Below are 288,358 nucleotides of genomic sequence, written 5' to 3' on the forward strand. Positions count from 1 at the left end.
TTTATGCTAATTGGGTAATTTTTGAAACGGCTTCCCACAAAATTCTTGATCGTACAATATGCATATTATTATTATTATTGGATAGAAAACAGTCTATAGTTTCTATAGGAGTTGAAATTTTGTCTCTAAGTGGAACAGAGCCCATTCTACAGCAATTTCCCTGACATGGAGTCAGATTTGAGAAATGTTGGCCACTCTTCTGAAGTCATTTAAAAGGGCACTGTCGTTGCTATGACTATACGGACACTTCTTACGTCTTCCCCTGGATGCCTTTACGTGATGACGATTCCAACGGGGTCGATTGCTCGTTCACAGGCCCTACAAATGAAAAAACCCTGAAGCTAGTCATTCTTTGGGAGCTGCGTCATGAGCCTAGAGGACACCGGCGCGCACCTGTTCCAAGCGTTAGTTTAGCCTGTTATATTTCTCCGGTCATCTTTTCACTCGTTTTAGGAGTTAAAAACATCATAAGGTAGTTAATTTAAGGCGTTTTATAGCAATTTATATCCGTTTAGTGCGATTTTGGGACATTTATTTTTGCAACGATGTGAAAAGTTGGGCACGCTTTTCAGTTCATCCCGAACGCAGTTGACATTTCCACATGGCAAGAGGACAGCTTTCCACCAAAAGACGATTTCTCCCAAGAAAGGATCCTTTGCCCAAGATACTGATGGAAGAACAGCTCAAGGTAGGACATTTTTATTATGATAAATCGTGTTTCTGTCGAAACATTTTAGTGGCTTAGGACGCCATGTTTTTTGACGTAGCTTCACTTGGCGCAAACTGTATTGAAAAGTAAGGATAAATTAAAAAATGTAATAACGCAATTGTATTAAGAATTAAATTGTCTATCAATCCCTGTCCACCCTATGTTTTTTAGTCACGTTTATGAGTATTTATGTATAAGAGTAGATCACTGTCTAAGTGGCGCAAGGACATTTTCTGACCAGCTGAGCTACATTTCACATTGTCTAACCATGATTTTGGTGGCTAAATATAAACATTTTCGATCAAACTCTATATGGATTGTGTAATATGATGTTACAGGAGTGTCATCTGAAGAATTCTGAGAAGGTTAGTGAAAAAATTAATATATTTTTGGCGATGTTGACGTTATCGCCCACTTTGGCTAGAATCAATGCTGGGCTGCTATGTGCTATGTGCTATGCTAATATAACGATTTATTGTGTTTTCGCTGTAAGACACTTAGAAAATCTGAAATATTGTCTGTATTCACAGGATCTGTGTCTTTCGATTCGTGTATGCTGTGTATTTTTACGAAATGTTTGATGATTAGTAGTTAGGTAAACACGTTGCTCATTGTAATTATTCTAGTCCATTTGTGATGGTGGGTGCAATTGTAAACTATGCCATCTACCTGAAATATGCACTTTTTTCTAACAAAACCTATCCCATACCATAAATATGTTATCAGACTGTCATCTAATGAGTTTTTTTGTTGGTTAGGGGCTATAAATATCTTAGTTTAGCCGAATTGGTGATGGCTACTGGTGTTGGTGGACAAATAAAAGATGGTGGATTATGCTAATGTGTTTTTAGGTAATAGATGTACATCTTTACATATTGTGTCTTCCCTGTAAAACATTTTAAAAATCGGAAATGTTGACTGGATTCACAAGATCTGTGTCTTTCATTAGCTGTATTGGACTTTAATGTGTGAAAGTTAAATATTTAAAAAAAATATTTTTTTTGAATTTCGCGGCACTGGTTTTTCAGTGGGGGGGGGGGGGGTGTGCCGCTAGCGCCACGCTGATCCTAGACAGGTTAAATTGGGGTCACATAGGCTGTTTCGAAGGGTTAAAAAAGTCACATCTTTCCAAAACTTCATATGTGTGATTAGGCAAACCTCAGAAACTGTAAATCAGTAATGTCTCCCATCAGATTTCCAAGAAAAACTCTCACATACACACAGCAAGGATGAAGTGACACAGTGTGGTGCTTAGAGTCTGCAATAGTTACCTTTGTTCGAACTATCAAAGAACCTTCAGACCTAAAGCTCTGAAACTTTAGAAACCTGTTCTAGAGCTCAAGTTGATAGTGCCGGGTGAGTTATTTGGCTCAGAAGGTTCTCAGACCGAGAAACAGCCTCGTACATTTGCAATAACTTCAATTCATTTTGACCATCACAAAAATGACTACATTTAGAAAAGTCCCAGAGTCGCAAGATTAGGTGCATTGAAACCGCCTCGGCCCATAGAGACGGACCCCAACATTTCTGTCCGATAGCTCATTCAATGACCCCGTAGCAACACCCGGAAAAAGTGGATTTTCAGCACCAATTAAGGTCATTGCTTGGGCACCGAATGACCTATCGAGCCGAAACTCGGGATTCGGGGTCGCCTCACATAGGCCTACACATAATGTCAGAACTGGACCCGCAGCTAGTACGTAAATACGCGTGTTACGTTTTTATTATGGTTTGAACTGAAGGCACTGTGAATTATGGGCCTGCTCTGAAATATGTGATAGTTGGCTTCTAAACGAATTGAAAAAAGTGGGTTTGGTGTCAGATGGTATCAGTTTGGTATCAGAATGATATCTAATTGACTTATGGACGCTGACTTGCTGGCTGACCTTTGTACATTTGCAATATGTTTAAACAGTGATAGATCATCACCAAATTGACATTCTGAAATCAACACCAACGAGTGATGGAGAGGAACCAGAATCACTGCCCGGCCATCCCGAGTTCATCGGGCCAGTCAATTTCTCATTTCTGCAGTATTTTTGAGCATGTCAAATTCGTGATGGTAAATGCCCATTGAAACATATTGCAAATGGACAGCTGTGCACCTGGTGATTGGAATGGGTTACCAGGAGCACATTTTTAAATGGTTTTTAATGCCTTTAGGGGGGAGCAAGGGGTCTGCGGTTGGGTAGGGAGCACCCCCCACCCATGCCCATCCAATAAGGGGCCCCTGGTCATTTTGGATTTTTTTTTAAAAATCATTAAAAAACAAGTGTCCCACTTCTCCCTCACCATACATGACAAATAGACCATCTAGGTTGATTCAGGGCTTAACATAGTGCTATATATCATTTGGGCAGTATAAATGCCATTTGGATATGGTTCACTGACTTTTGACTTCGACTTTTGACTTCCTATGATATCATATTGCAAATGGACAAAACATCCTGATTTGGCACTTTCAATACTTTCATATTGCATTTGAACATTTCTTATGGCATTTGGCAACGGTTCACTGACTTTTGACTTCGACTTTTGACTTCCTATGAAATCATATTGCAAATGGACAAAACATCCTGATTTGGCACTTTCAATACTTTCATATTGCATTTGGACATTTCTTATGGCATTTGGCAACGGTTCACTGACTTTTGACTTCGACTTTTGACTTCCTATGAAATCATATTGCAAATGGACAAAAATTTGCCTTATCGGCAAGTTAAAAAAAATATGACAATAAAATATGACAAAAGTATGTTCATACAGTTCTTATACATGTATAATTGACAAAAAAAAAAAGAATTTTGAAAAACGATCCAGAAAACACTTTTTTAAGGGGCTGATAAGGTTCAGATTTTGTTTTCAAATTTTCAAAATTTGACCCTTGGGTCTTGACTTGATGTGCATTTGCAATATGAAAATTTACTGTGGAGCGTGCTCGCCATCTATTGGATTTTTGCTGTGTGACACTTGGCATTTGCCATATGACATTTGCAAAAAGTTTTGAATGAAATGCCATCCATTTGAGTGGTATTGTACATCGTGTATATGTTTCGTACTGTGCCAATAAGTTCCCATTCATTTTTTTCCATTTCAGGGGGGTATTCACTTACATTCTGAAATATTGCTCTGATTTGTCATCCAAAGGGTCCCAGAGATAACATTAAGTGTTTTTCATATCCTAAAAAGGTCCATATAGCATGCACAATCGATTTTCTATTTCCACTCGTTCAATTTGCAAAGAAAGGAATCTGTGAAAATCTAACACTAAACGTTGTTTCAACCAGTCAAATCACGTTTGTATGTATTCCTCAGAGATCCTAGAATGTAACCAGACTTCACTATATCATTAAGGGTATAGTATATCCTATAGAACACCATATTTGGTCAGAGAGCGACGCCTTCATGGCACACCGATGACGTAGGCGGTCTTCACTTGAACGACTCTAACTTTGTCAAATAATCACCAATCGGGGTCAAACAAAGCTAGATACATAGCCAATGAGCTGGGCTTTATGGGAGTATTTGGAAACCCTGTATCTTTCGGAAAATGTAGCTACTAACCTTGTACGACAGCATGCCTTTTCCTTTTGGACAAAAAATATAAGAATATTCAGAGTTATGAAGTTATGAAAACGGATTGTTTTGCAAATGTTGAACTTATAATATGGCTAGTAATACTGGAAAAGCTAAATCAAAGTCCAAGTATACAGATTTGACGATATTCTTGCAGAAAAATGTAATATGAATGCAAATGTCTCACGATTTGCCCAAATGTACCTGGGTGACTTCAGACTAAATGTCATGTAGTTCGCTCATACTTCAAGTTATCCATCTGAAACGATTCACATACATTGCTTCCATCTTGTGGACACCAACGGAATTACAACCAGAGTGATGGCTGGAAGTGGGACCTTTCTGTTGCATTTCAAAGACGGTGGTAGAAAATAAAACGGTCGTTTTTTTCTTTGTATTTTCTTCTACCAGATCTATTGTGTTATATTCTCCTACATTCAATTCACATTTCCACAAACTTCAAAGTGTTTCCTTTCAAATGGTAATATCCTTGCTTCAGGGCCTGAGCTACAGGCAGTTAGATTTGGGTATGTCATTTAAGCGAAAATTGAATAAAGGGGGCTATCCCTAAGAAGTTTTAACAAAATGTAGAAAAATGTGTGTGCTTTTGAACAGAGTAGGGTAGTAGGTGCCAGACACAGGGCCAAGAACTGGAACGTCAAGAACTGCAATGCTGCTGGGGTTTTCATGTTCAACAGTTTCCTATGTGTATCAAGAATAGTCCACAACCAAAAGGACATCCAGCCAACTTGACACAACTGTGGGAGGCATTGGAGTCAACCCAGACCAGAGCTTTCGACACCTTGTAGAGTCCATGCCCAGGACAAATTTAGGCTGTTCTGAGGACAAAGGGGGGGGGTCTCGTTTTTTTCCCGCTGGGTCTGTAAACCTTTGAGGCATGCGAGTGGCCTGTAAAACATGTTAAAGATACTAAGGGATACATATCAAGCTTTCACTGCTTGCATGTTGGAACTGGGTGTGTTGGTTTGTATTGCAGGTGGTGTTAGAGGATAGTGATCTGGCTGCAACTGAAAGGTAATGAAGAGAAAGTTTGCTGAATGTGGAGCATCCAAGAGAGGGATCTCTGCTGGGATCAGATTTCAATAGAGAGAAAAATAAATTACTAATCTGATTTTAAATAGACCCATGTATAGACTTCCCTTTGAAATGCACACTGTGCTCCTTGTAAAGCCATGCAATTAAGCCTGTAGTTGCATTTTATTAGAGTAGCGTGCTCTTAACCCCTCCCAACTTTTTATTAATGAGCATTTTTTTCTCTTTGATTTTCAGCCCATATTTAGATTAGTAGCGACATGCAGAAATCCCAGGTTCCTCCAGATATGTGAAGTTTCAATGAGCTCAGTTGTTTTTCTGTCTCCTCAAAGGCATCAAACAATATGTGAACAAAGAAGAAAGAGAGAGACTGAGAGGAGCCACTCTGCCTCGTTAACACAGGGAATTGAACTCCAAATAAATTGTCATTCCTCAGTTAGAAATATGCTCTCATTAATAGGCAGACACATGCTACTGGCACACTGCATCATTATTGTCTTGAGAATGCAATTGTACGGTAGGGGCAATTAGGATGGAGAAACCATGAGTTCACCATTATTTTAGCATTTAATGACAAGGCAATAAGGCAAGAGCTTGATGTAGAAATGAGGGCTGCAATACAAAAATGATTCATAATGTGCACCCCCCCACACTCTCTTCCTTAGCCTTGAATACATTTACATGGAAATGAATATTCCTCTAATTTATTCAGAGAATTATAATATACATTACAAATATTTCCATAGCAGACATTAATGGCATGCAGTTAGGTTTTTAATGACTTCTTTCTTTGTTTTCAAAGGGGTAGATGGGCTTGTTGCCCTCCCTAAAAAATATATAAATAATTACCTACGTATAGAGGTGCGAAAAATATTTAATGGATTTATCTTAGATTTTTGTCAGCTGGTTTATTATAAATACTGTAATATAATAACGTGGGAAATTACAAAGGTTTTAAGGATCATCAAATCCTAAAACTAGAGGAAAAAGTGTGGTGTATAGGTAGTGTACATACGATAAATACCACAGATGGTTATGTGAAATGGCATGAAGGCAAAATGCATGGGTATGCATGGACACAACCCTAAAGAATGGAATATTGACATGGATGCTATAGGTCTTTAATAAGCCGCTGTGTCCGTTGTGTGTTCGGGGTCACTATTGCCTACTATAACTATACCTTGTCAAGGCTGCTCCAGCCTCACAATATGTACCTCATGTATATTCCGTCAGCAGGCATAATTCCTGTGTGCTGGCACACCGCTGATTTCTGCATAAGTAATGCAAGCCTTAGGAGCTGGAGTTAGGAGCTGGAGTTTTTTTACCAGTGAAAGATGTTCATCATTCTTGATCCTGCTCTGTCAGGGCCTAGTGTTTTAGTGCCTCTCACGATTAGGCAGAATTGACAGGCCAGGAAGGAAGCGAATAGCAGAAACGTGTGAAATGAAGGGGAGTGTGGTGTAGGGTGGAGGATGAAGTGAACTGTGACCGTCATTTAATCTGCAATTTATCAGTTTAGGCTGCACCATGTAACATCGGGATATTAGATTCCAGAGTGGAGAAGCTCTCCCCTGTATTCTCTCACACACTTCTTAGTGTTGTCTAGGGGTGGAGGAAGAGAGGGAGGGATTTCTTTATTGTTATTATTATTATTTCTGAAACACTTAATTAATATATAGCATTGTGGACTCCTCTGTGGGGTAGCAGAGGATCGTTGGTGACAGAGTGATGGAGTGAATGAGGTGTGCTGCAGGAAGAGAAAGAGAGAGAGCATCTCCCATGGTTACTGCGTCATTGCCTGTCATGAGACCGAGGTCATACAGTATTGACACAGAAAGAGAGAGAGACACAGAGAGACACACACACACACACACACACACACACACACACACACACACACACACACACACACACACACACACACACACACACACACACACACACACAGACACACACAAAGAGGCATACAGACACACAGAGACACAGAGAAACACACACACACACATACAGAGAGAACTGACACAAACTATATATCTGCACATATCTACTATACATAATGTATTTCTGCACATGACCTCTAACAACATGGATCATGTTTTGGAGTAATCAATGTTTAATTGGTATGTTTTCCATTATTCTGTTCTATTGATGTCTTTTCTAAACCATAAATATGAAGTGGTTACTAGTTGGTGTTATATTTCCCACTCTACACTAAATATATTAATTGATTCAGTAGTTGATTACTTTCACTGTATAATCTTCAGTTCAAATACCTTTACAAAATAAGAAGCATACTGTACACAAAACATTATTATATTGGAAAAGTAAATTGATCCTGATGTATTATAATTTGATAAGATGTGTGTCTTCCTCAACAGCAGTTCCCTCTGGTAACCGCAATGATGGGAAGCCCAGGGCCATTGTTCCTTTTTGTAGACGGGGAGCTGCGGCCAATGGGCAAATAAACTCTCTCCTCCAGAGGTGTCACTCAAATTACATCCCAGTAAGTGATCCCCAGCCCAGTGTTAAGTGGACTGTTATAAAGCCAAATCACAGTTAGTGGCAAGGGGCTTCTCTCTCAAAATGGATCCATTTCCACCTTTTTTGGGAGAGCTTAATCCACCTCATGCTTTTCACTGTACAGTATAAATCAAATGAAATTGTATTGGTCACATACACAAGTTTTCAGATTATTGCAGGTGTAGCAAAATGCTTGTGTTTCTAGCTGCAACAATGCAGCTAAAACTGTTGCAGCTAGAAACACACACACACACACACACATACAATAACATACGGACTATACATACACATGGATTTAGTACTGTAGATATGTGGTAGTGGTGTTGTAGGGGCCTGAGGGCACACAGTGTGTTGTGAAATTTGTGAATGTATTGTAATGTTTTAAAATTGTATAAACTGCCTTAATTTTGCTGGACCCCAGGAAGAGTAGCTGCTGCTTTGGCAGCAGCTAATGGGGATCCATAATAAAAACAAATACAAAAATATCTAACAAGTAATATCTAACAATTTCACGACAATACACACAAATCTAAGTAAAGGAATGGAATTAACAATATATAAATATATGGACGAGCAATGTCAGAGCGGCATAGACTAAGATACAGTACGCAGCAGCCTCTAATGTGCGGTGATGGCTATGTAACAGTCTGATGGCTTTGAGATAGAAGCTGTTTTTCAGTCTCTCAGTCCCAGCTTTGATGCACCTGTACTGACCTCGCCTTCTGGATGATAGCGGGGTGAACAGGCAGTGGCTCGGGTGGTTGTTGTCCTTGATGATCTGTTTGGCCTTCCTGTGACATCGAGTGCTGTAGGTGTCCCGGAGGGCAGGTAGTTTGCCCCTAGTGATGCGTTGGGCAGACCGCACCACCCTCTGGAGAGCCCTGTGGTTGCGGGCGGTGCAGTTGGCTTACCAGGCGGTGATACAGCCCGACAGGATGCTCTCAATTGTGCATCTGTAAAAGTTTGTGAGTGCTTTTGGTGACAAGCCGAATTTCTTCAGCCTCCTGAGGTTGAAGAGGCGCTGCTGCGCCTTCTTCACCACGCTGTCTGTGTGGGTGGACAAATTCAGTTTGTCCGTGATGTGTACACCGAGGAACTTAAAACTTACTACCCTCTCCACTACTGTCCCGTCGATGTGGATAGGGGGGTGCTCCCTCTGCTGTTTCCTGAAGTCCACAATCATCTCCTTTGTTTTGTTGACGTTGAGTGTGAGGTTATTTTCCTGACACCACACTCCGAGGGACCTTACCTCCTCCCTGTAGGCCGTGTCGTAATTGTTGGTAATCAAGCCTACCACTGTAGTGTCGTATGCAAACTTGATGATTGAGTTGGAGGCGTGCATGGCCATGCAGTCGTTGGTGAACAGGGAGTACAGGAGAGGGCTCAGAACGCACCCTTGTGGGGCCCCAGTGTTGAGGATCAGCGGGGTGGAGATGTTGTTACCTACCCTCACCACCTGGGGGCGGCCCATCAGGAAGTCCAGTACCCAGTTGCACAGGGCGGGGTCGAGACCCAGGGTCTCGAGCTTGATGACGAGTTTGGAGGGTACTATGGTGTCAAATGTTGAGCTGTAGTTGATGAACAGCATTCTCACATAGGTATTCCTCTTGTCCAGATGGGTTAGGGCAGTGTGCCGTGTGGTTGCGATTGCGTCGTCTGTGGACCTATTGGGGCGGTAAGCAAATTGGAGTGGGTCTAGAGTGTCAGGTAGGGTGGAGGTGATTGGTCCTTGACTAGTCTCTCAAAGCACTTCATGATGACGGAAGTGAGTGCTACGGGGCGGTAGTCGTTTAGCTCAGTTACCTTAGCTTTCTTGGGAACAGGAACAATGGTGGCCCTCTTGAAGCATGTGGGAACAGCAGACTGGGATAAGGATTGATATGTCCGTAAACACACCAGCCAGCTGGTCTGCGCATGCTCTGAGGACGCGGCTGGGGATGCCGTCTGGGCCTGCATCCTTGAGAGGGTTAACACGTTTAAATGTTTTACTCACGTCGGCTGCAGTGAAGGAAAGTCCACAGGTTTTGGTAGCGGGCCGTATCAGTGGCACTGTATTGTCCTCAAAGGGAGCAAAGAAGTTGTTTAGTCTGTCTGGGAGCAAGACATCCTGGTCCGCGACGGGGCTGGTTTTCTTTTTGTAATCCGTGATTGACTGTAGACCCTGCCACATACATCTTGTGTCTGAGCCGTTGAATTGCGACTCTACTTTGTCTCTATACTGACGCTTAGCTTGTTTGATTGCCTTGCGCCTTGCGTAGGGAATAGCTACACTGTTTGTATTCGGTCATGTTTCCGGTCACCTTGCCCTGGTTAAAAGCAGTGGTTCGCACTTTCAGTTTCACGCGAATGCTGCCATCAATCCATGGTTTCTGGTTTGGGAATGTTTTAATAGTTGCTGTGGGAAGGACATCGCCGATGCACTTGCTATTAAACTCGCTCACTGAATCAGCGTATTTGTCAATGTTGTTTGACGCAGTGCAGAACATATCCCAATCCACGTGATTGAAGCAATCTTGAAGCGTGGAATCAGATCAGGCATGTTGCCAGCCAGTCCTCCCCGGGTCATGAGAGCCAGTCGTCGTCTCATACCAGAGGCCAGACAACACCCAGAAAAGCCCATCACCTGTTGCTTAAGGACAGCATATCCAAAGCAGGTCACACAAGTACAGGGGCAGTACCCAAGCCCTCCTCAGTGAGTGTGGGTGAGGTGATCATCTAACCAATTTGATGCTCCCAGTCAAGTCCGTGCTCCAGCTCTGAACTGATCCGTGATATCCAACCTGACAGAGATCAACATAATCCGTAGCAGCATCACATGCTCTGTCAGATCAGACTCACTCTGAGGGCCAGTCATTGTCACTATGTCCTGCTGGACAGCATGTGTGCCGCAGTAGCTGATGTTTTTGTGTAAATTATTTAGTTTAAAATAGTATGTAGCACTTAGGCTGATAGTTACAGTATTGTGGGACTATGCCTAGTTTATGTAACTGATTAATGGTACAGTATGTAAAACAAAAAGAAGTATGACTTTTTGACTGAACACACACACACACACGCACACGCACACACACACACACACACACACACACACACACACACACACACACACACACACACACACACACACACACACACACACACACACACATATCATGTGTTCCCTTCCCTTGTTTTCCACCCAATTGGAGACCAGCCCCCAATTGGAAACTCCCCCTTGGCTGGTCTCCTTAGAGACGGGAGTTGTCCCAGGTCTGCCACACCTGAGCCTGATCATCTAACAAGCTATCTGGGCTCCTTAAAAGGAAGCTTCCAGTTCACTCTGGAGTTGCTCGAGGAAGACCACGTCAAAACGGCTGTCATCAGCGCCACACGGCGATGACCTTGCAACCAAAGGGTGCTCATACATGTGAGCGTGGTCGAATACGTCTGCTCAGAATGGCTCCCTGCTCATGCATGTCTTCTTCTCCCCCCTCTGTCGCCTGCACTGGACTGGACCATTGGCTGGGTGCCACAGATGCTTTATGACAATCGACGATCAGGAACGACTGCCAAGTGACTACCGATGAACAAACTAACCACTAACCAACTGCAGATGAGACCGAAGGGTGGTGGTGGTGGCCAGTTTAACAACCCTCCAGCAACATGGACTATATCTGGGACTGAATGTATGGTTGGTGTGAACCCAGACATGTGTTACATTACAAACCCTTAACCTTACATTTGTCTGTGTTGGCCTGGGATCCAAAGAAACTGGTTTTTACACACATTATTCACAACTGTATATTGTTACAAACAAGAGTTTTTCTCAAACATCAGTTCAATTAATTTAGAAGCATCAGAAATGTATGAAATGCTTCAGGAAATGCCTTGTGGTCTCTCTCTCTAGGGGATTTTTGTCTCCCTAACTATGCTGCTTAATTGCAAGAACAAAGGACAGTACAGTAATGGCAGCACCTTACTGTTGCCATTTATGTGAATGCTATGTATGAAAAAGGGATTTGGGCACCTTTTAATTGTCAAGTCCAAAGGGTAATTTTGTTTGTTTTCATTAACATAATGCTGGCTAAGTGCATCTAATTCTTGTTTCCATGGGTGATTACACATGCATAGGAAGCTTGCTTTAGAAACTAAGTTAAGTGCAACTTTGAAGTTTCACTATGCTCTAACCACACGGACAGCTGTAATTGACACAATGCCTAATACTATTCAGTGCACAAAGGAACCTACACTACATGACAAAGTATGTGAACACCTGCTCGTTGAACATCTCATTCCAAAATTATGCAACCCCCTTTGCTGTGATAACAGCCTCCACTCTTCTGGGAAGGCGGTCCACTAGATGTTGGAACATTGCTGCAGGGACTTACTTCCATTCAGCTACGAGCATTAGTGAGGCCGGGCACTGATGTTGGGCGATTAGGCCTAGCTCGAAGATGGCATTCAAATTAATCCCAAAGGTGTTCGATGGGGTTGAGGTCAGGGCTCTGAAGGCCAGTCAAGTTTTTCCACAACGATCTTGACAAACCATTTCTGTATTGACCTCGCTTGGTGCATGGGGGCATTGTCAGGCTGAAACAGGAAAGGGAATAACCCCAAACTGTTGCCACAAAGTTGGAAGCACAGAATAGTCTAGAATGTCATAAGATTTCCCTTCACTGGAACTAAGCGCAAACCATGAAAAACAGCCCCAGATCTTTATTCCTCCTCCACCAAACTTTACAGTTGGCACTATGATTTGGGCAGGTAGTGTTCTCCTGGCAATGGCCAAACCCAGATTTGTCCGTCTAACTGCCAGATGGTGAATCGTGATACATCACTCCAGAGAGTCCAATGGCAAGATTTACACCACTCCAGCCAACGCTTGGCATTGCGCATGGTGATCTTAGGCTTGTGTGTGGCTGCTCGCCATAGAAACCCATTTCATGAAGCTCCCAACAAACAGTTATTGTGCTGACGTTGCTTCAAGAGGCAGTTTGGAACTCTGTAGTGAGTTTTTGCAACCGAGGACAGAATTTTTATGCGCTTCAGCACGGGGCGGTCCCATTTGAAGGGGGTGTCCACATACTTTTGTGTGTGTGTGTATATATAGTGTATCAGACATTGAACTTCTAAGTTATATAGGCTCCAGCTTTATTTCAACATGAACTTGAACCACTCATACTATACGTTTTAATTATTTTCTTGATCATGTTGAAATAAATTAAAAATATTATGCATCAATACCACCGGTTCTGTCATGATTTAGTAGTGAATTAGTATGTACCACGATTGAGTCTATTGACATGAGACAGTGGTGAGCTTTCGACTGTATCCACATCACTAAGGCTCTATCATGGTCCATGCATACACACTGGTCTCTATACACACACACAACATGCACACACATGCATACTGACGCCACACAATTTCACCCCCAGCACATATTGTACACTGCTGCTACTGACTATGATCTATCCTGTTGCCTAGTCACTTACCCCTACCTATATGTACAGTACATAGATACCTCAATTAACCTCGTACCCCTGCACATCGACTCAGTACTGGTACTCCCTGTATATAGCCATGTTATTTTCTACTCCCTATATACAGTATAGCCATGTTATTTTTACTTATTTGAATATTTATTCACTGTACATTTTTATTCCTTGTGTCACTATTTCTATATTTATTTTTTTAAACATAATCTTTAACTCTGCATTGTTGGAAATGGACCCATAAGTAAGCATTTCACTGTTAGTCTACACTGGTTATCTACAAGAGCATGTGACAAATAACATTTGATTTGATTTTATCATACCAGTGGGAGATCTCCATCACCGATACATTCCCAGTCTGTATAGTTTGGGTGGGAATTATCTCAGAGAAGAAAGCTGAGTTTTATTATTTATGTCTGTTATCACCTCAGGCACAGAGACTGTATCCTCCTGAGTTTTAATCTGCTCGTCTCCAAGCATCCTCCTGGCTATTTCATTTAGGTTTTAATGTGTATTTGACATTTTGACATCTAGGTTCCCCTTTCATTTAATTGATTTGCCGCTGCCTTTTGCTGTTTTCTCCTCAGCGAAAGGATTCCTCATGATCACCTGCCTACTTCTCATCGTGGGCCTATTGCTTATTCAATTTCTCTTCACTACATCTCCAGATGTAGAAGTTAGATTAGTATTAGAGAAGAGGGGATGAAAACCTTGCATATGGGGTTTTGAACATTTTAACAAAAATATTAATGGCTACCATTTTCAAACCGCACACACACACTGTCCAATTTATTTGGACAGTGGTGTGCTATGATTAAAACATCTATAAATGTAAACCTATGGAGTTAGATGTGGAGTTTCGCAGTGCCACCGTTTGACCATTTGAATGCTTGAATGAAAAGTAGTTAGGAATATGGGAGACTTACGAGACCATGTCGACCACAAATGTAGACCTATGTGTATGCAAATAATTATTGATTCTGTCTGTCCACCCAGTAATTTCAATGTACTGCTTGTGATGGTAATATGCATTCATTCGAAAATACTGTGGTGATTTTTGTGAGAGTGCAACGCTAATGGTGAGCTGCCCAAATTAATGGGGACGCACACCTTTCATTATTACTATTAGATTAGGTGGCGCCAATTGATGGATTCACTTGTGGCCAAACTAAAAGCATTTCTGCGGTTCGCATCAATTTGGTTTAAGACCAAATACAGGTTTTAATGTTATGGACACTTACTAAGTAGCTTTTTGTCTTTGTCAGTAGTCCATTAATTGTAATAAGTTTTCTTCTATCCTTAGGGACTTTGATAGAATCTTGAATAAGTAGGCTACAAAAAAAAACATGAGGCTACACAACAAAAGTAATGTTTTGTTTGATTAATAAATGAAAGCTATAAGTAGAGACAATAATATTAGTAGTGGTAATAAGAGGATTTACAAATTTAGTTTAACTTTATAACACTTTTTTTATCCATGGCTTTTGTTTTATTATATATATATAATCCTCATTTACTCTCAAGGATATAATTTACATTAACTGACATTCATGTGTCCATAGACGTTTAATGTGGTAATGTTCCATAGGTCCCTGGTGTTCTTTGTCTAAGCTCAGCTCAGGAGACCGTCGTCGAGAATGATGCGTCTGCCATCTGCAGGAGAGCGACGGCACGCCACATTAAATGACCATTCCATTGGCCAGAGCCAACACATTCATGTAGCTCTGATTTATAGCATATTACACTATGATAATAAAATATTTTCTTTGATACAGCTTCACGGCTATATGCACCTCTACTTTCCAGACTATTGATTTACCACGTCGTTAAAAGGCAAGTGCAGTAAGCATGTCCAGTCTACAGTAAGTAAACATCCATTGCCCTAAGATCCCATGGTTTGGGTAGGCCTATTGTCCATTACAAAAGGTAAATGAGCACAGTGGATGCCTACCATACAGCATAAATGTGTCTGTCTTTCTCAAAGAGTGACTGGTGAGATACACTATTGATATCAAGCAAGCTGTAAAAGAAATCATCAAAAAGAGAGTCTGAATTAACCCTGATCAGAGGTCACTGTGTTCAGAGCTGCATGACCAACACTATTGAGCTAGGTAGCTAGCATTAGCTAGACTAGGGGTTAAGGTTAGAAGTCAGGTTAAAGAGTTAGGGGAAGAGTTAGCAAAAAGGGTTAAGGTTAGGGGAAGGGTTAGCTAACATGCTAAGTTGTTGCAAACTGGTGAAAAGGTAGGAAGTGGTTGAAAAGTTGCTAATTAGCTAAAATGCAAAAGTTGTCCATGATGAGATTTGAACTTGCAACCTCTGGGTTGCTGGACGTTCGCATTATAAGCCCACCCATTCACTCCAACCAACCACTGTACTTTTGTTCTTTCATTAAGTAATCATCTGTCTTATGTAACCATACCAAACATTACATATATTAATTTGAGTGTCCTGGATTTACATGTACTATGTTACGTCTATTCTATGAGACCAGGCTGGCTCTTTCCATGACAGACTGACCAGGTGAATCCAGGTGAAATCTATGATCCCTTGTTGATGTTGAATCCACTTCAATCAGTGTAGATGAAGAGAAGGTGACAGGTTCAATAAGGATTGCTAAGCCTTGAGACATGGATTGTGTGTGTGCCATTCAGAGGGTGAATGGGCAAGACAAAATATTTAAGTGTCTTTGAACGGGGAATGGTATTAGGTGTCAGGCACACCGGTTAAAGTGTCAAGAACTGCAACGTTGCTGGATTTCACACGTTCAACAGTTTCCTGTGTTTATGAAGAATGGTCCACCACCCAAAGGACATCCAGCCAACTTGACACAACTGTGTGTTGGAGTCAACATGGGCCAGCATCCCTGTGGAAAGCATTTGACACCTTGTAGAGTCCATGCCCCGACAAATTGAGACTTTTCTGAGTGCAAAAGGAAGGTGTTCCTAATATTTTGCACACTCTGTGTAGATTGATACATTCTGGTAATCAAATTTCAATCAAACATATTTATAAAGCCCTTTTTACATCAGCAGATGTCACAAAGTGCTTATACAGAAACCCAGCCTAAAACCCCAACAGCAAGCAATGCAGATGTAGAAGCACGGTCGTTAGGAAAACTCCTTAGAAAGGCAGGAACACAGGGAGGAACCAGGCTGAGTGGTGTCCAGTCCCTCTTCTGGCTGTGCCGGGTGGAGATAAGTAAATGACCATTAAGGCCAGATTGTTCTTCAAGATGTTTATTGATGACCAGCAGGGTCAAATAATAATCACAATGGTTGTAGAGGGTGCAACAGGTCTATCTCAAGGCCATCAGACTGTTAAACAGCCACCACTAACATTTAGTGGCCGCTGCCAACATACTGACTCAACTCCAGCCACTTTAATAATGGGAATTGATGGAAATTATGTAAAAATGTATCACTAGCCACTTTAAACAATGCCACTTAATATAATGTTTACATACCCTATATTACTCATCTCATATGTATATGTATATACTGTACTGTATATCATCCACTGCATCTTGCCATCTTTATGTAATACATGTATCACTAGCCACTTTAAACTATGCCACTTTATGTTTACATACCCTACATTACTCTCCTCATATGTATAGACTGTACACTATACCATCTACTGCATCTTGCCTATGCCGTTCTGTACCATCACTCATTCATATATCTTCATGTACATATTCTTTATCCCTTTACACTTGTGTGTATAAGGTAGTAGTTGTGGAATTGTTAGGTTAGATTACTTGTTGGTTATTACTGTACACTATACCATCTACTGCATCTTGCCTATGCCGTTCTGTGCCATCACTCATTCATATATCTTTATGTACATATTCTTTATCCCTTTACACTTGTGTGTATAAGGTAGTAGTTGTGGAATTGTTAGGTTAGATTACTTGTTGGTTATTACTGCATTGTCGGAACTAGAAGCACAAGCATTTCGCTACACTCGCATTAACATCTGCTAACCATGTGTATGTGACAAATAAAATTTGATTTGATTTGATACCTCAGGATTGTTTTCTATAGACCTAACATATTTAGCGTTTAACTACTCAAGGTAATATAGTGGAGCGCGTGAGGGGAGGAATGGCATTCCATGGTTCCCCTAGTAGTCATGCACAAGCCCGCTGGACTGATCATCTGTTATTCCAGAGCCATCTGGGCCAGGCTCCAGGGCTGTTTATATCCTCATGCAACAGTCTGACATCAACGTGAAACAAGAGTTGCGTCAGAGAAGCCAAGTCCACATTTTCTCCACTTCATCCCTCAAACAATAAAACGGCAAGCATCTTTTGCATCAAACTTAAACAAAAATATACACTGCTCAAAAAAATAAAGGGAACACTTAAACAACACAATGTAACTCCAAGTCAATCACACTTCTGTGAAATCAAACTGTCCACTTAGGGAGCAACACTGATTGACAATAAATTTCACATGCTGTTATGCAAATGGAATAGACAAAAGGTGGAAATTATAGGCAATTAGCAAGACATCCCCCAATAAAGGAGTGGTTCTGCAGGTGGTGACCACAGACCACTTCTCAGTTCCTATGCTTCCTGGCTGATGTTTTGGTCACTTTTGAATGCTGGCGGTGCTTTCACTCTAGTGGCAGCATGAGACGAAGTCTACAACCCACACAAGTGGCTCAGGTAGTGCAGCTCATCCAGGATGGCACATCAATGCGAGCTGTGGCAAGAAGGTTTGATGTGTCTGTCAGCGTAGTGTCCAGAGCATGGAGGCGCTACCAGGAGACAGGCCAGTACATCAGGAGACGTGGAGGAGGCCGTAGGAGGGCAACAACCCAGCAGCAGGACCGCTACCTCCGCCTTTGTGCAAGGAGGAGCACTGCCAGAGCCCTGCAAATTGACCTCCAGCAAACCACAAATGTGCATGTCAGCATATGGTCTCACAAGGGGTCTGAGGATCTCATCTCGGTACCTAATGGCAGTCAGGCAAACCTCTGGCAAGTACATGGAGGGCTGTGTGGCCCCACAAAGAATTGCCACCCCACACCATGACTGACACACCGCCAAACCGGTCATGCTGGAGGATGTTGCAGGCAGCAGAATGTTCTCCACGGCGTCTCCAGACTCTGTCACGTCTGTCACATGTGCGTGTGAACCTGCTTTCATCTGTAAAGAGCACAGGGCGCCAGTGGCGAATTTGCCAATCTTGGTGTTCTCTGGCAAATGCCAAACGTCCTGCACGGTGTTGGGCTGTAAGCACAACCCCCACCTGTGGACGTCGGGCCCTCATACCACCCTCGTGGAGTCTGTTTCTGACCGTTTGAGCAGACACATGCACATTTGTGGCCTGCTGGAGGTAATTTTGCAGGGCTCTGGCAGTGCTCCTTCTTGCACAAAGGCGGAGGTAGCGGTCCTGCTGCTGGGTTGTTGCCCTCCTACGGCCTCCTCCACGTCTCCTGGTAGCGCCTCCATGCTCTGGACACTACGCTGACCGACACAGCAAACCTTCTTGCCACAGCTCGCATTGATGTGCCATCCTGGATGAGCTGCACTACCTGAGCCACTTATGTGGGTTGTAGACACCGTCTCATGCTACCACTAGAGTGAAAGCACTGCTAGCATTCAAAAGTGACCAAAACATCAGCCAGGAAGCATAGGAACAGAAGTGGTCTGTGGTCACCACCTGCAGAACCACTCCTTTATTGGGGGATGTCTTGCTAATTGTCTATAATTTCCACCTTTTGTCTATTCCATTTTCACAACAGCATGTGACATTTATTGTCAATCAGTGTTGCTTCCTAAGTGGACAGTTTGATTTCACAGAAGTGTGATTGACTTGGAGTTACATTGCGTTGTTTAAGTGTTCCCTTTATTTTTTTGAGCAGTGTAGTATATAATGAAACGTAGCTGTTGCTCATACAGCCAGAGCTGTGTAATGCAGGATATGATCACAATGGGATCGTGGGCAAACAGTGATTGGGGAAACAATGTATCACAAACAAAAAGACCCAAACTCTAAACCAGGCCAATTTTGCCATTGGTTAATTAATCCAACTAATTAACTGCACAGAACATTTGAATTTAAATTAACAATTGAGAGATATTATCAGGAGATGCAAGCCACTCCGAGGACCTTTTTTTTGTAAGAAAGATTACTATTAGAGAAGGCTATGGGTGAAGTGAGTGGAGCTTTTAGATGAGGGAAATCTCCAATTACAAATTTGGCGTACACTTGTCAGCAGTAATTAAATGTTTGGTTAGAGGTTGCTATATGTGGCGCTGCCGAGATAGGATGATCTTGCTCTGTTGCCCTCTCCAACAATTATGTTCCATGCAAAAATACAGTCAACATGTACCATTTATTGTGCAGCCTGAATTTCAGAATTTCTCTAAAGCTAAATCTGAATTACAAAGCTACAGTATATCACCAACAGAATATGAAAACATCCCTCCATTAGAGAGCTTTCACACACTATACTTGCATGCAAACAAATAACAGGATACCGAGTCACAGAAAAATGACTGTTTAATAGTTTAAGATTTATATAATACATTAATCACATTAAAGACAGATCTCCTACCCCTCTGCATATGTCATAATTGTGCAAGCTTACAAATGTCAAATGTATTATTCTGCCTACTCTGTACAGGGAACAGAGCACAGGGAGGATTGTAAAGCTTTGAAGACCAGATTTCATAGGCAAGTGTCTCTTCATCCACCAACTGTCTACTTGTTTGCATACAATCAATGCTAAATCAGGCTATAGTACAGAGTTCTCAATGTTAGGATGTGTACTTTAACTTCACAATAAGACGTATTCCGTCACTGTGTATGAACAGTATCACTCAGGTCAGACACTTAGGCTGGTTGTAGCTTTTTTAGCTATTAAAAAGAGTCACTGATATGTATATGGGAACATTGAAACACTAGTCAGGTCCAGATTGTTTCACATTTGGTCTGTACTGTACAGTACCTCTAAAGTGACACCACAAACACTTATAGATACAGTCTATCTACATTTGGTGACATAGTACATGGGTGTGTTTTCAAACAGGTTAGAAAGCAGTATCATCTATTTAGCAGAGGTGTATTTAAAACGGTAGATGCTGTACACACATATTCCTCAAAAACCAGGAACAGAAGTCCAGGAACAGAAGTCCGGGAATGGGGAGAAAACACTAACATATCCCACCTTTAGAGATTGCTTATAAATGTGTGTCCTTATGACTAACAGTAAGACCTAGCTAAACTACCCATATAATCATCTCAATTACAGTATTTTAATGTCAGAGGCATTAGTTCAAACGAGTGCAACTCATTACTAAAGAGCAGGGAAGTAGAAAACATGTCAAATGTTCTGCTTGTAGAATGTAGGGCTCAAGCGTCACTAACCTCGTACAAAAAATCCGAGTAATTTAGCTCTGAACTTTGAAAAATAAATGACATCATGGTCACAGACTCAAAAGAAAACCAAGCCTCATTCTTCTCAACCCTTTCATACCTGGCCTGAGTTGGAAAAGAGAAGTATTATAGATTTTTTACCAGCAAGGATTTACTGCTCGTGGAGTAGTACTGTAGCTACAGTAAGAAGACCATCCTATAAGACAGTGCAAGAGGAGACGCACTCGTTTAACACACCAACCTCTCACGCCCATCACAGACTTTTTCCAACGGTCAGTAACATGTCAGTGTTCTGATTGTTTGTTCTTTTTGTTGTGCTGTCTATTCATGTGATATGACAGCAGTCATTTAACACATCAAATAAGACAAAACACTTGGCACAATACTAAGTGCACAAACATAGTGTGTTCCTTCTTTTTTAGCTGCAATGAAAACAGAACAGGAGTTTGAGTTTTGAAATTTGGCTGCAAGTGGTTTTGAAACAGTTTTTTTCCCTTCTTTTGTTTTTTTAACCTACGTATATTTAACTAGGCAAGCCACTTAAGAACAAATTCTTATTTACAATGACGGCCTACCCCGGCGACACCCTAACGACGCTAGGCCAATTGTGCGCCGCCCTATGGGACTCCCAATCAGGGCCGGATGTGATACAGCCTGGAATTGAACCAGGGTCTGTAGTGACACCTCTAGCACTGAGATGCAGTGCCTTAGACCGCTGTGCCACTCGGGAGCCCCTGACACAGAACAGGCAGAGGAGAAACATGCCTGTAAGTGGAAGAAAGTTATGAAACTGGAATATCCCTGCACTCTAAATTGGTAAAAGAAATAAAATAATCCACGCGTGCATACGCATGAAGAGTCCCTTTCTTGATCATGTGAGGTAGAGCTAATCCAATCACTAGCCTGTCTGCTCTATGCTGACACATACATGCATTCAACTACAGAAATACCTAACTTTGTTCATTTGGAAATGCTTTGCTACCTTGAATACCAATGGTTACTTTGACCCACCTAAAATAAAAAATATTACATACTAGTATGCTTCATTGTAGCAGGGGAAGATGATGCTATAGAAGCCCCTTGAACAGTAAATACCTGCTCCATTATTCTTTCTATCCAACCAATGTTAAAGACTTGTGCCCAAAATAAATGGCAGGTTCATTGGTTCTAACTGAGGTAGAATCTTGGATATTCAAGGGCATAACGGTAATGGGAAGGAAATGAGTGCAAAGGGAATTAACTGAAACAACCAGCGGTGTTCCACACTGCCTGTCCTCCTCAGAGGTCACTCCCAGCATTAAGGTTGAACAGAGGTTTCTTAAAAAGAGGCTGTGGGGCTCATTGGTGATAATGGGATGGGAGAGTAATGCCAATCGTTTACGGAAAATAAAGAGCAGAACCCTCATACTTAAGAATATATAGAAAATTAATAGACTTACACAAAACGCCCCTCAAGGCACTCATTTTCAGTAATTCCAAATAAGCAGTGCTACTGATATCTCATCCTGGGGGCTTTTCAGTCCAAGGACAACGCTGCTCCTTGTCCTAACACTATATATTTTTTTTTTGTTTGTTTGTTTGTTTGTTTAAAAGCATTAAATAGAATGAAATAAATACATACATTTTATTTCATATATAAATATGTGGGCCCTTGTGTCAAAATTGCCACATAAAAATAAGTATTTAGGAAAGGATGAACTGAAATGACTACATTTGTTAACATTTGATGAAAAAAAAAAGTTAACCTATTATCAATGTGGTAGCGTTAAAAATAGAAACATTAGCATTACTATTATGGATTGATCTTATAATGTACTTGAGTCACGAATACTCAGTATCTATTGAGTTTTGTGATTCCCCAGGATACGATGCATCTGAAGAGCATAAGTATTTCAGGGGAAAGATTGCACAATTTAACAAGGAAGAACTTCCATCACCTTCTTGAAGTCCCCTTCCACAACATTTATCTGAGATCATCTCTAGGAAACATGGTCCCCTTTCATCTGATTAGAAGCTTTATCAGTCAATTTAACATCAGAATCATAACTTAAGATAGAACACTTCAGATGCAGACCCCCACACCTCACCATGACTACGGAGACCCAAGAGACGAAAGGAAAAAAAATGAATTAGTTTAAGTTCAAAGTTAAAATCTGCAATTTTTTCAAGGCCTTTTTCTCCACTGTAAAAACTGGATTTTGCCCACTTAATAAGCATATATACTCTCAGTCTCTGACTATGTACAGCTATACAAACAGACAGCAGACAGGATGTGGGCCTGGGTCCTGGTGGCTGTGGGGAGCAGAGAGAGAGGGAGCAGTTTGTTGGGAAGTTTCCCAGTCCCGTCTCCTTCACCACGGTCTGCCCATACAGGTGGCTGTTCTGCTTCACTTGCGATCGTCGATGGTCTTAATGAATTCCACTGCCGCGGTGAACTGCATCCACCAATAGCACTCCTCCCCACTCAGCCGGCTGGCGTAGAAATTATTGATGTACTGAATAGTGGACAGCAGGCAAGGCGGGTTTGCCTGGAGGGAGGGGGCTCACATTAACCACGGAGAGAGCCACACGTCCGCCATGTATAATACATGCCGTATGTTAATATGTCCATACAAGTTATCATACAGCAAGATCTTTCTGCTACTACACATTTACTATACAGTTGTCTAGGTGAGAAAGAATTGTCAGAAGGTCTGCTAAGGATACAGTTCTCCCATCTGCATTTTAGGGAGACGAGGGTCATACTTCTAGCAAAACCTATCCTTTTAATAACTATGTTTGTGAAATTAAAGATATGGTTTAATGAGGTATCAATTTTCATTATCTAAAGTGAATATGTTGTTGTAAACATCTCAGAGTAACTTGATATCAGTTTGCGATGGACGCTCACCTTTATCAGGACAAAGACGAGCACAGGGACAAAATCGTCAGCTCCGGGGACAGAGTCCTCGTTGGCCAGACTCAGGAGATTCATGATGGTGGAACACATGCGTAAAATACACTGCACTTTGTCCCGAGGGGTCTTGTAGGCACTGATGGTCCGGATCTCTGACTGGGCAGACGGCCAGGGAGCCTCCCTCGCATACACCTGGAGCCACACAGGAAAAAGCATTCAGCATGTCAAATCTGTAGAGGTCCAAAACATCAACACAAAACATCTCAGACTTTGACGGACAGTTGGGGGATACAAATCTGTGGGGCATTACCTCTGGGATTTGAAGAGCTTTGTGATTCGCTGTCACCACTTTTGAGAGACGTGCTATGTGTTCCTGAAGAAGCCTAGAGGGGGAAACATGGATGTAGAGAGCAATAGATACAGTAGCCTAAGATAAACACATAACATAGCAATACAGGGTATTGGTTATTCAAATATGTCAAAGATACTGCTGCTACAATAGCATCAGAGGAGGAGGAGAGGATTCTGGGTCATTTGATAGCGTCAGGGGTAGCAGCCATACTGAGGCTGGGGCTGTGTGACTGAGGTGGTCACCGTTACTCACTGGTCTCTCAGGATGTCCCCGTCCTGGTTGGGGTAGAAGGCCAGCTTGAAGATGCGGTTCATGACGCTGCGCTCGATGGCCATCTGGGCATCCTGCAGCTGATCCTCGCTGGCATACTGCCAGATTGCGTCATGGGCCATGGCCCCGTACAGGTAGCGCAGGAAGTCCTCCACCGCCGCAGTCTTGTCGTCTGACGCTGTGCACCCCTGGAAGGCTGGAGGGGCAGAGACAGACACACTGAGCACTATGCACCCCTGGAAGGCTGGGGGAGGAACCTGAGATACAGTATTTTAGAGGTTACAGATTGACGCACTGCAGTGTGGTGCAGGTAGTTAGGTTGAATATCCGTGTCTGTATTTTGAATTCCACTCTATGGCCATTCAGCGGACAATCAACTAGCAGAGACATGAGTAGATTCATGGTTACAATATCACAGCGAGTGTGTCAGTAATAAGCGGCAAAGACCTTTGATGAAGTCCAGGGACTTAGCCTCCATGTGTTCCAGTAGGAGGCGAACACAGACTGTGGTGAAGTAGCGGTTAGCCACCTCCTTGTCCCTCAGCACCCTCTGCAGCAGCCTCTCCAGGTGGGCATGGGATGTCTGCAGGCCCTGCCGACACCGCGTCAGATACGCTATGTAGGGTGCCCGCTTCCTACCGGAGGGTACAACGGACACACAGACAGGCATTATGGATTATGCTTATTAACAGTTGTGTTCAGTGACAAATTTATGTTGATCTGAGATAATACCGGTGAAATAAGACAGTACATTCAACATTCATTGACAGTCAACCAAAATGTTTCTTTTATCCTTTCAAATAGACACACACAGGTATTTCAAACAAAACAACCAACTATGCCACGGAACTACGTCCTGCAGTAGAAGAGGTGAATGTGCAGTGCTGGTCCTTCGGCAGCATGTCTGTCTTCCTCCACAGTTACCTGTAATCCTCAGCAATGGCAGCCAGCAGCTTCTTGCAGGTGCGTGTGTCGAAGCGGCTGACGCAGCGCGTGGTCTCCTGGATCTGGGCCATCTGGTTCTTATCCTGCAGGTTGATGGCCTCCGCCAGCTGGACCTTCAGGAAGCACACGATCTCGTTGTCTGGGAAGGAGACGGGAGGGAGGTGGCGGTGGGTCAGATACGCAGGCCCCTCACTGGGAGAAGGGCTACTGCTGTAATCAGATCAGCCTGCCCTGCTCCCCCCTGACATGTGGATGTGACTGATGACTACAGAGCTGGTCTCTTACGGATTTCAAATGTAATAATTTCACTTTCTATTGTGTGTGGCCGTGCCCTGATGGTCAACGTGTAGTGGGATGGCTTACTTACAGGAATGAATGTGGCCAGATATAATATGAACAGTGATGATAGAATGCAAAACAGATCAGTGATTTTTTACAGTAGCTCGTCTGGTACCTTCAAAGTCTGTGTGGTCAGGCAGCCCATTGCGTGTGGTGGCAGGAGCCATGAGAGGGAAGGCCACAGACTCTGCTGAACACAAGGCCAGCCTCAACTTCTTCTTTGCATCACTGCAAAATTTGAGTTAAAAAATTGCCAAATGTAGATTTGTTTTGACAGTCTTATCTTTCGCCTCTGAAGCACTTCTGGCTAATTAAGCATCACATGAAATCTGATGTATAAACAAAGATCTTATTATTACTATTATCAATATCCTAGCTGTGTGATTCCTGTGAGTTGGTTAGCGTTGATTGACCTGAATGAGAACTTGTTGGAATCGTGTTGCTGGGCTGTCTGGCTGGCTGAGTCTGGCAGGTCGTCTGTGGACATGTTCTGCAGAGCTTCGTCTCTGGGGGAGTTGTGCACACACTCATCTCCACACAACTCTGTGTACAACACATTCACACGCTCAAATTAATTTAACGTGTGTGTGTGTGTGTACCTGAGTGAGAAAGAAACTGACCTGTGGCGTCGTAGGCTGCAGCAGTAGCTCCTTCACTGGGACTGGTCCTCTTGATGTTCCTGTACTTGTCAAGGATGTCTTCTGCTGCCTGGGCCTGGGAGTTCCTGAACAGAGGGTCGTCTGACACATACAGGAGACACCACAGGCACAGACACACACAGGACACATTTGGATTAAACCCACCATGGGAAACATGCCCAATTCCTTTCCCTGTGATTCAGCAATATCTGAGTGCAATGACAGTAAATCAGGACAGACCTTGTGGGACACGTTCATGGCCCATATTGTCTTTCTCCTGCTTGTCCCTTTTCCGTAAGGCTGCTATCGGAGCTGTGGAGAGGGCATAATGAGTGAGCTAGGAGAAGTGCAGCTACGCTCTCCTCTCACCGTCTCTGGACCACAGTCCCATCATGACTCACTTCACACAGCAGTGGTTCACTACAGCATTAACAGCATGTGTTTATACAAGGTATTTTCTGACTAACAATGCAGAGGAGAGATGCATACCGCAGCATAGCATCATATCACTGAACAAAACGAAGGAGATTTATCCATCTTTTTACTGCATGAAAATAGCAAAGGAAAAGTGGTAAATAAAACCAACATGGCTGAAATAATACGACTGCCAGACCGCAATGGAGAAATAAGATCATAGATATATACACATGATAAAATATCAATATATACAGTAAGTGTATATATTTGTACAAATAAGCAGGTGAGGTTCATCCTAATAACATGTCAACTAGACAAACGGGATGTGTCCAGATAAGACGTATCCTACAGGACAGATTTTTAAAGGGAGAGAATGTGGAGGACTAGCAATGATTCGACTAAATGGGTTGCCATTCTGTGCGCTCCACTAACATTGGCTCACAATGTTGTATCGCAAACAGTACAGTGCAAAAATAAAAATGGAGACAACCAAAACAAATGCATGAATGCTGAGCCAGAGACATCAACTCAGGTGGCACCATATCACATCACAGCTTTATCACAAAGGGCCACGTCTACAAGCCTCATGACCTACAGAACTCAGCCACTGACTTCAGAGCCGCTAGCTCAATGGTGACAGTTACAGTGTCGGGACGTGTTACCTGGGACTTCACTCTCAGCCGTCCAATACAGCACTGTGTGAGGAACACAACAGACAAGGTTGGCCTTTCACACACTCAGTCTGCCTGGCTGCCACTCTGTGTGAGGGGCTACACATCACCATGGTATTCACAGCACAGCAGCAGCAAGGCCAGGCCAACAGAAGGGCCTTTATGTGGACTTCACAGGTTTACACTTCTCTTTGCAGATCTGGCTTTATTAATACAACTTTAATGTTCCCTAAAGGAACATCATTATCTAAAAGAGTAATACGCAGTCATCTCTTGTAGGCACAGCTCATTATTTCCCTGACACTTCCATGAGAGATGGTTTGGGGTTTAACTGCAACAAGAGATGTGTAATCTATCACGCATCATCACTCCCTTTCTCACGTTACAAACAGTACAGGTCTGAAACACTCCATTTTCTGCAACAGATGTGATTAAGAGAAGATAGTGAAAGAATGAAAATAATGTACGATACATAGGAACCATGCAATTCTCTAACGAATTGTAACAATTTAACCCACTAAAAGCATTTCTTGCAACAGACAGTATGCCAAAATGACACAGTGATGGAGGGGAAAAGAGTAGTTGAAGTGATTGTTTACCTTTAGGAATGGCTGACTGAAAGCGTTTCTTCCACCACGGTCTGCTGCGATCAGACTTTTCCTCATCACTGTCCTTTCTCTCCTCAACCTTTGGGAAAACAGACGTTCAAGTATGTTTTAAAATCCATAGTGACATACTGTACGGTAGGACAGGAAAGAAAGGCTTACAGTAGAGTTCAAACTTAGACTATTGCTATAGAGCAGTAGGTCTAAAACTAGGCTTGGAGAGCAGCATACAGGACTGACACACGATACAGGCAGCGATGACCAGCAGCTCTCACCTCTCCTTTCAGGGAGTCCTTGCTAGGAGACGAGAACGGACCCATAAAGAAGGCCCCGGCATGGTCCCGCTCCTCGGCTGCAGCCCTGCGGTTCAGGCCCGGGTCGCTGGTGGGTCGGCGGCCTGGGCACACAATGTCAGAGCTGCGGCTGCGTACCAGCCTGTCTGTGTAGGAGTGGCGCTGCTTGGTGTGCTCCAGCTCGGCTTGGGCCAGGCAGTGGGGCGTGAACAGGGAGTAGCGGGGCTCCTGGCCCAGGGCACAGGTCTCTGGGATGGGAGGGTCAGGGGGAGGATGAAGGGGCCTGGCGTAGTGCACCTTGGGCCTCACGATGGTACCAGTGGAGGAATCTGTGGGGGGAAAAAACATGGCTTAGTTTGGTCATACAGCTTAATACATAGGGGTGTATCACACTCTCAATTACCCAGATTGTCCAGAAACAAAAGAACAGCAATACATTTAGAACGTAAGGGACAGTGCTAGAGAGAGGTTGATGGGAGACAAGCCCTAGGTGTGGGTAGGCCACCTGTTCCAAGGGTAGATTGTCTCTCCTGAAAAGCTTCCAATGGCAGCCTGGTGCCATGAGCACAGTGGGACAAGGGGACTGTGCCAAAGTGCCTGGGGTGAGGTCTCTCAACCTGTCATCCCTTCACCTTGCCACAGACACACAGTCCTGCCACAGCTCCCCTCCCTCTCCAGCCATCTCCTCCTCCACTCACAACAACACTGAGCAAGACAGGGCCACAATTTACCAAGAGCAGAGAGAACAAAGAGCAAACCACAATGGAAATTTTATACACCAAATTAGCTAATTGAAATGACATTCCCACGCAGTAGACATTTTTATTGCACTAATGTTTTGTCCAGTAATTGGGGCGAGACTCTTTTGGTTCATTTCTCAGAGCTCAAGCTGTTCTGTGAGCCCACGCCATTAGACACGACTTAATGATGCTCATTTCCGGGTTTGATTGGACACTCGACACAGCAAAGACCCCAGAGCATTGTGGAAGCAGAAATTACCTTCGCCGGAAGAGAGTGGATCAAACATGGCCAGTAAGGAGTCAGCCTGAGAGGGTGGAGAGGCCAAACTGTGATGTGCTCCTGAAACAACAAGAGGGGAAATAGAGAATTATGAATGACATTCATACACTAAACAGAGAGCCACTTTCAGCTATAATTGGTCATGTCATTGAAAAGCGCATGGGCTATTCTGTGCTTCGTATTATACAAAGAGAGTCATCATAATCAATGTACCTACGCTTTGTATTTGAGCAATATGGTCTAAACATCTTATATGAAAACATAGCAGAAAGACTCCAACAGGGTCAGCAGCATTCTAGTGTAGTGGAGAGGTTGTGGCAGCTCAGCTATAGAGCAGACAGGGATTGATAGGTCTTGCTGATGACAGTGTAGTGATGGCACAGCCAGGCCAGGGTTGAGGTGACTCTTCCCGCTCTCCTACCATGGGATGACTCCTCCCCATCTGGACTGGTCACAGAGTCCTTCCCCCCAAAGTCCGAGCTGCACTCTGACCGCAGGTCCTCTGTCTTGTTGGGGATGTCTTCTGATGTCGCTGCAGAAGAGAAAGTGTCTGTTCAAAAGTCTGTCATCCAGGAGATGTTTACATTTGGTGGAAGACTTGGTTTGGCTGACTAGCTCCTATTCTGAGGGATTGAATGTGTGACATTTGAAAGGTAGCATTATGACACCATACACAGTGTATTGAACGGATATGCCGAATGATCCCACTGGGACCTCTAAATATGGTAGCGGGAGATCCCATGGGTGGGGATGGTGACACAGATAGCTGCAGTAAGAGTGATAATCAGACAGAGCCTATCCATCGGCCCGGCCCCTCTGGGACATGTTCCTATAGGGGCTCAGCCATGGGCACTAGCCCAGTCCTCTTAATCTGGAATGCTACGGCAAGCATGTCAGCACGGCTTGTTCACCTGAGCTACCAGTACAGAGTGCCAGGGTTAACCTCTGTGTCCTTGCCAAACTCTCACACCAACCTGATTGTCCTGGCTATTTAGCATTATTTGACGGTTTTCCAACTAACACAGACAACTCCCAACGTGGTTTTAAACTAGCCCGCATGTATTCCATGTAACTGACCGGTTAGTGGGAAATCAAGTAAAAGCAACCTATGTGTTTTATATGTAATGAAACCTGATGTATAGGGTTTAACCGCACAGCTTCAATGATTGACAGACGCAGGGTACCTGAGACGACGCTGAGCCCTGGGGTGCTGGGCCGAGAGCTGACCTCTCTGACCTCTGTGTCATCGGAGGTGCTGCCCACCCCTGAGCAGCTCTCTAGCTCCTGTAGACGCTCCTCCTGCTTCAGGTCTGGGGCTTCTGGAGGGGATTAGGGGGAGGTACACACACACACACACACAGCACAGTCACATCCCGTTATAGTCAATGTGGTTTGTTCTTGCATACAGTAGGCAGCCTAAAATAGGCCTATGAATGCCAATGTACACCTTGCTGTATGTTTGCTCTCCCTTCTCTGGGAGGACAAAGTAATAGATAAGAAAAGCTCATATGCACGAAAGAAAACAAACCATTTACAACTGACAAAGAGAAAAACAGAAAGTCAAGTCCAGCCCATTTTGTGGCTGCCCAATGGAGCTGTTCAGCTTAACCCAGAGGCTCCATAGTAACAGGCTTAGTCATTTGCATGCTCATTAGTAATAATGTGCTAGTGAAGTGCTCTTTGGAGTGTAGTTTTCTGCTGCCTAGCCATGAAACAAGCGCTCAACTCCAGGTGAGCATCAGATAGCCCTATTACAGAGGAGAACAGGGGCAGCAAACGGAACAAAAAGCAATCAAGACACTCATGCATGTCAATTTAACACTGCACATATTGCAATGGTGCACTTCAATTAACAGAGTCCGGGCTTTCCCAAGAAACCCTAGGTATGCTTTTATTAGAGCACTCAATTGATATTCATGAAACACTGACTTTCAAGGGAATTTACGTAATCTAACATAAGGGTTAACCCTGTTTTAACTAAATAACAGACAGTGCAAGATTGATATGATTCCTGCAGTTCATCACAAGGTATGGTTTGTAACTGCTGCAATGGGACCACATTCACACTGTGCTGGAACTGCTCAGCACATGTCCATACATAGAACCACTGTCCGAAGAGAACTGCAAAGCCTACAGATTTGTGAGAGGATGTCGCCAGCAGACAACAGCACTCCTTGCACATTTCCTCACGACAGTTCCTTCACTACAGGTGCAAACACACCTGGAGGTTCCTCTGGGGAAGCCCAGAGCTGCCTTATACTGTCACAGGCAGATGTGCCCTGATAGACAGGCTAGTGCACACAAACATGACAGATTGCACCCACTTCCTTGATTTGGAACTGGGGGACGCCACACCTGGCATGTCCGCCCACACACACAGAGATTCATACCGTGCACACACCTACTGGAGTGACTCATGCAGATGCAGTGCATGGAGGAAGACAAGAAAATGAATCTACATAGAAACTCATGGAAAATGTGTGTAGGAAGTTGTGAAATAGACAGGAGACACCCTTCAGCCCCTTTAATCCCCTTCTCCACACTGAACCCACCTGAGTCGCTGGGCAGGACCTCCACACTCCAGGCCTCGCTGGTGGTCTCGGAGATGGTGGATCCATATGGGTCTAGCAGCACTGAACCAGAGCCTGGTAGACACAGCAGGCTGCCCAGCATGTTCTCTACAGCCGCCCCTGAGCACACACGCAGACAGAGAGAGAAAGCCTGGGGTCACGGGCATTTCATGCTGGGCCCAAAGGCATGCGCACACACACAGACACACAACTGTGCCAAAGGTCAAAGGTTAATGGTAATATCTCACCCCACTGCCGCCCCCTGAGCCATGACTTTGAGCTGTTGATTAAGCCGGGCATTACTCACAACCAAATTACCCCTCACCCACCCTCCCACAAAGTCCTCCACACGACGTCCCTCCATTTCCATTTGGGATGCTGCGGCAGGTTAACAAGGCAGAAGAATGCGGAGGAGGGGAAAGAGCTAGCAGGTGTGAGTGGGAGTATGGTGGCCGGGGTGCGGATCATGAGTCGACCCGTGGTACCCACACTCCCAGGTACGCCATGTTTCCACTTCACAGCACACACAGGCGCACGTGCGTGACAGCGCCCAGGCAACAGTCTGCAGGGCGGGGGCAGGGCCCTTCCTTGCGGCAGGAGCTCTACCCTGCTGTCCATGTTTACAGTCTTCAAGGTAGAGGCGCAGAGCACTTGTCTTTCAGGTGGATGATTAAATGAGTGGCACAACAAGAAGTGAAACAATTAGAATGTCTGCCTCATTATCATGGTAATCTTATCAGTGGGATAATGAGGTATTAATGGATATTTAATGTGCATCTCATAACCCAATCCCTTGGAGAAAACACATAAGGAAACCGTTGTAAATTCACTTAATGATGGAAAAGTCCCCCAACGCCATATTCCGAGCAATGAAAAATGGTGGATGCAAATGAGAAGGAACCAAGGTCAATAAGACTGCAGAGACTGAGTGAATATATATATATATATGAGCGAGAGAGAGAGGTTTGCATGGAATAAAATGAACAATTCTGATGTCTTAAGGCGTCAGCATGCTTCAGTTCGGCTGGTGCCAAGCTGAACTTGTCTAACCGAACAAGTGTGCTCGTAAACTCCCTTAAAAAGACCTTCTCTTGAAAAACGAGAAAAAAAGCAGCAATAGTAACTTTTGGCCATTTAGAGACGCCGTAGCCACTCCAAAATAGTCAGAACTAATCTAAATCAAGAAATCTGTCATTAATTTTGACGTTTTTGACAAATAAATCTTATTTGCGTGATTTTACATCTAAGATGTTCGGTGCATTATTGTTCAATGAAAAAAATGTGCATGAAAACATTTCTCATTGAATGATAAGACTTTATTTAAGAACCCCTACTGTTGACCAATCACCGATAAATGGGCGTAGACTTCAACCTTCAGCTTGCCTCCAGAACTGTTTTGGTGTGAACGACCAACCCACCCCAAAAAACTCGCTAAGTCCAAAACGTCGTCATAATATATGCACGAAATCTACCGAACTGTTTCGGCTTGGATGTATGCGGACGCCATTAAAGAACATTAAAGGTTGTCCTTAATTTACAGAATTAGCTAAATAAAATGGGATACTCCAGAATAAATGTGACCATAGGCTATAATGAGCGGAACTATTAAAAAAACAAACACAAAAGTTAGAAATACAAGCTAGATGAATAGCAGATAATGATAATGAGCTGCACACATGGAACTCATACTTTGATTGAAATCATGCATCGATGCTTCAATGGGAACATTCTAGTTATGCACAAGGATCTCAAGTTGGGATTCAGCCCGAAGTGCCCATTTTCTACCCACATATAACCATCTACCCATAGCTAAACTTAAAGGGCATTCAAGAGAGTGACCTCAATCAAGAACACACCCATCCAAACATCACTCGAAAAAAGTAAAATTAAGAAATAGCAATGATAAGTCCTCAAGGGATAGAGTGCTTTATAGGACAGGGCTGCTTATGGAGAGGAAACCATAACATGCCGTTTACAACATACACCACAACATGACAGTATTGTGCTACATTTTCTTAACAAAAATATGCAACAATTTCAAAGATTTTACTGAGCTACAGTTCATATGAGGAAATCAGTCAATTGAAATAAATTAATTTGGCCCTAATCTATGGATTTCACATGACTGGGAATACAGCTTTGCATTTATTGGTGCCAGATACATATTTATAAAATTTTTTTAAAAAAAATAAATAAATGGGCCTAACAATGGGCCTCGGGATCTCGTCACGGTAGCCTAGTGGTTAGAGCGTTAGGCCAGTAACCGAAAGGTTGGTGGATCGAATCCCCGACAAGGAAAAAAATCTGTCGTCCTGCCCCTGAGCAAGGGAGTTAACCCACTGTTCCTCGGGCGCCGAAGACGTGGATGTCGAATAAGGCGGCCCCCCACACCTCTCTGATTCAGAGGGGTTGGGTTAAATGCGGAAGACACATTTCAGTTGAAGGCATTCAGTTGTAAGGTATCCTCACTTTCCCTTTCCCTCTCAAATTGCCTCCGATAAAATACAATTGCGTTCGTTGTCCGTAGCCTGTTGTGAGGCCGGTTGGATGTACTGCTAAATTCTCTAAAATGACATTTGAGGAGGCTTATGGTAGAGAAATTCATGTTAAATTCTCTGGAAATAACTTGTGGACATTCCTGCAGTTAGCATGCCAATTGGACGCTCCCTCAACTTGAGACATCTGTGGCATTGTGTTGTGTGACAAAACTGCACATTTTAGAGTGGCCTTTTTCCCCAGCACGAGTGGCACCTGTGTAATGATCATGCTGTTTAATCAGTTTCTTGATATGCCACACCAGTCAGGTGAATATATATAAATAAACACACGGCATATATGCTGGAACTCCTTCAAGACTGTTGGAAAAGCGTTCCGGGTGAACCTGGTTGATAGAATACCAGGAGTGTGCAAAGCTGTCATCAAGGCAAAGGGTGGCTACTTTGAAGAATCTCAAATATAAAATACATTTTGATTTGTTTAACACTTTGTTTACTTCATGATTCCATATGTGTTATTTCATAGTTTTGATGTCTTCATTATTATTCTACAATGTAGAAAGCAGTAAAAATAAAAACCCTGGAATGAGTAGGTGTACAAACTTTTGACTGGTACTGTATGTCTTACCAGCTATTTCCTGCAGTCTATCTTCGTCTATGTTGGGGTCAAAGTCGCTGCCCAGCACGTCTGTGCTCCAGGTCTCACTCACAGTCTCAGAGATATCCCGGTCATCTGTCAGGCCCATCATGTCTCGTATCTCAAACTTCCTCAGTTTGTCATCCAGGTTGTCCTGAGTGGTGGCTAGGGGTTAGAAATATTGACAAAGTTATCACAGCTCAATTTAACAATCCCTGACATTGATATACACTACCGGTCAAAAGTTTAAGAACACCTAGGGTTTTTCTTTATTTTTACTATTTTCTACGCTATACATCAAAACTATGAAGTAACACATGTAGTGTAGTACCTACATGTAGTAACCATAAAAGAATGTTCAATCAAAATATATTTTTTATTTGAGATTCTTCAAAATAGCAACCCTTTGCCATGATGACAGCTTTGTACTCTTGGCATTCTCTCAACCAGCTTCATGAGGAATTTATTTCCTTCATGCATTTGACCCAATCAGCTGTGTTGTGACAAGATGGGGGGTGGGGGGGTGCAGAAGATGGGTCTTTTACCAAATAGGGCTAAGTCCATATTATGGCAAGAACAGCTCAAATAAGCAAAGAGAAACGACAGTCCATCACTACTTTAAGACATGAAGGTCAGTCAAAACGGAAAATTTAAAGAACTTTGAAAGTTTTTTCAAGTGCAGTTGTAGTAGGGACCTCTGGGGGGGGTGTATATTTATGTGTGTGAATATATAAACTCAGCAAAAAAAGAAACAGACTCTCACTGTCAACTGCGTTTATTTTCAGTAAACTGAACATGTGTAAGAAGATTCAACAACAGACATAAACTGAACAAGTTCCACAGACATGTGACTAACAGAAATGGAATAATGTGTCCCTGAACAAAGGAGGGGTCAAAATCAAAAGTAACAGTCAGTGTCTGGTGTGGCCATCAGCTGCATTAAGTACTGCAGTGCATCTCCTCATGGACTGCACCAGATTTGCCAGTTCTTGCTGTGAGATGTTACACCACACTTCCACCAAGGCACCTGCAAGTTCCCAGCCATTTCTGGGGGGAATGGCCCTAGCCCTCACCCTCCAATCCAACAGGTCCCAGACGTGTTCAATGGAATTGAGAGCCGGGCTCATCGCTGGCCATGGCAGAACACTGACATTCCTGTCTTGCAGGAAATCACACACAGAACGAGCAGTATGGCTGGTGGCATTGTCATGATGGAGGGTCATGTCAGGATGACCCTGCAGAAAGGGTACCACATGAGGGTACCACATGAGGGAGGATGTCTTTCCTGTAACACACATCATTGAGATTGCCTGCAATGACAACAAGCTCAGTCCAATGATGCTGTGACACACCAAATCGATCCCGCTCCAGAGTACAGGCCTCGGTGTAACGCTCATTCCTTCGACGATAAATCAAATCCAACCATCACCCCTGGTGAGACAAAACCGTGACTCGTCAGTGAAGAGCACTTTTTGCTAGTCCTGTCTGGTCCAGCGACGTTGTTGCCGGTTTCTGGTGAGGACCTGCCTTTCAACAGGCCTACAAGCCCCCAGTCCAGCCTCTCTCAGCCTATTGCAGACAGACTGAGCACTGATGGAGGGATTGTGCGTTCCTGGTGTAACTCGGGCAGTTGTTGCTGCCATCCTGTACCTGTCCCGCAGGTGTGATGTTCGGATGTGCCGATCCTGTGCAGGTGTTGTTACACGTGGTCTGCCACTGCGAGGACGATCAGCTGTCCGTACTGTCTCCCTGTAGCGCTTTCTTAGGCGTAAGGACATTGCAATTTATTGCCCTGGCCACATCTGCAGTCCTCATGCCTCCTTGCAGCATGCCTAAGGCACATTCACGCTGATGAGCAGGGACCCTGGGCATCTTTCGTTTGGTGTTTTTCAGAGTCAGTAGACAGGCCTCTTAGTGTCCTAAGTTTTCATAACTGTGACCCTAATTGATACCGTCTGTAAGCGGTTAGTGTCTAACGACCGTTCCACAGGTGCATGTTTATTAATTATTTATGGTTCATTGACCAAGCATGGGGAACAGTGTTTAAACCCTTTACAATGAAGATCTGTGAAGTTATTTTGATTTTTACAAATTATCTTTGAAAGAGAGGGTCCTGAAAAGGGGACTTTACTTTTTTTGCAGATAGATAGACACAGAGGTCCTTACTACATTGAACAAAAATATAAATGCAACATGTGAAGTGTTGGTCCCATGTTTCACGAACTGAAATGACTCCAGAAATGTTCCACACACACAAAAAGCTTATTTCTCTCAAATGTGTTCGCATTCCTGTTAGTGAGCATTTCTCTTTTACCAAGATAATCCATTCACCTGACTGGTGTGGCATATCAAGAAACTGATTAAACAGCATGATCATTACAGGTGCACCTTGTGCTGGGGGCAATAAAAGGCCACTAAAATGTGCAATTTTGTCACAACAATGCCTCAGATGTCTCTCAAGTTGAGGGAGAGTGCAATTGGCATGCTGACTGCAGGAATGTCTACCAGAGCTGTTGTCAGATAATTGAATGGTAATTTCTCTACCATGAGCCAAAGCAAAAAATATATCCAAACTGGAATGAGTAAGGTTTCTAAAACTTTTGACCGGTAGTGTAGCTGATGATTTCTCACAACACACCATGTTCATGCTCCAGCAGTTGTAGAGCCTCCACCCCATTGCTCCCTGATGGCCCAGCTCCCAGCTCTGACACAGACTCTCCCTCCAGGTCCAGAGACGACACAGAGTTAGACCGGTTGGACGGACCTGTGCAAAGAAAACAATTACATTGTGACATCTCTAACTACAATGCATCAGATTACAAAGTCATCTTCTGAATCCTCTTTTTGTGGTACATTAACAGTTACTGTGGTTTACATAAGATGCACTGTAATAACATCTATTATAAACCTAATTCCATGGTCAAACATTGAACACATTCTGTTGTGTTGCTGTAGTAACAACTGAGTTAGCAGGGCATGTGGGCTGTTAGCACACTGACCCTCTGAGATACCCTCCAGGTTGTCACTGCAGAGGGAGAAACGCAGGGTTTTGTCTGGTTTGCAATGGTGCTTGGTGTCGTCTACAGGAGTGTACCCTTGTGCTCCATCAGTCTGCTGCACGGTCAACACCTGAGAGAGAACAGTACTGGTTACTGCCATTCTGGCTCTTGATATGGGCTTCTAATAATGACAAATACATCTGTTACATAAAAGTATATATAAAAGTAACTGATCTTTGATTTCCACTATAGTGTGGAACTGTATTAGAGCACATCTCCATAATGAACTAATCTTCATGATCCAGGCTCCTTAGTTACCTCATTCTCTGACATCATGCCGGGGATGGTCTGCGGGCTGCTTCCTAGTGAGATCACTAGGACCTCTTCTGGCATCACCTCCTGCAGGGATTCCATGGAGCTGGCCTCTGCTTCCTCCTGCTGGGCCAGCTCAGTACGGCTGCGACTGCGGGAGGCTGCTGGGGTAGCAGGAAGACAGACGGGATGAGGCTAACTAAATAACAGAGATTCAGGGTTAGCAGGGGACAAGGAGTTACTCTGTAATATTCACTCATTAACAGAAGTTCAAGAGTGCGCAAAAGACTGGGATCGGTTTCAATTATAACAAAAGCAAAAAGTAGGCAATATACTATCTATAAAACAACCGAACGTACAGACTCACCTACCTACACACAACTACATAGACTGCTTTGCTAGTTAGATTACCTGTTAGTTGCTCCCAACCTTTCAGTTTTGCATTGTGAAAGAAGTATTGCAGTGAACAGAAATATTGGACTCATGAATATCTCACATTTAATCATTAAATCAATGAATCTCTCCTAATAGAGAGTGAATATTTTGCTAGGCCCTGCTTAGATAACCTGTGCTGTATAACCCGTGCAGTGTAATATAGGTCAATGACTGCATCCAATCAGGTTCACAAATCACAAGTGCATGCCAAATACAATGAAGCAGCCACACTCATCACAATCTGCACATGGCATGCATACCATTCTAATGACTGACCTGATGACAATCTGTTCCTACATTGTGCTCTGTATGGTTTTTTTTATTTAATCTTTACTTAACCAGGTAGGCCAGTTGAGAACAAGTTCTCATTTACAACTGCAACCTGGCCAAGATAAAGCAAAACAGTAGGACAAAAACAACACGTCATAAACAAACGAACAGTCAATAACAATTTTTTTTAAAACTATGTACAGTGTGTGCAAATTAAGTAAGGTTAGGGAGGTAAGGCAATAAATAGGCCATAGTGGGGAAATAATTACAATTTAGCATTAACACTGGAGTGATAGATGTGCAGATGATGTGCAAGCAGAGATACTGGAGTGCAAAAGAGCAACAAAAGATGACCTGGAGACAGTATTTACAGATGTGCTGTGTACAGGCGCAGTGAGCTACTCTGACAGCTGATGCTTACAGTTAGAGAGGGAGATAAGTCTCCAGCTTAAGTGATTTTTGCAATTCGTTAAAGTCATTGGCAGCAGAGAACTGGAAGGAAAGGCGGCCGAAGTAGATGTTGACTTTGAGGATGACCAGTGAAATATACCCGCTGGAGCGCGTGCTACGGGTGGGTGTTGCTATGGTGACCAGTGAGCTGAAATAAGGTGGGGCTTTACCTAGCAAAGACTTATAGATGACCTGGAGCCAGTGGGTTTGGCGACGAATATGTAGCGAGGTACAGCCAACAAGAGCATAAAGTTCGCAGTGGAGGGTAGTATATGGGGCTTTGGTGACAAAACCGATGGCACTGTGATAGACTACATCTAGTTTGCTGAGTAGAGTGCTGGGGGCTAGTCAGTTTTACGAGGGTATGTTTGGCAGCATGAGTGAAGGAGGATTTGTTTGCAAAATAGGAAGCTGATTCTAGATTTAATTTTGGATTGGAGATGCTTAATGTGAGTCTAGAAGGAGAGTTTAGTCTAACCAGACACCTACATTGAGGGAAAAAGTATTTGATCTCCTGCTGATTTTGTACATTTGCCCACTGACAAAGAAATGATCAGTCTATAATTGTAATGGTAGGTGAGCGACAACTATAACAATAACTATAAGTGAGAGACAAAATAACAAAAAAATCCAGAAAAACGCATGTCAAAAATGTTATAAATGGATTTGCATTTTAATGAGAAATAAGTATTTGACCCCCTCTTAATCAGAAAGATTTCTGGCTCCCAGGTGTCTTTTATACAGGTAACGAGCTGAGATTAGGAGCACACTCTTAAAGGGAGTGCTCCTAATCTCAGCTTGTTACCTGTATAATTAGACACCTGTCCACAGAAGCAATCAATCAGATTCCAAACTCTCCACCATGGCCAAGTCCAAAGAGCTCTCCAAGGATGTCAGGGACAATATTGTAGACCTACACAAGGCTGGAATGGGCTACAAGACCATCGCCAAGCAGCTTGGTGAGAAGGTGACAACAGTTGGTGAGATTATTCGCAAATGGAAGGAACACAAAAGAACTGTCAATCTCCCTCGGCCTGGGGCTCCATGCAAGATCTCACCTCGTGGAGTTGCAATGATCATGAGAACGGTGAGGAATCAGCCCAGAACTACACGGGAGGATCTTGTCAATGATCTCAAGGCAGCTGGGACCATAGTCACCAAGAAAACAATTGGTAACACACTACGCCGTGAAGGACTGAAATCCTGCAGCGCCCGCAAGTTCCCTCCGCTCAAGAAAGCACATATACATGCCCGTCTGAAGTTTGCCAATGAACATCTGAATGATTCAGAGGACAACTGGGTGAAAGTGTTGTGGTCAGATGAGACCAAAATTGAGCTCTTTGGCATCAACTCAACGTGTTTGGAGGGGGAATGCTGCCTATGACCCCAAGAACACCATCCCCACCGTCAAACATGGAGGTGGAAACATTATGCTTTGGGGGTGTTTTTCTGCTAAGGGGACAGGACAACTTCACCGCATCAAAGGGACGATGGACGGGGCCATGTACCGTCAAATCTTGGGTGAGAACCTCCTTCCCTCAGCCAGGGCATTGAAAATGGGTCGTGGATGGGTATTCCAGCATGACAATGACCCAAAACACACAGCCAAGGCAACAAAGGAGTGGCTCAAGAAGAAGCACATTAAGGTCCTGGAGTGACCTAGCCAGTCTCCAGACCTTCATCCCATAGGAAATCTGTGGAGGGAGCTGAAGGTTTGAGTTGCCAAACGTCAGCCTCGAAACCTTAATGACTTGGAGAAGATCTGCAAAGAGGAGTGGGACAAAATCCCTCCTGAGATGTAGTTGGCCACCAGGTTTGCACACAAGAAACGTCTGACCTCTGTGATTGCCAACAAGGGTTTTGCCACCAAGTACTAAGTCATGTTTTACAGAGGGGTCAAATACTTATTTCCCTCATTAAAATGCAAATAAATGTATAACATTTTTGATATGCGTTTTTCTGGATTTTTTTGTTGTTATTCTGTCTCTCACTGTTCAAATAAACCTACCATTAAACTTATAGACTGATCATTTCTTTGTCAGTGGGCAAACATACAAAATCAGCAGGGGATCAAATACTTTTTCCCCCTCGCTGTAGGTATTTGTAGTTGTCCACATATTGTAAGTCAGAACTGATGCCAGGTGGGCGGGCAGCAATTGATTGAAGAGCATGCATTTAGTTTTACTAGCATTTAAGAGCAGTTGGAGGCCACGGAAGGAGTATTGTATGGCATTGAAGCTCATTTGGATGTTTGTTAACAGTGTCCAAGGAAGAGCCAGATGTAAACAGAATGGTTATGGTACAATACTTTCAAACAGAGGGATGCACGATCCCAACATCAGCAACTTCGATATCTCTTTAGCCAAAAGCATGTGTCTGAAAACATTCAGCAGACAACCGGGTATAAACGACGTTAACAAGACGAAAGCACAGGGCGAAGCAGGCATGGTCAAAACATGGACAAGAGCATATCTAGCTCTATCTGGTGGTGAAGCAGTGGGACTGCAGCTACATGGCTATAAGCATGGCTGTTACTGTATGTTTTTGACTGGCAGTAGTACAAACACACGCTTTAGTTCTAGTCAGCCTCACAGGGCTGCCAGGCTACCCACCAAAAGGGGTAACTAATGGAATGTGTGCAGACAGGGTGGTGGTTGTGGAGTCCCAGGACGTTGCTAACTGTTGTCCTGATCGTTCATAGGCAGCAAAGGAGGAAGGAAGAAGGTTGAGGGTGAAAGAGTATACAGGGCAAATATTTAGTAGCAACAGTATAAAATCTGACAAAGGTTCATATTTTAGGGCAGCTTGATGCGGCTTATTTCATGGCAGAGGATGTTGTGCCCTCACATTTAATGAATGTATTTCTAATGGAGGAAGGTATACATTTCTCCATCCATACCAATTAAAAAGGGTTCATTTATATTTGGTCATTTAATTGGTTGTCATTTCTGGAATTGAGCTCCAATCTAGAAGCTGCTAATTACCTGTAGAACAGTCCCAGAACCTCATTAGCTTCCTACATAACAGGGGATTTCTAAGGCAGCCATTACAACTCCAGCAACCTGGTTATTTATTACCATGAATGAAAACCTATAGTTAGTAAATAAATACAGCAAGTCTGGTTTCTGTGTAGATTCAAACTGAACTCCAACTGGTGCCATCAGTTACAGCAAAATACACTATTGAAAAGACATCCTATAATGGGAATGACAAGTACTGGAGATGAACACCGTACATCATTAAGCAGTATGTAATTCTATCTGTCAGAGAGCCAGTGGCTGCACATGTACAGTAACAATAGCTGAGGTAGGTAGGTACCTATGTTCCTGTTCTTCTTGTTGGCGGGGGTGGTAGTTGGGGAAAGCTGGGGGGTGTTGGAGGGGGTGAGCTCCAGACTGTTGCTCTTCACTGTGCGGGACTGGGGCACGTTGGCCATTAGGGTCTCCAGGAGTATGTGCTCCTCCTCCCGGAGGTGGTCCCCTGCCATCACACTCCGTACAAAGTCCACCTGAACACCATACGATTAATTTACTTAATATACTCTCACATCCTAGTCTCTATGTGGAACCTAATTATGATGTTTTTAATAATGCATGAATAGCTAAGCTGGTGGAGAACTTATGCCACAGGTGATAAGTACAAGGCTCTGCTTTACAATGAAACTAAAAGTGGAGCTTGAGACATGCTACTGTGCAGAATACAGCTAGAGTAATTGTTGATTATCACACTGTTATAAGGAAAGGTAGCTAAGGGAGGACACACTGTACTGTAACTCCAAGAATGTGTGAGACCACTTTGTATACTTGAGTATGGTACATCCCAGTTAGGGTTCCTGCTTATTCCCTCCTGATTCCTGGAATTTTACAAACAGGATTTCTGGAGAACCTGGGATAGTTACCAGAATTTTGTAACCGTAAGACCAGTCCTTAAAACATAACAGCACTCTCAACAACCTGTGTGAAATGTCTCTTTCTGGTCTGACAAGTTTGGGCATGTCATGTAAATGTTCTGTAACATAGGAATCTCTACGGTTGCCTGTATAAAACATGGGTGTATACAATTCTTAGGCTAGGCTAACTATATAACATTCAGACTGAAACAGTCAGATCAGCAGTGTACCAGGCAGAGCAGCTGACTGTGTGTCATGTACGCCACAGTCCTGCTGAGGCCTTCAAGTAGGTTCAAGGAGGACATGGGCGGCGTCTCCACAGCTCTCCCTCCGATTACCACATCCAAGAAGGCAGCTACGCAGCTCTGAGGTGACAACCAGACAGTCAACTTCAATAATACAGCAAGAAGCAAAACATGTATTCAGAATGTAATAAAAGCTACCCCATGGGCAAACTGGTTCCATATTAAGATGTGTGTTTGAAGATATTACCTTATCGAACTTGGCCAAACTGTTTTTCCTCCTGGGGTCTCCATCACCGTCAGCCATTGCCAACTGTTGAAGAAGCTGCCCTACCTAAAGGACAAAGATAATGATTAGAATATATACAAAGGTAACAATATTTTGTCTTATAATCTAACAGTTAAAACAGGATTTGTACTCTAAGCTGTCAATATAAGAGTAGTGTGGATGTATGAGTCTGTTGGCTCCTCCACTGACCTGCATGAGGTTGAAGCGAGCCACCTCGTTGATAGGGGCATCTGAGATTATGCCATACTGCTCAGGGTTGACTATGGCTGGGCAGATGAAGCAGGTGAGCAGCAGGTCCGTGCACATGGTCCGCACCTCGCCCACCTCTAGCCTCTCCACACACGACAGCGTCTTGTACATCTGAGACACAATCCAACGCAGGTTGTGGGGGAAACAGTAGGTGTTCTGCTTCAGGTAGCCAATGAACTTGTTGACCAGGGTCACCAGCTTGGCCTCATTGGCCTCCACAGCAGCCGCCACCTTCTGCCTGTAGCCCTCCGAGCCCTTCTCCCCAAACAGGCGCTCCTGCTGCGCCGGCGTGAAGCGCTCTGTCACCTTGGAGGGGTCCGTCTCCAGGTGGTCCTCGTCCTCCACCAGCAGCTGCATGATGGGCTCGTGGAGGGTGGCGGTGAGGAAGAGCTTGGCGGAGTACAGCCCCTCAGAGAAGAGCTTGAAGAGGATGCTGAAGGCGCACGTGCCTCGCCGCAGCAGCCGCCGAGGGTTGTCGCTCTCCTTTAGCTCAAACTCCACCAAGTATCGCAGGACCTGGAATTCATAGAAACAGCAGCACTGTTACCATTAGTTTTAGCAGTGCAGAGGTTAGAAAATAACTGCCTGATCACACTGCCTATGGGGATATGTAATAGTATTAGTAACATGTGGCTGCTGTGGACTTTGTGAGTGCAACTGACTATTGGCTGTGTGTGACTAGTATGTTTATAGTTTAAGTATAAATCAGAAGAGGTCTGGGCTGCTCACCTGCAAGAGGTAGCTCTCATCCTCCTGCATGATACAGTTGCCATAGAGTGAGGTGAAAACAGTGTAAATGACCCCCTGTGTGTGCTCCTGGTTCAGCCTCTCCCCAGCCACCAGGCAGGAGGCCACCAGCCGGGGATTCTCCCGCACCCGGCCCAGGAACTCCCCGTAGATGCTCTCCTGGAAGCCCAGAGTCTTGTAACCATCCAGGAACTGTGTGTCCTCCAGCACTTTGGCATGCTGGCAGCATTCGGCCGGGGAAGCCTCAGCACTGTAGGAAAGAGAGATTTAATTACAAGAGCAGAAGGCTCTACAAACCAGGAGCTGGAATTAGGCAACAGTGGGCCACAATGGGCTGTTGATTAGTGGTTGGAGTGACATGTAATTGTATGATATTCTTGCTGACCACAGGACTCCTCTTATTCCTTGCAATTTCCCTTTTGACCTGCTAAACTAAATAATACTCAGCTGGGTCTGGCATGCACCATGTTTGTATTTGGCAGGATCTACCATAAACAAGATGATCACATCAGGAAGATAAGACAGTTAACACTGTGGAATCCTACTTCAGGACTACTAAATTACTAGTTCATTAAAAGGTCACTTGGTGGTCACACATTGCTGTACAATTTAAAATGCAGGACAATGGGCAGGACAATTTAAATTGCCCATTAATTGAGAGTTCCTTTTAGAACAGTTTCTATTCTACACTTGGATCCATGTCAATGAAGTGCACTGGTGTAACAGTAGCTGTGGGGGCACCATGCTGACCTGGTGAGGATGAGCCGGTCGAGGTTGATCCTCTGCTGCTTGGTGATCCAGGCAGCACGGTACAGCCTCTCAGCAGTCTTCAGCACGTCCCCATTGAGCCGCTGGATCAGCTGCTTCTCTGAGGCCACATACAGCCGCTCCTGCTTCAGGTGATGGGCCAGAGTGTGGATGTCTGGCTTCATCTTTACCAGCTCACGCAGAGAGGCAAAGGACTGCAGAAGAGTGAAAGAAGAGAGGGATCAGTCACACTGGGAGAATGAGTCCTAGACATTAAGGACAGAGCAACATACAGGGCAGTTTGAGTAATTTATAAGTGTGGACAATGTACCATTTCTATATCTGAGAGGAATTCAGATGAAGAGCAGGAAAGAACCCATTTCCTGTGGGTGCATAGCTGGCAGAATCCTAGCTCACACACGGACAGAGGAATTGGATTGTCAGTAGTCAAGAGAAGGTAGAAACACTACTTCCATTGGCTGAGAATGACAGCAAAGAGAGAAGAGGGGTGGGGGGGGGGAAGAGGGCTTCAAGCCAGCTTCAGCAGCTGGCCCCATACTGGGACGGCCTTTAAAGAATTGAAAACTCCTACTCTCGCACACACAAGCGTCTGGTAGTATTGTTCACAGCACAAAATAATATGCAAATCCCTTTTTCTTCACACAAATACACAAACCAGACAGAACACATTAAATTTAAATGATTTCCTGGAGCATTCTATGACACAAAAGGCTCTTTGTGGATGGCTGCTCCCGAGGAAAACAGACAAGATTGTAAGGCTGGGAGGCCCGTGAAAGCGGCCCAGAGAACCCTGCCTCAGACAGAAGGCTACAGCTATCAGAGGACACAGCCTGCTAGCTAGTAACATACAAGTGCAAATGCTTGATACTATTAAACAGAATCAATTAATGTGGTTTGAGGCATAAATATTGTGTAGGGGCTTAGAAGCATTTTTTAAAACATGTCAAATAAGCAAGGTTATCATCATGGGTAATACACAAGGCAGTCTGTGTTTCTTTAGTATGCTAAATCCAATGATGGACAGGCAACTGTGGAGTTTTCTGGAAACATGAACACTGTGGGATCTCTGCTAAATCAAATTCTGTCAAATGTTTATAAGGTTAATCAATCGATTATTGAATGACTAGTATACTTGCCCATGAGATGATGCATGTGCCGTATACTCATGAGAGATAACTACATTTGTCATAGTCCTGCGGGGAAGAGAAAGGGTATAGGCCTAGGGCCGACAGACAGGCGGTACTGTAGGAACTGCGGCCTGGTACTGGTAGTAAAGCCATTTCTGCGTTAGAGATTTGTTGAGTAGACCTACAGTGCATTTGTAAAGTATTCAGAACCCTTGACTTTTTCCACACTGTTACGTTACAGCCTTAATCTAAATGTATTCAAAATAAGAATCTGTAATATCACATTTCCATAAGCATTCAGACCCTTTACTCAGTACTTTGTTGAAGCACGTTTGGCAGCAATTACAACCTCGAGAATGACGCTACAAGCTGGGCACACCTGTATTTGGGGAGTTTCTCACATTCTTCTCTGCAGATCTTCTCTGTCAGGTTGGATGGGGAGCATTGCCACACAGCTATTTTCAGGTCTTTCCAGGGATGTTCGATCGGGTTCAAGTCCGGGCTCTGGCTGGGCCTCTCAAGGACATTCAGAGACTTGTCCTGTAGGTTTTCATCAAAGATCTCTGTACTTTGCTCCGTTCATCTTTCCCTCGATCCTGACTAGTCTCCTAGTCCCTGCCGCTGAAAATCAACCCGACATCATGATGCTGCTGCCACCACCACGCTTCACTGTAGGGATGGTGCCAGATTTCCTCCAGACTTGACACTTAGTATTTAGACCAAAGAGTTCAATCCTGATTTCAGCAGACCAGAGAATCTTGTTTCTCATGGTCAGTCCTTTAGGTGCCTTTTGGCAAACTCGGGCAGTCATGAAGCTTTTACTGAGTGGCTCCCGTCTGGCCACTCTACCACAAAGGCCTGATTAGTGGAGTGCTGCAGAGATGGTTGACCTTCTGGAAGGTTCTCCCATCTCCAAAGAGGAACTCTGGAGGTCTGTCAGAGTGACCATTGTGTATATATTTTATCCATTTTAGAGTAAGGCTGTAACGTAACAGAATGTGGAAAAAGTCAAGGGGTCTGAATACTTCCCGAATGCACTGTACCCAATGACTAAGTAATGGAAAAGGGGAACTCGAAAGCAGCGGAAAACACTGTAGGTGGTGGGGAAAGACACAGGTTGGAATGTGTGAGACAGAATAACTGTAGCTACAGGTAGGCTAGAAATAGAATTCTCAGTCCAAAGCCACTCCAACCCTCTGTACTAGAGGTCAACCGATTAATCGAAATGGCCGATTAATTAGGGACGATTTCAAGTTTTCATAACAATCGGAAATCGGTAATTTTGGGAGCCGATTTTTTTTTTTTACCTTTATTTAACTAGGCAAGTCAGTTAAGAACACATTCTTATTTTCAATGACGGCATAGGAACGGTGGGTTAACTGCCTTGTTCAGGGGCAGAACGACAGATTTTTACCTTGTCAGCTCAGGGATTCAATCTTGCAACCTTACGGTTAACTAGTCCAACGCTCTAACCACCTGCCTCACGAGGAGCCCGCCTGTTACGCGAATAAAGTAAGAAGCCAAGGTAAGTTGCTAGCTAGCATTAAACTTATCTTATAAAAAACAATCAATCAATCATAATCACTAGTTATAACTACACATGGTTGATGATATTACTAGTTTATCTAGCGTGTCCTGCGTTGCATATAATCAATGCAGTGCGCATTCGCGAAAAAGGACTGTCGTTGCTCCAACATGTACCTAACCATAAACATCAATGCCTTTCTTAAAATTAATATACATTTTTAAACCTGCATATTTGGCTAAAAGAAATCCAGGTTAGCAGGCAATATTAACCAGGTGAAATTGTGTCACTTCTCTTGCGTTCATTAGTCGCAGAGTCAGAGCATATGCAACAGTTTGGGCAGCCTGGCTCGTCGCGAACTAATTTGCCAGAATTTTACGTAATTATGACATAACATTGAAGGTTGTGCAATGTAACAGGAATATTTAGACTTATGGATGCCACCCGTTTGATAAAATACGTAACGGTTCCGTATTTCACTGAAAGAATAAACGTTTTGTTTTTGAGATTAACGTTTCCGGATTTGACCATATTAATGACCTAAGGCTCGTATTTCTGTGTGTTATTATGTTATAATTAAGTTTATGATTTGATAGAGCAGTCTGACTGAGTGATGGTAGGCACCAGCAGGCTCGTGCTTACGAGCACTTTCATGCGTTTTGCCAGCAGCTCTTCGCAATGCTTCAAGCATTGCGCTGTTTATGACTTCAAGCCTATCAACTCCAGAGATTAGGCTGGTGTAACCGATGTGAAATGGCTAGCTAGTTAGCGGGGTGCGCGCTAATAGCGTTTCAAACGTCACTCGCTCTGAGACTTGGAGTAGTTGTTCCCCTTGCTCTGCATGGGTAATGCTGCTTCGAGGGTGGTTGTTGTCGATGTGTTCCTGGTTTGAGCCCAGGTAGCAGCGAGGAGAGGGATGGAAGCTATACTGTTACACTGGCAATACTAAAGTGCCTATAAGAACATCCAATAGTCAAAGGTATATGAAATACAAATCGTATAGAGAAATAGTCCTATAATTCCTATAATAACTACAACCTAAAACTTCTTACCTGGGAATATTGAAGACTCATGTTAAAAGGAACTACCAGCTTTCATATGTTCTCATGTTCTGAGCAAGGAACTTAAACGTTAGCTTTCTTACATGGCACATATTGCACTTTTACTTTCTTCCCCAACACTTTGCATTATTTAAACCAAATTGAACATGTTTCATTATTTATTTGAGGCTAAATTGATTTTATTGATGTATTACATTAAGTTAAAATAAATTTATTCAGTATTGTTGTAATTGTCATTATTAGAAATAAATAAATAAAAATGTTTTTTTTTTAATAAATTAAAATCGGCTTTTTTTGGTCCTCCAATAATTGGTATCCGCATTGAAAAATCATAATCGGTCGACCTCTACTCTGTACATGATCCTTAGGCTCAGAACAAGGAAGCACCCCATCCATCTGATCAAAACACCATAACAGCACCTGAACCAGTGATGTAGAGTCGTGGTGTTTAGAACACAACCCAAACATCCCCTCAGATGAACATACAACACAGGCCAAGAGAACACTGCGCTTTCTAAAGGCACTCGAAACTCAGCCAAAGTCTCCTTCTCACTTCCCCTCCACATCAGATCAAGTAGGACTGTTTGCATGAGTAAGTTAACAACTCCAGTAAACCATAATCTATGGTCCCCACCACACCACTGCTGAGCCGCAGCATCTCCCTTTGAAACTCGCCAGGCCTTCTTCCATTGGACTGCAGACATTTACCAGCTCCTGTGTGGAATGCCTTGGGGTGTACACTGCACCTCCCTACAATCACCTCCTCTCAGAATGAGCTCACACACCAGAGACATAGCAAAACTCTACCTAGCCTATTCCAGCAATCTGGGCCCACCACTCCCCATATTCAATTGACAACATAAGATAGTCAGATACTCTGTTGTAGATGATTAGGGAACTAAAAATATGAAATTAAAACCAGGGTGAGCAGGGTAGCTGAGAGTGTACTTCAGTCAAAACATAGATCTGATAAAAATGGCTACATCACAAAAGCTCAGGCATACAGCACTCTTTCACTCATTCCCCACAGAGGTTGTCTGTCACATCTAGTAGGCCTAGGCCTGTCCTACAACAACTTTCATTATTGAGCAAAGCCTCCTGCACATGTCCCTGTTTAACAGTACATGTGCCGTACACACAATATACTCAACTGCTGTACCCTGAGGAGGCTTAGCATGTTTATGTTCAGATTATTGATTCTGGGATGGAGAGGTAGAGGGAATCACACTGACACTGGTGTCTCCCTGGCCATAGAGGGGCAATGTTGGGGGAGAATATGCTGTGTGGCATTACAAGCCCAATTGATGTTTTCAGTGAGTAGTTTCACTTTGAGAGTAATTTCGATGCTTGGCTAGCTCTTCTGCTTACACAACCATGTTCAGAATAATCCAGTGCAGTAGTGTCATAAATGCCTAGAAACTTAAGTTAAGCTATCTGAGCCCAGAGATGACAAATTAGTAAATGCTTCCTCTTACAAACACCATAACCAAAGGGGGGCATTCTGTAGGTAAGAGCAGTGCTGGCAGGAAATATTTAGAGACTTCAAGTTCAAAGGTGGGAGCAAAGGGGGGCGGCAGGTAGCCTAGTGGTTAGAGCGTTGGACTTGTAACCGAAAGGTTGTAAGTTCGAATCCCCGAGCTGACAAGGTAATCTGTCGTCCTGCCCCTGAACAAGGCAGTTAACCCACTGTTCCTAGGCCGTCATTGAAAAATAAGGATTTGTTCTTAACTGACTTGCCTAGTTAAATAAAGATAATATCAGATGTTAGATAAAAAAATAAAATAAAAAATCCAATTTGTAAGTCGCTCTGGATAAGAGCGTCTGCTAAATGACTTAAATGTAAATGTAAATGCAAAGGAGTAGCGTCCAAATATAGGAAAAGGAGAAATGATATAGGCCTAAATCAACACCTTTACTGACATGCTACAAATTTTATTTTGCAAAATGTAGTTCAAAATGCTGCCTGCCAGGAAGACAAAGCCTGACAGTGCACTTCAACACAACATCCTCATCCTCTGGAGTATTCAACTTCCTAACTTCTGACCTTGCCGAACACACACAACTAGTAGTGCATGGGCAGAGGCAGTTGAGATTCAATGGAATCAGAATTATATCCAATTTCTGATAGATCACTATAACCCAAGAATAAATTAAATAAGCTAGGAGCACACTTCTAATTTGCAGGGATTGAGGTGTGTGTGTTTTGGCTCAAACAATGAACCTAATCAAAATGTCAAGTGCATCCCTAAATCAACATAAATAGTGACCATCCTGTTTTTAAAAAAGACTGAGCCCCTCTTGATACACACATGCCTTTTTCTATCATTCATCATTCTGCACTACTGTCATGGCCCCTGCAGTGGGTGGGGCTCAACTGTGCACCTAACTAGGGGATCGGGGGGGGGGTAATGAAAGGGGTGAACACCGTTTGCCAGCCACGCAGCTGTCTTTAGAGTGATAAAACTGTAGTTGCCCAGCAGCCCAGAACCATATAACAGCCCCTCTTTGTCACCCTTAACTTGGAAAATAGTAACTACAGACCCTTTCAGAATTTCTTATGTAAAAATCTATGATAACTGACATTGAGGTAGTTATAAACTAGCCAGTCCTATGATTTGTTAAGGCCCTAGCTTGTTCACTCTGTGGCAGCACAGTCGGCATCTTGCGGAATTTTTGGTTTGTTTGTTAGCATCTCACTGCTAAGGTTTGCAAGCATTATGATAGCAAGCTATAGTAGCTGTTTACAACAACCCGACCGTACCATCTACTTAACGTTAGTTGTTGTAAACAGCTAGTTTGCTATCATGATGCTGGCAAACCTGAGTAGTGAGATAGCAAGTATTGGATAGGTAGATAGCTATCTAATTATTAACGTTATATCCTAAACTAACAAAATATCAAGCCATCGAAGAGAGAATGGCTGACGCGCTAGCTATCAACAACGATAGCTAGCCAACGTTATCTAGTTACGGTAACTAACGTTAGCGATCTAACGTAAGTTAGCTAAACTTAAATGTTGGTAGTACTGTACTAGCCAAAAATCGAGTTACGGTGGGACAATTTTATGGGAATGCCTAGGCCAATGTTGCCGTGGTAGGCCAGTTGCGGTGGCAAACCGGTACAATCACAGAGGACCGTTCGTGTTCAAACATCAAGAAGTAGCTAACAGCTACTAACGTTACTAGCTAGCCTGCTATCTGTGCAAACTAGCATGGAGGAGGCCTGCGAGGAAAACATGCAAACATAACTATAACACTAATTCAATGACTTACCAAACAAGTGGATTAGTATAACAGTTGTTTACGGAATCCCTATAACCGTGAAATAATTGCAGTAAGCAATAAGTCGTTAGCTCGATACGTCTATTCCACAGCGTTTCTGAACTCCCTCTTTCGGGTTACAGCGCTTGCTAACGTTAGCTGTCATAATGAGAAGACGCGCTCCACCCGCATGCGCACTGGGCGTAGAATGCTCTTGGACGCGGTCAGCGCTTTCTTGCGTCCTTGGAATGTCTCTACCCTAAAACCTTAACCCTTACCTTAACTGTTTTACATTTCAACTTCAATGAGGGTGACGTCCGAGTTTGGACTCCCAATGATGCCGTTTAGACTTTTTCCTCTTGGAGACTCAAGGCTGTTAATGTTAGAAATACTTTAAGAAATTAGCAGGTCAACTCTATTTGATCTTTATTAACGCCCATTACATACTTTGCCCGTGATTTGTGGGCCATGCGGTGCATTCTGGGTAATTCTGGGACAAGGTAACCAGGGCCTTTTCTCATTTAGAAAAGTCTGTCCTTCACTCTCTCCTTTGTCTGCTCTCCTCCATGACCTGGAAACCAATAAGTTGTCAAGGAGACAACAATTCTTTAGTAGGCAAAATGAAGAGTGTCCTTCCCTCCTCGATAGCCACCTTTCAAATACATGACGTATTTGATACCATTCCACCCATTCCGCTCCAGCCATTACCACGAGCCCATCCTCCCCGATTAAGGTGTCACCAACCTCCTGTGATCCTACATGAGTCTGCAGAAAAGTTTTGAAATCAGCCACACCCCCATTGAATTAGTTTTTGTTTTGTCGGAGGAGAAAAGCATACATGTTTCAAAACAATATGCTAATTATCAATGTATCTATAAAATGTTTTGCACAACTAACTTAGTTCGTTTTTATCACTTTACACATTTATTTTGAGATCCCTGTAAACATATTTTGCCTGATGACGCACGGGTGGAGTAGATTTCATACAAGCACATTTTCGTCCACATTCCCTCTCCTCACCGCCTCTTGTCAATAACCTTTGACCTTTTTTAAAAAGGAGGCGAGAGAGGACAGAGGATGCAAGAGTTGAGAAAACCAATAGAGAAAATGCCCATGACAAGGAGACTTAAGGGGCGTGATAAGGGCCATAATTAAGCCTCGTGAAGCTACTGATACCTCTTACGAAGTCACCCAACGTCTGTCTAGCACCATAAAATACCGCCATGAATTTTTCTAAGGCGTCAAATTGCCGACGCGTTCACGTCACTTGACACATACACGTCATGTAGACGTAGCGTTCACGTCGTGTAACGTGGCACTGACATGTCATGTGTCAGTTTGCTTGTAAGTTTATTTTGAACGCCTTAAAAACGTCCACATGTGTGATGCATCACGTGTTAGTTTGTGTCTTTTTAGTTTATTATTAAAGATCTCACCATGAACGCCATACAAACGTCGACATGTACATGATTTTGTAAAAAATATATATTTAATTGCCAGAGTAATCAATTCAATTTCATTTGTCGATTTAGCTAAAATAGGCTTATCACCTCAATACAAACATTTATTAGGCTAGTTGATATCGCAGCCAGCCACCATTACTGTGTAGTTACTGTATGCCTACTTCTCACATCAATACAGCCACAGGGGCTTCTTTGTTTGAGATAGCCCTATTCAGAAATAAGAGGTAACCTAGTTCTCTAGTGGCGCATTCAAAAGAACTCGGAATTCGGCAATCTCTGACTTTCGACTTCAGTGTGTTCAAGACAACTGGAAACTCGCAAGAGCTCAGACTGGGAAGAATAGTTTTGAATGTCATCAGATTCAGAAACTGGCATCTTTCTCTGACCTGAAACTCAACGATTTTCAATAGTTTTTTCTCCAGAGTTCCCAGTTTAACAGACACAATCACTGTCACCATGCAATCCTTAGGTTATACATTTCTGTGGAGATGTCTTATGGTTAAAAGCAGGGCTCGAATTGAGGGATATAGGGCTAACCCTTGTTATAGAGATGGGTAAAAAGCATATGTTACCCCTTGTTTGCTTAGCCTTAGAAAAAACAGCGGTCCAGATTATGTAAAGCAATCTAGGCTATAACAATGATTACCTCCCCGATTATTCCCGCATAGTCTACTAGCCTATCGAAGGACTTGCTCAGCATCAACATGGTTTCTTGGTGGACCAATAGGCTTATGAAAACATTCATTTTAAAATTAAAAGCAAGTGTCACCATCACAGGAAAATATGGTGAATTAAATGCTCTGTAATTTAGAATATTAGTGGTAGGCTATACCTACCACAAAAGACCAAAAAGATAGTATCGGTCTATTCATAGACAAAACAGTTTAACAGAAACACTTTATTACTCAGGAGAATCACATTAAATCAGGCTATTCATTTCAGTGCAGTTGCGTTCTAACGCATAACCTTAGTCTAAACGGAACCGAAAACACCCCAGCCTGTTATGATGACAGATCATGATAAAGCCTGAACATTTCAGCTATATTTGTCATTGATTTAACCCACAATTGCCTACATATTTGATACACATTAAGGCCTTTATTTAGACTGGCTTTGACAAACAATAGATTGACTAGGATACATTGACTTTTCACCGCGTTATATTTGTTCCCAATTGGGAAAATGTAGTCCTATCAAAAAGCTTTTGTTTTCCTATTCATTTTTATAGGCTAACCATTGTGATTAATGATATTTAACATCATCTGCTTTTATGAATAAACAGGCATCAGGGTATCTGTAACGATTCTCGTTGGTGAAAGGAGAGGAGGACCAAAATGCAGCGTTGTAAGTGTTCGTCATATTTTAATTTCAAACTGAACACTACACAAAATAACAACGATAAGAAATACAAAACAGTTCTGTAAGGTGAACAGACACTAGACAGAAAATAAACACCCACAACCCATAGTGGGAAAACAGGCTACCTAAATATGATTCTCAATCAGAGACAACGATCGACAGCTGTCTCTGATTGAGAACCACACCCGGCAAACACAAAGAAATAGAAAACATAGAACATACGCTGAGACGTACTGGCGGCCAGATGGCTGGATGCCCACTCTAGCCCGGCCGAGTCGGGGTGCTGGAAGGTAGCGCGCCGGGCTGTGCACGCACACTGGAGACACTGTGCGCTCCACCGCATAACAAGGTGCCTGACCAGTACGACACTCGCCGCGGTAAGCACGGGGAGTTGGCTCAGGTCTCCAACCTGACTCAGCCACACCCCCGTGTGCCCCCCCCCCCAAAAAAAAAAAAAATTGGGGGGCTGCCTCTCGGGCTTCCTTGCCAGCCGTGTTCCCTCGTAACGCTGCCGCTCGGCTTTCGTCGCTGCCTCCGCCTTCCTCAATGCTTCCACCTGTTCCCATGGAAGGCGATCCCTTCCGGCCAGGATCTCCTCCCATGTCCAGGATCCTTTGCCGTTCAGGATGTCCTCCCATGTCTATTCCTCCTTTTTACCATGCTGCTTGGTCCGTTGGTGGTGGGAAGTTCTGTCACGGCCGTTAAAAGAAGAGGACCAAGGCGCAGTACATTTTCATTTTATTTGAAAAAGACTCCGAACAAAACAATAAACACTACAAAACAAACGTGAAGCTAAAGGCTATGTGCCATAAACAAAGTAAACTTCCCACAAAGATAGGTGGAAAAAAGGGATACCTAAGTATGGTTCTCAATCAGAGACAACGATAGACAGCTGTCCCTGATTGAGAACCCTACCAGGCCAAAACATAGAAATACAAATAATAGAATATAGAATACCCACCCCAACTCACACCCTGACCAAACCAAAGTAGAGACATAAAAAGGATCTCTAAGGTCAGGGCGTGACAGACATCTTGGTAATTACATTCATCGTCTCTAAGGAAACTATCTGGGGCAGACACTGGAAAATCGCCTCTGCTGCTTGTAAAAAAAACTACCAAATTAATGTCTGTGTCACCGCCAAGCTCTCAAATACCATGCCCGTTTCTCACTGTGAATGTCACTGCTATCCGGATTCCTTAGGACGTCCTTACCCTGAATACTAAACTATAACCCTTAACCTGTTCGGGATGGGGGCGCTGTTTAGACTATTTATGCTAATTTGGCTAATTTTTTAAACGGCTTCCCACAAAATCCTTGATCGTACAATATGCATATTATTATTATTATTGGATAGAAAACAGTCTATAGTTTCTATAGGAGTTGAAATTTTGTCTCTAAGTGGAACAGAGCCCATTCTACAGCAATTTCCCTGACATGGAGTCAGATTTGAGAAATGTTGGCCACTCTTCTGAAGTCATTTAAAAGGGCACTGTCGTTGCTATGACTATACGGACACTTCTTACGTCTTCCCCTGGATGCCTTTACGTGATGACGATTCCAACGGGGTCGATTGCGCGTTCACAGGCCCTACAAATGAAAAAACCCTGAAGCTAGTCATTCTTTGGGAGCTGCGTCATGAGCCTAGAGGACACCGGCGCGCACCTGTTCCAAGCGTTAGTTTAGCCTGTTATATTTCTCCGGTCATCTTTTCACTCGTTTTAGGAGTTAAAAACATCATAAGGTAGTTAATTTAAAGCGTTTTATAGCAATTTATATCCGTTTAGTGCGATTTTGGGACATTTATTTTTGCAACGATGTGAAAAGTTGGGCACGCTTTTCAGTTCATCCCGAACGCAGTTGACATTTCCACATGGCAAGAGGACAGCTTTCCACCAAAAGACGATTTCTCCCAAGAAAGGATCCTTTGCCCAAGATACTGATGGAAGAACAGCTCAAGGTAGGACATTTTTATTATGATAAATCGTGTTTCTGTCGAAACATTTTAGTGGCTTAGGACGCCATGTTTTTTGACGTAGCTTCGCTTGGCGCAAACTGTATTGAAAAGTAAGGATAAATTAAAAAATGTAATAACGCAATTGTATTAAGAATTAAATTGTCTATCAATCCCTGTCCACCCTATATTTTTTAGTCACGTTTATGAGTATTTATGTATAAGAGTAGATCACTGTCTAAGTGGCGCAAGGACATTTTCTGACCAGCTGAGCTACATTTCACATTGTCTAACCATGATTTTGGTGGCTAAATATAAACATTTTCGATCAAACTCTATATGGATTGTGTAATATGATGTTACAGGAGTGTCATCTGAAGAATTCTGAGAAGGTTAGTGAAAAAATTAATATATTTTTGGCGATGTTGACGTTATCGCCCACTTTGGCTAGAATCAATGCTGGGCTGCTATGTGCTATGTGCTATGCTAATATAACGATTTATTGTGTTTTCGCTGTAAGACACTTAGAAAATCTGAAATATTGTCTGTATTCACAGGATCTGTGTCTTTCGATTCGTGTATGCTGTGTATTTTTACGAAATGTTTGATGATTAGTAGTTAGGTAAACACGTTGCTCATTGTAATTATTCTAGTCCATTTGTGATGGTGGGTGCAATTGTAAACTAGCCATCTACCTGAAATATGCACTTTTTTCTAACAAAACCTATCCCATACCATAAATATGTTATCAGACTGTCATCTAATGAGTTTTTTTGTTGGTTAGGGGCTATAAATATCTTAGTTTAGCCGAATTAGTGATGGCTACTGGTGTTGGTGGACAAATAAAAGATGGTGGATTATGCTAATGTGTTTTTAGGTAATAGATGTACATCTTTACATATTGTGTCTTCCCTGTAAAACATTTTAAAAATCGGAAATGTTGACTGGATTCACAAGATCTGTGTCTTTCATTAGCTGTATTGGACTTTAATGTGTGAAAGTTAAATATTTAAAAAAAAAAATTGTTTTGAATTTCGCGGCACTGGTTTTTCAGTGGGGGGGGGGGGGTGTGCCGCTAGCGCCACGCTGATCCTAGACAGGTTAACTGACACTAAACTCAACCATTTTACATGTATACTTAATTGAGGTAGGGACATCCCAAGTATCCCAAATTTCCATCTGGGAAAGCCTATGAACTCCTCTATTTGACTGAAAGCCACGGACACAACTCTTATTGGTTGACTGGTGTAGGCTGCACACCTTATGACTTTCATTAACACGCAGGAGTCACGCAGATGTTAGTAAGGCGTTGGTATCACGACATGTTAGTTAACGTAACATGCGGGTGACATGCAGACGTTAGTAAGGCAGCCACACAGTGGTACAGTTTCCTGGGCTTAATTATGGCCCTTATCACCCCCCATAGAGACTCCTTCTGGGAGTGAATTGGACGCTAGCTCAAAAATCCAACATTAGAATGAATTACGTGAACAACAAGGACAACATTACTTATCATTTCCGAGATCTGAGATATTTTACTTGTTCTTTGTAATATCGTATGGTTTTGAAATCGTGACAATGCGTACTTTTGACGAAGATAAGCACTTTCTCGACTCAAACCCTGTCTTTTTACAAAGGATTTCGTGACGATTAGTTTAGCAACCGCGTGACCCGATTGGTTGACAGTCTGTTGGGTTGGCCGTTATACATTTCTACATTCATTGACTAATGAGATACCTATCTCCTTATTTCTTAAAGTATTTATGTTGAAGTGGGTCCCTAAAAGGTTAATCTCAAGGCTAAGGCTGGAGAAGCAAAATCTAGAAAATCTTTGTTTATGACAAGCACACCTAATTTATTTATGTTTTTTCACTATATGTTGGAGGCATCCCTATGGTTCAAATTATGTATACTCCTTGCACAATTAAATTAAGGGGCCAACTGCCTAGTCTAGTCCACTATCTCTCTCTCTCTCTCTCTCTCTCTCTCTCTGTGATTGAAATATGGGTGTGAAAGAAATGTTATATTTCCCCCCCACCTTGTTGAGAACCCCCCTGGGACACCCTCAAGGACCCATAGAGGACCCTGGACTCCGATTTGGGCCATAGTTGCAGTCTGTTAAGTCCATAAACAATCTGTTTTCAAATGTTAGGATATTAGGCCTACAGTGGCAAAGATACCTCCTGGAGAAAATATAGTGTGTATCTAGTCATAGAATATTTTTCAATATAGACTGAGTATGAATGAAACAGATTTGTAGGCTATAAGCTACAAACTTTGTTTACAAATAATATGAAGGGACAGTTTTTGACTATTCTGATTTGCCACTTTAGCAATGTCTAGATTTCATCAATAGGTGGTGCTCAAGTTCTATGATTTCATATACACTCTTCAAAATGGCTTTTCTCCAGGTTTTTCTCTCCATCCAGCTCCATTTGTATAGAAAAACAAAGATACAGCACTGTCTAACATAAGAATATTGAGATGTCTATTTTAGGAGCAGCAGAAGTAGTGCTGGTTTCTCACATGTGCCTGCATATTGCAGGGTGATGCACTATCATGATGGGATAGTGTCTGTTGGCAAATTCAGAGTCACTATCAATATTTAAGTAATATTGAGATAACATTTAAATGATTATCTGCATTGTCTTGGTCTGTTTTTGGGCTGTAGGCTTTCTGGAGTTCTCGCTTGCAGTGCAGAGAATGGTCTTTAACGTGGCATGGCTGATTTGATTTACAGTTTATAATGCATCAGTTAGACGAGGATGTTCAATTTATTCAGTCTTCAAGTAATTCCGACTGTCCTTCAGGGCTATCTGATAGAAGTGTGAATAACTACAGACTTCCCATATACATAGTGTTTATTTTGGTCCTAAATTGTAAGACCAACAAAAATAAAGGGGAAAGACTAAATACCAAGTTGTTATTGTGTGTCCTTCAACTTGGTCTATGTATCACATTGTATGATCATTGTTTTAGTGTCTGGATAAGAGCGTCTGCTAAATGACTTAAATGTAAATGTAAATGTAGTGATTTGTATGGTTTACTCAAGAGCCTTGATATGTCTGAATATAAGGCTCTGCATGGTTTACTCTAGAAGAGAAATGCAAAGAGAAAGGTCAGTCTTTATTTTCGGTTTATTATACATGGGTTATAAACATCACAAAATAGAAAATTGGGTGACATCTTGCAGGAGGACAAAAATAGCAACTTTAGATTTGTCAGGCTCTATCAATGGAAACATAACATGCTTGTTTCAGTGCTGTGTAGATGCATTAGGAGACATTCTGTATAATTTATGTTCAAGTGCAAAAGAAGCTAATAGCAGCTCAAAGCTCCAACTTATCATTACCAATATGTCCTGTTTAAATGTTAAGTTGCTCTTTTGTTTCTTCTTTTTATTTCATTTGTGTGTTCATTTTCAGGTATGAAATACATTGTGCGGAATAGGATATTAATAGATATTCTTCAACAAATGTGTTAGTTACAACATTTTTTCCTCAACCAAAAATAGTAGTACTAACATTTCATATATCTTTGAAAATAATATTCAATTTCCAAGCATTGAATGTCAGTTTATTATAACCATTGTCAGTCTTATGATGAGCATAATCAATATTAAAATACCTGAATATAAATAACGTGCTTTAAGCAAAATAAATGTTCATTTGCAATGTCAAGCAAATGCACCACATTAATTTACAGTCAAGAGTCAAGCCTTACAAAACAAATCCACACATTGCTTTCTGTCAAATGCATTTTCTACCGAAGGCCACTATCAAACAAGTTATCAAGCGTGTTACAATGAATTTAGCAGTGTAGAATCAGTACAAAATCTAAACAAAGTGATGAAAGAGGGTGCAATTCAAATGCCTAAAACAAAATCAACAACTGGGAAACTCAAGGGGTGAGAGGATTCAGAGCATAGATGTAGACACCTGATTTTTTATCCATATGTAGGCATAATGAAAGTATTATTATCAGCAGTGATATTAATAGTATTAACTAAGATTTCTACCCAGACCCTGGCACAACACAGCAATTTCAAGAGATTCTTAATATTCAAATTAGAATAACTTTCTGGATATATTGAAGCATCTGCAGAAATACAACGGTCAGTATTTGTTTTATATATTCCAGCTGCTGAGAAAAGCTTCAACAAGTAGAACACTAGTGGAGATTATGCTTTGAAGATTTAATCTAGTTTAGTTTAGAAATGCTCTTAATAGTAGTATTTTTATAGATCATTTTGAATTATTTGTGCTTGTTCCAACCCAGTTCATATGGTATCAACACAGACAGTACCTTGTCTAAACAGGGATTAAAACTAAATAATGACTTGAAAATACAGTATGACCATTTTACATGCAGATCATACTATTTCAGTGTAACAGGATCAAAACAACGCTACTTCAACCAAAAACTACAATGATAAAGTGTTACATTATAGTTTGTTTGTGTGTGCAACGTCAGTCAACCTTTCCTGCACATTGTTTGTATGAATCACTTCTAAATGATATCGAATTCTTAGTGATTAATATGCAAACATTACTTCTGGTAGTCTTATTAAAGGTATACTTCAGGATTTTGGCAATTAAGCCCTTTATCTACTTCCCCAGAGTCAGATGAACTCATGGATACCGTTTCTATGTCTCTGCATCCAGTTTGAAGGAAGTTAGAGGTAGTTTCGTGAGCCAATGCTAACTAGCGTTAGCACGATGAGTGGAAGTCTATGGTATCTACTAGCTTGCTGGCAGTTACCATAGACATCCAGTCATTGCGCTAACGCTAGTTAGTAATTGTGCTAGTTAGAGACATAAAATAGTATCCACGAGTTCATGTGATAATGGGGAAATAGATAAAGGGCTTCACTGCCAAAATCCTGAAGTATCCCTTTAACAATCTTCCTTTCTGATGTAAAATGCATGTGTATCTACAAACATCCATCATAAATATCTGTTAAATCATATGTATATACATGTACATATAGGTGACATCAGAGGTGCACAGGTCAGTACTATATAATATCATCCAGGAGATGGGGGGTGCCCACCCAGTCTAGCGTTCTGGGCTCAGAAGCAGCCATGATCATACACATGAACTGCTTCCCTGTTCTCTTATCTATGGGGTAAATGGTAGTGGGCGTGAATCTCTTGTTGCTCTCCACAAATTCACAGAGTTGACGGTATATTTTGGGATACTCATGACGCAGGAAGACTCCCCTGGTCCTGAGCTCACGTTGGATATTGATAAAGCAGATCTCTCTGGCTTTCATACCCTCCTTTCCCTCTTTGTCAATATCAGGTGTGCCTGGTGGCGGGGTGAGAATGAGTGTCTCCATGTCACTTTCCTTCCTGAAGACCTTTTTATCTGGGCTGGAGGAGGCCAACGAAATCTTTGCATGTTTTCGGACTGTTGGTGTTTGGACTCTTGGTGAGGGTCTGTTAGGCACTAGTTCACCAACAGCTATGGATACATTCAAGAGAAAACATTCATTGGGGTCATACTCATTGCCAGCCTGCTGCAGGTCCTTACAGTAATCCCCCAGGTTGTCCTTGAAGCTGTCCAGCTCTCTTAGAGACAGATATGTGGGGGACATGACAAGGCTCTCAAGGCCATCCTTCAGGAAGTTGTCAGCAGTCCCTGGGTTAGCAAAGCCCAGGAAAAGAATGCCTCTCCCTCTGGAAAGGTAGCCAGCTTTGGCAATGCGAGAGAAGGCTTTATGGATCTCAGAGTTCTCTCTGCAGTACTTCAGCATGTGCCTGCACACACTACTGATACGCCCATATAGACAGTTCTCTTTATGGCTGTCCCAGTCATCCCGACGGCAGTTCCGGGAGCAGTAGAAGGTGTAGCAACTATGACAGGATTTGAAGTAAAGACAGGCATTGAACAGGGTCTCTGTCCGCTTGCACTTCTTGTTGGCACACATCATGGTGTCATCGTCGTCTGTGCTCTGGTCTGGGGAGATCTCATCTGGACTCCTTTGTATGCTCTGTAAGCCATCACACCCACTGTCTGGGTCTTTGATGGTGTCAGGGCTGGTTTTAGTGGAGGCGATTGGTGAGCTCAGAGTTCCTAGACTCTCTAGGCCTCCTAGACTCTCTAGGCCTGAAGATATTAGCTTTCCTTTTTCATCATCCTCACTAATCAACTGTTTTAGTTGGTCCATTAGATCCTGACTAGGCCGCCTGCTGGTTGAGGGTTTGTAATCAGTGACAAGATCAGCTAGCAGCTCGTCCAGTTGCTCTAGGCTCTGCTGCAGTGAATAATCTTTGTGTTGTCTGTCTTTGGTCAGTTCCGCTGACTCAGATGGCTGCTCTTGATGATGAAGAACATTTAGAGTTGGCACCTTTTCACAATCCAGTGCATCCCAGGTGGCTGAACGCACATCTTGCTGTTTGTGGTTGCGTGCGCGTATGTCATTGTCGGTTATCGTGATCTCAGGAGTTACAAACCATAGCCCAGCCTTAGTGTTCCTTCCAGGATTGTTTGGACCTTTCTCTAAGGAGTTTTCAGAGAGGGACAGGGCAGCATAGCGCCTTGGTGAACTAGATAGATTGAGTATAACTGGCTTTGGTGTATCATTAGGAAACAGAGGATGTCTCCCCTGGTATAACAGATTATCATAGCTGCGTCCACACGGCACTGCTTGCTCCCTGTCATGACGAGGATAAAGAATATTGTCCCAGGACTTTGAGTGTTTTCTGACTTCTGCTCCCAGGCTGGTTGGCTCCACATGACTGTTTTCAAACCAGGGGGACATTACTGGCTCTTGTCTTACTCTCTGTGGTGTCAGCTGAGAGGACTGGTTGGAGTATCCAGATATACTTGAACGATACCAGTCATCTGCATAGGCCTGGGACATTTGTGTACGTCGACGGCCCTCCGTGTGATACGCCCTGTAAGGAATATACTGTTCTGCTGGGGGGTTGTACGGCTTGCTGTATAACATCCTGGAGCCATTAGACTGACAGGGATAGCCCCTGGGTTCTTCCCCATAGTATGCTCTTGCCTGTTGTGTTTGAGCAAAGTATGGCCCTACCTCGCTTGTGGAGTAAGGCCTGGTATAGACAGCCTGCAAAGGGTCTCTGCTGGACATGTGTTGCTCTGTGTAATATGGCCGGACTGGGTCAGTGTGAACCCAGCGAGTCCGTGGATCATGCATATACTGACCATTAAGAGTACTGCCTTGGCTGGTGAGGCTTGAATTATCATCCTGATAGTACGCTCTAGCAGAGAGGGGGACAGGGTATCTGGTCGGATCCTCAGTGTAGAAGAATTTAGTGGGTATATTGGGGTTTGAAAGAGTCCTCTGCTCCCTTGACAAGTATTCCCTTGGCATTATAGTGGAGGGCACCCTTCGCATGTCTACTGGCTGGATGTAGCTGGGGGGCCCGCAGGTAGTGTACTGATATGTTTGTCTATAATCGCCACTGTAACAGTCGTTTGGTGTGGGTGTCCGTACCTGCCGTGGCACAGACAGACCTCTGCTCTGACTGAAGTAGGAGTATCTCTGCCAGGGATGTTCAGTCCTCATGCTCTGAGACCTCCTGGCTGTGTGCTGCAGGACCGCTGCATCTGGCTTGATATCCACACGACACCTGACATGAGGAGTGATGGCTGGCTCATCCTGTTTGCTCTCCTCAGAGAAACAGTCTGAGACGTAGAGGGGAGAGTGTGGTTGCAGTTTTATAGGGTGTACTTCGTTCGAAAAAGCTTGGTTAGAGGAGTAAGAGTCCCGGTGTGGTTCAGATGTCCTTAGAGGGGGGTCTGGTACAGCCTGTGGAACATCTCGTCCTCTCCTGGTTACCGGTGGGGAGACTGACATAGGCACAGGGGTAAGGGTGGTCTTGACTCTGGGAGCACTTTTTGATCTTGTCCTCTTCTTTGAATCTGACCTCGTGGCCTGACTGGTTTTGTCTGGGTTGGCATGCTGTGGTGGGTGTAGTCTAGTGTTGAACAGATCAGGGGACGAGAAACGGAGGTGTCCTGGATGATCCAGGCCATTCCAGGTCACCTCTTTATGCACCCTCTGATGCTCAGTCCTCTTGTAAGGATACTCCATTGAGGCAGAAAAGGGCTGTGGGTCGTCCAATGACTCAAGGTAGTCAAAGCTACGGCAGTGTCTTTTGTTAATGGTTTCCGTGTGTCGCTCAGGTTTGTCAATCATTTGCGAGTCACATTGTTGGAAGGGGCTGAGCGAAATGGAGTGCCCAGTGATGGGATTTAGTTTGATGTCCCGATACAGAGTAGATACCAATATATCAGGGGGATCTGTGCGTGTCATCTTATAGGGACTCCTCCGATCTCCCCATTCAGATTGATTCAAGATCAATATGGCCTGAGAAAAGAAAGATATAAAAGCCTTTTATATCCATATTAAAACATACACACATTTTCTTTAAAAATGTAGAAGTGATTCTACACAGACATTAACATGTTATGATGACAGAGATTAACAACATAAATTATCAAATGATTATTTAACTTCTTGACGCTAGGGGTCAGTTTTTTTTAAATAACGTTCCCAAGGTAAACGGACTATTTCTCAGGTCCAGATCGTATAATATGCATATAATTTACAGTTTAGGATAGAAAACACTCCAAAGTTTCCAAAACTGTCAAAATATTGTCTGTGAGTATAACAAAACTTATTTTGCAGGCGAAAACCTGAGGAAATCTAACCCGGAAGTGATTCTTTTTTTTTTAATCTGTTTAATTTCCCGTCTTTCTTCCATTTAAAGGGGTATCAACCATATTCCTTTTCCAATGGCTTCCTCGGGCTGTGACCAGGCTTTAGACATAGTTTCAGGCTTTTAATTTGAAAAATTAGTGAGATTATTCAAAACTAGTCAGGTGTCCTTTGATTAGTTCCTGCGCGCGAGAGGGGTAGTTCTCCATTTTCTTTCTCTCTTTTATTGAATAGGTTACGGTCCAGTTGAAATATTATCGATTATGTATGTTAAAAACAACCTGAGGATTGATTATAAAAACATTTGACATGTTTTAACGAACATTACAGATACTTTTTGGAATTTTCGTCGAACGGAACGAGGCTGTAGTTTTCTGAACATAACGCGCAACCCAAATGGCGTTTTTTTGTTATAAAAGTAATACTTATCGAACAAAAATAACATTTATTGTGTAACTGGGAGTCTCGTGAGTGCAAACATCCGAAGATTATCAAAGGTAAGCGATTAATTTTATTGTTTTTCTGACTTTCGTGACCATGCTAATTTGGGGCTAGCTGTTCTAGCATTGATTGATACACTCACAAAAGCTTGGATTGCTTTCACTGTAAAGCATATTTTCAAAATCTGACACGATAGGTGGATTAACAACAAGCTAAACTGTGTTTTGTTATATTTCACTTGTGATTGCATGATTATAAATATTTTTAGTAATATTTTGCGCCCTGCAATTCAGCGGTTGTTTAGGAAAATCATCCCGCTAAAGGGATCCGTAGCACAGAGAGGTTAATTCAGCACTTGTATCTTCCATACTGTAGGCCTATTTCATTCTAGATCTAATGAAAAGAAGGAAAAGTTCACATCTAGTAAAGCGTCTTAAACTTGGAGCCTGTAATCTGTGGATTTTCACACAGCTTGAGAAGAAACAGATGAAGGATTTAATTGTATCATGCGCTTTTCTGTGCTTTTCTGCAGTGTGCCGCACAAGGTTGTTCTAATTTTAGGAGAGTTTTAGGAGAGTGGGAAATCTCGATTTTACTGCCCATCATATTGCCAAGATGCTTTACACAGCATCTAAATCTAAGATTAATATCTTGCACAAGATCAACACTTGAGAAACACAACACACTCTTAGAAAAAATTTGCTATCTAGAACCTAAAAGGGTTCTTCATCTGTCCCCATAGGAGAACCCTTTGAAGAACACTATTTGGATCCAGCTAGAACCCTTCGGTTCCAGGTAGAACCCTTTTGGGTTCCATGTAAAAGCCTTTCCACAGAGGATTTTACATGGAACCCAAAAGAGTTCTACCTGGAACAAAAAATGATTCTATCTGGAACCAAAAAAGTGTTCTCTTATGGGAACAACCGAAGAACCCCTTTGGAACCCTTTTTCTAAGAGTGTACTAATATAGGCAAGGCCCATAGATTGACATTTAAAAAGAGAGAAACAATTAAAGCAAGAAATACTGAAACTGTGGATGTTCCCCTCAAAAAAAGTACTGCATTTCTAAGAGGTAGTAAATTATCAGTATTGTATTGTAATGGCAAATTAGACGCAGTCTTAGTGGGATCTTACATACAAAGTCTGGTCATGAAAATAGTGCAAAACTGTATCTGTACAGATATCTGTATCTGTAATCATTCACTCTAGAGAAAAAGAGTCACTAAAACATAATTCAATGGTTTGTTTCAAGCACTTTAGGAATGATTGTGTAAGGATCCAAACCTACGGTAGCTTGCGAAAGTATTCACCCTGCTTGGCATTTTTCCAATTTTGCTGACTTACAACCTGGAATGAAGATTGATTTTTGGGAGGTTTGTATCATTTGATTTACACAACATGCCTACCACTTTGAAGATGCAAAATAATTTTTCTTGTGAAACAAGAAATAAGACAAAAAAACAGAAAACTTGAGCGTGCATAACTATTCACGCCCCCGAAAGTCAATACTTTGTAGAGCCACCTTTTGCAGCAATTACAGCTGCAAGTCTCTTGGGGTATGTCTCTATAAGCTTGGCACATCTAGCCACTGGGATATTTGCCCATTCTTCAAGGCAAAACTGCTCCAGCTCCTTCAAGTTGGATGGGTTCCGCTGGTATACAGCAATCTTTAAGTCATACCACAGATTCTTCATTGGATTGAGGTCTGGGCTTGACTAGGCCATTCCAAGACATTTAAATATTTCCCCTTAAACCACTTGAGTGTTGCTTTAGCAGTATGCTTAGGGTCATTGTCCTGCTGGAAGGTGAACCTCCGTCCCAGTCTCAAATCTCTAGAAGACTGAAACGGGTTTCCCTCAAGAATTTCCCTGTATTTAGCACCATCCATCATTCCTTCAATTCTGACCAGTTTCCCAGACCCTGCCGATGATAAACATACCCACAGTATGATGCTGCCACCACCATGCTTCACTGTGGGGATGATGTTCTCGGGGTGATGAGAGGTGTTGGGTTTGCGCCAGACATAGCGCTTTCCTTGATGGCCAAAAAGCAACATTTTAGTCTCGTCTAACCAGAGTACCCTCTTCCATATGTTTGGGGAGTCTCCCACATGACTTTTGGCAAACACCAAACGTGTTTGCTTATTTTTTTCTTTAAGCAATGGCTTTTTTCTGGCCACTCTTCCGTAAAGCGCAGCTCTGTGGAGTGTACAGCGTAAAGTGGTCCTATGGACAGATACTCCAATCTCTGCTGTGGAGCTTTGCAGCTCCTTCAGGGTTATCTTTGGTCTCTTTGTTGCGTCTCTGATTAATGCCCTCCTTGCCTGGGCCATGATTTTTGGTGGGCAGCCCTCTTTATTTAACTAATTATGTGACTTCTGAAGGTAATTGGTTGCACCAGATCTTATTTAGGGGCTTCATAGCAAAGGGGGTGAATACATATGCACGCACCACTTTTCAGTTTAAAAAATATATATATATAAAAAAATATATATTTAAGTTCTTTTTTTTCATTTCACTTCACTTCACCAATTTTGACTATTTTGTGTATGTCCATTACATGAAATCCAAATAAAAATACATTTAAATTTCAGGTTGTAATGCAACAAAATAGGAAAAATGCCAAGGGGGATGAATACTTTTGCAAGGCACTGTATATATGTAACAACCGACGCCGGAGATGACAAGCAGGTACGGGGAGTCAAAATGTATTCAGGAACAGACAGGTAACAAAACAGGAACAGCGTCAGCACACGGGTAAATAACGTTAAATGACAATTAATGCTGATGCAGAGAACAGAGCGGGGAACCAGAGAGATATAGTTGAGGTAATGACAGAGGTGATTGAGACCAGGTGAGTCTAATAATCGCTGAAGCGCATGACGGGGGGGTGGCAGGTGTGTGTAATGATGGTGGCAGGAGTGCGTAATGCTGGGGAGCCTGGTGCCTTTGAGCACCAAGGAGGGGGTGCGGGAGCAGGTGTGACAGTACCCCCCTCTAGGGGTGCCACCTGGCGTCCCACCTGGGCGAGTCTGACATGTCGGCTGAGGCACGGGCGCAGGACAAGCCGTCTGGGCGGAAACTCCCGACGAACCGGCAAAAGCATGGGAGCATGGCAAGCCGGCTGAGGCATAGGAGCCCGACGATCCGGCTGGGGCGTGAAAGCCTGTCGATCCCGCTGAGGCGTGGGAGCCCGATGATCCGGCGGAGGCGTAGCAGCCTGACGAGCTGGCTGGGGGTAAAAACCTGACGATCCGGCTGAGGCCCGATGTGGGATGGGCGGCTTCCGAGCCAACCGGGGCAAGAACCTCTAGCACCAGCTAGGGCGTGACAGCCCAACGAGCTGGTTCAGGCACCCCCTGTTCCATCGGCAGCACTCCCCGATGCTTCGTATGAAGGCTTCAGCATTCTGTAACAACTGATGCCGGAGATGAGAAGCAGATACGAAGAGTCAACATTTATTCAGGAACAGACAGGTAACAAAACAGGAACAGCGTCAGCACACAGGTAAACAACGACAAACAACAATTAATGCTGAAGAAGGGAACAGAGCGGGGAACCAGACAGATATAGGAGAGGTAATGACAGAGGTGATTGAGTCCAGGTGAGGCCAATAATCGCTGATGCACGTGACGGGGGAAGGCAGGTGTGCGTAATGATGGTGGCAGGAGTGCGTAATGCTGGGGAGCCTGGCGCCTTCGAGAGCCAGTGAGGGGGAGCGTGAGCAGTCGTGACATTATATACAAAAAGTATAATAGTGACTGGCAACTCCTCAGTAAATAAGTCCCTTTCCATTGATTGTAGACGACAGTCAATCCCCCCCCCAAAAAAAATAAAAAAAATAAAGGCTATGTAAGATGCCAATGGTTTGTTTTCAAGAGTCAAGATCACTGACTCTTTGTTTCACACAATAAATAGATTTTCAACAGAATAGATTCAGTGGAATAGTGGCTTTCAGTACACACAGAGTATTTCACTAGTACATAGCTTGCTATTCATATCTTAAACAACAATACATTGTAATAAACAAAGGGGTATAGTTGACCACTATTTATATGAAGAAATGGAATATAAATAATGTGTCTCTGTTTAAAACCAAGAATAAGGGTGTATCTGAGTATCCATGTTTCAAATAGTGCAAACATTTCAATATTTTTGCACATAGACCTTGCTTGTAATGCTTTTTCGTTTGACTTTTAAAGCATATTTTCATGACAGAGAGACAAACATAGAGGCTCCCTTGTTGGCTCTCGCCCATGAGCTAACCCTGAGATACCATCTGTTCATCCTGAGGAGAGAGGTCTGACCAAGCGTCTCCCCCGTCATGTCTCCACAACACACCTAAATATCATCTACACACAACCATCATAACCTTACCAGACCTACAGATACTATTAAATAATGTACCATGGTACAGTCACTGACTCATCTTGTAATTACAATTTTCAAAACAGATTTCAACATACAGCAAATATGTCCTTTTTAAATATTACACCATTGGGTCGGGTGTAACACAATTGGTAACTAACAAGCTGGTATCAAAATATTTAGAAATGTTTTGTTTGTGTCAACAATATAATTATTGGATTATTATTATGTTACTACTATTTTACAATGTTATTTCTAAGTAAATACACAGTAAATATTGTGGCAGACTGTAAGATGAAGCATTATCAAATATGTTTTGACAAGATAAATGTTTTTAATTATGGCTATTTATTTTTCATTACATTGGTCGCTGTCTAATTGATGGCCACCACTGAAATGCCACTGAAGCATGAATATTATTTAATCAATCTGGCATCTGTGTCAGCCATGCTACAAAAATAGCAAAGAGGATGGAATTGATTAATAATATACAATATTACTCAGAAAGTAGGTAAATTGACAACACTGACATTGAAGTGCAGACGTATGTGTGTTTGTGTGTGTGTGTGTGTGTACTATCATACCCTCTTTCCACCATCATGCAATCCATTATGCTATCGCCCAACAAAACAAAGTCGCCTGATTTGCTCTCATGCTGATAAAGGCATTGAATGTCCTTTTTAGAGGGTAAGTCATCAGTGACAGCATTTTTTATAAAAGGTCACAGAGGATGCAGATTTATGGCCTTGGTACTGTATGTCCTTTGGGTAAAGAAGGCTATTTATCCAGAGGCTAATAAAATAAGAAAACACACCTTTGAGCTGAACTATGGTGGATCTCTGGAATGTGTAACTTTTTGTCTCTTTTGATGTTGCTAAAATCCAGATATCTGAATTAACATTATATGGCTGAATCGTGATAGCCCTACTCTGTTTGCATTGTCTCATTTGAAAATTAGGAAATCATTGAAATCTGGAGAAAATAGCCATTTACCTGACAGTAATGTCTTCAGTATACAGAGTAGGCGACAGACATCGTTTATTTGGTTTGTGCATAGGCAATATAATACTTGTTCATGATTATGTAGGTCTATATCATCGATGGAAGAGAGACTTGAGTTAAAATAAAATATTTTGCCATAGGCTACAGAAGTGCATCAAGGGGCAAGCGGGACCACTTTCACTTTAACACTGTAAACTAGTACAAATAACATTGGCTACACTCACATACCACATGCCATGTCGCCTGGATACACTCAGCACACACTGAAACATTCAAATAGGCTAGTTTTCAATAGATGCTCGATGGGCCACAGTTATGCACTCTCTCTACGTGAAACGAATCCAACTTAACCTACATAGGCAACCTGTCCATGTCGCAAATTGTCAAATTCCCTCAAAACAATTGATAAGAAAGTAAACAGTTTATCCACTGAGACAACTGTTGGGAAAATGCATTGAAAAAAATTGGTCTAATATGCGCTATTGTAACAGTGTCGTGATTTGATCCGATGGCTGCATTTGAAAGGACAGTTATCATTTAGCTTTTCTATTTTCAAAGGTGTGATTTTGGCACACCAAGATCTGAAGCACACTTTGTCCTCGTTTATTGATGCGGCACGGCATTGCTGACCCAATGTATTTGAGCATCGAAGACATCATCCGAGGAGAGGTAATCGCATGCTCAAATAGACCAAAATGTTGTGGCCGTACTCAGAGGAAAAACGGAGAATTTTGAAACCCGTCCTTTCATTCCATCATCAAATGGGAGTGGATATCATCTTACCCTTCACGCCAATGATCCGCTTCCGTCATATATAGGCTACATGATCAATCCTTGGCTCCTGTTAGGTGCAGCTTTACTACATTTCTTATACAGTCTTTATAAAAATCATGCCATCTTCGCATTTAGTGCTCCATGTTATCGACAACACAGTTAACAGTGATTTAGTGCGCCCTCATAGTTTATCTGAAGCATTCGTAGCAATAAGGGGGTGTGTCTGAGTCTGCGCTTATGGGCTTTAAATGACGCGCTCGCGTGCATTAGCATGTGAGTTCGTATGCTTGCGTGCTGATGAGCGTTTATAAGGGACTTTGTCATGCTTATTAAATACATGTCTGTGAGGAGAATTGCATACTCTCTGTGTTCCTGAAAGTAGCTGCAGACACAAAAATGAAGGCTCATTTTGCATCACTGTTCATATTGGAAGATAATTCTCCAATCATTTTCGCTGAGATCTCACAGGTATCCTGTCAATGAAAATTAACTCTTCATTATTTGCTTATTAATGGCATGTTATTTATTAAACTGACATTATTTCCTCACCAAAATGTACTATGTGAGATGAGGCATGGCAGCATGTTCAAATGTACACCTAAAAGTTCTTCACTCATTTTGTCACATATGATTAACTCACAATAGTCTCTTGCACAACAGTAGAAAGGCTACTGATGATAAAATGGTGGATACATGTCAAAATTATTTGGGGCTCTTCAGTGAAGTAAAAAACAAGATAGCAAAGCAAAACCTCTGAAACAGTGACCTCTCATCAGCACAGGGTAATGACTCCAGCTCCCCGCACCTGCTCCTCAATCTCACCTAGACACAGTTTCTGCATTAGTTGAATTGATGATGGTGACAGCACAATGTGGGGCCCAAAGCAGTAGTCACCAGCTGCTGCAGTAAAACTGCTTACTAAAGCAGTCTCACACAGAGAGAGGAGAGATACACGGTACAGATAGTGCTCATGAAGATTGAAATGATGCCCTCTAAATCTCTTTGGACATATAACATACAGTACAGCACCAGACCAGTTTCCCATAGCAATAGAATAGAGAGCATTAACACTGTACTTGAATTTCTTCTCATGCCTGGGCTTACAGTTATATTGGCAGAGCAAAAACAACTCCTATTGGAGAGCCAGACTCCTCCATCTGTCTCATCCCACATGTATAGTACCAGTTAAAAGTTTGGACACACCTACTCATTCAAGGACTTTTCTTTATTTTTACTATTTTCTACATTGTAGAATAATAGTTAAGACATCTACACAACTAAATATATTTTAGATTTGAGATTCTTCAAAGTAGCCACCCTTTGCCTTGATGACAGCTTTGCACACTCTTGGCATTCTCTCAACCAGCTTCACCTGGAATGCTTTTCCAACAATATTGAAGTCGTTCCCACATATGCTGAGCACTTGTTGGCTGATTTTCCTTCACTCTGCGGTCCAACTCATCCCAAACCATCTCAACTGGGTTAAGGTTGAGTGAATGTGGAGGCCAGGTCATCTGATGCAGCAATCCATCACTGTCCTTCTTGATCAAATAGCCCTTACACAACCTGGAGGCGTGTTGGGTCATTGTCCTGTTGAAAAACAAATTATATTCCCACTAAGCGCAAACCAGATAGGATGGCATATCACTGCAGGATGCTGTGGTAGCCATGCTGGTTAAGTGTGCCTTGAATTCTAAATAAATCACTGACAGTGTCACCAGCAAAGCACCGCCACAACATCCCACCTCCTCCTCCATGCTTCACGGTGGGAACTACACATGCAGAGATCATCTGTTCACCTACTCTGCGTCTCACAAAGACATGGCGGTTGGAACCAAAAATTGCAAATTTAGACACATTAGACCAAAGGACAGATTTCCACCGGTTGAATGTCCATTGCTCTTGTTTCTTGGCCCAAGCAAGTCTCTTCTTATTATTGGTGTCCTTTGCATAAATTTAACCATGAAGGCCTGATTCACGTAGTCTCCTCTGAACAGTTGATGCTGAGATGTGTCTGTTACTTGAACTCTATGAATCTTTTATTTGTGCTGCAATTTCTGAGACTGGTAACTCTAATGACCTTATCCTCTGCAGCAGAGATAACTCTGGGTCTTCCTTTGCTGTGGCGGTCCTCACGAGAGCCAGTTTCATCATCATGGTTTTTGCGACTGCACTTGAAGAAACTTTAAAAGTTATTGACATTTTCCAGATTGACTGACCATGTCTTAAAGTAATGATGGACTGTCGTTTCTCTTTGCTTATTTGAGCTGTTCTTGCCATAACATGGACTTGGTCTTTTACCAAATGGGGCTATCTACTGTATACCACCCCTACCTTGCCACAACACAACTGATTGGCTCAAACGCATTAAGAAGGAAAGAAATTCCACAAATTAACTTTTAATAAGGCACACCTGTTAATTGAAATGCATTCCAGGTGACTACCTGATGAAGCTGGTTGAGAGAATGCCAAGAGTGTACAAAGCTGTCATCAAGGCTAAGGGTGGCTACTTTGAAGAATCTCAAATATAAAATATATTTTGATTTGTTTAAGACTTTTTTGGTTATTTCATGATTCCATATGTGTTATTTCATCGGTTTGATGTTTCACTATTATTCTACAATGTAGTAAAAAAAATTGTACAACTAAAGAAAAACCTTGGAATGAGTAGGTGTGTCCAAACTTTTTACTGGTACTGTATAAGATATGATTTAGAATGATAGCACTGAGAATCTCACTCTGTGATGTGTTTTAGCATCCAATATCCCTGAGAGTGGGATCTAACAGCGCATGGTTGACTCACCTTCTCCTGCCCCACACTCTGGCATCAGATACTGTCAGCTGTTTGTTAGTAGGCATTAATATCTGTCAGCTGTGATGGCAGGTGTCTCTGCCTCTTCAGAGGCCCTTGGGGGAGGAAATCAATGTCCTTGTGTTGATTGGAGCCCCCTGCCAAAGGGATCAATCAGACTAACACCATATAGTAGCAAAATGGAACCGCAAACAAAGCTTGACTTCTGCCCTCTGTCTGTAAACTGGGTCTTGACTTGACTACTTTCAATGTATACTCTCCAAAGAGCCATATTGCCAAAGTCATCGAGGAAACCTTTGTAAAAGTCTCTGAGTTGATTATGTGCTCCTGGTGGATGAGTGGCCCCCAACATGAACATGTTGATAAGTCTCTGTGTTTCTTATGTAAGAGGGTTAGTTATGTTTCCACTTGCCTCTGCAGAAATGTATATTTGATGTTTAGGTATTCCTATTGGTTGGATGAATTTACATGTCAATACGGTGTTAGGCCATTGGTTACATTTGCAGATAGGGGAGATGTGTAACGTTCGTTCTCCTCCTCATCTGAGGAGGAGCATGGATCGGACCAAAACGCAGCTTTTGTGGAATACATAATGAATTTATTTAAACAAGACGAACACGAAGCACACTTGATAAATTACAAAAACGACGTAGACCGACCTGGACATGAGAACTTACATAACACGAAGAACGCACGAACAGGAACAGACTAAACAAACGAAACAGTCCTGTGTGGTACATACACAGACACGGAAGACAATCACCCACAAACAAACGGTGTGAACAGCCTACCTTTATATGGTTCTCAATCAGAGGAAACGTCAAACACCTGTCCCTGATTGAGAACCATATAAGGCTAATTACCAATGAACCTAAACATAGAAACACGTAACATAGACTGCCCACCCAGCTCACGTCCTGACCAACTAAACAAAGCTAAACAAAGGAAAATAAGGTCAGGAACGTGACAAGATGTTGATCATCAAATCTTCCCAGTGTGACAGTGATATGCAAGCATTAGGTCACGTTCTGAAATACTATATTCTATTTTGATATTTACAATGTGTACGAGTTCACTATGTACATGTCCTTATGTGTATACTGTATATGTGTACAGTACCTGTTAAATATTGAGGGCATCCTGGAATGTGCAATTGTATGTTATTGCTGTAAGAGCGAGTTAGCTATCATGCTCGAGATGTAATGGTCACATTAGCCCCTGCTAATTCACAGTTATTTCTATGCTAACAGACTAATCACGAATCTACAGCCATGAGCATACTGTTGTCTTGCACATCTAATGTGCTTCCTTGTGTCTATCTTCAGATACTTACATTTATTGTATTTTGTACAATCTCTGTCTGTAAAGGGGTGCGTAGCTGGTGGAAGGGAAGTCAGATGCAGGAGAGCAGAACTAGGTAGTAGCCGGAGCAGTTTAATCCACAAGAAAAAACAAATGGAAAATGAAAAGTGGATTGACGATGGCTAGAAGACCGGTGACGCCGACCGCCGAATGCCGCCCAAACAAGGAGAGGAAACGACTTCGGTGGAAGTCGTGACACTGTCAATGTTATGATATTGTCTGATATTGACATGTAAGCGACAAATTATGAATCTACAGCCATCAACATACAGTTGTCCTGCACATCTAATGTGCTCCCTTGTGTCTATCGTCAGAAAATAAACTACAGATCAACTGGGACCGCCACATCTGTTACACTGGTGTCAAGACCAGTCTCCTTGTCTTCGTGGGACATCTGTTACACTGGTATCGAGACCAGTCTTCTTGTCTTCGTGGGACATTTGTAACACTGGTGTCGAGACCAGTCTTCTTGTCTTCGTGGGACATTTGTTACACTGGTGTCGAGACCAGTCTTCTTGTCTTCGTGGGACATTTGTTACACTGGTGTCGAGACCAGTCTTCTTGTCTTCGTTGGACATCTGTTACACTGGTGTCGAGACCAGTCTTCTTGTCTTTGTGGGACATCTGTTACACTGGTGTCGAGACCAGTCTTCTTGTCTTTGTGGGACATCTGTTACACTTACATGGATATTTCTATATCAACCATAGATTGTTATACAATTATATAAGAGATAACAGCTCTCAAAGGCATTCAGACCTATTATTTACAACATTGCCAGCCAATAATAGAAGACTCAGCAGCCCATCAAAAGCAAAGTCTTTCACCTTGGAGTAAAAATAAAGGAAAAAGGAAAATACATTAGAGGAGGTTGTTGGGGGTAAATGTAAGCCTATGTGCATGTAAAAACAAATGTATGCAGTTTGAATGTTTCAAGGGATATTCTCCAGGGAATCTCAAGATGTTGTCTGTGCTCCCCTTGGTGGTTAATATTTTACATACAGATCACAGTCTTGGGTCTTGAATTATGTGTGGATTTTGTTTTATTACTGTATGTGTGCTATCTAAGAGTTCTTACAGTCCATGAAAGTTCATTATAACATATGTAGATGTTTTAAATCAGGCCAGGCTTAACCCAAAGCTGAGACTCTAGGGATTGAGTGAAGAACAGTGTTGTGAATCTGAGGAATCCTTTGGAGAGTCTTTCTCTAAATCCATTGGTCAAGACTGAGAGGATTAAAAAGTCAACAAATTAAACCAAACTACTCTAAGGCCCATGTATCCATCAGCTTTGCCCAAACAGACCTGAGCAACCATGCTGCAATGGGGCACCAGCCTCTGGGCTTAAATGATCCATGAGTATGGGATGAGGATTTAGACAAGAGTGCAGTAGTGTTAAGTCTTCTGACTAATAGGGAGCTGAAGCTCCCACCCTGACACAGAATGTGGTCAGGCCTGGAGGGGAGTGAGTCAGGCTGGCTCATATGCAGACAGGATGATTAGGCTTTTTCATGAGTGACAAACATTATAAACTATTAAATCGCCTGAGCTTCTGACCCTTTGGCATCTTTGTCTCTTTTATCCTCATCACCCTGAATTTTCTTAGGCATTTTGTATGGTGTAGCAGAGATGTTCTTATGTATCCCTAATTGAAGCAGTTTGAAGTGGTATTGAGTATCACAGTGGGTATCACAGTATTACACATGCATTCACAACATAGGCTACATGTTAACATCAACGACATTCGGTTTATTGCATTTATGTTTTGTAGTTTTTGATAGATATACAGTATATACCACACCAAGAAACCGTACAGTCATAAACAAATGCATGAAGCTAGCTAACAGTTGGGAGCAGTATCCATGGTAACCCATATTGAGTAGGAGCAAAATAAAAGGCTGAATTGATTTCAAAGGGAATGAAGTAAAGTGCTGATGGGAGCTGCCCATAGAGACCATCAAAATCTACTACTATCTATCTCTATCCGGAGATGAATGAAGGCGAAAATTGGTTGTAAATATGTAACAGTCCGTGAGTGGATCCAGGGGGTAAAGCGTTCTACCAAATTTTTGAATGCAATGAGGTAAACAAAATCCAATCACTTCCCCATCCATTCCATATTATCAAGAGTGATCAATGAGAGGTTTATATTATGCCGGATGCTGTGCAATAAGGGGAATATTATGGAACCATACGGTATACTTCCAAACTGGATGAAGCCTACCAACCAGACCCTTAGAGCAGATCCTCAAAGCAGTCTTTAGGGCATACTGTACACTGCTCGTATTGTCAATTCTTATATAATGTAAGAATAGACAATACTATTTGCTACTGTGTTCGGCAAACAGAAACTCTTCTCTGCTAGTCTCCTGAGCGGCAGAGAGACATCCTGGGGAGCGGTTTAATTAAATCTGTGCCACACACTTCAGTCTCTCATTCTTCATCATCTGTCATGTTGGCCAGGGAGACTTAGTGGGCTTAGACCATGTGTGCAAACATGACCCAGACCATCATTTGAAGAATACCCATGAAAATGTAACAGTCCTGACCTATTTATGTTAGTTTTTATGTGTTTTTGGTCAGGGCATGTGTTTTGGGTGGGCAGTCTATGTTATCTGTTTCTATGTTGGTTTCGGTTTGCCTGGTATGGCTCTTGATTAGAGGCAGGTGGTTTGCATTTTCCTCTAATCAAGAGTCATATTTAGGTAGGGCATTCTCACTGTTTGTGTGTGGGTGATTGTCTCCTGTGATGTCTTCGTTATGTTCGATGTATTCACTTTTGGAGCTGTTTAGCTGTTCGTTCGTTTTGATGTACGTTCCTGTTCGTGAGTTTACGTTTGTTGATGTGAGTTTATGTTCAGGTTCCGTTGTACGTCGTTTTCTTATTTTGTAGTTTGTGAAAGTGTTTTGTTTTGTTTAGTCTACGTCGTATTTGTAATAAAAATGGCTTATTTCCCTGACTCCGCATTTTGGTCCGAAGATCCTTCTCTCCTCACCTCATCCGAGGATGAGGAGAGCGACAGCTATTACAGAATCACCCACCAAAATACAGAGACCAAGCGGTATGGGAATGCTCGACGGAGCAACAAGGACTTTTGGACTTGGGAGGAGATCCTGTCTGGTAGAGGACCCTGGGCGCAAACTGGGGAATATCGCTGCTCTCGTGAGAAGAGTGAGGCAGTCACAGCCCAGGAGCGGTGGTTTAAGGAGGCAGCTAGGAGACGTGGATGGAAGCCGGAGAATCAAGCTCGAAACCGGAATTATGAGGGGACACGTTTTGCACGGAAGCCCGAAAAGCCCGTGAGTAACTCCCAAAAATTTCTTGGGGGGGGGCTAAAGGGTAGTGGGCCAAGGGCAGGTAGGAGACCTGCGCCCACTTCCCAGGCTAACCGTGGAGAGCGGGAGTACGGGCAGACACCGTGTTACGCAGTAGAGCGCACGGTGTCTCCTGTACGTGTGCATAGGCCGGTGCGGGTTATTCCACCTCCCCGCACTGGTAGGGCGAGATTGGGCATTGAGCCAGGTGTCATGAGGCCGGCTCAACGCGTCTGGTCTCCAGTGCGTCTCCTCGGGCCGGCATACATGGCACCTGCCTTACGCATGGTTTCCCCGGTTCGCCTACACAGCCCGGTGCGGGTTATTCCACCTCCCCGTACTGGGCGGGCGACCGGGAGCATTCAACCAGGTAAGGTTGGGCAGGCTCAATGCTCAAGAGAGCCAGTACGCCTGCACGGTCCGGTATTTCCGGCGCCACCTCCCCGCCCCAGCCTAGTACCTACAGTGCCTATATTACGCACTAGGCTACCAGTGCATTTCCAGAGCCCTGTTCCTCCTCCACGCACTCTCCCTATAGTGCGTGTATCCAGTTCGGTGCCTCCAGTTCCGGCCCCACGCACTAAGCCACCTGTGCGTCTCCCAAGTCCTGTACACACTGTCACTTCTCCCCGTACTAGTCCTGAGGTGCGTGCCCTCAGCCAGGTGCCACCAGTGCCGGTACCACGCACCAGGTATAGAGTACGCTTTGAGAGTTCAGTGTGCCCTGTCTCTGCTCCACGCACTAGTAGGAAGGTGCTTATCATTAGCCCGGTGCCTCCAGTTCCGGCACCACGCACCAGGTCTACAGTGCGCCGTATCCGGCCAGAGCCATCCGTCTCCCCAGCGCCATCTGAGCCATCCGTCTCCCCAGCGCCATCTGAGCCATCCGTCTCCCCAGCGCCATCTGAGCCATCCGTCTCCCCAGCGCCATCTGAGCCATCCGTCTCCCCAGCGCCATCTGAGTCATCCGTCTGCCAGGAGCCTGCAAAGCCGCCCGTCTGCCATGAGCCTGCAAAGCCGCCCGTCTGCCATGAGCCTACAGAGCCATCCGCCAGACAGGAGCCGCTAGAGCCGTCAGCCAGACAGGAGCCGCTAGAGCCGCCCGCCAGACAGGATCTGCCAGAGCCGCCAACCAGACAGGATCTGCCAGAGCCGCCAACCAGACAGGATCTGCCAGAGCCGCCAACCAGACAGGATCTGCCAGAGCCGCCAATCAGACAGGATCTGCCAGAGCCGCCAGCGAGCCATGAGCAGCCAGAGCCGTCAGAGAGCCATGAGCAGCCAGAGCCGTCAGAGAGCCATGAGCAGCCAGAGCCGTCAGAGAGCCATGAGCAGCCAGAGCCGTCAAAGAGCCATGAGCAGCCAGAGCCGTCAGTGAGCCATGAGCAGCCAGAGCCGTCAGAGAGCCATGAGCAGCCAGAGCCGTCAAAGAGCCATGAGCAGCCAGAGCCGTCAGTGAGCCATGAGCAGCCAGAGCCGTCAGAGAGCCATGAGCAGCCAGAGCCGTCAGAGCGCCATGAGCGTCGAGAGCCGTCAGCCTGCCATGAGCGTCGAGAGCCGTCAGCCTGCCATGAGCGTCGAGAGCCGTCAGCCTGCCATGAGCGTAGAGAGCCGTCAGTCTGCCATGAGCGTCGAGAGCCGTCAGCCTGCATGGACCTGCCAGAGCCGTCCAAACAGGACCTGCCAGAGTCCTTCAGCCGGGATCTGCCCCTTGTCCCGGTGCTGCCCCTTGTCCCGGTGCTGCCCCTTGTCCCGGTGCTGCCCCTTATTCCAGTGATGGTCCTTATCCTGGTGCTGCCCCTTGTTCTGGTGCTGCCCCTTGTCCCGGTGCTACCCCTTGTCCCGGTGCTGCCCCTTGTCCCGGTGCTAGCTGTTTATTTAGGGGAAGGTAGTGTTAGGGTGGTCAGTAGAAGGGGTAGAAAGAAGAGGGGAGTGACTATGGTGGTGCGGGGACAGCGTCCTGAACCGGAACCACCACCGTGGTCAACTGCCCACCCGGACCCTCCCCTGGACTTTGTGCTGGTGCGCCCGGCGTTCGCACCTTGGGGGGGGGGGTACTGTAACAGTCCTGACCTATTTATGTTAGTTTTTATGTGTTTTTGGTCAGGGCATGTGTTTTGGGTGGGCAGTCTATGTTATCTGTTTCTATGTTGGTTTCGGTTTGCCTGGTATGGCTCTTGATTAGAGGCAGGTGGTTTGCATTTTCCTCTAATCAAGAGTCATATTTAGGTAGGGCATTCTCACTGTTTGTGTGTGGGTGATTGTCTCCTGTGATGTCTTCGTTATGTTCGATGTATTCACTTTTGGAGCTGTTTAGCTGTTCGTTCGTTTTGATGTACGTTCCTGTTCGTGAGTTTACGTTTGTTGATGTGAGTTTATGTTCAGGTTCCGTTGTACGTCGTTTTCTTATTTTGTAGTTTGTGAAAGTGTTTTGTTTTGTTTAGTCTACGTCGTATTTGTAATAAAAATGGCTTATTTCCCTGACTCCGCATTTTGGTCCGAAGATCCTTCTCTCCTCACCTCATCCGAGGATGAGGAGAGCGACAGCTATTACAGAAAACTTCTGACTTCCCACAATTTCTGAGCCTAATGGATTCTAAAACACAGAGAAATGCATTGTCATGTTAAGTTTAACTTAAATGTAATTAGAGCTTTTAGATGACACATGTAGTCATTTGTTAATTTATTGATTGATTTTTGAAGAGTAAGGATGTCAATGGGAGGTCATTCATGCCGTGCTGTTAAAAAGGCCAACATGACTTGACAGACAACAAATCTTCAGTGCTTCAGTTAATAGAATCAATGAGCTCTTTCTAATGATGCTTTTGCTCTGCCGTCCACAATAGGACAGCTCCCATCAGTGCTAAAAGCACCTCAACAAAGGGATTGTACAAGCCTAAGATAGGCCTACATGATTGAAGAAAGTAAAAAGCAATCACAACTTATGAGATCAACATTTTTTTTTTTTCACAGCTGCCAAATATGCAATCACTCTACTTGCAAAATAGTATCAAATCTCCAGATTTACTTTCAGTGTTTTTATTTCAACAAGAACTGAGTTATACCATGACAGCTAATTTCTCTAAATACAACCGTGAATACTGAATTTCACATTTCATTTCTGTAAAGTCTTGTAAATATCTATGAAGGGCTCAAACATGCCCAGCCGTCAGTCATTCCCTAATGGATATGTCAGCTGATGAGCTGTGCTGTTTGAGGTTGTCATTTTCCATTCTTATCATGTGAATCCTGCTAATTATTGTGTCTGTCTGGGTTTAAGAAACAGTCAGAACCAGATGCACCTGTGGTCACAGCATCTCAGGGCTGTTTAAGTAGGTCAGCTCTAGAAATATCTCTGTTCAGTGAGAGAAAGAGACATCACGGACCCCATCTCTGCCATCTCCCTCGCTCCCAGTCGGTGACAATGCAAGGCTAATGTTATCACAAAGATGCCTCAATCCTTTATTCATCTCCAGCAAGATAATGAGAGCTGAACTCATTAAGGACATTTCCCTCGATGCTGCATGGCAGACTAACAGTACCAGTCAGGGCTTGTGTGGAGCTGTAGACCTGAACTACTTCCGAAAAGCTTTTAAATATGTTTTCTGTATTTGCTCCTTGAACTAATACACAAAGTTGCACTGGAATGTATGTTATTTTGTCATATTAAAACACTTTTCTTCCTTCTGACAGATTGACAACATCTCATATGTCACTGTCATCATGGTGTTGTCAGTGGCTGTCAGTGTGATTCTCATGTCATATCAACTCGTGACGTGGCTAGGTAGCAGTGAATGACACTAAGCCATTTGTATGCCAGGAGATCAGAGAGTGATTTTGTGCAAGTACATCACTGTCTAGAAGGTCTCTATTGGTCATCAGATATTATTGAAGATTTATGGTCAGGTTGGAAACAGCTGCACTCTTAGTATGTAGATAAGAAATGCAGGCAGACATAACTTTAAAATCAAGTGTGACCTTTCAGAACATTTAGCAGCTTTGAAACCATATAACATCCTGTGCAAATTGGATTGTGCACTCCAGACACAGTAGAGTATAACAAAAACGTTCTGGGGAATCTGGGAAAGTGATCGACTGCAAATAAAATATCGAACTCTTCTCCCTCCCTCATCCTTCGCTAAGTATGTCCTTCTGCTGCATTGGCCAACTATGGAGTTTTGACAGAGCTCAGGGACTTTTCTTTTACAAGACAGCAGTGCAGCACATCCATGACTTGATCTTTAAGATCAAGTCACGGCTCAGTGCAGTCAAATACGTGATTTTCCTGTGTTTTATATACACTGAGTGTACAAAACATTATGAACACCTGCTCTTTCCATGACATAGACTGACCAGGTGAATCCAGTTTCCACCTCCCCGCTCAGACAACTCCCAGACAGTTCTAGCAACATTCTTGCTTGAGAAGTGTCTCTTTGCTAAGAAACTATTTCTTTTCACCATTTTAATTGAAAACAATCACAGTAAGGTACTTAATTGTTACCCATAAATAATTTGATATTGAGATAAAAACAGCTGCATTGGACCTTTAACAACCTTTTCTCCAGGCCAAGTCACAGCAAGAGAACTCTAGGGAGGCAGCAGATATTTGGGTGCAAAACCAATACTGGCACTCTTTGTGTTAGTTTATATTCTCAGTGAGCATACTTAGATTATTCATATACAAAATAAAGCTAAAAACAAACAAGCAAACAAAAAAAATGTTGGGCTATGAAGCAAATCCTTTGACGAAAGTAAAGAGACCAAGATGGGGAAGGAGTAATAACAGTCTCCTCTGTATCTCTTTGGCTGGATGGGGTGCCTTTGTCTGGTACAATAGTTCCAACAGTGACAAGTAGTTTCTATTAACTTTACAGAGCTCGTGTGTTTGGCTGTTGTACTGTATATAAACCTTGAATGAACACATTTGTTGCACAAAAAATCAGATTAAAAAAAGGCTTGATCATCTTTGGATATGTTCTATGCATGCTCTGTTTAAATTAATGGGATTACTTCAACATTGGCATTTGTGTGTAGTATTTTGTAGTAATGCTGACAGTAAATCTTATTCACCAGATTTTTCCACCTCATGCCATGTTCATTATCCCTTTTGCATAGCTGGCATATTATGCATGAAAGTAGGGTACAATCTTAAAAGATTACCAGACATTTATAATCTACTCTGTAGCACTTTGTTACTGCCACGGCTCACTTGAAAAATAATGTAAATCTCAATGTGACTACTCTGACTTCTCATTCCATTTAAGGTTCTTCACACCTGTTGTATAATTAGGGCCCTGTGTTCTGTAGAATCATGTGACTTAACACAATTTTATCCTGTTTAAGCCTTACACAGAAACAAGAATTATACAAAAGAGTTAAGCAATTGTCTTAGGATGGTGCTGGACCATGTGACATAAAATGAAAAGGGAACAGTTTGATGAAAAACCTTTAATAAAAAGGTTCAAATCCAGTCATGTCACATGATCACGCAAAACACCGGGCCCTAGGTATAATATGCTGTATCTCTGTAGCTCTTATTACATGTTCTCCAAGCATTAAAACATTATATCTGTCCTTACAACAATATGATAAGAAAGACATCAGAAAATACACCAATAATTTAGGTCACTCCCCTCTACAGTATCCCAAGTTAGGATCTCATGTTGGTGCATTGGTTGCTAGATCGAATCCCGAGCTGACAAGGTAAAAATCTGTCGTTCTGCACCTGAACAAGGCAGTTAACCCACTGTTCCTAGGCCGACATTGAAAATAAGAATTTGTTCTTAACTGACTTGCCTAGTTAAATAAAGGTTAAATAAAATAAAAAGAATTGGTGGTTGTGATGTGATAAAGTTCACAGTAAAGTATACTGTAGAGGCCTTTGAGTCTCCAACTAGTTGGTCAGTCAGACTGTAACCCTGCACCACCTTGTGGTCACATTGGTAGAGCTAAACCTTATTACACCAATAAAGCATAATATGACAGTTGTTCGACTGAAAAGCTCTTCTACAACTCCACAGAGGAAATGAGCCATTGGCCATTCACAGTTTGCCACTGGGCTTGCTGTCATCATGTCTGCTCAGAATGTTATTTTTGATCATCATTTGAACATTATGAAGAAAATGGTTCCTCATTGTTACTAATGGTCTTGAACTTTATTGAATATGTGCACATGTTGATAGCATAATTATTTAGGTACATTGCAAATAACATCAGAATAACATCACATATACTTTTCTACATTTATTTGAATACTCCACGATGATATGTCATATTTATAATTTTTGTCTATTTTAGATACATATAGATTTCTTGTTTTATACATCTGGCAGGCATCAATATTGACCATCAATTTCACAGAAATTCATAGTGCAGATAACAAAATAAAATATACTTACATCTGCATTTAGGAAAACTACTTAAGCAAAGAAAAAAGGCATACAAATTGTAAACATACATTCAAATCTATCCATCAAAAAGAATGTCAACTAAATAAACATTTCAACCCATGTCTATGAATATCAACAAACAGGATTCATATAGATTGTTTCAATTATCATGACACTCCAATGTATAATCCCCCGGAGGACTATAACTCCAAACACAGCTAAGATGTTCTCTGATGGATGTTCTCTGTTACAGGCAGTAGCAGAGAGCTGAGTAAAACAATACAAATGTATACCAATCACGTGTTCATCCAGACAAGTCATTTTTTTTGTAGCAGGTATCATTTGAGGCTTCTCTGATCCATTCTTTCAACGGTATACCCTGACAATTCTGTTTGCTGAGTTATGATTTCCATTGAGGCCCATGATAAGATGTGTAATACACATTTTCAAACGTAGACATGTAATCCTGAATACAAGAGAAACTAAGATAAAAAAGCTTTTTCAAAAAGTAGAAATAATGCATAATTCATGATAGTGAATGCCAGTACAGAAAAAGGGCTTAAAAATGGTATAAATGCCAAAAATCCAAAACCAAAATCCACAAGTATTCATTGCACAAAATATCAACAAGCACAGCCAGCAACAGGGGGGAAACGTGACAAATCTGCATCATTCATAGGTCACGATCTGTACAACACTTCTATTTGGTTTTACAAAACAACATTTACACGTTTATGCACCACTTATCACAAGGGTTCACTGTGGATACACCAAGGGCCGATGCGTAGAGGAAGCAGAGGGGTTCTGCAGGGAGATTGGGACTTTCCGAATTAGCTCCAAAAAACAGATTGCCTGGAACACACTCTTTTTGGAAGACATATTCAGTGCCCTAGAAACAGAAGGTTTCAGCTTTGGGCTCAGGGAATATTTAGGGATTGTTTTCTGACCAATGATCAAAGGGGTCATTAATGTTTTGGGGAGAAAGTATTACGTGTAGAGAACAAACAGAAGTATACTGCAGTGGTACTGTATATCCCACTGGGGACATACCAGTACATTTATTTTACACTGCCTACATGACCCATGGTACATTCCTTGGCTGAGCATTTATTTGGACTAGGTCCCTTGCTCACAAGCTGTGACCCTGCTGGGAGACAGGGGACAGACGGGACAGGCACCAAAACTCTCCACTCACAGAAACAGCAGCATCCCAGGCCCTTGTGATGGCTGGTAAAATAGAGCACTGAGCTGGCTGTGTCTCTACAATCTGACATTAAAATCTCAAAAATATCACTTGACTCATGTCTTCAAGTATGATTTTGTTATAATTCATGTGCAAATACATTTGAAAGAACAAATACATTCTACCTCAATAAACACACATGCTTTCATTTGCAGTAGCTCATCATCCTCATTTCAGTGCAACGTTTGGAAGACCTGACCCCTGACACCAGTGTGTCACTTACCAGGACATCCCTGAGACAATACTATCTGACTGAACTGTGTGCCTGTGTAAGGCATGTTTCCAAATTGAGAGCTATTGAGATTTTGTCTTAATCTAACAGAAGAAGGGAGAGGGAGGCAGGAATGGCATTCTCACAAAAACAACACATACTTTTGTTATGCTAATTACGCTAGCTAATTACATGTGACAACACAGTTACAAGCGGCGATGTGAGTGATTGAAATTGCAACCATATTTCCTTTATTGACATGCATCTAAAAAATCATAACTTAGAATGAATGAGCAACTCAAACAGCTGTAGTGTTGCTTTACTGTACACTGAACTGACCCACTGTAGTGTGAACAACACTGTGCCGACAAGTTTAATTTAATTTAACTGGGAACACTATCATGACGATTACCAGTGTATTGTTTCCAGTATACTAGCATAAAAACAATTCCAAATGATCAAATCGTGACCAAGTAAATATCTCCCAATACATAAAAACTGTGGCAACATAGGCCACCTACTGAAATGTAATATATAACAACACCATTTAAAAAGGGACTGATGATTGATGGGGTAAGAATCTTCCCCCTTTTATCTGAAATTTAAACACACGTGCAACAACAAGAGAAGTGGATGTGTACTGTATGTGTGTGTGTTTGTAGGAATCATTTGGAATGTGAAGGTGATAGGGAATGTTTCAGACTGAGAGCAACAAACCTCCCACTGGGCACAGATGTCAGTTCAACATCTGGTTTTGATTTACATTTGGTCGAGTAAAAAAAAAAATGTAATTGGATTTAAGTTAAAAGTTGGGTGAAAAAAAACAAAATGCCCTTACATTGATAACTTTTTTGCAAATCCAATCAGTTTTCCACGTTGATTCAACGACATCTCGTAGATTTTTCTGTTTGAAATAAAGTGGAAACAACATGATTTTACCATGAGCTATCTGTATTATATTCTATGTGTGGTCTTCAAATGTACAGATGTAGGATCTTAATTTGATCACTCTTTTGTTGTGGAGATTTTTCCTGCACCACAGGAAATGCAGATGAGCTTTGTGATTTACATAAATGCACTGAAAACCCACACTAGCACACGGTTTTAAATATTATTTTTTTATTTAACCTTTATTTAACTAGGCATGTCAGTTAAGAACAAATTCTTATTTACAATGACGGCCTACACCGGCCAAACCCGGATGACGCTGGGCCAATTGTGCGCCGCACTATGGGACTCCCAATCATGGCCGGTTGCGATACAGCCTGGGTTATATTAACCTCTTGGCGTATTGTACTTTTCACATAGCCAAATTAAAATCCTTTGCTGCAGGATTATTTTGCTGCGACAATACTGGTCAAATTAAGATCCTATGTCTGTATAGGCAGTGGATGTTTTATATGTGCATTTTCACATCAATGTACATCAATGTCCATGATAGGGAGGTGTTAGTCCTATTGGTCCATTGTGTGTTGGGGAGGGGAAGGGGGAGGGTCTGCCTTTCAGTCTGTCTGTCGGCGTAGGAGGGGGCTTACTCCATCTCTCAGTCTGAGAAGAGACTTGCAAAAGACTTGCGTAGGTTGCGTATGGTCTCAGCCTTCACCTCATCCTGGCTAAGGCTGGCCCGTGGCGTTGGGGTTTCTGGAATGTTGAAGGCATTGGTAAGAGACTGGGATTTGCTATAAAGAGAGGAAATGGCAATAGAGGAGAGGAAGAGGCTATTAAAGTCATGCAGCAAACCCATGTAATGGTAAGAAGTGTAGGGTGTAATGGTAAGAAGTGTAGAGCATGGCTGGAGAAAGAAAGAGAGAGACCATACATAGGGGATAGACAGAGTTCCTTCAGTATGTATGGACATTCCTTACATAACTGATTCAGTGCACTGATCAGCTCAACTTTATATGTATACTGAATCATTGATCTGGATGCAAAGGCATGCTTTTTTAATCATCCCCCATCCCCCCTCCCCTTGACCAGTGTTCCTAGTTCCATGTTCTGGAGGCGACGCCACAAACATAAATTAATTGAAGAAATTGCTTGCAGTTGTCTTTCAGTCAGTCAACTTTGGTACAACATACTATGGGGAGTCGCACTCTCACGACTTCGGTTGGAGGAGCTACAATCACGCCTGACAAGGCCAATGAAATCCACGCCACACTGGAAGCCCTGTCTTCCACAGGTGATAAGTGTGAGGTTCGGATTCATTCCCTCAATTATTCCACTATTTACCTCGGTGTGAACAGGAACAATTCACGCTACTAAAACAAACAATTGGAAAACGAGACTGTCTTTTCACGTCAACTAAACTGTCTGTTAATAGTAGAGCGTGCTCACCCCCTGGACGTTGTGTGCTTGTCACACCCTGACCTTAGAGATCCTTTTTATGTCTCTTTTTGGTTTGGTCAGGGTGTGATTTGGGGTGGGCATTCTATGTTTTGTTTTTCTATGATTTTCTATTTCTATGTTTTGGCCGGGTATGGTTCTCAATCAGGAACAGCTGTCTATCGTTGTCTCTGATTGGGAACCATACTTAGGTAGCCCTTTTTCCCCAACTGGTTTTGTGGGAAGATGACTTTGTTTAGGGCACTTTGCTTTTGAGCTTCACGGTTTGTTTTTGTATTGTTTATTGTTTTGTTTGGCGCCATTTTGATTAAAAAAAAGAAAATGTACGCTCACCACGCTGCACCTTGGTCCTCTCCTTTCAACAGCCGTGACAGTGCTGATGTTTGTACTTTGTTCTCATAAGTTTCCTAATCACAAACAATGAATTATTCTTCAAATGGCTTGGCCTGGCTATAGCAATAACTAAGACAAAACTACTAACAAGCCGGATTCGCGAAAAGAAAAAGAAACATTAAAAGATAATGTTTGTTGTCTTGTATGTCTCAGCTCGGTGCATGCTCAGGATGCTCTCGCTCAAATCAGTTTGTGTGCGAGACTAAGAGACGGCTTGCACTGTTCCCCAACTAGTCCACGGCTCAGGTTCTCTTGACAATCATGTAGCATTCCTTACGGAGCTTGGTGTTTCCAATAGTGACTTCCTCTCCTGGGTACCCGTACCTTGGCTGAGTCGGAGTTGCGGAACGCAGAGATGGATCGGGTGATTGGTCAACTAGAATGTCTACCGGATCCTGTGCGCTCTGTCGACAGTTATGGGAGTCTACTCAAAGAGAGAGGGCAACCAGGTTATGTGAATATCCCCCTACCGCCTGTGTCTGCCTTGGTTAAGCACCGCTTGCCTCTTATCGCAGAAGGGTCTGGGTCCCACCTCTGTGATCCGGTTCTACGTAGACTTTTGAGACCAGGCCAGCTAACAAGCACTGCATAGCGTGCTAGCCAGGTTAGATAAATTGCAGAGGTGAGCTAGCTACTGCTAGCTATTCCGGCTTCCTAACGGTGGAATTGCTTGGGTAACTCTTGTTTAGTATACCTATCTACCATTAAGTCGCTTGGTTATTCTAAATGGGCGGTGCTACCGCAGCCATTGCCGGAGCCCCCTGTGTCCATAAGGGACTGGGCTTAATCCAAGACAATACAGTCACGGAATCACAACTACATTTGGAAGCTTGTCAATGTTTAAAGAGACATTTAAAAAAGGTTCTACTTCATATTCAGCATCTCCAGCACCACATGTGAAAATGGCACGTTTCTTTGCTTTGTAGTAAACAAGAAAGAGGAAGATAAGTGTTTCCAATGACATCATCAACCAATTAGTAGACAATTAGTTAGCAATGCCTACGCATAATTGGTTAAAAAGCACACAATACACACCAATGATGTCATTGGAAACACGTATCTTCCTCTATCTTTTTTACTACAAAACATACATTACCGGTCAAAAGTTTTAGAACACCTACTCAATCAAGGGTTTTTCTTAATTTTTACAATTTTCATCAAAACTATGAAATAAGACATATGGAATCATGTAGTAACCAAAACAGTGTTAAACAAATCAAAATACACTTTATATTTGAGATTCTTCAAACAGCCACCCTTTGGCAAACTACCTGCCCTCCAGGACATCTACACCACTCGATGTCACAGGAAGGCCAAAAAGATCATCAAGGACAACAACCACCCGAGCCATTGCCTGTTCACCCCGCTATCATCCAGAAGGCGAGGTCAGTACAGGTGCATCAAAGCTGGGACCGAGAGACTGAAAAACAGCTTCTACCGCAAGGCCATCAGACTGTTAAACAGCCATCACTAACATTGAGTGGCTGCTGCCAACATACTGACTTAAATCTCTAGCCACTTTAATAATAAAAAATTGGATGTAATCAATGTATCCCTAGTCACTTTAAACAATGCCACTTTTTATAATGTTTACATACCCTACATTTCTCATCTCATATGTATATACCGTACTCTATACCATCTACTGCATCTTTGCCTATGCCGTTCGGCCATCGCTCATCCATATATTTATATTTATATGTACATATTCTTATTCATTCCTTTACACTTGTGTGTAAAAGGTAGTTGTGAAATTGTTAGATTACTTGTTAGATATTACTACATGGTCGGAACTAGAAGCACAAGCATTTCGCTACACTCACATTAACATCTGCTAACCAAGTGTATGTGACCAATAAAATTTGATTTGATTTGTCTTGATGACATCTTTGCACACTCTTGGCATTCTCTCAACCAGCTTCATGAGGTAGTCACCTGGAATGCATTTCAATTAACAGGTGTGCCTTGTTAAAAGTTAATTTCTGGAATTTCTTTCCTTCTTAATGCGTTTGAGCCAATCAGTTGTGTTGTGACAAGGTAGGGGTGGTATACAGAAGATAGCCCTATTTGGTAAAAGACCATACTATGGCAAGAACAGCTCAAACAAGCAGAGAGAAACGACAGTCCATCATTACTTTAAGACTTGAAGGTCAGTCAATCCGGAAAATTTCAAGAACTCTGAAAGTTTCTTCAAGTGCAGTCGTAAAAACCATCAAGCGCTATGATGAAACTGGCTCTCATGAGGACCACCACAGGAATGGAAGACCTAGAGTTACCAGCCTCAGAAATGCGCAGTGATGTCTATTGTTCTCGATGAGGGACCCGTGACCTGTTGGGAATGGACGCTCTAGCGCAACAGTGTCTACGGACCCCCCTTTACACGTTCTGCCAGTGGTTCTGATTCAGCTCACGCTGGAGAGGGTGTGCCGGGAGGGCTTACTATTGGTTCTTGTGGCTCCTCGTTGGCCCAAGCAGTCTTTGTTTGTGGAGATCATTTGCCTTTTAGGCAGAGACCCGTGGCAAATCCCGTTGCGTAGCAACCTGTTGTCCCACGCACACGGGCAGGTTTGGAATGCAAGGACGGAGATTTGATTCCTATGGGCCTGGCCCCTGAGACGGCCAATCTGATGGCTAGAGGTTTACCTCTGAATGTTATTTCTACCATTCAGTCCGCAAGGGCGCCCTCCACAAGAGGGCTGTATGTGTATAAGTGGTTGAGCTCTGGTGCCAAGATGAAGGGCTGGTTCCTTTTCAGTCCGGGCATTCTCCACTTTAAACGTGTACATGGCTGCTATCACTGATTGTGCGATTCCTGAAAAGTGTACTTTTATGGGGCTTGATGATGGTTTTGGAGGCAACCCCTTTGAGCCTCTGGAGTTGATGGATCTGAAGATCCTCTCCCAAAAAACCTCCCTGCTCATGGCTTTGGCATCAGCTAAACATGTTGGGGACCTCCATGCGTTATCCGTACACCCTTCCTGTACTCAATTCGCCCCGGGCGACTCTACGGTGATGTTATGTCCAAATACGGCCTTCGCCCTGAAAGTCATGACTGTGTCCTACAGGTCCTTAGCTTTGAGCAATTTCCATTTTCGCCTCCTCCTTTTGCTTCTGAAGAGCAACAGTGGTTACATGCCCTGTGTCAGGTGCAAGCTTTTCGCAAGTACATTGAACTGACCTGGGATATCCGGTTATGTGACCAGCTTTTTGTCTGTTTGCTAATCCAGCTCGCAGCAGGACGCTCTCTAAGCAGTGTCTCTTCCAATGGATTGCGGAGGCTATCACGCTGGCATATAGCAGAAAGTGGCAAGGGTTACCTACCAGGGGTGTGGCTACATCTTGGCCGTTGTTTAAAGGGTTGACCGTAGGAGATATTTGTCCTGCGGCAAGTTGGGCATCACTACACACTTTTGTGAGGTTTTATCGCTTGGATGTCACTGCTCCCAGTAAAGCCCATAGGGTGCTTACCGCTGGAACAGGGGAAAGTCACTATGCAGCGCGCCGTTTGCACAATACCCAGACTGCCGCATCTGGCGGGGTCAGGTCTGGGTGGTCTGCCATGGACCGTTTCATTTAGTATCAATCAGGATCAACTTAGGGCGTGATTATATTTCCACATAGTATGTTGAACCGAAGTTGACTGATTGAAAGGGAACATAACGTTAGGATTATAACTAATGTTCCCTGAAGGAGGGAAACGAGGTACAACACCTGTTTGGCCCCGTGCCACCCGTTCCTGGGCTCAGTGAAGAGTAGTATTAAATTGAAGGAATTAATCCTTTGCCTCACGCTTATCACCTGTGGAGGCGGTGCTTCCAGCGAGGCGCGAATTTCATTGTCAGGCGTGATTGTAGATCCGCGAAAGTGCAACTCCCCATAGTATGTTGTACCTCATTTCCTTCCTTCAGGGAACAGTAGTTAAATTCATAACATTACATTTTGACTGTTAATAGCTTCTTAAAGCCATATTTTCTATGCAATATACACTAGAAGCGTACATCATTTACTACATAATGAAACCTGCATAACCCTTTCCTTGACCCTTTCCACATTGCCCTCTATCACATGTTTTAAGGAACACTGCTTTAGTTGTAAATTATGTAGTGTTATTTAAACTCTCCTTTCCATGAGTCACTAGAGAATTACCAGGACATTAAACATGGTCAATGGTACTTAATAAAATGTCAACCAGCCTTTTGGTGGCCCTAAACGAAAAGTTGTTGGAAAATTGCACCTTGTGTATTCTACTATTCTGATGCTCATCAGTAAGTTGAGACCCTGACTAAGTTACAAAACTATATATTATCATTATTATTTTTGAGTGGTTGGGACACCCTAGCAGCCGTGGGGCCCTAAGTGGTTGTTTATGTCGCATATGCCTAGGGTCGGCCCTGACCAACCTCTCATCCATGAAATCTAGCATTATCCAAAATAAGTCCTTGTAATTTCAAGTGCAACATGAAAATGAATAATGAGCAGGAAAAGTGTGAACATTCCATTGGAATCGTCTTGAAAAGACTTGTTCATGCACACTCAGTCCAAACATTTGGATCAAATAACAAAACGCACTGTAAACATCTGATAACATATCCCATGACAAACTATAGCTACATTGATTTGCAAACTCAATATCTAGCCTACAGTACAGATATAACACCATCATGCACATCAATCCCCTTGATGAGATAAAAATAAATGAAAGCTAAATCTAGAACACAGAATCCTCTCGTCAGTTAATTACTCATCCTTATCTAGAATGAGATAGACAGAGCATCCTGTGTGGCTCACAAAAACAGCCAAAAACAATAGGAGGATGTTACATCCAATATTGAGCTATTGAGTAATACAGTTGGGATACACTGAGCAAAAAGTATATTGGCATTGAATGTTTTGGAAAGCTTTATGAAAGTTTTGCTTACTTCAGTGGAGGGGTGGCTCCCATAGCAGGAGGGTCCTGGTTAGGCTTCTGTGGGGGATGAGGCTTCTGCTGCAAAGGAGGTTTCCCTCCCGGGTCTCCCTGGCCCTGGCCACTAAGGCGGGGCTGCTGAGTGGTGGGGGCCCCAGTGCGACCTTGCTGGGCTGGAGCCCTCTGCTGCTGGGGGCCCTGGGGGCCTCCTCCCTGGGACTGCTGCCTGGCAGGCTGGCCTGGCTTCTGCTGGGGCCTCTGCTGGGGCTGGCCCCCTGTGGACTTCTGGCCCATGCCTCCAAGGGGGGGGCTCTGCTGCAGCTGGGGACCTGACTGCTGTGGCCTCTGGTTTTGAGGGGAGCCCCCCAGGCTCATGGATCGCTGGGGGGATCCCTGACCAGGGGGCTGGGCTTTTGCAGGGGCCTGGCCTTGGGGAGAGGGGCGCTGCTGGGAGGGGGCTCCTTGGCGAGGGGTGGCAGTGCCGGTGGGTGTCTGTTGTGGGCCACCTGAAGGAGACAGAGCACTGTTTATCCTGTACCTATTAAGCAATCTTTTTTTTAAACAATTTAGCTATCATGTTACCAGCTAAAGAACAAAAGCAAGTGTCCATTGGAATTTTTGGGCCTTAATATTACAGAGCCATCTTCTTACCTTGTGGAGAAGGGCGTTGCTGAGCCTGTGGCACTTTGGGTTGTGAGATAGGCTGAGAGGATGCAGCTTTCTGCATGGCCAACATGTTACAATGAGACACAAAGTTAATGGGTTACACATACCACTCATCTAAACATACTCCTTTTGACAAATATTGACTCATTTTAAGTCTATTAGACTGAGTGGTGGTTAGCAATAGTGTAACCTGTGCAGGCTGTGCAGCTGTGGGACGGACAGGAGAGGGACTTGCAGTGCGTGGGACTGTCTGGTTCATTTTGGAGATGACCAGGTCTGCAATTTGAGCACGGTCTTCATCCTGCTGGTCTCCAATCAGAGGCATGGAGCAACCCACCACCTGAGAGACCGAGATGGGGAAACACAAATCAAATTGTATTAGTCACATGCGGTTACATCAGCTGTAGACCTTACAGTGAAATGCTTACTTACAAGCCCATAACCAACAATGCAGTTTAAAAAATACGAATAAGAAATAAAAGTAACAAGTAGTTAAAGAGCAGCAGTAAAATAACAATAGCGAGACTATATACAAGGGGTACCGGTACAGAGTCAATGTGCGGGGGCACTGATTAGTCGAGGTAACTGAGGTAATGTGTACATGTAGGTAGAGTTATTAAAGGGACTATGCATAGATAATAAGAGTGTAGCAGCGGCGTAAAAGAGAGAGGGGGGGGGGGGCAATGCAAATAGTCTAGGTAGCCACAAGGTATTACAATGTTGTTACCAGTGTAATTACAGTGTTACTACACAGTTTAAGAATGCTTAAATTGCGAGCCTTTCCCAATAATGCAGTATTCAATATCAAAATAGTAACGGAAGCCATGAAGCCCAAGGCAAAAAAATACAACTTAGCCTCTTGGAATTCTCATTTGAATGACTTAGTATCTTGTTTGAACAACTTAGTATCCCATTTGAATTACTTCATTGTTATTTTGCCTAATTAGACCTCTTTTGTTATGCAGCTTGTTGCACCATGTAATGGTTGGTGCAGCCATTCATTCATGATTCTATTCATTGATATGATTATTCATTGACAGGTCTTTGATAGCCTAAAGCAGGGCTGCTTTTGAATGCAAGAGCATGTAAGTGGGCGTGTGTTGAGTGTGGAGCAGCGAGAAACAAATGGTGCCTTCTTCTCCCGCTCCAATTTTGCTCTGGTACTGCTCAGCCACAAGCTCTGGGCCTGCTCTGCTTAGCATTTTTTATTTCCTTTACCACTAGTCTTTTAATTATGCCTATTCGGTTGTAATTATTTATCCCCCCCCCATCCACAGTAGCCTATATCTAGTTTATATTCTACTTTCTAATGTTAGGAAATGTCATTTCTATTTTGAAGGACTTCAAATGTATTCACACATGTTTTTAGGTAGGCAATACATAGGCTACTGTGAAATCTATTTGAGATTTTCTTGGAATAGAATCAATTTAATTAAGCTAAAATATCTTAAATAAATCGTAAATAATAAAGGCCAGTATCAACTTCTTTTCATGAATAAAAGGGAAGAAATAAACTCAAGCAAACACCAATAAGCTTCACATGTGGATTGAAAGTGGGAAAGTCGCTCTACAAATGAAATATTATTATTATAAAGACAAACAAATACACATGTAAAAGCTTATTTACATAAAGGACTATTAGTGGGAATATAGCCATAATATAAACAAGAGAAAGGAGAATGGAATACATTTGAAAATCCTAAAATGTACAAATACAATGAGACAATGTGCTTTGTGCTATTTTTTTTACTTTTTTTTGATTGGAGAAAGAAAATAAGTAGAACGCCAGTATGGTGCAATAAACTTTAGTGAACTATTTACAGAAAAGATATACAAAATAATACATAGGGGCAAATCAGCCTGAATAGCAGGACGCACAACAGCAATGCGTTTTGACTACTAATTCATATGCACATTGCATCTGAAACTGTTATTTTTAGGGGTCCATCTAAGTTCATTCCACCTGGGCCTATTGACCCAGCTTTGGATATGTACTACAGACTGGTGCATAAAGACATATCCAAGCTACAGGTCTTAAATGTCCAGAATGCCCCCTCTATAGTCATCCGCCTAGTGACCAAGGGAGGCGCTGTTACTGTACAAGACTACACTGTCTAAAAGACTGAAGTACTCAGGCAACTGAATGATCAGACGTTCTATAAAAGATTCACTACAAAACCCCACAAAAAAGCTTCTGTCATTGAGGGCATGCACAATGGTCATATCACCAAAAGAAAACACAGATTGGTGTGTAAAAAACAGCTCCACGCTGTCAATCGGCAGTCCCTAAAATACTTAATTATCTTAATCCCCAAAGGGACAGGACGAATCTTCTTTGCAATGTCAGACCAGATTTGGCAGCAGGCATGAAGATCTCTACTCAATGTCAAATTCCCTGATTGATAAATATGCCCCTATGTATTGTGACACTTTCGTTTACCAAATACTCCACAATTAGACATTAGTTAAACTTCTTCCTGCTAATAAAAACACCAAATCCATCCATTACGCACAGATCTCCCTCTCAAGCGCTCCTTCTTAGGAGCTTTGCCTTATCACCAAATTAATAGGTTGTTGTCATCGGTGCTATTGAAAATTGGATAGCTTATTTATGTTTCAGTAAACCATTAGCCAACAATTCAAAGATTAAATTAATTGTCATCGTGAAAGTTTATTATCGCTTCATTTTATTTTGGTGATAAAATGTATTTTTTTTTTGTTATTGTGAACTGTAGTCTATAAAAAGTTACCCCTTTCAATTGAAGCCCTATCAGAGGAGATTCTGATAGGCTAATAAAAGCATGTTGTTCGCAGCATATACCAGCCTATAATTTCAGAAGTTTATTCATTTATTGGTGATGGATACTTTAACTGTAAGTTTAGTAATTCTATTGATGGAAAACTTGTTTACCTCTTGTGTCGCACACATTTAGTTCAACATTTGATTATAGCTCACAATCAAGCATAGCCGCAGGAAATAGGGTGCTGAAGGTGCTGCATCACCCCCTGCAAAATCAGAGTAAAAAATATTTATTAATAAAAATATACAGTTGAAGTCGGAAGTTTACATACACTTAGGTTGGAGTCATTAAAACTTGTTTTTCAACCACTCCACAAATGTATTGTTAACAAACAATACATTTGTGCATGACACAAGTCATTTTCCCAACAATTATTTACAGACAGATTATTTAACTTATAATTCACTGTATCACAATTCCAGTGGGTCAGAAGTTTACATACACTAAGTTGACTGTGCCTTTAAACAGCTTGGAAAATTCCAGAAAATGATGCCATGGCTTTAGAAGGTTCTGATAGGCTAATTGACATAATTTGAGTCAATTGGAGGTGTACCTGTGGATGCATTTCAAGGCCTACCTTCAAACTCAGTGCCTCTTTGCTTGACATCATGGGAAAATCAAAATAACTCAGCCAAGACCTCAGAAAAAATTGTAGACCTCCACAAGTTTGGTTCATCCTTGAGAGTAATTTCCAAACACCTGAAGGTACCACGTTCATCTGTACAAACAATAGTATGCAAGTATAAACACCAGGGGACCACGCAGCCTTCATACCGCTCAGGAAGTAGACGCGTTCTGTCTCCTAGAGATGAACATACTTTGGTGCAAAAAGTGGAAATCAATCCCAGAACAACAGCAGAGGACCTTGTGAAGATGCTGGAGGAAACAGGTACAAAAGTAACTATATCCACAGTAAAACGTGTCCTATATCGACATGACCGCTCAGCAAGGAAGAAGCCACTGCTCCAAAACCTTCATAAAAAAGCCAGACTACGGTTTGCAACTGCACACGGGGACAAAGATCGTACTTTTGGAGAAATGTCCTCTGGTTCGATGAAACAAAAATGCATGAGGGCCTAGTGCACTTCACAAAATATATGGCATCATGAGGAAAGGAAATGATGTGGATATATTGAAGCAACATCTCAAGATATCGGTCAGGAAGTTAAAGCTTGGTCGCAAATGGGTCTTCCAAATGGACAATGACCCCAAGCATACTTCCAAAGTTGTGGCAAAATGGCTTAAGGACAACAAAGTCAAGGTATTGGCGTGGCCATCACAAAGCCCTGACCTCAACCCTATAGAAAATTTGTGGGCAGAACTGAAAAAGCGTGTGCGAGCAAGGAGGCCTACAAACCTGACTCAGTTACACCAGCTCCGTCAGGAGGAATGGGCCAAAATTCACCCAACTTATTGTGAGAAGCTTGTGGAAGGCTACCCGAAACGTTTGACCCAAGTTAAACAATTTAAAGGCAATGCTACCAAATACTAATTGAGTGTATGTAAACTTCTGACACACTGGGAATGTGATGAAGGAAATAAAAGCTGAAATGAATCATTCTCTCTACTATTATTTTGACATTTCACATTATTAAAATAAAGTGGTGATCCTAACTGACCTAAGACAGGGAACTTTTACTCGGATTAAAATTCAGGAATTGTGAAAAACTGAGTTTAAATGTATTTTGCTAAGTTGTATGTAAACTTCCGACTTCAACTGTATATAAATATTTGACTACAAAATAAGTGCATTGGGCCTTTTACTAGTATTAGTGGAGCAATATAGTAGATATAGTTGTTGCCTGTCCCTTTCCCTGCGATTGTCATTCTAATGGTATCCAGAAAGAATAAAACCCTTTCCTCAAACATTTACATCAAAAGGTGAAAAGTTATGGGCAAAGCCACAAAATATCCAAATTAAATATTTTTCTTGATCAAATAACAGGGAAAACAACCACGTTTTGTGCAGTATTAATTGTTTTCTTTCTCCAGTCAAACCTAATTCTAAGCTTTTAAAATATATTCCATTCTTCCTCTTGTTTATATTGTGGCTTTATTCCCACTAACATTTATTTATGTAATTAAGCTTTCACATGCATATTTTTCTGTCTTTATAATAATAATAATTCATTTGTAGAGTTTATTGGTGTTTTAGATTATTTATTCCCTTTATTTAATGAAAATAAACTGATACTGGCCTTTATTATTTATTTTAGCTTAACTAAATGGATTTATATTGTGGTGTTTCTATTCCAAGAAAAATGTAAATACATTGTACAGTAGCCTATGTATTGCCCACCTAAAACATCTGTCAATACATTAGAAGTTCTTCAAAATAGAAACTACATATCCTAATGTTAGAAAGTAGAATATAAACTAGATATAGGCTACTCTGGGCGGGGTAGGCTAAATAATTACATCCAAATAGGCCTAATTAAAATAATACTGATAAAGGAAACAAAAATGCTAGACAAAGCACGCCCAGAGCTTGTGGCTGAGCAGTACCAGAGTGAAATTGGAGCGGGAGAGAAGCTGCTCAATTACTCTCTGCTCCTTGCTCCACACTCACCCACTTACATGCTCTGGCCTTCAGTCCTGCTTTAGGCTATCAGAAAACTGTCAATTAATAATCATATCAGTGGATGGAATCAGTGAATGAATGGCTGCAGCAACCATTACATGGTCTGACAAGCTGCATAACAAATTAGGCCTAATTAGACAAAGGAACAATGAAGTTGTTTCGAACGAGATACTAAGATGTTCAAATAAGATATTCTCCCATTCAAACGAGATAATTCCAAGAGTCTACGTATTATTATTTTTGGGGGTCTTGGGCTTCAGGGCTTCCGTAAAATACTATAAATATTTTTTTTAAATAAAAAAACATGCGAAATAAGAAAGAAAACTGGAGAGTGTAAGCTATATAATAAGTATAAGAGCAAAATTGTTAACAATACTTCTAATCCTTTTACCTCTATAATGTAATCCTTGCCATCTTTTCCATGCAGAGCCTCCACAGCGCACATATCCAAACCGCCAAACACCTCAGAGCAGGAGTCCACCCACATCCGATACCTATGATGTTGGAGAACACTGCTAGTAACTACTAAACGCACTGCTGTCTGTCTGATGCACAAAAGCCCAGTCTGTGTTAACACTCACCTGTCTGACATGGCTATCTGTTCCAGCATAGCTGAACCAGTGTTTGTTTTCCAGTTCCCTGAAATTGATGTCCGCCTGATAAACAGACAAGATCTACCGTTTAGCATGTTCTCTGTTGATCATATTATTCACATCAATGTTGGGATATGCAGAATAAATTATCTGTAGCCTGTGCTGAATAGCTTGGGGATTTGTAGAATGGATTGACCTCAGTCACTACAACAAGGAGCTTATTTTTTTCACTCACATGTAGGCCTTGTAATTGTCTCCGATCTTCTGGATGCGGACATCGTACTTTGCATCGATGAAAGGTTCAGATGTGGCATAGGTCTTGGTCAGGGCAACAACACTGGCAATATCTTGGAAGTCATATTGATTGTCCACTTTCACCTGCAGGGTAGAGTCATGGTTGAGTAAGATTATGTCAATAGTATTGATTTGTGAAGCATAAACACTAATCCAGGCCTACTTTGTATCATTTAAAATCAGAAACAAGAGCAGTCCAGTCCTACCTTCCCTATCCCTGAGTGGGCATGGCCCATTTTCACCACCACAGGGAAACCAGGAGTGGTAATCTGCAGCAAAAGACAACACAACATCCCCATTGGAAAACATCATACTACACAGGCTCCAGACATGCAGGTAGGTTTGTGGCCAGGTAGGTTTGTTTGACTAAAGAGAATGTATAGCACAGCATTTCTTAGTAAATTGCTAATTGAGTAAACTGTAAAGTCAAATTGAGCTGCTGTTATTTGTTAAATGTGCCAGGATGCAGTTAAATAACAAAGTATCATCACGTTTTAATGTGCATTCGGAAAGCATTAAGATCCCTTCCCTTTTTTCCACATTTTGTTACGTTACACCCTTATTCTAAAAAGGATTAAATTACTAATTTTTCTCATCAATCTACACACAACACCCAATAATCACAAAATGAAAGCAGTTTTTCGCAAAATTTTGCAAATTATTACAAATAAAAAACAGAAATACCGTATTTACATAAGTATTCAGACCCTTTGCTATGAGACTCGAAATTGAGCTCAGTTGCATCCTGTTTCCATTGATCATCCTTGAGATGTTTCTAAAACTTGATTGGAGTCCACCTGTGGTAAATTCAATTGATTGGGCATGATTTGGAAAGGCACACACCTGTCTATATAAGGTCAAACAGTTGACAGTGCATGTAAGAGCAAGAACAAGCCATGAGGTCGTAGGAATTGTTCGTAGAGCTCTGAGACAGGATTTTGTCGATGCACAGATCTGGGGAAGGGTACCGAAAAAATGTTTGCGGTAAAATGTTTGCAGTTCCCATTCTTAAATGGAAGAAGTTAAGAACCACCATGACTCTTCCTAGAGCTGGCCACCAGGAAAAACTGAGCAAACGGGGGAGAAGGGCTTTGGTCAGGGAGGTGACTAAGAACCTGATTGTGACTCTAACAGAGCTCCAGAGTTCCTCTGTGGCAGGAGAACCGTCCAGAAGGACAACCATCTCTGCAGCACTCCACCAATCAGGCCTTTATGGTAGAGTGCCCAGACTGAAGCCACTCCTCAGTAAAAGGCACATGACAGCCCGCTTGGAGTACTCTCAGATCATGAGAAACATGAGAAACAAAATTCTCTGGTCTGATGAAACCAAGATTGAACTCTTTGGCCCTGAATGCCAAATGTCACGTCTGGAGGAAACCTGGCACCATCCCTAGGGTGAAGCATGGTGGTGGCAACATCATGCTGTGGGGATGTTTTTCAGCTACAGGGACTAGGAGACTAGTCAGGATCAAGGGAAAGATGAACGGAGCAAAGTACAGCGAGATCCTTGATGAAAACCTGCTCCAGAGCACTCAGGACCTCAGACTGGGGGCAAGCATTCACCTTCCAACAGGACAACAACCTTAAGCACACAGCCAAGACAACACAGGAGTGGCTTCGGGACTAGTCTCTGAATGTTCTTGAGTAGCCCAGCCAGAGCCCGGACATGAACCCGATCGAACATCTCTGGAGAGACCAGAAAATCGCTGTGCAGCGATGCTCCCCATCCAACCTGACAGCGCTTAAGAGGATCTTTAGAGAATGGGATAAACTCCCCAAATACAGGTGTGCCAGGCTTGTAGCATCATACCCGAGGCTGTAATCGCTGCAAAAGGTGCTTCAACAAAGTACTGCGTAAAGGGTATGAATACCTATGTAAATGTTAGAATATGTGTGAATATGCTGAGGGCATCATGAGCCCAAACAGCAGCAGTAAAACTTTCAGAGTTATGGAGCGATTCATGTTGATCATTGAGGGGAGCTGCGCCGAGAGCAGACCCGCGACTGCGGGTGTGGAGGGGGGCAACACTGCGGCAGCACAGACACTGATCTCATTGCAGTGCTACTGAGGGGATCCATAGGGCGCAGGAATAATCAAACCCACTCTGGCTCTACTGCGACCTGTACACATGAACCCTCAGTCTAATCAGAGACAATATTAAGATTGATTGTTGTGATAGATCTGAGATGGATTATTGATGTGTGCTAGCTTTGTCTTTTTCTTACTGGACACAGAAATGTGTTATTCTAACAGAAGGGCCACCTAATAGTCTTTGCTTAGGTCTGTTTAGTGTGAAGACGTGGCCATGTCGTGGTGGGGGGAGGAGTAGAGGGAAGCAGATGGCAAAACACCCACCATTTCTCTGTGGTTGGGATAGTAAACCTGCTCGATCAGTGGGAATTCCTCTGGTCCCAGTTGCTTGTACAATCTCACCATATTAGCAAACTGAAACGAGACGCGATAATACACAAGAGGTGACTTTTTCAGTTAAATCAAAAGTCATGATCTGTCTAGCAGTCATGGCTGTTTACTTGAATTAGATTAGGCTCAGAAAGCAAACAACACACAATTGAATCTGCTTTAAATTGCCACGCTTACCACCCATGGTTTGTCACAGAAGTTGTAGACAGAGTGTAGAGAGTTTACACCCGTGAGACCAGCATACTGTAACCCAATCACTATGTGTCGGTGGTCTCCATTCTTGGCCATACTGAAGGCATGCTGCCTAACCAGCACAAAGTCTGGCCTGAAACACCTTGGAAAATTTTAAAATCACACATTACCAATACATTATATTCAAACAGACATGTCAACATTTTATTCTGCATTTTGCACTTGAAAATAACAAGAAACCATGCATATCTTGTAACATAAGCAATCAGGACACACTTATAATATTGTCGCGCCCTGATCTGTTTCACCTGTTCCTGTGATTGTCTCCACCCCCTCCAGGTGTCGCTTATTTTCCCCAGTGTATTTATCCCTGTGTTTCCTGTCTCTCTGTGCCAGTTCGTCTTGTATGTTAGTCAAGTCAACCAGTGGTTTTTTCCCCATTCTCCTTTTGCTATTCTCTATTTGATAGTCTTCCCGGTTTTGACCCCTGCCGGACTCTGGACTACTTTCCCACCTGCTTGATCATCCTGCCTGCCCTGACCTTGATTTTGCCTGCCATCTGGTACCTGCCTGCCCTCTGGTACCTGCCCTCTGGTACTCTGAACTGGTTTTGACCCATTTGCCTGTCCACGACCATTCTCTTGCCTTACCCTTTTGGATTAATAAATATTGTAAGACTCCAACAATCTGCCTCCTGTGTCTGCATCTGGGTCTCGCCTTGTGTCATGATAGATATTTGTGTCTGATTATCTTAAACATCATGTAGAACACTGTATTCAAAGGATGTACAGTAGACTTACTTGGTCACCATGGTTCCATTCCGGATTGCTTCGATATCAACACTATAGCCCCCTGTAGCATGCGCTATTAGGTTGATTTCAGAGAAGTCAGCCTGAGTGGACAACATCCGTGTTAATCCAAGTCAAACCTCAATGTGATCATAACAGGGACATGTTACGGTTGTAGTTCACTGCAAAATCAACGTTTTCCAGGCGTGATGAAATTAGATTTTTTCCATTTCTTTGGAGTTGAGACAGGTGGCTCTACAAAATAGATGGTGTGGAACATTGATTCATCTTCACATTAGCCCACTTAAGAGATCAGAATTGTCTGACAGACTTTGATTTTGAGGTGAACTACTGTATTACTTCAATGGCTTTGTCCCCAAAAACTGAGGCAGAAGGTAGCCATTATCACCTCCACAGATAATGAGACATGCTGAGACTCATGGGGTGCATAGTGGAAACACTCTAATGCAACATAAAAGGAGCAGACAGAAATAGGAGACATTGAAAATGCCGGTAGAGAAAATAATCCAGAAGCATTTTCAAGTCTTCATTTACAAAGCACAGAGGGTAGCAACTTCATTGTTCTATAAAGCCACCACCGGGTATAAATGTTTTGGGGTCCATGAGATCATTTTATTTTCCATGGATATTGTTAGCAGATTCAGAGTGACCTATTTCCTTAATATATTTGACAAATATGACAACATTATTATCACACTTGATAATTATCCAACTGTCAGTCCGCTTAACATAGTTCAACTATACAGTATGTGCATGTCTTGGGATTTCTTTGATTCATTGTTTATTGCATACAGTAAGTGCAGGTCTGCAGCACCCATGTACACTCCTAGAAAAAACGGTTTCAAAAGAGTTCTTCAGCTGTTCCATTTGAAAAAAACGTTTTGGTTCCGGGTATAACTATTTTGGGTTCCATGTAAAACCCTCTGTGTGAAGGGTTTTTACATGGAACCCAAAAGGGTTCTACCTGGAACCAAAAATGATTTTTAAAAGGGTTCCCCTATGGCGACAGCTGAAGAAGCATTTTAGGTTCTAGATACTACTTTTTTTTAGATGTAGATGCAGGGGTTGTCTATCTGTGTGCTTCAAGCCCTGTACTCAATAACACCCATCATGAGGTGACCTGTGAGTTTCATTGGCTGTTCTATAACCTCAAATCTCCTCTCTCCATCTCTGATTTAAAATAGACAATTAAAATAACAAAGGTGAACAAGCAACCCACCTGTTCCACCTTAATGTCAAATTCACCATGAATCTTTTTACCTTTGAAGACCTTTACCCTAGAGAAGAAAGGCAAGAGAAAATATTTGAATTGCATAAAAACTAGGACTACTTTAGAGAGTAGTTTTGTAATGCTATCTCACAAGCATACTTGATGTACAGTGCCTTCAGAAAGTATTCACACCCCTTGACCTTTTTTCACATTTTGTTGTGTTACAGCCTGTTTACAAATTAATACAAAAATGACAAGCTGAAATGTCTTGAGTCAATAAGTATTCAACCCAATTTTTATGGCAAGCCTAAATAAATTCTGGAGTAAAAATGTGCTTATCAAGTCACATAAGTTGCATGGACTCACTCTGTATGCAATAATAAAGTTTGACATGATTTTTTAATGACTACCTCTTCTCTGTACACTACACATACAATTACAGTACGTTCGGAAAGTATTCAGACCCCTTGACTTTTTCCACATTTTGTTACGTTACTGCCTTATTCTAAAATAGATCAAATAAAAGATTTTCCTCATCAATCCACACACATTATCCCACAATGACAAAGCGAAAACAGGTTTTTAGAAATGTTTGCAAATGTATTTAAATTTTTGAAAAACAGTGGCTTCCACCCTGACCAAGGCCCTTCTCCTCCAATTGCTCAGTTTGGCTGGGCGACCAGCTCTAGGAAGAGTCTTGGTGGTTTGAAACTTCTTCCATTTAAGAATCCTGTGAATCAAAGAACTGTCTTCTTTGGGACCTTCAACGCTGCAGACATTTTTTGGTACCCTTCCCCAGATCTGTGACTCGACACAATCCTGTCTCGGAGCTCTACGGACAAGTCCTTCTAACTCATGCCTTGGTTTTTGCTCTGACATACACTGCCAACTGTTGGAACTTATATAGACAGGTGTGCATCTTTTCAAATCATGTCCAATCAATTGAATTTACCACAGGTGGACTCCAATCAAGTTGTATAAACATCTCAAGGATGATACATTTTAACAGAATTCACCTGAGCTCAATTTCGAGTCTCATCGCAAAGGGTCTGAATAATTATATACATAAGGTATTTTTACAATTTTGTCACGCCCTGGCCTTATTATTCTTTGTTTTCTTTATTATTTTAGTTAGGTCAGGGTGTGACATGGGGAATGTTGATGTTTTGTTGGTTTTGGGTGTTTATTTGGTAAAGGGGTTATGGGGTGAAGTATATGGTTTTGTGTTGAGTGTAGATGTCTAGCGTTGTCTATGTTGGTTAGTCATCTAGGAGAGTCTATGGTTACCTGAATGAGTTCCCAATTAGAGACAGCTGATTTCGGTTGTCTCTGATTGGGAGCCTTATTTAGGGTAGCCATAGGCTCTCATTGGTTGTGGGTAATTGTCTATGTAAGAACGTTAGTAGCATGTATGTTTGTGCACAACGTTTGTAGCTTCACGGTCGTTTTGTTATTTTGTTAGTTTGTAAAGTGTTTTTGTGTCGTGTTCATCTTCGTTCGTGTTAAAATAAAAGAAGATGGCATATTTTCCAAAAGCTGCATTTTGGTCCGTTAATCCGCCACACGATCGTGACAGAATTACCCACCATAGGACCAAGCGGCATGGAAGGCGGCAACAGGACCTACCTACACAGGATCTCTGGAGTTGGGAGGACGAATTGGAAAGAGATGGACATTGGGATCAACCTGGAGAATATCGCCTCCCTCGTGAAGAGCTGGAGGCAGCGAAAGCCGAGAGGAGGCGATATGAGGAGGCAGCACGGAGACAAGGCTGGAGACCCGTGAGTACAACCCAAAAATTTCTTGGGCGGGGCCTTAAAGGGAGTGTGGCGAAGTCAGGTAGGAAACCTGCGCCTACTCCCTGTACTTACCGTGGAGAGCGGGAGTACGGGCAGACACCGTGTTACGCAGTAGAGCGCACGGTGTCTCCTGTACGCGTGCATAGCCCGGTTCGGTACATTTCAGCTCCACGTATCGGCCGGGCTAGACTGAGCGTTGAGCCGTATGTCATTAAGCCGGCCCAACGCATCTGGTCACCAGTGCGTCTCCTCGGGCCGGCGTACATGGCACCAGCCTTACGCATGGTGTCCCCGGTTCGCCTACATAGGCCGGTGCGGGTTATTCCACCTCCCCGCACTGGTCAGGCGACGGGGAGCATAGAACCAGGTAAGGTTGGGCAGGCTCGGCGTTCAAGGGAGCCAGTACGCCTGCACGGTCCGGTATTACCGGCGCCACCTCCCCGCCCCAACCCAGTACCACCAGTGCCTCCTCCACGCACTAGCTATATGGTGCGTGTCTCCAGCCCTTTACCACCAGTGTCTAAACCACGCACCAAGCCTCCTGTGTGTCCCCAGAGTCCTGTGCGTCCTGTTGCTGCTCCCCGCACTAGCCCTGAGATGCGTGTCCCCAGCCCGGTGCCACCAGTCCCGGCACCACGCACCAGGCCTACAGTGCGCCTCAGCCGGCAGAAGCCGCCCGTCTGCCATGAGCCTGCAAAGCCGCCCGTCTGCCATGAGCCCACTGAGCCGTCCGCCAGACAGGAGCCGCTAGAGCCGCCAGCCAGACAGGAGCCGCTAGAGCCGTCCGTCAGACAGGATCTGCCAGAGCCGCCAACCAGACAGGATCTGCCAGAGCCGCCAACCAGACAGGATCTGCCAGAGCCGCCAACCAGACAGGATCTGCCAGAGCCGCCAACCAGACAGGATCTGCCAGAGCCGCCAGCCAGCCATGAGCAGCCAGATCCGTCAGCCAGCCATGAGCAGCCAGATCCGTCAGCTAGCCATGAGCAGCCAGATCCGTCAGCTAGCCATGAGCAGCCAGATCCGTCAGCTAGCCATGAGCAGCCAGATCCGTCAGCTAGCCATGAGCAGCCAGATCCGTCAGCTAGCCATGAGCAGCCAGATCCGTCAGCTAGCCATGAGCAGCCAGATCCGTCAGCTAGCCATGAGCAGCCAGATCCGTCAGCTAGCCATGAGCAGCCAGATCCGTCAGCTAGCCATGAGCAGCCAGATCCGTCAGCTAGCCATGAGCAGCCAGATCCGTCAGCCAGCCATGAGCAGCCAGATCCGTCAGCCAGCCATGAGCAGCCAGATCCGTCAGCCAGCCATGAGCAGCCAGATCCGTCAGCCAGCCATGAGCAGCCAGATCCGTCAGCCAGCCATGAGCAGCCAGATCCGTCAGCCAGCCATGAGCAGCCAGATCCGTTAGCCAGCCATGAGCAGCCAGATCTGTCAGCCAGCCATGGGCCGTCCCTCAGTCCGGAGCTGCAGTCCCTCAGTCCGGAGCTGCAGTCCCTCAGTCCGGAGCTGCAGTCCCTCAGTCCGGAGCTGCCATTCCTCAGTCCGGAGCTGCCCCTTACCCTGGAGCTGCCCCTTCCCCTGGTGCTGCCCCTTACCCTGGTGCTGCCCCTTACCCTGGTGCTGCCCCTGACCCTGGTACTGCCCCTGACCCTGGTACTGCCCCTGACCCTGGTACTGCCCCTTACCCTGGTACTGGTCCTTAGTCCGGAGCTGTCCCTTAGTCCGGAACTCCCCCTTAATGCAATGGGGTTAATGTGGAGGGGGGTCGTTTGGAGGAAGCCTAGGAGGTGGTTAGGTACTGTGGTGACGTGGGGACTACGACCAGAGCCGGAGCCGCCACCGTGGAGGGGAGCCCACCCAGACCCTCCCCTAGACTGTGTATGGTGCGCCCGGAGTTCGCGCCTCAAGGGGGGGGTTATGTCACGCCCTGGCCTTATTATTCTTTGTTTTCTTTATTATTTTAGTTAGGTCAGGGTGTGACATGGGGAATGTTGATGTTTTGTTGGTTTTGGGTGTTTATTTGGTAAAGGGGTTATGGGGTGAAGTATATGGTTTTGTGTTGAGTGTAGATGTCTAGCGTTGTCTATGTTGGTTAGTCATCTAGGAGAGTCTATGGTTACCTGAATGAGTTCCCAATTAGAGACAGCTGATTTCGGTTGTCTCTGATTGGGAGCCTTATTTAGGGTAGCCATAGGCTCTCATTGGTTGTGGGTAATTGTCTATGTAAGAACGTTAGTAGCATGTATGTTTGTGCACAACGTTTGTAGCTTCACGGTCGTTTTGTTATTTTGTTAGTTTGTAAAGTGTTTTTGTGTCGTGTTCATCTTCGTTCGTGTTAAAATAAAAGAAGATGGCATATTTTCCAAAAGCTGCATTTTGGTCCGTTAATCCGCCACACGATCGTGACAAATTTTAATTTCTACATTTCTAAAAACCTGTTTTCGCTTTGTCATTGTGAATGTTGTGTATAGATTGATGAGGAAAAAACAATTTAATACATTTTAGAATAAGGCTGTAATGTAACAAAATGTGGATAAAGTTAAGGGGCCTGAATAGTTTCCGACGGCACTGATACTGTAAGGTCCCTCAGTCGAGCAGTGAATTTCAAACATCGATTCAACCACAAAGACCAAGGAGGTTTTCCAATGCCTCGCAAAGAAGGGCACCTATTGGTAGATGGGTAAAAAAGCAAACCTTGAATATCCCTTTGTACATGGTGAAGTTATTAATTACACTTTGGATGGTGTATCAATGCACCCTGTCACTACAAAGATACATGCGTCCTTCCTAACTCAATTTCTGGAGAGGAAGGAAACCGCTCAGGGACGTCGCCATGAGACCAATGGCGACTGTAAAACAGTTACAGCGTTTAATGGCTGTGATAGGAAAAAACTGAGGATGGATCAACAACATTGTAGTTACTCTATACTAACCTAAATGACAGAGTGAAAAGAAGGAAGTCTGTACAGAATACAAATATTTTAAAACAAGCATCCTGTTGCAATAGGCACTAAAGTAAAACAGCAAAAAATGTGGCAAAGAAACTAACTTGAATACAAAGTGTTCTAAGCACAGGCAGAATCCTAGAGGAGAACCTGGTTCAGTCTGCTTTCCAACAGACACTGGGAGACAAATTCACATTTCAGCAAGAAAATAACCTAAAACACTAGCCCAAATATACAATGGAGTTGCTTACCAAGATATCATTGAATGTTCCGGAGTGGCCTAGTCATAGTTTTGACTTAAATCGTCTTGAAAATCTATGGCAAGACTTGAAAATGGCTGTCTAGCAATGATCAACAACCAACTGAACAGAATTTGAAGAATTTTTTAAAGAATAATGAACAAATATTGTACAATCCAGGTGTGCAAAGCTCTTAGAGACTTACCTAGAAAAACTCACAGCTGTAATCTCCGCCAAAGATGATTCTAACATGTATTGAGTCAGGGGTGTGAATACTTTTGTAAATTAGATATTTCTGTATTTCATTTTCAAAATATTTGCTAAAATGTCTAATAACATGTTTTCACTTTGTCATTATGGTGTATTGTGTGTAGATGGGTGAAAATCGACTTAATCGATTTTGAATTCAGGCTGTAACACAACAAGATGTAAAGTAAGTCAAGGGGTATGAATACTTTCTGAAGTAACTGTAGATATACATGTATTATCAAATGAAACGAACCCAGTTTAACACACTGGAAAGGAACATGAACTATCATGGACCAAGAAATCATCATGGCATCTTACACATTTTGCCTAAGGTAAATACTGAATCATTTGGGGCTCTCATATGGGCTGATAAGCAGACCAAAAAAATGTACATTCTGAATGTGCCCTTATTTGGCCTGACAGAACCATTTCAATATGTAGCCCAGTCTAGTTACCATGCCTGGCACAAGTGAGGCTATCTGGAATGTGCTGGTGGTACAAAAGGGCAATTGCACCATTTGCATTGCCCAAGACATCTTCATTATATCAGTGGCCTATGTAGGTATGATAATAACTGTGGATAACATTGATCAACAATGATTGTACAAAACATCAGGATCATCTGCTCTTTCCATGACATAGACTGACCAGGTGAATCAGGGGAATCCTGGTGAAGCTATGATCCCTTATTGATGTCATTCGTTAAATCCACTTCAATCATTGTAGATGAAGGGGAGGAGACAGGTTAAAGAATGATTTTTAAGCCTTGAGACAGTTGCAACATGGAATGTGTATGTGTGCTATTCAGACGGTGAATGGGCAAGACAAAATATTTAAGTGCCTTTGAATGGGGTATGGTAGTAGGTGCCAGGCGCACCGGTTGAAGTGTGTCAAGAACTGCAACCCTGCTGGATTTTCACGCTCAACAGTTTCCTGTGTGTATCAAAAATGGTCTACCACCCAAAGTACATCCACAACTGTGTGAAGCATTGGAGTCAACATGGGCCAGCATCCCTGTGGAATGCTTTCGACGCCTTGTAGAGACCATCCCCCAACAAATTGAGGCTATTCTGATTGCAAAAGGGGGTGCAACTCAATATTAGGAAGGTGTTCCTAATGTTTTATTCACTCGGTGTACACTGTAGTCTGCAGCAGTTGGGCGGCAGGTAGCCTGGCGGTTAAGAGCGTTGGGACAGTAACCGAAAGGCCGCTGGTTTGAATCCCTGAGCCGACTAGGCGAAAGGCCCTTAACCCTAATTGCTCCTGTAAATTGCTCTGGATAAGAGTCTGCTAAATTAGTAAAATGTGGTCTCGTTGTGTGTGTGTGTGTGTGTGTGTTACTATCCTTGTGGGGACCAAACAATTGATTCGCATTCAAAATCCTAACCCTTAACCCCTAACCCAACCATAACGCCTAACCTAACCCCACATTCTAACCCTAACCCTAATTGTAACCCTATCCCTAAAATTAACCCCTAAGCCTAAAATAACCTTTTTCCTTGTGGGGACTGGCGAAATGTCCCCACTTGTCAGAATATTCCTTGTTTTACTATCCTTGTGAGGATATGTGTGCGTGTGTTATGACCATAGTAAAGATGAATTATATCCTAATGACGTTGTGTTTCTTGGTAGCATACTGACACCCATTTGAGTCTAGACAGGGGCCATAACGTGTAACCTTACACAGCACTCTCCTTACCAGTCTGTTTGTTGCTCATCAATTACCAGGAGTATCTTGGCACCAGAGGCAACGCCTGCTTTGTCTGCTACCTCGGTGACTTTCTCAGCAACAGCAGCAGTGGTTTGTTTGACAGCTTTAGTAAAGGAAGATAAAAATCCAGCTCCGGCTCCGCTGCCAGTGCCCTCCGACTGCTGGCTGGTAGACACACGCCTCTCCGGTGGTCCAGGCGACACTACTGCAGGGTCTTGCTGCGGCGGGTCAGGGCGTTGTAGATCAGTCATGTACCCATCGGGCAAATTGGACATAAAATTGCTGTCCGACAGCCGACGACGCAGGTAATTCATGTTGAATTTTTTTGGCTACGAAAAGGTGTATGGTGAATCCTCCTCTCTGATGCAAATGTATGAATTATCCTACCAATAGCCTATAACACTATTTTGACATTTGAATCGAAGGATCAGTGGGAAATGTATCAACCCTGAGTCGCAGAAGAAAAAACAAGTTAAGTCGTTAAAATAGGTATCCCCATAAAATTATTTTATTTCCAAATCTATAGATTGGTTGGCCTGTATCCCCTTCAAGGTTTAGACCTCTTCAATTGACTCGAAGAAGGATTATCGGTCACGATGAGAAAACACAGTCAACACGAATATCTAAGCTTCGCCTACCTCAACCAATTGTCCAAATTCGAGCCGCATCCATCAAAACATTAATGAGTGGCTGCGTAAAATAGATAACATGTGAGTCTGGCATCCACGTCCACTGACCATACAGGCCGTGCTTCGGTCTCTTTTCTAGGGAACGGAGGTTCCGTGATTTACACTTGGGTTTCCAGAATTTGTCTTATTGCATCACCCCTATCCAATCTTTCCTTCGAGGTTCGGCGCAGTTTTCCCGTCTATCCTGCGTCACTCCCTTGCATCCCTTTGAGAGGAGAGGGGCAGGTTGGGATGAGGGGTGGTGCTGAGGAGAGACGACTGAGGGGCGTTGCTCTCCTGTGGGGAGAATGACTGCGGGCACCCCCCATACAGGAAATGCGCCATATGTTGCCTATGCTCGTGATGAATTAAAAAAAGTTAATGAAGAAGTAATAGCCTAATAGCCATAGGTTTAGGCAGCTGTTCAGATTTTGATATTCAAGGATAGTAGTGGATTTAAAAAAATTGTGTGATGCATTATCATAGGCTGCACATTTATAGACAAAGCAAAGAGTGATTGTTGCTGAGAGCTGGACTTCTCTAAGCAGCCTGGTCCCATAGACTAGACGTAACATAGTAAACGTAATTCCCGGGACTACCATATTAGTATGTCATGTTACTATTGGTAATGTTAATTAAGCCAGTAGGGTGGTTGGTCTGGGTGGATGGGTAGGCATATAACGTGAATGTCTAGCAACCCAATTTCGAATTTCATCACAGACAACTTTAGCATTTTAGCTAATTAGCAACTTTTCAACTACTTACTACATTTGAGATACTTTTTAACTACTTAGCATGTTAGCTAACCCTTCCCCTAAACCTAACCTTAACCCCTTTAGCTAACCCTTCCCCAAGCCTTTAACCTAACTCCTGAACTTAATCCTAACCCCTAGCCTAGCTAACGTTAGCCAGCTAGGTAACATACCTAGCTAGAATTCGTAACGTATCATACATTTAAAAAATGTTTAACATACAGTTGAAGTCAGAAGTTTAAATGTATTTGGCTAAGGTGTATGTGAACTCAGTTTTCACAATTCCTGACATTTAATCCTAGTTAAAATTCCCTGTCTTAGGTCAGTTAGGATCACCACTTTATTTTAAGAATGTGAAATGTCAGAATAATAGTAGAGAGGATGATTTATTTCAGATTTTATTTATTTCATCACATTCCCAGTGGGTCAGAAGTTTACATACACTCAATTAGTATTTGGTAGCCTTGCCTTTAAATTGTTTAACTTGGGTCAAACGTTTCGGGTAGCCTTCCACAAGCTTCCCACAATAAGTTGGGTGAATTTTGGCCCATTCCTCCTGACAGAGCTGGTGTAACTGAGTCAGGTTTGTAGGCCTCCTTGCTCGCACACACCTTTTCAGTTCTGCACACAAATTTTCTATAGGATTGAGGTCAAGGCTTTGTGATGGCCACTCCAATACCTTGACTTTGTTGTCCTTTTTTGCCACAACTTTGGAAGTATGCTTGGGGTCATTGTCCATTTGGAAGACCCATTCTCCGACCAAGCTTTAACTTCCTGACTGATGTCTTGAGATGTTGCTTCAATATATCCACATAATTTCTTTTCCTCATGATGCCATCCTTTTTGTGAAGTGCACCAGGCCCTCCTGCACAAAGCACCCCCACAACATGATGCTGCCACCCCCGTGCTTCACGGTTGGAATGGTGTTCTTTGGCTTGCAAGCCTCCCCCTTTTTCTTCCAAACATAACGATGGTCATTATCGCCAAACAGTTCTATTGTAGTTTTATCAGGTCAGAGGACATTTCTCCAAAAGGTACGATCTTTGTCATGTGCAGTTGCAAAACGTAGTCTGTCTTTTTTATGGCGGTCTTGGAGCAGTGGCTTCTTCCTTGCTGAGCGGCCTTTCAGGTTATGTCGATATAGGACTCATTTTACTGTGGACATAGTTACTTTTGTACCTGTTTCCTCCAGCATCTTCACAAGGTCCTTTGCTGTTGTTCTGGGATTGATTTTCACTTTTCGCACCAAAGTACGTTAATCTCTAGGAGACAGAACGCGTCTCCTTCCTGAGCGTTATGACGGCTGCGTGGTCCCATGGTGTTTATATTTGCGTACTATTGTTTGTACAGATGAACGTGGTACCTTCAGGCATTTGGAAATTGCTCCCAAGGATGAACCAAACTTGTGGAGGTCTACAATTGTTTTTCTGAGGTCTTGGCTGATTTCTTTTGATTTTCCCATGATGTCAAGCAAAGAGGCACTGAGTTTGAAGGTAGGCCTTGAAATGCATCCACAGGTACACCTCCAATTGACTCAAATTATGTCAATTATGGAATTTTATGGAATTTTCCAAGCTGTTTAAAGGCACAGTCAACTTAGTGTATGTAAACCTCTGACCCACTGGAATTGTGATACAATTAATTATACGTGAAATATTCTGTCTATAAACAATTGTTGGAAAAATTAATTGTGTCACGCACAAACTAGATGTCCTAACCAACTTGCCAAAACTATAGTTTGTTAATAACAAGAAATTTGTGGAGTGGTTGAAAAACTAGGTTTAATGACTCCAACCTAAGTGTATGTAAACTTCTGACTTCAACTGTATTTTACGTTTTGCTAATTCATAACATATAGTACCACTTGTAATTTGTTAAATGTTGTAGAAAATGGGTGATGGATAGTCACAAATTAATACATACCATACAAAACGTAACATATCATACTAAATGTGTTGTCACAGATTTACATACAGAATAATACGAAATGCGCTGAGACCATGATGCTCTGAGTTAAATTATTGCCAGCTCAGAACCCTGTACAGCATCCTCACCTCTTCCATTATACTGCGTTCCCTGGTTGAACTTCTTAGTTGTGGATTCATGTTATATAAATACAGTTCCAGCAAAGCACTCATTTTCCTGATGTTGTTACTTTCAATTACAGTATTTACTGCGATGCAGCCTCTGCAGATGTCAGGACTTTCATACTTCTTGCGCCTAGTGGAGCAGAGCAGAGGTGTTGTGAAGGAAGTTGTCAAGGAAGTGAGTTTGTGCTTATACTGGACCTCCCGCCCCCACCTACTGTCAACCAATCATGTCAATGCGGAGCTACATGGAACCCTCCGCATTGTTACAAAATTTGGCAGGCGCACGCCGTACGGTACATAGCTTAATTTGGCCTTTGCCTGCTTCTGGAGGCTCCGCAATTGCATCACACCATCCATATGACGATTCCGACCACATTTTCGGATCAAGCATACATTGTCTTTTATCCTGTTCTTAGCGTCCCTTACAAAAATGTACCACGGTACTTTCACTTATACCATGGTATAGTCTGAATCATGGAAATGTACCATGGTTTTAGTCTTGAAGTATGATGGTACTGTCATTTACCTAAATTATACCATGGTATTGCCTCATTTTTACCATGGTATAGATGTGGATCACAAAAATACCATGGTTTTGACCTGTATTATACATTCTACCATGGTAACGCACGAATATCTATATTAATTGTGTGTTGCCATAGTACAATGGCAGTATAATGTATTTCATAAATAAATGCCCGTAAGGTCAAAATAGGTTGGTTGGTATTATATTGATTCATTTATTTATAGTTTCTGATAAAGTCAGAAACTTAAGGCTGCAATTGTTGGTCCTAGTTTGTCCGTAACATCAAAGTTAAAGGGAAATAGTTGCTGTGAAAAGAGATAATACTTTCTGTATTATTAGTACCGTTTTTTGTTCATGTTTAGGTTCCCAGTGTTGCCAACCTGAAATGTGGGGTAATGTGAGATATATGGTAGCCTAATCTTTGGCCTAATCTTTTAATCATTTATAGTATTTTTAGTAAAGGGGTGTTGTGCTTGTTTCGGCCCGCAGAGGGAGTCGTTGCATCTCTTGGTTGCTTCACACTCGATCACTCTACAGTGGCTCTCGCACTAGCCTGCCTAGTCAGTGAGACAGTTGAATGAGAGAGCTAAGCCAACTCAAAACTGAATAGAGAAGCGCCAGATGAACAAAATATTTTAAACGTTATCATCACGGTGAGCGAGTTAAAAAGCATTGGATATGAAACACCAAGTTAAATGGATTGTAATTATATCATTGTTGTTATGTATTGATGACGTTTTGATAGTTTAATTCATTTATAAATGTCTGTTAGCATAGAAGCTAACATTGGCTAAAGTTAGCTCCAGTCAAGCTAGCTTGTCCTCATGGCGACATGACAAACGAACGTTCACACGGTGTAAACAAAGGGAAACATTGTAACTTGCTGTTTTGAGGGATATGTTGATAATTATATGATGAAAATGTATCTATGCGATATTCATACTTTAAATGTTGGCTATTTATATAAGAGTGGCCAAGTCAGTTTAATGAGTGAGAGACAGCTAAAAACTGCACTGAAGAGAAAAGCACCACAAACTAACTATTTGAAATCTTCAAGGTTTCAGACTCCCTTCATTCTTCTCACCATACCCTATCCAGGTCCCAAGGTTTAAGAGGGTACACTACACTACTAGACCATGGACTTGGGGCTCCCGAGTGGCTCAGTGGTCTAGTCCATGGTCTAGTAGTGTAGTGTACCCTCTTAAACCTTGGGACCTGGATAGGGTATGGTGAGAAGAATGAAGGGAGGTTTATCTGAGTGCTAGTGGGGTCACTAAAGACCCAGGTTCAATTCCAGGCTATATTACAACTGGCTGTGATTGGGAGTCCTATAGGGTGGCACACAATTGGACCAGCATCGTCCGGGTTAGGGTTTGGCCGGTGTAGGCCGTCATTGTAAATAAGAATATGTTCTTAATCTCAACTGACATGCCTAGATAAATAAAGGTTCATTATAAATAAATATGTATTGTGGTTTTTCACTATGAGCTAAAGGGGTTTAAGAGGATACTAGGCCTCTGCTTTGCCATTGCAGAGCGAGTAGTCAACGTAGTACCATAAATTACTATGCTTTTGGTCACTTTACCTGAAAAACGGTGGGACACAGACCATCATAATACATTGGAAACAACTACCATACTTTCATGTTTAACTACATGCTGCTAGTACAAAACCAAGGTATTTCTTTCATTGTACTACCATGGTTAATTTTTGTACCATGGTAGCTAGTACAATGAAAAAAAACATCATGTTTTTTTGGTCTCTACCATGGCAGGAAAACACCATGGTATTTGCACCAGTACCATGGCATTTTCCTGCCATGGTAATTGTATAAACGATATAAGATCACGCCAATCATCATAATTTTATTAGCCAATCAGCAGCCTTTTTTCACGGGACTTAACATATGACCTGATCAGGCAGGGCCTCAGTCAGTCTGTAGTTTCCATTCTGATGACCAACCGTTTTTTCCCTCCTGCTTATTCTAACGTAAACTCACTCACTTTTGTACATCGCCTTGGTTCGTACAATTTACCTTATTTTTGCGCCCAAAAAACGTAATACTTCCAGATCAACTGTAATATCAATACCAATGTAAAGCACAATTTCTCCCGTTTCCAACTAAATTAATGACGAGACCTTCATGATGCCCATCTCTGCATAATTCAAGAAGGCAATGAGCTCCGTCGGGTCTTTTTAAAAATGGTGGGTGAAGGCTATGAAGTGATCTTGAAAGGGGGAAATATGTTGTGTGAAGAAAACAGTTTTTTTCACCCGATTTGTCCAACTAATCAACTTTAAAATGTAAATAAAACGTAAAGAGTTTATGTAATGTCTCATCATATACCTGTTTGAAGGTTTGTGTCGAATTTGAAGAGGGGTTTAGGGCTGCGCTAACGTTAGCCTCACAAGTGAACTGCAGCTGTTCCGGCTTTTGAGTGTCATAATGGCTCGCAGTAATGACGTGCAAAAAAATGCAATTGGCACCCTAGTCATGAAATATTATTTTAATATTAGCAATAATTATATTAATTTAGACAAAAATAATGAAGTTTTCTTACAAGTGTATATGGTTACGCATGATTTTAATCTGCGAGAGAAGGGCTACCCCCGGTGGAAAAAGGCTGTACGGCACAAAATGAGTACATATAACGTACAGCATCAGAGGGGTTCGTTTTTTCATCTTTTCTCCAATACTTTTAGCCCATTACCATGTCAATCAACGCTGAATCAAAACGTAGTTTCACACCCCGGATTTTGATGCAAACACAGTCACTACAGTCCCATTCGTTTTCATTGCAGCCTCGTTTGAATGCCTCGGTTACGCACATTTGTACGGAATGGGGTGAGTTTACGTTACCTCCTTAGAAAAAAATGCCTTTCTTTCTGATGTTAATTGTGTGTGCAGCTAAATGTAAGTGCAAAAATCCTGATGTCTTGTTGTTTGGAGCTAAATACTGTCTCTTGTAAATATGTACCATTTGTGTTAAACTTGCTAGCTAGCTAGTGTACACCCCCGCTAACGTTAGCATTAGCATTGTCATCCGGAATACATTACTAGTTAGCATGCTTATTCGTGATTAGCATTTGTTTGCATTTCTCTGTGGCGCTAAGCTATTTTCGGTTGTAGATTGCTCATGCTTATTATCTTTTATAACATGCATATATTTCTACATTTCTCAATTTTTTAAATTTGTGCATCCAGCATGTTTTTGGGTCCACATAGCCTGTTTAGTTTGTTGACATTCAAATAGGTATATTTATGCATATTTTCCCATACTGTGCTATAGCCTAAGGTCTTCCCTTTTCTTTACAGAACCACAATTAGTATCAGAGAGAGTAGTGTTGTGTGTGTGGATCTTCATTAAACCCTTGAACTGGAACTACAGCTTCCTTATGTTCTGAACAGACACCCTGTGGTGGTTGCTACCGGCCTAAAATCCAGAACCTACATTTTTTATCCCTTTTCATTGGTCCTTCGAATTCATAAACAACCCATATGTTTCATGGTCCTTTGAGCCGTTTGCAGTAACTGCCAGATCCTAAGGATGCCAGTCACCAGAGAGGATCCTCCACAAGTTGTGGTTCGTCCCCGCCATCAGACTCGCCCCCCACATTGTCTGGTCGACTATGAGGTAAGGTACGAGTCAAGGCAGACAACACCACACACAACAACATACCACTCCAACGAGGGACCACAAGCAGAGGGCGCTGAATTAATTCCTCTCACAACAAGGTCAGCAGCAGAACCCTCACAGAACCCTCCTGTACGAGATGAGAGAGAAACCCGTTCTTCTTCCAGAACAGTCGTAATGTGCCTGAAGCTGATAGGAGAGGAAACTGAGAAGTTGACACAGGAGATACTTTAGCTCTCACTATTGATACTGGAGCCCCGCTATTGTTATTTATGGCTGCGCTTTCATTATTTGCTATTCTTATCCCTTACTTATTGGGGGGATTTTCTTAAAACTGCATTGTTGGTTAAGGGCTTGTAAGTAAGCATTTCACTGTATTTCACCTGTTGTATTCGGCGCATGTGACTGACAAGATTTAATTTGATTTGAGCTTTCGGAAGAGTTAAATTCATCTGGTTCAATGGGTCTCGTACAGTTCAAGTCACTACCCAGGCTGACTCGCAACTGTGAGGATCGAGCCTCACCTGATCGCCGATGTCAGCCCTCACCTGACCGTTACGGTCAGCCTACACATGATTGCTGTTGTCAGGTCACACCTGACTGGCGCCGCAGCGACTACTCACTTTATCCTCGCCGCCACGACTACTTACCTGACCGCTGTGGTCAGCCTACACCTGATCGCCATCGCCAGCTCGCACCGGCCTGTCGCTGCCGCAATTACTCACCTGGCCGTTGTTGTCAGCCCTCACCTGACCATCGCCGCTGCGACTACTCGCCTGACCATCGCCGCCGAGCCTACTCACCTGATCATCGTTGGCACTCACTTGTCCACTACACAGACCTTCTCCACCCAGCCGGGAGCATTCCTACTGTGGACGAACTCCTACCATCCCCAACTTCAACTGTGGCCCTCGACAATGTGCTGCCTGTAGCTGCAACAGAGTCCTTCAAGTTTCAGATATTGGTGGACAACCTGAAGTTGTAAGAGGCTTTGCTAATTGCTGACTCCTACAGCAACAGCATGTACCCATACAGTGACACCATGCAATCCCTCACAGAACTGTATGGCCAGCCCCAACAGCTTGCCCTCCAACACATTGCAGAATTAATGGATGGCCCCAACATCAAGAGTGGTGACACCAAGTCATTCCGAAGATTCGTTCTGAGGGTGTGTGCCTTGCTTGGCATGTTGGATCAGCTAGGGAGTAATGGACAGACAAAAGTGAGGTGTGCCTCACACGTCTCCCACCTCTTAGCTAAGTTACCACACAACATAAGAGCCAGCTTCATGAGATGTGTGAACCCCATCAAGACACCCATTCCAACCCTCCTTCACATGGCAGAGTAGCTCGAGTACAAGGTGAGGGTGCAAGTAGATGGCACGCAATTCAGTAGCGACCAAAGCAGGGAGCACCCTAGCTCACACCGAGATCAGCATAAAGACATTCCCCAAGACCACCACCATCCTCCATGGAGGTGAGCAGAGAAAGGACAAAGCCAAAGTCTCTGCACACAACCAGTCTCGAGAGGAAAGGTCACGGAAGAAGCCAAAGAAATATTGTCCGTTCTGTAACACCACACAGCATTACATGAACCAAAGAACAGAAAGAATCCTGGATCAAGACAAATGAAAGATGTTGGAAGTGTGGACGCGAACACCAAGCAGCTCAGTGTACTCTCAAGCCTAAGTGCGAGAAAAAGCATTATGAGTTTCTCCACGAGGTCAACACTAGCCCGACTGCTATGAAGAATGCTAACATAAACGCTATGAAGACCTCCATCACAAAGGTGCCAGTAAAGAGGATTTGCCTGGTGAGCTCCACTGCAGAGACCTTCTATGTTGCTCAACCTTCTGTCAGCAAGGTGTTGTTGAAGATGAGTTGAGTCTTCGGCAACAAGTCGCTTGACATGTACGCCCTGTTCGAAGACGGGTCTGAGAACACTATACTTATACACGAAGCAGCAGAGCAGCGAGTCCTCCTCGGCAATACTGAGGACTTGGCACTTCGTACGGTGCGTCAAGATATCAGATTCATCCATAGAGCTCCTGTGTCATTCTCTGTTGCCCCTGTTACTCAACAGCTCCTTTGACATCCACAGAGCCTTAACAGCTAACGAGTTGGGCCTTGCACCGCATAGCTACCCTGTTGAAGCCCTTCAGAAAAAGTATCGGCACATCAGGCCTTCCCCTTCAACTGCTGGATCAGACGCAGCCGCTACTGCGCATCAAGTCAGACTATCCCCATCTGATCACCCTGACAGAGCCAATGCATTTGGGTCCCCCTGGCAGACCTGCCGCCATCAAGTCTCAGCTCGGATGGACCCTTCAAGACCGTTCCTACAGCAAAGTCTTGCTCCACAACAGTGCCTTCAAGCATTTCGCTACACCTGCAATAACATCTGCTAAATATGTGTGTGACCAACAAAATTTGATTTGATTTTGATTTGATTCATACATCCCTCGTCTCTCCATCTGCAGAGCTCTTCAGCCATGTAGAGAAGCTCTGGTGGTTGGATACGCTACCATACAGGATTCAGTAGCTTATCAGACAGTCCAGACAAGATGTAGAAGCCAATGATATACTGGAGGAGAAGACAGCCAGGGTCGAAGTGGGCAGGGTTCAAAGGTACGTCACTCCCCTCTTGTGGAAGAAGAACATTGCTCTTTTGGAGGCTTCGAAGAGAGTGAGTGAGAGGCAGATAAGCGTCTTTCCAAGGATCCAGAGGAAGCAGCAGTGTACAGCGCAGAGGTTCACAAGTTGTTGGAGTCCGGCCACAACAAGAAGGTACCCCCAGTAGCAGCCGAAGATTACCAAGGTTGGTACATTCCCCATCATATGGTCCCTCACAATGGGAAAAACAGAGTCATCTTCAACTGTTTTTAGTGGAAATTCTAATCAATAATGAGGAGAGACAAGGTCAATCACCAATCAGGATATTACTTTATTCAAACCTTATTAATAAGGGAGCATAGAGTATTTGCTTCTACAATAATGAGGCTGGTCGACTCAACACTCCAAAGGAAGTGCAACTGCCAACACCAGAGTCTGAAGGGATACATTCTAATAACAAGAGTTCAACAGTTGAATCACATAAGCATGTTATGCAGATAAGACATCTTTATTATCTATGTTACCGAGCTAATTCTGATTCTTCCTCCACATTCCCCTCTCAAGGGACTCTGTCCCTTCCAGAGACATCAGAACAGTAACATGTTATCTTACTAACATTTGTTGCAGAATATATGAATAAAAAAATAGAGAATCAAAACCCTTCAATGTCATGTACCTCATTTCCATGTAAGCTTTCTCCGTTGGGAAACTGAGTTTACAACCTTTATTCCTCAAGACATACTTGCACATGTTTAATCATACAGAATAATACATTGTTGAGGAAAATACAGAAATTAGAAATGCTCCCTGCCACAGGAGAACCAGTGTCTAAACACTGGCCTCATCACAACAGATAGGACAGTCATCCCTCTTACAGCGGACACAGTGATACGGATCAACATGGTGGAAATGCCCATCAGTTCCCCTTGCCCACCCCTTCCCACACCAATGACAGAGACCCCCCCTGGGCACTTTGTACACACAGTGTGGAACATGGCCTCCCGGGTGGCGCAGTGGTCTAGGGCACTGCATCGCAGTGCTAGCTGCGCCACCAGAGTCTCTGGGTTCGCGCCCAGGCTCTGTCGCAGCCGGCCGCAACCGGGAGGTCCGTGGGGCGACGCACAATTGGCATAGCGTCGTCCGGGTTAGGGAGGGTTTGGCCGGTAGGGATATCCTTGTCTCAGTATGTAAAATGTAATGAAATGTAATAAAATGTATGCACTCTACTGTAAGTCGCTCTGGATAAGAGCGTCTGCTAAATGACCAAAATGTAAATGTATGAGCTCCACATCTGGGTTCCCATGGTCAGGATTGGGGTCCCCACCGTCAGAGATGTAGTCAGGAGTAGAGAATAGGTCAGGGAAATCATTCATATACTGTGAACCCTCTATCTGCACTGGCCAATGAGGATACTTCACTAGGTTCACCTGATTGTTGTCCATCAATCTCAGATTCTTCATCTACACCGTCTTCATTTGCAAGCAAGGGCATAGTAAGAACAACATCAACCACTTTACTACACAATTTCTTCACACAAGTGATAATCAGCAACTGAGCAATCAGCAAATTAAACCATAGATGAGCCAGTGGAAGACGGTCGCTCCCCAAGCACCAAACAATGACTGAACCCACCCAAATGGATTCCAGTCGTTGTCAGGCTGGTGTTCCCTTTCGAAAACACCGCTAAGCTCCTTCAAATGTTCCACTACAATAGTCAAATTTTTGTCTCCCTGGGTTTAAATGTACAGCAGTGATTTTCTATAATTTGATCCCCCCCCCCCTTTAACGTGCTAGCAACATGTCAAGTGCCACCCTATTTTGTGTGGCCATGAGTTGAGTTCCTTGCAACTCTGGTCTTATAATTGAAAACCCTGAAGTGGTTAAATTTGCCAGGGATTCCAAATTATATCCGAGCCGATCCAATGCATGGGCATTCTCCGATGCCCCATACCAGGGGATTAACCTGCGCCATTAACTTTTCCAATTTCGAGGATCGTTGCGAGTCACTGGGGACATCATTTGATTGCGAGATGCCCCTCTTAACTCGTCTTAACCTGCTTGGAATAGAGGAGTTTGTTTTATGCATTACCACATTACCACATTTATGCATTAGTTTACCAAAAATACAGCACCCTGACCAATTTGTTGGTAGGTAGAAATAGGCTTTATCACCACAAATCCAATAATGATCAGTAAACATTGCCTAACCAAATTGATGAGGAGAGCGATTGTCAGTTTTCCCGTCAACAATAGTGTGCCCCACCTTCAGTCTAACGGGTCTCCAGCTGCATGTTCCATTCTTCCAGCTACAGCATATTGGGAAGACACTATAATTGACACATGTTGATATTCCCAGATAGGATTCATTAAATTGTGGTATGGAAATATTGATTGGGTTCTGACAATGACAGGTTCGGAATGGGGTTCACCGGGGTTGGATTAGAATAGGTTCTGGTACACGGGATCTAGGTTCTAAGATGATTCTACCGCACCAATGTGAACAATCAAATCTGTCATGCCCTGATCTGTTTCACCTGTCTTTGTGATTGTTTCCACCCACCTCCAGGTGTCTCCTGCTTTCCCCATTAGTCCCCGGTGTATTTATCCCTGTGTTTCCTGTCTCTCTGTGCCAATTCGTCTTGTTTTGCCAAGTCAACCAGCGTTTATCCTAGCTCTTATTTTTCCCAGTCTCTGTTTTTCCTAGCCCTCCTGGTTTTGACCTTTGCCTGCCCTGACGCCGAATCCGCCTGCTTGACCACTCTGCCTGTCCTGACCTCGAGCCTGCCTATCCCCTGGTACTGTTTGGACTCTGACCTGGTTTATGAACTCTCGCCTGTTCCCGACCTGCCTTTTGCCTACCCCTTTTGGTACAATAAATATCTGAACTCAACCATCTGCCTCCTGTGTCTGCATTTGGGTCTCGCCCTTATAAAATCCCCCTCGTAAATTCTTTGTTGATGACAAAGTACCATTAATGCATTCCTCGGGTAGGCAACAAAGTAGCAGGATTTAACACAGTGCACATCTTCAGGGTCACATGAGACATTGTCAGAAGAACATTCTGATAATGGAGCAGTTAAGCTGGTGTTAGATGGGCCGTCTTTGCCTGTGAAATAAGAGCATGTACAGCATGAGGCACGTGTACAGTGAGTTCACACATGGCAACAATGTCTGCACAAGCCAGCACAGCTTCAGCAGCAGCAGCCACAGCTCTCAAACAAAAAAACAGGCCTCTTGACACACTGTCCAGCTGTTTGGAAAAATACCCGACAGGGCGCTGCTTTACTCCATGATCCTGTAAGAACAGATGACATAAAGCCATTTCTTCTCACAAACAAAGAGGTTAACTTCTCTAGGGTAGGGGGCAGCATTCGGAATTTTAGATGACAAGCATGCCCAAATTAAACTGCCTGCTTCTCGAGCCCAGAAGATATGATATGCATATAACTGGTCGATTTGGATAGAAAATACTCTAAAGTTTCCAAAACTGTTCAAATAGTGTCTGAGTATAACAGAACTGATTTGGCAGGCAAAAACCTGAGAAAAATCCATTCGGGAGTTGTTGTTTTTTTTGGTTTTGTAGTTTTCTATTCAATGCCATTACAGTATCCATTGATTTAGGACTCAAATTGCAGTTCCTATGCCTTCCACTAGATGTCAACAGTCTTTAGAAATTGTTTCAGGCTTGTATTCTGAAAAATGAGGAAGTAAGAGCAGTCTGAATGAGTGGACCCTAAAGTGTCACAGAGCTTTTTCATGCGCGAGACCGAGAGAGTGCCTTTCTTGTTTACCTTTTATATTGACGACGTTATTGTCCGGTTGAACTATTATCGATTATTTAGGCTAAAAACAACCTGAGGATTGAATATAAACATCGTTTGACATGTTTCTATGAACTTTACGGATACAATTTGGATTTTTTGTCTGCCTGTTTTGACTACGTTTGAGCCTGTGGATTACTGAAGAAAATGCGAACAAAACGGGGGTTTTTGGATATAAAGAGACTTTATCGAACAAAAGGAACATTTATTGAGTAAATTAATGTCTGCTGAGTGCAACCATATGAAGATAATCAAAGGTAAGGGATTAATTCTATCTCTATTTCTGACTTGTGTAACTCTTCTACTTGGCTGGTTACTATTTGTAATTATTTGTCTGCTGGGCTATGTTCTCAAATAATCGTACGGTATGCTTTCGCCGTAAAGCAATTTTTAAAATCTGACACTGTGTTTGGATTCACAAGAAGTTAATCTTTAAACCTATGTAAAATATGTTTTGTTTTCAGAATTTTTATAATGAGTATTTCTGTATTTCAATTTGGCGGCCAGCAGTTTCACTGGCTGTTGAAGACGTCTCACATACCCAAGAGAGGTTAAAAGGTTTAGAATGGTCAAGGAGCCCCAAACAGGGAGAGGTAGTCATGAGTTGTTTTAGTAAGGTCAGAGCAGTCAGTCCCTCTGGTGTCCACTTAATTGTGTCATTCATAGCCATTTTGTGGCCATAAATAAGGTCAGAAAGCGGCTGCACCACCTCAGCATAGTTAGGTAACCACGTCCTACAATACCCTATCATATCAGTCAATGACATCATGTGTTGTTTAGTAACCAGCTGTGCGACGGAGAGAATAGCCTGTATCCTCTCTGTACCCAGCTGCCTGCCATTTGGAGTGATGTCATGACGTCATGACCTAGATACTTGACTGTCTGTGAAACCAACTGTAACTTCTTTGAAACTTTGTGACGATTCTCAGCAAGAAATATCAACAGAGCACGAGTATCAGTTTCACAAGCTTCCATTGAGCTGGAGCACAACAACAAAGCATCCACATACTGAATCAGAGTGCTGCCCTCAGGGGCTATAAAACCCTCCAGATTTTGCACTAAAGCCGCTGAAAACATTGGGGGGGATAGCACATAGGTGCCACCGTCCACGTAAATCTCTTACTAAGAAACGTGAAGGCGAACCAGAACTGAGATTCTGGTGCCACAGGAATACTGAAAAAACGCATTAGCCAAATCAATCACAGAGAACCACTGTGCTGTGGGTGGTAACACCCCAACAGAGTAGTAACATTGGGAACCACAGGGGCACGGGCAAAAACTGCATCGTTCACAAGCCTTAAATCCTGGACAAATCTCCAATCACCTGAAGGCTTTTTAACAGGCAAGATAGGGGTGTTACAGGGTGATTCTGGACGGGGAATTAAAGCGCCATTAGCTAACAAGGATGCATGAACAGGAGTAATACCTGCTGTTGCCTCCCTATTGAGTGGATACTGTGCTCTAGATGGGCGCCTGGTATCCTTAGGAGTGACCACCATTGGCCCTGCTCCCTTCATTCTCCCAAAATAAATACTTGTCCATTTCCCATAAGCATTCAGGGACCCCTCTCAGGAGGGGTGAGTCTTCACTCAACAAAATATTGGTAGAAAAATAAACATGATCAACACCATGCACACCCCTCTCAGTTGGTGTTTCCCAACTGAATGGGTAACAACTTGTCAGTGTGCTGTGTGAATAAGTTGACCCATCAAGGCGCATCTTCCAGTCAATAGCATCAATATCCGCCCATTCTACTCAATCTGATTTTGCCAGGGACACATGTGGTGTGCTTTCCTCAAACAGGTAGCACTCTTTCTGTGCAGGGGTTAGATTAACTCCTAAAGCACAGAAATCACGGCTACAGTATAAACCCTCACACTGCACTGACTCATCCTGTAATGTAGCACACAGCCATTGCTTCTAATAATGGAGATCTCTTGTCAATGGTGAAAAATGGGAGGTGCAATGTAAGCCTGCTTCAGACATGAAACTGCCCTCGTGGCCCCAATGGGGTTTAGTCATTGAGAAAACACTAACAATATTGGGCACCTCATTATCAATGTCCCATGTGTAATACCAGTCACAAAACTCAGACATTAACATCAATTGCTCCCCCTCTTCCTCCTCATGAATAACGGTTAAACCGGTTTGGCCACATGTTATGTTGATGCCCAGTTTACGCAGGATGTCCCTGCCCATCAGTTTGACAGGACAGTGGCCAGAGTAGAGAAATTGATGTTGACACTTCTCCTCACAAAAGGAGACAGGCAGAGGCATAGTTACATGCTCTGTGAATGGGAGGCCTGAAGCCCCTACAGTTTTGACTGTTTCACTAGACATGGGAGGTTTTGTCAGCCCCAGTATCAACAAGAAATATTATTGACTCACCATTGACGCAAGCCTCCACGGTTGGCTCTACTCTGGTAAGGGTGTGACTCTTTAAACAAAAGCTCGGGTTGCTCTGACGATTCTACCTCATCTGTCCCTGTCTCTTCATCATGTCAATATTCTTCCTCCTGTTCTTGTCCTGGATTGTACAGGCACTCCTTGGGGCTCCTCTGCCTCTTGGTTCACCCCTGGCTCTTCCCCTCGGCTGCTGGGCTTGATTGCATTGTGCAGCGAAATGGCCTGCCTTGCCACAGGGGAAGCAACTTCCAAGTTTGGGGGTTCCTCCACTTCCACCACCTCCAACTCCAGCAGGCACCTGCCACTGGTAGAATGTTTACTGGGCAGCTTGCAATTTCTGAGGCTTCACTTTATTTTTATTTTTTTTCTTCCTTCTGAGCACGTTGCTGTCGCTCAGCATGTTTGCAAAGTTGTACCACAGCGGCCAGGGGTTCAGTTTCCCAACTGATACAGGTGGTTCTCACTGCTTTCTCCAGGTCTGGTGTCAGGCCCCTCACCAGGACGTCCTTCAACAGAGCTCCATATTTCAATTCATTAGGTCTGATGCCGCTGTGCAGCCTGAAACAGGTTTCCAGTCTCCTTCGATACGCTTCCAAGCTCTCATCCTTCATCATGGTGCATTCTCTGATGGTCGTCCAGTCAGTCTTGGTGGGATATAGTGCTCCTATTCTTCCCAACACGACCACCGCAGCCACAGGCACCGGCAGCAATGAATAGACATTGTGAGGAGAAGAATAAGGAGGGAGAAATCTCTCTCATCGTCTTTCATATTCTTCCTTACTGTCTCATCTTTGTCTGTTTTCCCTTCTTCCTCAGTCTGTACCCAACTTTCCGCTGAAAAGGCAGCGCGCAAAATTCAATTTTTTTTTTAGAAATATGTAACTTTCACACATTAACAAGTCCAATACAGCAAATGAAAGATAAACATCTTGCTAATCTACCCATCGTGTTCGATTTTTAAAATGTTTTACAGCGAAAACACAACATATATTTATGTTAGATCACCACCAAATCCAAAAAACACTCAGCCATTTTTCCCAGCCAAAGATAGTCACACAAAAGCAGAAATAGAGATAAAATTAATCACTAACCTTTGATAATCTTCATCAGATGACACTCATAGGACATCATGTTACACAATACATTTATGTTTTGTTCGATAATGTGCATATTTATATTCACAAATCTCGTTTTACATTGGCGCCATGTTCAGAAATGCCTCCAAAATATCCGGAGTAATTACAGAGAGCCACGTCAAATAACAGAAATACTCATCATAAACTTTGATGAAAGATACATGTTTTACGTATAATTAAAGATACACTTGTTCTTAATGCAACCGCTGTGTCAGATTATTTTTTTACCTAAAAAGCACACCATGCATTTTAACTTTAAAAGCACACCATGCAATAATCTGAGACGGCGCTCAGATTTAACAAAATTTCTCCGCCATGTTGGAGCAACAGAAATACGAAATTACATCATAAATATTCCCTTACCTTTGATTATCTTCATCAGAATGCAATGCCAGGGATCCTATTTCCACAATAAATCATTTTTTTTGTTCGATAATGTCCATTACTTATGTCAAATTAGCAACTTTAGCTAGCATGTGTAGTACACTTGTCCAAACACTGGCGCAGATGAAGGCAAACGTGGGACGAAAACTTCAAAAAGTTATATTACAAGTTGAATAAACTGGTCAAACTTAGTAGAGAATCAATCTTCAGGATGTTGTTATCATATATATCCAATAACGTTCCAACCGGAACATTTCTTCATGTCTGTATAAGTAATGGCACTCATGGCCATTCCATGACTGGCGCGCGTGACCAGGAACTAGCATTCTGCCAGACCACTGACTCAAATAGCTCCCATCCGGCCCCACATGACAGTAGAGGCTTCATTCCACGTTCTACTGACTGCTGACATCTAGTGGAAGGCGTAGGAAGTGCAAACAGATCCATATATTACAGGGAATTGAATAGGCGATGACTTTCACATCGACCCTTCTCAGAATTCTCACTTCCTGTTTGGAAGTTTGCCTGCCATATGAGTTCTGTTATACTCACAGACATAATTCAAACCGTTTTAGAAACTTCAGAGTGTTTTCTATCCAATAGTAATACTAATATGCATATATTATCATCTGGGACAGAGTAGGAGGGAGTTCACTATGGGCACCAATTCATCCAAAAGTGAAAATGCTGCCCCCTATAAAACCTCTCCCTAACCTCATCCAACAGTGTCACACTCAGTGTCCCTGTCAAAGGAAACCTCCTTCGATATGCCAGCCACAATTTCACCTGGTCCGAAATGTCCCCCCCACTTATCAGCCATAACCTTCAGGGCCCATGTTGGGGGATCTGGAATGCCGTGTCCTTTGCTCCCGTGTGGTCCCATGGTTCCTGCTCATTCACTCATACACACTCACAGAAAACACAAACACGGACACACATGGGATGAGACAGACAAGAGGGAAAACCGTTTGGCTCTGTTTTTAGATTTCAAACCCTGTCTATTTGAACAGGGTAACCCTTAGTGGTCTCAAAACAGGGTGTTGTCTCCTCACTGGGATATTGCCTACTGGGATTACTGTGGTATAGATTCTCTTATGTCTATCCAAATGTGCAAAACTACCTACAGATTACCTGTTTCTTCTATCTAATTGTGTAATACGATCCTCAAATCCAATCTTACCTCGTATATTCTAACCTCCCCCTCCGGTGAAGTGCCGGGAATAACAAACACTCACAATAATATCTAACAATAGTAACCCAGGGCATACCTGTTAACTTCGTTCATCAAAACATTTCATAATGCAACGCTCGTCTTTATGTGGAAGGAAGGAGGACCAAGGCGCAGCGTGGTGAATGTTCATAATGTTGAATTTTAAGGAATTATCCAACTAAACAGAACACTGACAAAATACAAAATAACAAAACGACGTGAACAGACCTGAACTTGAGAACATAAAACATGAACGCACGAACAGGAACAAACGAACGAACGAACGAAACGAAACGAAACGAAACAGTACCGTGTGGCGAACAAACACAGACACAGCAACAATCACCCACAAACAAACAGTGAGAACAGCCTACCTTAATATGGTTCTCAATCAGAGGAAACGTCAAACACCTGCCCCCGATTGAGAACCATATCAGGCTAATGCAATGAACCCAACATAGAAACACATAACATAGAATGCCCACCCAGCTCACGTCCTGACCAACTAAACAAGACTAAACAAAGGAAATAAGGTCAGGAACGTGACACATAAAAACATTGCACGTTATTATTTGAACTTCACCAAGCTAGATGCCCTCACAAGGCGTCACCTGCACTCTAGTTTCTCTTTCAATACATTAACCTCACCAGTCCTACTGTGATCAACCCAGTACCACGGATCTGGACTTTTAGTAGCCCGCAACTGGCTAATTAACAATCATGTTGAAGGATACCTCACTTAAAAACACTCTTATCAACCCAACTCAGTCCTGCTAGTTACCTCAGCTGTGGCCCTCTTTAGGAAGACCTCGCCCTGAGCATATCCTCAACAGGGGATTTTGTAATTTTATATCTATATATTTAAAAATATATTTTTTTTTTAATCTTTCATCACTTATTGATAGATTGTCCAAGCTCACCTCTCTCAGTACTAAGTTCGGGATCTGGTGTCCAACCGTGCACGCTTCCTCTCAGATCTTAGGCGGGTACAGCTGCTCCTTCGGAGTGTGGTTTCCCTGTGATCCCAATTTCAGATCCCCTGTGCACAATTTACCCAGGTCTTCAGGAGCGATCAACAGGTGAAGTTGCAGATCACCTCCTCGTCGCCAAAATTGTTGTGGAAATCCTAATGAACAATGAGGAGAGGCCAGGTCAATCACCAATCAGGATGTTACTTTATTCAAACCTTATTAATAAGGGAGCATAGAGTAAATGCTTCTACAATAATGAGGCTGGTTGACTCAACACTTCCAAGTGTTGTGGCGAGCAGCTCTGACATACAAAGTATACAAAATATATTGTATAGCAAAGATACACCCTCGTAGTCTACATGACAAACAACAGATGTATGGAATGGGTCACAAGGTGACACATGAGAAAGGAGTATCTCCCAGCCAGATAGCATTTGTTATGAAGACTGTTCTTATTGTACAGAGTTTGGCCCCTAAGAAGAGGCTCTGATCTCATCCCTAACCCTTCAGAGTACAGAAATACCAACTCATTCTATGGCATAAATCAATTGTAAAGTCCTGAAGGGAATGAGCCTCTGGGTCATACACTATCCCAGGATAGCTGCAACATCAGTACAATGGTTCGAGACATCTTGTCTCAGACCTTATCTCCCCCAAGGCCAAAGGAGGGAGTGACTGGCGCACAGACATTGTGGAGACAAATAACTGGTTCCCCATTAATCACGCCATCCCTTCACATGCTTTAAAATGGGTAAAGACACATATTCACATATGAAGACAATGTTCCCTGTTGTCCTCTTCTCTTTCTGATATTCTGCATAGCACCAGGGACATGTGATAGACAAGCCTGACTTCTCCCCTCTCTGGGCCCCAGGTGACTGAGGCCAATATGAAGGAGGAAATGCATCTGCCAACACCAGAGTCCGAAGGGATACATTCTAATAACAAGAGTTCAACAGTTCAATCATATAAGCATATTATGCAGATAAGACATCTTAATTATCTATGTTACCGAGCTAATTCTGATTCTTCCGCCATGCTGTTCCTTCAACTACAGGGGCTTGAGCTTGAACGAACAAGGGTGGCGTGGAACCCCAAGAGTGCACACTTGGATTATGATAGCAATGTCTGTCTGACACTCTCGGCTACAAGCACGGTCAAATTAAGAACGTTTATCCCATCATGCGCAACGTATGTTGGATTCTTGCCAGCCAGTACGATCCACTCGGCTTCATCGTCTCATACCTAGCTGAATATCTTCTCCAAGCGTGGCTTACTTGGGAGAAAGTACTTCTACAGCTATCTCAGGTCACACTGCCAAGGTGTTATGTCAGCACCGACATGGATCTCTCAACCAGCACAAGAAGTGTTCACATCTTCAGTGATGCCTCAGAACATGCGTGCGGTGCCGTCGTGTACCTCCATACTGAAGACACCAATGGACAGATCCAAGTAGCATTCCTTGCAGCTAGATCAAGAGTCACAGAAATAAAGGAGCTCATGCACCCCCAGGCCTGATGTTACGTGGACACAGAGAGAAATCCGGTTGACGATATCACACGATATCACACACGGCAAGACACTGTCTCAGCTTTCAGAACACAACCGTTGGAGTCAAGGTCCTCCATTCCTGTGGCAAGCCTAGTCATCCTGGTCGAGAAGACCAGACAATGTACTTCCTGATGAAGCACAGGAGCTGCGGAAGCCTACCTTCTGTGGACCCCTGTCAGTGGACACCAAGTTGTCTCTCCCTGATATTACCCAGTTCAACACTTTCCAGGAGCTGGTGGAAGCTACAGTGCAGTTGTTACAAGGGGCTGCCAGTAGTGCCGAAAGGTTCTGGATTCTGAGAGGGAGGGCAGCTATTCGTAATCTTCAGCTTGGTTGCGCCGAATGCAGGAAGTGGTGAGGCCAGCCAGATGTGCCGAGGATGGCTGACCATCCTCCAGCCCAACTGCGGCTCCACAAGCCCACATTATATTCTACATGCATGGACTGCTTTGGACCATATTTCATCAAGATTGGCCAAAGAAATGAAAAGAGATGGAGCATCATCTTTAAGTGCATGATCACCCGGGTTGTACACGTGGATCTACTGACGAACATGGATTCTGATTCATTCCTAATGGCATTGAGACACTTCATCTCCTGAAGATGAAATCCCTTTGAGATCCTGTCCGATCAAGAAACAAATTTCAAGGGAGGGGAGCGAGAGCTACAGGCGGCCTTCATGGCTCTCCATCCACAGCTCCAGGAACAGTTAGCCAGCCCGAAGATTCACTTCATCTTCAACCCACCAAGTCCACCACACTTTGGAGGAAGCTGGGAGAGAGAGATCAGATCCATCGAGACTGCCCTGCAAACCATCCTTGGCATGCAGACCCTTTCCGGAGAGGTGCTGAGGACTGTCCTAATCGAAATAGAAGGGACCTTGAACTACAAACCCTTGGGATATGTGTCGTCGGACATCATGGATCCGAATCCAATCCCTCCTAACTCTCTTCTCATGGGGTGGCCAGACTCGTTACTACCACAGGTGGTCTACCCAGAGTCTGAACTGTTCAGTCGCAAAATATGGAGACACAGCCAGGTTCTAGTCGACCATTTCTGGCACTGCTTCACTCGGAACTACTTACCTGCATTTCAAGGCCGCCAGAAGTGACACAAGGATAAGGAAGACATTGTAGTGGGAACTGTTGTGATGATCGTGGACGATTAGACTCCTACGGCACTCTGGCAAGTTGGAACTGTCAAGTCAGTTATCCCTGGAGCAGACAGGAAAGGGAGGACAGCAGAGATGCAAGTCAAGGACAGAACCTATGTCAGGTCTGTTGCTCGACTCATACAGCTGCCAGACCTTCCTCCTACTGACCCTTAGCTGGCTTGTCAGCTGGAACAAATATGCACAACACATTTGGGGGCGGCTGTAAAAACGGCCAGCTCAACTCCTTTCCAAGACCCCAGCTTTCTTTTGGTTTTCTTATTGAAATAAGGTCATAATAATTTTATCAGCAGCCTTTTTTCCCGGGCCAGTGTAGGAACCGACCCAGTCAGGTCCTCAGTCAGTCTGTAGTTTCCATTCTCAAATAAATTGGTCACATACACATATTTAGCAGATGTTATTGCGGGTGTAGCGAAATGCTTGCGGTGTAGCGAAATGCTTATAATGATGACCAACCGCTTTTTCCCCTCCTGCTTATTCTACCTCAGAAGAATTTGCTTTTTTTCTGATGTTTATTGTGCATGCAGCTAAATGAAATTGCCAAAATCCTGATGTCTTGTTGTTTGGAGGTAAATAGTGTCTGTTGTAAATACGTACCATTTGTGTTAACCTGTCTGGCTCTGGCGTTCCGCAAGCGGAACTCCTCCCACATTCCACTGAAAAGGCAGAGCGCGAAATTCAAAAGACATTTTTTAGAAATATTTAACTTTCACACATTATTAACAAGTCCAATACAGCAAATGAAAGATACACATCTTGTGAATCCAGTTAACATGTCCGATTTTTAAAATGTTTTACAGCAAAAACACCACATATATTTATGTTAGCTCACCACCAAATACAAAAAAGGACAGACATTTTTCACAGCACAGGTAGCATGCACAAAGCCAACCTAACTAACCAAGAACCAACCAAACTAACCAAGAAACAACTTCATCAGATGACAGTCTTATAACATGTTATACAATAAATCTATGTTTTGTTCAAGAAATGTGCATATTTGAGGTATAAATCAGTTTTACATTGCAGCTACAATCACAGCTACTGTCAGAAATAGAACCGAAGCAGCCAGAGTAATTACAGACACCAACGTCAAATACCTAAGTACTCATCATAAAACATTTCTGAAAAATCGATGGTGTACAGCAAATTAAAGACAAACATCTTGTGAATCCAGCCAATATTTCCGATTTTTTAAGTGTTTTACAGCGAAAACACAATATAGCATTATATTAGCTTACTACAATAGCCTACCACACTACCGCATTCATTCATCAAGGCACGTTAGCGATAGCAATAGGCACGTTAGCGATAGCGAATAAACCAGCAAGATATATAATTTTTGACTAACCTTGATAAGCTTCATCAGATGACAGTCCTATAACATCAGGTTATACATACACTTATGTTTTGTTCGAAAATGTGCATATTTAGAGCTGAAATCAGTGGTTATACATTGTGCTAACGTAGCATCTTTTTCCCACAACGTCCGGATATTTTTCTGACACTTTTTCTGACACACATATTCTGACCAAATAACTATTCATAAACATAACTAAAAATACATGTTGTATAGGAAATGATAGATACACTAGTTCTTTTTTTTTTCTTTTTTTTTTATCCCATTTTCTCCCCAATTTTCGTGGTATCCAATCGCTAGTAATTACTACCTTGTCTCATCGCTACAACTCCCGTACGGGCTCGGGAGAGACTAAGGTCGAAAGCCATGCGTCCTCCGAAGCACAACCCAACCAGCCATACTGCTTCTTAACACAGCGCGCCTCCAACCCGGAAGCCAGCTGCACCAATGTGTCGGAGGAAACACCGTGTACCTGGCCCCCTTGGTTGGCGCGCACTGCGCCCGGCCCGCCACAGGAGTCGCTGGAGCGCGATGAGACAAGGATATCCCTACCGGCCAAACCCTCCCTACCCCGGACGACGCTATGCCAATTGTGCGTCGCCCCACGGACCTCCCGGTCGCGGCCGGCTGCGACAGAGCCTGGGCGCGAACCCAGAGACTCTGGTGGCGCAGTTAGCACTGTGATGCAGTGCCCTAGACCACTGCGCCACCCGGGAGGCCGATACACTAGTTCTTAATGCAATCGCCGTGTTAGAATTCTAAAAATAACTTCATTACGATATGCAGTTTACGTTATGGCGAGAGAGTACCCAAAACCTGGCCGCAAACGACTAGTTCACATGTACGACAGATATATGAAATAACATCATAAAATGGGTCCTACTTTTACTGATCTTCCATCAGAATGTTGTACAAGGGGTCCTTTGTCCAGAACAATCGTTGTTTGGTTTTAGAACAGCCTTTTTCCCTCTCGATTTAGCAAGCACACTTGCCAAGTGGCGCGAATCTCTCCATCGTCAACAAACTCAGAGAACGGAACACGGCAAAACTCCCGAAAAAAATTCAATCATCTGATAAAACTATATTGAAAAAACATACTTTACGATGATATTGTCACATGTATCAAATTAAATCAAAGCCGGAGATATTAGTCGTCCATAACGTCACACACTCTCCAGAAAACAGGAAACTGGTGACACGTCATGCCGAAAGCTATTATGCGACCCCAGATCAAGTTACACACTCCATTTCTTCTCTCACTGCCTGTCGACATCTAGTGGAAGACGTATGTAGTGCATCTAAACTAATAAATATCAAGGACTTTAATAGGCAGGCCCTAGAACAGTCCATCAATTTCAGATTTTCCACTTCCTGTCAGGAAGTTTGCTGTAAAAGGAGTTCTGTTTTACTCACAGATATAATTCAAACGGTTTTAGAAACTAGAGAGTGTTTTCTATCCAATAGTAATAATAATATGCATATTGTACGAGCAAGAATTGAGTACGAGGCCGTTTAAATTGGCACGATTTACCCCCAAAGTGAAAACAGCGCCCTCTGTCCTCAACATTAAACTTGCGACCTAGCTAGCTTACGTACTCTCGCTAGCATTAGTATTGTCATCTGGAATGTATAACTACAGAGCATTCAGAAAGTATTCAGACCCCTTCCCTTTTTCTATGTTTTGTTACGTTACAGCCTTATTCTAATATTGATTCAATTAATTGCTTTCCTCATCAATACCCCATACTGACAAAGCAAAACAGGTTTTTAGTTTTTTTTGCCGATGTATTAAAAATAAAAACAGAAATAGCTTATTTACATAAGTATTCAGACCCTTTGCTATGAGACTCTAAATTGAGCTCAGATGCATCCTGTTTCCATTGATCATCCTTGAGAGGTTTCTACATCTTGATTGGAGTCCACCTGTGGAAAATTCAATTGATTGGACATGATTTGGAAAGGCGCACACCTGTCTACATAAGGTCTCACAGTTGACAGTGCATGTCAGCAAAAACCAAGCCATGAGGTCGTAGGAATTGTCTGTAGAGCTCTGAGATAGGATTGTGTCGAGGCACAGATCTGGGGAAGGGTACCAAAACATTTCTGCAGCATTGAATGTCCCCAAGAACACAGTGGCCTCCATCATTCTTAAATGGAAGAAGTTTGGAACCACCAAGACTCTTTCTAGAGTTGGCCGCCTGGCCAAACTGAGCAATCGGGGGAGAAGGGCCTTGGTCAGGGAGGTGACCAAGAACCTGATGGTCACTCTGACAGAGCTCCAGAGTTCCTCTGTGGAGATGGGAGCACCTTTCAGAAGTACAACCATCTCTGCAGCACTCCACCAATCAGGACTTCATAGTAAAGTTTGTAGATGGAAGCCCCTCCTCAGTAAAAGGCACATGACAGCCCTCTTGGACTTTGCCAAAAGGCACCTAAAGGACTCTCAGACCATGAGAAACAAGTTTCTCTGGTCTGATGAAACCAAGATTGAACTCTTTGGCTGAAATTCCACGCATCATGTCTTGAGGAAACCTGGCACCATCCCTTCAGTAAATATGGTGGCGGCAGCATCATGCTGTGGGGATGTTTTCAGTGGCAGAGACTGGATTGATGGAAAGATTAACGGAGCAAAGTACAAAGAGATCCTTGATGAAAACCTGCTCCACAGCTCTCAGGACCTCAGACTGGGGCAACGGTTCACCTTCCAACAGGATAATGACCCTAAGCACACAGCCAAGACAATACAGGAGTGGCTTCGGGACAAGTCTCTGAGTGTCCTTGTGTGGCCCAGCCAGAGCCCAGACTTGAACCTGAACGAACATCTCTGGAGAGACCTGAAAATAGCGGTGTAGCGACGCTCCCCTTCCAACCTGACAGAGATTGAGAGGATCTGCAGAGAAGAATAGGAGAAACTCCCCAAATACAGGTGTGGCAAGCTTGTAGCATCATACCCAAGAAAAGTTGAGGCTGTAATCACTGCCAAAGGTGCTTCAACAAAGTACTGAGTAAAGGGTCTGAATACTTACACTACCGTTCAAAAGTTTGGGGTCACTTAGAAATGTCCTTGTTTTTTAAAGAAAAGCAATTTCTTTCTTCATATTGAAGCTTATAAATACCCCAGCTGATGTTTAGAACAATCTTAAAATTAGCGGCTTTGGTTTAGATACAAGCATCATGAAACTTGTAACACAATAAATTAATTAGACTTTGTGAAAATCATTTTATTTTTTTCTTCCTTGACAGACTCCATGAAATTATAACCTCTTCCTAAATATTTCAAAATATGTAAAATTATTAATTGTGTGTATGGTTTCCCAGAAACGACGGTGGCTCAACTTACCCTTTTGGCTCAAATTACCCCACTCTCCCCTATTCATGAAGTTTAGATAAATCGTAACCAACTAAGTCCAAGGAATAAAATGTTAGAAATGCCAGTGTGTGCCCCAAGGGGTCACTGTTGAGCTTGACTTGCTTCAAAGTGGCACCTATCCTATTTTGACAGGAGTAGTCTACATATTTGTTGAGCGCTTTCACAGAGCTGGGTCACACACACACAAAAAAAATATATATATATATATATATTCAACAGGTATATACAACAGAATATAGGCCTATCAATAACTCGAGAGGGCGTTCTTAAAACATAAACCAGATAAGATATTTAAATCATTTATTTTACCCTTTAATCATGTTACAAAAGGAACATAAAAAAGTAGGCAATAACCACATTTTTAAGAACAGTAAGCAACTAATAATAAGTCCCTCTCGTCCTTCAGTCCTTCAAAAGCATATCAGTCACCACACATTCTAAATGTTGTAATTTTTGTATGTATTTTATAAGTGCCTGTAAATGTGTCAGGTCCTGAGTGTTGTTGTGGTCACATGTGTGCTGAGAGTATGCTCATGTGTGTCCAGACTCTTCAGCATGCTCAGACAAGATTGTTTCTCTGTGCAGAAGTTTTTCCAGGATTTAGGGGCCTTTGTCTGGCCATCAACAATAGCCTTTTTCATTAATGGTTAGGCTGGCTCACAGCACAGCTGTGTACGTGTATGGGCAGGTCAGTGGAATGACTGGAGCTCTGGTGGGCTAAGCACTCGAAAAAATGCAGTTTGGTGAGATTGTAGATTAGGATCGAGGGAAGGGCAGAGGACAGGTGCTGACTTCCAGAGTGGAGACAAAAGATACACCTGAAGTTCCCAGTGGATTCTGGGAGAAGTACAAAACATGGAAAAAAGTGCTTTGTGACATTATCAGTGTTTTCTTGTTTTGAGTCTCCGTTGAATTGAATGGTAAGTAATCTATGTTACATTCATGTTTATGCCTGAAAGTGAAGTAAACGTATGGTTGGGTGGTGCAGGGACAGTCAGGGAACAGTTTAATATAATTTTTCCTATTTGAGGTATCTACCTGTGAACCCACTTTTCCTGCAACAATAACATAAACATCTAAAAGGGAGGAGGTTGTGATTGGCTTGAGAGCGACCAATGACATTGCAGCAATAGGGTTTCCTGGAAGACACAGCAGCTCTGCGCAGCCTCCTGATACGTTACCTGGCCAAGATCAAGCCCAGCATCTCATTGACTTTCCATTTCCAACCAGAATTTAGGCTCATTGTGTCCTTTTAGCTCGAACAGTCAAGGTGATCCTCTGCAGTTTGCTTTATTCACAGACAAAGACAAGGAAACATGGCTGTTGCAAACTTGCAATACATAACTCGGATGAGCAGTGGCTTCAAAGTCTACATCTTGGAAGGTAATATATCTTATTTATTTTCTTATAAGCCTACTATTGTTTCACAAAATAGAATTGTGCTGCTGTGATCCCTGCTACTTTAAATAGTAGTATTTATTGCTGCAACATGCATTGTTATCATGTATGATGACACAGTTGTTATTAGTTAATTATTACTTCGTAATTAGCTTAGCTAGTTCAACTAAAGTCATTAGAAATGCAAATGTTTAGGGTCATTATAAAATAACTTTTACTAAGTCCGAGTAAATGTCATTGAGTACATTGTAGCTAACTGTTTGAATTGTATAAAAACAATATGTAATCCAGCAACTTTAACAATATCATTTAAGAAACCAATACATATTTTAACTTCTTTTTTTTTTTCAAGGTTTTGAGTTTAAGATAACGTTGACGAATGTGATAATAATGCCTCACTATATCCACTTAAGGCTATAACAACATTTAAGAATAGTCAGCAACTATAAATGAGTCCCTCCATTGGTAAAATGTCAACTTGCTTCTAAATGTCTTGCTCTCAAGCATTACTTCAGATAGGTTTATGTCAGATGATGGGAATAACTGTGGCAGATGGAGAGGATCTGAAGATACTGCCCTTTTGTTTCCTCTACTGATAGGGAACAAATAACCATGCCTCAGGCATCATAACGTCAGTCAGGCAAGGTGTGGTTTTCTCCCAGTCACCCTCCACGGGCATCCACTGTGACATTATGCTGTCTGAGGGACAGAATGGGAGGTCATAGGTGAGAGGTTGGGGTTGAGGGACATGACTGTTTGAGATGTGGATTGGACTGACGATTGTGGAATGGGGGAGTATTTGAGATTAAGGGGACCATTCATGTACAGTACTAACATGACCTAATCATTCAGCATTGTATCTCAATGTGGTAGTGGAGCATTGCATGCTAATGTAGTGCATTTCTTTAGGTATATTGACAATGCCAATTTGAATATAGTTCAAGGAATTTAGCTTTAAAGAAACAACATAATGTGAAGAGGACTGGTGTCAGCTTTATGAAAAACAAATGCCAGTGTACTGACATTGGCAAACGTCACATTCTGCCACCTCTGGTCTCTTGGCCCTCCCACCTCTACGGGAGGGCAGCTCCTGCTCAGCCCAGTCCAAGCTCTTCTCTCTCCTGGCAACCCAATGGTGGAACCAGCTTACATCTGAACATACCTAGGACAGTCCATCTTCCGAAAACATCTTGACCCTTCCTCTTCAAATAGTATCTTAAATAATTCCACAGCACCCCCCCTTGCACCTCATCCTCACCTCCTCCCCATTTCCCCCCTTACTATCTCTGATAGCTACTTTATTGAGGAAAAATGTACTTACTATGAGTGTGATATGTGGTTGTCCCACCTAGCTATCTTAAGATGACTGCACTACCTGTAAGTCAATATGGATAAGAGTGTCTGCTAAGTGACTCAAATGTCATGTGAATAACACAAAGGATATTAGCACCTGTTGATGTTTCTGTTAGTTTCTCACAATGAAGAGAATGCTTCTGTGTGATGTGTGTATTGTAATGATGGTGAGACATTAGTTATCTTAAGTTTGTCCAGCTCAATCCACCTTTTGAATATAAACTAATCTTCCTCTCTTATATATGTAAATAAGATAGGTGTCATCATCACTGTATGTTGAAATACAACATTTACAGTTAACATTGAATCAAGAAGATTTGTAACACTCACCAATCTGGTATGTCTAGTTCCACAGCTTAACAGAGTTTACAATTAACGGTGGCATGAAAGCTTTCCCACGGCCACAAACTACTCATACAGGTGATGAACCGTATGTCACAGTTCCACGGATCAAAACAACCCGTCACCTATTTACTCATTGCCACACCTAATGTCTGTTCAGTAGGTTAGTTAGGTGTAAGCCATCCTTATCTGTGCCAAAATCTTTGCCAATAAGTATAGTGTATATTATTTCAAATAGTAACCATTAGCTTTATGTGTGCCTGATCTTTCCTTTTGTAGGTCAGCCGAACCTAAGAAGTGAAGATAGATTCAGGCATATGACAAATGAGAGAGTTCGAGTACCACCAGTGCATCCAGTCAAGCGCAAACACAGCTCTGAGCGTGGCCTAACATTGGAAGAAAGGTTTGTGAAACCTGCACATGCCTTAATCCCCCTCTATAACTTCATAATTGACAACCATTGGTTTCATAACGCCATGTCCAGTGTATGATTCCATGTTTCAGCATGTGATTTTGTGTTTCAGGCGAGAGAGGGCACAGAGCAAAAGCAACATGAGAAGTGCTCAGAGGCCAGCTGTGTTTAGTGTTCCCCAGAGCCCCACATCCTCCTGGAGCCCAACCCCAAGCCCCACATCCTCCTGGAGCCCAACCCCCAGCCCCACAGGTCATCTTCCCCATCATGTGTATCCCACACCCCCTATGGATGAACCACTGGACCTAATTAAGAAACCAAGGAAAGAGCCTGAGGGGACAGAGAAGGAAACCAAAAGCACTACATCCACTGATCAGATACAGGTAATTTCAAGAGGAACAATTATAATAGTGGGTCCAGGTGCTAACAACATGAAGGATGGGTTTTCTGGTTTGTCTCAGTCATGAGTGCCTCAGTAATCTTCCAGTGTAGCCCTAGGCAGTCAGAGCCTACGTACACTACATGACCAAAAGTAAGTGGATACCTGTCGAACATCTCATTCCAAAATCATGGGCATTAATATGGAGTTGGTCCCCCCTTTGCTTCTATAACAGCCTCCACTCTTCTGGGAAGGTGTTCCACTAGATGTTGGAACATTGCTGCGGGGACTTGCTTCCATTCAGCCACAAGATCATTAGTGAGGTCTGGCATTAAGGTTGGGCGATTAGGCCTGGCTTTCAGTCGGCGTTCCAATTCATCCCAAAGGTGTTTGATGGTGTTGAGGTCAGGGCTGCAGGCCAGTCAATTTCTTCCACACTGATCTCAACAAACCATTTCTGTATGGACCTCGCTTTGTGCAAGGGGGCCTTGTCATGCTGAAATAGGAAAGGGCTTTCCCCAAACTGTTGCCACAAAGTTGGAAGCACAGAATCGTCTAGAATGTAATTGTATACTGTAGCGTAAACATTTTCCTTCACTGCAATTAAGTGGCCTAGCCCAAACCGTGATAAACAGCCCCAGACCATCCTCCTCCACCAAACTTTACCGTTGGCAGGTAGTGTTCTCTTGGCATCCGCCAAACACAGATTTGTCCATCAGACTGCCAGATGGTGAAGCGTGATTCATCACTCCAGAGAACATGTTTCCACTGCTCCAGAGTCCAATGGCAGCAAGCTTTTCACTACTCCAGCCGAAGCTTGGCATTGCGCATAGCATGGTGATCTTAGGCTTGCTTGGCCATGGAAACCCAGTTCATTAAGCTCCCGATGAACAGTTATTGTGCTGACGTTGCTTCCAGAGGCAGTTTGGAACTCGGTAGTGAGTGTTGCAACCGAGGACAGATGATTTTTACATGGTATGCACTTCAGCACTTGGCGGTCCCATTCTGTGATCTTGTGTGGCCTACCATTTCGCGGCTGAGCCATTGTTGCTCCTAGACATTCCCACTTCACAATAACAGCACTTACAGTGGACCAGGGCAGCTCTAGCAGGGCAGACATTAGACTAACTGACTTGTTGGAAAGGTGGCATCCTATGAAGGTGCCACGTTGAAAGTCACTGAGCTCATCAGTAAGGCCATTCTACTGCCAATGTATGTCTATGGAGATTGCATGGCTATGTGTTCAATTTTATACACCTGTCAGCTACGCGTGTTGCTGAAATAGCCGAATCCACTCATTTGAATGCGTGTCCACATACTTTTGTATATATAGTGTATCTCTGCGATCTCTGTAGTGATTATAAACGCTCATTGGCACATTCTATTCCCAAGAGCCTTTACAGGCTTCTGCTTGTCCAAGATATGCAATTGAGCCGGATTCGGGAGAAAATGTGAGCAATGGTGGGAGGAATGTCCTCAACATGACTAAACAGACATCTCTTTCTTTGACCTGTTTGTGCCAACCTGATGAGGGTGAACAGCTTTCAGGCCCCATCCTTAACCAAATAAATGTTCTATCCTAAAGTCAAACTGAGCCTTCAACAAAAAGTTAGTGATGGCTTAATGTGCTATGTTTACATTGACATGTTCATCCTATTGTTCTGGGGGGAATTAGGTTTTCGAAAACATTGTTCTGTACGGAATCTTATAATGTTTAAACACTTTTTAAAATGTAACAATTGTTTTGCCTCTTTCAGATGCGTCCTTCTGTGATCACCTGTGTCTCCTCCACAAGAAAGCCCACCTGCAGATCTGAGATCCGCAGCAGCAGCCACTCCTCCACAGGTCAGTATCATTCTCCTTTATCTCAATAAAAACTGTAGTGCTACAATGCTGTTGTTGTATTGCAGACTTGTTAAGAATTATGCCTCTGACCTTTGTTTGGTATTCTCTCCATTGCAGTGCTATATAAGCACAGCTATGACCATGTGGTGGAGGAGCATTTCAAGAGAAGCCTGGGGATGGACTACCAAAGGGCCAGCTCCCGCCAACTCTCCATCAGCGTTTCTGTGGATGACCACTTTGCCAAAGCCTTGGGAGGGAAGTGGCTTGAGATCAAATCTAAATCCTCCTCGTGCTCCTCGTCTACATCCTCACCACCCAGCAGCCCAAGTGTCACTCACTCCCCCAGCTACAGCCACAGCCCAAGCCAAGCTCCCAAAGAGTCTCAAAGTACCACTACTCCCACCTCCAGCTTCTGGTCAGTCAAATAAAACTACAGAGACCTTTCCTGGAGAAAGAATGAACTTTGAGTAGCTTTTTATGCAATACAACAGCAGGTCCATGCTTTTCAACGAATGAAAGCACAAAGGAAACAGTTATTGAGCAAGGGTAGACTAGAGAACGGGAATGCAGGAATACTTACCTACTCTATGGTTGAACCATTGAGAGCATCTCTATGAGTCTATGCCCTGTTTGTGGAAAGGGGGTTTATTGGTCTAATTTCAAGGGACAAGCAAATGTTACAGTGATGTGATGTCTTTATTTCTCTTAATTTCTGTCACAGACTTTTTCATAGCATATCTATCTCTGAAATAGATGGCCATTATATTTCAGTAAATGTGTCATATTTCATGCGGTGAAGATGCCACAACTTTCATGATTGTGTATTTATACTGTATGTTTTTAATGAACCTGGATCCTATTTTCAGTCTACTAAACTACTGTGCTAATCTCCTGTACAAAAAAATTCACCAAACCTGTTCAATACAGTAACTTTGTGTTTTTGTATAAAATCAACTTAAAAATGACAAATCAAAAATAAAAACCTATTTGTGACTGGATATTACAAGTTGAGGCTTTTTTAAATAAAACATACTTAACTTAAATTAACAATATTCTTGTATGAAAAGCAACCTGGTGATTTACGAAAACCTTTTGAATGTGCAATTTTTATATGATGTACTTTGAAAAATATGGAGTGCTTTGAACACTGATAAAATGCATTATATAAATTCAATTCAATATAATTAACTCCCTGGAGCCTATGACTGTGATTGTTGTACATACTTTAAAAAATGCAAGTGCCACTGACTTACAATTACAAATACTGGTATGCTTTATGACCTTACGTTAAAGAAGACAAGGTCAGAAAGGTTGGTTATGTGTCACTTACACGTCTCAGTAAAGAAGTCAGATTCTCATGTGAATACTACTCCTGTAGACATTCAAGGTAGCGTTCCAGACAGCTTAATTTCAGTAGTGAGTCACTGTGTCTGGGGTACATCCTTTATAGTGTGCACGTACACCACGTCACAAGATGGAAGCATTATGGCATTCAGCACTTGATTCTTTGCGGAAAGGGAGATGTTTATATACCTTTTGGTGATTGAGTCATGGCAGCATTTAGGGGGGTTTGAATCCCTATTCCTCCTGGGTTTAAAACTAAAGAAAGGTGAATACTCATCCTCAATAGGGGCTTTTTTCTGGGAGATTTTGGGAATGTCAGGAGCATGTCCCAGCAGGCTTGTGTTCAAGCATTCCTGTCTCCTGAGAAAATTATTCACAAAGATCCTACAGATCCTGTTTGGCAAGGGAATGTAGAAAGTGAGGGAGGGAGGGAGGGAGAGAAGGTGGGAGGGAAATGGGGTAGGAAGGGCAGGGCTAATATAGGCCCTGGCTTCCTTTTTTTCTTCAGTTGCTTATTTGCATGTTCTATCTTGTCTAACAAGTGAAATGATATGATGCTCTGAATCATTTTCCAGAAATGAAGCCTTTGAACTGTATAGCTACATGTCTTGCAGTGTTTTATTGTAAAATAATTTGTTAGATTAATGTAAAAAGAGAATCACTCTAAAATTACCATATTAACTGCATTTCAGAATGGATTGTAATGTGGGGTCATCTATAAAAACGTTGTTGGTGGCAATACGATATAATATCAATCCAATGCAAAAGTACTCATGAATCAGCTGTCTAGAATCAGGAGTTGCTCTGATCTGCTTTTATTCTGCACCAAAGTTTTTATATCAATATAAAATCATGCAATTACAATAAAATTGGCAAAAATTGATTTTTAGCAAAAAACTATTTCTCAGGCAAGAATTTTGCTAGGACTGTTTGAGAGTGGTCTGAGTGGGGAGGGTACAACTGAAAACTAGCTGTTATTTGCATAAAGGTTTGGAATTCTCTATCTTATTGGTCTATTTGCACATTTACCGCGCATGGTGATGTCACCACGTAAAGCCGAAACTCTGGCCCATGCATAGTGATGGCAAGTTCGGCTCTTTTTACTGACTTAGATGTTTTCGAGTCATTCAGTCAAAAGAACGAATCGTTCGAATAATTTTGTTAATTTGAGTCAGTAATACCCAGAGCACGCATAACATTCAATATTTCAATCAATTGCATTCATTTTTGCACCATGTGATCAATTATCATTTATAAACATGTATTTTTCTTCTCTACACTGACTTCAGCGTGATCTATTTTCCCTCGCGCACATGATAGACAGTTGCTGGTCAGAGCACATCCCCGCTGAGCTGGAGGAGCGCGTATTAAAACTTCTTGTCAATAGGGGGGCGCTGTTTTCACCTTGGAAAAAAATCGTGCCCAAATTAAACTGCCTCGTACTCTATTCTAGATCATACAATATGCATATTATTATTACTATTGGATAGAAAACACTGTGAAGTTTCTAAAACTGTTTGAATTATATCAGTGAGTAAGACAGAACTCATTTGGCAGCAAACTTCCATATAGGAAGTGAAAAATCAGAAAACGAGGCTCTGTTTCAGGGCCTGCCTATTCAACTGGCTTTTATTTATCGATGTGTATGCACTTCATACGCCTTCCACTAGATGTCAACAGGCAGTGGAAGGTGGAATGAGGTGTCTAGCTTGATCTGAGGTCGAATAAGAGCTTTTGGAGTGACAGGTCCGGTATTTTCTGTCTTCAAAGTCGCGTGGGGGAGCTCGACATTGTCTTCTGAAAAGCGTTCGGTATACACGGCGAATATCTCCGGCTCTGATTTTATTTGATTCATATGATAATAAAATCATAAAGTAGGTTTTTTCAACTGAGTTTTATCAGTTTATTCAACGTTTATTGGGACTTTTGGAGTTTTCCGTTCTTTGCGCCAAGAGAGGATGGGAATGTTAGCAACCTTGGCTAGCATTGTGGCGCGAATTCGACAGAAGAAATGGACACTCTAAAACCAAACAACGATTTATTCTGGACCAAGGACTCCTTGTACAACATTCTGATGGAAGCTCAGCAAAAATAAGAAAACATTTATGATGTTATTTCATATTTCTGTGTAAAATGTTGACTCCTATTCTCCGCCGTGTTGGTGAGCACTGTCTCACAATAACGCAAGCTGTATGTTATGGTAAAGTTATTTTTTTAAATCTAACACAGCGGTTGCATTAAGAACCAGTGTATCTTTCATTAGCCATACAACAAGTATTTTTATGTAAAGTTTATGATGAGTTCTTTGGTCAGATTAGGTGAGTGTCCAAAATATCTCTGGAGATTCTGGTGAATCTTTGCTACGTATTCACAATGTATAACCAGGATTTGTAGCTATAAATATGCACATTTTCGAACAAAACATAAATGTATTGTATAACATGATGTTATAAGACTGTCATCTGATGAAGTTGTCCAAAGGTTAGTGATTAATTTGATATCTTTTGCTGGTTTTTGCGATAGCTACCTTTTGCGGTGAATAAATGCGTTTGTGTGTTTGGCTATTGTGGTAAGCTAATATAATTCTATATTGTGTTTTCGCTATAAAACACTTAAAAAAATCGGAAATATTGGCTGGATTCACAAGATGTTTATCTTTCATTTGCTGTACACCATGTATTTTTCATAGATGTTTTATGATGAGTATTTATGTATTTCACGTTGCTCTCTGTAATTATTCTGGCTGCTTTGGTGATATTTTTGATGGTGGCTGCAAAGTAAAACTATGATTTATACCTCAAATATGCACATTTTCAAACAAAACATAAATGTATTGTATAACATGTTATAAGACTGTCATCTGATGAAGTTGTTTCTTGGTTAGTGACTAATTTTATCTCTATTTTGTCGGTTTTGTGAAAGCTACCTATGCGGTGGAAACATGGTGAAAATATGCAGTTGTGTGTTTGGCTATTGTGGTTAGCTAATAGAAATACATATTGTGTTTTCGCTGTAAAACATTTAAAAAATCGGAAATGATGGCTGGATTCACAAGATGTTTATCTTTCATTTGCTGTATTGGACTTGTGATTTCATGAAAATTGTATTATATGATATCCCTGTCCCGTTAGGCTAGGCTAGTCAGCTTTTTTGATGAGGAGGATCCCGGATCCGGGAGAGAGAAGCGGTAGAGTTAAAGGCCGATTTATGTGGTCGGAGGCCCGTATGGATGTTGTGACGCAATTGCAGAGCGTCTAGAGGCACCCAGAGTCTAAATTTAACTCTACCACATGGTCATGCGTCTCTTAAATTTTGTAACAATGTGGCTCCGTATAGCTCCGCATTGACATGATTGGTTGACGGTAGGTGGGGGCGGGAGGTCCTGTATAAGCACAAACTTACTTCCTTGACAACTTCCTTCACAACAGCTCTGCGCTGCTCAACGAAGCTCAATTGGAATGATGGCCCTGACTTCTGCAGAGGCCGTATCACCCTAAATGCTGCACGGCCAAAACAGACGTCAAATGAACATGTCGCTCCTTTAATCCTTCTGTAGAATTCATTGGGGCCAACAGGTCAAACGAACTACTAAAATGAATGAGTGTAACGGCTGTCGAAGTCGTTCTCCTCCTCAGACGAGGAGGAGCATGGATCGGACCAACACGCAGCGAGGTATGTAGACATAATGAAATTTAATTATAATAACGAATACGAAAATACAAGACAAACTACAAAACAACAAACGACGTCAACAGACCTGAACATGCGAACTAACATAAAACGAAGAACGCACGAACAGACTAAACAAAACGAAACAGTACCGTGTGGTGCACAAACACAGACACAGCAACAATCACCCACAAACAAATAGTGAGAACAGCCTACCTTAATATGGTTCTCAATCAGAGGAAACGTCAAACACCTGCCTCTAATTGAGAACCATATCAGGCAACACACTTAACCCAACATAGAAACACATAACATAGAATGCCCACCCCAACTCACGCCCTGACCAACTAATCACACCCTGACCAAAAACAACAGAAAACAGGTCAGGAACGTGACAATGAGTTACTCTGAAAAAATATATAACTCTTGAGTCAGTAAAAAGAGTCGTTCAAAAATAACGAATTGTTCGCAAACTGCACATCACTAATTAGAAGGTTCTGTGTAGAGTGTTAGTTTCATCCTCTGTTGTACAATATATACGCTGAACAAAAATAGAAACGCAACATGCAACAATTTCAAAGATTTGACTGAGTTACAGTTCATAAAAGGAAATCAGTCAATTGAAATAAAGCCATTAGGCCCTAATCTATGGATTTCACATGACTGGGAATACAGATATGCATCTGTTGGTCACAGATACCTTAAAAAAAAGGTAGGGGCGTGGATCAGAAAACCAGTCAGTATCTGGTGTGACCCGTGGCGACCTGAATGGGGCAGGTGGGGCTGAGGCCCACAAAGCAGGTCTGCTCTGCATAGCTCAGTGCTTTCTGTGGTGGTGAGGCAGGCCAGCAGTAAATAAGAGCATTGCACCGTGATTTGCTCAGTGTTCTGTCACTCATGGGGACACTATATCACCCGCCTTTAGTAAGAGTAGACATCAAGAATGTGAGCCCTTTGGGTGCTGCCATGGAGTTACATTAGAAGTACCCATTTACATTACATTTACATTTACATTTAAGTCATTTAGCAGACGCTCTTATCCAGAGCGACTTACAACTTGGTGCATTCACCTTATGACATCCAGTGGAACAGCCACTTTACAATAGTGCCTGAAAATACATGATCTAAGTGATTGATAATTGGTATTCAGCAGTCATAAAAGTATGACTTATTTACTTTGAAGAACTACTAATATAGGGATTTTGTCAGACAGCATAGGCACCAGCTTTATAGAGATGAGATGACTTGGAATTAAATAATACAGTCATCAAATAAAACAAACAACTGAAAAAGTTACTAAAGTAAAGTCATGTGAATAAATGATGGTTAATAGGTGATAAGAAATACTGGGCAGTCACTAACATCATGGGAATTTAATTAATTGTTTTATTCTGTGTTACGGCATTCAACCCACATAATTCATAATGCATTTAATAATGTTAAAAATAAATCAATTGAAATCGAAAACCGTGATTATTTTTTTTATAATCGAACTGAAACCAAACCTACCTCAAAAAGCACTAAACGGTCAGCACAGACAGCACTGGCCTGATTTTGACAAAACTTGGGTGAATAATGAGTCTTGCCATAGAGATCCAGCATTTACAAAATTACACTGATTGGCCAGATGGTGGCGCTATAACAAGAGATTGAAAATGGTAACTTTAAAAGGTCACGCCCCTCACCTCGTTTGATCTAAAGTAATGAAATTTGGTACATTTGTCTCTCTCCTCACAAGGAACAAATTTGCCACAGGGACACATAAAGTTAGAATTTTTTTGAAAAATACTTAACGCTACTCCTCTGGCACCAAATGACCGATCTGCATGCATCTTGATATGTTGCATCTATGGACAAAGGTCTCTCGGCAATACTTTCCAGACTAGTACCTCAAACAACACTGATCAATAAACATTCACATGGGTGTGGTCTGGCACATAAATGCATATAAATCAATCAAAGGTATTTGTATTGTAACAAAATGTGGTACACATGCTGCATTACATTACATTTACATTTAAGTCATTTAGCAGACGCTCTTATCCAGAGCGACTTACAAATTGGTGCATTCACCTTATGACATCCAGTGGAACAGCCACTTTACAATAGTGCATCTAGATCTTTTAAGGGGGGGGGGGGGGGGGGGGGCAGAAGGATTGCTTTATCCTAGGTATTCCTTGAAGAGGTGGGGTTTCAGGTGCCTCCGGAAGGTGGTGATTGACTCCGCTGTCCTGGCGTCGTGAGGGAGTTTGTTCCACCATTGGGGTGCCAGAGCAGCGAACAGTTTTGACTGGGCTGAGCGGGAACTGTACTTCCTCAGTGGTAGGGAGGCGAGCAGGCCAGAGGTGGATGAACGCAGTGCCCTTGTTTGGGTGTAGGGCCTGATCAGAGCCTGAAGGTACTGAGGTGCCGTTCCCCTCACAGCTCCGTAGGCAAGCACCATGGTCTTGTAGCGGATGCGAGCTTCAACTGGAAGCCAGTGGAGAGAGCGGAGGAGCGGGGTGACGTGAGAGAACTTGGGAAGGTTGAACACCAGACGGGCTGCGGCGAGACGGGCTACCCGTCCAGACGGGCTACCCTACCAAGAAGGCTCAAGGTCATTGGCCACAAATACAATTACGTCAAATCACGTTATATCTACAGTAGTCTTGATTGGACTGATCATGTCAACATCTTACTTTCAAAATCTTAGCTAGCAGTCATCATCATAAATCAAGTAGACAATCTACTGGCAAATCCTTTTTAATCCTTGTCATATGAAAATTAATAATGAAGATAAATTATAGATAAAACGTATCGGTGCTCATCGGCCATTGGACATAAACATTACACAACAAGTTGGAGATGGCAAATTCAAAAATGAGTTGTTTGGAAGGAATCGGTGACAGCGGCTAACCGCAAGCATTGCAATTGGGAAGTCAGACTGGGAAAATAAGTTTTGATCAGTCATCCAACTCGGAATTGTAAATATTTTTCTTTGATGACAAAATTTGCCATAGAAGGACCGCCACGCACAAGGTGAGTCCAAAAATGTCTTATATGCTGCTGCATATATTATTGTAATGACCTGACAAGATCATAAAGGAACAATTGTCCAGACAGAGGGTTGAGTTTACGAATTGACGGTTTATTAACCCAACTTTACACAGGCTACTGTTTGGCTGTAGCCCACGCCAAATAAACGAAAGATACCCCACAAGCCAACCGTGACCTTCTCTTGTGAAGCCCAGACGTAAGAGAGAGAACAATGGCTAAACCTGGTCTTAACTTCCAATGCTCCATCCCCCTGCCCAACCCCCCTCCACGCCACTCCGCCAACAGCCAGGATGCCCGGCATCAGAACATTCCAGGCATCCCCGTGATTGGCAGATAGCAGGTTGATTGGCATGTCGGACCCTGGTAAGTACAACACAACCAACTAATAGCCTACCACATAACACACCGTTGTCTGTGCGGGTCGCTACACAGCCCCCCCACCACAAAGTCCCTCGTCCCTGAGGGAACAAACAAAGTCTCTGAAGCGACCCGGAGGTCTCTTTGCCTGCGTGGCCGTGATGGTCGCGGAGTGTCCAGATGTGAGACAGGGGGCTCCATCCGTGGCAGGGGGCTGCCTCTCTGGGACCCAGGGGTTGAAGGAAGGGATATGGGGGGACAAGGAATCGGGAACAGGGAATACAGTCCATGACTCCGGGGAACCACGCAGTGACACAGGGGGAGTGGGCTGTCTGGAGCCTTGTCTGCGGCACCTGGGGGTGGGTGCCTGGAGAATGTCATTGCCAGAGAGGGGATTTGTGGGGGTCCCTGGGGTTTGGGGAGCAGAGGCCCCTCTGTATGGGGCTAACCTGTCCCGGTGCAGTGCCACCTTTCTCCCCCTGGGAGGAAGCTGCACCCGGTAAACAACCTCCCCTACCCTCTCCAGGACGCTGCAGGGTCCCACCCAGTGACTGTCCAACTTGGGGCATCTGCCTTTTTCCCTTAGGGGTCTATAGACCCAGACCAGCTCCCCAGCCACAAAGTGCCTTCCCCGGGTGTGCACGTCATAGTTCCTTTTCTGCCTCACACCTGCATTCACCAGCTGCTCTCTGGCGAAGGTGTGGGCTGTCTCCAGGCAGTTCTGGAGTCTCCGGGCACTCTCTGGGCACACCCCGGTCCCGGGGGAACATGACGGCTATCCAGGGGCCGACCAAACACCATCTCCGCAGGGGTGCGGATCTCTCTCCCCAGCATGAGGAGGGCAGGCGTGCAGGAGGTGGAGTCTTGGACGGCGGAGCGGCATTCCATGAGGACCATAGGCAGGTGCTTGTCCCAGTCACGCTGGTGTTTGGCAGAGACGATGGCCAGCTGCTGTCCACGTGTTTTGTTGAAGTGCTCCACAAGGCCATCACTTTGAGGATGGAGAGGAGTAGTGCGGGTCTTGTGCATACCCAGCCTCTCACACATGGTGGCGAACACACGGGACTCAAAGTTTCTGCCTTGGTCGCTGTGGATGGACTCCGCAGCTCCAAACCTGCTGAACATCCCCGCTGTCAGGGCGTCGACGATGGTCTCTGACTCCTGGTCAGGCAGAGCATAGGCCCCGGGCCCTTTTGTGAAATAGTCCATGACCGTGAGCACCCAGCGGTTTCCACTGTCTGTGGTGGGGAACGGCCCAACTACATCCACTCCCACCCTCTCCATGGGAGCCCCCACTGGGAACTGTTGGAGCTGAGCATGAGAGTGGCCTGGGGGGCCCTTTCTCGCTGTGCAGTTGTCACAGCGGCGGCAAAAGTCTTCCACGTCCCTCTTGTGCTGCCCCCAGTAAAAGCCCTGACGGAGGCGGCGCAGTGTTTTTGTGACCCCAAAGTGTCCAGTCCCCACCCCCCCCCATGAGTACTCTGGAGCACAGCCTCCCGCAATGCTTTTGGGACCACCACCTGCCACCTCTCCTCTCCCGTAGCTGACTCCTTCCATGCCTGCTGTAGCACGCCATCAGCCAGCCGCAGTCGCTCAAACTTTGACCACAACCCTTTGGTCGCGAGGGAGAGCGCTGTCACCTCTTCCCATGGTGGCCTCACCTGCGTCTCTACCCACTGTAGCACTGGCTGTAGGTCTGTGTCCCGTCCCTGCTGCTGACCCCATTCAGCCACGTCGACAGTCTGTAGCTCACAGCAGACATGCCCGCTCGCCCGACACACTGTGGCACAGACCCGCTCCTCCAACCAGCGTGCCACCTGCCCCTCTGGCTCTCTGAAAGATATGAGCCACTGGAGAGCAGAGTGGTCGGTCCTTACAGTAAAGGGCAGGCCACCCAGGTAGTACTTGAAGTGTTTGACGGAAGCCACAACAGCCAAGAGCTCCCGCCGGGTGACACAGTAGCGGCGCTCAAGTTTGTTAAATGTTTTGCTGAAGTACGCCACCACTCTCTCCCCCCCTGGCCCCACCTGGGCCAGCACCCCACCCATGCCCACATTGCTCGCGTCTGTGTTGAGGATAAAGGGCAAGATGAGGTCAGGGGGGGGCGAGCACGGGGGCCCCGATCAGTGCACGTTTGAGGGTGTTGAACGCCTCCTCACACTCCACTGTCCAAGCCTTGTCCTTCGGCAGCAGGTGGTTCAGGGGCGCAGCGACGCTTGAGAAGCCCCGTACAAACCTCCTGTAGTACGAGGCCAGGCCCAGGAAGCTCTTCTGCTGACGCTGGTCGGTGGAGGTGGGCCAGTCTCGGACAGCCCCCACCTTGTCCTCCATGGTGCTGATCGCCCCTCCTTCCCCACTCGGTGGCCCAAGAAGGACAACGCTCTCCTCATGAAGTGGCACTTCTCGGGGTGGAGCTTCAGACCTGCGGCAGCCACCCGCTCCAGCACATGCCGTAGCGCCACCAGGGCTGACTGGAAGGAGCTGCCATGGGCCAGGATGTCATCGAGGTATACCAGACACTGCTGTCGGGGGATGCCATCCAGCACCCTGTCCATCAAACGCTCAAAAGTAGCTGGAGCGTTGCAGAGGCCGAAGCACAAGACCTTGAACTGCCAGTGTCCTCTGTTAGTGGAGAACGTAGTTTTAGCTCTGGCCTCTGGGGAGAGGGGCACCTGCCAGTAGCCACTGCAGAGGTCTAGTGAGGAAAACCAGGAGGACCACCTAACCGGGTCCAGCGACTCATCGATACGTGGTATGGGGTATGAGTCCTTCCTGGTCACCTCATTCAGCCGCCTGTAGTCCGCACAGAACTTCAGCTTGCCCCCCTTCTTCAGAACCATGACGACTGGCGCCACCCAGGGGCTGTCTGAGGGCTCGATGAAGTTTGCCCGCTGCATCTCCAACACAGCCTTGTCTGCCGCTGGCGTGCCAGCGGGATACGGCGGGGACGCATCTTGATGGGTCGAGCATCACCTGTGTCGATCTCATGCTGCACCAGATGAGTCTGACCCACCTCTTCCTCACTCAGCGCAAAGCTGTCTCTGAATTCAAACAGCAACTGCCACAACCGTTCCTGCTGCTCGGGGTCAAGACCAACACAGTTCCTCCCTCATATCTCCCTCACTGCAGACAGTGTCCTCTCCTCTCCCATCTGGGGTAGCTGGGCTGGGGGGGTGCGGCCCGGGCTCACAGAGGGCTGTGTCGTGGAGGTAGCTGGGGGAATGTAACACACAGCTGTAGGTGACAGGGGGGCTGGGGAAAAGTCACACACAGATGTGGGGGAGGGGGCAGCCATGAGTCTCTGCTGCTTTAACTGTTGGAGTAAAGGGTTTGTTGGGTTGAGTGAATGTGACATTAGGGGGGGCCATCGTGACTGCCGGCCCTCCCTGGAAGATCAGTGTGCCCCCATTTAGGTCTAACTGGCAGCCTGTGCTCCTATGAAAGTCCAACCCCAGTATACAAGGGTCCTGCACAGCCGCCACCCACACAGGATGAAGCACAGACTTGCCCCCTACTGTCAGTCATTATTCCCTTCCCTTTCATGGGTGCCAGCTCACCTGTGACTGTGCGGAGCAGCACAGTTGTTGGCTCACAGTCCAACCTGGCACAATATCTGACCTCACCAGGGTTACTGTGGACCCAGTGTCCACCAGGGCAGAGCAGGGCACCCCCTCCACAGTGACAGGGACATGACAAAAGTCCCCAACACAGGTCCGGCCCACCACAACAACAGGCTCCATCCGCTTGCCCTCGTCTGCTTCTGGGGGAAGTGAAGCCTTGCTTCCCCGTCTGTGCCGGTGGGCTCCTCCTGAAGAAGATGGTGGTTGGGATAGAAAGCCAGGGGTCCGCACTATCCGGTCTATGCGGACCCCGAGCCGTTTCCCTGAGCTCTGGGGGACATGGGGCAATCTCGGCGCAGATGGCCTGGCTGGCCACAACCCCAGCAGACCCTGGGACCAGGGCGTGTGTTTCGTGCCGCCTGTAGCAACACAGCACGAATGAGTTCTGTCATTTCAGTCACCCATGCAGGCTTTTCCGGCTCCGAGCTGCTCTGCCCCTCAGCTCGCACAGAGGGTCTGTCTCCCTGCACCCCCACCAAAGTCCCAGGTGAAGCCCCATCCCACACCAGCTCCCTCTCCAAAGCCATCGCCAAGGCTACCTGCAATGACTCAGGATGAGCCAGCAGGGTCTGTATGCGCAGCTCCGTAGGAGAGAGCGCCTGTATGAACTGGTCCCGTGCAAGCTCGCTCTGCAGGGAGGGAGGCATGTGAGCATATGCCCGCCGAGAGAGGCTCTCAATGTCATTAGCTAGCGCCCGTAGAGGCTTTCCAGGCTGCCTGCGTCTATTACTCAGTCCGGAGCGCAGTAGCCCGGGCTGTACACACTGTCCATAGCGCCTCCTCAGTGCTCCCACTAAAGCACCATAATCACATCTGTCATCGGGGCTAATCAATATCAAACAGTCCAGAGCTTCATCCGTGAAGCATAAAGCCAACTGCAGTGCCCTATCTTCATTCGACCACCCCTTAAAATGAGCTAACAGTTCAAACTGAGCATGAAAAGCTTCCCAATCCGCCTTACCGGAATACTTCGGGGTCTTAACAGATACGGACGCAGCCGGGAACTGGGCGCCGCCATGTTTGTTTACATCCTGAGCCCCAGATTCCTCGTCCCGCCGCGTCAACGTCACCCCTTCGGTCCGCCCACCAGAATCCGCGCGACGAAGGACTCATGCCCGCTTCAGTTGCCATCACTCTAATGTCCTCCCTCAAGTGGCCTCTGGGCTCCGACGCCCTGGTGATCTCCTCAGCCAGATCCTCTGACGTCCATGCACACACACCTTCTTGGCCATAATTGTCCCCTACCTCCACCTTCACTTTCGGATTTCCTCGAAGCATTTTCAACCCCCGTTCTCACCTACGGTAGCTACTCACAGAAGTCAGCTAGCTAACTGGCTAACTTTTATCAACGTGTTTACTTCTGACACCAATGTAATGACCTGACAAGATCATAAAGGAACAATTGTCCAGACAGAGGGTTGAGTTTTCGAATTGACGGTTTATTAACCCAACTTAACACAGACTACTGTTTGGCTGTAGCCCACGCCAAATAAACGAAAGATACCCCACAAGCCAAACGTGACCTTCTCTTGTGAAGCCCAGACGTAAGAGAGAGAACAATGGCTAAACCTGGTCTTAACTTCCAATGCTCCATCCCCCTGCCCAACCCCCCTCCACGCCACTCCGCCAAACACCAGGATGCCCGGCATCCCCGTGATTGGCAGATAGCAGTTTGATTGGCATGTCGGACCCCGCGAACACTGGTAAGTACAACACAACCCACTAATAGCCTACCACATCGCTGTCTGTGCGGGTAGCTACATTATGTAATATGCCAGAGAGCCATATCAGCCGTATCAGCTATGTTTTTTAAAAAGGTAGTAAACGAGGCTGAATGCACTGTTTCGCAGCCAGACAAGGCTCCACGGATAGCCCGGTGTAGCGGTGGTAAGGATTCACTACATTTTGGTGAAAAGAAAGCTCTGCTGTTGGGACAGGTTTATGTAGGCCCTAACAGTTTGTGGGCACTGCTTGTTATAGTTCAATTAATGTATTGTTTAGTGTTGTGTTGTATAGTGGCTTTGCTGGCATGCATCTAAGAACATTTTTAGGGGAGTTTGCCCCACCAAGATTTACATGCTAACATCGCCACTGGGTGTGACCACCATTTTCCTCATGCAGCGCAACACATGTTCTTCGCATAGAGTTGATCAGGCTGTTGATTGTGGTCTGTGGAATGTTGTCCCACTCATCTTCAATGGCTGCGCGAAAGTTGCTGGATATTGGCGAGAACTCTGTCATACACGTCGATCCAGAACATCACAAACATGCTCAATGTGTGACATGTATGGTGAGTATGCAGGCCATGGAAGAACTGGGACATTTTCAGCTTTCAGGAGTTATGTACAGATCCTTGCGACATGGGACCGTGCATTATCATGCTGAACCATGAGGTGACGGCGGCGGATGAATGGCAAGACAATGAGCCTCAGGATCTTGTCACGGTATCTCTGTGCATTCAAATGCCATCGATAAAAATGCAATTGTGTTCGTTGTCTGTAGCTTACGCCTGCCCTTATGCCTGAGCTCCCGAGTGGCGCAGCGGTCTAAGGCACTGCATCTCAGTGCAAGAGGCATCAGTCCCTGGTTCGAATCCAGGCTGTATCACATCCGGCTGTGATTGGGAGACCCATAGCACAGAGCACAATTGGCCCAGTGTCGTCCAAGTTTGGCCGGAGTAAGCCGTCATTGTAAATAAGAATTTGTTCTCAACTGACTTGCCTAGTTAAATAAAGGTTACAAAATAAAAAATACCGTCACCATACTGTCACTCTGTTCACAATGAAAACAGATGAGCTTCCCTGAGATGGTTTAATACTGGGCTGGCGTGGTTACACATGGTCTGCAGTTGTGAGGCCAGATGGACGTACTGCCAAATTCTCTAAAATGTACTTGGAGGCTTATGGTTGAGAAATGAACATTCAATTCATGTGGACATCCCTGCAGTCAGCATGCCAATTGCACGCTCCCTTAAAACTTGAGAACATCTGTGGCATCATGTTGTGTGACAAAACGGCACATTTTAGAGTGGCCATTTATTGTCCCCAGCACAAGGTGCACCTGTGCTGATCATGCTGTTTAATCAGCTTCTTGATATGCCACACCTGTCAGGTGCTCACTAATAGGGATGTAAACATTTCTGGGATCTTTTATTTCAGCTCATGAAACATGGGACCAAGACTTTACATGTTACGTTTGTATTTTTTTTCAGTATAGAAAACAGAATTTTGACTGCACTAGGCCTTTACGATACTCTGTAAAGAGGTAGGGTTTCCAGGAACTGTCATTCCACCATTTGGGTGCCAGGACAGAGAAGAGCTTTGCTTGGGCTTAGTGGGAGCTGACCCCTGTAGAGAGACATGAATGCCATCTAGAGGACTTGAAGGGAATTTGTGTAGCAATATATGAAACAAGTGCTTTCCATACAATCTTAGCATGCTCTCATAACAACTAAATGCAAACCGTTAAAGCTAATCAAACTAGCTGTTAACCTCTTGCAGTATATCTCCTAGCATCCCCTATCCAGACTTCTCACTATCTTTATTGTTTGAACTTACGCAGCACTATTAAGCATCAACAAATACTTGACACATGACCTTGCTACTGAAGAGAATGTTTAGTAACAGTATTAAGCATCAAGGAATACTTGACACGTGACCTTGCTACTTCAGGAAGCATTTGGCGTCTAATCCCTTGTATTTGAAAACATGAAAGGCCCATTCCTTTGTTTCTAAAGCAAGCACTATCCCATTTTCAAGAAGATAGACAATAATCAATTAGTGTAAAATGTAAAGTTTATCAGGCATTATTCAACATCATATGCACAATACAACTATGGAAGGAATTAGGAAAGCATAATGACAATACAAATATTTGACATTTTCTTTTGAAATGTACTTTTTTCTGTTTATACAATCGTTATATCGAGACCTTTCTTGTAACAACATCTGCATTATGTAGGCTTCTCTGAATAAATAAAAAAATATATATTTCACCTTTATTCAACCAGGTAGGCCAGTTGAGAACAAGTTGTCATTTACATCTGCGACTTGGCCAAGATAAAGCATAGCAGTGCGACACAAACAACAGCATAGAGTTACACATAAACAAATGTACAGTCAATAACACAATATAAAAAATCTATATGCAGTGTGTGCAAATGATGAATGAATTCTCAAATACAATGTTTCCATCACAATCTCTCCCACAAGTATTTCTTAGATATGAAGAACAAGATCTAACTGTGTTTTAGAGGAGGCAGTTAGTCCAGTTCATTGTGAAAGATCCATTCTATTCAACCAATAATGGTTGGCAGTATTGTACATATTCAAATTGTGTGTATGTATGATCATACTAAATAGAAATGAGAAAGCACGCTATGAGAAACCATGCACAACTAACGATTACTGTGGGAAAATGCTCTACTGTACATCCTGTATAGTCAGAGTAAAGCCCCAGCCTGGGAAAAGAAAGGCTTAATATGTTGGGGGTTTGGTTCTCTCACACAAAGTTGCCTTTATCACAAAAGTTATTTCTCACACCTCAATGGAAAACAACATGCATTTTTCCTTTAAGACCAAGATGGCACATCCTTATGATTTTCAACAACGTCACTAACTTGACTAAAGCCATACAAATGTACATTCATCTAATTAATAATTTGGAAGTACTAATTAAAGATGCATTACTGTAATTATTTGATTCTACCGTAAGTTGCCTGAAAAATGTAGGACATTCTCAACCGTTATAGTACTTGCTCTGAATGAAAAACTAATGTGCTAATTCAATAAAACATTGGTTTAGAGATGATTTACAAAAGTGTTTTGTTTTGTTGATGTTTTACATCTGGAGGATGCCGTGTCAGCTAGTGTAATGAGGCAGTTGTACAGCCAGATAAATAACTGCGGATATGTGTGGGTGAGACGCTTCAAATTACACTCTTCCTGTTTTACCCCACATTTTCCCAAATTAAGAATTTGGGGTTGTAACGAATAACAGAGACAACATTATGCGATGCTGAAGTTTCTCAAATGACAAAAAAAAAACAGACTGAAACAAATCTTACACATGCGGAAAGCCTACCAGCAGAGAGACTGGACAAAATGTAGAATATCATTCAGATCTTTTCACTGTTGACTCTAAATCGCACATCTTTCTTTTAGGTACTTTTAGTATACTCTTTTAGCATATGTTTAGAGGATGTTGCATTTAAGCCAGCACAACATATACAGAATACACAACAAAATAGTTGTGGTTATGGTTGAGGTTGAGGAGAAACATGCATCACACAACAAACATGCTTGTAACGGCTTTCCTCCTCCTCTTCATCAGAAGAGGAGGAGCAGGGATTGAACCAAAATGCAGCGGAGTTTGAAGACATAATTTATTAAAGAATAACACGAAAACACGAACTTGACTAATAAACTAACAAAACAACAAACGGTGTAGACAGACCTGGACAACGGACTCACATAACACGAATAACGCACGAACAGGGAAAATAGCCTACACATAAATAACGATGAACAAAACAAACCGAAACAGTCCCGTATGGTGCGACAAACACTGACACAGGAGACAACCACCCACAACGAACACTGTGAAACAACCTACCTAAATATGACTCTTAATTAGAGGAACGCCAAACACCTGCCTCTAATTAAGAGCCATACCAGGCAACCCATAAACCAACATAGAAACAGAAAACATAGAATGCCCACCCAAACTCACGTCCTGACCAACTAACACATACAACAAACTAACAGAAATAGGTCAGGAACGTGACAATGCTGAAAGTTAGAGCTTTGTCTTCAGACAAAGAGTAATATAAAAAACACATGAGGGTCGTATTAAAGGCTCAAATCAAATCTTGACTAAAGCCATACAAATGTACATTCCTCTAATTATTTGTTTGGAAGTACTATGTCACGTTCCCGAACTTATTTCCTTTGTTTAGTCTTTGTTTAGTTGGTCAGGACGTGACCTGGGTGGGTATATTCTATGTTTTGTGTTTCATTGGTTTAGGTGTGTATTATTGGCCTGATATGGTTCTCAATCAGAGGCAGGTGTTTTACGTTGTCTCTGATTGGGAACCATATTTAGGTAGGCTGTGTTCGCTGTTTGTTTGTGGGTGATTGTTCCTGTTCATTGCGTTCTTTGTTTTCACTAGGTTCACATGTTCAGGTCTGTAGCGTCGTTGGTTTCATTCTGTCTATTGCTTTGTTCGTGTTTATAAGTGTTCCAATAAATATGGAAACGTACCACGCTGCGATTTGGTCCTCCTCTCTTCCACCTAACGATGAGCGTTACATACTAATTAAAGATGCATTACTGTATTTGATTATACAGTAAGTTGGCTGAAAAATGTAAGACATTCTCAAATTTGATTTGATTTGAGACTTAAGCCAGCACAACATATACAGTATACACAACAAAATAGTTGTGGTTGAGGCGAAACATGCATCACACAACAAAGCATTAACAAACATGCTGAAAGTTAGAGCTTTGTCTTCTGCCAAAGAGTAATATAAAAAACACATGAAGGTTATATTAAAGTACTTTCAAAATATATATTGGATCACAGATGAATTGGAAAGCTACATAGACCTTTACAGAGTCCTAGGAGTCATTGCTGGATCCAGTGTCCACTTATTTGAAAAGTGCAGTGACATGAATCCTTTAACTAGCCACAAGGTCATACATAGTATCTTAATCTGTGTAACAGTTCGCCATTACTGCATTAACTCACACAAATTCCATTGATAATATTATTAGCCTCAGTAATTAAATGTATGACTTATAAAACCTGTACAAATGTAATATCTTGTAATCTTCCCACTATAACCTCCTGTGTTTGATTGTGTAAATGGGGCTAAATACATCCCTACATGTTTTTCACACAAAAGATGACTAATCTTCCCAAAACTGTCACACACTGGTTCACATTCTTGTGTCTTCAGTGTATTCGCAATGTGTTTATCACTTTAATTGAAAATTGACATGCAGTATAAATAGAAAAATGACAAGGTTATCAGAAATTCAGTTAGAGAATCATCAGCTGTCTTCCTGGCCCACCTCCAAATGCTTTTCAGGGCTCAAAAAGTTCCATCCAATGGGCAAGTGGATCACATAAATGCTGACTAAAAGGTTTAGATTACGTGCATTTCAACTACCACAACTTACAACACCACAGAGTACCAAATAATGGCTGATGTTTAAAGGAAAGTCATCAGCAGTTTTTAGGGGCAATGTTGCATTTCAAACCTGGGCAAATTCTGCTGACTTCCTTGTGCCTGCAAACTTCCTATGTGAATTTCACAGAAAATAATATTAATAATAAATTGGAGGTTGATCACTAACATAGACACTGAAACGTTTGACTGTGTAATGTTGATGTGCAGGAATACTATATTATCGGCTACCTACATTATAACAATTAGTTGTTCAACAAGGGTTCTTCTAAGAGTGTCAAAGTTCTCAGAAGAACCTTAGGGTTCTCGGCAGTGAAAATTGCCCCCAAAAGGTTCTTCCAAGAACCCCATAGGAAGTGGGGTTTATCGAGGATTCTCCTTAGCTGGTGGAGGTTCTCAATTTAAGGTTTGTCCCTTCTATGATCTAAATTTATATTGGTTTATCTATTTTTTCATATTTGTGCAAATCTTTCTAAAACAATAAATGGACACAATTCAATGGATATCAATCAACAAAGACATAAGAATATTTAGGCTAAAAGAATATGTTGAAGGCTAGCTGTATTGGGTGCAGTTGACAGAATTTTTTTTGTGTCTGCAGGTATACAGAGGAGGGATACAAAGGTATGCCAATTGGTATTGGTTTGTTACGCAGATCACATGGACCATCCTCCTCCCTTGCCTCTTCAAATGATTCCAACCTCCTAGTGTGGAAATATATATAAAACACATACAAATCAGGTTTTTGACTGCACTTGGCCTTTAAGGTTTCCTGTAAACAGGCTAAATATTAAGCCTTGTCTCTGGCAGCTGCAGTTTTATGATTAGAACTGAAAGTGCGTGCGCATGAGCCGTTATACTCCCCACCCATTGCGGAACAAGTATGTAAGCCCACAAGCAATTTAACCAAACAACTCTGGCCGCGTCGCTTGATATAGAACTCTCCACCAATGACTGTAGATTAAGTTATACCGTGGATGCTTGCTTAGGCACACGGGCTACGTACAGTCTTCAATTTCAGGGCAACTTATTGCAACGGGAGCAGCGGTCCTTTATTGGTGAGTAGGCTTATAAAATACTTGGTGCTCTCCACTCACCATGGCCCTCGTTCGTTAATCACTTTCAGACTGTTTCCGCACTGTCGTAAATTAACCTGAGTTGCGCGTGACGCCTTCCACTTTTTTATTGTTGGCCCATTATTATAAACATCTGAATAAGTCTATGTCATCTAGATCAGTGGTTCCGACGAGGACCCCTGGGGGTACTTGGCCCATCCACAGAGGGTACTTGACTAATGAGACCATAGGCTTACTGGTAAAATCACACGAGGTACTTCAGCGGTACTCCGGGCAGAGCAAAATTCAGTTGGTGGTACAGGAATCGAAAAGGGTTGAGAACCACTGATCTAGATAATTTAGTGTCAAACTGCTGTAACTATTACATGTAGGCAATATAACCACTTGATTTTCCTTATCCTGCTCTGATATTTTGTAGCATCTCTTATTTACATTTTCAGAGATTGTTTGCAATCTTTTTTCTTCTAAGGATAAACTATTTTGTTTAGTCCTTGTGGTTTTCAGAATTGAAAAAATGAAAAGCATACTCTACTATGATTTTATGGTCCAGATATGTTTTAATTAAATAACTGGTTTTAGTATAAACACATGTGAAGTAACCTAACCAGTCAGTTAGTTATTCATTGCTAGTTATGCAAGACACAGAACTGGTGTATTTTCTAGTTGCCTAGTATTTCATAAGACCACGGCCCAGAGCTGGACTACTGCCCCAGACCCCCACCCCCAATTTTGTTTTTATGACAGAAACATGTCCAGTTTTATAATTCTATTTCTACACATTTTGTCACAAGGCTAAGAGAGAACTTTGCTGTTTTAAAGCTAATTTCTTTCAATTCTACACATTTTGCAATAAAAAACAAAGGTTGGGGACCCAACTGTAATCCGGCACTGAGAAGGCATCAGTAACACTGCTCTTGAAGTGCTTTAAATCTACATTTGTGATAATTGTCCCCCACAATGAAATCGGGGAAGGGACTGAGACTTTGTCTCTGTCCATCAGTACATTACACTCTTAGAAAAAAAGTTCTGGATAGAACCAAAAAGGCTTCTATTGCTTGCTTCATATATGGGACCCCTTAAGGTTCTATATAGAACCCTTTTGTAGAACCCTTTTGTAGTTCTTTGATCAGAAACCCGGGGGTTTGTCATCACTGAACCAGAATTGCTTCCATGTAGAACCATTGGGTTCCATACAGGGTTCTATTTTGAACCAATTTCGGGTTATTTACAGAACCTTAAAGCTGCAATATGTAACTTTTTGGGCGACACGACCAAATTCACATAGAAATGTGAGTTATAGATCTGTCATTCTTATCGAAAGCAAGTCTAAGAGGCGGTAGATCCCATCTATATGCGATATTTCTATGCTTCCCGTGCTAAAGTTTAGTTTTAATATTCCACATAGTTTAGCACAGAAAGCGTGGTCATTAGCCTCCCGGGTGGCGCAGTTGTGTAAGGCATCGCAGTGCTAGCTGTGCCACCAGAGACTGGGTTCGAGCCCAGGCTCTGTCGCAACCGGCCGCGACCGGGAGGTCCATGGGGCTACGCACAATTGGCCTAGCATCGTCCGGGTTAGGGAGGGTTTGGCGGGTAGGGATATCCTTGCCTCATCGTGCACTAGCGACTCCTGTGGCGGACCGGGCGCAGTGCACGCTGACCAGGTCGCTAGGTGTACAGTGTTTCCTCCGACACATTGGTGCGGCTGGCTTCCAGGCTGGATGCGCGCTGTGTTAAGAAGCAGTGGTTGGGTTGTGTTTCGGAGGACGCATGGCTTTCGACCTTCGCCTCTCCCGAGCCCGCACGGGAGTGTAGCGATGAGACAAGACAGTAACTACTAACAATTGGATACCACGAAATTGGGGAGAAAAGAAGCGTGGTCATTAACTACAATGACCATAATCCATTGCACACCTACTTTTCCGGCCTGTAAGTTTATTCTAGGTTAGTGTGGAACAGAAAGACAGAGAGAGAAAAGAGACAGAAAAATATGCAATCGAGAGGGATAGATAGCAGTTGCTTTGCGAGGTATCTCTACCTGAAAATACATGATCTAAGTGATTGATAATTGGTATTCAGCAGTCATAAAAGTATGACTTATTTACTTTGAAGAACTACTAATATAGGGATTTTGTCAGACAGCATAGGCACCAGCTTTATAGAGATGAGATGACTTGGAATTAAATAATACAGTCATCAAATAAAACAAACAACTGAAAAAGTTACTAAAGTAAAGTCATGTGAATAAATGATGGTTAATAGGTGATAAGAAATACTGGGCAGTCACTAACATCATGGGAATTTAATTAATTGTTTTATTCTGTGTTACGGCATTCAACCCACATAATTCATAATGCATTTAATAATGTTAAAAATAAATCAATTGAAATCGAAAACCGTGATTATTTTTTTTATAATCGAACTGAAACCAAACCTACCTCAAAAAGCACTAAACGGTCAGCACAGACAGCACTGGCCTGATTTTGACAAAACTTGGGTGAATAATGAGTCTTGCCATAGAGATCCAGCATTTACAAAATTACACTGATTGGCCAGATGGTGGCGCTATAACAAGAGATTGAAAATGGTAACTTTAAAAGGTCACGCCCCTCACCTCGTTTGATCTAAAGTAATGAAATTTGGTACATTTGTCTCTCTCCTCACAAGGAACAAATTTGCCACAGGGACACATAAAGTTAGAATTTTTTTGAAAAATACTTAACGCTACTCCTCTGGCACCGAATGACCGATCTGCATGCATCTTGATATGTTGCATCTATGGACAAAGGTCTCTCGGCAATACTTTCCAGACTAGTACCTCAAACAACACTGATCAATAAACATTCCCATGGGTGTGGTCTGGCACATAAATGCATATAAATCAATCAAAGGTATTTGTATTGTAACAAAATGTGGTACACATGCTGCATTACATTACATTTACATTTAAGTCATTTAGCAGACGCTCTTATCCAGAGCGACTTACAAATTGGTGCATTCACCTTATGACATCCAGTGGAACAGCCACTTTACAATAGTGCATCTAGATCTTTTAAGGGGGGGTGGGGGGGGGGGGGCAGAAGGATTGCTTTATCCTAGGTATTCCTTGAAGAGGTGGGGTTTCAGGTGCCTCCGGAAGGTGGTGATTGACTCCGCTGTCCTGGCGTCGTGAGGGAGTTTGTTCCACCATTGGGGTGCCAGAGCAGCGAACAGTTTTGACTGGGCTGAGCGGGAACTGTACTTCCTCAGTGGTAGGGAGGCGAGCAGGCCAGAGGTGGATGAACGCAGTGCCCTTGTTTGGGTGTAGGGCCTGATCAGAGCCTGAAGGTACTGAGGTGCCGTTCCCCTCACAGCTCCGTAGGCAAGCACCATGGTCTTGTAGCGGATGCGAGCTTCAACTGGAAGCCAGTGGAGAGAGCGGAGGAGCGGGGTGACGTGAGAGAACTTGGGAAGGTTGAACACCAGACGGGCTGCGGCGTTCTGGATGAGTTGTAGGGGTTTAATGGCACAGGCAGGGAGCCCAGCCAACAGCGAGTTGCAGTAATCCAGACGGGAGATGACAAGTGCCTGGATTAGGACCTGCGCCGCTTCCTGTGTGAGGCAGGGTCGTACTCTGCGGATGTTGTAGAGCATGAACCTACAGGAACGGGCCACCGCCTTGATGTTGGTGGAGAACGACAGGGTGTTGTCCAGGATCACGCCAAGGTTCTTAGCGCTCTGGGAGGAGGACACAATGGAGTTGTCAACCGTGATGGCGAGATCATGGAACGGACAGTCCTTCCCCGGGAGGAAGAGCAGCTCCGTCTTGCCGAGGTTCAGCTTGAGGTGGTGATCCGTCATCCACACTGATATGTCTGCCAGCTGCAAACACTGTCAAGACTAAACATATTAAAGAACATTCACATTGACCACATGGTGGTGCTATTACGGGCACATGTTTATATCTCTTGATGGGTTTGACTCAGTGATGACATTTGGCACACATGCTCAGGGATAGGAATCTAGCTCACCCACACAATATCTTAGACACCACTAGCTCTGAATGATGCTTCTTACCATAGAGATCCGTCATTTACAAAATGACACTTATTGGCCCAATACAGAGAGCAATACATCCTGGGGGACGACATGTTTACTGTTGCCTTGTTTTATTCTTGAAGTACCGTATATAGGCTATATATACTTTGATGCTAGTGTATGATTCACTGACAACTTGTATATAGGCCTACTGAAAGACTTTTTATACTGTATTATTTCAGAGATTGATATTTAAATTGATCTGTCATCATACATGATTTGTAAAGTGCCATCTCTCAAATTTAAATTCAAAACATATATTCTTCTTAGGGTAATCATTCACGCCATGATTAACCCACCAATTATTGGATGTGCTCTTGCTTCACAAATTAACGATCACTGTTTAAAAAAATGCACAAACAGTTCACTAATAAAAAAGTCAATAGATCAGGTTTGACAGAGATTGGCCCAGTGAGTATGGTGGAGAGAATAGGGTTACTATCAAATGTAAAAAATTAGAAACCGTTTTCACACATACAATGGTTGTTAATTTAACCCCGCCCAAGATGTTTAAATTTACTTTAACAATAGACATGCTTTAACATTGCAGATCCATAGGGTCTGTTTTGGTCCTGTCTGTTAACTCCTGGTCTAATATGTTTATGTCAGTTCAAATATGTAATTACTGTTAAATACTAAAACGAAACATTGATTTTGATCTTCTGATTCAGTGTGGTGAATAAGTATTTATTTTTTATTTTATTTTTTTGCAGAACATTGTACATCATCAACCACCTACTGAGGCTCACACAATGGATGTACTTTGCATATTATCCCAGTGTCTAAGAACTCTCAAACCAGCTCAGTAAACTTAGATAGCAATTATTGTTTTACCCTTCACTTTAGCCTCTTATTGACGAGAGCTCGGAAAGGAGTAAGAAAATAGCTATATTCTTTGATTTGAGGCAGGATACCTGAAACGCATATTTATTGATTCTCAAGGAAGCAATATACCTCATTATTTATTATTCGTATTATCTTGAAAAAAATGTTTAAGTTATTTTGAAAATGTCCGAATTTTTATAATTTTGTTTTGAGATTCAAATAGACACGTTTTTTTTACAATGGAATCTACCAGTATAGCATCTCTAGCAGGAGCCACCACTGACTATTCGAGTGATATGTCAGGCTACCTGTGGCTACTGATGTTGGGCTTTGTCATTGCCTTCATCCTGGCCTTCTTTGTGGGGGTCAATGATGTGGCCAACTTGTTTGGCACAGCGGTGAGCTCTGGCGTGGTCACCCTACGAGAGGCCTGCATCATGGCCACTGTCTTTGAGACGGTAGGCTCCATGCTGCTGGGGGCCAAAGTCAGCGAGACCATCCGCAAGGGCATCATCGACGTGAACATGTACAATGGCTCCGAACACGTGCTGATGGCAGGCTCCATCAGTGCCATGTTTGGTGACTGCTTATATGACGATCATTGTTAGGAGTTCAGAAACTCCTTGCATGCTATGTTGATTTAAGAGGTCTCAATGGCATTTGTTGATATCCTTATAAAGGCGACAAATGAGGACGTTGTTCATGCTTGTGTTCTACAGGTTCTGCTGTGTGGCCACTGACAGCTTCATTTTTAAAGTTCCCTATATCTGGAACCCACTGTATTGTGGGTGCAATTGGTTTCTCTATGGTAGCCAAAGGTCATCATGGGGTCAAATGGATGGAGCTACTAAGTATTGATGTGTAAATGACTGTGGTGATACGCTGCAATAAGGACTTGCTCAGACTTGATAATTATGAGATGATGATATCACATTATTAGGGTGACAAAATAAGGGTTGAAAAAAATAAAAAAATAAAAATGCTTATGACAAGTCTTACAATGCATTACATCTGTATTGTAATGCATTATTACCAAATAGTATTGGTCAGAGACTCATTGAAATATGCTTTGACATAATTATCTTTAGAAATATCTCCCTTTTCTCTCTGCAGTGGTATCCTGGTTCCTCTCACCTCTGCTGTCAGGCATCATGTCTGCAATTCTCTTCTATTTTGTTCGCAGGTTCATCCTGAATAAGGTAAGAGGGGTAAACCTGTAATATTGTTTTTAGTGTTTCAACTTTCTCCTGAGGAGAGAATGTAGAAGGATGAAATTACTGTGTCAGCACACAATGGGGAATATCTGAGGAATCTATGAAATAATAGTGACATTTAATAAGTGGTCCTTAGACATGTGCTCCAAGCCAGATCTCACCCCACCTGTCTTCCTCAGGAGGATCCTGTTCCCAACGGCCTGAGAGCTCTCCCTGTCTTCTATGCTATCACCATGGCCATCAACTTCTTCTCGATCATGTTCACTGGAGCCCCCCGTGAGTACACACTCTCAGTCACTATGCACACATACACCCCACTCACTTCATCCTCCCAAAGCACTAATGCAGGGACCATTGAAACCCTCTGGGGCACCCTTGATGCCTTATTAAAAAGTGTCACTGGAGGCATAAAGGAGTCTGCTATGATGAAATGTGTTAATATTTCAGTCCAATGTTTTGTATTTCAGCGTATTTTACTACCTGATTTTTTTATTTTTTATTTTTTTTTAAGAAAACATGCCGCTGTCAGAACCTCTGAAATGACATGTTTTATACTGTGCTGTGGGATACAATTTTATTTTATTGCACACAGTAGACACATCCAACAATATGTGCTACTGTGTATGATATTGCTCACATATTTACCACACTCGTTTTCATGCTTGCCCACATACTTTTACACTTACCCTTACTCATGTGTTCTGTTTCTCAGACATTGAGTAACACAACTGATGCTGATAATCTCACTCATGCTAACAGACACACATAATCAGAACCACACAATCTTGTAAGGCTTCATTTAGAAGATATGAAATGTTCTCTTGGGAGCCCCTCATTGTATCTATGGCAGTAGGAGAGTTATTGTCACTGCATTACAGTATTTGCTATCCTGTATATTTTTATTATTGCTGTAAATGGTGTTTTGCTTCCTGTCTCTCACATCTGTCAAATTTGATTGACTCGTTGGCCATACATTAGTTTTGATCTGTAACATTTTATTAGCTACTGGATTAAATAGGTAAGTATTGAGAAAATGTGCATTACTAACCGCTATAGTATAAAAATGTTAAAAAGTTGAAACAATAGGTTGGTACATAAACTCAGCAAAAAAATAAACATCCCTTTTTCATATCTCCCTGACTAGCTTTAAGCACCAGCTGTCAGAACAGCTCACAGATCACTGCACCTGTACATAGCCAATTTGTAAATAGCCCATCCAACTACCTCACCATATTGTTATTTATTTTGCTCCTTTGCACCCCAGTACCGCTACTTGCACACTCATCTTTTGAACATCTATCACCCCCGTGTTTAATTTGCTATACTGAGGGCCTCCCGGGTGGGGCAGTGGTCTAGGGCACTGCATCGCAGTGCAAGCTGCGCCACCAGAGTCTCTGGGTTCGCGCCCAGGCTCTGTCGCAGCCGGCCGCGACCGGGAGGTCCGTGGGGAGACGCACAATTGGGCTAGCGTCGTCCGGGTTAGGGAGGGTTTGACCGGTAGGGATATCCTTGTCTCATCGCGCTCCAGCGACTCCTGTGGCGGGCCGGGCGCAGTGCGCGCTAACCAAGGGGGCCAGGTGCACGGTGTTTCCTCCGACACATTGGTACGGCTGGCTTCCGGGTTGGAGGCGGGCTGTTTTAAGAAGCAGTGCGGCTTGGTTGGGTTGTGCTTCGGAGGACGCGTGGTTTTCGACCTTCGTCTCTCCCGAGCTCGTACGGGAGTTGTAACGATGAGACAAGATAGTAATTACTAGCGATTGGATACCACGAAAATTGGGGAGAAAAGGGGATAAAAAAAAATAAAAAAAATAAAAAAATAATAATAATAAATAAATAATTTGCCATACTGTAATAATTTCGCCACTAAGGCCTCATTTGCACACACTGTATATAGACTTTCTCTATTGTATTATTGACTGTATGTGAGTTTATTTCTGTGTTGTTGTTTGTGTGGCACTGCTTAGCCAGGTCGCAGTTGTAAATGAGAACTTGTTTTCAACTAGCCTACCTGGTTAAATAAAAAGGTAATTCGTAAAAATCCAAATTACTTCACAGATCTTCATTGTAAAGGGTTTAAACACTGTGGGGTGTTCAACACACATGCTTGTTCAATGAACCATAAATAATTAATGAACATGTAACTGTGGAATGGTCATTAAGACACTAACAGCTTACAGACGGTAGACAATTTTCCTGGGCCACTATAACTGTGTCCTTTGATTGGTGTCCTTTGATTAGTTCCTGCGCGCGACAGATGTAGCTCGACATTTTCTTTCTCTGTAGTATTGAATAGGTTACCGTCCGGTTGAAATATTATCGATTATGTATGTTAAAAACAACCTGAGGATTGATTATAAAAAACCTTTGACATGTTTCTACGAACATTACGGATACTTTTTGGAGTTTTCGTCTGCCCTCGTCTGCCCTTAAGGAACGGAACGAGCCTGTGGTTTTCTGAACATAACACGCAAACCAAATGGCGGTTTTTGGTTATAAAACTAATCTTTATCGAACAAAAATAACATTTATTGTGTAACTGGGAGTCTCGTGAGTACAAACATCCGAAGATTATCAAAGGTGAGCGATTAATTTGATTGGTCACGAAAGTCAGAAAAGCAATCTAATTTAAGGCTAGCTGTTCTTAGTGTTTTGTCTAGTGATTGATAAACTCACAAACGCTTGGATTGCTTTCGCTGTGAAGCATATTTTCAAAATCTGACACGATAGGTGGATTAACAACATGCTAAGCTGTGTTTTGGTATATTTCACTTGTGATTTCATGATTTATAAATATTTTTAGTATTATTTTTGAATTTGGCGCTCTGCAGTTTAGCGGTTGTTGTTGATAAATGATCCCGGTAATGGGATCCGTGCGTCAAGAAGTTAACATTAGAAGCCTCCTCCCTAAGTTTGTTTTATTCACTGCTTTAGCACACTCTGCCAACCCGGATGTCCTAGCCGTGTCTGAATCCTGGCTTAGGAAGACCACCAAAAATTCTGAAATCTCCATCCCTAACTACAACATTTACAGACAAGATAAAACGGCCAAAGGGGGCAGTGTTGCAATCTACGGCAGAGATAACCTGCAGAGTTCTGTCCTACTATCCAGGTCTGTACCCAAACAATTTGAACTTCTACTTTTAAAAATCTCTCACCGTTGCCGCTTGCTATAGACCACCCTCTGCCCCCAGCTGTGCTCTGGACACCATATGTGAACTGATTGCCCCCCCATCTATCTTCAGAGATCGTGCTGCTAGGTGACCTAAACTGGGACATGCTTAACACCATGGCCATCCTACAATCTAAGCTTGTTGCCCTCAATCTCACACAAATGATCAATGAACCTACCAGGTACAACCCCAAAGCCGTAAATACGGGCACCCTCATAGATATCATCCAAACCAACTTGCCCTCTAAATACACCTCTACTGTTTTCAACCAAGATCTCAGCGATCACTGCCTCATTGCCTGTATCCATAATGGGTCAGCGGTCAAACGACCTCCACTCATCACTGTCAAACGCTCCCTGAAACACTTCAGCGAGCGGGCCTTTCTAATCGATCTGGCCCGGGTATCCTGGAAGGATATTGACCTCATCCCGTCAGTAGAGGATGCCTGGTTATTCTTTAAAAATGCCTTCTTCACCATCTTAAATAAGCATGCCCCATTCAAGAAATTTAGAACCAGGAACAGATATAGCCCTTGGTTCTCTCCAGACCTGACTGCCCTTAACCAGCACAAAAACATCCTGTGGCGTTCTGAATTAGCATCGAACAGCCACCGAGATATGCAACTTTTCAGGGAAGTTAGGAACAAATATACACAGGCAGTTAGAAAAGCCAAGGCTAGCTTTTTCAAGCAGAAATTTGCTTCCTGCAACACAAACTCAAAAAAGGTCTGGGACACTGTAAAGTCCATTGAGAATAAGAGCACCTCCTCCCAGCTGCCCACTGCACTGAGGATAGGAAACTTTGTCACCACCAGTAAATCCACTATAACTGAGAATTTCAATAAGCATTTTTCTACGGCTGGCCATGCTTTCCACCTGGCTACCCCTACCCCGGTCAACAGCACTGCACCCCCCACAGCAACTCGCCCAAGCCTTCCCCATTTCTCCTTCTCCCAAATCCAGTCAGCTGATGTTCTGAAAGAGCTGCAAAATCAGGATCCCTACAAATCAGCCGGGCTAGACAATCTGGACCCTTCTAAAATGATCTGCCGAAATTGTTGCAACCCCTATTACTTGCCTGTTTTACCTCTCTTTCGTGTCGTCTGAGATTCCCAAAGATTGGAAAGCAGCTGCGGTCCTCCCCCTCTTCAAAGGGGCGGACACTCTTGACCCAAACTGCTACAGACCTATATCTATCCTACCCTGCCTTTCTAAGGTCTTCGAAAGCCAAGTTAACAAACAGATTACCGACCATTTCGAATCCCACCGTACCTTCTCCACTATGCAATCTGGTTTCAGAGCTGGTCATGGGTGCACCTCAGCCACGCTCAAGGTCCTAAACGATATCTTAACCTCCATCGATAAGAAACAATACTGTTCACCCTTATTCATTGACCTGGCCAAGGCTTTCGACTCTGTCAATCACCACATCCTCATCAGCAGACTCAACAGCCTCGGTTTCTCAAATGATTGCTTCGCCTGGTTCACCAACTACTTTTCCGATAGAGTTCAGTGTGTCAAATCGGAGGGCCTGTTGTCCGGGCCTCTGGCAGTCTCTATGGGGGTGCCACAGGTTTCAATTCTTGGGCCAACTCTTTTCTCTGTATACATCAATGATGTCGCTCTTGCTGCTGGTGAGTCTCTGATCCACCTCTACGCAGACGACACCATTCTGTATACTTCTGGCCCTTCTTTGGACACTGTGTTAACTACCCTCCAGACGAGCTTCAATGCCCTTCAACTCTCCTTCCGTAGCCTCCAACTGCTCTTAAATACAAGTAAACTACAACTACAACTACAAATACCTAGGTGTCTGATTAGACTGTAAACTCTCCTTCCGTAGCCTCCAACTGCTCTTAAATACAAGTAAACTACAACTACAACTACAAATACCTAGGTGTCTGATTAGACTGTAAACTCTCCTTCCAGACGCACATCAAACATCTCCAATCCAAAGTTAAATCTAGAATTGGCTTCCTATTGTGCAACAAAGCATCCTTCACTCATGCTGCCAAACATACCCTCGTAAAACTGACCATCCTACCAATCCTCGACATCGGCGATTTTAATTTACAAAATAGCCTCCAATACCCTACTCAATAAATTGGATGCAGTCTATCACAGTGCCATCCGTTTTGTCACCAAAGCCCCATATACTACCCACCACTGCGACCTATACGCTCTCGTTGGCTGGCCCTCGCTTCATACTCATCGCCAAACCCACTGGTTCTAGGTCATCTACAAGACCCTGCTAGGTAAAGTCCCGCCTTATCTCAGCTCGCTGGTCACCATAGCAGCACCCACCCGTAGCACGCGCTCCAGCAGGTATATCTCACTGGTCATCCCCAAAGCCAATTCCTACTTTGGTCGTCTTTCCTTCCAGTTCTCTGCTGCCAATGGAACGAACTACAAATATCTCTGAAACTGGAAACACTTATCTCCCTCACCAGCTTTAAGCACCAGCTGTCAGAGCAGCTGCAGATCACTGCACCTGTACATAGCCTGTAAATAGCCCAAACAATTACCTCATCCCCTACTGTATTAATTTATTTTGCTCCCTTGCACCCCAGTATTTCTACTTTGCACATTCAGCTACTGCAAATCTCCAATTCCAGTGTTTTTAATTGCTATATTGTATTTACTTCACCACCGTGGCCTTTTTATTGCCTTTACCTCCCTTATCTCACCTCATTTGCTCACATTGTATATAGACTTGTTTTTATACTGTATTATTAACTGTATGTTTGCTTTACTTCATGTGTAACTCTGTGTTGTTGTATGTGTCGAACTGCTTTGCTTTATCTTGGCCAGGTCGCAGTTGTAAATGAGAACTTGTTCTCAACTTGCCTACCTGGTTAAACAAAGGTAAAAAAAAATAAATTAAGGTCACAGTTTTAAAAACATAGGACACTAAAGAGGCCTTTCTACTGACTCTGAAAAACAGCAAAAGAAAGATGCCCAGGGTCCCTTCTCATCTGCGTGAACGTGCCTTAGGCATGCTGCAAGGAGGCAAGGAGGCACTGCAGATGTGGCCAGGGCAATAAATTGCAATGCCCGTACTGTGAGACGCCTAAGACAGGATGGACAGATGATCGTCCTCGCAGTGGCAGACCACGTGTAACAACACCTGCATAGGATCGGTACATCCGAACATCACACCTCTGGGACAGGTACAGGATGGCAACAACAACTGCCCGAGTTACACCAGGAACGCACAATCCCTCCATCAGTGCTCAGACTGTCCGCAATAGGCTGAGAGAGGCTGGACTGAGGGCTTGTAGGCCTGTTGTAAGGCAGGTCCTCACCAGACATCACCGGCAACAACGTCGCCTATGGACACAAACCCACTGTCGCAGGACCAGACAGGACTGGCAAAAAGTGCTCTTCACTGACGAGTCGCTGTTTTGTCTCACCAGGGGTGATGGTGAAATTTGCGATTTATTGTCGAAGGAATGAGCATTACAAAGGCCTGTACCCTGGAGCAGGATCGATTTGGAAGTGGAGGGTCCGTCATGGTCTGGGGTGGTGTCACAGCATCATCGGACTGAGCTTGTTGTCATTGCAGGCAATCTCAATGCTGTGCATTACAGGGTAGACATCCTCCTCCCTCATGTGGTACCCTTCCTGCAGGCTAATTCTGACATGAACCTCCAGCATGACAATGCCACCAGCCATACTACTCGTTCTATGCGTGATTTCCTGCAAGACAGGAATGTCAGTATTCTGCCATGGCCAGCGAAGAACCCGGATCTCAATCCCATTGAGCACGTCTGGGACCTGTTGGATCGGAGGGTGAGGGCCATTCCCCCAGAAATGTCCGGGAACTTGCAGGTGCCTTGGTGGAAGAGTGGGGTAACATCTCACAGCAAGAACTGGCAAATCTGGTGCAGTCCATGAGGAGGAGATGCACTGCATTACTTAATGCAGCTGGTGGCCACACCAGACACTGACTGTTACTTTTGATTTTGACCCCCCCTTTTGTTCAGGGACACATTATACCATTTCTGTTAGTCATATGTCTGTGGAACTTGTTCAGTTTAGGTCTCAGTTGTTGAATCTTGTTATGTTCATACAAATATATACACATGTTAAGTTTGCTGAAAATAAACGCAGTTGACAGTGAGAGGACGTTTCTTTATTTGCTGAGTTTAGTAATGCACTGTCCTAGTTGAAAGTGACCCTGATAAGTTCCTCTTCAGTACCTGTCTGACTCACATTATTTGTTGCTGCATGTCCTCTTTCTGATACTGCTCATATCTGAGTATGTACACAAATAGCTTAGTTGGAAGTGAAAAAGTTCTGAAGAAATTCTACCACGTGTCTCCTATCTCATGCGGTCATGAAGTAGGAAGGGACCGAGAAACGACGAATTAGAGACAGCAAGAGGGGTCATTTAGTTTTTACCATCCTTGTGATTATCTAAAAGGACTTTGAAGGCACAAGCAACAGTACACTCAATAGTATACTTGACATTTGTGTATGGTAAATGAAACGGACAGTTTCTACTAAATTACTGAATTATATGCATTTCTAGTTTTAGGAAAGGCGTGTAACCCAACTATACATTTCAACTGAAACATTTGAAGAGAATGTGTTTGATGTGGTTGCTTTGACTGTGATATAGTACAGTAGCAAATATTGCAATTCCCATACCAGGTGCTGTGTAGAAGGATGACCTTGAATAATGTGAAGGATACATGCTTTAGTGACAGCGCCCTCTACGCCTCACCCTTGTCTGAGCATTCTGTCCCCTGTTCCCTTGTCCTGTACACAGTGCTGGGGTTCGACTAAATGCCATGGTAGGTAACACTGCTCATCTCGCTGGGCTGCGCTCTCATCACAGCCCTGGTTGTGTGGTTCTTCGTCTGTCCACGGCTCAAGAAGAAGATGAAGCGTAAATCTCATTGCTGTTATACAACTTCCAACTTTGAAAGGGAATCGATTGATGTATAAATAATGCTGATTGCTGCCTTGCTGCTGTTTGTCCATCAGGTGAAGTGGCCTCCAGTCGCTGTGAAACTCCACTGATGGAGAGACCCCCTCCAAACCTGCCCCACAGGAGCATCCCTCCACAATCAAACCTTGTGACTCCGTTCCCCAGACACCACCAGCCGATAAGCAAAGGTTGGCCTTTAACATTGGATGCTCAGAGGAGGCTGATCTGGACAGCAACATGGACACCAAAGACTTGGACGTCAGCAATAGTGAGATCCCCTAGTGACTAGTGACAAAATGATTAAGCTTTATAGTATTTTTCCACTCATCTTTATTGTTTGAATTGGATGTATTGTTGCTGGTTATCCCTGTTAGTCATGGGGCCCATTCTGCCATTAATACCTATCACAGACCCACACAATGGCCAAGCCCACACTGTACAAAAGGACTCAGGGCTCTACAAAGACCTACTACACAAGCTTCACCTGGCTAAGGTGGGAGACTGCATTGATGACGACGATCGACGACCCATACGGCGAAACAACAGCTACACCTCCTACACCCTGGCCATCTATGGCATCCATGGGGACCGCAGATGCAAGGGGGGGAGCTAGCAGATCAGCTCAGGAGATTGCGGCTGGACAGCTACAACAGCTACCGCTTGGCAGAGGCAGATGGTGGTACAGTGGTTAAGGAGGAGGCAGAGGCTGTGGGGCTGACAATGGAGGCAGGCAAGGACATACTTCTAGAGGAGGATGAGCTGGAGGTGGACCGGCCAGAGGTCACACATCTCTTCCGGTTCATACAGATCCTCACTGCTTGTTTCAGCTCCTTCGCCCATGGAGGCAACGATGTCAGGTATGCTAGGACAGGGGGGGGGGGGGGTAAATGAACAATATACCATGGCTAAGGGCTGTACTTAAGCACAACGAAACGCAGAGTACCTGGATACAGCCCTTAGCCGTGGTACTGTATATTGGCCATATACCACAAACCCCTGAGGTACCTTATTGCTATTATAAACTGGTTACCAACGTAATTGGTCAAAATAAATGTTTTGTCATAACCGTGGTATACGGTCTGATATACCACGGCTGTCAGCCAATCAGAATTCAGTGCTCGAACCACCCAGTTTATATAGAGAAATAATTACTGTCTGCTTATTATTATAGGCTGATTATGTGAAGTAAGTATGCTCTCCTTTTTTATTCTCTCTCAGTAATGCAATTGGTGCTCTGGTGGCCCTGTGGCTGGTGTTTGAGAGTGGCTCTGTGGTGTCCAATGCCCCCACACCCATCTGGTTGCTTTTGTATGGAGGAGTGGGCATCACTGCTGGGATCTGGGTGTGGGGACGCAAAGTGATCCAGACCATTGGCAAGGACCTCACCCCAATCACCCCCTCCAGGTATACCATGCACTGAAACTATCTGTGTTTTACATACGTAAGTTTGTGGGCCAATAGAACAAAATATCACATTGTTCAAACTCCCAAAGTCTATTCAGTATGAATATCATTCAATGTTCTCTTGTATCTTATTACACAGTATATAATTCTTGCAAATCTTATTTGCTCCTTCCAGTGGATTCAGCATTGAACTGTCCTCAGCGCTCACAGTGGTAGTAGCCTCTAATATTGGTCTCCCTGTCAGCACAACTCACTGCAAGGTAATTCAAGTTTAACTGTATAGATGAGTCGGGTCAATTTTGAGCCTAACAACAAAAAAACTGGCTTGAGCGCTATACCACTGTTATTGAATAATTTGGAAACTTTGTCTTATAATACCATAACGGAGGAATCGCATGACACTTAAATACGTAACAATTCACTCATTAATTGACCAGTGTGAGCTAGTAGAAATCAGTGTGAACCTGTGGATAGTGTTGAGTAAACTTGTTTTTGTTGTGTGCACTCAGGTGGGCTCTGTGGTTGCTGTTGGATGGCTGCGCTCAAGGAAGGCTGACTGGCATCTGTTCAGGAATATCTTCATCGACTGGTTTGTAACCGTCCCCATCTCTGGGCTCATCAGTGCTGCCATCATGGCTCTCCATCTATTACATCCTGTGAGGTTCGAATGGACCTGAGATGACCCCTGCCCTCAACCTGTGTTGAAAAATTTGTGTTTTCAGCATTTGTACATACCAAGTCCTGACTATGTTTCTTTATACACGTGCTTACTGCACAGTACCCAGCATCACAGATGTTGATTACTACATAATGTTGAACATCTGCCATGTAATATTTTTTTTTTTATTGTTAATGTCTAGTTTACAGATCATGCTAAAACTAGAAAGAGTTGTACATCCAGAGGCATTAGTAATGAAATGTTTTATTCAAAATAAAATTACATTACCAAACCATTTGTTGTTGTGGTTCTAAGCTTAGTACACATTTCCCAGCAAGAAAATACAGTGCAATGAAAAAGTTTAAAAGTAAATTAATTTTGAATAGTCAACTTTTTTTTTTTTTTTTTTAACCTTTATTTATCTAGGCATGTCAGTTAAGAACAAATTCTTATTTACAATGACAGCCTACCAAAAGGCCTCCTGCGGTGACGGGGGCTGGGATTAAAAATGAATCAAATATTACCATAGGACAAAACAAACATCACGACAAGAGAGACAAGACAACACTACATAAAGACAGACCTAAGACAACAACATAGCAAGGCAGCAACACATGACAACACAGCATGGTAGCAACACAACATAACAACAACATGGTAGCAACACAACATGGTAATAGCACAAAACATGGTAAAAACATTATTGGACACAGACAACAGCACAAAGGGCAAGAAGGTAGAGACAATAATACATCACACAAAGCAGCCACAACTGTCAGTAAGAGTGTCCACGATTGAGTCTTTAAATGAAGAGATTGAGATAAAACTGTCCAGTGTGTTTTTTGCAGCTCGTTCCAGTCGCTAGCTGCAGCGAACTGAAAAGAGGAGTGACCTAGGGATGTGTGTGCTTTTGGAACCTTCAACAGAATGTGACTGGCAGAACAGGTGTTGTATGTGGAGGATGGGGGCTGCAGTAGATATCTCAGATAGGGGGGAGTGAGGCCTAAGAGGGTTTTATAAATAAGCATCAACCAGTGTGTCTTGCGAGGGGTATACAGAGATGACCAGTTTACAGAGGAGTATAGAGTGCAGTGACGCGTCCTATAAGGAGCATTGGTGGCAAATCTGATGGCCGAATGGTAAAGAACATCTAGCTGCTCGAGAGCACCCTTGCCTGCCGATCTATAAATGATGTCTCCGTAATCTTGCATGGGAAGGATGGTCATCTGAATCAGGGTTAGTTTGGCAGCTGGGGAAAGAGGAGCGATTACGATAGAGGAAACCAAGTCTTGATTTAACTTTAGCCTGCAGCTTTGATATGTGCTGAGAGAAGGACAGTGTACCGTCTAGCCATACTCCCAAGTACTTGTATGAGGTGACTACCTCAAACTCTAAACACTCAGAGGTAGTAATCACACCTGTGGGGAGAGGGGCATTCTCCTTACCAAACCACATTACCTTTGTTTTGGAGGTGTTCAGAACAAGGTTAAGGGCAGAGAAAGCTTGTTGGACACTAAGATAGCTTTGTTGTAGAGCATTTAACACAAAATCCGGGGAGGGGCCAGCTGAGTATAAGACATTATCATCTGCATTTAAATGGGGGAGAGAGCTTCCTACTGCTTGAGCAATGTTGTTGATGTAAATTGAGAAGAGCGTGGGGCCTAGGATCGAGCCATGGGGGACTCCTTTGGCAACAGGCAGTGGCTGAGACAGTAGATTTTCTGGCTTTATACGCTGCACTCTTTGAGAGAGGTAGTTAGAAAACCAGGCCCACAAGAATGGAATGGTCTACCGTATCAAAAGATTTGACCAAGTCAATAAAAACAGCAGCACAACATTGCTTAGAATCAAGGGCAATGGTGACATCATTGAGGACCTTCAAGGTTGCAGTGACACATCCATAACCTGAGCGGAAACCAGATTGTATACCTGAGAGAATACTATAGACATCAAGAAAGCCAGTCAGTTGAATATTGACAAGTTTTTACAACACTTTTGATAAACAGGGCAAAATAGAAATATCCCTATAACAGTTACAGTAGGATCAGCTTGATCTCCACCTTTAAATACAGGATGAACCGTGGCTGCCTTCCAAGCAATGGGAACCTCCCCAGAAAGGACCTCGGACTCAGTGACTGCCTGCAGGGAGAAACTTTGTATCGGGGCAGGGGAAAAAGAGGGAGAAGCATCGGGATAGTCACATTAGAAGGAGTGGGAGATGAGGAAATGTTGGACGGGCAAGGACTTGATATGCAACTTGTAACTTGATATATAGTTTGAAGAAATAATAGATGAATACCCTCCGTCATGGTTTACATAGGCACATACAATACAGACACATTGTAATCCTCATAAAATCTTGATTATTCTAGTCTTTCATTAACATAATCAATCATAGAAACATAATGTGTTTATGTGCGACACCTGGGTGATAAAAAAATTATAGGATAATAATGAAATGGTGGATACCAGTGGATAGTACAGTATTTTACGTCTACTGTATACGTAGCCTAGTGTGTGTGTCCAGATAATTTGAGACTGGGTGGGCCTGAGGTGATCGCAGTACAGGAAGTATTTAGGAAGAGAAAATATCCAGGAGATGATACACAGTAACCTACATATTAAAATACTATCCACCATTTTAATTGTATTTTTTTTATCACCAAAGTGCCACACAGATTACTAGGCAATGCAATAGAGATTAGCGATCAGGCTATACACTACAGCTACAGTATATTGCAGTATGTACAAACACAAAGGGAATGGAGCAACTGCAGGCAATTTCCTAACTATGTTTTTTTAAAGAATGGCACAGCAGCCCAATTATTAGCTATGCCTTTGTTGAGCAGTATTCACAAACGTATATGACCTCTTGTCATTATATAATAGTCACCAAAGCCCAGCCGGGCTAACAATACAGTCAGTGGTGGTTGATGAGGAACAGTCTGAGCGGGGGTTTTGAACCTTGGACACCTGACACAGCACTAACATATGGATGGGGATGCTATACTCTCACTATTAGTTTAGATTCTAGAAACCCCTATATTTAATTCAATTGGCCATAGCTGTACTGTTTCGTCGAATTGATAGAGGTAACTGTAAAATATATATAATTTCGAATTTGACCTACGACGCGGACGGAAGCGGAAGTAGTAACTGAAGCGCCGCTTGTTGTTGGAGTGAGCGTGTTCGCAGAAACGAATGGCTAACGCTTTTACTAACAACAAGTACGTCACATATCGCTAACTGTATATATTGATACAAAGGATTTTCGCTTACCTCTATTTCTTGATCCAAGCACATTAACATTGGCTGTGGAGCTAACGTTAGTCAACCTTAGTATAGCATCTCCATCTTAGCTGGCTGCTCTAGAAACTCGCTAGCTAATGTTCAGCTAGATAACATTAGCTAGTCATCGTTCTTCCAGTGACACTGTAAATTGTAACTTTTGAACCACAAAAGTGCTTAAACTTTCATTCAAGCAATCATGGCGGATGTTACTGCACGTAGCTTGCAGTATGAGTACAAAGCGGTAAGTATGAAATTGAACTAAGCTAACTAACGTTACTTGGAGATGTTTTCACTCGTGCTGTATTGTTTTCTTGCGGCTAAGTAGTTTGCAGTAGTTCGGTAGTTATCTAACGTGTTACCGGTATGCTAATGTCTCTGGACACATTATTGTAATTTCTACTGGTTACTAGTTAGGTAGTTAGCGAGAAGTTAGCCAGCTAACGTTAGTCTGTTAGCTAGCCAGTTTGTCCAATGTTGGCAAACGAATTTCTCTAAGTGTGTTGTTTTTGTGCTTCAGTAAGCGTATAACTAGCCAGCATGGTGAAGGCAAGTTTACATTGCTTTACCCTTCCTCTTAACTTTGTCTATTGTCCAATACTAGAACTCCAACTTGGTCTTGCAAGCAGACCGTTCGCTCATTGACCGCACAAGGCGTGATGAGCCCACAGGAGAGGTGCTGTCCCTGGTGGGGAAGTTGGTGGGAACCAAGATGGGTGACAAGTCCCAGAGGACCAAACCTTCAATGCTGGAGGAGAGACGGGCAAAGTAAGTACAAGTGCCTCTTCAAGTCTTTTTCTGGTGCATGTCTGAAACACTTCTTGACTGACTAACCCATGTATGACTATTCCCTCCACCTTTGTCTTTTAAACTGTGCAGGAGGAGAAAGAGAGATGAGGACAGACATGACATGAACAAGATGAAGGGCTTCACCCTCCTGTCAGAGGGCATTGATGAGATGGTGGGCATCGTGTACAAGCCTAAGACCAAGGAGACCAGGGAGACCTATGAGGTCCTTCTCAGCTTCATCCAGGCTGCGCTTGGAGATCAGGTCAGAGAAATAACTGTTAAGACACTTGTGCAATTATGTGTCTGTCTCAAGGGGTCATTGGTTTGAAAAGAATGAAGAACACTATGCAGACCATATATAATGGTGGAATGAACAATGTTCTATTCAAATCAATGACTTGAATATGCCTGTGCTGTATTTCTGTATCTGCAGCCGAGAGATATCCTGTGTGGAGCGGCTGACGAGGTGCTGGCTGTGCTGAAGAATGACAAGATGAGGGACAAGGAGAGACGGCGTGAAGTGGAGCAGTTACTTGGGCCTGCAGATGACACACGCTACCACGTGTTGGTCAACCTGGGCAAGAAGATCAGTGACTACGGGGGCGACAAAGAGCTCCAGAACATGGGTAAGGAAACAAGCACAATGATGAAGGAATGTTTACATTATATTCACTCAACTGGATCATGCATTAATTTCTGGCTACTAATATGCACTAAAATGAACCAATGTTTCAACACACAGATGACAACATTGACGAAACATACGGAGTGAATGTCCAGTTTGAATCTGATGAGGAGGAGGGTGATGAGGACCAGTTTGGGGAGGTGCGAGATGACGGCTCAGATGAAGAGAGTGAAGGAGAGGAAGCAGACTTGGGCTGCACTCTGACAGCCAACGTAAGACCCCTCATTCACATAACGCACACGTCTGTGTTTATACTAAACTAAAATGTCTCTTTTAACCATTGCACTAATTAAACATGTATCCTGTAGCTTGGTGTGACAGGTGATGTGATGACAGCCAAGAAGAAGGAGCTGCACCCTCGTGACATCGATGCCTTCTGGCTCCAACGTCAGCTCAGCCGTTTCTATGACGATGCCATAATCTCTCAGAAGAAAGCAGATGAGGTTCTGGAGATCCTCAAGGTATGTGTTTGTGTGTCTATTTGTTTCAGTATCTCTGCCTTTGTCTATGTGGTTGCCTTGGTCTCTGACTGACTCCCTGTCTCTGTATTCCACAGACGGCCAGTGATGACCGAGAATGTGAGAACCAGCTGGTCTTACTGTTGGGATTCAACACCTTTGACTTCATCAAAATCCTTCGTCAGCATCGTCGCATGAGTGAGTACCTATCATTTCCACAACTAATGTACATTAAGTTAACATTTAGAGGGGAACTATAACAGCATGCATTGCCAAAATTGAGAGGTCACTCGTAATCAATTTCTCTGCTCCTTTACAGTCCAGTACTGTACCATGTTGGCAAGTGCTCAGAGCGAAGCAGAGAAGGAGAAGATCATAGGAAAGATGGAGACAGATCCAGACTTGTCCAAAGTTCTTTATCAGCTGCAGGAGACTGAGAAGGAGGATATTATTAGGGTAAGAAACCATCTTAATTGTTGTATTAATCACTGGATAAATCATTGTTTCTACACTGTGTACTGTAGACGTATTGGAACATACTGAAATACATAGAAGGATAAAGATCACCTAAGCATTTAATGTTGGTTCCCTTGGTCTCAAACAACGGCTGGTGTTCATGTCTTCAGGAAGAGCGATCTCGCAGGGAGAGAGTAAGGAAGTCTCGTGTGGACAATGACTTGGAGTCTATGGACATCGACCATGGAGAGGTGAGGAGGACCATGAATAATGCACACATGACTATAGCCTGTCTATAGCCACTGTAATCCACAGACAATTTTCACATAAACTATAAACATTACACACATGTAGCAATGACATGCATTCAATATGAATACATTGATGCTAAATAAATCCTAACTTCAACCATTTACCCCCCCTCTCTCAGTCAATGACCCCTAAACAGTTGCTGGACCTGGAGGACCTGGCCTTCACCCAGGGAAGCCACTTCATGGCCAACAAGAGGTGCCAGCTGCCCGATGGCTCCTTTCGCAAGCAGCGCAAAGGCTACGAGGAGGTGCACGTCCCTGCACTCAAACCCAAGCCCTTCGCTGATGATGAGGTGTGTGTGCGCCTATGTATCTTTTTGATGTAGTCAGTACCGACGCTTCTAGCAAGTGAATGGTCTTATTTTCAAGAAATGTCACCTAAGCCTCAATTAATCATCTGTATTATTAGGTGCTGGTGACCATTGAGAAGCTGCCCAAGTATGCCCAGGCAGGTTTCGAAGGGTTCAAAACCCTAAACCGCATTCAGAGCAAGCTGTTCAAGACTGCTATGGAGACCGATGAGAACCTGCTGGTGTGTGCTCCTACGGTTAGTAAATAAACCACGGTCAACTATAATACACTGCTCTCTGCTCAGCACTCTGTCATGTTGCATATGTTCAATAGTGCCGTTGTTGAACTCTGATTTTTGTTTTATAACTTATCCCAATGTATTTTCTTCCTCTGTTTTTTCCACTGGGTGCCTCCAGGGAGCAGGTAAGACCAACGTGGCCCTCATGGCTATGCTAAGAGAGATCGGCAAGCACATCAACCTGGACGGAACCATCAACTTGGACGACTTCAAGATTATCTATGTGGCTCCTATGCGCTCACTGGTACAGGAGATGGTGGGAAGCTTTAGTAAGGTGAGACTTGTTTTTTTTATGGGGTCAGAACTCAGTGTTATATGCTGTCACGCACTTGAATTGCCAGGAGAGCTATGTTTGTATAATAAGGAATTTTGTGATTGTGTTTTGCATGTCTCCCTCCCTCCCAGCGTCTGGCCAGTTATGGCATCATAGTGTCTGAGCTGACAGGAGACCACCAGCTGTGTAAAGAGGAGATCAATGCCACCCAGGTCATCGTCTGCACCCCAGAGAAATGGGACATCATCACACGCAAAGGAGGCGAGCGCACCTACACCCAGCTAGTGCGCCTCATCATCATTGTAAGTACAGACACTCTCTCAAACTTAAATGGTCCTCTTATGAACTTTATGCAAGACCCTTTAATCAAACATCCCATTACTATTTCCCAAGCATTTACGTTATTTGACATGATTTTTTAAAACTGTAGTTATAAACTCATTGGGTGTAAGAGCTGTATGTAACTGAGTGTGTGTCTGGTGGTCAGGATGAGATCCATCTGCTGCATGATGACCGTGGGCCAGTCCTGGAGTCTCTGGTGGCCAGGACCATCCGCAACGTTGAGCTGACACAGGAGGACGTGCGTCTGCTGGGTCTCAGTGCCACCCTGCCCAACTACGAGGACGTGGCCACCTGCCTGCGGGTAGACCCCGCCAAGGGACTCTTCTACTTTGACAACAGGTCAGCCAGGGCTCAGGAAGGAGGGTCAATCTCTCCACACACTCTCATTTATCATCCTACTATAGATGAACAGGTTTTGTGAGAGGTTGGATTGAAAGCACAAATCTGACTGATAGTCTTTTCTGTCTTCCAGTTTCCGTCCAGTGCCCCTGGAACAGACATATGTGGGCATCACTGAGAAGAAGGCTATCAAGCGCTTCCAGATCATGAATGAAATTGTCTATGAGAAGATCATGGAGCATGCTGGGAAGAACCAGGTGAGGCCTGCTCAGCCTAGTGTTCTTCAACCATCATCTGACTCTGCATTGCCGCCAACACAAAACATGAGACCCGGAAAATCCTAATGTCTATCAGATGAGAAATATCAACAGACAGAACGTTCCACACAATCTAGTATTCCTGTGCTAACTGTTTGTCAGGTGCTGGTGTTTGTCCACTCCAGGAAGGAGACGGGGAAGACGGCCCGGGCTATCAGGGACATGTGTCTGGAGAAAGACACCCTGGGGCTGTTCCTGAGGGAGGGGTCAGCCTCAACTGAGGTCCTCAGGACTGAGGCAGAGCAGTGCAAGGTGAGTTCATCTGACCTGGGGACTAATTTTAGCTAACAAAGCCTGTAGAATGTCCAGAATTCTACACACATCTGTCCCAAATCTGTGAATATTGTCATGGGAATTTCAGAATTGTAAGATTCTTATTTGCATAAAATAGACAGGGACCAGTCTTATTAAAATTAGATAATAGTATTTATTCTCGGAGCGCGCTCCCATTGAACCACAAACAACAGTTTATATACAAAATATGACGTCATTGGTTACAGAATGAATCTCCTCCTCTCGACCAAGACAACACAGGTTCAAAAGTTCATCCCAACTCACACGTGACACACAATATAACTGGATTAACTCCTGAAGTTTCACCATAATTTATTACCACTTTAGCAGACAGCTCCAGATAATGAAAAACCTAGGGAGTCACTCGCTGCCTTATCTAAACATCCCAGGGCTAAGTTGAGTCGGTTCAACCATAGGTTAACGATCCTTTTTGCTTACTTAATAACCCACAACACATACCTCTCCAACTAAGTTGGAATGGTGTTTATTATGTTTTAATTACTCCTTGTTCATGCTACATAATCCCTTATGAATTAACATTATTAATCAGAAGAGTTCAATTAGTTATAGTTCTATTTAAATGTAGATATTGTTTAGTCATTATTCATAAAATTCCTAACAGTAAAATAACAAATCTTTACAATAATCTGATTATTGAAGCTGCAATATGTAACTTTTTGGGCGACCAAACCAAATTCACGTAGAATTGTGAGTTATAGATCTGTGATTCTCATTGAAAGCAAGTCTAAGCAGCGGCAGATCTGTTTTGTGTGTGCTATTTCTATGCTTCCCGTTAAGTTTCAATTTTACATCTTTTGGTTTTGAACACCAACTTTAAACAGCTGAACATACAATATTTTTGATTATTGAAAATATATTTCGCAGCCGTTTAGATTTGTCACAAACTGAAATTAATTGAACTATTATAATTTTAGCAACCAGGAAATGGCAAAGCAATTTCTGCATATTGCCCATTAAAAAGAAAGGAACATTACATACATTTTTTTCATCCCCCAGAACCTTGAGCTGAAGGACTTGCTGCCCTACGGTTTCGCCATCCATCATGCTGGTATGACCAGAGTGGACCGTACCTTGGTGGAAGATCTCTTTGCTGATCGCCACATCCAGGTTAGTCTTTACTAACCTCTTTCCTTTCATACAGTCAGAGCTATTGTTACAATGTCACCGGACCTGTCTCACCGAAAGGGCTCTGTCTGTTTCAGGTGCTGGTGTCCACAGCCACATTGGCCTGGGGTGTGAATCTGCCTGCACATACTGTCATCATCAAAGGCACCCAGGTGTACAGCCCAGAAAAAGGCAGATGGACAGAGCTGGGAGCCCTGGACATTCTACAGGTTAGTCTGCATTGCCTGGATTAGACTAGTGAGGTACATACACAGGGCTAGACTTCACTGTAGCAGAGTATTTTATGAGCTAAATAATGCTCAAACTCTGTTAGCTTTGTGAGTTTGAATGACACCTGTGTTCTGTGCTGTGTTCAGATGCTTGGTCGAGCGGGGCGTCCTCAGTACGACACCAAGGGAGAGGGCATTCTGATCACATCCCATGGGGAGCTGCAGTACTACCTATCTCTGCTCAACCAGCAGCTGCCCATCGAGAGCCAGATGGTGTCCAAGCTGCCAGACATGCTCAACGCTGAGATAGTGCTGGGCAACGTGCAGAATGCTAAGGTGAGCGTAAACTGGATTTACAACACCGCACACAACTCACCACTAATAACAATACAGACGTGCTGTGGTTTGGTACTGAAACTACCTGTGGAGAGACTGGTCAACTAGAACCATTAGTGCTAACATTCAAACCCTTGCTGCTGTAGTGGTCTCACTCCTCCCTTGTTGTCTCCTCATCAGGACGCAGTGAACTGGCTGGGCTACACCTACCTGTACGTGCGCATGCTCCGTAACCCCACCCTGTACGGAGTCTCCCATGACGACCGCAGCTCGGACCCCCTGCTGGAGCGCCGCAGGATGGACCTGATCCACACGGCAGCCAATGTGCTGGATAAGAACAGCCTGGTCAAGTACGACAAGCGGACCGGCGCTTTCCAGGTACACACCGCTTTACACATGCACTCTGTCCAGTGGGATCAATGCAATGACACTGACCTATTGAGGCCTCTTCAAGATTCTAAGATGGTGAAAACAAAGATTATGCTATTGATATTCATAATAGATTACTTTTCTCATCCTTCTCTGAAGGTGACGGATCTGGGTCGCATCGCCAGCCACTTCTACATCACCCATGACTCCATCCAGACGTACAACCAGCTGCTGAAGCCCACCCTCAGTGAGATCGAGCTTTTCCGTGTCTTCTCCCTCTCCTCTGAGTTCAGGAACATCACTGTCAGAGAGGTATGCAGCACTCTAGAATCGGGATAGGCACGGTTATTCAAATATCCAAATGGGCGTTACTATTCGCTTACTTGGGAGAGTATTAACTTTTGAGAGAATAAATATCGGCCTACTTTAACAATGAAAAGGCTTTGACTAAAATGAAATACGATTATCTATGTGACATTGTTACATAGCCTACAAGGATAAAGCATTACATTTTTTGTTGTTGTTTAATGACAGTTTGTATGAGTGCGCCCCATTAAAAAGATTCACCGGCAGCCTCCACTCGTTTCACACGTGTAGCTTGTTGTTATTGTCAGTCAATCAAAGCGTTGCTGCATTCAGAGGCTCCATGTGTAGCAAGTGAAGAGGGAGATTTCTAATCAATACAAAATGGAATTACAATTACAGAATTAAGTTGGCTAAATGAGAAGTGGTAGACTAAAATAATCAACCAAGAGGGGGGCTGCTGTTTCTTATGAATGGAGTTGTAAACAAGGACAGGAAGCTCATGCAAAAATACTCAATTAGTTAGCCGTGCTACGTAATCTAGATAGATAACGGCAGCAACACGCTTTTCTATCATACCATCTGATAGTGCCTGTCTTGGCTGCATCAAATCGTTGTAAAGAAGCTAGCTAGCTAACTTAAAGTAGCCAGTTAAGTTAGCCAGGTAGCTAGCTAGAGTCTTTAACTGGCCTGTAGCCAGCTAGCTTCTTTACAACGATTTGATGCAGCCAAGACAGGCACTACCAGATGGTAAGATAGATAACCTATGGCAGCAACAAGTTTGGCTACTTTCTCTCTCTCCCACACACACCCTTCTGCTGAAACAAACAGAGGGCAGCACACCGGCTGTCTCCATTGAAGTTTGAAAACTTTTTTGATTTTTTATTAAAACATGTATTTCAACTATCTGAATAGCAAGGGAAAAAAGGTGAAATCTTTTAAAATGCCCATCCCTACTCTGGAATACTCTATTTAATTACAAAAGGCCACAAATGTTACTGAATGCTTTTGGCCCAGGTCTACACCAAACCAGCAACTGTACAGTAAAATGCTACAGATACATGAATGCTCACGTGCGGTCTTATTTCAGGAAGAGAAGCTGGAACTGCAAAAGCTGCTGGAGAGAGTTCCCATTCCAGTGAAGGAGAGCATTGAGGAGCCCAGCGCCAAGGTATAATACTACTACACGTGTCAATGTTGACACTACACTGATCAATGATATGGAACACCACTGCAGTATGTATTGCTAGAGCCCTGTTGCTATGAGCCAGTTCTGAGGTGGGTGTTCGTATTACAGATCAACGTGCTGCTCCAGGCTTACATCTCTCAGCTCAAACTGGAGGGTTTTGCTCTGATGGCTGACATGGTCTATGTGACGCAGGTAAGGCTATGTCCATTTGTTTGTTTGGTTAGAGAGATGTTTTAAGTATGTTACCAGCATCTGACTGTTAACTATATCCTTCCTCAGAGTGCTGGAAGACTGATGCGAGCCATCTTTGAGATCGTCCTGAGCAGGGGATGGGCCCAGCTCACAGACAAGACCATGAACCTTTGCAAGATGATTGACAAGAGGATGTAAGTTAACCATTGTTGTTTATTCCTAGTTTTCACTGATGAACACCTTAGTCACCAGTCCTAGTGAATTATAGTGAACAAAAATATAAACGCAACAATTGCAACGATTTTACTGAGTTACAGTACATATAATCAGTCAATTGAAATTAATTAATTAGGCCCTAATCTATGGATTTCTTATGACTGGGCAGGGGTGCAGCCATGGGAGGGCATAGGCCCATCCACTTGGAAGCCAGGATGACTTTTTCTCCACAGAAGGGCTTTATTACAGACACAAATACTCCTCAGTTTCATCGGCTGTCTAGGTGGCTGGTCTCAGACAATCCCACAGGTGAAGAAGCCGAATGTGGAGGTCCTGGGCTGGCGTGGTTACATGTGGTGTGAGGCCGGTTAGACGTACTGACAAATTCTCTAAAACAACATTGGAGGTGGCTTATGGTAGAGAAATTAACATTAAATGATCTGGCAACAGCTCTGGTTGACGTTCCTGCAGTCAGCATGCCAATTGCACTTTCCCTCAAAACTTGAGACATCTGTGGCATTGTGTTGTGACATAAATGCACATTTTAGTGGCCTTTTATTGTCCCCAGCACAAGGTGCATCTGTGTACTGCTCTAGCTGTTTAATCAGCTTTTTGATGTGCCACACCTGTCAGGTGGATTGATTATCTTGGCAAAGGAGAAATGCGCACTAACAGGGATTTAAACAAATTTGTGCTCAGAATTTGAGAGAAATAACCTTTTTGTGCGTATGGATAATTTTGGGGATATTTAATTTTAACATGGGACACCAACACTTTACATGTTGTGTTTATATTTTTGTTCAGTGTACATGATGAGGTTGGAATGAAATGTGATGTTCCTCTGGTCTTCTCTGTCTGAATGTGTCCCTCTCCTACACAGGTGGCAGTCCATGTCTCCTCTGCGTCAGTTCAGGAAGCTCCCAGAGGAAGTCATCAAGAAGATTGAAAAGAAGAACTTCCCCTTCGAGCGCCTCTATGACCTCAACCACAATGAGATTGGTGAGTCTGCTCTGCATTGCACCCCAAATGCCCCACCTCGATCTGGACCCACTAACACTACACACTCATTGATTCATCCCCGGTTGTTGAAGTTGTCATTGAAATTGTTTCTGTCCCTCAGGTGAGTTGATCCGCATGCCCAAGATGGGGAAGACCATCCATAAGTACGTGCACCAGTTCCCCAAACTGGACCTTGCCGTTCACCTGCAGCCCATCACCCGCTCCACACTGAAGGTGGAGCTCACCATCACACCAGACTTCCAGTGGGATGACAAGGTCAGTGGATCTGTATACTACCCTCAGGCTGTTAGTTTATAGCTGTTACATGGCTCAGATTAAATTAGGTTTTTCTTACTGTAACACACCCACACATTCATACACACCCTCTCTTTGGCCCATACAGGTGCATGGCTCGTCAGAGGCCTTCTGGATCCTGGTGGAGGATGTAGACAGTGAGGTCATCCTACACCATGAGTACTTCCTGCTTAAGGCCAAGTACGCCCAGGACGAGCACCTGGTCACCTTCTTCGTGCCCGTGTTCGAGCCCCTGCCCCCACAGTACTTCATCCGCGTTGCCTCGGACCGCTGGCTGTGTGAGTGCGACACTCCTCTGGCTAGCTCTTATTAGTAACTTAGTCGATTCAAACTGTGTAAGCAAATCTAAAGTTTTGGACGATGTCAATTGAAAATGTTTCTCTCTCTCTCTCTGCACATATCTCTCTCAGCCTGTGAGACCCAGCTGCCGGTGTCTTTCCGCCACCTGATCCTGCCAGAGAAGTACCCCCCCCCTACTGAGCTGCTGGACTTGCAGCCTCTGCCTGTGACCGCCCTGCGTAATGCCGCCTTCGAGACCCTCTACCAGAACAAGTTTCCCTTCTTCAACCCCATCCAGACACAGGGTAAGACATACTCTGAGACTCTGAAGTGTCACCATTTGGGCTAACAGTTTCTCACTGCACCCATCTGACCTCTAAGACCAATGTGGCCCATTCAATGACTTCGATCAGGCACATACCTCTATACCTTTGTCGCTTACATTTTGAGTAAAATAACATGTGGTATTCTCTGTTTGTCCAGTGTTCAACGCTGTGTATAACAGTGATGACAACGTGTTTGTGGGAGCCCCCACCGGCAGTGGGAAGACCATCTGTGCTGAGTTTGCCATCCTGAGGATGCTGCTGCACAACGCAGAGGGACGTTGTGTCTACATCACACCCATGGAGGCCCTGGCTGAACAGGTACAGGGTTATCAAGATGGAGTGTTTTCGATTTTAACATAATGTTGTTTTTGTCTGACTTCTGATTATTCGCACTTATATTACCCATTCCTTCCACCCCGTTTAACATCACTCGTGTGTGTCCAGGTGTTTGTTGACTGGCACCAGAAGTTCCAAGATGCTCTGAATAAGAAGGTGGTGTTGCTGACGGGAGAGACTAGCACTGACCTGAAGCTCCTGGGGAAGGGTGACATCATTGTCAGCACCCCGGACAAATGGGACATCCTGTCGCGCCGCTGGAAGCAGAGGAAGAACGTCCAGAACGTCAGCCTCTTCATCGTGGACGAGACTCACCTCATTGGAGGAGAGAACGGGGTAAGGCCATGATCCAAACTGATGAAACCTATATGTCCACATGCCTAGTGCTTTGATTAGATAAGAACTATACAATGCTTTTTTGACATGTGAAGTAAAATATATTGATATTCATACTCACCGTCTTGCTTGAAGCCTGTGTTGGAGGTGATCTGCTCCAGGATGAGGTACATCTCGTCTCAGATTGAGCGTCCCATCCGCATCGTGGCCCTCAGCTCCTCCCTGTCCAACGCCAAAGACGTGGCCCACTGGCTGGGATGCAGCACCACCGCAACCTTCAACTTCCACCCCAACGTCAGGCCTGTTCCTCTGGAGCTGCACATCCAGGTCTGTACCATGACTGTAATGTCCTCTCAACCTGTTACATCATCAACCTGCCCTTATCCAAATAAAACACCAATAAGGTTTTGTCCATAAAATATATTATTATCTGGCTGGATAATATCATATCTGCTCAATTTACTTTAATTGTAATGCCTCTCTCCTCTCTCAGGGCTTCAATGTGAGTCACACCCAGACTCGCTTGCTGTCCATGGCCAAGCCAGTGTACCACGCTATCATGAAGCACTCCCCCTCTAAACCGGCTGTGGTGTTCGTCCCGTCCCGCCGACAGACCCGCCTCACCGCCATCGACATCCTCACCTTCTGTGCTGCTGATGTGGTCCCTCAGAGGTCAGACCCATAACCTTTACACACTTTTTAATAGTTCTGAGTAGTGCAAGGAGTTAAAACTATGTATACAGTGTTGGTAGATGTTATAACATGAGGTCTCAGAGCAGTAACAGATGTACCTGTCTCCCTGTAGGTTCCTGCACTGCACTGAGAAGGACCTGGCTCCCTTCCTGGAGAAGGTGACAGACGGCACCCTGAAGGAGACGCTGGCCAATGGGGTGGGCTACCTGCACGAGGGCCTGTCCACTACAGAACGCAGGATCGTGGAGCAGCTCTTCAACTCGGGTACAACTGGCCACTCCCTTAGACCTGCTGATATAGTACATAGTTAGAGAAAGTATAGCGGATGATTGTTAAATGACATACTGTGTCTGGTCCTCTGTCTGCAGGTGCAGTCCAGGTTGTAGTGGCCTCACGCTCCCTCTGCTGGGGCACAAACATATCTGCTCACCTGGTTGTTATCATGGACACCCAGTACTACAATGGCAAAATACATGCGTAAGTAACACTGTTTGTTTATTATATATATTTTTGGTTGTTGTAATGACTACATTCCCTCGTCTATATCACTCAGACCCCCCCCCCTGCCTCAGTTTAAGTGTGTTAGTGACCCTGTCCTCTGTGTCCCCAGCTATGTGGACTACCCTATCTACGATGTGCTCCAGATGGTGGGTAAGGCCAACCGGCCCCTGCAGGACGATGAGGGACGCTGTGTCATCATGTGCCAGGGTTCCAAAAAGGTACGTCAGCAATATCCTCTTTCTCTCCATTTTCACTCAGTCACTCCATCATTCTGTAATTTTATAACCTAATCTATTTTTCTCAAATCTAGGATTTCTTCAAGAAGTTCCTGTATGAGCCCCTGCCGGTGGAATCTCACCTGGACCACTGCATGCACGACCACTTCAATGCTGAGATCGTCACCAAGACGGTGGAGAACAAACAGGACGCAGTGGACTACCTGACCTGGACCTTCCTGTACCGCCGGATGACCCAGAACCCCAACTACTACAACTTGCAAGGTGAGACAGGCACACTTACAGCACTGGCACTGCTCTCTACTGTTGAAATTCTAGACATTAAGTATTTTTTCATACCTGTAGTGTTTTTGTCTAGTAGTCTTATGTTAATGTGCTGCTCTCCATCTCTCCCTTCCAGGCATGTCTCACCGTCATCTGTCTGACCACCTGTCAGAGCTGGTGGAGAACACCCTGCATGACCTGGAGCAGTCCAAGTGCATCAGCATCGAGGATGAGATGGACGTGGCACCTCTTAACTTGGGCATGATTGCTGCCTACTACTATATCAATTACACCACTATCGGTGAGAACTACCACAACCAACATCCCATTGTCACTAAATATGGCTTTATCAGTCACATCACCTATGCTGTGAACCACCCCATAGACTAAGCAAATGTTAAAATAGAATACATACATTATACAGTATATAACTTGAGTTACTGATATTTTGTGTTTGTATCAGAGTTGTTCAGTATGTCCCTGAACGCCAAGACCAAGATCCGTGGATTGATTGAGATCATTTCCAATGCTGCTGAGTACAAGAACATCCCCATCAGACACCATGAGGACAACCTGCTCAGACAGGTAAACACACTAATGCACATCAATAATCATAATATGCACTTTTGCAGACTTACCCCACCCAAATAGCCATGAAGAACTGGAAGTAATGGAAAGTGTGAATTCATTGCTCACAAATACTAATCTGGAAGCATTCTATGAAGTTGTCATTAATCAAGTTGTATATGTTGTGTTTTCAGCTGGCCCAGAAGGTGCCCCACAAACTGAACAACCCCAAGTTCAACGACCCCCATGTGAAGACCAACCTGCTGCTGCAGGCTCACTTGTCCAGGATGCAGTTGAGCGCTGAGCTCCAGTCAGACACAGAAGAGATCCTCAGCAAGGTGAATGAGAAATGAATAGATGCGTTGGTGCAGTCTAAGCTGTGGTAAATGGACTCTGTAGAGCAGAAAGACTCTAGTATGACCTAGTGTTGAAGAGTTCAGAAAGTAGAGGGTCAGATTTGAAGTGTGCTATTGTTTTAAAATCTATGTGTATGGTTGTGTGTCCTGTCCAGGCTGTGCGTCTGATCCAGGCCTGTGTAGATGTGCTGTCCAGTAATGGCTGGCTGAGCCCTGCGCTGGCTGCTATGGAGCTGGCTCAGATGGTCACCCAGGCTATGTGGTCCAAGGACTCCTACCTCAAACAGCTGCCCTACTTCACCTCTGAGCACATCAAACGCTGCATGGACAAGGTAACACATCCACTACTGCCTGTGACTCTTCATTTGTAACACTTCCGTTTTCCAGACAAGGGAACATGGTCATCTTGATTTGGTGTGGATCTTGAAGCTGATCTCTCGTATTTCTCAGGGTGTGGAGAGTATCTTTGACATCATGGAGATGGAGGATGAGGATCGTAGTGGGCTGCTGCAGCTCTCAGACACCCAGATAGCTGACGTGGCTCGCTTCTGTAACCGCTACCCTAACATTGAACTGTCCTACGAGGTGGCAGAGAAGGAGAACATCAAGAGGTGATTTAAATGAGGGTGGTAGAGGGGAATAATTGTGGGGAAATAGGTTGACTGAATATAGAGATCAGTACCACAGGAAAATGTTTGTTTGCTTCGGATGTTGTTAATTATAAGGTCTTTGCTACTTACTACTACTGCCCAGTGAATCTAGACCAATGAGAGAAGCAGAGTAAATGAAGGTGTCTGATCATATCTTTGTGTTTACAGTGGAGGTCCAGTGCTGGTTCTGGTCCAGTTGGAGAGAGAAGAAGAGGTGACTGGGCCCGTTATTGCCCCACTCTTCCCCCAGGTATGGATCATCACCACCAGTTTGTCAGAACTCCTCTAGTGATTCATTCAAAAAGCACAAACTCAACAATGACCATGTATAACCTTTGACTGTGTTGTTGTTTCAGAAACGTGAGGAGGGCTGGTGGGTGGTGATTGGAGACCCCAAGTCCAACAGCCTGATCTCCATTAAGAGGCTGACCCTGCAGCAGAAGGCCAAGGTCTGTTTAGAACCCTAACTGGACCTTAAAGAGCCAATACATGCAAGCATCTGCATATTTTGACAGTCGCCTACATGTAGGCTAGCATGTAAATGATCTAGCATCTGAAAGCCCAAAAGTAATCTTAAAGGTGAATACCCTCTGTGTCAGCATTGCTTGGCCTCACTCTCTGTGCCCTTTTCTCCCATTGCAGGTGAAGCTGGACTTTGTTGCACCAGTGCTGGGCGTTCACAACTACACACTGTACTTCATGAGTGATGCCTACATGGGCTGTGATCAGGAGTATAAGTTTAGCGTGGATGTGAAGGAGGCAGACAGCGATGGAGACAGTGATTCAGACTAATCAGGCATCAACAGATGACAAGTCATTTCTCAATTCAAGCTGGGATCAGTAGAGGTTGTTTGTTTTGTTTTACAATGAACAAAAATATAAACACAATTTCAACAATTTTACTGAGTTGCAGTTCATATGAAGAAATCAGTCAATTGAAATTAATTAATTAGGCCCATTAGGGCTTATGGGTGGGCCTATGGATTTCATATGACTGGCAATACAGATACCATCCAAAAAAATGGGCCTCAGGATCTCGTTGCGGTATTATTGTGCATTCAAATTGCCAATGTTCATTGTCCGTAGCTTATGCCTGCTCATACCATAACCCCACCGCTACCATGGGGCACTGTTTACATCAGAAAACCACTCGCCCACACAATGTATTATGATCATGCTCTTTAATATGCCACGCCTGTCAGATAGATGGATTATCTTGGCAAAAGAAACTCTCACGAACAGGGATGTATACAAAGCACAAAATGTGTGAGAAGCTTTTTGTGCATATGGAACATTACTGGGATCTTTTATTTCAGCTCATGAAACATGGGACCAACACTTTACATGTTGCGTTTATTTTTGTTCAGTGTAGATGAGGCATTGAGTCACGTTTATAGTCAATCTCTCTTTGGACTGTTATTCTATTGTGCTTGAGGTAATTGTCAGACCTTTTTGTACAATTGTTTAAATGTGTTCCAGTCGAGGATAGTAATGTGTATATAGTACCTAATTACAGAAGTCTGCTTACATTTTTAGTAAACAACTCATGTCTCAATTTGTCTGTAACTGTTTCACAACTCTGCAATCATGGTTGGGTACTTTCTAAATAATCTGTTACTAGTCAATTGTCAAACTCAGTAACGCAATCTGATTTCCCCTTAAGTCAGAAGACAAAGGATCCATCAAACGCATTGTGTGTAATCATAGTGGCCGCTGACTTGCTCAGGTGGAACAAGCTTGCACCTTTCAAGACTAATTTGAATGTCATTGAACAGTCTTAATGTATTTTTTCCCCCTGGCAACAACTGATTAGTAAAAATAAATTCAGTTACTCCCAACCCTGTCTGCTATTAAGAGTGATTAATGATCAGTCTGTTTTGTTTGTTGGTGAAATACCTTTGTTCTGTCATGGCTTTTCCAATAAATATTATCCAGACTACTTTGACTGTAAATTAATATATTCTTTATGAACAATTAATATAAAAGCAAAGACATTTTCTATCAAAGTTTACTAGAAGAAAGTGGTTTCTGGAAACATGTATCTAGACATAAGTGTGTTGAATCCCTTGATATTACAAAACACCATTGGAATGTGTAATATGTTAATCAAATACATAATTATGACATGTAGAACATTTAGGGCCCACATTCATTTTTGAACCACAAAACAAGTGCACAGGCAGGAATCTTATCAGTATAATGAAATCATAACCACTCTAACCTCATTAACACAGGTTATTGCAAGAGGGATTAATAAACATTCATGACACTTTCAGTGCTGTTGGCACCCTTGACAGTACAAGGTAAATTCAGCACTGTTAAACACTGGATCTGGAAGTCCTAACTAGCCCAACGTACATGTTCTCAGACCCCAGACTGGTAGTTCCAGACTGCTATCTCCCCATTGTCACTGCAGGAGACAAGGAGCCCAGCCTCCTTGGGGTGCCATGCGATACAGTTGACATCCTGGGTGTGGGCCTTGGGTACATGGGCAGACAGGGAGAAAGCAGGCTGGTCTGGGTCAGCCGTCTCATCCTCCTTAAACACACGTACTCCGTCATCACCACATGCAGTCGCCAGGGCACCCGTCAGTGGACACCTGAGAACAACCAAAGAGTACTAACTTGGTGAATCTGGCTGCATTTTTAAATATGTAAATTCATTCAAATATAACCTACCTTCCAAAAGTTGGGGCCACTTAGAAATGTCCTTGTTTTCCATGCAAAATGAATAGGAAATAGTCAAGATGTTGACAAGGTTATAAATAATGATTTTTAATTGAAATAATAATTGTGTCCTTCAAACTTTGCTTTCGTTCAAAGAATCCTCCATTTGCAGCAATTACAGCCTTGCAGACCTTCAGCATTCTAGTTGTCAATTTGTTGAGGTAATCTGAAGAAATGTCACCCCATGCTTCCTGAAGCACCTCCCACAAGTTGGATTGGCTTGATGGGCGTACCATACGGTCAAGCTGATCCCACAGCAGCTCAATAGGGTTGAGATCCGGTGACTGTGCTGGCCAATCCATTATAGACTGAATACCAGCTGACTGCTTCTTCCCTAAATAGTTCTTGCATAGTTTGGAGCTGTGCTTTGGGTCATTGTCCTGTTGTAGGAGGAAATTGGCTCCAATTAAGCACCGTCCACAGGGTATGGCATGGCGTTGCAAAATGGAGTGATAGCATTCATTCTTCAAGATCCATTTTACCCTGTAAAAATCTCCCACTTTACCACCCCCAAAGCACTCCCAGACCATCACATAGCCTCCACCATGCTTGACAGATGGCGTCAAGTTCTGCATCTCACGAATGTTCTTTGTGATCCGAACACCTCAAATTTAGATTCGTCTGTCCATAACACTTTTTTCCAATCTTCCTCTGTCCAGTGTCTGTTCTTTTGCCCATCTTAATTTTTTCTTTTTATTGGCCAGTCTGAGATATGGCTTTTTCTTTGCAACTGCCTAGAAGGCATCCCGGAGTTGCATCTTCACTGTTTACGTTGAGACTGGTGTTTTGTGGGTACTATTTAATGAAGCTGCCAGTCGAGGACTTGTGACTAGACACTAATGTACTTGTCCTCTTGCTCAGTTGTGCAACAGGGCCTCCCACTCTTTCTATTCTTGTTTGGGCCAGTTTGCGCTGTTCTGTGAAGGGAGTAGTACACAACGTTGTACGAGATCTTCAGTTTCTTTGCAGTTTCTTTGCAATTTCTCACATAGAATAGCCTTCATTTCTCAGATCAAGAATAGACTGACGAGTTTCAGAAGAAAGTGGTTTGTTTCTGGCCATTTTGAGCCTGTAATTGAACTCACAAATGCTGATGCTCCAGATACTCAACTAGTCTAAAGAAGGCCAGTTGTATTTCTTCTTTAAAATCAGGACAACAGTTTTCAACTGTGCTAACATAATTGAAATAGGGTTTTCTAATGATCGATTAGCTATTTAAAACGATCAACTTGGATTAGCTAACACAATGTGCCATTGGAACACAGGAGTGATGGTTGCTGATAAGGGGCCTTATGTAGATATTCTTAAAAAAAAAAAAAAAAAAAAAAAAAAAAAAAAAATTATATATATATATATATCTGCTGTTTCCAGCTACAATAGTCATTTACAACATAAACAATGTTGACACTGTATTTCTGATCAATTTGATGTTATTTTAATGGCCAAAAAATGCTTTTCTTTCAAACAAACATTTCGACGTGACCCCAAACTTTTGGACGTTAGTGTATATTTCTATAAAGAGGACTCTCACCATGCAATATCATACACTGTCCGTCCATGAAACCCTGAAAGGGTACAAACACATTTCCAAGCCGCGTCGGTGCCTTCTGTAAAAAGAAATATAAAAAAATCTGTTGTTTTTCCTTACCTTCCTTTTCCCCAAACCATCTATACATCTATGGAGCATTGTGTGCATCTTTCTCACCCTGCCCACCTTCAGGCTGACATTCTTTCCAGATCTTCACAGTACAGTCATCACTGCAGGAGGCCAGTCTCTGGCCACTTGGGTCAAAGGTCAAACCCCAGACAGTGGAGGTGTGTCCTTCCAGGGTCGCCCTGCACTCCCAGTCATCATCCTCTTCTTTATAGACACACACATTGTTGTCGTAGCTACATGAGGCGAGGAGCTGCGTAGAGAACATCACTTAGCTTTAATGGGGGGAGACAGTGAATGCAGAGTACAGAATAGTGAAACGATTAGTCCAGAGAAGCCTTGCAATGGGGTGTCATGAGATTATATAACATTGCTCTTAGTACAAGGAGTGAAACAGCATATGAAATAGGCAGTACCTCCTGTGTTGGGTGCCAGACAACATGCTTGACATCCTGTGTATGAGAGTTTACCACACTCACACACTCATACTCATTCTCCTCATCCACTGAGAAGGAAAGAGATGGTGAGAGACTATTCAAAACTACATGCAGAGAAACAGTTGAATGTTAATACTTGTTTCATGTGATAGGAATGAAATTAGTTAACCTTCCCAGATCCAGACGCTCTTGTCTCTACTACATGTGGCCAGCAAGTTACCGGATGGGGCCCAGGCCACACATTTGACCTCATTCTCATGTCCTTCCAAAACAGTCAAGCACTGAAAGAAACAGAGACAGTGTGATGCTCTCAACTAGGGCCATGTCTTACCATCATCACCATAAATGCATATGCTGTTCACAGTTGCAAGTCCCCTCACCTCAAAATCATCATTCTTCTTTTTCCAGATGCAGGTTGTGGCATCAAAGCTGGCTGAGGCCAGGTAGTTCCCACATGGGGACCATGCCACCTTTCTGACTGTTCTCTGGTGTCCATCCTGGAGCACGGTCTTGCATTCCCAAGAGTCACCTACACAGATAATCAAATGGGGGTAATTTTTTCCAGTAGTGTGCTACTGCAATTTGGGGCGGTCCGGCATGTGGGCATTCCTGCATCCCCCCGAGCATCCCATTGGTTCCTGCATGAAACACCGGCGACACCGTGTGCTAACTACACTGACCAATATAAACGCAACGTAAAAAGTGTTGTTTCATGAGATGAAATAAAATATCCCAGAAATGTTCCATATGCACAAAAAGTGTATTTCTCTCAAATTATGTGCACAAATGTTTACATCCCTGTTAATGATTATTTCTCCTCTGCCGAGATAATCCATCCACCTGACAGGTGTGGCATATCAAGAAGCTGTATAAACATCATGATCACTACACAGGTGCATCTTGTGCTGGGCACAAAAACGGGTCACTAAAATGTGCAGTTTTGTCACACAATGCCACAGACGTCTCAAGTTTTAAGAGAGCATGCAATTTTCATGCTGACTGCAGGAATGTTCACCAGAACGGTTTCCAGAGAATGTAATGTTCATGTATCTACCGTAAGCCACCCCCAACATAATTTTAGAGAATTTGGCAGTACGACCAACACTTGCAAACCAAGTGTAGCCACGCAGGCCCAGGACCTCCACATACAGCTTCTTCACCCAGCTTCCCTGAGAAACTGTGTCAGTGAAGCTCATCTGCACGCTCGTCGTCCTCACCATGGTCTTGACCTGTCTGTAATCCGGCATCATAAGCGACTTCAGTGGGCAAATGCTAATTTTTAATGGCCACCGGGCAGATGGCAGACGTATAGCATCGTGTGGGCGAGCGGTTTGCTGATGTCAACGTTGTTAACAAAGTGCCCCTTGGTGGCAGTGGGGTTATGGTATGGGAAGGTATAAGCTACGTACAACAAACACAATTGCATTTTATCGATGGCAATTTGAAAGCACAAAGATACCGTGATGAAATTGTGAGGCCCATTGTCGTGCCATTCATCCGCCGCCATCACCTCATGTTTTCACATAATAATGCACAGCTCCATGTCACAAGGATCTGTACACAATTCCTGGAAGCTGAAAATGTCCCAATTCTTCCATGGCCTGCATACTCACCAGACATGTGAGTTGAGCATGTTTGGGATGCTCTGGTTCGACAGCAACTCCGCACCGTCATTGAAGAGGAGTGGGACAACATTCCACAGGCCACTAAAAGCCTGATCAACTCTATGTGAAGGTGATGCGTAGCGCTACATGAGACAAATGGTGCTCACACAAGACACTGACTGGTTTTCTGATCTATGCCCTTGCCTTTTTTTTAGGGTATCTGTATTCCCAGTCATGTGAAATCCATAGATTAGGGCCCAGTGAAGTTATTTCAATTGACTAATTTCTTTATATGAACTGTAACTCTGTGAAATATTTGAAATTGTTGCATGTTGCATTTATATTTTTGTTCAGTGTAGTTTGCTAGTTAGCGACACAGTGTGCACAGCAAGCTACACCTAACAAAATTATAAACACAACATCAAATCAAAATAAAATTTTATTTGTCACATACACATGGTTAGCAGATGTTAACGCGAGTGTAGCGAAATGCTTGTGCTTCTAGTTTAGACAATGCAGTAATATCCAACGAGTAATCTAACCTAACAATTTCACAACAATTAGCTTATACACACAAGTGTAAAGGAATGAATAAGAATATGTACATGAAAAATATATGAATCAGTGATGGTATAGAACGGCATAGGCAAGATGCAGTAGATGGTATAGCGTACAGTATATACATATGAGATGAGTAATGTAGGGTATGTAAACATTATATGAAGTGGCATTGTTTAAAGTGGCTAGTGATACATTTCTTACATCAATTTTTCCATTATTAAAGTGGCTGGAGTTGAGTCAGTATGTTGGCAGCAGCCACTCAATGTTAGTGATGGGGTTTTCTAGGGTTTTGCCAGCCCTGGTTGCGCAATCGATATGCTGATAGTATTTAGGGAGCCTTGTTTTCAAAGACTTTACCGAGTTACAGTTCATATAAGGAAATCACTCAATTGAAATAAATGAATAGGGCAGACTGGAGGTTAGTGTACTAGCTAGCTTGATAGTTAGCGACACCGTGTGCCAGCTAGATTGCTAGCACACTGTCGCTCCATGTGCTAGCTGGCCTGCTAGTTAACTAGCACACGGTGACACTCCCATCTGCTGTGTACCGGAGTCTTCCTAAGGACTAGATGGCTAAACTAGCAGACTGTCCACTGGCGTACGGCTAGCTAGATAACGTTGTCGCCACCGATCCTACTTATGATGGTTTATCAGTGGCTGGCATACAACATTATTGTGCATTAATGCCACCTACTGTACTGGAGGGCATTGGCTTCCCGCCTGTAACCTAACTTAAAACTAGAAAATGTAACTTTTTGAGCGACCAGACCAAATTCACATTGAAAGAACTATATTTCTTTCTCATTGAAATCAAGTCTAAGAAGCGGTAGATCTGTTAAATGTGCTTAAGTTTCCCGTGCTTAAGTTTCACTTTTGCATCTTTTACTTTAGGTTTTGTAGACCAGCTTCAAGCAGTTGAAAATACAATATATATGTGGCTATGGAAAACATTTCAAAAGTTTAGATGGTACAATGACTCTACACAATGACTGCTTGTTTTGTCACAAACTTAAATTAGGCGAACAATCAGAATTGTAGCAACCAGGAAATGGCGGAGCGATTTCTGCAATGTGGATCTTTAAAAACCAATATAAATATATAGAGGTGCCCGCAGATGCAGAAATGCCCACATACAGGAACTCCCCCTTCTAATTTTTTGTTTGTTTCCGCGGGCACATACTGCTGTCAAGGTTCATTTCACAGCGGATTTGTCATATTTACCTTCCCTTCCCCATATCCGAATGGTTCGGTCACCACCGCATGATGCCAGCAATGTGCCTTTGGGGTTCCATGCAACATACCAACAGCGGGAATCTGGATGCGCATTGAATTTCTGTAGAAGGGCCAAAGTGTCGTTCATTGCTAGCAAGCTGCTATATAGCTAGTGACTTGTTATTTGCAACTGATAATGCTTCTCCCAAAACAGCAAGCTAGTCGTAGCTATGCAAACGTCATACACACATAAATAAGGAAGACAGCTAATATCCACTTCAAATACGAGGTTTTTATATGGTATTTGTAAATTAATTTCGCAACTAAAGTTTTACCGAAAATACTCAAACCTCAACTTCCTACTTTCTCTTCCTCTCCGTAGGTAAGTGCTGCCAATTTAAAGTCCATTCGGCTCATTACCGCCGCCATCAGTACACGATGATCATTGCATGTTTTTTGGACACGTTGTACCAAATGGCCAAATTGTAGCTGCATAATATCCCAGTAGGTGGCGGTAATAACAACAAATGTACCTTGGTCTGGTGTAAACGTTAAATCTAAAGAGAAGAAGTGATGATGAACAAGGAAACAATTTTACAGGAAGATAGTTAGCTACCTTTTGTTTTTAGCGTAATATCGTTAGTATAAGTCCTCCTTTGGGCGTTTTAGATTGCTTGAACAGTTTGTGAGTATCATGTCTTCAGATTTGATATAGTATGGGTGTCAGTTCACGTTACTATTTGTTTGAAGTAAATCAACTAGGATTTTAGACTGCTAGCTAGCTTCTGCTGCTAACAGGCCTACGTCGAGGTCTGAGGTTTGTAGCTAGCTAGACTGAAAATTATTGGTCAATTTGTTTTGTTGTTGAGTAATTTTGCTAAGAGTTTGCGCATTGTGAATAGACTTAAACCTATTTATTTGACACATTGTTACCAGTTGACCTACACGAACGTTGTCGGTTTTAGTTAAGTTAGCTGATAATTTCACAGACAGAAGGACGCTTTGTCAAAACAAAAGCTGTCTGTCATTTGAAGACTGACTTAGCATAGCTATAAATCAGGCACTGACTCCTGGTTGACGACCAAGTGTGGATTGGATGACAATGTATGCACCACCGGGTACCACTGTCCCCGGAAGCCGAAGAAGGAGAGGAGGTACCGCACTGCCCAAGCAGCCAGAGCGAAGCCTGGCATCTGCCCTCCCCGGAGCACTGTCCATCACGGCTCTATGTACGGCCTTGGCCGAACCAGCTTGGGTCCGAGTTCATGGAGGGACGTGTCCCAAGCAGGAGCTTGGAGTGGCTGATGTCCTGGGATACATTGACCCAAAACTCCTGGAGGGTAAGTAAATGATTTTGCCAACGGTGACTCAAAGCACCTACTACCTGTGGTTTGTGTTAACTATCACCAACTTCTTCTTCAGATTATTGTGTGAACTCCCAGACCATCTTGCTGCTAAGGGTCATTGCTGCCTTCTGCTTCCTGGGTATCCTATGCAGCCTGATAGCTTTCCTTTTGGATGTCTTTGGGCCCAAGCACCCTGCCCTCAAGATCACCCGCAGATACGCATTTGCCCACATTCTCACAGGTATGAATGGGTTTGGGCCGTGGACAAGAGAGGAAATTATCTATTCAGCTGAAGTGTGAAAACGATTTCAAGGCAAAGTATAAACTAGTGCAGGTATGGCAATATTTTTCCCATGGCAAAAATGAAAACACAAAGCAGACCAAACTCTTTGGTCCTTTAAAAACCTGCTGTATGTAAATAGTGTGTGCTATAGCTTGGAAATAAATACATGTGACTCTGGATGACATATTGATGTTTGTTTCCAAAGTTAGGGCTGTTTTGCTAAATAAGCTCAAAATAAATTGTTTTGTTTCCTTGCCACGATACTTTGTTTCCTTTCCATGAGTATCACAATACTGGCCCTAGTAGAAACAATGGAAATCAAATAATCCCTTTCCTTTTTCCCCTGCCTGATTTTTTTTTTTTTTTTTTTTTTTTTTATGGTTTTAGTGCTGCAGTGTGCCACAGTAATCGGGTTCTGCTACTGGGCCTCAGAGCTCATCTTGTCGCTACAGCAGCAGCACAAGAAGTACCACGGATCACTCATCTACGTCACGTTTGCCATTAGCTTCTACCTGGTGGCGGGGGCTGGCGGAGCCTCCATTCTGGCCACAGCTGCCAACCTGCTGCGCCACTACCCCACAGAGGAGGAGGAGCAGGCTCTAGAGCTTCTCTCGGAGATGGAGGAGAGCAGTGAAACATATCCTGCCGATTATGACATTGCCAACCAGTTCCAGCCGCCTCCTGCATACACGCCTTAATGTAGCCAGCCCGGCCACTTCTTTCTCTTACATCCATGCTTCTCTATGAGCATGTCTATTGGCCTTGTCTCAAACACCTACAGATATGTGATCCAAAAACTGTACCCAATGGATATTCTCTGCAAATACTCTGCTTTCTATAATCAACATTAACACAAATGGACACACTTGTTTCTTGATTGTGGGTGCATGAAAGCTTCTTTTTACGGTGGCAGAAATTCAATACTTGATTCGTATTTTCACCACTGAAGCTTGGCTTTTAGGAATTTGCATGTATATGGCATTAAGGACTTGACCCTTACATGTAAAGCAAGAGAAACGGGTAATATATGGGGCGTTATTTTAAGAACTGTTGTACTGTTTGGGTCTACACCTGGTTTATTGAATGATCAGATGTGGCGTGAGACTCAACTTAGTGTTTGACAGTGTTTTAAGTCATGGCTTGACAAAGGTCAAGTTCGGAAGTTTGGGCTTTCCACAGTGTGGCAGTAGTATTGGGCATTGGTTTGAAGTGTTAAATGACCGCTTAACATCAATAATTTGAGTGAACTTGGTGACTTGATGACCTGCCATGTGATTATAATTGGACATTTTATCAGTTAAACCTGAAAGGCACCAAGGTTAAACATACACTGAATTTTAGACATTTATTTCTCAATTGAAATGGACCATTATTTATTAACTGTCTCCCTGGTGTGGTAACTTCTTTTTTTTACGTGAATGCAAGGCACTGTTTTGCATTTTTTTTAGTCTTAACAGTTGTGCAGTTCTGAACTTGGAAGTCAATAGGTTTTCCATATTAAGTAAGATTGGTTCGTCACAGTAGTAGTAAAAAAAAGTTATTTTACATAAACATGGCCAGTGATTGAGGCCCAAATTGTTATGAAAGTAATTAATGGAAAGCCATGAGAAATGTAAAGTTTCTCATGGTTTTGCAATGTACGTTATTCACATTTTTCTTATGTTGGACAAATAGAGGAACATTATTTTCTCTTTTTAACAACTGGCAAACAGGGTAGCATGCCATTGTAGATGTAGACTCATCCTCTGTCCACAATGCATTGGTCATTTCATAAATTCAATCATTTCACTCAAATGTATCCAACTGAATGACAACTTTTATTTGTACTTTGTGATTACTTAACTTGAGTTATGTGTGTTGTCTGTGCATGAGTTCTTCCCCCTGATCCTCAGGATTGTGAGAATCTTTTTGGAATCTTTTGGGATGGAATACTTCACACAAGTAATCTCAATTTGTGTTAGGATTCAGCCTTTTTTTCATGTGATTAATAATCTAGTTGTACAAGTGATTTGTTGCTCTATTGTTTATTTTGATATTGTTTCTTTTATTTTAGCCTTTCTGCTTTGATTTCATAAGTGTGTAGAAATGTTAAGTAAAATATTGTGGACAGTTTATATATAAAGCTGGTCATATTCTAAATAAAAATAAATGTCCAATTTTGTTTTAACTAATTGCATTCAATCTTAGAACTAAAGATGAAGAGATTCATTCCAAAACACTATATATGCAGTTTCAGATATGTTGGAAAATTAGCATTTTTTGGTTTAAAGAACTTATGAAAGAGATTGGGGAAAAATCTACACCATATAATCATGGCATGGAATTGTTAAATGGCAGTTTTCAAACAAATACATATCACTAAATGGTTTCATATTTTTTTGCAAAATGATATATGTCCGCCTCCCTCTGCGAGAAAAAATAAGTGCTGCAAGGTTTTACACAGTCAAATGTTTTAATTAAGAACTATGCAATTGAATAATACAGTAATACAGTAATATGAGATCTGTATTTAAAATATACAAGATATGAACATTCCATTCCAACTAAACAATGGATCTAAGCTATAGTGTTTTGCAACAAAAAACAATTTTTAATACACACATCTGAACTCAGTGTTGTGGAAACTACTCTGAAGAAAGAGTTTACCAAGCTACCAATTACTTCATACAGGAAGAAGTTAAGCTACACTAAAGCTACTCTTAAGAAAAATAGTTTACTTAACTAAATTTTTGAATTTTTTTTCACTACTTCCAAACTTCTTTGGTAAAAAATGTATCTAAATCTGAAATGTCATAGAGTACAAATTGCAAGAACAGATCACTGTAGTCAGATGTTAACAATATGTGATTTTGCCTGTTAAAGATGCAATATGCAGAAATCGCTATGCCATTTCCTGGTTGCTAAAATTAGCCTCATTTCAGTTTTTGTGACAAAACAAGCATAGTGTAGTGTTGAAATAGCGCACATAGAACAGATCTAATGCTTCTTAGACTTGCTTTCAATGAGAGCGATATCTACAATTCAATTCAAAGTGAATTTGCTCGGTTCGCAAAAAAAGTTACATATTGCAGCTTTAAACACAAAGTGAGAATTAAGCTCACAAAAAGTGTTTCACGTGAGAATTAGGCAGGTCTGAAGAAAGAAAATTCTTATCTACCGTACACCCATATTTAGTTCCAGTAGTTAGCTATACCTCTACTTGGCAAAAAAAGTATCCTAAATAACTACTGAAAATACTACCAAAATTTGAATTTAGTTCCAACTACCACCACGCTACTGCAAAATGTAATTAAATTACTAGTTGAACTACACGTAGTTTACCACTGCCCAATAATGTCTAAAATCTATGAATTTAAAATCTGAGAAGAGTAAGATTTATAAGACACATAAAGGTAGCTAGCTACCCATAAGCATTTATTTCTGATGAAAAAAACACTTTAAAAATGGACCTATATGATGTTTTGGAAATAAACCATTACAGTGGAGGCTGCTGAGGGGAGATTGGCTCATAATAATAGCTTGGATGGAGTAGAATGGATGGAGTGGAGTGAATGGTATCAAACCCATGAAAACCATGTTTTTGATACCATTCCATTTACTCCATTCCAGCCATTATTATGAGCCATTCTCCCCTTAGCAGCCTCCACTGCTATTCAAATGTAGGCTGCACACAATATTTATGCAATCATGTGTGGATGTCTTGAACCATGTGTGGTCTACAATATAATTAGGATTTAGAATACTAGAATGGACATGAACCTTCTTATGATGGGATAAAGGTCAGGGAGTTGGTCAAACATGGTTTGTCTGTGCTGTGATAAGATATTGTGTAAAATAATGAATTTGAAGAATGTATCTGCACTGTATGTTTGTTAGCTAGCTATCCAGACAGTTTTAGAGGAATGATTCCATAAATGTTTCACATTAACTGCCAATATGCCAGCATTCCATTCAAACAATGCAGTCACAGCAATAGATTGGCTGAAATCAGTTGATCAGTTGATAGGACTTGGACAAGTTGTCGATGCAACAAGTACTGCTATTTGGTGCATTCGTAAATTCACTCAGGAGTGTCAGAGAGCACTCAGAGTGCGCTCTGGGCGTTCGTAAATTGAGAGCGTTGTCAGATTGTCCTTTTGTAAATTCAGAGTGTTTGACTCTCGGAGCGTTTTGCTCTCGGAGTGTTTAGAGCTCAACCTGGAAGCTCTGGCCGAGGAGTAGGGTTGATTCGAGCGTTCTGACCTCACAACTGCAGTCAAGCACCCAAGCTAACTGGCTAAAGCTAGCTAGCTTGTTAGCTACTTCTAGACATAAATGAGAGAACACCTCACTCTAACCATTTTACTTGCCCTAGCAGAGCTGGTTAGGCTGTTTTCATGGTATCCAGAGCGTTGGTGACTGTAACTGTGCTGCTGGCAACAATTTAATTAAGCTTTTTTGCCGATGTTTACTGACACGGGCCAAATTCAACCGGTGTTGAGCGTTGGTAAATTAATCAATTATTCTGCGCTCTGGAACACTCAGAAGAGAGTCCGAGCGAATTTCCGAACGCACCCATTGTATTATATAATAGCGTACACAGTTTTCCAAGAAAACAAAAATGCAGACATTTATGGTCTGTTTACATATATTTTATAGGAGATTTATACAGAAAATGTGTATGAAACCCATTTAAACTGTATTTATAATTAGATGACAATATTTTAGGTTGACAATAATTACATTACACAATTTTTTATATAATGCCTTACTTTTATGTTCCTGCATAAATAAAATCAAGGTTATGCCTCTACTGCCATTTATTCCAATTAGACTGGTTTGGAGTTCTCATTGACCAATATGGCTGTCATTTTAACTCCATTCTGGAACTTTTAGGGATTATGACAAAACCCCTCTAGTAATTTAACAGGATCTACGCTGACTGTCGGTCGCTATGGTAACGACTGTTTCGTTGAAGGGAGGCAAAATTGAGACATCAGGAAGTAAGTCGAGCAGTGCGGAGTCGTCTTTTGAAGCTGAAATGTTTAAGATAAGAGAAATGTTAGCATAAACAGCCTAATCAGGACCTATTGGCCTATCTGAAAAGTTACGTATTTTTTCATGATCGTGGTCCTCTGCCATGTGTGGCTCTTGGTGCTATGAATTTAGGCTACCATGCTGCTAAGAGATATGTAGCCTAATTTTACCCAGTGGTGAGCTTGGACTGAAATAGGTGCTGGTACTTGTTTAATTTGGGCCGGTACTTTTTATATTTAGGTGAACGAACTCTGCAATACTTTTAAGCTAATATTCTATAAGAAGTGCACTAACTCATGCAGTAGACAATTTTAGGTACCGGTAGTTTACTACATTCCGGTGAGCTCCTGTCCAAGTCAAGCACTGATTTTACCATTTTAAAATGGCAAACATTGTTAGCCATATTCATATATAGTGTTAAGTGGTACGTTAGCTAATAGTCAGGCGTGTTGTATTTTCTACTATCATGTCAAAAAATAGCAGTCCGGAACATGCCCCACTGGTCCCATGTCAGATTGTCCCCGACAATTACCACGTGACTGGCCACCGAATCCTCCACAATTGATGGACAGAGAAAGTTTCACTTTTCAATGCACCATGGATTCTGACATTAGACGAGTGGCATCATTGAAGAAGGATTTTTTATTCCTACAAAAACAGCACAGAGAAACACTGAGGAAACTGCATGAGGAAATCGAAGAATTAAAACGTGAAAATAAAGGTATAAAGTTAAATGCATCATGAGTATCCTAGTAGGCTACTGTATTATTAAATAGTCTTGTAACAGCCCTAATAATTGATTTATTCAATTTGCAGAACTGCACTATCAGTCGATAATGGAGCCACAACAATCTGAAGGTATGAGTGATATTTTCTTCTGTATTTTTTTTCCTCCCACACCATCATGCTATTGGGGAATAAATTGTACATGTCCCTCCCTATTGAAATGTATTCTTATACCCCCCCCCCCCCCCCCTTTCCTCTTGTGGTTTAGTATCTCCAAAATACAGATCTCAAACACAACAGCCCAGCTACATAGAGCAGACCAGCCATCCTCTGCATGGTCTGTCATCTCCATTAGCAAATCTAAGGTAATCATCACACTTAACACCTATATAATATCTTTCTTTAAAATATTTTTAATAATATAAGACTTTGGTGGAAGTGTTGATTGAACATTCTCTTTATTTTCCTGCACACTCACATGCAGAGTGGATACAGCAAGCACATCTCATCTTTTAAGATCAGATTTAAATGCAAAATCAAAAAGGGGGTTGATCACATCCTTGCTTCCCCTGCGGATTGATGGTGGTCCATCTCACTCCCCCTATGCCCCCACCCTGCAGGAGTGTGAGGTCATCATCAGACAGCTCTGTAAAAACAACAACTTGCAGTCCCAGGAGGTAGGCTACAGAGAGGACCCTACTGTATCATGTTCTGCTCTCATTCCATGTCAGAATGTAAGAACACCATGTCACATTTAATCTCAGAATGTTAAAACTCTCTTCTCTCAACTTGTGTTTCAGCTGCTACGCGTGAAGGCCATCCTCAAAGACATAATAGTCAACAACAAGAAAATGTCCCAAGAGGCTTACACACTGACCAAGGCCTACCTCTCTGATGCAGACAGGTGAAATAGTCTACACAATTTATCAAAATGTTTGGAAAAACTCATCCCTAAAATAGTCTTCATATTGAATAATTTATTTCAGAGACAAAGACATTGGAATGTTTCCAAAACTAACTCTCAAGTCGCTGCCAAAAAAACGGTAAGTCAGTCATGCTATTTATAGTGTTATTGAATGTGCTCCATGATATTACTTAAAATAAGAATATTATTTTTGCCTTCTGAAGGCCCCCAGCCCCGATTGGCATGAGAGAAAGAGTAATCTTGCCAGCCATCAAACAGAGCCTAAACTCCAGAATAGCAGAGAGGCAGAAGAAGGCACAAGCTGTGCTGAGATCCCGTCTGAGAAGAGTGGTGCAGTAGGACACAGCATTATCATCACAAATTATGCATCCCTCAGTTTTGAACCAAGTGTGTTGGCTGTGAATAAAGTAAAGATGTAAAGTCTGTGAATGATACACTCTTGAGTTCCATCTCACTAACTGTGACCAATAAAATGAACATGAGTGTAAACTGGATAGTTCAGGACCCTGTTCGATACTTCAATGTCAAATAATAATGTCACATTCTGGTGCTTTCAGAATAAAACCATTTATTCAATACAAACATATAAAAATGACAATAAGAACAACCAAATGTGCAGATATATTTTTTTAAACCCAGTTGGAACAAAACATAAAACAATGTATTTAAAAAATGCAGATGTGCTCCAAATGTACAGATTTACAGCCGCTCCTTAAGTATAGTACAGGCTTCGATTCCTTTATTTTTTTATTTTTTGGTTACTGTAAAACAGTTCCAGTACAGTTTTGTCATTACATAACAACAAGTCAGGACACAATTTTGTGCATAAAATGTACAACAATAAATGGAGACTTCTTATTCCAACATATAATTCATCTTAATTGAGTATATTCACAGTGTGGTTTTCACATCAATGATGTGAATTTGCATGTAAACATTGTTGCATATCAAAACCCATGTTAATAAATATACAATAATGCTAATTATGCTTGTAGTACAAAAGATAAAAAAGAAAGATGTAGATGATTAAAATATATACAGTACTTAATCTCAAACCATATTGTTATTCTTGATCTCTAATAATGTAATATATGCTTAATTTGGGAATATGTTTAACCATATTTGTGAACAGTGAACTACCTTATTTTTGACAAAGGTAAAGCAAAGATGATACACAACCTTTCCCTGACATGAACAACATAAGATATTCAAGTCAATAAATGTCAGCATGAATTCTTTTTCATATGATCGAGGATTAGGATGTTGAGTTTTTAATGGTACCAAAAATAATTGTCTAGGGCTACAGTACATGAACACATTTACACTGTTAACTCTTACAAGCAATCACTCAACACTTTCCTGTTAGTCTGAAATACTCTGCTGAGAAAACTGAGGATGATTACAAACACATAAATGAGGGCATTTCACCTGTGACAAGATTGTAATTGGGAAATTAATTTTTTAAGTTTTTCTACCCAGGTAATGATGCAATACAAAGATGAAGCCTCGCTCACTCAAAGCACAATCCATTTCCCTTGGGGATTGGTGACTCTAAATGCAAAATAGTGTTTGTGTTTTTACACAAAACACAAGAAATATAAATATCCAGCATCTCATAATAGGCTTCAAACAGATCAAAGTATTATTCTGTGTCAATAATAATGGCACACAACACAACTATCAATATCTGTGGCAATTGGTGTGTACAATGTGGGCCATATGATCAAGCAGCATATCCGGTCTGTCAGTTGGTTATACTTTTGACATTGTTCTGTCCACAGAAGATCCAGTTGAACTGTTGAGGATATGGATTTTGTACATATAAAAAGTAGGTATCATGAAGCTTCAATAAAGATATCCAGCATTTATCGAGGACCACAGTGCTGTATTCTGTGCATCTGAGAAACTATTTGCTTCCTTGCTTTGAAATATCTGAAACACAAAATGATAGAATACAGCACACTGTTAAATACATTCCCAGGACAAACAATACATCAAAATACTGCAAGATTATCATTCCATTAGCTAGTACTGCCTGCTTTTGTCCCTGACAATTTTCATGCATCTGTTGTGAAATTGTGCATTGCTTAAAAAGACAGCGTTTTAAAATTTAAGGAAAAAGTGAATGTACAATTTCACAACAGAGAGGGAAGAAAACAGTCAGGGACAAAGGCAGGCAGTGAGAGGTCAAAGAGAAGGTGAGAGGGTAGCAGTAGCAGGCAGAGAGGAACGGACCAAGGTGGGCAGGCGGTTAGAGGAGCGCTGAGTTGGAGTCTGTGTCGGGGGGAAGGCAGGGATCACTGGTGCAGGAGGTTTCCTGAGCGCGCCTGTACTCCTGGTACTCCAGGCGGAGTGCGTTGAAGCGCGCCTCACTTAGGGAGCGACTGTATTGGCAGCGAGGTGGGTTGGAAACTGGTGAACTGACTGAGGGAGGCGGGCGGGAGGGAGAGGAACAGCATGGAATGGGAGAGTCATGGGTACAACTCACATCACCACAACAAAAGGTACAAATTAATTCACACATGATATGATACATTCAGTGTGGTGAATAATAACATACTATTCTCTTACCATTCCTGTGGCGGTCCTGGAGGCCAGGTGCAGAACGGGGTCGATCATGCCTGCCCTCCCCCCTGCCCCGTCCTACCCCTGCCTGTGGCTTCATGGCCTCCAGGACTTCCGAGTCCACACAGACATCAGTGGAATCCCACTCATAACTCTCATCAACTGATGTGTTCCTTCTATTGACAGACACACAAAACAAGTGGTCAGTCAGACATACACAGGACAATAACAATAGTTTAACAGTATATCAATAACATATTTGCAATATCCAACATTTTTGGGGCTGTGAAGAAATCTCTGTGTGATGTTGGACTGGTGCGGTAGTTTCACCTTTTCTTTCTCCGCTCAAGTAGATCTGTCTCGGCTCTGTGTCTCTGTGTCTCACATTCCTCAGTTGTCTCTGGGGAGCTGAGAAGAGTGGGAGTGATAGAGAGGGACTGGCGGAGGAGGCCAACGCTACCTCTCCCACTGCTCTGGCTGGCATAACTGGCCCTCCCTCCTTCCCTGTTATCTCTCATCTCCACCTCGGCCCCCGCCCCCTTACCCATCCCTCTCTCTGCTTGTCTATGACTGTCTACATCTCCGGGTGGGAAAGGGCCACCATGGTAGGGTGAGGGCCAGCTATACATCCGGGGCAGGTTGGGCCTCGGTGGGCCCCTCTTGGACTCAATCGGTCTGGGGTAGTCCCCCCTCATGCCTGGTCTGGGTGGGTACTTGTCTGGTCTGGGTGGGTACTGGGGTATTGAGAAATCCATAGGGACATATATGTGCTGTACAGACCTCAGGGCATCCTGATATGTGATAGGCGACCTGGATGCATCAGGATAAGCACTGGCCTGTCTACGCAGATCAGATAGGTCTCGTCTAGCAGAGCCAGGGGGTTGACTTGGTGGGTACATGGAGGAGCTGAGGTAGGTATAGGAAGAACTGGCTAGGGATCTGTCATACCGAGGCCTCTCCAAGGATATTTCAGCATACCTAGCCCTTTCCAAGCTGCTTACACTCGGCCGTCTAAAATGGACACCTTCTTGCCACAAGGGGCCTGGCCTGGAGAAGGAGGATGCAGGGGTGCGTCCTAAACTATAGGACTTGGCCTGGATGTCTGGTTTTGGGAACTTATCCCAGTAACATTTCTCTGAGACATAAGTCCTTGGGCTTTCAAAATGCTCCCATTTCTGTGACCCTAAGCTGATGGACTTCTTCAGAAATGGACGAGGCTGTCCCATGCCTGAGAGTGTTCTGCAGGGGCCGATGCTCAGAGATTTCTTCATGAACGGTGCATGGGGTTGATTGATCTTAGAGGCTATTTTATTAGTCCTGTTGCCCTGAGAATGAAGTGTTTGGACTTGTTCTGAAGCTGACTCTGGTTTACCGGCAAAAGTGTCCGGGTGTTTTGACACAACGTCTGCCATGCTTTTATCTGCACTAACCAACGTCTGGACTGAACTTATACCCATTCTCGATAGTTGTCTCTCTGAGGCTGTGGTCTTTTGACTAATCAGTGGTTGCGACTGCTCATGGTTGTGATGATAACTCCCTGTGAGTTCTGAACAAGGTGATTGTTTTTTTGACCAGTCTGGAATCCCAGCTTTGTGGCTTGAATCTCTTGCTTCCACTTGCAGAGAGTATCTATAGGCTGGCTTCTCAACTGCTTCTGAAGTTCTTGCTGGACCAACAGAGTGTCTGTTTTCTAAAAATGAAACTTTTTTTGGGCATGAACTTGTCTCAAGGTTCTCCTGCACATGAACTGCCCAGTTTTTTGGAACCACATCTGGCTTACCTTCCAGAGAAGTCTCTGTCTGTGGCTCTACGCTTTGGCAAGTAGTGACTGTGAGTTCAGATTCATCCCCAGGGTCATCCACACTCATCTCAATGAAACCCGGGAGGCTCAAATACTCCAGAATTGCACTTGTCTGCAGTGGGGACATTTTGGGAGCCTGGTTTGTCCGCTTGTTCTTGAAAGACTCCGAGACTCTGGCAACAGAGAACTGGGACTGATCACTATCACACTCTTCCAGAAGAGTTAAGTGGGAAATGCGACTGGGGCTGTCACTAAAAAGCGCCCTATCACTCCTTCTGGAGCGTGTCCTGACACACTCTCTCTCCTGCTCAGGGTATAACAGTGAACTCCGAGGGTCATTCCCAATCTTATCATCTCTCACGTTCCCTTTAGCCCCTGCTTTGTGGAGCTCATAGGGCAAAGTAGAATAACTAGAAGGACTCTGATTTACTCTCTCCTTAAGGCCATCTATCGTCTCTGTTTTCTCAGACAGACTATATGATGCAGTGCCTGGGTAAGGCTGAACAGGACTTGTGGCTCTTACTCGATCTGCTGAAACAGATCTGACACTTTCAGCTGCTGGCTCCAGATGCTGTGTACCATAAGCAAAGGACAATCTTGGTTTTAAGGCACCTCCCCCTGGTTGCTTCTTTTCCCTCCAGGCTTCCTCAACCATAGAGCTTCTACGATACGTGTCCTGCTCTCTTTCTACAGTTCTGTCAGGATTCCTCGACCTGGCTCTGCTTCTGGCTGTTCCTTGACCAATAGGTGGGCTTTCTGATGTAGGGGAGAGCAGAGATAGAGTGATGCATTGAGTGGCTGGGGAGCATGAGCAGTCTTCAGGTAGCGAGTCCTTCATGGCCGACCCAATGTGACATTGGTGAGGATGTTGGAACCTTGGTGTGGTGCTCTCTAAGGGGCTCTGCACTGGGATAAGGCTGTTGATAGAGGTGACTGGGCTGATGTCCCATTGGATGTAGGAGGAAGGGAGCCGGTCCATTGGGCTGCTCGTGTTCCCAAAGTAGCAGGCCCTCCTATAGTCCGACAGCTGATGGGTCTGTCCGGAAGCCCGGTGGGCTTTGGGACGTAAGGTAATGTCTTGTGGCTTCCATATAGGATCTTCAGCCCCTGAACTATCCAGTTCCCTGTTAGGGCTTTCTGCCTTTTCAGGCTGTCTTTCCTCTTTCTCCCGCTCCCTTGCCCTCTGGCTGGCGGTATAGTTCTCCAGCTCCCTCTCCATCTCCTCCCTCTCTTTGGTCAACTGCAGACACTTGCTGAGATTATCCCGCTCTTGTTCACTGGCGTTGGTCAGCTGGCTATCTCTCCCCATGGGATGGTAGCCTGCTTGGTGATGCCTGTCCCTCTCCAGCTGCCTGGCTCTCCTGCCCAGGCTGGGGAAGATGTCCTCTGGGTGCCCAGCATGGTATCTTTTCAGGGAGTCACAGGCTCTCTTCTCACTGCTGTCGGAGTAGAAGCTGTCTCTCTCCAGCAGAGCCTCTGAGATGCCCTGCTCGTCATCAGAGTAGAAGCAGCCGTGACGAGAGAAGTTCCTGGCCATGGCCCTCACTCTACCCGGGGAAGCTGGGGGCTTGCTGAGGTCAGTAACCTCCACTGTAAGGGAGGTGTCCTTTCTCTCTCCCCTCTCAGAGCTCAGACTGCTGGACTTTGGAGAGTCTTTAAAAGATGTCTGATTGCTCCCTGTGCCGCTATCTCTCCCATTGGTTTGGGTTTGTAGGAAGACTGTTTTCACATTTTTCTTCATGTTGGAAAGAGTAGATCCCTCTAGCAGGGGCTGGACTATGAAACGTCCATCTGGGCCTCTTGAGATGGACTCCAGAGCAGAGGGTGAGGGGGCATTACCCCCCAGGTGGCTCTCAAAGATGGTGTAGTGGGGTGGGGGAGAGGAGCTGGACAGGAGCTGACTACGCTGGTCCTGGTACTCTCCACGGCTGCCTTTATCAAAGGAAGAACGGTCAGACTGGGAAGATGAGGAGTTGGGGAAGAAAGACAGGGGAGGACACAGCTTTATCTTCAGAACGCTGTCAGGGCTGTCAGAAGGCGAGCGAGCTCTGAGGAAGAGAGAAGAGACATAGGAGAAGTGATGAGTTCAGTTGAACAGAATAAGACAGGATATTGCATTATTATATTATTGTCTCAAGCTTAAAAGAACAATATGTAAGGATGCATTCAGTGGCTACAAATTGCTATGCTTATTGTTATGAGTAGCAGATAAACACACATTAATATGCAATGATTCTCAAAACAGGGCACATAAGAATGGAAAATGGGTTGGTTAAAAAACAGCCAATGCAATGAGGGAAATATGCTGGTATGGATGGACACTTACTCTGGAGAAGGACTCTTCTGGAAGGCAGAGGGGAGATCTGGAGGAGGGAGAAAAGGTAAAACAATGGCACACACAAAATAAACAAAAATGCTGTCAACTGAAATAGATTAACATGCATTACATGAAAAGAAACCTAATGAAAGTTTCTGAGAGCTGGTCCAGTCATCAAGGCTTTGGAAATCCAGCTTAATAAAAGGCTTTGAAAATACTTTAGTTGCTACATCTGTTTTTGGACATAAATTAATTATATATACTCATTGATTCTTGAAGAATATAACTTATACACAGTACCAGTCAAAAGTTTGGACACACTTACTCATAAAAGGGTTATTTTTACTATTTTCTACATTGAAGAAAAGTAGTGAAGACATCAAAACTATGAAATAACACATATGGAATCATGTAGTAATCAAAAAAGTGTTACAAAAATCTAAATATATGTTATATTTGAGATTCTTCAAAGTAGCCACCCTTTGCCTTGATGACAGCTTTGCACACTCTTGGCATTTTTTCAACCAGCTTCAAGAGGTAGTCACCTGGAATACATTTCAATTAACAGGTGTGCCTTATTTAAAGTTAATTTGTGGAATTTCTTTCCTTAATGCGTTTGAGCCAATCAGTTGTGTTGTGACAAGGTAGGGTTGGTATACAGAAGATAGCTCTGTTTGGTAAAAGGCCAAGTCCATATTATGGCAAGAACAGCTCAAATAAGCAAAGAGAAACGACACTACATCATTACTTTAAGACATGAAGGTCAGCCAATACGTAAAACCTCAAGAACTTTGAAAGTTTTTTCAAGTGCAGTCGCAAAAACTATCAAGCACTAAGATGAAACTGGCTCTCATGAGGACCGCCACAGGAAAGGAAGACCCAAAGTTACCTCTGCTGCAGGGGATAAGTTCATTAGAGTTACCAGCCTCAGAAATTGAAGACAAAATGAATGCTTCACGGAGTTCAAGTAACAGACACATCTCAACATCAACTGTTCAGCGGAGAGTGGGTGAATCAGGCCTTCATGGTTGAATTGCTGAAAAGAAACGACTACTAAAGGACACCAATAAGAAGAAATGACTTGTTTGGTCCAGCAAAGGACATTAGACTCGTGGAAATCTGTCCTTTGGTCTGATAAGTCTAAATTTGAGATTTTTGGTTCCAACTGCCGTGTCTTTGTGAGACGCAGAGTAGGTGAACGGATGATCTCTGCATGTGTGGTTCCCACCGTGAAGCATGGAGGAGGTGTGATGGTGTGGGGGTGCTTTGCTGGTGACACTGTCAGTGATTTTTTTAGAATTCAAGGCACACTTAACCAGCATGGCTACCACAGCATTCTGCAGCGATACGCCATCCCTTCTGGTTTGCGCTTAGTGGGACTATCATTTGTTTTTCAACAGGACAATGACCCAACACACCTCCAGGCTGTATAAGGGATATTTGACCAAGAAGGAGAGTGATGGAGTACTGCATCAGATGACCTGGCCTCCACAATCACTCGACCTCAACCCAATTGAGATGGTTTTGGATGAGTTGGACCGCAGAGTGAAGGAAAAGCAGGCAACAAGTGCTCAGCATATGTGGGAACTCTTTGAAGTATGTTGGAAAAGCATTCCAGGTGAAGCTGGTTGAGAGAATGCCAAGCGTGTGTAAAGCTATCATCAAGACAAATGGTGGCTACTTTGAAGAATCTAAATCTAAAATATACTTTGATTTGTTTAACACTTTTTTGGTTTCTACATGATTCCATATGTGTTATGTCATAGGTTTGATGTCTTCACTATTATTCTATAATGTAGAAAATAGTAAAAATAAAGAAAACCCCTTGAATATGTAGGTGTGTCCAAACTTTTGACTGGTACTGTACATGTATGCCTCATGAGCTCAGCTCAACTCAATCAGAATCCAAAATAAAAGCTTGTTTTACTCCAATGTTTGTTAACAATATGACAATATGCTTAAAACTATAATTTTGATATCTTGGCCGGTCAGTACATTGCATCAATAGCTATTTCTATGAGTGGTAACATTTCTCCAAGCCCATCTTTCAGCTTTCCATTCCTTTGTTATTGTTTCAACTGCAGATTGCCCATTTAAAGATAACCTCTAATAAAACACTTCAATGGATAGAAAGCTTGAAATTCTTTCTCTTTTAGTATCAGGGAAATGTTAGGATAAAACAGTCTTTACCATCTCTCCTCTTCCTGCGCTGATGGGCTCTTCTGTGACTCATAACACAGGCTGTCACCAAGGAGAGGATGATTGAGAGGAACAGGAAGCACACTCCACCCAACACACCAGCCAATAAGGGCTCAGGGACAAACTCCAGGAAGCCTGGCCAGACAGGGTACATCTCCATGCCTGCAACCACAACAGGCACAGTGTGTTAGTAATGCACTAACAACACCGTAGAGACAGCCATGCTTTTGGCTAACAATCAGCGTAATACATGTATCAACATAATGACAACTGTCAAGAGTCATGACTATCACCAAGCACAATTGATATAACTGTTACATAATGTTTAGGGCTGTTTAGTCTTTGTCACGCCCTGATCTGTTTCACCTGTTCCTGTGATTGTCTCCATCCCCTCCAGGTGTCTCTTATTTTCCCAAGTGTATTTATCCCTGTGTTTCCTGTCTCGCTGTCCCAGTTTGTCTTGTATGTTAGTCAAGTCAACCAGCGTGTTTTTCCCGTTCTCCTTGTGCGATTCTCTTTTTGATAGTCTTCCCGGTTTTGACCCCTGCCTGATCATCCTGCCTGCCCTGACATTGATTCTGCCTGCCCTGACATTGATTCTGCCTGCCCTTTGGTACCTTTTGGACTCTGAACTGGTTTTGACCCTTTTGCCTGTCCATGACCATTCTCTTGCCTTACCCTATTGTGTCTGCACCTGGGTCTTGCCTTGTGTCATGATAGTCTTAGCTTTATAACATAACCAGTGTTTCTATCATACAGTTGATCAGAGCTGGCTGTACAGTAAGGATACTAACCTGTGGTGTTCACATTGACAGACTCACTGGGCTCACTCAGTAGCTTGTTACTGCGAGACACCAATCTCAGATCATAAATGCAGTCCTGAGAGGGGACAGGGGAGAGGGAAGAAGGACACGTGTTCAATAAACACAATTCTGGGCAACATACAATGGCTTGCGAAAGTATTCACCCCCTTGGTATTTTTCCTATTTTGTTGCCTTACAACCTGAAATGAAAATTGATCTTTGGGGGGTTTGTATCATTTGATTTACATAACATGCCTACCACTTTGAAGATGATAAATATTTTTTTACTGTGAAATAAACAAGAATTAAGACAAAACAAAACTTGGGCATGCATACCTATTCACCCCCCAAGTAAATACTGTGTAGAGCCACCTTTTGTAGCAATTACAGCTGCAAGTCTCTTGGGTAAGTCTCTATAAGCTTGGCACATTTACGTCATTTAGCAGACACTCTTATCCAGATCGACTTACAAATTGGAAAGTTCATACATATTCATCCTGGTCCCCCCGTGGGAATTGAACCCACAACCCTGGCGTTGCAAGCACCATGCTCTACCAACTGAGCCACACGGGACCACATCTAACCACTGGGATTTTTGCCCATTCTTCAAGGCAAAACTGCTCTAGCTCCTTCAAGTAGGATGGGTTATGCTGGTGTACAGCAATCTTTAAGTCATACCACAGATTCTCAATTGGATTGAGACCTGGGCTTTGACTAGGCAATTCCAATACATTTAAACGTTTCCCCTTAAACCATTCGAGTGTTGCTTTAGCAGTATGCTTAGGGTCATTGTCCTGCAGGAAGGTGAACCTCCGCCCCAGTCTCAAATCTCTGGAAGACTGAAACAGGTTTCCCTCAAGAAATTCCCTGTACTTAGCGCCATCCATCATTCCTTCAATTCTGACCAGTTTCCGAGTCCCTGCCGAAGAAAAACATCCCCACAGCATGATGCTGCCACCACCATGCTTCACTGTGGGGATGGTGTTCTCAGGGTGATGAGAGGTGTTGGGTTTGCGCCAGACATAGCATTTTCCTTGATGGCCAAAAATCTAAATGTTAGTCTCATCTGACCAGAGTACCTTCTTCCATATGTTTGGGGAGTCTCCCACACCAAATGTGTTTGCTTATTTTTTTTTCTTTAAGCAATCGCTTTTTTCTGGCCACTCTTCCGTAAAGTCCAGCTCTTTGGAGTGTACAGCTTAACTTCTTTGATATAGGGGGCAGCATTTTCACTTTTGGATGAATTGCGTGCCCATAGTGAACTGCCTCCTACTCTGTCCCAGATGCTAATATATGCATATTATTATTACTATTGGATAGAAAACACTCGGAAGTTCCTAAAACTGTTTGAATGATGTCTGTGAGTATAACAGAACTCCTATGGCAGGCAAAAACCTGAGAAAAAATCCAAACAGGAAGTGAGAATTCCGAGAAGGGTCGATGTTAAAGTCATCGCCTATTCAATTCCCTGTAATATATGGATCTGTTTGTACTTCCTACGCCTTTCTCTTAGATGTTAACAGTCTATAGAACGCTGAATGAAGCCTCTTGTGTGATGTGGGGCTAGATGGGAGGTGTTTCAGTCACTGGTCTGGCAGATTGCCAGTTCTTGCTCACGCGCTTTCCTCATGATATCGCCTTGCGTTCCATTACTTATACAGACATGAAGAAATGCTCCGGTTGGAACGTTATTGGATATATATGATAACAACATCCTGAAGATTGATTCTCTACTAAGTTTGACCAGTTTATTCGACTTGTAATATAACTTTTTGAAGTTTTCGTCCGATGTTTGCCTGCATCTGCGCGAGCGTTTGGACACGCAAAAGTAGCTAAGTAGCAAAAGTAGCTAATTGGACATAAGTAATGGACATTATCGAACAAAACAACGATTTATTGTGGAACTATGATTCTTGGCAGTGCATTCTGATGAACATAATCAAAGGTAAGGGAATATTTATGATGTAATTTCGTATTTCTGTTGACTCCAACATGGCGGAGAAATGTTGTTAAATCTGATCGCTGTCTCAGATTAGTGCATGGTGTGCTTTTTACGTTAAGTTCTTTTTAAATCTGACACAGCGGTTGCATTAACCTGTTGGGGATGGGGGCGCTGTTTAGACTATTTATGCTAATTGGGTAATTTTTGAAACGGCTTCCCACAAAATCCTTGATCGTACAATATGCATATTATTATTATTATTGGATAGAAAACAGTCTATAGTTTCTATAGGAGTTGAAATTTTGTCTCTAAGTGGAACAGAGCCCATTCTACAGCAATTTCCCTGACATGGAGTCAGATTTCAGAAATGTTGGCCACTGTTCTGAAGTCAGTTAAAAGGGCACTGTTATTGCTATGACTATACGGACACTTCTTACGTCTTCCCCTGGATGCCTTTACGTGATGACGATTCCAATGGGGTCGATTGCGCGTTCACAGGCCCTATAAATTAAAAAACCCTGTAGCTAGCAAGTCTTTCCTTGGTGCGTAACGCGCGTGCTGGACACCGACCCGCTCCTGTTCCAAGCGTTAGTTTAGCCTGTTATATTTCTCCGGTCATCTTTTCACTCGTTATAGGAGTTAAAAACATCATAAGGTAGTTAATTTAAAGCGTTTTATAGCAATTTATATCCGTTTAGTGCGATTTTGGGACATTTATTTTTGAAACGATGTGAATAGCCGGGCACGCTTTTCAGTTCATCCCGAACGCAGTTGGCATTTCCACATGGCAAGAGGACAGCTTTCCACCAAAAGACGATTACTCCCAAGAAAGGATCCTTTGCCCAAGATACTGATGGAAGAACAGCTCAAGGTAGGACATTTTTATTATGATAAATCGTGTTTCTGTCGAAACATTTTAGTGGCTTAGGACGCCATGTTTTTTGACGTAGCTTCGCTTGGCGCAAACTGTATTGAAAAGTAAGGATAAATTAAAAAATGTAATTCCGCAATTGTATTAAGAATTAAATTGTCTATCAATCCCTGTCCACCCTATATTTTTTAGTCACGTTTATGAGTATTTATGTATAAGAGTAGATCACTGTCTAAGTGGCGCAAGGACATTTTCTGACCAGCTTGTCTACATTTCACATTGTCTAACCATGATTTTGGTGGCTAAATATAAACATTTGCGATCAAACTCTATATGGATTGTGTAATATGATGTTACAGGAGTGTCATCGGAAGAATTCTGAGAAGGTTAGTGAAAAAATTAATATCTTTTGGCGATGTTGACTTTTATCGCTCACTTTGGCTAGAATCAATGCTGGGCTGCTATGTGCTATGTGCTATGCTAATATAACGATTTATTGTGTTTTCGCTGTAAGACACTTAGAAAATCTGAAATATTGTCTGTATTCACAGGATCTGTGTCTTTCGATTCGTGTATGCTGTGTATTTTTACGAAATGTTTGATGATTAGTAAGTAGGTAAACACGTTGCTCTAAGTAGTTTTTCTATTCCATTTGTGACGGTGGGTGCAATTGTAACCTATGCCATCTACCTGAAATATGCACTTTTTTCTAACAAAACCTATCCCATACCATAAATATGTTATCAGACTGTCATCTAATGAGTTTTTTTGTTGGTTAGGGGCTATAAATATCTTAGTTTAGCCGAATTGGTGATGGCTACTGGTGTTGGTGGACAAATAAAAGATGGTGGATTATGCTAATGTGTTTTTAGGTAATAGATGTACATCTTTACATATTGTGTCTTCCCTGTAAAACATTTTAAAAATCGGACATGTTGACTGGATTCACAAGATCTGTGTCTTTCATTAGCTGTATTGGACTTTAATGTGTGGGGGGGGGGGGGGGGGGGTGTGCCGCTAGCGCCACGCTGATCCTAGACAGGTTAAGAACAAGTGTATCTTTAATTCTGTGTGAAACATGTATCTTTCATCAAAGTTTATGATGAGTATTTCTGTTATTTTCTGTTATTCTGTTATTTGACGTGGCTCTCTGCAATTACTCCGGATATTTTAGAGGCATTTCTGAACATGGCGCCAATGTAAACCGAGATTTGTGGATATAAATATGCACATTATCGAACAAAACATAAATGTATTGTGTAACATGATGTCCTATGAGTGTCATCTGATGAAGATCATCAAAGGTTAGTGATTAATTTTATCTCTATTTCTGCTTTTTGATACTACTATCTTTTGCTGGGAAAATGGCTGTGTTTTTCTGTGGCTATGTACTGAGCTAACATAATTGTTTGGTGTGCTTTCCCCATAAATCATTTTTGAAATCAGACATGTTGGCTGGATTCACAACATGTGTAGCTTTAATTTGGTGCCTTTTATGTGTGATTTCATGAAAGATTGATTTTTATATTTGAATTTGGCGCGCTACATTTTGGGACGCTACCGTCCCACCTATCCCAGAGAAGTTAAAGTGGTCATATGGACAGATACTCCAATCTCTGCTGTGGAGCTTTGCAGCTCCTTCAGGGTTATCTTTGATCTCTTTGTTGTCTCTCTGATTAATGCCCTCCTTGCCTGGTCCGTGAGTTTTGGTGGGTGGCCCTCTCTTGGCAGGTTTATTGTGGTGCCATATTCTTTCCATTTTTTTAATAATGGATTTAATGGTGCTCTGTGGGATGTTTAAAGTTTCTGTTATTTTTTTATAACCTAACCCTGATCTGTACTGTGTATGTCCATTACATAATCCAAATAAAAATCCATTTACATTACAGGTTGTAATGAAACAAAATAGGAAAAACGCCAAGGGGGTGAATACTTTTGCAAGGCACTGTATCTGAAAAGACATTAAAGCTTGGAAGTCATCGTCTTCAGATTACAGTTAATGTACTTTAAAGTACTTTTCACTACACCTCATTTATCTAATAGTTAGTGTCTTCATTCATTCTGCCAAGGTCCAAAATGATAATTGCCTCTCACCCTCAGTAATCCCTGTACCAGTAGTTCACTCTGGTTGGCCTTCACAGCGCTGTTGAGAATGACCCATTGGCCTGTGTTCCTCCGAGCATGGAGGACATACCCAGTGAGGGGTGTGGCCTGAGACTCAGGAGCATACCACTGTAGAACAATCCCAAGCACCGTCTGATTGATTGACAGGAACGAGGGAGGGTCGATAGTTGATAGAGTGGTGATCACTGTCGGTGGATCTGTTGGTAGGGCTGTGGAGGAGAGACAGGATAAGATCAGACTTGTACATACAAAAAAATGTCGATCAGTGTCCAATACAGACAAATTAAAGGGTGCTTTGTCAGTTAAAACTTGTACTGACCCTGCGTCCTGACAGAGGTGATTTCACTGAAGGGCCCAGAGCCCAGTTTGTTCTGAGGCAGGACACTGAACTGGTAGCTGGTGCCAGCCAGCAGCCCTGTCACCAACAGGTGGGACTTGGACGTGGGCACTGGGAGAGATGCCCACTCATGTTTCCCTCTGGAAGCCTGCTTAACCCTGGGGCCAAGAGGGAGGGACTCAGAGATTTAAGAACCATGACAAAGAAGTGAATGGCCAGTGTCATTCTGAAAAACATTGAGATTAGTTACTAACCAGATAGTAAACTTCTGGGTGTATCCTCCATCAAATCCAGGTTCCCAGGACACATTGGCCTGGTTCATCCCGGTGCTTACTGACACGAATGAGGGAGCATGAGGGCTGGTGCCTGGGGGGAAGATGAGGAGGGCAATTTGGCATACACCAGTGGAACGGTATACCCTGTTTACCAATGTACTACAGAATGGCATGTCTTGCCATGTTACTCCATGCAGAGGTCAACTCACCCAGAACCAAGATCACAGTGCCAGTGTTGACAGTGGCCACGCGGTTGGTGGCAAGGCACTCCCAGCCCCCCTGGTGGTCTTTCCTGAGAGGCTTCAGGAGGAGGGAGCCGTTGGACAGCACAGTGTATGTGGAGCGAGGAGTGGGACCAACCTATGAGTTGAGAGAGCAACAACAGAGATGAGCGTAAACAGACAGAGAGAAAGGGCTATGCTCTCTGGGGTTCCATCAGCTGTGTCTATTAGGAACACCTCACCTTGCTCCAGGTGATATTGGGAGAGGGGTCTCCATCTGCCTCACAGGGGATGACTAGCTCCCGGCCCACCTCCTGCAGGTACTCAGCACGAGGGGACACAGAGAATGAGGGCGGATCCTGCAGAGGGAAAGACAGTTTTAAGTCCATCCAGACCCACAGGCAGCAGGGTTTTCTATGACCAGGGGCCTGGAGACCAGCCTTACCTGCAGGATAACCTTAGTGGGTTCAGACTGGCCCATGGTTCCATAGCTGTTATAGGCAGTACAGGTGTACATGCCCACTGCATCGTCATTGGCTGTGGCTATAAACACTGAGCCCTCAGAGTTCACCTTCCAGCCAGGGACCTGAGCAGACATAGACAGAAGGAGAAAACAAAAATGAAATACAACAGAGATCAATGACATGTATTCTATGTATTAGGATTCATGTTTCCCAGTGTGAATACCTACATTGTCAAGGTTTAAATTGTTCCCATCTTTGGTCCAGTTGACAAAGAGCATGGGGGGCTCAGCCTGGACTGGGCAGAAGATGACTCCCCTCATGCCCGTAGGTAGATACGTCTCCCTGGGCATCCGGCCCACCCGGGCAGGGTCTAAGAGAGAGAAAGGAAATATATATACACTAAGTCACTCTCCCAGAGATGAACTATAACACACAGGCCAGGAAATCAAGACATGCACACAGTAGCCTAAGTCAACCACAATTCTTACGTTTGACTTTGAGGTGTGCTGAAACAGAGGGTGGGGTCATCAGCCCATTGGTTGGTGTACAGGTGTAAATCCCAGTGTCCTCTGGGACAAGACTAGGGATGAGGAGTGTGCCGTCCACTAAGATCTTCACACGGGTCTTGAGATAGCTGAGAACAAAACACACACACATCACAACCTGGCCTTGAGTGTCTTCTTAGTTGCAAAATGCTCCATTGTCTAAGAATTAACTGTGGTCACAATGCTACTACTGGTATATAATTGACTCACTAACAATCAAATTAACTTGTATTGTAGAGGCAAATGCTTTGTGAGATTACATAGAATCAATGCAATGGGCTTGGAAACATAGATACACATCATAAGACAGTATGCTTCTCACATATCCCAGTCAGTGGAGGCTCCTCAGAGAAGGAAGGGGAGGACCATTCTTTTTAGATAAAGCTATACTAAATATATTCAAATGTCATTAAATACTTTATTAAAATACACTGTTTTGCAATGAAGGTCTACAGTAGCCTTAACAGCACTCTGTAGGGTAGCTGTAATGACGAGGCGGTGAGTCGGAAGCAAGTGCAGGTGAAACATTTTAATAAAACAACAAAACCAAGAACACGACACGAACATAATACAGAATGACACCTCACCAAAGGGATGCATCAGGGAGTTTTTTTGTGTTTGTGTTGGAGGTGATGTCGGGTCCAGGTGTCAGGACCGAGGCATCAGGCTCTCACTCCTCAGCCGGTTCGTCAGATTTCTGCGCCTCAGCGGAGGCGACCGGTTCACTCCTGATCCCCGGGATCGTCCCACTCCTGATCCCCGGGATCGTCCCTGTGGTTGGCGTCCTGCGGCTGGAGCCGAACGCGCCGGGGAGGGGGTACTGTCATGTATGCTCTCTCTCCGACGCTCTAGGTCACCATGCTCCTGCACCTCAGCTGGATCGACAGGTTCCCGCGCCTTAGCAGAGGTGACAGGTCTGCTCCTGATCCCGGAATCGTCATCTTGGTCGGCGTCCTGCTGGAGCCACGTGTCGGGGAGGGGGTACTGTCACGTGTGTGCCCTCTCTGCCTCTAGGTCACCAGGCTGCTCGTTAAGGCGCACACCTGTCACCATCGCTAAGCGCATTAGCGCAATATGACACTCACCTGGACTCCATCACCTCCTTGATTACCTGCCCTATATATGTCACTCCCCTTTGTTCCTTCACGAGGCATCATTGTTTCTGTTTCAGTTTCATGGCTGTGCATTGTTCGTATTTTGTATTATGTTGTGTTTATTTATTACAACACTCACTCCCTGAACTTGCTTCCCGACTCTCAGCGCACATTGTTACAGTGCCGACCACCATGGTGTAGTCGGAGGACAGCTAGCTTCTGTCCTCCTCTGGGTACATTGACTTCAATACAAAACCTAGGAGGCTCATGGTTCTCACCCCATTCCATAGACTTACACAGTAATTATATCTTGCGGAGGACATCCTCCAACCTATCAGAGCTCTTGCAGCATGAACTGACATATTGTCCAACCAATCAAAGGATCAGAGAATTAATCTAGTACAGAAAGCATTATCTACAGCTAGCTAGCACTGCAGTGCATAAAATGTGGTGATTAGTTGACTCAAAGAGAGAGAAAGACAATAGTTGAACAGTTTTGAACAAATTAATTTGTTCCAAAATGAAGAAGCAAGAAAGAGATAGAGAGACAGATTTCATATTTTTTTTACTTTCAGTTTCACTTACTTAGCTAGCAAATGCAGCTACAGTTGAAGTCTGAAGTTTACATACACTTAGGTCATTAAAACTCGTCTTTCAACCACTCCACAAATTTCTTGATAACAAACTATAGTTTTGGCAAGTCGGTTAGGACATCTACTTTGTGCATGACACAAGTAATTTTTCCAACAATTGTTTACAGACAGATTATTTCACTTATAATTCACTGTATTACAATTCCAGTGGGTCAGAAGTTTACATACACTAAGTTGACTGTGCCTTTAAACAGCTTGGAAAATTCCAGAAAATTATGTCATGGCTTTAGAAGCTTCTGATAGGCTAATTGACATAATTTGAGTCAATTGGTGGTGTACCTGTGGATGTATTTCAAGGCCTACCTTCAAACTCAGTGCCTCTTTGCTTGACATCATGTGAAAATCAAAAGAAATCAGCCAAGACCTCAGAAAAAAAATTGTAGACCTCAACAAGTTTAGTTCATCCTTGGGAGCAATTTCCAAAAGCCTGAAGGTACCATGTTCATCTGTACAAACAATAGTACGCAAGTATAAGCACCATGGGACCACACAGCCGTCATACCGCTCAGGAAGGAGACGTGTTCTGTCTCCTAGATATGAACGTACTTTGGTGCGAAAAGTGCAAATCAATCCCAGAACAACAGAAAAGGACCTTGTGAAGATGCTAGAGGAACCAGGTACAAAAGTATCTATATCCATAGTAAAACGAGTCCTATATCGACATAACCTGAAAGGCTGCTAAGTAAGGAAGAAGCCACTGCTCCAAAACCGCCATAAAAAAGCCAGACTACGGTTTGCAACTGCACATGGGGACAAAGATTGTACTTTTTGGAGAAATGTCCTCTGCTCTGATGAAACAAAAATAGAACTGCTTGGCCATAATGACCATCGTTATTTTTGGAGGAAAAAGGGGGAGGCTTGCAAGCCGAAGAACACCATCCCAACCGTGAAGCATGGAGTTGGCAGGATCATGTTGTGGGGGTGCTTTGCTGCAGGAGGGACTGGTGCACTTCATAAAATAGATTGCATCATGAGGCAGGAAAATTATGTGGATATATTGAAGCAACATCTCAAGATATCAGTCAGGAAGTTAAAGCTTGGTCGCAAATGGGTCTTCCAAATGGACAATGACCCCAAGCATACTTCAAAAGTTGTGGTAAAATGGCTTAAGGACAACAAAGTCAAGGCATTGGAGTGGCCATCACAAAGCCCTGACTTCAATCCTATAGAACATTTGTGACCAGAACTGAAAAAGGAGGCCTACAAACCTGACTCAGTTACACCAGCTCTGTCAGGAGGAATCCAAAATTCACCCAGCTTATTGTGGGAAGCTTGTGGAAGGCTACCCGAAACGTTTGACCCAAGTTAAACAATTTAAAGGGCAATGCTACCAAATACTAATTGAGTGTATGTAAACTTCTGAGCCACTGGGAATGTGATGAAAGAAATAAAACCTGAAATAAATCATTCTCTCTACTATTATTCTGACATTTCACATTCTTAAAATAAAGCGGTGATCCTAACTGACCTAAGACAGGGAATTATTACTAGGATCAAATGTCAGGAATTGTGAAAAACGGAGTTTAAATGTATTTTGCTAAGGTGTATGTAAACTTCCGACTTCAACTGTAGCTAGTTTAGCCTACTCAAACACAGAGGGATGCTATTTTAGCTAGCTGGCTATAACTATCCAACACAACACTGGAACTCTTAAAAGTCAAGGTAAGCTTTTGGTTTTACTAATTTATTGCCATCGGGGCCTGCCGGTGTAAGTGCTAAATTGCTTACTGACTATACACTGTAACGTTACTGCATGATTGTAGAGGGTTTACTGACGCATTAGTTCTATTAGCTATGTTGATGATGATGTTGCTTTAGCTTATATGGTGACAACAATGTAGACTGTGTGTAGCTGTTATGATATGGTTTGGCTTGGAAAGTTTTTTTTGCCTGGTCACATACAGCTGATGTGTTGTGCATTGAAGTCCACAAGCGAATGGAAAAGGTGAGAGGAGGAGAGCACATAGATGTGAGAAGGAATACAACATGGCTGCTGTGAAAGTGAACTGTGTTTACACGTGATCAGGTGTGTATTCATTCCGCCGATTCTCTTGAATAACGTTTCTTAAACGGAAGCAAACGGAATGAAACGGGGATAAACATACCTGAATTTGTCAAATAGAAACTCTTGTTTGCAACTGTTGGACTAATGATTACACCCTAGATCAGCTCGATGCAGGCAAGAGTGTGCAATGCAGTATTGAATGTGTCACTGTCTGTCTGTCCATGTGTCTGTCACCTAAAATAAATGTCTCGACCAGTGTGCACCTACACTGTAAACTTTCATTCATAGGCTTAGTTGAAGCAACCTCATGATGGATATAGGGAAACATTTTGTATAATGTACTGTAGTAGCCTAAACCTATCGCTGTCACATTGAACTGGGTGAATGGAATATGAATGACAGTTATCCAATATGCTGTCATAAAAATAAGGCCATGCTTATGAAAATAAAAAAGATTGTCCTCCGTCATCTTAAACTGCGCTGACTGCCACTGATCCCAGTAGCTTCTGTAGTTTGTGTTTCTACTGTAGTTTGTGTTGTAGTTTGTGTTTCTACTGAAGTTTGTGTTTCTGTGTGTGTTTGTGTTGTAGTTTGTGTTTCTACTGTAGTTTGTGTTTCTGTGTGTGTTTGTGTTGACGTTTGTGTTTCTACTGTAGTTTGTGTTTCTAATGTAGTTTGTGTGTTTACAATGTGTCAAAGTCAACTCACTCTATATGGTAGACATTCTGTCCCTGTTTCCACCACTCATAGGTGAGGTTGGAGGGATAGGCCTCAGCTTGGCACTGCAGAACTGCATCCTGGGATATGTTGAGGGTGGTGTCCTCTGGGGCGATGATAATGAGTGGAGGACCTATTTTGAAGTTGGGAGAATTTAAGTTACTGCATACATGTGCTTTTATCTGGTTGTAAAACAAGTGGGTCATACTGATAAACCTTAATGATACAGATATGAGGACACAAATAACAGCTGAGGTTTTGATGTGACAAGAACAGTGCATTTATAGACCATACACCACTAGATGGAAGTGTCACAGTAGCTCTGGGCCTGTATCCACAAAGCATCTCAGAGTAAAAGTGCTGATCTAGGATCAGTTTAGCCTTTTAGATTATAATGAATACGATTATATTGACAGATCCTAGATCAGCACTCCTACTCTGAGATGTTTGGGGATACGGGCCCTGATAGTAAAATGGCGCCGGAGGGAAAGGCTGCCGTCTTATCGGCTCTTAACCAACCATGCTATTTTGTTTGTTTATTTGCGTTGTTCGTAACTTGTTTTGTACATAATGTTGCTGCTACCATCTCTTATGACCGAAAAGAGCTTCTGGACATCAGAACGGCGATTGCTCAACTCAAACTGGACAAAGAGTTGTTCTTCAATGAGTCGGACGGGAGGGATTTAATACAGACACCCGACCAGGCCCAGATCCCCGTTATTTGCTGGAGAAGAAAACGCAGATTTCGCGGAAAGAGATCAGGGTTCCTTGTGAGGATCAGGCGACGAGAGGCTAATCTTCCCATGCCTTCCGTCCTGCTAGCTAACGTTCAATCATTGGAAAATAAATGGGACGAACTGAAAGCACGTTTATTCTACCAACGGGACATTAAAAACTGTAATATCTTATGTTTCGCCGAGTCGTGGCTGAACGACGACATTAAGAACATACAGCTGGCGGGTTATATACTTTATCGGCAGGACAAAAAAGCAGCCTCTGGTAAGACATGGGATGGGAGCCTATGCATTTATGTAAACAACAGCTGGTGTATGATATCTAAGGAAGTCTTGAGGTTTTGCTCGCCTGAGGTAGAGTATCTCATGATAAGCTTTAGACCACACTATCTACCAAGAAAGTTTTCATCTGTATTTTTCGTAGCTGTCTACATACCACCTTAATGAGCTGTATACCGCCATAAGCAAACAGGAAAAAGCTCATCCAGAGGCTGCACTCCTAGTTACCGGGGACTTTAATGCAGGGAAACTTAAATCAGTTTTAGCTAATTTCTATCAGCATGTTAATTGTGCAACCAGAGGGAAAAATATTAGACCACCTTCACTCCACACACAGAGACACGTACAAAGCTTTCCCTCGCTCTCCATTTGGCAAATCTGACCATAATTCTATCCTCCTGATTCCTGCTTACAAGCAAAAATTAAAGCAGGAAGTACCAGTGACTTGGTCTATAAAACAAGTGGTCAGATGAAGTAGATGCTAAGCTACAGGACTGTTTTGCTAGCAAAAACTGGATTATGTTTAGGGATTCTTCCAATGGCATTGAGGAGTACACCACATCAGTCACTGGCTTTATCAATAAGTGCATCAAGGACGTCGTCCCCACAGTAGTGACTGTACGTACATACCCCAACCAAAAGCCATGGATTACAGGCAACATTCGCAATGAGCTAAAAGGTTGAGCAGCCGCTTTCAAGGAGTAGGACTCTTACCCGGAAGCTTATAAAAAATCCCGCTATGCCCTCCGACGAACCATAAAAAAGGCAACGCGTCAATACAGGACTAAGATTGAATCGTACTACACCGGCTCCGACACTTGTCGGATGTGGCAGGGCCTGCAAACTATTACAGACTACAAAGGGAAGCACGGCCGAGAGCCGCCCAGTATCACGAGCCTACCAGACGAGCTAAATAACTTCTATGCTCGCTTCGAGGCAAGTACCACTGAAACACGCATGAGAGCATCAGCTGTTCCGCACGACTGTGTTATCACACTCTCCGAAGCCGATGTGAGTAACACCTTTAAACAGTTGAACATTCACGAGGCAACAGGACCAGACGGATTACCAGGATGCGCACTCCGAGCATGTGCTGACCAACTGGAGAGTGTTTTCTTTAACATTTTCAACCTCTCCCTGTCTGAGTCTGTAATACCAACATGTTTCAATCAGACCACTGTAGTCCCTGTGCCCAAGAGCACTAAGGTAACCTGCCTAAATGACTACTGACCCATAGCACTCACGTCTGTAGCCATGAAATGCTTTGAAAGGCTAGTCATGGCTCACATCAACACCATCATCCCAGAAACCCTGGACCCACTCCAATTTGCATACCGCACCAACAGATCCACAGATGATGCAATCTCTACAGTGGTCTCAAGCCATAAGACTCCTGAACAGCTAATCAAATGGCTACCCAGACTATTTTCCCAGAAAACATATGTGCTTTAAGTTGGCTTTCTGTTAAACTAAAGGCAGAGGCTGCGGATCCGTAGGTAACCACCATATCCCAGCCCCCTAGAACCCTTTTCCCCAGGGACGCATTCAGCAGGACGCAATGTTTTGGAACGTTCAGAGAGAAATATTTGTTGTAGATCAAACAGGCCTCTCTGACATGTTGAACATGGAATCACGTAGGCTCTATTCATGGCATTCCTATCTGCAATGTTCAACAACATTTGGCTACTGAACGTGGCCCGGAGCTGAAGATCGGAATCACGTTCTGTGCACGTGTTTCTTTACCTCTAATTTACGCACACATTTTTGTGGTCAAGTTTTACAGGTGAAAAATTGTAAGCTGACATATGGAATTGTTTTAAGAAGGTCCTACCATGGATAATTTAGCTATTTGATTTAGAATTTTAGGACACCTTTAGGTATCAAACTAAATAGGTATAAATTATTTGATAAAATATTGAATTTGGCCTTTACCACTATAGCCCAGAGAAACACATTGAATAACACATTCCTAAATGGCAAAATATATATATATAAATCATAATGAATATATATATTCGTATAATTATATAATTATACGAATTGATGCTGTTCTGAGGGCAAAAGGGGGTGCAACTCAATGTTAGGAAGGTATTCCTAATGTTTTGTACACTCAGTGTATGTACTTGCTAATACCCTGAGATCTTGGAGTTGCAGAAATTATGTTGCAGAAATGATGTAGCAAATATTTAAGTGTAGGGTAAAGGCAATCACCCTAGGTGGAGACAGTACGCTTTGTGTGGTCAGTGTAGGCTCTTTCTCCCTTTCTCCAGGCTCCTCTCCAATGAGAGACATACAGTGGTGAGAAAGACAGGGGTATTGAATCATGGTGTTCCTAATGTTAGGAACATTTATTCAGCTTTGATCTAACTTTATTAAACGACCACCATTCGTCAGAGTAGCCTGTTCTCTATGAGAAGAGCAGAGACTATGAGTAAAGTAGGGAATCCCATACATGCGCAGAAGCTTTAGGACCTTTAGCTGACGGGAAGAGGGGTCCAGAAAAGACGTATCTGCAGCCACTCCGTAAACTAAATGGTTAGTAAACGAAATGGTTTGTCTTCTTAACCAGACCTAAGGTTTTAAGGACTAATGTATGAACCTTTAGGGGTTAATACATTGGAGACCCTTAAGGTGAGCGAACTGAGCTGATTGGGCTTATGAGAAGTCCGCAGAGGACCTGCCTGCCTCTCCCAGATGGTTAGAAGATAGTCAGACTGACCTTTGACCTGCAGCTGGGTAGTATGGGTCAGATTCCCCTCCGAGTTGGACACATGACATTTATACATTCCTGATGTCTCTCTGGTGACGGGGGCCAAAGATAAGGTGCCATTGAGCACCTGTGAGAGAGGGAGGGAGAAAGAAAGAGATTGCAGATGCTTTGAATCATGACCAACAACTTCATCCAACAACAGCAAACAGAAACTTTTCTACATACCACTATCTTTTCACCATTCTCAATTGGGGCCTCATCTTTATGCCAGATAACAGTTGGTCGAGGGTTACCATGGGCACCACAGCTGAGGGTCAGGGAGTCCCCTAGCAGGACTTCCACAAAGGTAGGCGGAGTCTTGATAAATACAGGTGGGGCTGTAGGGAGAAAATTAGATGATCTTTAAACAAATGTAACACAATTATCTAGCTAGTTAATTAACTACTGTGTAACAATTAGTTAACTAATGGGAAACTATGAATTATGTTACTGCTATATTTGTAAGCTAGTCATGGCCTCTGATCACCCAAACATGTTGAGTAACCAGGTACGTTACATGGATGTAACACAATACTTGCCCTGATGATATCCTATTTGATGCGTAAGGGAGGAAGAAAATAAGACAAGATGGACAAATGGAAAGAAAGAGAGGATGAGAGGTAGATAGTAAATTGGAGTGGCATGTGTTTTGATTTGTGGGTGAATGGGAAAACAGAATAGGAAAAGGAGAGAAGGAGAGAGTGACAGTAGGAGGAGAGAAGGATGCAGGACAAGAGAAACACTTGAACACAAAACATTGTTTTCCCTTTAGCCTCCACTATCCTGGTGAGGTCACGTGCACTGTGTCTACGTCCCATGTGGCGAGACGAGACGTGTCGTGAGCACTGTGTAAAACACTGAGCATTATGCAACAACAACTTATACACTGAAAAAAGACTCCATATGAAGATAAACAGGAGAGGGACATGCTGAGGATGTTGAGAATATTCTAAAGGGAAAACACTGATGGTTGTGAGCAGTTAGAGGATGACTTGTCCTGTAGGTCCAGTTCCTCTGACTGCCACAGAGACACACTGAGCTGCACCTGTGATGGAGAGGAAGGTCCAGGTGCCGTTGCGGAACTCGTCTGTGGTGCAGTCCAGGAGCAGGATGCGACACTCGAACCAGCCCTCGTCCTCCAGGCTCAGCCCCTCCACCAGCAGCGAGGCCCCCCGGGTCAGAGACACACGGCCTGGGCACAGAGAGAGACAGAGAGCCCCCAGGGTCAGAACATACAACCAGACTAGCAGACTCAGCACATGCAGGCAGTGGGCTTACCAAGCAGAGGACACAGGCATCCAGTGTCACAAAAGGCCACAGGCAAAGTCAAACCTCATGGGTTTTCAGGACATCAACTATACTGTCCCATTAAGTTTTCTGTGAGTTAGTATCAAATAATCAATTGTACATTACTTAAATTCCCCAAAGGGTTTAGGACTCAGGGCTTTTCGGTCTGCTTAATGGAATATATGGAATGACATAAATGGCAAACAGAGAATGTAATTTAAAGAGAAGCCAGAGACCTTGGGATAGGGAAGTACAAACACATGATTCAATTGTGACAAGCAGAGCAAGATTCTAGTTGAGAAAGATTTACTATATTTAGACTTCCCGTTGTTTACAATACGGAGAGTGATGAAGAGAATAGATAAAAAAGGGTAAAGGCAGTTTGGTACCAATACATCAACACAATAGAGAAGCTCTTATCAATGTCAAAATGTCACCAGATTCCACCGTAATTTGAAGATTTTCACCTGTTTTTGTTTATCATGGAGGAGCATATGGCAGAGAGGGAAACTGTGGAAAGCGGAAGACACTTTATGAAGTGCTCTCTCTCCCCCCCACCTCCTTCCAAACACACGTCTCTCTATCTCACACTCCACCCCTCTCTTTTTCTTTCTACTTCTTACAACTCCTTGTCGGGCTTTGAAACGTGATCTTTTGGTTGCCTGGTGACTGAAGCCTGGTTTTCAGGGTACTAAGTTACCAGTCTTTCCCCACCCCCTCCTTATTCAGTCTCTCAATGAACTCTTTTTCCCCAAATGCAGGGTTTTAAATGATAGGAGGATGTGTATAGTAAATCAGTGGAAAACTCATGCTTTTAGCAGGCAACAGCCAAGCAGTTTTAAAATAAACAGAGCAGTCACAGAGAAACCTCATGCATCCCCTCAGAACAAAACAAACGTACCCAATGAGTTACTCATAAATGTAAGTTAATAATGTTTGGAGCTATAAATGAGCAGAGGAGGAAGCCCTTGGCTTTTAAACACAGGAAATATACATATTTTTCAAGGTGGAAAAAGTTAAACCAATTAACCCTCTGACAAGGAATAGGGAAAGGGAAAGGGGGATACCTAGCCAGTTGTACAACTGAATGCCTTCATATGATGAGGTCTGATAAATGCTTAGGCTTTATAAGCCTCTGTAGTAAGCAATTCTAGTAGATAACCAATGCAATTCTACAGCCTGCAGAATCTAGAATAAAGACTGTAGGCACCTTGTACACGAAATCCTATGATTGACAACACAATGTGTAAAAAGCCCCTATTTCCAGAAAAAAAGCCCCTAGTCTATTCATTGAATAAGCATGAGAATAGAAACGAAGTAGCACCCTCATCATTGAATCTTTTCACGACACAATCTTGTACTTCAGCTCCTGAGGTCATTTCACCAGGGTGTTGAATGACAAAAAAGATTTATTGAATTTACTTCAACTTTGAAATTATGCCAAAAAACATCAGAGGAAAACAGCGACTATTCAGCTGTCCAGGATGTTTTCCCTTCAGACAGCAGTGGCCGGAGGTAGCCTTGTGATTAATTAAGCAAAATGCACCCACAGCCTTGAGGCTTCAGGGTGAAACACCACACTGTGTTTAAAAAGGGATTAGAATAAGTAACAATTAACCCCACATTCCAGAGAGGGGCTGTTGTTTTGGTTAATAGTAAGGTATGCTTGCAGAGGTAATGATTGTCCGACCTGCTTCAACTCAGACCCAATCATTACTGGGCGGCTCTCAGTTTGTGCTTACATAAAAATGTACCTCTGATCCCAGGTCAGTGTTATTAGGAAAGCTGATAGGACACTCAGAGAAAGGAAATGTGTGCTGAAATGATAACAGGTGTATTAAAGACTTCAGGCATTGGCTGTTATCTCAAAGTGAGGGATCCTCCCTGAGCTGTCTATTTCCTGTACAGACTTTTTCCCAAAAAGCAATGGAATTAACTCCACACCCAGTGCACTGGAGAAAAACTCTTTCATGTGTAACACTTCACACACTCTCACACCTAATCCCTTTGTGGCTAGAAATGCTGAGGAACATTTTAAATTCATTAAGATTACCAGCACCTCTAAGAATGATTAAGAATCAAACACAAACCAAGGAATTCCCAATAGCCAAATAAATCTAAATACTGACATGCAAGCATGAGCGTGCACAGCATATGAGTTGATTTTCAAAACCTTGAGTGTGCAGTTCCAACTGGCTCACCACTGGGGAATTTTTAGATTGACTATCAAACACTTAACTTTCTTGCTCCCCTCCTGCCTGTCCATCACTACAAAGGGAAGGCAACTCCTCCACACCACCCCTCGTAATTCTCTCAGATTACCATAGTGATGAAACCAAGAATACCCAAGGCTGGGAGTTTGGATTTGAATTCAGTTGCTGTGGAAACGGGGAGCGACGACGGGGTAAAACACTGGGAAGGGAGGGCCAATCACAGGGGGTGGGTTTGTGCCTGTGATTCAAAAAAATTACACAAGGAAGAAACATGTTTGGATTTAAATAATGGGTAAATGGCTTGTGACTGATCCAGCAGTAGGAAATGGAGACAGTGGGTGCATTTGTAAATTCACTCTGGCTACCTACTCTGATTTCAGAGCACTCTCGTCTGAGTGTGCCAGAGCGCAGAATAACTGACAAATTTACGAACGCTCAACACCCATTGAATATGGCTGGTGTCAGTAAACGTCGGCAAAAAAAGCATAATTCAATTGTTGTCAGCAGCAGTTCTTGATAATGCTCTGGATAACATAAAAACAGCCTAACCAGCTCTGCTAGGGCAAGTAAAATGGTCAGAGTGAGGTGTTCTCTCATTTGTGTCTGGAAGTAGCTAGCAAGCTAGCTAGCTTTAGCCAGTTAGCTTGGGTACTTGACTGCAGTTGTGAGGCCAGAACACTCTGATCAACCCTACTCCTCGGCCAGAGCTTCCAGGTTGCGCTCTGAACGCTCCGTGAGCGAAACGCTATGAATTTACGAACAGACAATCTTACAACACTCTGAATTTACGAACGCTCAGAGGGCACTCCGAGTGCACTCTGGCACTCCAGATTGAAATTACGAACGCACCCAGTGTGAGAGCTAAAAGAGAGCCAGAGAGAGAAAAGCATGTTTTAATTCGAATCTGAGGTCAGACAATAGTGACAAATGCAGTTTTATTTTAATTATTTGTCTAGCCATGGTAGGTCCCAAGAAACAAAATTGCCGCCATTCATAGAAACAAATTAGAATAAGAGAAAAAAAATAAGTATGTGCCCTGTAAATGATTGCTTTTGTTATTAAGATGGACAGATGGGTCACTACCACATGATTTAAAATAATGTTCCAAATTAAAGGTGTGGACAATTTCCAATCCATCCCAACTCGAAAGAAAAATATGGGATCTGAATACTCATCAAAGATGACCAAGTATTGATTAAAATTGTTAAATGGCTCAGCGCTGCATTCTACAAGGAATACAATGACAGATTATTGGCGTGGTTATAGAAGTTATTTGGATCAATAATCCACCGACTACTACCAATGAGTGAGACCTCACTGACCTCCGTGAGCCTGCAACATTCCAGCAGACACATTCATTACTCCCACTTGGCCTGCATTAGCACAATATCCTGAGGTCCTCCTATACACTAGTCTCTATGGAGCACAGAGACAGAGAAACACTAGCTGCTCCTTTTTCCTGTCTATTCTCCTCACTGTTTTTCCACCCCCAGATATCACATGACGACTTCAGTCCACCTTGCAACGAGCTGCTATTCTGACAGGTCTGGCTGGTGTGCAGTGAAGGGTGCATAATGGAAACTCTAATGCACCCATTCAGTTCAGCATTCCCCTCTAAGACGCACCACTCTCCACATTAGCCAGAGTCAAGTTCTCCCCCAGTGGGTGGCAGGTTAAAAATCACTCAGCTCTTTCTGTGCTGCACCGCTCACTGCACTGCCAGAGAACTGGCTTGCCTGTACTCTGACAACAGTTTTTATGTAACCATGGCCTGGGGTTTTAATATACAAGGAGGCTCTCTGTAATGTACTGCATTGTGTTTAAAATCACTCTGTGCTCCCATGCTTACTTTAGTGAAACTGGTGTTAAAATCGTATTAATTTTACCCACATAATTCCATTCAAGCTGGGTGTCACACATATGGAAGTCAACACTTCCGATGCAGTGATTGTGTGGCAAATGCTGTTCATTGTGGTCCATGCAGCCTCTCAGCGTTAAATCTCTGGGATAATGTTCTATTGTTCGGGGGAAATGGAATGGACATGTGATTGTTGCAGTGGTGGTTCCCACTGCTGCGTAATTACATGTTGTAATGCACGGGGATATACAGAATTTCATATGCTACAATTAATAGCGGCACCTATGGAGGAAGACAGATCATTCTGTTTACAGAGGCCTCAGTTTTGTTTTTCTTTATCCGTTCCGTATGTGTTTAAGGGAGACAGGCAGAGGTGCATTGTGGGATGTGTTTTGATTTGAATACAATCATAAGTCTGGGGCCAGCCCCCAGCCCCTGACAGCCCACCCCTCCCTTACCCCCAAATTTCCCTCTTCAATCCTCCTCTCCCCTAATCAGTTTAACCCTCTTATGAATAGCTCTTTGTCAAGCAATAGATTACAGTTAACTCAGTCCCTCTCTCTCTGTCCGGCTGTTTTAACCCTTGCACCAGCAAGCACGTTCTGCTCACATGGTCAAGCCACTGCAGCAGTGAGTGACACATCCAAACCTCAGCCCCAGCCAACTTGGTCAACTACAGAATGGCCCTCCATGCCTGAATCAGAAAACAAGCTAGTTAGAAGCAACAAGTCAACCATGGTCTACAGCATTTAAATCTGTGACAAAGCATGGAAGTGTCAATGTACATACTAACATACTGTATGACTTAGAAATTACCATGTGCAGGTGTTCATGCATGTGTTAGTTTTTTTATGAGCCCTTTTGTATTCCATACATGATGTACAGTACTGGTAAATAATTGACAGATGCTGCATTTGTTCTGCTCATTCGTTCAAATGAAATCAAACTTTATTTATACAGCACATTTCAGACATGGAATTTGTATTAAGGCAATTCTAACATTTTAAAAACATTACAATACATTCATTACAGAATTCACAAGATCCTAAGTGTGTGCCCTCAGGCCCATACTCCACCACCACATATCTACAACACAAAATCAAGGTGTATGTGTGTGTATTGTGCATATGTTATCATGTGTGTATGCATGCCTCTGTGCCTATGTTTGTGTTGCTTCACAGTCACTGCTGTTCCATAAGGTGTATTTTTATCTGTTTTTAAAATCTGAATCTACTGCTTGCATCAGTTACCTGATGTGGAATAGAGTTCCATGTAGTCATGGCTCTATGTAGTACTGTGCGCCTCCCATAGTCTGTTCTGGACTTGGGGACTGTGAACAGACTTCTGGTGGTATATCTTGTGAGGTATGCATGGGTGTCTGAGCTGTATGCTAGTCGTTTAAACAGACAACTTGGTGCTTTCAACATGTCAATACCTCTCACAAATACAAGTAGTGATGAAGTCAATCTCACCTCTAGAGATTGACATGCATATTATTAATGTTTGCTCTCTGTGTACATCCAAGGGCCAGCTGTGCTGCCCTGTTCTGAGCCAATTGCAATTTTTGTAATTCCCTCTTTGTGGCATCTGACCACACGTCTGAACAGTAGTCCAGGTGCGACAAAACTAGAGCCTGTAGGACTTGCCTTGTTGATAGTGCTGTTAAGAAGGTAGAGTAGCGCTTTAATATGGACAGATTTCTCCCTATCTTAGCTACTGTTGTATCAATATGTTTTGACCATGACAGTTTACAATCCAGGGTTACTCCAAGCAGTTTAGTCACCTCAACTTGCTCAATTTCCACATTATTTATTACAATATTTAGTTGAGGTTTAGGGTTTAGTGAATGATCTGTCCCAAATACAATGCTTTTAGTTTTTTAAATATTTAGGACTAACTTATTGAAACCAACTGCAGCTCTTTGTTAGTGTTTCAGTCATTTCAGTTGCTGTAGTAGCTTAAGTGTATGGTGTTGAGTCATCCGCATAGTAAATTAGTAAATATTGAAAAAAGTAAGGGGCCTAGACAGCTGCCCTGAGGAATTCCTGGTTCTACCTGGATTATGTTGGCTTCCATTAAAGAGAGGCTTCCATTAAAGAACACCCTCTGTGTTCTGTTAGACAGGTAATTCTTTATCCACAATATAGCAGGGGGTGTAAAGCCATAGCACATATGTTTTTTCAGCAGCAGACTATCATCGATAATGTCAAAAGCCGCACTGAAGTCTAACAAAACAGCCCCCACAATCTTTTATCATCAATTTCGGCCAATCATAAGTAATTTGTGTAAGTGCTGTGCTTGTTGAATATCCTTCCCTATAAGCATGGTGAACGTCTTGTCAATTTGTTTACTGTAAAATAGCATTGTATCTGGTCAAAACCATTTTTTCCAAAACTTTACTAAGGGTTGGTAACAGTCTGATTGAGCCAGTAAAGGGGGCTTTACTATTCTTAGGTAGCGGAATGACTTTTGCTTCCCTCCAGGCCTGAGGGCACACACTTTCTAGTAGGCTTAAATTGAAGATATGGCAAATAGAGGGGCAATATCATCCGCTATTATCATCAGTAATTTTCCATCCAAGTTGTCAGACCCCGGTGGCTTGTCATTGTTGATTGACAACAATAATTTTTTCACCTCTTTTTCACACACTCATTTTATGGAATTCAAAATGACAATTATTGTCTTTCATAATTTGGTCTGATATACTTGGATGTGTAGTGTCAGCGTTTGTTGCTGAAATGTCATGCCTAAATTTGCTAATCTTGCCAATGAAAAAAACTTTAAAGTAGATGGAAATATCAGTCGGTTTTGTAATGAATGAGCCAAATGATTCAATGAATGATGGAGCTGAGTTTGCCTTTTTCCCCAAATTTATTTGAAGGCGCTCCAAAGCTTTTTACTATCATTCTTTATGTAATTTATCTTTGTTTCATAGTGTAGTTTCTTCTTTTTATTCAGCTTAGTCACATGATTTCTCAATTTGCAGTACATTTGACAATCGGTTGTGTAGCCTGACTTATTTACCATTCCGTTTGCCTCATGCCTCTCAACCATACAATTTTCCAATTCCTCATAAATCCACGGGGATTTAACCGTTTTTACAGTAATTTTCTTAATGGGTGGATGCTTATTAGTAACTGGGAAAAACAATTTCATAAATGTGTCAATTGCAACGTCTGTTTGCTCCTCATTAAACACCACAGACCAACAAATATTCTTTACATCAACAGCATAGGCATCACTACATGTTATCCAGATACTGACTGTTAGCACTTGGTGGTCTATAGCAGCTTCCCACAAGAATGGGCTTTAGGTTAGGCAGGTGAACCTGTAGCCATATTACTTCAACAGTATTTAACATGAGATTTTCTCTAATCTTTACAGGAATGTGGCTCTGAATATAAACAGCAACACCCCCACCACTGGCATTTCTGTCTTTTCTGTAAATGTTCTAAACTTGTATTGCTACCACTGTATCATCAAAGGTATTGTCTAAGTTAGAGGTCGACCGATTATGATTTTTCAACGCCGATACCGATACCGATTATTGGAGGACCAAAAAAAGCCGAAACCGATTAATCGGCCGTTTTTTAAAAATGTATTTGTAATAATGACAATTACAACAATACTGAATTAAAACTTATTTTAACTTAATATAATACATCAATAAAATCAATTTAGCCTCAAATAAATCATGAAACATGTTCAATTTGGTTTAAATAATGCAAAGTGTTGGAGAAGAAAGTAAAAGTGCAATATGTGCCATGTAAAAAAGCTAACTTTTAAGTTCCTTGCTCAGAACATGAGAACATATGAAAGCTGGTGGCTCCTTTTAACATGAGTCTTCAATATTCCCAGGTAAGAAGTTTTAGGTTGTAGTTATAGGAATTATAGGACTTTTTCTCTCTATACCATTTGTATTTCATATACCTTTGACTATTGAATGTTCTTATAGTCACTTTAGTATTGCCAGTGTAACAGTATAGCTTCCGTCCCTCTCCTCGCCCCCTACCTGGGCTCGAACCAGGAACACATCGACAACAGCCACCCTCGAAGCATCGTTACCCATCAATCCACAAAAGCCCCGCAAAAGCCCCTTGCAGAGCAAGGGGAACACCTACTTCAAGGTCTCAGAGCGAGTGAAGTCACCGATTGAAACGCTATTATCGCGCACCCCGCTAACTAGCTAGCCATTTCACATCGGTTACACCAGCCTAATCTCAAGAGATGATATGCTTGAAGTCATAAACAGCTCAATGCTTGAAGCACAGCGAAAAGCTGCTGGCAAAAAGATGGTGGTGTTTTGTTTCCAAAAAGTAGGAAAATTGTCAACAAATGTTACACCCATTGAGCTACAATAATCACGTAGCCAGTTGTGAAGAGAAAGAATCCCGCTAAAGCGCTCAATGCCACGATTCAGAGATGGCACAGGGCCAGATATGATGTGTCTGTTATTAGTGTCGAGCAGAGAGTCAATCAGCTCTTTGAAATCCAGTTTCAACTGTTCAGAGCTACCCTTCATAATGTAATTAAAACCCATATGGACTACGATAGAATCGATGTCCATGTCCTGGCGTAGTACATTCGGGAGCAGCTTAGTAATGTCATTTATTTTCAAATTCAAATCAAATTTTATTTGTCACATACACATGGTGAGCAGATATTAATGCGAGTGTAGCGAAATGCTTGTGCTTCTAGTTCCGACAATGCAGTAATAACCAACGAGTAATCTAACCTAACAACACCAAAACTACTACCTTATACACACAAGTGTAAAGGGATAAAGAATATGTACATAAAGATATATGAATGAGTGATGGTACAGAATGGCATAGGCAAGATGCAGTAGATGGTATCGAGTACTGTATATACATATGAGATGAGTAATGTAGGGTATGTAAACATAAAAGTGCATAGTTTAAAGTGGCTAGTGATACATGTATTACATAAAGATGGCAAGATGCAGTAGATGATATAGAGTACAGGATATACATATACATTATATTAAGTGGCATTGTTTAAAGTGGCTAGTGATACATTGTTGATCAATTTCCATCAATTTAAATTATTAAAGTGAGCTGGAGTTGAGTCAGTATGTTGGCAGCAGCCACTCGATGTTAGTGGTGGCTGTTTAACAGTCTGATGGCCTTGAGATAAAGGTGTTTTACATTTCCTCTGATTGAGAACCATATTAAGGTAGGCTGTTCTCACTGTTTGTTTGTGGGTGATTGTTGCTGTGTCTGTGTTTGTTTCACCACACGGTACTGTTTCATTTCGTTCGTTAGTTTGTTCCTGTTCGTGCATTCATGTTTTATGTGTTCTCAAGTTCAGGTCTGTTAACGTCGTTTATTATTTTGTAGTTTGTTCAAGTGTTTTTTCGTCTTCGTTATTATTATTAAAATTATTATGTATTCAACCCACGCTGCGTTTTGGTCCGATCCTTGCTCCTCCTCAGACGAGGAGAAAGACGAGCGTTACACTCTCACTCAACGTCAACAAAACAAAGGAGATGATTGTGGACTTCAGGAAACAGGAGGGAGCACCCCCCTATCCACATCGACAGGACAGCAGTGGAGAAGGTGGAAAGTTTTAAGTTCCTCGGCGTACACATCAAGGACAAACTGAAATGGTCCACCCACACAGACAGTGTGGTGAAGAAGGCGCAACAGCGCCTCTTCAACCTCAGGAGGCTGAAGAAATTTGGCTTGTCATCTAAAACCCTCACAAACTTTACCAGATGCACAATTGAAAGCATCCTGTCGGGCTGTATCACCGCCTGGTACGGCAACTGCACCGCCCACAACAGCAAGGCTCTCCAGAGGGTGGTGCGGTCTGCACAACACATCACTGGGGTTAACTTCTACTTCATCACAATCCCGGATCCGGGAGCCTCCCCATCAGTAAAAAAGCTGACTAGCATAGCCTAGCATAGCGTCACAAGTAAATACTAGCATCTAAATATCATTAAATCACAAGTCCAAGACACCAGATGAAAGATACACATCTTGTGAATCCAGCCATCATTTCTGATTTTTAAAATGTTTTACAGGGAAGACACAATATGTATTTCTATTAGCTAACCACGATAGCAAAAGACACAACTTTTTTTTCTCCACCATTTTTTTCCTTCATAGGTAGCTATCACAATTTCGACCAAATAAAGATATAAATAGTCACTAACCAAGAAACAACTTCATCAGATGACAGTCTGATAACATATTTATTGTATAGCATATGTTTTGTTAGAAAAATGTGCATATTTCAGGTATAAATCATAGTTTTACATTGCAGCCACCATCACAACTCTCACCAAAGCAACTAGAATAACTAACGTGAATTACCTAAATACTCATCATAAAACATTTATGAAAAATACACAGCGTACAGCAAATGAAAGACAAAGATCTTGTGAATCCAGCCAATATTTCAGATTTTTTAAATGTTTTACAGCGAAAACACAATATAGCATTATATTAGCTTACTACAATAGCCAACCACACAACAGCATTGATTCAAGCCAACAATAGCGATAACGAATAAACCAGCAAAAGATATTAATTTTTTCAATAACCTTCTCAAACTTCTTCAGATGACAGTCCTATAACATCCTATTACACAATACATATAGAGTTTGTTCAAAAATGTGCATATTTAGCGGCACAATTCGTGGTTATACAAAGAGAATAGTAGCCAAGCTGCCAACAAAATGTCGGGAGAAATCTTGGGAGAGGCACCTAATCTAATCATTAGCTAATCATAAACTTGACTAAAAAATACAGGTTGGACAGCAAATTAAAGATACATTAGTTCTTAATGCAACCGCTGTGTTAGATTTTTAAAATTAACGTTACTACGACATACAGCGTGCGTTAAAGCGAGACCGCACCGAAATTAATGGCGGAATAGGAGTTTTACATTTTTCAATAGAACAACGAATTAACATCATAAATAGTTCTTACTTTTTGATGAGCTTTTATCAGAATCTTGGGCAAGTTGTCCTTTGTCCAAAAGAATCGTTGCTCGGTTGTCGCCTTCAACTTTGGAATTAGCAGTAAACATTAGCCATGTGGCCCAGACGTGCTCAACTCACTATAACGCAGCACAAAGAAATATCCGAAAATCGCAATATACTGATATAAACTGATATAACTCGGTTTAAAATAACAACATTATGATGTCTTTAACACCTATATCGAATAAAATCAGAGCCGGATATATATAAGGCCTATAACGGGAGCTTTCCAGAACGCCATCCTGAGGTCTGTCTTGCGTCATTGCGAATGTTGAAAAGACTGCACCCCACGTTCCAAGACCCTTTATATGGCCTCAGATCTGCCTAGCAACTCCATTCCAATTCTCACTATTTGCTGACATCTAGGGGAAGGCGTATGCAGTGCATGTCGCCCAATAGAAGACATGCAAATTAATAAACTGACCCCAGAACAGCCTGCCTGATTTCAGATTTCTCACTTCCTCACAGGAAGTTTGCTCCAACTTGAGTTCTGTTTTACTCACAGATATAATTCAAACGGTTTTAGAAACTAGAGAGTGTTTTCTATCCAATAGTAATAATAATATGCATATTGTACGAGCAAGAATTGAGTACGAGGCAGTTTAATTTGGGAACAAAATTTTTACAAAGTGAAAACAGCACCCCTTATTGAGAAAAGGTTTTAAACTACCTGCCCTCCAGGAAACCTACAGCACCCGATGTCACAGGAAGGCCAAAAAGATCATCAAGGACAACAACCACTCGAGCCACTGCCTGTTCACCCCGCTACCATCCAGAATGCAAGGTCAGCACAGGTCAAAGCTGGGACCGAGAGACTGAAAAACAGCTTCTATCTCAAGGAAATCAGACTGTTAAAAGCCATCACTGACACAGAGTGGCTTCTGCCTACATACAGACTCGAAATCATTGGCCACTTTAATAAATGGATCACTAGTCACTTTAATAATGCCACTTTAATAATGTTTATATATCTTGCATTACTCATCTCATATGTACAGTATATACTGTATTCTATACCATCTATTACATCTTGCCTATGCCGCTCCGTCATCACTGATCCATATATTTATATGTAAATATTCCTATTCCATCCTTTTACATAGAATTGTGTGCATTAGGTAGTTGTTGTGGAATTGTTAGATTACTTGTTAGCTATTATTGCACTAGAAGCATTTCGCTACACTCGCATTAACATCTGCTAACCATGGGTATGTGACCAATAAAATGTGATTTGATTTGAGGTATAACATATTATGGGGAGTTAACAACCAATTCTATTTACCTGAAGCAAACTGAAATCATGACCAACGGGCCAACGGATGCAGATCCTGACCTCGTAAGCCCCGCCTTCCTGGCTATAATACCGGGGCTCGCATTCATTTACTCAATTCAATACCGCTCTCAAGGAGCCCGAAGCCGCTGGCGGTGTGGCACCAAAATATGTTATACCTTGCCCCCTCCTTCAGGGACGAGTAGTTGTATTCATAACTGTACATTCCCTTTCAGTCGGTCACTCTGTATAAAATACTATAGGGACATACAATCACACTCCAAGCCGGCTCAGAGGGTACCAATCTAGGAGGCCCATGGCAGCCCAAGCACAAGCAGGTTCCACCGGCTCCAAAAAGAGAAGCAGAGAAGCCTGAACTGTCAGAGCCTCATGAGGCCTGGACTGTTAGAGCCCCATATAGGGAACCAGAACCTGCTGCAACTTGGCTATGTGCACTGACACGTTGCCACTGCAGCCCAAGTCCATAGACCCCACGGTTCCAAGAACAATACCTTACAAGCCTGAAATGTCAGAACTCATACAAGGAAGCGCAATTCCAAAACAACAGAACACCTGTCGTTAATAGGTAAAGTGCACCTGCGTGCTGCATAGCATCGACCAGAGTCGATGAACCTAGGGAAGCCAGAGGCTAAAACCCACAGTAAACCTGCAGTAACCTGGAAACTGAGCACTCGTGCGCTGCCACGGGTGCCCAAGGCTGCCCAAGACTCAAACCCACAGAAAACGATGGTAACCCTGATAATGCGCACTCTGAGCATTTCGCCCTTCAAGGCAGCCCAAGGCTCAAACCCACAGGGAAACAGTGATAACCCGGACAGATCGCTGCTTAACATCGACCACAGTGGTCCAAGTCCATAGACCCCACAGTTCGAAGAACAATACTTACTGTACCTTGCGAGCATGAAAAGTCAGAACTCGTACATGTAACTGCAAGCCCAAAACAACAGGGAACCTGCTGTGACTTAATAATGCACAATCGCATGCCGTCTCATCGATGAACCACGGCAGCCCAAAACTCAAATCCACAGGGAAACTGTGATAACCCGGATAAATGCACAATTTGCGCACCGCCGGACACCAAGGCAACCCAAGGCAACCCAAGGCTCAAACCCTCAGGGGAACTGTGGTAATCTGGATAAATGCGCAACCTGCGTGCTGCATAACATCCACTCCCGGACCCAGCCTTAAGATCACTATGAGCCACACCGGGAGCAGTTACATTCAAGCGATAAACTTCACAAACTGGCTGCAGCACAGATATCACCAATCGTCATGCCCCTGAACAACGCCCAAGAAGCCACCACATCCCTAGTAGAGTGAGCATGCACACCGCTTGGCAATCCTTGTCCTTTGTTGTCACACGCCAGGGAGATAGCTTCCACCATCCAACGAAAAAGACGCTGCTTAGAAAGTGCCCTACCCGGAGCTGGATTAGCAAAACAGACAAAAACACAACACAGATAGCCTTGTTCGTATTAATTTACAGTACCAGTCAAAAGTTTGAACACACCTACTCATTCAAGGGTTTTTCTTTATTTTTACTATTTTCTACATTGTAGAATAATAGTGAAGACATCAAAACTATGAAATAACACATGGAATCACGTAAAAATCAAATAAGTGTTGGCTCAGACCATAAGCCTATGGCACTTACCTGGGACCTGGTGTTGGTCCTGGACGCTCTGTGTGGGCCTCCGTTTGAACCATTGGGGTCTGTGGACCTGAAGGTCCTTTCCTAGAAGACTGCCCTGCTCATGGCTTTGGCATCAGCGTCGTTGGGGATCTCGTGCTATCAGTACACCCTTCCTGTTTGGAGTTCAAGCCTGGTGACTCCAAAGTGTCCCCTTCTGTACTGCCTGTTCCCTCATGACTGCATGGCTAGGCACAACTCCAAAACCATCATTAAGTTTGCTGATGACACAACAGTGGCCAGATCACTGACAACAATGAGACAACGATGAGACAGCCTATAGGGAGGAGTGGTGCCGTGTGGTGCCAGGACAGCAACCTCTCCCTCAACGTGATCAAGACAAAGGAGATGATTGTGGACTACAGGAAAAGGAGGACCGAGCACGCCCCCATTCTCATCGACGGGGCTGTAGTGGAGCAGGTTGAGACCTTCAAGTTCCTTGGTGTCCACTTCTCCAACAAACTAACATGGTCCAAGCACACAAGACAGTGGGGAAGACAAAACCTATTCACCCTCAAGGGGCTGAAAAGATTTGGCATGGGTCCTCAAATCCTCAAAGGTTTCTACAGATGCACCATCGAGAGCATCCTGACTGGTTGCATCACTGCTTGGTATGGCAACTGATCGGCCTCCAACCGCAAGGCACTACAGAGGGTAGTGCATACGGCCCAGTACATCACCGAGGCCAAGCTTCCTGCCACCCAGGACCTCTATACCAGGCGGTGTCAGAGGAAAGCCCTAAAAAATTGTCAAAAACTCCAGCCACCCTAGTCATAGACTGTCCTCTCTGCTACCGCAATGCAAGTGGTACCGGAGCGCCAAGTCTAGGCCCAAGAGGCTTCTAAACAGCTTCTACAACCAAGCCATAAGACTCCTGAACAGATAATCAAATGGCTACCCAGACTATTTGCATTGCCTCTTTTACACCGCTGCTACTCTCTGTTGTTATCTATGCATAGTCACTTTAATAACTCTACCTACATTTGGGGCAGCAGGTAGCCTAGTGGTTAGAGCGTTGGGCCAGTAACCGAAAGGTTACTGGATTGAATCCCAGAGCTGACAAGAAAAAAATATGTTGTCCTGCTCCTGAACAAGGCAGTTAAGCCACTGTAGGCCGTCATTGTAAATAAGAATTTATTCTTAACCAGCATGGCCACCATAGCATTCTGCAGCGATACGCCATACCATCTGATTTGCGCTTAGTGGAACTATAATTTGTTTTTCAACAGGACAATGACCCAACACACCTCCAGGCTGTGTAAGGGCTATTTGACCAAGAAGGAGAGTCATGGAGTGCTGCATCAGATGACCTAGCTTCCACAAACAACCGACCTCAATCCAGTTGAGATGGTTTGGGATGAGTTGGACCGCAGAGTGAAGGAAAAGCAGCCAACAAGTGCTCAGCATATGTGGGAACTCCTTCAAGACTGTTGGAAAAGCATTCCTCATGAAGCTGGTTGAGAGAATGCCAAGAGTGTGGAAAACTGTTATCAAGGCAAAGGGTGGCTGTCACGTTCCTGACCTTATTTCCTTTGTTTAGTCTTTGTTTAGTTGGTCAGGACGTGAGCTGGGTGGGTGTAGTCTATGTTTTGTGTTTCTATGTTGGGTTTGTTGTTTGGCCTAATATGGTTCTCAATCAGAGACAGGTGTTTTGCATTGTCTCTGATTGGGAACCATATTAAGGTAGCCTGTTTGCACTGTTGGTTTGTGGGTGATTGTTTTCTGTCTTTGTGTTCTGCACCAGATAGGACTGTTTTCGGTTTTCACATTTATTGTTTTGTAGCTTGTAGTGTTCACGTTCTTATTCTTTATTAAACATGTTGAACACTAGCCGCGCTGCGTTTTGGTCCTCTCCTTCATCCCAGGAAGAAAACCGTTACAGTGGCTACTTTGAAGAATCTCAAATATAAAATATATTTAGCTTTGTTTAACCTCTCTTGGGTAGGGGGCAGTATTTTCACCTCCGGATGAAAAGCGTGCCCAAAGTAAACTGCCTGTTACTCCGGCCTAGAAGCTAGGATATGCATATAAGAGTAGATTTGGATAGAAAACACTCCAAAGTTTCTAAAACTGTTAAGATAATGTATGTGAGTATAACAGAACTGATATGGCAAGCAAAACCCTGAGGACAAACCATCCAGGGGAAAAAAACATTTGAGGTCATAGGATTTTCCAATTGTTTTCTATGGGATACCCTTATTATTAGGAACCTGGTTGCAGTTCCTATGGCTTCCACTAGATGTCAACAGTCTTTAGAAATTGTTCAATGTTTTTCTTTTGAGAAATGAAGAAGTAGTTCTATTCATTGTAAGTGTCACTACAGGGGGACTCTATTGTTTTGGTGAGCATGAACTGGAGCGCGCTTCACGTTGTTTTTATCCGGTATTATAAACAGTTTATTCCATCTTAAATTTGATCGATTATTTACTTTTTAGGGTACCTGAGGTTGGATTAGGAACGTTGTTTGAAATGTTTGGACCAAGTTTACAGGTAACTTATTAGATACTTTGTAGGCATGTTGGGCGAGTTGAATCCCGTGTATTTCTGAATCAAACACGCCAAATAAATGTACATTTTTGGGACATAAAGAAGGACATTATCGAACAAAAGGACCATTTGTGATGTTTCTGGGACATTTTGGAGTGCCAACAGAAGAAGATCTTCAAGGTAAGGCATTAATTATATCGCTATTTCTGACTTTTGTGGTGTACCTGCCTGGTTGAAATATGATTTTCATGTGTTTATATGCGGGGGCGTGGTCCTCAGATAATCGCATGGTTTGCTTTCGCCGCAAAGCCTTTATGAAATCGGACACAGCGGCTGGATTAACAAGAAGTTAAGCTTTATTGTGATGTATAACACATATATTTTCAAGAATGTTAAATATTTGAATTTGGTATTTTTGAATTTCGCGCTCTGCAATTTCACCTGTCCCACCTGCCCATAAGAAATTAACATGATTCCATATGTGTTATTTCATAGTTTTGATGTTTTCACTATTATTCTTCAATGTAGAAAACAGTAAAAATAAAGAAAAACCCTTGAATGAGTAGGTGTGTCCAACCTTTTGACTGGTACTGCACCGGACATAGGCCTAACCTTGGGAGCAACTGCATTAGGACGTAACCCCACTTTGGAGTCACCAGGCGTGAACTCCAAACAGAAATGGTGTACTGATAGCATGTGGAGATCCCCAATGACGCTGATGCCAAGGTCATGAGCAGGGCAGTCTATCCGTAGAGATAGGATCCCCCCTGAGAAGTAGATCTGCACCCACGTTGAGATATAGGAAGATACGCCGCACTGAGCGACAGAAATGCGCACTGCTCCACACGAGCAGATAACGGGCCAGGTTTAGGAGAGAGAGAGAGACCACGTGCCTCTCTGCCTATTGATGTAAGCCACCACCGTCCTATCGTTGGACCTTATCAACACATGCGGCCCTCCAACATTGGAAGGAAATGCTTCAGCACTAGCAAAACAGTCAGTGGCTCTAGGTAATTGAAATGCAGAACCTGTTGTGCTGTTGACCAAATCCCTCTATCTGAGTAGCCGTCGCACAGAGCTCCCCATACCAATAAGGATGCGTCTGTCGTGATCACCCTGTGGGACATTTCCCGGCCCATGAGAACCCCTGCAACAGCAGTCGCAGGTCTCTCCAAGGAGTCAGTGCATGTCACACCTGCTCCCGCTCTTCCCCCGACTGCCCTGCATTACGCATTCCAGCCACCATCATTTATGCACACCTGCCTTCCCTCGTCACACGCATCAGCGATATTGAACTCACCTGGACTCACTCAATAACCTGTTTATTACCTCAATATATTTGGCAGTTCCCCAGCTCTTTTCCCCGCTGCTGCATTGATTGTAATATGTCCGTGTTATCCGTGTGCTGACGCTGTTTCTGTCTTGTTCTATGTCTGTTCCCTATTAAATGTTTGACTCCCCGTACCTGCTTCTCATCTCCAGCGTTGTCCGTTACAGCGCCCTTAGCCATGACGGGGAGACCATGAGCAACTGATGGCAGTGGGGAGATGAGTCCAGACGTGTAGCTATCACCCAGCATTGAAGGCATCAACAGAAGTCCCAGAGGCACCACAGCTATCATAGAGGCCATCGGCCCTAATAACCACAGGCACAAGCGAAAAAGCCACCAAGTGCACCAGCGAACCCATGCCAGACAGAGCCGGAATGCGACCCTCCTCCATTAGAACAAAAACGCATGATTCAGAACTGAGTCCAGAACGAGACGAGAAACTGAATGTGCTGAGCCAGAGTCAAACAATTTGTCTTGTGATTCACTATGAACCCCAGCGAATGAATATGGGAAGCCATCGTGGCAGCGTGGAGCAACACCTGTTCCCTCGACTCCGCAACGACCAGTCAATCGCCCAGATAGGCCAATACTCTTATCCCCTGTTACCGCACCGGTGCCAAAGCTGCCTCCACCATCATAGAAAAGGTGCTGGTGATAGGGAGATGGGGAGGATGTATAGTACATGTACATATGTACGTGAACCAATCGCTGGGACACACCGACTGCAATAGACGGTGAAGCGCGAGCGTTTTGGACTTGCAACCTTGAGGTGCTTGTTTAAAGTCCAGGATGGGACGCAACATTTCCTCGCTCTTGGGAACTAAGAAGTACCGGCTGTACCAACCATTCTGTACTTCTGACACAGGGACCACCCGAATAGCCTGCTTTTGAAGGAGAGAGGAAATCTTCTATCTTAAGACAGGCGCTAGACCTCGGGGACCAATGATGTAATGACGCCAAGAAAAGGAGGAGAACGCACAACGAACTGGAGACCATAACCCCTTGTCACCATTCTCATCACCCATGGTGAAACTGTGCATGCCCACCACTGGACAGAGCATGCTGCCAGTCTCTCATTCATTATCTCCTGAAGGGCCAGAATGCCATCCTGAGGACTGGGATAATTAGTTTGTTTTGTCCTGCTTGTTTTCATATCGACCACTCACCGTGTGTCTGAACATGGAGAAGGAACTGTGTGTTCTGATACCCAGCCCACACTAGGTTTGGGAACCTCTGAGCAAAGATTAGCCCCCTTGTTAGCCTCCGGAGCTAACAAACTCGCCACTCATCAGCAAAATCTTTAAACAGGGTTAAGCCACGCTTCAGGGACAAGAGGTAAATACCTTCACCCAAACCTTCAGGAACTCCGCTGCGGGGGAGAAAAACACCATTAAAAGCGCATCACCAGCAATGGTTCGCTGTCCCCCGCCGAAACCAAAGCCGGGGCTTCAAGCTGCCCCGGAATGATGTCATCCGATTCACACTCTAAAAACCCGCCAATCAGGGATAGTATATCGTATCAACTCCAACCATCAATCTTCCTCACAAAGTCAGCCCGGCCGGAGACAATGGTTGTGCAAAATATTCCAAACCAATGCCTCCTGAGTTTGTTTCCACCTCTGGCAAACAGGACAGCACTCATGAGTATCATTCATTTTCATTGTGAAACCACATGCCCTAAGGCACGGTCAGTGGTTCAAACTCAGCTGGTTAGCCTTTTTGAACTTACTCTTGCCACTGACCATCTTACTCAAGCAAGGAAGCATTGGCTACACAAGCAGAGCAGAAAGTAGTTTGCTTTTAGCAAATCCAAAAAAACAATGCCAAGACCCAAAACTCACAACATCTACAGGGACGAGTACTCTCTCTCAACTAACAGACACGTACTGTAACTCGGAGCCAAATCTCGTAGCCTTCGTGTGCTTAAAACGTTTGTAAATTACGTGACACGTTCTTCCTTCGGAAGTGCAAAGAAATCTTCCTTGAAGTGCAAAGAATTGAGGAAATGGATGTGAGCCCAGGTATTATAGCCAGGAAGGTGGGGCTTCTGAGGGAGGGCTCGGCATCCTTTGGCCGATGGGGCTTGATTTCAGTCTCTCCCACTGCTCCCTCATCTTTGAGCTCCAGCCTTTTTCATTCCCCTTGTACCGCTCAAGGATAGCGTACATCATAACGCTGATATCCGGGAGGGCACTCGCCTGGGCTACGGCGGTGTGGGAGCAACAGTCCACCGTCTGCCTCAGTCTGGAGGAGTTTGTGGCGGAAGTACGGAAGGTGGTCGAGTCTCCATTGTCCGGGAGAGAGGCTGCTCATAAACTGTTCCAGCTACGTCAAGACGTCCATAGTGTGGCAGACTACGCAGTGGATTTTCATACGTTGGTAGCTGAGAGTGCCTGGAAACCAGAAGCATTGTTCGACATATTCGACACGGATTATCGGAGGTGATCAAAGATAAGCTCGCATCCCGGGAGCTGCCCATGGATCACAACTCCCTCATAGCCTTGACCATCCGAATCAATGGGCGGCTACGAGAACATAGAAGGGAGAGGGAATCTGTCCCCTGTTGCCCTCGCTTAACCCCCGAAGGCATTTCCGAGAGAATCCGATGTCACCCGAGTGCTCACGGGAATCGCCGAGGGCGGACGCCTCCTCCAGAGCCCAAGCTACTGGGAAGGGCTCGGTTATCTCTGGATTAACGTTTACGCAGACTGAACACCAGGAGCTAGTTGTATTGCAGGATAACAGGACATTATATTTCCATAAAAAGTCCAGGCTCATCAGTAGGTATGAGTACTCTGTTGAGCCGGACGAGGATTTTCCAATCTCCCATTACTCGCACCCGTATCAATGCCATCCTTTTATGGGGTGACCAGGCCAAATCACTCTGGGTGCTCATTGACTCTGGGGCCGATGAGAGCTTTATCAATGCTACATTGGTGTCGGAGCTTGGTATCTCCACTCAGCCCATCTCCATTCCCATGGACGTTAGAGTGCTCGATGGGCAAACTATTGGCAGAGTCACCTGCAATACCCTCCTTTGACCTTCTCCCGGGCACTACAGCCCCTCGGGGGTTGGCTTTACACCCTGTCGGGTCTGGAGACCAAGGCTATGGAGGAGTACATTGAGAACTCACTCATTGCAGGGAGTATTTGCCCATCGGCCTCCCCCGCCAGCACATGGTTCTTCTTTGTGGAGAAGAAGGACAAAACCCTGCACCCATGTATCGACTACAGGAGTTAATGGGTAAAAAATACCCTCTACCACTCACCTCCTTGGCTTTCGAACCTCTTCAGGTAGCGACCATCTTCTCTAAGTTGGACCTTCAGAACGCCTACCATCTGGTTCGGATACAGGAAGGAGATGAGTGGAAAACCTTTAACACAACTAGCGGGCACCATGAGTACTTAGTTATGCCATTCGGGCTGACCAACGCTCCCGCTGTGTTCCAGGCCCTGGTCAACAATGTGCTCCGGGACATGCTGAACCGGTTCGTGTTTGTCTACCTCGACGATATCATGGTCTTTTCCCGGTCAGCTCAAGAACACGTCCTCCACATCAGACAAGTCCTTCATCGCTCCACCATCTCCTTCATTAGATACGTCATCGCTGCAGGATATATACAGATGAATCCAGACAAGGTGAGAGTGGTGGTGGATTGGCCTCAACCCACATCCAGAGTGCAGCTGCAATGTTTCCTGGGCTTTGCTAACTTCTACCACCGCTTCATCCAGAATTACCTCATCGTGGCTTCCCCCTCTCAGCACTCACCTCTCCCAAGGTTCCCTTCACGTGGTCTCCAACAGCTGACCAGGCGTTCTCGTACCTCAAACGTCGATTCACTACAGCCCCCATCTTAGTCCATCCGGACCCATCCCGTCAGTTTGTGGTGGAGGTTGACGCCTCGGATGTCGGAGTTGGGGCCGTCCAGTCCCAGCGTTCTGCCCAGGATCAAAAGCTGCACACCTGCGCTTTCCTCTCCCATCGTCTTACCCCTGCTGAGAGGAAATATGATGTGGGAAATCAAAAACTCCTCGCTGTCAAGATGGCGTTGGAGGAGTGGAGGCAGTGGTTGGAAGGGGCAGAACACCCATTCTTAGTGTGGACGGACCACAAGAACCTGGAATATCTCCGCACCGCCAAGCACCTCAACTCTAAGCAGGCTCGTTGGGCCCTGTTATTCACCCGGAGGGGTTCCGGCTAACCAGATGTTTGTCCCCGACTCTGCCCGTTCCCCGGTCCTGGAATGGGCACATTCCTCTAGACTGACCTGCCATCCAGGCTCCAGTCAGACCCTGGCTTTTGTTCGGCGACGCTTTTGGTGACCTTCCATGGTGCTGGATGTCTCCGCATTCGCCACCGCCTGCACGGTTTTTGCACAAAATAAGACTCTGCAGCAAGATATGGCTGGCCTATTTCAACCACTCCCTGTTCCTCACCGCCCCTGATCCCATATATCGGGCTTCCACCAGCAGACGGCAACACTACTATCATGACGGCGGTGGATAGGTTTTCTAAAGCCATCCATATTATTCCCCTTCCCAAGTTACCCTCAGCCAAGGCGACGGCTCAGCTCATGGTGCAGCACATCTTCTGGATCCATGGACTTCCGGGCGACATGGTCTCCGATTGGGTCGATGGCCAGCCTGTCCTCTGGTTTCAACCCCCAATCTAACAAGCCAATCAGGACCTGGAGACAGCCTTTTGTTGCCTCGTCTCCACAAACCCCACCACCTGGAGCCAGCAACTTGTGTGGGTGGAATACGCCCGCAACACCCTTCCCTGCTTGGCCACTGGTCTCTCGCCCTTTGAGTGTTCCTTGGGATATCAGCCCCCGCTCTTCCCCGAGCAAGACAAATTCAGCATACCCTCTGCCCAGATGTTTATCCGCCGCTGTCGCTATACCTGGAAGAGAGCCCGGGCTGCTCTTTTGAAGACCACATCCAGGTATCGCAACAAGCGGATCGCCATCGTACCCCTGCTCCCCGCTAGCGGCTCGGGCAGAGAGTATGGCTCTCCACTCGGGACCTGCCCCTCCGAGTGGAGTCCCGTAAACTTTCCCCCCGTTTCATCGGCCCATTCCCCATCGCTAAAATCCTTAGCCCCTCTGCTGCTCGCCTTCTGTTGCCCCACACCCTCCGTATCCATCTTACATTTTGTGTGTCCAAGATAAAACCCGTGTCTCACTGTCCTTTATCTTCTGTTTCCAGGTCCACCCTTCTCCCCCATCTCATCGACGGCCATCCGGCCTACACGGTGAGGCGCCTCCTGAGTATTCGACCTTGTGGCAGGGGATACCAGTACCTGGTTGACTGGGAGGGTTATTGCCCAGAGGAGAGGTGCTAAGTCCCTGCTAAGAACATCCTGGACTCAGCACTCATTGCTGAGTTCCACCGCCGGCCCCCTGGTCAACCAGGTATGTGCCCGGGCAGGGCGCCAGGTGGCGCTCCTAGAGGGGGGGGGGGGGTCCTGTCACACACTGATGGGTTTCACCTGTCTTTGTGCTTGTCTCCACCCCCTTCCAGGTGTTGCCCATCTTCCCCATTATCCCCTGTGCATTTATACCTGTGTTCTCTGTTTGTCTGTTGCCAGTTTGTCTTGTCAGGTTTTACCAGCATGCTTTCCCGTCTTCCTGTTTTCTCAAGTTTTTGTTTCCTAATATTCCCAGTTCTGACATTCTGCCTGCCCTGACCCCGAACCTGCCTGCCTGCCGTTCTGTACCTGCCTGACTCTGACCCGATTACGAACCTCTGCCTGCCCTGATCCCGTTCTGTACCTTACTGACTCTGCCCTGGATTACAGACCTCTGCCTGCCCTTGACCTTGACCTGTCTTTTGCCTGCCCCCTATTTGGTCAATAAACATCTGTGATTCTAGCTGTCTGCATCTGGGTCTTATCCTGAGTTCTGATACTTTCAATTTATAACCCTCTCCTTGTTGTAAACTACTCTTCCAACAGTACAGGTGTTGTATCTTAATTTTATCATCCTATTGTTGCAGGAAATGCAAATTTGTTGTGTATTCAAGGTTTAAACTTTCCACTTTAACATTTCAGACTTGATTTTCCCTATCCAAAACTGCATCAACCCCTAATATTTTTAAATGATAATCCAAACAAAAATGCACATTTCCTGTTGCTGCATGATTATTTTCCTTCTGTGAGAAACTTAGATTAACTCAGATTAAGATCCTATATCTGTAGGTAACAGAGGCCTGGCTCAACCAAAGCTCCTCTCTTCTCCTGTGTGAAACTCAAGCCAAATCTGGGACAGGTCTGGGATAAGGTAGAACCTCCCAGGCAGTACTTGGGCCTTAAGGAAGGACTTCACACAAAAGCTCCCAGGCAGCACAATACTGGGCCTGATCTCATTCCCCCTGCTCTGATTCCAGGCCCATGGGACACACCTACAGCGCTGTGAGATGAAGAAACAGAACCTTTGTCCTGACGGAGTAACTTAGAGCTGGAGAACATGAGATCCAAGGGTCTAGCCTGCATTCTTCTCATATTGTGTCACTGTTTAGCAAACGTCTCCCTGGTCCAGTTTTAGTAGAAATACAGATCGCTGCTGGATCATGTGGGTCAGCCTCAGCTGCCACCTCTCTGTTTGGCTCTCTCCTGGCTGAGTTGGTCGAATAGGGTCATGTTTAGTAAGGCATTGTTGACCAACGTAAAATGTCAATTCCAATTAAAAGATGGTGGAGGAACAAGGCTCATTAATTGAGGTTCTTTAATGTGTGTATTTGTATGAGGGCGAAACAAGGCCATGACTCCCCCAGTGTTCACGGCTCACACTGAGACAGAATGATGGGGGCCTGCTGGGCTGAGTCTGGGGTTTTGCCGCTGTCGTTCTACCCCCAGGAGGGTGTGCCCTCCACACCGTCTCCACTCATTTAATTCAGCGGAGAGGACACATTTGATCTTCCCTTTTTAGAGCAATTGCCCCTGACAGCGCGGCCAGTGAATGGAGACTCACAGGCCAGCCCGGACTAACACATTTCATCAAAAAGCACAACTCCAACAGACTTCACTAGCCGAGTTGACTCTACTTCAGTATTTTAGTGACTATTTATTTGTCTCTTCCTCTTTGTTCTCAGGTGATTGATGTTCAGCCCTCCAGGGCATGTTTAAAAAAGAGACAAGGAGGAAGAAGGATGTGGCACTGGGCAGCCTCCTTCAAAATGGTTTCTCTCCAGAAATAAAAGACTTGCAAGTAATCTGTAAGTAATCTGTCTGTTTCAGAGCGAATGGCTTCTAATGGGGTCAACAGAAGGACATTACTCTGTGGCACAGACACAGACACAGCAAGCACTCCTCAAGCACTCACTGTAATCTGAAATACACTTGATATCCTATCTGAACAATTAGAGATTAAACGTATTACTTTATTATACCCCCATCCAAAATAACGCTTCCTCTCATTCTTTCATGAGACACTATAAGACTGGCGGATGGCGTCAGTGCAAGATTGTACATGAGAGTTAGAGCAGTCTTATAAACTCTTAATAAGGATGAAAAAAAGTTAGGCATTTCTTCCTATTACTCAAAGGTTTTGTTGTGCTTGTTTGTCCCTGAGCATAGAGACAGCTTGAGACAAAGATCAGGAAGTGGTTGTGTTTCATACTGTCTAGTGAGGTGGGGCTGTGGTTCAATCTGAAATCCCCCATACATTTTAATTTGATGGTAGAATACATTAGATCCGCACTGCTGATACGCTTCACGTGTTGCCACCTGCCTCCAAAAGGAGGGGAGCTGAGAGGATATGAGGCAGACAGGGGTTAAGCAGACCCCAGACACACAGAGAGGGAGAATATCCCTCGTCAAAACCAAGTCCTTTTTGATTTCTAACAAACCGTTAGATTGTTGTTGTTACTTTTCTATTGTTTTTACCCCCATAGCCTCAGTGATGAATTATGGGTTATGTTGCATCACATGATTGTCTTAAAACAATAACACTGAGGTTTATGGGTGGGTCAGAAAGACGGCCAGACATCTGTTGGTTAGTGCTCTTCCCGGCCATTCCTGAATTATCAGAGCCTGGTCGGTGTCCAGTGCATGCCAGGGTCAGTGACCTAGATGTTGATCTTTAGTGTGATAGCTGAAATCATCTACTGATTGTTTTTAAGTTAAAACCAACTGTAGGTGGACTTGAAAGGCTTCCTGCCAGGTTCAGTGACCTAGATGAGAGAATATGGAATTTTGGAGGCACAAGTACTGGCGTGGGCTCCGTCAGAGGAAGGGGTGGATGTGATATAGACCTTTGTCTTTTGTTCTCTGAGAGACAATGACTGGATTATGGTACTCTAGGTAAGAAAACTCTATTATTTCATATACTTAATTCATTCTCCTTACAGCAAAGCAACCTCTTCACTGTGTCACCCCTCTGAATACCAATAAAAAACTGTCATCTGACCACCAGCCCCCACCCCACCCAAGCCTGTCTCAATTCAACCATACCCCCCCCCCCCCCCTCCTTGCACTCACACACATATGCATGCACACACAAATATACACACATACATGCGCACACACCCACACACAGCCCCGTCTGTCATCCCACCCCCCTGACTGATCCATTAACATTTTTACGTCCTCACCCAGGCCCTGCCCCAGTCCCCTGCTCCGGTACTATGGAGGCCCTACCACACACCCAGACACGCAGTGTAATTACAGGGCTCTTGTTTGGGTGGATTACCTATTTGAGGTATTCTCACCACTGAGACCCCCCAGCATTCATAAATACCCTTTTAGCCCCCTTCCCCACCCCCACTCAAAACAAAACAGCTGTACTTAAATCACATTCCCAGCCAGCTACTAGTGAGGGGAAAGAAAGGCTCAAAGGAAGGTAATTGAAAGTTGTTTTAAGACAATGTGACCTTATTGCACAGAATCTCTTCAGATATAATCAGAGAAATGCGTCTTTTTCAGGTCCTTTTCTTGAGGTTAAACTCTCCTTTGTCCTTCTCCCATACGATACACTGAGGAATGTAGAGACTGCAGTGGGGTGTTGTATGCAGGCAAATGGCTCCCAATAAACCAACAGGACAAAAGATTCAATTGCACCAGGACTCAAAGTGAGACCCAAAAGGATCAAATGTTCAGCCATGTTGTATAACTGCAATTGCCACAGTGTATTTGCTATGCATTGTGTAATTTGAAAGAAGCAGTGATAAGACATAGATCTGGGACAAGAGGACTCACCCTTGTAGTTGGGATGCACACGTGGTGCGTACACTCCGAATTTGATGAGGATGGGAACATTGTAACCCAGACGAACCCACTCCACCACGTGCAGTGGGAACAGGTTTGGGGTGGTGGCTCCTGTAGAAGGGGGGGTAAGACTGCAACCTAGCTCTGCAGTCCCCCCAACCCTGGCTCGGACCACCACCTCCACACCCTGGGACGTACCTGAGGAGAAAGCACACAGGTTGCAATAATACAATGGTGGTAGGCTGAGCATGACTGGTGAATCGGCAGTAAAACATGTTGATGCCTGAATAGTCAACAGTCAACATCCACATGTGGATCTGTTCCACATAGGTTTGAGTCTCATGCAGAGCCAGATACATGCTGAGTTTTCTCCAAAATGCATTCTGTGGAATTTCTGGTTACACATTCCAGGAAGATATTGAGTAAATATTAACTTTATTTTTTTGCAGGGCCGAGAACCGATGATAAAATTGTTTAGCAGCCAGCAACAGCTTGGCTGCTTTATGAGAGGGAAGGGGAGGACAAAGACAGGAGAAACAAGGCTAAACCCAAAAGGCAAGGATGGAAAAAAACTGGAAGGACATTGAGAAACTAACATGCAGTAAAGGATAAGAGATTAGAGTAGATAGCATAAACATATTTAAATGTCAATAAATATTGGATGTCAGCCTGCATATTTCCTATGACTGTGTTAATCTCCAGAGTATGCTTAGTTTAAAACAGACATACAGAGGCCATGTAAAACAATGACACTCCATTTGGTGACAAGACCGCTGGACTGCAACTCTTTAAACATGTTTCAATTCCATTAACGACACCTGGGCCAGAGCCTGAGAGCCTGTGCCTGCAACCGGGTGCCTGGCAGTGTTGTGTTGTCTCTGTACCTCGTCTGGCCTAGTGATTAAGCACTAATCTCAAAGGGGGACACTCCCTGATAGAGGGCAGGACAGCAGGCCCCTCACCGCTCCCTCCCACTCCGCCACCCCCTGGGGTCCACACATGGCCTGCGCTCCACAAAACTCCCCTCCCCCTAGAAGCGTGCCTTTGGGATGGGGCCAGTATAAATCCCAGATTGATCTTAATCCGCACCCGTAGATTTTTTTTTAGAGTAGGATTTCACCCTATTCCCTTGTACACACTTGTGTCTAGACCCCCAGACCCCCTCCTCATCACTTTCCCCAATCCAGGCCATGTGTGTATAGTGGCAGATGTCAGAGATTTATCAGTATGATGCTGTGAATCATATGTTCTAGGGAGTAAATTCAGAAAATTCCACTGGCCAGTACATGAGATTCAAGGGCTATGTGAACAATGAATCTAAAGAGAGTGGTATAAACTACAGAGGAAAATACATTGGTAGTTAAGGGTAGAAAGGGATGCAGAGAGACAGAAACAGTGAGAGGAAGATGAGAGAGTTTCTGTGATAGTGAATTGGATGAGAGGTTTTCTCTAGAGGTACATTTTACATGATACGTTTTTAAGGTGTATAACTTAACTACAGTGTTGTACCATTGTAACATAAATGTATGAAGTGAATTACTTGGGTAGCTAGTAGAGCAAGGCAGGTGTAAGGAGAGAAACCAATAAAAATGTGATGAGCATAGCAAATCTTCCCAGATGTACAGAATGATACTTACGCAGCAGACAGAGGGCAACAACAGTGGTGACACCCAGAAGCCACTGTCTCTCCAATCCCATGGCCGTCCCTCACACTCCTTCACACATCTCCCAACCTGAAAACACAGAAACACACACATTCAATTCAAACCTCTGACATACAGTAACACACAGCCTTCAATACTGTACAAGGACCTTCCCACTGCATCTGGCATCAGACAAGACCAAGGTAATCGTCCAAGTTAACATCAACCCTAAAGTATTTCATAATCCCTACTTTAAACTGCATTCCAGTCTGTTGATCACTTGATAACTGACTGCATTCTGTAAATAATCTTTGCACACTGCAAATGTAATATCTGATCTGTGGTTGGGATTTGGAAAACATGCTTATTCAAACTAGCATTGGGAGGGGAAATATTTCCTCTGAGTGGACATCATGCCCTGTTTGTGTGTGTGTGTGTGTGTGTGTGTGTGTGTGTGTGTGTGTGTGTGTGTGTGTGTGTGTGTGTGTGTGTGTGTGTGTGTGTGTGTGTGTGTGTGTGTGTGTGTGTGTGTGTCACTGATACGGTCAAAGAGATTTACCTTCTGCCTCTGATTGGTTCAGCTCATACCGTAGGTCTGCGGTATCATGCTAACTGGGCTAAAAGCTATAGACACGTGACACGTGCAAGAGGAAAACACCAGCGACATCTCTGTTTACTGACTGGCTATCTCAACCTGGAATATACAAGGTCTGAGGTCATCTGCCTTTGGCCTAAAGAGCAGGAACCCAGACTTCATCAAAGAAATTGGAAATACAGACATTGTCATCCTACAAGAAACATGGTATAGAGGAGATCTCATCATCCCAACCCCAGTCTAGTCATCATCCCAACCCAAGTCTAGTCATCATCCCAACCCCAGTCTAGTCATCATCCCAACCCCAGTCTAGTCATCATCCAAACCCCAGTCTAGTCTTCATCCCAAACCCAGTCTAGTCTTCATCCCAACCCCAGTTTAGTCATCATCCCAAACCCAGTCTAGTCATCATCCCAAACCCAGTCTAGTCATCATCCAAACCCCAGTCTAGTCGTCATCCCAAACCCAGTCTAGTTATCATCCAAACCCAGTCTAGTCATCATCCAAACCCCAGTCTAGTCATCATCCCAACCCCAGTCTAGTCATCATCCCAACCCCAGTCTAGTCATCATCCCAACCCCAGTCTAGTCATCATCCAAACCCCAGTCTAGTCTTCATCCCAAACCCAGTCTAGTCTTCATCCCAACCCCAGTTTAGTCATCATCCCAAACCCAGTCTAGTCTTCATCCCAACCCCAGTCTTCATTGCACATTCAATTAATCTCTCCTCTTGAGTTTCAATGTAAAAAATTGTATCATCCAGAGTTTTTGAGAAGAGAACCCTGTAAATGCCATGAAGTTAATTTCTATATCTGACATTGTGCAGTACTGCTCCGACCCACTGAATATGAACCGGATGTTACTGTAACCAGACTGCTCAATATTCAATTTCCTAGAAAGAAAAATGTTTAGAGCCTGACAATAAAATGGGTCAACAAAGCTGGGAAAACTGAATCTGTGCTACACTGTCTGGCCAGTGATGCGTTAAGGTTGCAACCTACATCTTAAAATCATCTACTATTTAAGTTATCCCCTTCCCTTTCTTAGAAAATATTGGAATGACCCCCCCCCCCCATTCCAACATACTCTCCCACACACTGTATTCTCCCACACACTTTATTCAGGGCCACTAATACCAGCTTATCACTAGTCTAAGTTAATTACACTAATATAAGGAGGCTATTTTTGGAAAGCTAACAACAGCATATTATGCCAACTCAACTCACGTGACACATTTGGTGCTCTAGTGTCACACGTTAGTTTGCCATTTCATCATGTAAAAACTGCCGCACTAGCATTATCCAGCCCTAACTCCAGGTTCTGCAATTTACCTGTGCTGAGATGGGAGGAGTGGCAATATTTGAGGTGTGTCCTTGACCTATCTAGCCATGACCCACAGTTTCCATGGAGGGAGAGATGTGCCTTTTGTGCCGGTGAATCTCGTCTTTATAAACATAAAAAATATATAGGTTTCCCCCCATTCTGGTTCATTTGATTAAAAACTAAGCATAGCCTACCCTCCCTTTAATCAAGGCTGGTTTAGCAGCATCGCATAGGTGTGTCTTTTTATCCTGACCATTAGCCAAAAGTACCCTATGAATAAAGTGCTTTTAAATGGTCTATTGAGAGTGCTTTGAGGTTTTTTCCATCACAATTCACATATCTGAATTTAGCTTGTTCAAGTAGGCCAGGGGTTGGCAATAGGTGGCCGGCGGGCCAAAACCGAAAGCGATTTTTTTTGGGACGACCAAAGTCTTTACGATTTTCGTTTTTGGTAAAAGAAATACTGTAAAATCACCAGGAATTCAGCTAAAAGGTATTCCCATTAATTAGAAAAAAGAGACATAGGTGATCGCGTCTCAATGTAATCAACTTATGAAATGATTGTAATTTTCAAATACAATCTCTTTTTGGGATTAGTTGTGGTCAATTGGCAGTGTATTAGTTGTGGTCAATTGGCCGACCATCCACTCGGACAAAAATTGGCCTGCGGCTGAATCTAGCTGCCTAACCCTGAAGTAGGCTATCCATCCCCATTTGCAATGAGCGCCACTCATCCGATTACCAAAGACGCACTACAAACTATTCAGTCTTCCGTATCAATGTCGGATGTTTTTGAGAATCTTCCTAGCACATAGGAATTGATACAATTGACTAGGGCCAGGATGATACCAGTATCAGGATAATCGTTAGTATCGTGGCAAGGAAACAAAACACAAAGCGGATTTAACTTCTTCTTTTTTTAAATGTTTACATTATTATATAGAGATTTTTTTTAATTTTGTGATATCCAATTGGTAGTTACAGTCTTGTGCCATTGCTGTAACTCCCGTATGGACTCAGGAGAGGCGAAGGTCCAGAACCATGTGTCTTCTGAAACACGACCCTGCCAAGCTGCACTGCTTCTTAACACACTGCTCGCTTAACCCAAAGCCAGCCACACCAATGTGTTGGAGTAAACACTGTCCAACTGGCAACCGTGTCAGAGTGCATGTGCCCGGCCCGCCACAGGAGTTGCTAGAGCGCAATGGAACAAGGACATCCCAGCCGGCCAAACCCTCCCCTAACCCGGACGATGCTGGGCCAATTGTGCGGCGCTTCATGGGTCTATCGGTCGCGGCCAGCTGTGACACAGGCCGGGATCGAACCCGAGTCTCTAGTGACGCCTCTAGCACTGCGATACAGTGCCTTAGACCGGTGCGCCACTTGGAGGGCGGATTTAACTTCTTTAGAAAAACAGCCTGTTTTGTTGGAAACAAACATCATTATGTTGTCATCCAGAGTCACATTTATTTATTTTCCATGCTATAGACGGGTTGGTTGATTAGCAACAAAACCGATGTGTGTACAACAATGGTGCAAAACAGACAGGCTTGGCTTAGATTGTTGACAACATGTAAACTATATTTAGTCTACGATGTTTATTGATAACATAAATCAATTTGCACAATGAGCACTTGTTGTCTCTAAAATACATTGTTACACCGTTACAGCGAATTTGAGCCATATTACCAAAGACATGACGTTAGTCAAAACACCTCAACACAAGACATGGTATCAAGAACAAGATCAAACTTGCTGGAACGAGCCACTTACGATTTCCCACATGGTAGTCATTGTTGCTAACTATCTGGCTGTCCAGAATCACAACAACACATAGCCTTCTGCCTCTTGAAGCACGCGCATCGTTTTCGTGACGTTGTCAGCAAACCCATCTATAGCACACAATATTTTAAATACAGTTGGTTTTTAAAGGACCAAAGAGTGTGGTCTACCTCATGTTTACATTTGGAAAGAATGGAAAGAATATTACGATATTGGTATCGTCACAGCCCTACAATTGACAGGAGCCTAGTGTTTTGTGTAGATGTGCAAATGTTATGCAAAAAGACATTTAGGCCTACAGTACGTGTGCAGTCTGCACAGAGTGCCATAGAATGAGAGAATCAATTTATGATATCATGTTTCTGAGCCGATCATATTTAGCAATATTGTTTGGTTGATTATTTTTCGTTTAACTTGATAAAAAAACAACATTATTATAAAAATTCACTGTCCATGGGTTTATGGTGAGAATGTACAGTACATGGCTCAAATGCAATGCAATTTAGTCTGCTATTTCCGGAGAAGTGCAAATATGATCTGTGAGACAGTTCCATGATATTTATAAAACATTACATTTGAGAGCAGTATAACTGTGAGTGGACATATATTGGAGCTTTATCCAGCTCCTGTGAAAAGTTTGGATGTGTGTAAAACCCTCCATAGTCTAAGATGCCTTGTATGTATTATACGCCCACAGGGAGCAATTATTGTGCCTGTAACTGTATTTAGGCATAGCCTATTTAAAACAAGTTGTTGTTTCATAATACCGACATTTTAGGCCTACTGAATTGAATGTTGCTTATTGACAACATTTGACATGTCTTGTGAGAGACCCGTTGACAGGGGAGTGTCCAGACTACAGACCCTGCAGAGAGAGCCTGTAGGGGTCAAAGTCTACAAGTGTAGACAGGAGAGACATAGGACAGCCCCCACCACTATTCTGTGGCTTCAGGTACAACCTGTTTCCCATGGCAACAGAACAAGGCAAAAAGTCCTTTAAATGCAAACAAATGAGGCCTACAAGTTTAGCTCAAGACGCTACATACATTGTATGTAGTAATGAAGGGTTACATACTGTAGGTCACTGATAGTATGTATGTAAAATGACAGTGCTAGTCATCTGCTGATGCACAGTACACCATCTTCCATAATGTCAAAGTGCCTTTCCTCTCACAATGGAAAAGAAAATTGGGTGCATTTACAATGATTATCTCTCTATTTTTAGCTAAACAGAGGACTCAGTGTTCTTTCTGAAAGCATATATTCAGACATCATTTCACTTATAGGACATGCTCAACAAGAGTTTTTCTTTTAGTTTTTTTGAGTAGCTGGTTTCATACAAATACACCTTGTAAATGATTATGAATTATCAGCTTAGATGTCTACTTTCGAATTATGTCCATATTGCCCAACAGTAACTTAAGTTCCTTTCACTAAAAACTAGCTTTAGTTTAGTCCTTTTACACAGTCCTGAATAGCAGACAAATGCAGCTCTGCCAATACAGGGAGCAGATGAACCAGGGGTCTGGGGAACTGAGGAGAGGGGAACCTGGGGATATCTGAGGGGAAAACAGAAATTGCATAATAATGTCTAAGAAGCCATTGAGGGTGATACACAACCACAGACACTCATATAGTCTGGGCTTTTGCTCCCATAAGTTTGGCAATCAATGCAGTAGACTAATACACACAGTGTAAGGATTTTTAACCTTGTTAAGACTAGTTGCATCCCTTACTGGTCTTCAATGAGACAAATTACCTAGGACTGCACCCTTGAGAACATCTAGTCTAATCCAGTACTGCCGCTCCGAACCTTAATAGTGTAATCAAATTAGAATTCAAAGTTAAAGGGCACCTGTCAGCAGCACACTGTCCTGGATATGCTTGTACAAACACTTGGTGCATTTTTTATTTGGCACTGCTAGGCCTAGCAGACTGACAGTCTTTGATCCAGCTGACAGATGCAGTATACCAAACCTGTCCCCTTCCATCCATCACCTGTGAGAGAGACATCATACATAAAACTCATAATCTATCAATACTGTTGTCTACTCCTCAGTAAAGTGTTGTAATCATGTCAGCAAATACTGTACCCTAACCCTCTAGAACATTCTGTTTACAGGAATGCTTGCCATTTTGATCGCATTATAAATAACATGGACAGTTTATCCCATCCAAATGTGTCACGCACTTGCAGTAGAGCTAAGGGAGAAGACAACGAACAGGGCCAAGCCGGATCACATACCAGCAGGTAGGCTGCAGCACAGTTTGAAGAGCCCTACATTAAGAGGTGAAAAGGTGGAAATGTGGAGGGAAATAATCCCCCCAGGCCAGGCCAGTAGTGAGCCCACTGAAAGCAGACCTGAAAAAAGAAGGCAAAGTTCAGATCAAAAGGATTTCCATTGAGATCACAGCTTTGCAGCTAGAATCACACCCAGACAATATTGTGAATTTGTACCTCAAACTCATGAAAAATCTACCTGACACTATCCACCTGTTTTACTCTCTACTCCCACTCATCTGGCAATACATAACCCTAACCCTAAGGAAATCCTATTGGCATAGCGGCCAAGGCCCATCAGTGATGGTGGTGACAGAGATGGAACTGATAAGCAGCTATATTACTTTCTTAGTAATCCTGGTTAATCCTGCTTGGGCCATGGCCTCAGAACAGGTCAGCTGGGTTTGAGGGGGGAACTTGACAAACTGAGGACCATATCACAGGTGCAAAGAAAGAACACACCTACTAGTAAATCATAAACAAAGGAAACAATTCATCCACTCCACATCCCACGAGACTAAATCTTAAAAGCAAAAGGTTTAGGCCAACAATCTAAACTTTGACCCAATGAGGGAGTACTGAGACCAAACTCTTATTTCAAGATGTAATGGAAAAAGAGACATCGGAGGAAGCATTTCCTACTTCTTAAAAGGTCTGAAGGTTCCACCATTTGCACTCTGATATCGAGTTGAAGTTGAAGTTGTTAAACACAACCAGGGAAGTTGAAGGAAAAGCTCCTAGTAGATTTAGCTGTAGCACAAACTCATTGTGTGGAGTGTGTAGACTTTTATTTTGCGCTTCTTTGTGTTGCTTTGTCCAAAGTTACCCAAAGTGCTGTAAAAAGGAGCAATAGAAAAATACTATCCGAATCCATAAAGCACATTTAAATGATACGTTGCTCAAAATACCCCAACATGATGTATGCCCGCCAGTTCCCCACTGCAATGATGGAGTGTGTAGACAGAGTATAGTCATCTATTCATCTACTACGTTCCTCACGGTTTGGTCCTTTTGTCGTATCTTTCTTCTCCTCCCTACCACATGCACTCAGTTTGAGCGCTCCAGACAAAAGTGCCTTTTCGTGGGAACGTCCAACGTATAGAGGATGTGTCGGGGTCTCTGACAAAAGACAAATGTTATGCAACAGAACATGTCCGTAGACAATGGCAATGTAATGTTGCATATCCACCAGTTATGCTGTTCAAGTTGAAGTTTTATTGTCACATGCACAAGTACAGTGAAATGCTTAATTTGGAATGTGCTATTTTGCCTCTCCAGAAGTGTGTTTCTTATCAAGTCTATAAAACCCTCAGTGGAGAAGTGGATCAGCCTGGCATCAGTTGAGACCCATTAGGTCTATATGTTGTGTACCGACATCCTCCTTTAATTTGACCAGCCCTTTAGTGGTTTGTCCCACCCTATGAACTCTGGTGGCCAGGCAAATCCTAATTCAGGCCAAACCATGGGGACATAAAGCTGCTTACAGACACTGAACTGAGGTGAACAGAAAGTGTCTCAAGGCATAGATAGCTGACTGCTGCATCTGAGCTAGAATACTTCACACGGATGACTACGTCGGTTTTGTTAGAAGGTGAGAGACAAAATCAAGATGCTACCCCAATGTCTTGGTTGAGCCAAAGATAGCTAAAACAACACAAAAGAAGCCATTTGATTCTGGAGGTTAATTTGTACCTAACCAGGTCAACTCTTACCGTCTAAGACTGAGGAACATATTCAGAGTTTACAACAACACTGCAGATCGAAATAGCTATGTCTATACTATGGTGCTATTGACACGGCATTCAGCAGAATATTTCTTTCTTTGCTCCCTCTCTTTAATCTCCTTTAGGTTTTCCCCAAAAAACTATAAACGGTTTTGTATCAAATCCATGCAAGAAACAAAAACGTCAATTATATATGCTTTAGTACACCTCAATGCTAAATAAGTCATTACCCAACATTTTAAAACAGTGTAAAAAGTTAGACCTTCTCTAAACAAGTATGCAGAACATTGAACCACAGAGTCTGGTAAATCACTAAGGCCCATGAATGAACTGAGTGTTACAGTTGGACTTCGGTCACAAAGGTCAAAACCCTGAATATTTAAATCTACAAAATTAGCAATAACAATCCCCCGTCATTCTGTTATAATGGAAACTTTTACTAAATCATGAAACAAGTGCCATGTTAGAGAACTAAACTTTTTAGCATCAATGATGCCGTTGTGTCATGATGAAGCACCACAGTGCCAACAGGGCAAGATCTCCAGGATCAAACTCATACCCATGTCAAGCAGAAGAAATGAAAGACACAACGCATGGTCTTTCAGAATGAAACCAGTCTCAATAACCATGTGCGGACTGAACTGGCGACTCATTCAGAGTATGAAGTAAGAAATGATACATCATATTTTGTTGTTTTTTTGCATTCATCCACGTTGGGGGATGGGACCAATTGCGATGGGAGGGTTTAGTAGCAGATGCTGTTCTGATTTATCAGTTTTCAAACATAAAGAAAAAGATAATGTGTAGCAGTCAGGCTTATATTTGCATGCAATAAATAAGTAAAGAATAAGAATTAAATCAAATATCAACAAACATTTCTGAAATGGTTACTTTAGAGCTCAATTAAGTAACTAGATGGTTTGTTTACATGGGTGCTCATGTCATTGTCTCCATATCAGGCAAAAACAGGTGCCTCTATTGTCTGATGTGCAGTCACGTGGACTGATAGGAAAGGGACCCAACCTATATAAGAAATTACTATTCTGCTGTGATTGATTGACCATTGTTCTCTGTATGCATTAACGTAATGCATTAATTAATCTTAATTTATTGAAGGCTATGAATAATCTGCCTGGCTCTAAACGTTCACTTACAGTAAATGCTAACGCACGTTTAAGAAATTATCAATCTGTAATTACAGTGGATAAAGAAACATGTCACGAGCTAAATAATCAACAAGAACAGACGTCAACACAATGCACTACAGGAGATATTCTGCTTGTCAGACTGTTTCCATGGTCGGTTGAATATTCGAGACAAAAGTATAGCCTACAACAGCATAAGTTTTGTCTAGACTAAAACTAGAATGAGGAATTATGTGATTGTGAAATAAAAACATTTAATATAATAGTATATTGTATGTGAATGGCCCCTATTTACATTTGCATTAAAAGTGGACCCCGTGTGAAACTCACAGAGGCTGTTATTCACATGTAGGTTGCGCCCGATTTAAAAGTCCCTTTACCTTGCTTCAGGCACTTCTCTGACTTGACCAGAATAAAATCAGTCCATCAGGTCCTTTGCTTTTTTCAGCATGCAGGTTGGCGTATTTGGGCTTTCATTAGTTACTCTAAAGTTTGATAAGGTTGCCTTAAAAATGCAGGTGTTCGACAAAGGCAGGTGGTCGCATAGTTTATAACAGCGTGGCAGACTGTCTCACGCGCGCCACATGATAGTTGTTAAACACAACCAGGGAAGTTGTAGGAAAAGCTCCTAGTAGATTTAGCTGTTGCACAAACTCTTTCAATTCTCAGGTTTTAAATCCCATATAAAGATAGAGAAAAACCTAAGAAGTACCTAGATTGGTTTAGAATCCTTTAAAAGTTTCCGAGCATTCTTTTATATTGCTCTTCTTCGTGTTGCTTTGTCCAAAGTTACCCAAAGTGTTGTAAAAAGGAGCAGTAGAAAAATACTATCCGAATCCATAAAGCGCATTTAAATGATACGTTGCTCAAAATACCCCAACATGATGTATGCCCGCCAGTTCCCCACTGCAATGACGGAGTGTGTAGACAGAATACAGTCGTCTATTCATCTACTACGTTTCTCGCGGTTTCGTCCCTTCGTCGTATCTTTCTTCTCCTCCCTACCACATGCACTCAGTTTGAGCGCTCCAGACAAAAGCGCCTTTTCGTGGGAAAGTCCAACGTATAGAGGACGTGTCGGGGTCCCTGACAAAAGATAAATGTTATGCAACGGAACACGTCCGTAGACAAAGGCAATGTAATGTTGCATATCCACCAGTTATACCTTTTTTTTTTTAAATGTTCAAAATGTTATCCAAAAGTCCTTGCGTTAAGCTTTTATTCTCCTCCATGCGTCTTTCCGTGTATATTCAATTTATTAATAAAGCCGTTATTACTGGGAGAAAATATGCTACTTTGTCACAAAAGTTACAATAAAATTCCTTCACCACACGTTTGACAATCAATATGGGAGTGGGATAGTTTTCCTTTGAACAAATGCAACAGTGTTGTCCCTCAAAGAACTACATGTAATCCTAGACCTGCCCAAGTAGCAACCCCCTACTCAGTTGATTTAGGAAAAACTACTGTAGACTTGCTACACTACCAGTAGCACCATTGACCCAGAAAATATCCAATAATAACAGCTCTCACACTCACAGATATTACACTTTTGGTTCAGACAACATCAATGGTTGTCTGTAGAATATATATATATATATATATATATATATATATATATATATATATTATTATTATTTTACCCACAAAGTAAACTTTGGCACACCACAGGGGGGTGTGAGTTGACACAAAAGTGGAGAGTAGTTCATGATACAGTCTTTATTGGAGCTGGTGCTCAACCACAAATGCCTTTAAATTGAATATATGGATACACTACAGACTTCATTGCAAGTGACAATGCCTTTCAAACTCAGCCAGAGGAAAACTACACCAGACACTATATTGTTGCGTGACTACTTTTCCTTCTTGACTCTCACAGGCCTAGCAGCACACAATATGGAGATCATAGGATTGGCATAAATCACATAAAATACTCAAACCAGGAACCCTCCAGGAAAATATAAGCGACATTTCAACAGAAAAACAAAGAGTCAACTTTCAAAATGTATGCATATGTAGCAAAAAAGCAAACAATTTCATGAAATAAATACAAATGTGCATGTTCTTTGTTAGAAACAATAACACAAACCTTTCTAAATATAGTAGTCATTCATAATGAAGTATGGTGATAATCCAGTCAAAGAACAAAAAGTGAATGGACATTTCATGATGAACATAAACATCAAAAGGACATGTGCTTTAGGACTACCCTGGATCCCAGTCTGTTTACTCTATTCAACAATGTTATATGAAAATAACAAAGGAGTTGCCTCAGTTAGGAGTGGCTCAGTCATCAAAGTCTGGGATATCATCGTAGGAGTAACCACGGTAGCCCTTCGATGCATAGTAAGCTATCCGCAGGTGATAGAATCCAGGAAGGAAAACCAAGATTCCAATGATGAGAACGGGCACAGTCCGGTCAGCATGCTGAAATTAATGAAGAAAAAAAAGATATCTAAGAAACACAATGGAACATGTCAAAGCTAATTATGTGAAATCTATTTGTTGTGCTGGTGTAAAACATGACAGGAATGTACCGATGGACTCAAAGTTCATACTCACTGTGACTTCAAAGTATCCTGCCAATAGGAGGGCTCCAATGGTGATCAAAAGAGAGCCAATCAAGAAGAGGACAGTAGCCAGTGCAATGGCTTTGTATGGGACCTTTGGTGGGCTCTTTTTGAACTGCGGGGACAAACATGACTTCATAATAACATACCACAGAAGTTCAATACATTGAATGGTACATTTTTGTAATATGTGTATCACCAAACCATCCCAAAAGCTTTTTTTCAATACTGATATGAAAACATTATTCTATATACAGGGTTGTCTGATGCAATAACAACATTGGACTATGTCTATAGGCTACATAATCCCATAATTACCATGGGCATTTCATTTCAAATAAAACCAAGCCTATATAGATTCTATTCCAACCCTACCAGGCCCATTCTAGCACACTAAAGCCCTTACCTGCAGGTCAATGTAGCCGTCATCATCATTGGATAATTTGGAGTACCTGACCTTAGTGTTAAGTATTCCTTGTCTTAAACTGCTGAGAGCGTTCATCTTTACTTTAAATGACTTGCTAAAACTGTTGCATTGTTCTGTTACATTGGCAGCCGGTACATTGTATCATTTCATATTGAGAAATGCTACAATGATGACACTTGCCTATTCAGATACACTGTTGTCAACTTGCAACGAACGTGTTAATCAGTTTGTCAGCTCCTCTCGACTGTTGCAACCAAATGAAAATAGAAAGAGGGATACCGCCTTTTCAAATCTGGAGTTAGAACATAAACATAACATTTTGTTGCAATAAAAACGTCCGCACTCATGCCCTCTTCCTTGTTTAGTCTGTACAACGCCTGCGCAGTGCTTCGAAACGTCCCTGAACTGGAATGGAATTAGGCTAGGCTACCACTAAGGGGCGGTGCCGTATAACATCTGAAAAATAAGTTGGTACAGCTCAAGTGGACCACAAAACATGTAGGCTAGGACACTCATGTCAGTATCTGTCTTTTCATCAAATCAATAGATCTATCACATGTGAGTCCACATATTGTAATAGTGACACTGATGTTAGATAGTTAGCGCTTTTATATTATATTATTTTGTGATTTTGTAGTGGTTCTAGTGTAGCTTTCTCTGCATCCTCTTCCCATGCATTGTTTACTTCAGCCCATTCATAGAAGCTACATTTAGCGCCTATTGATGAAGATATCTTCTTCCCCGGGGACTTTTGCTAAGACCCCCGACACAATCATCGCTTGCAGAATGGTTTTTGAAACATAAGGAACGTACACTGAGTGTACAAAACATAAGGAACACCTGCTCTTTCCATGACAGACTGAACAGGTGAATCCAGGTGAAAGCTATGATCCGGTATTAATGTCACTTGTTAAAGCCACTTCAATCATTGTAGAATAGGAAGGGGAGGAGACAGGTTAAATAAGGAATTTTAAGCCTTGAGACAATGGATTGTGTACGTGTGCCATTCAGAGGGTGAATGGGCAAGACAAAGATTTAAGTGTCTTTGAAGAAAGTATGGTAGTAAGTTTCAGGCGCACTGGTTTGTGTCAAGAACTGCAACACTGCTTGCTTTTTCCGTTCAATCAATCAATTATGTATTTATTGAGCCCTTTTTACAACAGCAGTTGTCACAAAGTGCTTATACAGAAACTGAGGCTAAAACCCCAGAGAGCAAGCAATGCAGATGTGATCAACAGTTTCCTGTGTATCAAGAATGGTCCACCACAGCAAAAGGGGGTGCAACACAATGCTAGGAAGGTGTTCCTAATGCTTGGTACACTCAGTGCATTTTTCATATCAACGAGAAATAAAAAGAAAAAGAAAAGGTTAAATTACTACACACACCTTTTTTAGGGTTAGGGTTAGTGTTCCCACAAGGCCATATCTCCATATTACAGTGCTTGTTTATGGAAAACAGACGGAAGACAGAAGTGTGCTCCAAACACCTGTGTGTAAGCGTAACGGGAGTAAGTGTAGTTCATCAACTGGAAGCACACACCGAGTATGGATCTGTGAAAATCTGCTACAGTAAGTGTATCTTGTTTATTTGAAAATGTATTTCACTCTGATATGAAAGATAAAGGCCATATGTTTCGAGAACCGTTTCGCAAGTGATGATTATTGACATTTCTAAACGTTAAAACACATTGTCTGAATTGTAGTTCACACAGAGCCAGCCAAGGGCGAAGCTAACCTTTGAAAACCATACAGAGAGAAGGGTTATCTAGAGCTACGCTACTTATACCCTGGCTACACCTTGAGGTAGTTGTCAGATCGTACATGATTATACTGTGCATGTTCACAGCATAGTGCGTAGTCTTGAATCGTGTCTTTTGTGAGCATATGAAAAGAAACCAAACCAACAGATGGTAGCTGGGAGGGCTTTTGCAACAGTTCACCTAACATGACTCTTGATAGGCTTCCAGACCTCCAGCTACTGCATCTGTCACTTCCTGTTGTGTGTGCGAATACGATTAAGAAGTTCTGTTGAAATAACAATCAAAACTATCCAGGGATCACCTCCCACCCCTACACAGTTGCATAAAAGTCTTTGTAACTAAACATGAAATGGTATAAAATCCATGTTAGACATTCATTTTCATACGATGACAGCACGTCACATTGAATTGGCAATCATTGTTATCTGAAATTATTATCTAATATGGTTATCTAATATATCATCCTTTGCCTTGAGGCTTGTACTCAAATATAGATTTCTGTGTAAATATAGCCTTCAGGACCATTCCATCAGGACTACCTAGTCTGATGACTCCTGGCTGCCTTGATTGCCATGTATTCTTATCTCCACCGGCACAGCCAGAAGAGGACTGGTCACCCCTCAGAGCCTGGTTCCTCTCTAGGTTTCTTCTTAGGTTCCTGCCTTTCTAGGGAGTTTGTCCTAGCCGCCGTGCTTCTACATCTGCATTGCTTGCTTGCTGTTTGGGGTTTTAGGCTGGGTTTCTGTATAAGCACTTGGTGACATCTGCTGATGTAAAAAGGTCTTTATTGTTTTATATACTTCAGTGTTTCACTGCTTTGTTTCCATCTCTGTGTCCTAATAGACATACATTGAGTGTACCAAACATTAGGAATACCTTCCTAATATTGAGTTGCACCCCCCTTTGCCCTCAGAACAGCCTCAATTCGTCACGGCATGGACTCTACAATGTGTTGAAAGCGTTCCACAGGGATGCTGGTCCATGTTGACTCCAATTCTTTCCACAGTTGGATGGATTCCTTTGGGTGGTGGACCATTCTTGATACACACAGGAAACTGTTGAGCCTGAATAACCCAGCAGCATTGCAGTTCTTGACACACTCAAACCATTGTGCCTGGAAACCTACTACCATACCCCGTTCACCCTCTGAATGGCACCCACACAATTCATGTCTCAAGGCTTAAAATCCTTCTTTAACCTGTCTCTTCCCCTTCACCTACACTGATTGAAGTGGATTTATCAGGTGACATCAATAAGGGATCATAGCTTTCACCTGGTCAGTCTATGTCATGGAAAGAGCGGGTGTTCCTACTGTTTTGTCTACTCAGTGTACGTACTTACTGAGGTGCATTACATTTGCACCATCCACATAAAGTATGTCTGTTTCAGAATTAACAACTCTCTGCAGGGTTAATCTTGTCCAGAACACTGTGGTCTATAAAATGACATATCACCTTAGATCAATAGCCCTTTAGTACATTCATGAATTGTGATACAAGAAGTTGACTTTTTCAATGAATGGTGATATTGGGTCAAAAAAACAATTAAAGGCCATACACTTCTTAGAAGATGTTGCTCGTGTTTACCATGGCTCT

General features: G+C 43.2%; 10 protein-coding genes and 1 pseudogene across 17 annotated transcripts; 5 read left to right on the forward strand and 6 right to left on the reverse strand.

The window, feature by feature from the left end:
• Nucleotides 1-19,829: 19,829 nt before the first annotated feature.
• LOC129853505 (GTPase-activating protein and VPS9 domain-containing protein 1-like) lies at nucleotides 19,830-52,680 on the reverse strand. Of its 6 annotated transcripts, none has more exons than XM_055919627.1 (29): nucleotides 52,507-52,680; nucleotides 45,504-45,715; nucleotides 44,736-45,003; nucleotides 43,947-44,522; nucleotides 43,719-43,802; nucleotides 43,457-43,591; nucleotides 42,656-42,845; nucleotides 41,950-42,024; nucleotides 38,189-38,343; nucleotides 37,871-38,000; nucleotides 37,510-37,635; nucleotides 34,863-35,036; nucleotides 31,722-31,859; nucleotides 30,354-30,488; nucleotides 29,591-29,701; nucleotides 29,149-29,229; nucleotides 28,132-28,478; nucleotides 27,851-27,938; nucleotides 27,243-27,275; nucleotides 26,404-26,475; nucleotides 26,146-26,265; nucleotides 25,939-26,068; nucleotides 25,641-25,753; nucleotides 25,166-25,325; nucleotides 24,689-24,876; nucleotides 24,224-24,437; nucleotides 23,930-24,002; nucleotides 23,614-23,811; nucleotides 19,830-23,251 (listed from the first exon to the last, which is right to left on the reverse strand). In XM_055919627.1, exons 2-29 carry the CDS (start codon nucleotides 45,683-45,685, stop codon nucleotides 23,111-23,113), a joined length of 4,437 nt encoding a protein of 1,478 aa, XP_055775602.1. In that variant the 5' UTR covers nucleotides 45,686-45,715; nucleotides 52,507-52,680; the 3' UTR covers nucleotides 19,830-23,110. The 6 variants fall into 6 exon arrangements, with proteins under 6 accessions (XP_055775602.1, XP_055775603.1, XP_055775600.1 ...); XM_055919628.1 differs by having other exon boundaries at nucleotides 30,354-30,485; nucleotides 38,189-38,346; XM_055919625.1 differs by having other exon boundaries at nucleotides 38,189-38,346.
• Nucleotides 52,681-60,389: 7,709 nt separating this feature from the next.
• On the reverse strand, nucleotides 60,390-72,772 carry LOC129853506 (apical junction component 1 homolog). Its single transcript, XM_055919632.1, has 2 exons — nucleotides 72,559-72,772; nucleotides 60,390-65,614 (listed from the first exon to the last, which is right to left on the reverse strand). Exon 2 carries the CDS (start codon nucleotides 65,558-65,560, stop codon nucleotides 62,288-62,290), a length of 3,273 nt encoding a protein of 1,090 aa, XP_055775607.1. The 5' UTR covers nucleotides 65,561-65,614; nucleotides 72,559-72,772; the 3' UTR covers nucleotides 60,390-62,287.
• A 13,397-nt stretch (nucleotides 72,773-86,169) lies between these two features.
• On the reverse strand, nucleotides 86,170-115,001 carry LOC129853507 (synapsin-1-like). Of its 2 annotated transcripts, none has more exons than XM_055919634.1 (13): nucleotides 114,021-115,001; nucleotides 107,099-107,156; nucleotides 105,871-105,962; nucleotides 105,056-105,212; nucleotides 104,813-104,902; nucleotides 102,663-102,725; nucleotides 102,398-102,540; nucleotides 102,151-102,225; nucleotides 101,961-102,063; nucleotides 96,378-96,527; nucleotides 96,173-96,242; nucleotides 95,535-96,027; nucleotides 86,170-89,520 (listed from the first exon to the last, which is right to left on the reverse strand). In XM_055919634.1, exons 1-13 carry the CDS (start codon nucleotides 114,344-114,346, stop codon nucleotides 89,493-89,495), a joined length of 1,848 nt encoding a protein of 615 aa, XP_055775609.1. In that variant the 5' UTR covers nucleotides 114,347-115,001; the 3' UTR covers nucleotides 86,170-89,492. The 2 variants fall into 2 exon arrangements, with proteins under 2 accessions (XP_055775609.1, XP_055775608.1); XM_055919633.1 differs by having other exon boundaries at nucleotides 86,170-89,558.
• LOC129853508 (transcription cofactor vestigial-like protein 4) lies at nucleotides 114,257-148,608 on the forward strand. The gene is made up of 6 exons (XM_055919635.1): nucleotides 114,257-114,337; nucleotides 142,980-143,078; nucleotides 145,068-145,191; nucleotides 145,313-145,583; nucleotides 147,337-147,424; nucleotides 147,542-148,608. Exons 2-6 carry the CDS (start codon nucleotides 143,012-143,014, stop codon nucleotides 147,850-147,852), a joined length of 861 nt encoding a protein of 286 aa, XP_055775610.1. The 5' UTR covers nucleotides 114,257-114,337; nucleotides 142,980-143,011; the 3' UTR covers nucleotides 147,853-148,608.
• A 22,872-nt stretch (nucleotides 148,609-171,480) lies between these two features.
• LOC129853510 (sodium-dependent phosphate transporter 1-A-like) lies at nucleotides 171,481-184,288 on the forward strand (annotated as a pseudogene).
• A 2,842-nt stretch (nucleotides 184,289-187,130) lies between these two features.
• On the forward strand, nucleotides 187,131-203,895 carry LOC129853511 (U5 small nuclear ribonucleoprotein 200 kDa helicase). Its single transcript, XM_055919636.1, has 44 exons — nucleotides 187,131-187,528; nucleotides 187,889-188,052; nucleotides 188,164-188,335; nucleotides 188,507-188,699; nucleotides 188,816-188,970; nucleotides 189,067-189,219; nucleotides 189,315-189,414; nucleotides 189,536-189,672; nucleotides 189,843-189,923; nucleotides 190,103-190,276; nucleotides 190,393-190,530; nucleotides 190,691-190,846; nucleotides 190,978-191,148; nucleotides 191,334-191,527; nucleotides 191,661-191,784; nucleotides 191,947-192,096; nucleotides 193,156-193,266; nucleotides 193,362-193,493; nucleotides 193,641-193,829; nucleotides 194,010-194,207; nucleotides 194,358-194,510; nucleotides 195,592-195,672; nucleotides 195,799-195,882; nucleotides 195,970-196,076; nucleotides 196,979-197,097; nucleotides 197,219-197,373; nucleotides 197,501-197,690; nucleotides 197,823-197,996; nucleotides 198,175-198,335; nucleotides 198,462-198,689; nucleotides 198,825-199,016; nucleotides 199,183-199,361; nucleotides 199,495-199,646; nucleotides 199,751-199,859; nucleotides 199,993-200,101; nucleotides 200,194-200,383; nucleotides 200,520-200,684; nucleotides 200,847-200,968; nucleotides 201,145-201,288; nucleotides 201,462-201,638; nucleotides 201,757-201,917; nucleotides 202,125-202,206; nucleotides 202,313-202,405; nucleotides 202,599-203,895. Exons 1-44 carry the CDS (start codon nucleotides 187,484-187,486, stop codon nucleotides 202,746-202,748), a joined length of 6,414 nt encoding a protein of 2,137 aa, XP_055775611.1. The 5' UTR covers nucleotides 187,131-187,483; the 3' UTR covers nucleotides 202,749-203,895.
• Nucleotide 203,896: 1 nt separating this feature from the next.
• On the reverse strand, nucleotides 203,897-210,532 carry LOC129853512 (probable cytosolic iron-sulfur protein assembly protein ciao1-B). Of its 2 annotated transcripts, none has more exons than XM_055919639.1 (7): nucleotides 210,160-210,532; nucleotides 207,154-207,302; nucleotides 206,943-207,054; nucleotides 206,753-206,841; nucleotides 206,397-206,589; nucleotides 206,214-206,289; nucleotides 203,897-204,555 (listed from the first exon to the last, which is right to left on the reverse strand). In XM_055919639.1, the coding sequence occupies exons 1-7, from the start codon at nucleotides 210,296-210,298 to the stop codon at nucleotides 204,321-204,323; spliced, it is 993 nt and encodes a 330-aa protein (XP_055775614.1). In that variant the 5' UTR covers nucleotides 210,299-210,532; the 3' UTR covers nucleotides 203,897-204,320. The 2 variants fall into 2 exon arrangements, with proteins under 2 accessions (XP_055775614.1, XP_055775612.1); XM_055919637.1 differs by having other exon boundaries at nucleotides 206,388-206,589.
• A 49-nt stretch (nucleotides 210,533-210,581) lies between these two features.
• LOC129853513 (transmembrane protein 127-like) lies at nucleotides 210,582-213,935 on the forward strand. The gene is made up of 3 exons (XM_055919640.1): nucleotides 210,582-211,490; nucleotides 211,573-211,737; nucleotides 212,167-213,935. The coding sequence occupies exons 1-3, from the start codon at nucleotides 211,247-211,249 to the stop codon at nucleotides 212,475-212,477; spliced, it is 720 nt and encodes a 239-aa protein (XP_055775615.1). The 5' UTR covers nucleotides 210,582-211,246; the 3' UTR covers nucleotides 212,478-213,935.
• Nucleotides 213,936-216,698: 2,763 nt separating this feature from the next.
• LOC129853515 (coiled-coil domain-containing protein 74A-like) lies at nucleotides 216,699-218,963 on the forward strand. Its single transcript, XM_055919642.1, has 7 exons — nucleotides 216,699-217,516; nucleotides 217,612-217,653; nucleotides 217,790-217,886; nucleotides 218,006-218,198; nucleotides 218,322-218,425; nucleotides 218,508-218,564; nucleotides 218,650-218,963. The coding sequence occupies exons 1-7, from the start codon at nucleotides 217,303-217,305 to the stop codon at nucleotides 218,783-218,785; spliced, it is 843 nt and encodes a 280-aa protein (XP_055775617.1). The 5' UTR covers nucleotides 216,699-217,302; the 3' UTR covers nucleotides 218,786-218,963.
• Nucleotides 218,964-218,994: 31 nt separating this feature from the next.
• igsf9b (immunoglobulin superfamily, member 9b) lies at nucleotides 218,995-283,648 on the reverse strand. The gene is made up of 22 exons (XM_055919641.1): nucleotides 282,387-283,648; nucleotides 273,152-273,247; nucleotides 271,506-271,712; nucleotides 244,187-244,333; nucleotides 243,328-243,479; nucleotides 243,112-243,229; nucleotides 239,371-239,512; nucleotides 234,854-234,999; nucleotides 234,593-234,735; nucleotides 234,347-234,487; nucleotides 234,144-234,260; nucleotides 233,890-234,040; nucleotides 233,660-233,771; nucleotides 233,388-233,563; nucleotides 233,039-233,277; nucleotides 228,123-228,207; nucleotides 227,320-227,490; nucleotides 225,139-225,175; nucleotides 221,342-224,860; nucleotides 221,018-221,187; nucleotides 220,682-220,870; nucleotides 218,995-220,378 (listed from the first exon to the last, which is right to left on the reverse strand). Exons 2-21 carry the CDS (start codon nucleotides 273,210-273,212, stop codon nucleotides 220,698-220,700), a joined length of 6,207 nt encoding a protein of 2,068 aa, XP_055775616.1. The 5' UTR covers nucleotides 273,213-273,247; nucleotides 282,387-283,648; the 3' UTR covers nucleotides 218,995-220,378; nucleotides 220,682-220,697.
• A 62-nt stretch (nucleotides 283,649-283,710) lies between these two features.
• Nucleotides 283,711-285,395, reverse strand: LOC129853516 (transmembrane protein 230-like). Its single transcript, XM_055919643.1, has 3 exons — nucleotides 284,983-285,395; nucleotides 284,569-284,691; nucleotides 283,711-284,433 (listed from the first exon to the last, which is right to left on the reverse strand). Exons 1-3 carry the CDS (start codon nucleotides 285,076-285,078, stop codon nucleotides 284,293-284,295), a joined length of 360 nt encoding a protein of 119 aa, XP_055775618.1. The 5' UTR covers nucleotides 285,079-285,395; the 3' UTR covers nucleotides 283,711-284,292.
• Nucleotides 285,396-288,358: the final 2,963 nt, after the last annotated feature.

The sequence above is a fragment of the Salvelinus fontinalis genome, chromosome 4, assembly GCF_029448725.1.
Source record: "Salvelinus fontinalis isolate EN_2023a chromosome 4, ASM2944872v1, whole genome shotgun sequence".
NCBI classification, from domain to species: Eukaryota; Metazoa; Chordata; class Actinopteri; order Salmoniformes; family Salmonidae; genus Salvelinus; species Salvelinus fontinalis.

Bases quoted from the DNA above. Each gene is read 5' to 3' on its own strand.
- LOC129853505 (XM_055919625.1), bottom strand. From the start codon at position 45,685: ATGAAGCCAGACATCCACACTCTGGCCCATCACCTGAAGCAGGAGCGG. The intron at 35,037-37,509 runs GTGTGTTGTGAG...TCTAACCCCTAG, and splicing joins ACTGCTGGAGCATGAACATG to CCACCACTCAGGACAACCTG. The intron at 24,438-24,688 runs GTCTTTGCCGCT...CTGCCCCTCCAG, and splicing joins GTCCCTGGACTTCATCAAAG to CCTTCCAGGGGTGCACAGCG.
- LOC129853506 (XM_055919632.1), bottom strand. From the start codon at position 65,560: ATGACACGCACAGATCCCCCTGATATATTGGTATCTACTCTGTATCGG.
- LOC129853507 (XM_055919633.1), bottom strand. From the start codon at position 114,346: ATGAATTACCTGCGTCGTCGGCTGTCGGACAGCAATTTTATGTCCAAT. The intron at 105,213-105,870 runs GTAAGTCTACTG...AAATTTTCCAAG, and splicing joins AATGGAACCATGGTGACCAA to GTGTTTCAGGCCAGACTTTG. The intron at 102,226-102,397 runs GTGAGTGAAAAA...TCTGTTTATCAG, and splicing joins GACAATTACAAGGCCTACAT to GCGGACATCAATTTCAGGGA.
- LOC129853508 (XM_055919635.1), top strand. From the start codon at position 143,012: ATGGCTGTTGCAAACTTGCAATACATAACTCGGATGAGCAGTGGCTTC. The intron at 143,079-145,067 runs GTAATATATCTT...TTCCTTTTGTAG, and splicing joins CAAAGTCTACATCTTGGAAG to GTCAGCCGAACCTAAGAAGT. The intron at 147,425-147,541 runs GTCAGTATCATT...TCTCCATTGCAG, and splicing joins CAGCAGCCACTCCTCCACAG to TGCTATATAAGCACAGCTAT.
- LOC129853511 (XM_055919636.1), top strand. From the start codon at position 187,484: ATGGCGGATGTTACTGCACGTAGCTTGCAGTATGAGTACAAAGCG. The intron at 189,673-189,842 runs GTAAGAAACCAT...TCATGTCTTCAG, and splicing joins AGAAGGAGGATATTATTAGG to GAAGAGCGATCTCGCAGGGA. The intron at 195,883-195,969 runs GTAAGGCTATGT...ATCCTTCCTCAG, and splicing joins ACATGGTCTATGTGACGCAG to AGTGCTGGAAGACTGATGCG.
- LOC129853512 (XM_055919637.1), bottom strand. From the start codon at position 210,298: ATGAACGACACTTTGGCCCTTCTACAGAAATTCAATGCGCATCCAGAT. The intron at 206,842-206,942 runs GTTAACTAATTT...TTTCCTTCTCAG, and splicing joins GAGCGTCTGGATCTGGGAAG to TGGATGAGGAGAATGAGTAT. The intron at 204,556-206,213 runs GTGAGAGTCCTC...GGTTGTTCTCAG, and splicing joins ACAGTGTATGATATTGCATG to GTGTCCACTGACGGGTGCCC.
- LOC129853513 (XM_055919640.1), top strand. From the start codon at position 211,247: ATGACAATGTATGCACCACCGGGTACCACTGTCCCCGGAAGCCGAAGA. The intron at 211,491-211,572 runs GTAAGTAAATGA...CTTCTTCTTCAG, and splicing joins TGACCCAAAACTCCTGGAGG to ATTATTGTGTGAACTCCCAG. The intron at 211,738-212,166 runs GTATGAATGGGT...TTATGGTTTTAG, and splicing joins ATTTGCCCACATTCTCACAG to TGCTGCAGTGTGCCACAGTA.
- LOC129853515 (XM_055919642.1), top strand. From the start codon at position 217,303: ATGTCAGATTGTCCCCGACAATTACCACGTGACTGGCCACCGAATCCT. The intron at 217,654-217,789 runs GTATGAGTGATA...CTTGTGGTTTAG, and splicing joins GGAGCCACAACAATCTGAAG to TATCTCCAAAATACAGATCT. The intron at 218,426-218,507 runs GTGAAATAGTCT...AATTTATTTCAG, and splicing joins TACCTCTCTGATGCAGACAG to AGACAAAGACATTGGAATGT.
- igsf9b (XM_055919641.1), bottom strand. From the start codon at position 273,212: ATGGGATTGGAGAGACAGTGGCTTCTGGGTGTCACCACTGTTGTTGCC. The intron at 271,713-273,151 runs GTAAGTATCATT...CTTTCTCCTCAG, and splicing joins TGTTGCCCTCTGTCTGCTGC to GTACGTCCCAGGGTGTGGAG. The intron at 239,513-243,111 runs GTCAGTCTGACT...ACTTCAAAATAG, and splicing joins TACCCAGCTGCAGGTCAAAG to GTCCTCCACTCATTATCATC.
- LOC129853516 (XM_055919643.1), bottom strand. From the start codon at position 285,078: ATGAACGCTCTCAGCAGTTTAAGACAAGGAATACTTAACACTAAGGTC. The intron at 284,692-284,982 runs GTAAGGGCTTTA...TTGTCCCCGCAG, and splicing joins ACGGCTACATTGACCTGCAG to TTCAAAAAGAGCCCACCAAA. The intron at 284,434-284,568 runs GTGAGTATGAAC...CATTAATTTCAG, and splicing joins CAGGATACTTTGAAGTCACA to CATGCTGACCGGACTGTGCC.